Genomic DNA, 243793 nt, shown 5'->3' with positions numbered 1-243793 from the left:
TAACTTCTGCTCCAGTGATCCCTGCTGCTACCACCTAAAACTCCCTACTCTAACATACTACCCTAAAACTTAGTGGCTTAAAACAACTGCCATTTTATTATTTCTCAGGATTCTATGGGTGAGAAATTAAATGTCTGGCACCAGAATGGCCTGAATAGCTGGGGGCTGGCTGGAATGCTGGGGGCCACATGTGTGGGGCTTCACCTGTCCTTGGTTCTCTGGCTTCCTTGGTTTTCTTAGTAAACGTCAGGGCCATTCCCTCACGACATGGCCTCTCCGTCTAGCTGCCAGACTTCTCATGTGGCAGCTCTGGGATCCCATGAGAGCAGAAGTGCCCAGCCCTTCTTAAATCTTGGGCTCAGAAGTGACATTAGTGTCACCTCCACTGCATTCTGTTGGTTAAAGCAAATCATGGACCAAGCCCAGGTGCAAGAGGAGACCACATACAGGGCCTGGCTCCCAGGAGGAGCTATAATTCACCAGGGGCAACTTCATACCAAGCAAATGCAGGTATAAGCAAAGGTCTATGGCACTGGAGAAGCAGGTCCAGCCCCAAACCATACACATTAAGAGAATCAGGACACTTAAAAGTACATAGAGTTTTTTCTTTCCTGGTTTTTGTTGTGTTTCCTACCTCCAAGCCAGTGAAAAAAGGACATACAATCACAAAATCTAATAAATTGAGAAATACAGACACAAAAATATTCATCAAGATTTGTATATCAAAAATGGAAAAAAGAGGATAAATCAAAGAAACTATTATAGGAAGAGAGATAAATATATACATAGATATAGTTCAATACTGGTATTTTGTTCACTTAAACATACTAAATAAGGAACCTAATTTAATAAAAAACATCCTACCTCTGAAAACCTTTCGTTAATAGATCTCACTGTAAATAAGTAAATGGTGTATTACATCATGGACTGAGTTTTTAACCCACCAAGTAAACTCTGATCTTCTTTTTCACAGAAGTCTATAAAAAAAAGAAAAAAGCCCAAAGTAAAATATCCATAGCCTAATTCAAAGAGTGCTACTAAATAAATTGATGTTTTTGTTCTATAATTCCTTTTAAAAGCATTTGTTCCGCTATAGGAAGTAAAATATGATCATTCTCCAATAAAGTGTCATAGACAAGTTTCTTAAGCAAAAATAATCTTTAGTATAAAATAAGACTAATCCAAATGTTCTGTAATGATAAAATATTTTCAGATATCTCAGATAATCGAATAAGGACTGTACTTGATTATATTTGATGTCCACCCAGCAAATCCAGACAATAAACATAATTATTTCTACATCCAATGAGAAGCATTGATTCCCAGACCACAGGAGAAGAAAAGACTTGTCCAGGAAGTTCATACACACTTTGCAATCGTCCACTCTTAGATTCCAAGATCCACAGTTTCCCATCAGTAGATGCTGCTGCCAGCAACATTTCATTGCTACAATCTTGGTAACAGAAAGCAAACGGTGTCGCATACACCTGGGAAGTAGTTTCAAATTTCCACTGGAGGTGACCTTTCATATTACAACAGTAGATAAAGCAATCATGGGAACCAAAAAATATTTCTTGCTCTGATGCTGAGGTACATGGGGATGAAAAGATTGGTTCACTGGTAGAGAACTGCCAAACCTGAAGGACGAGAAAGGCAAAAATAATTCATCTAAGTTCAACAATTGTCGTGTAAAGCTTTAGGAAATTCTTAATAGAAATGTAAGCTATTAAATGGTAACTACACACAGAGAGAGGAAATAATGGCTTTTTCTGAAAAGTAGCATTCTCAAATTATACCTCTATTCCCAGTGGTAAAATCTAGAACAAAATACACTGGAGTGTTCATACTACATGAGTCACTGCTATGCAGAATATGATGAAATAAAACTAATTTGAACCCCATTCAAGAGCAAGCTATTACTATTATGTTCAGAGACACTAAGTTCAAAGATATAACTACACTCAGTTTTCAATGTATCTTATTAAAAACTAGATCTTGTTCTATTCTCCTAATGTAAGGAGATGGAAGTGACTGAAAAGGAAAATTTATGTGCAATAATTCAAATTAAAGGTTTAAACAAAAAGCCATGAGTTGTGTGTCTGCCTGTGGATATATACTCTCTACTTATTTTAAAGGTACCACAGACAAACCTGTCGGCCAATATTTTGAAGAAAAGAAGGAAAAGGCACAAGTCTAAGGTAGTGTTTACAGTAAAAGCAGAATAAAAAGCAAACAAAATGAGAACAGTGGGCATCTTCATGAAACAGGATTTGTAATCTTAATTCTGTCCCTCACTTGGAAAAATCATTTTCATCTATGGTTCACCCAAAAAAATAGGAGTAACAGTACTTGCCTCTTCTTACTTCTTAGGAATCTAAAGGTGAGAATATGTTCAAACTATTTTGTAAGGAAAAATATTAAGTGAACATCACAAAAGATCTCATCACAAAGTAATTGTCCCACATCAAGGAACTGCCAGGCCAGGCAGAGTGAAAGTAGAATAAAAAGCACCAGAGCAACACTGGCCACCACTGGGCTAACTCAGGGTGGAGTCAGCACTCTCTCAAGTATACAAATAGTCCCCAACATCAAACCTACAGCAGCAGTTGGGCCACCAGTGATAGTCACTTGCGGATAAAGAAGTGGAGATTATCCTCCCCCCCCCCCCAAAAAAAAAGACCTAATGTAATGCAGAAGAAGCCTACCCTGCCAGTCATGAAGTTGAAGATGGCACTTCATACAATGCAATTTGGGTTATGCCACCTATTTTGGTTTTCATAGAAAAAGCAGGGGCATCTTTAAATGTTCAAACCTTGAGGTGCCGCGGTGGCTCAGTCGGTTAAATGTGTGAGATTCTTGATTTCGGCTCAGGTCATGATTTCAGTTTTGTGAGTTCGAGCCCCACATCAGGCTCTGTGCTGGCAGCACGGAGCCTGCCTGGGATTCCATCTCTCTCTGTCTGCCCTTAACCCATTCATGCTCTCTCTTTCTCTCTCAAAATAAATAAATAAATGTTCAAAACCTCAATAGAAATTATAATAAAATTGCCTAAAAACTGGTAAAGTTTTTGTTTGTTTAATGTTTATTTTTGATAGACAAAGCATGAGTGGGGGAGGGACAGAGAGAGAGAGAGAGAGAGAGAGAATCCAAGGCAGGTACCAGACTCTGAGCTGTCAGCACAGAGCCCAACAGGGCGCTCGAACTCATGAACCATAAGATCATGACCTGAGCCAAAGTCGGACGCTCAACTGACTGAGCCACCCAGACGCCCCCAAACTGGTCAAGTTTTTAAAATTGGGGGAGGGCAGGGTGCCTGGATGGCTCAGTTGGTTAAGTGTCTAACTGTATCTCAGCTTATGATCAGGTCAGGTTCATAAGTTCAAGCCCTGCATCCAGCTCTGTGCTACCAGCACAGAACCTGCTTAGCATTCTTTCTCTCCCTCCCTACCCCACTTTCTCTGTCAAAATAAATAAACTTTAAAAAAAATTGGGGGAGGGCACAAATAAAACAGTGTTTGAATCTTTTCAATCTACTATACTCTCATTCCAAAATTAAGAAACCTGTGGCTTGACAAATAAAATCAAACTAGTTTTCAATACGACTTAAATGATGTTTACAATTTTACTTCAGTTGTCACCAACTATTATGACTTTGAGAAAGATAATGTAAAATGGAACCAGAAATTTTTTACCTGTTCTCCAAAGTGAGTAAAGCAGAGTAAATTTCCATCTACACACCCAATACAAATATACTGTAGGCAACACCGTGGAGAAGAAAAGAGTGGTTTTCCACAGGAATGTTTCCAAACTGTGTTCCCAGTGGCCTGCCATGAGCAAAAGCAATTCACAGCATTTAAATTATATTACTAATCAATTACCCTTTATGAAACAAACTCATAAAATCTCCCAGGGGCAAAGCTATAAACATCAGAAAGTGCTATAATGACATGCTGATATCATAAATGAAGCTAGCATACATATACACAGCTATAAAATTAATCAGTGCTCTTTATAAGAGGTGAGATAAAAACGTACAATAAAACCAGGATATAATTAGAACATAAGATCTATCCTTAAACTATTCTAAGTTTTAATATGACTGAGAAAATTCTACCAATTTAAAAAAACAGATCAAAGACATACATAGAACTTCTATCTTCATATCAATCATTTTTAAGGAGTTCTGGTCCAGTGAAAGCTGGACTATAGTTAATTAAAAACTACTTTAGGGGGCACCCGGGTGGCTCAGTCAGTTAAGCATCTGACTCTTGGTTTTGGCTCAAGTCAACATCTCACGGTTTCATGGGTTCAGGCCCCGCACTGGGCTCTGCACTGGCAGTGTGGAGCCTGATAGGGATTCTCGGTCTCCCTCTCTCTGCCCCTCCCCCACTCACACGGTCTCTGTCTCTCTCAAAATAAATTAATAAACTTAAAATTTTTTTTAAATACTTCAATTTTTCAGAATTCAAAGCAAAAATAAAACATTCAAGACAAATAATAAAATCAATATATGTTATTTTATGCCTACAGGATTTATAGCCAGTAACAGGCCTCCCAGTGTAGCCACATATAAATGATGTGGTATCAAGCTCAAACAAGGGGATGAAAAGACAGTTCCTCCACATTTTAACTTCCAAACACACTTCTTTTTCTGCAAATAAGAAAACAAATTAATTGGTTTCTGCTGGTGGTTAACAAATCTACATATCTGATTTCTCATATCACCTCTATTTAATTAATGTAAATTTTTATTCTTAGTATAAAAGTAATACAGTCTCACTGTAGAGATTCAAGTTAGTATAAAGATTACAAAGACCACCCAGAGAGAACCACTGTAAATATTTCAGCATTTTCCCTTTTGATCTTTTTGGGACATACAATAGTTTAATATAGTTGAGATCTTTCTGAATATATACTGGCATCTAATTTAGCTCATTTACTTGGCAAAACTCTATTACTTTAATGCATAATATCTCATCTGAACATAAAATTATTTCTCTACCTTATCACTGAAACTTGTTTCAAACTAATTTCATGGTATCATAAACAAAACCTAGTAATAGACATCTCGGTGCATATAACTGTCCATGTTTCTGATTACTTTGGCAGGATAGAATCCTAGAAGAAGAATTTTACTGAATCAAAGGATATGAAAGTTAGCTGTGGCCCAACTGTTTTCTTCAGACTTCACTAGTTACAATGCACCCCCCACCCCTCACCAGCATTTAACATATTCTGGTCTAATACTATCTGGTTATCTATCATGTAGTTTAAATTTTCAATCCTTTGATTACTAAAGATAGGAAACATTTAAATACATTTACTAGACACTTCTTCTTTGGGGTCTTTTATGTTTATATTCCTTGTTTATTTTTCTCTCTGGGTGTTTATAATTTGTGTTTGTTCTTCCATTTATTCTTATAAATGAATCTTAACTCTGTCACATTTGCTTCAAATGGTTTTCCCCAACTTATCAGGTCTTATTGATATTTTTCCCTTTGTGATTCTTTATATTGTCAAGATGGTAATTCTAAGCTCTTTAGATTTAAAAACTCTGAGTAACAAATTTATTTGTGAAAATCTGGTAAGGATGTTAAAAATGTCTTAAGATACTAAGACTGTTAATTAACTCATTCTTCCCAGACCGCAATGCTAAACTTAGGGAAGAGTGAATACCGGCCCCGCTTTAGTCAAGAGCACTTGACAGTGTCCTACTCTTCTAAGCTTATAAGAAACTGATGAGGTTTCTCACATAAATATCTAAAGCATATGCATGCTGGTCATGAGATCCAATGTAAAGGAGTCCTGTGGTTGGATCCATGGTTGCTGAGCTTTTGACAGCATCCTTGGTAGTAAACATCCAGTATTCTTCTCCACTATTACTTTTCAGAACATAAACTAACCCATTATAACAGCCTGTTGGGAAACAAAATACAAAAGAGATTTAGATACATCACCAGAGAATAATTCTTTAGCCTAAACCATGACCATTTATTTATATTTGATGCTCTTTATGTGTACTACTATGTTCAGCTCAGGTTTAAACTTCAGCAATGTAAAGCAGAAAACCAAACAGAAATCACTTGTAAAAATACCTACTAGTAGGTATACCTCATTTTGTTTTTAAAGTACCATAAAGTGCTTCACTACTGAGAAAACAATGAAGCACAGTGCAGAAGAGAGATTTTGACAGACCTGGAATCAAATCTCTTCATGGCCATCATTGGGCAAATTACCCAGCATCGCTGAGCCTCAGATTTTTTCCTGCATGTAGACACATCTACTCCAGTGTTATTGTAATAATTAAGATAACATGGATTAAAGGGTGCCTGCATGGCTTAGTTGGTTGAGCATCCAACTCTTGATTTTGGCTCAGGTCATGATCTCATGGTTCGTGAGTGTCGGGCTCTGCATTGGGCCCCATATTGGGTTCTGTGCTGATGATGCACAGCCTGCTTGGGATCCTTTCTCTCTCCATCTCTGCCTCTCCTCCACTTGCTCTTTCTTTCTCAAGATAAATAAATAAAATATTTTTTAAAAAGATAATATGAATACCCAGTGCACAGGTGTTCAAGAACTGCTAACATTAACAATAGCTAACATTTATTGAGCTTTTACCTTGTGAAGTGTTATATCTGCAGTTTACAGATGACAAAAGGAAGCACAGACAGTTTTACTAGGGTAAAACTACTCAGCTGACATGTGGGTGAGCCAGGATTTGAATCTAAGAAGTCCAGCTTCAGAGCCTATGCACTTAACTACTATAGCAGACTGCTTTTCCCAAACTGCTACAACAGGTGAGAAGCTAGGGCAGGAGTTCCTGACTTGGTGTAGCCAGAATAACTCAGGCGACAGTAGGCGTGGTCAAAACCTACAGAGTGAAGATCACTCAAGTTCCCTGCAGTGGATGTAAATCAGGGCAAGCTGATTGTGGGCACTGGTCCACCACTCTTTACATGACTCTGCCTATCCATATAACCACTGCTGCTCATTTGAGGCCCAATTCCAGAGTAACTGCAGTGCTGTTTTCTTTCTAGCAGTTACTACTTAGTAGCAAGAAAGTGGCCTTCTTAGTTATGGTGAAGAAAAATGTCCTACACAGTGAAGTACCCCAGGACTCAGTTGGGTAATGAAAAATTTCCTTCAGTTCATTTCCAGAAGAAAATCTTTGTGACCTTGGGTCAGGCAAAACGTTCTTGGCTAGGACACCAAAAGCATGATCCAGAAAAGAAAATAAATGATAAACTGGACTTCATTAAAATTAAGAACTTCTCTTCAAAAGACATTATGTTAATGAAAGAAAGAAAAAAAAAAAAAGCCACAGCCTAGGAGAAAACATGCAAAACACTTATAGATAAGGGGCTTGTATCCAGAATACATAATATTCTCAGATCCCAACAAGAAAACAAATATAACAGCTTAAAAAATGGACAAAAAATCTGAAAAGTCATAAAAGATATACAGATGGCAAATAAATTCATAAAAAATACGTCATTAGTCACTAGGGAAATGCAAATTAAAACCACAGTTTTAACTCAGTTAAGTGTCTGACTTTGGCTCAGGTCATGATCTCACAGTTTGTGGGTTCGAGCTGTGCACTGTCAATGTGAAGCCTGCTTGGGATTCCCTCTCTCCCTCTCCCTCTCTCTCAAAATAAATAAACTTAACAATCTAAACAAAGAAACAAAAAACCATAATGAATGTCTGACTTTTGATTGCAGCTCAAGTCATGATCCCAGAGTCATGGGATTGAGCCCCACATCTGATTCTGCACTGAGCATGGAGCCTCCTTAAGATGCTCTCTCTCTCTCCCTCTGCCCCTCTCCCCTGCTCACTCTCTCTAAAATAAAAAATAAAGCCATAATTAAATACTACACCATAACAATCTGACTGGCTAAAATAAAAAGATTTTCAAACTGACAATACCAAGTACTAGCACGGATGTGGAACAGCTGGACCTCTCATACACTGGTGGTGGGAAGGCAAAATGGCTCAGTCACCAGGAAAATATTTTGGCAATTTCTTACAAAGTTAAAGCTATACTTACTGCATAATCTCCCCCTCCTAGGTACTGACCCAAGTGAAATTAAAAACTTATATTCATACAATATCCTGCTTACAAATGCTTATATCAGTCTTATTTGTAATTGTGAAAAACTGGAAACGACCCAAATGTGAATAGAGTATGATTTGTCCAGACAACAGAATATTCAGCAATAAAAAGAAACTGGATACATTCAATAATAAGGATGAATCTCAAACACATGCTAAGTAGGAGAATCCAGACTCAAAAGCAAAAATTAGAAAATGTAAAACTAGTGGGACAGAAAACAGATCAGTGGTTGCCTGGGGTTAGGGGTAGGGGAAGGGAAGCCTACAAGTGACACAGACCTTTTGAGTAATGAACTCTTCATTTGGTAGTGGTTACATGACAGTACACATTTGTCAAAACACAGAACTGTAAACTAAAGAGGGCATGTTTTCCTGTATATAAATTAGATCTTAATTTAAAAATGTCTAGACCCCCATGTGTCCCAGGCTTTGAGTCTAGAAACTTGGGATGCAAACAGTAACTTCAACAAGCTGACTTTCATGGATGGAAATTATTCATGCTCATTCACATATATAACTGAAAGTTCCCGGTAGCATATTTTCAAAATGTATGTGGGCAAAAGGGAAGGATCAAACTCAGATTCAAGTAGATCCTAGCTAGGATAGCACAAGTAGGGAGGCATATTCCTAAGCACTCAGCACAAGATTCCACAAGCATATAAAGTAAAACTTAATGTAGTAGGGGGAGTAAAGACAATGGTAGTCAAGGAGAGGCATTACACCTGGACCCCATATTTAGTAAAGTAAAAGTCACCTATACTTTAATGAAAAGGATTAGCAGCTAGTAGCTAACAACATTTAATGAGCCCTCAGTCTGTACCTAGCAATGTACTAAAGGATTTATAAGCAATTATCTCAATCCTCTCAAAAGCTCTATGATGTATGTGGAATTTAAGAAGCAAAACAAATGAGCAAACTGGAAAAAAGAGACAAACCAAGAAACAGATACTTAACTAGAGAGAACAAACTGATGGTCACCAGAGGGGAGCTGGGTGGGGGGATGGGTAAAACAGGGGATGGGGATTAAGAGTGCACTTATGACAAATACTAAGTAACATATAAAATTGTTGAATTACTCTATTGTACACCTGAAACTAATATAACACTGTGTTAGCCACACTGGAATTAAAATAAAAACAAACAAACAAAAGCTCTATGATGATTGTAGTGGTTTTAAAATCTGTCCACAAATTCTGACACTTTTACTTTCAAGAGATGGAGCCTAAATTCCCCTCCCCTTGAGTATAGACCAGGCTTAATGATGTGCTTCTAATGAACACAAGCAAAAATGATGGTATGCAACTTTGGAAACCAAAAAGTACTAAAAAGTACTGCCTTGCTCCGCCCCTCCCCACCGGCCCCCCTCCCCCACTCAGTCTGAGGGAAGTCAGCTGCCAGGTTGTGAGAGCACTCAAGCAGCCTACAGAGAGGTCCATGTGACAAGAACAGAAGCTTCCTGCCACGAACCGGCCAAGAACTGAAGCCTTCTGCCAGCAGCAGTATGAGATAGCTGTCTTGGAAGATTTTTCAGCCCAGTCAAGCCTTCAGATGGCTGCAGCCACATGGGAAACCCTGAGCCAGGACTCCCAGCTAAGCTACTCCTAAATTCCTGACCTCAGAAACTGTGAGATATTTGCTACCCTAAACCATTAAGTTTGGGAACAATTTATGATGCAACGGGTTTTATTTATTATAAAACTAAGAACACTAAGTCCTAAAGGTCATAAGAACACTAAGGTCCTAAAAGGTCCAGCAACTTATCAAAGTTCACAAAGCTGATAGCAGTTTTAGAGCTAGGTTCAAATCCAGAGACTATGACCCAAGACCCACACTGTGAATTAGCATGTGGGTAACCATAATTGACAACAACCAAAGCTACCATACATAGATTTTTAAATTTAACTTGCTCCTACTAGCATTATCATATGGAAACTTACCCACTACAATAAAGTTTCCACACTTAGATACACATGCTGAGGATTCAATTCGACCTCCCAAAATCTGTTCCCATTTCACCTTCCCAGAGTAAAGGTCAACTGCCATCATTCTGTGGGAATGGGAGCCAATGTACACAGTTACAGAGGACTTAGCAGCAGTGGAGATGACAACCAGAGGGGAAGCATCCACACATTTGCCTGTGTCCGTCCTCCACCTCACATGAAGCTCCATTTTCTTGGCTTCTATCACAGATGTTCCCTCGTGAGAAACTTCTGCAACACAGGATGGATCTTTTGACTTCCCAGTAAGAGCTGAAGGATTTAGGCTTGTCACATTCTGAATGTTAGTCTGTGAAATTAAATCGGAAGAACGGGCTGAAGAGCCAAGTCCTAACTTAGTTAAAAACTCCGAATTCAGAGACAAAATCTGACTCCCTCTGCTCACTGCAATAAAAGCAGCTAGCTCATTGTCACAACTTAAAGTCAGGACAGATTTCTGAGGTAAAGATTTTCCACTGATTTCCTCTTGATTAATATCGCTGAATTTTCTTTTCATGGCATAATTCTTGCTATACAGCAGATCTTCATCTGGAAACACCGTTTGAAGGACGTGATTGTAAATCTCTAAAATGGAACTGCTAAGAATAATTTCCAGAAGCCCAGGTATTGATGTGCCAACTAGTTTTTCAATCTCATTGAGGAGCCGTATGGACTTTAAGGAATCTCCACCACTATTTAGGAAGAGTGACTCATCAGGAACCTTCAAAGGATGTTCTGAGAGACTCAGAATAGACTATAAAGGAGAAAAGGGAGAAATGTGGTAAAGACCTAAAACCAAAACATTCAACCAATTTATAGGTAATATATAAAGGATAGTACTTACATTAATGATATGAACAAAAGACACACAAAACAAATATTTTTAATAATTAAATTTTAAAATTATTTTCTTTATAGTAAAGGGAACCATCACCATGCAACCAATTTTATCACAAACTCACTATAAAACTGCAAATTATATTTCCCTTTAGAGTGATTTCCCCACCCATAAAATAGGGCCTAGAATTATAAAAACATGACTTATTAATTATAAAGTCCACAAGATACTAATATCTAATATTTATATAATATGGGAACAATCTTTGTCTTCATTTGCTTCATATAAATTGAAATTATTTTCTAAGAATCTAAAAATGAAGCAGATAAGAGTTTTATCAGAATATCCTTTATTTTCAAACAAAACTATATAATTATATCCTCTTTTCAGAACCCTTCATGAAGAAAACTCCACATTTGTAAGAAAAACTGTACTGACCTATGGTTGTAATATATATAAATATATGTATATACATATATACATATATACATATATTTCAAAATAAATTTAAATTGTAATATATGTATATACATATATACACATATATACATATGTATACATATACACATATATTTCAAAATAAATTTAAATTGTTTCACACACACACACACACAGAACCCCCAGCTTACAATGATATAAGATATCTTAACTTTACAATGATGCAAAAACAATATACATTCAAGGGAAACTGTACTTCAAATTCTGATCTTTTCCCAGTCAAGCGACATGCATTATCTCATGATGCTGGGCAGCAGCTAAGAGCCACAGCTTCCAGTCAGCCATGTGATCACAAAACAACTGATATGCTTAGAACTATTCTGTACCCACACAACTATTCTGTTTTTCACTTTCAGTATAGTATTCAATAACTTACATGTAAGATATTCAACAATTTATTATACACAGGGCTTTGTGTCAGATGTTGTCCACCTGTAGGCTAATGTAAGTGTTCTGAGCACACTTAAGGTAGGCTAGACTAAGCTATGATGTTCGGTAGGTGTATTAAATGCATTTTGACTTAGGAAAATTTCAACCTACACTAGGTTTATCACCATGTAACTCCATCATAAGTTGAGGAAGATCTGTATATACAAATTCCATTAAGCAGAAACATACGTGTTGTTACTGCTAGTTCTTCCAGAATAAGGACATAAGTCCTTATGCCACAGATTGTACTATACCAAGATTTGGCCATTTTCTCAACTCTGACAAGCACTGCACTCCCACTGCCCCATTAGGGAAAAGTTATGTCAAGATAGGTCTTATCTTCCTGTGCCTTTGTGTCTACCTCACTTCCAATAAATTTCTTTATGGCGAGGGAGGCTTGATATTAACCTAGAGAACTCTTAATTTAATATAAATTGAATAAACAAAAGTATATTACTTAACATTTGGGCATTAATAATAATTCTTAGAAAAGTTTATCAGACTTACTAGGATGCTAACATTCCCAAAAAATATAACATGACCTCTTCAGAAAAACAAATTTGTATCTTAAAAATTGAACCATGGGGAGCATGGGTAGCTCAGTTGGTTAAGCATCTGACTTTAGCTCAGGTTATGATCTCATAGTTCGTGAGTTCAAGCCCCGCATCAGGCTCTCTGCATGGAGCCCCTTTGGATCCTCTGTCTCCCTCTCTCTCTCTGCCCCTCTCCCGTTCAAGCACACTCACGCATAAGCACGTGCACTCTCTCAAAAATAAACATTTAAGGGGTGCCTGGGTGGCTCAGTAGGTTAAATGGCCAATTTCGGCTCAGGTCATGATCACACAGTTCATGAGTTTGAGCCTCGTGTCAGGCTCTGTGCTGACAGCTCAGAGCCTGGAGCCTGCTTCCAATTCTGTGTCTCCCTCTCTCTCTCTGCCCCTCCCCTGCTTATGCTGTCTCTGTCTCTCAAAAATAAATAAACATTAAAGAAAACTAAAAAATAAACATTAAAAAAAATTAAAAAGTTGTACCTTCCACAAATGCTGTAATTTTTCCCAAAGTTCCTCTTTCCCATTGAGTTTACACTCAGACTTCAAGTTTATATAGTTTAAATATATCTTGTTTAACTCAGAAACATCAATTTTGCCTTAAAAGAGAAATAATTTTAAAATTTCAGCACAAACCCTTTCTACTATCTTCATTAGTTATAAGAAGAATACATACATTTTTCACTGTAAAAGTTAGAATTCCTATAGAATAGTTTGTGATAGGAAAATCAGTTCTAAAGAAAGCAGTCCCATGCTACAAAAAATGTAGTAGGTAACAGATAAGAAAAGAAGAAAGGAGGAGCTAGTGTTTATCTTAAAGAGTTAAAGAAATGGTCCTACCAACTGAGCAATTACTGCGTTTTGATGTAAATATTAGATAAAGATGAAATTGGAAAGGCAATGTGGTCATTAGGAGCATATGTTCTGAAATCAGTCTTACAATTTCAATTCTACCACTAACCAGCAATATAATTTTGTCAAAATTACTTAACCTCTTTAAGCCTTATTTTCCTTATCTGTAAATGGGAATAATACAACCTACTCCCAGGATTTTCTAGAGATAAATAAAGTAGCTTAATTATACAAAGTACTTAACAGAGGGTCTACCTCAACATATGCCAGTATTACTTAGAATAAGAATTAAGAAGCCTTTAAACTAGTTATGAATACAATTAGTATTCACTTGGCACTGAAACACATCTGCTTCAAATGATTTTACCATGAGATGTAAATGGTAGAGAATCAATCAACACAAGTTCATCCGGGATGGCATGGCTTGGAAGATGTTCCTGCAGTTCTTTAAAGATGTATTCCTTTACTACATCATTTTTGGACACCATGAACAGAATTAATTTTTCCTGATTATACCATGTAACTGCACAGGACTCTACTTGCTGAAGTCCTTCAGCAACCTGTGAGAGAGATTATCCCAATTTGTCAGAGGACATTTAAAAGCAAACTTCCTAAATGCTCAAACTTCTTATGTCTGAAATCAACACAAATTAAACTGTAAAATAGCTAGAGATTTTTAAAAAATTGATTGCTACTGTTACTGTAGCCAGCACACTGGGTTCTTAATGTTTTTCAAAATAATAGCTCCCAGAGCAAAGTAAACCATTATTTTCAGTTGTTAAAATCCACTCTGTCACTTATTTAAAAAACAACCATCTCTTTATGCTGAAGGGCCACACTGAATTAGTCATATCTTTTATTGCAATTCATTATTAATACAAAAATCTTAGGTTTAAATAATACTAATAGAGAACCCCAGTACAGAAAATTGGTGGTGGCTACCTTTAATACCTACATATGTTAGTAGATATTTAATATTTAAATAGTCTTACTTGTTGCACAAATTCAATGTTAAGACGTTTGCCATATCGTTTGATCTGACTGTCCTTTCGTCCCAGGAAAAACATCTCTCCATCTTTCACCGTCACCAAGTCTCCCGTGGCTCGCATTGTGCCAAGCGGTACTATCATTTCATCATCAAGAAAACACACTCTGTTTTTGCCACCTTCACAAGATATAAACACCAGTGTAATTAAAAAAAAAAAAAATCCATGGGAGATATATTAAAAACCATCAAATCAAGAACATCTTCAAAAGCCGTTACTGAGTTTCACATTTTGAATATTTACACGGGCAGCACACTTTTAAACATCACCTGATAAAATTAATTAACAATAACCTCAGCAAAATAAGAGACAAAACAAAATTTCTAAAAATATACATGTGATTAAAAAAATTCTTAGAATACTGCTTAAAAAGAATTTTGGCTATAAACGTCCAAATTACAGTTTCTAAATTACTTTTATATCTTCCCTAAGAGTATCAGACATTGTTATCTGAAATTATGATAATATTAAATGTTTCATGACTGTGAGAATGAGATTAAAAATTATCATCACTGAAAAGAATACGGGACATAAGACATACTGGTGAAAGAATAAAGTTATCAGATTTTTTTCCTAAAAAAAAATTATTCCCAGTCAATAAATGTAAAACAACCTAAAAATACTTGGCCATTGCCTTCTTGAATTGTGAAACCATTAGTATCTCTGACTTCAACTACTGTTCCAAGCAGTGGAAATCCCAGTGGTACAGGCAATTCACATCTATAAAAACACAACAACCCAAACCATATTTAAAATTTTCATTTGAACAGAATATTTTTCAGTGTATTTAAATCACATTGTACCAAATAAAGAAAAATAAGGTTTTGGTTATGTTAGAATTCAAAGACTGCCAAAAGGAAAAGATTAGGTGGAAAGGTTATCATAGGTTATTTATTGCTGTTTAGTTACAAAAAGTTCTAGCAGGATCTGCAGCACTAGTTATAAGAAAGGTTCTGGATCCCCAGTGTAAAATTCTAGATAAAATAGTATTTCTAAAATTACTACCCCAGTGCCTACCAAAAACATTATTAGTGTTAAGATACTGGAAAAATACAGTTTCTCTCTAACCTATTGAGTAATTGAAGCCCTTACTTCAAAGTAGAGTTAAGAAACTTCTCTGGAATCTTGTAAAAAGTTGCCCAACTTGATACCTCTGTGATACCATAAATATTAAATATTTGTGTTTTATTGCCTACTCCTCTCCAGCTTTTGAGAACAGCCAATGATGGAAATGCTTCACCACCGAGGGCTAATACTCGAAGAGAAGTACTGGCTGATAAAACAGTTGACTTGATAAGCTGAGATCCAAATCTTCGAAGCAATGTTGGTGTTGCCTGTGAACACATTAAAGATAATTTATTTCTTTTCACTTCTTTTTAAAAAAGTAAATACTGTAATAATTAGTTCAAAGCTTAATACTGGACACCTACATGAAAATTAAGGCTGTTTATTAAACTGTAAATCATTTTGGAAAACTACTCAGGCAACATTATCTTCTTAATGCGCTATCAATTTCTCTTGAGAAAAAAAACTTGAGAAAAATATTAGTTATGTTTAATTAGGTAATCTAGACAAAACGGTTTAAAGATTAAAAAGGACAAAATAGGGGCGCCTGGGTGGCTTGGTCGGTTAAGCGTCCGACTTCGGCTCAGGTCATGATCTCACGGTCCGTGCGTTCGAGCCCCGCGTCAGGCTCTGTGCTGACAGCTCGGAGCCTGGGGCCTGTTTCGGATTCTGTGTCTCCCTCTCTCTCTGCCCCTCCCCTGTTCATGCTCTGTCTCTCTCTGTCTCAAAAATAAATAAATGTTAAAAAAAAAAAATTAAAAAAAAATAAAAATAAAAAAATAAAAAGGACAAAATATATAAAATCAATTCACATTTCCTTTCCCACTCTCTCTGTAGAAAAATATATAAAAGGTTAAAAAAATGTTCCTAAAACAAAACAATATGAATAAAGATTTTTTAAAACACTTTTATTGAGATATAACAGACATACAATAAACTATACATATTTAAAGCATACAATATAAATTGAGATAAGATATATGGATATGTCAGTGAAACTATTACTATAATCTAAAAAATGAATATATTCTTCAGCCCTAAAATTACCTACTTACCATTATAATTCTTCCCTTCAACTGGACCCCTAACTCCAGACAACCACTGATCTATTTCCTAATGATCAGCTGGTATTTTCTAGAATTTTACAAAAATGGAATCACACAGGGGTGCCTGGGTGGCTCAGTCAGTTAAGCGTCTGACTTCGACTCAGGTCATGATCTCACAGTTCATGAGTTAGAGCCCCACATGGGGCTCTGTGCTGACAGCTCAGAGCCTGGAGCCTGCTTCAGAATGTTCAGATTCAGTGTCTCCTCTCTCTGCCCCCTCCCCACCTTGCATTCTGTCTCTGTCTCTCAAAAATAAAAACATTAAAAGAAAATTTTAAAAAAATCTTCAAAAAAAAATGGAATCACACAACATAAATTCTATTTTGACCTGACTTATTTCATTCCATATAAATACTTTGTGATGCGCTTATATTGCATGTATCAATTCACTTTTTGTCTCAGTTCAGACTGATATAACAAAGTGCCACAGACTAGGTAGGTTACAAACAATAGAAATTCACTTCTGATAGTTCTGAAGCCTAGAAGTCCAAGATCAGGATGCCACCATGACTGGGCTCTGGTAAAAGCCCTCTCCCAACTTGTTGGATATTCACATGGTGGAAGAGTCTTGGGAGGTCCATGGGGTCTCTTTTCCAAGAGCACTAATCCCACTCATGAGGACTCCATCCTCAGGACCTAAGCACTCCTAAGGGCCTCACCTCCTAATACTATCACAGCATACATTAGAATTTTAACAAATGAATGGGGAGGGAGGAATAATCACTCACACCATGGGACTTTTCATTGCTGAGTGGTACTCATTGCATAGATCAGGACTAGCATTTGTATTTCCATATAAAATTTAGGATCAATTTGTCAATTTCTACCAAAAAAAGTCTACTAGGATTTTGATAGGAACCATGTTTAATTTAATCTTGACACTATTGAGACTTTAATCCATAAACATGAAATGTCTCTTTAACTCTTTAACTTCTACCAATAATGTTGTTGTTTTTTTTTTTTTCTTTACTGCACTGGCTAGAATCAGAATAATGTTCACGAGAAGTGACAAAAGCAAACATCCTTGTTTTATTTCCAATCTTAGGGCAAAATCATGCAGTCTTTCACCAAATAGGATATTAGCTGTAGATTTTTTTTTTTTTTTTTTTTTTTATAGATGCCCTTCATCATGTTGGGGAAGTTCTTTAATTTCTAGAGGTTTGTTTTTTTTTTTTTTTAATCCCAAGTGTTAGATTTTGCCAAATACTTTTCCTTCATCTGTTGAGGTAATTACATGCTCTTATTTATGTAGTGTATATTATCAATGGATTTTTATTTATTTTTGAGGGAGGGAGGGCATGAGGGGAAGAGAGAGAGAGAAAGAGAGACAGCAAATGTGGAGGGGGGGGCAGAGAGAGGGAGAAAGAGAATCCAAGCAGGTTCTGCACTGTCAACACAGAGCCTGATGTGAAGCTCAAACTCATGAACCATGAAATCATGACCCTAGCCAAAATCAAGAGTTGGACACTTGAGCAACCTGGGTGCCCCTATCAGTGGATTTTTAGATGTTAAGCCAAATGTGCATTCCTGGGATACATACCACTTGCTCACATTTTAAATTTACTGAAACTGGTTTTGTGGTTGAGAATATGATCAATGTGCTTGAAAAGAATGTATTCTGCATTTACTGGATGGAGTGTTCTATAAATGCGATTTGGTTGATAATTTTGTTCGAGTCTTATATGTTCTGATTTCTAGTTTTTCATTCAGTTGTTAAAAATGAGGTATTAAAATTTTGAACCATTGGGTTATCTAGTTCTCATTTCTGTCTAGTTTTGCTTTATGTATTTGGAACTTCTAGTTTTAGGGGGATATACATTTATAATTGTTACATCTTCTTGATTTACCAATGTAGCTCCTAAGGTACTGACCATTTTATCATTATGAAATGTTTTGTTTCTTGTTTTTGTTTGCTTGTTTGTTAGTAACTAGCCTGGGCTAAATCTGTAGTCTGTCTTTCCAGTGATGTGTGGCCACTAATGTCATTGCTCAGTTTTACATATATAGTCTTATTTTCAATTTTATATCTTACTTCCTATGGGTCATCCTTGTGTGTGCATAGCTCAGTAGTCAAGCAATGACTGGACAAACTGTCCACAGAGATGGATCTGTGTGGATAGATGAGCTCAAAGTTTAGGCCATTTTCAAGCTTAACCAAGCTTTTATTTTCCATGGGCCCTTTTGGGTCTCTAACGTATATGCACACAACCTCAAGGTCAGCCAAGAATCTGTTTGGGCTCTCTGGTCTCTGACTCACAAGTGCAGCCTTAGCCAGAATGTGCTTGCCCTCCCCTCCACCACAACCTCAGACTATTGAAGTTTTTGCCCTCTTTGCTGGCCTACTTCATCATTTTCACAGACAGTGCTGTTGGGCATAGATATAACCTACCATTCCAAATTGAATAAACTCCCTTATAAACAGTGGGCCCTGACAGAAAAGTCTGTTTTGACTGAGCTGGGGCTGGCAGGAAGAGCAGCTCAGTCTAGAATGCCACAAATTCCCATTATTTTTATCCAAAATTAAAAAGTTTAAAAACAAACAATTTTCAGATCATTGTATGCCTCTGGTTGATTTCTAAAGTGTTGGAGTAGTTGCTTTTGTTAATTTTGTCCAGCTTTCTAGTTGCTTTTTGGGGAGAGGATCTACCAATCTCTTTACTTGACCACAGAAAATTTCCATGTGAATCAAGATTTTTAAATGGTTTCTTTCAGTAAAAGATGCAGCATTAATGGACAACTTGAATTTTAATTCAAAAAGATGACTTAAAGTCTTGGTTTGTCAAAATATTTAAGTAACAGAATGACCCTACATCCCAATATGAACTTATTGTTCCAGATTCTTGTCTAGGAATTTAGCACCTCCATTCACTCTCAACATTCAGGGTTTGGGGTAATAAATTATAATGGCCACCCTATTTATAAGGCATCCTCAACCAAATTAACTGTTCTACCAAGTTTTACGATAAGGAAAATCTCTTGTCAAACTGAAATGTTCTGGCCTTCATTTCCGGTGCTAAAAATAACTTAAACTTTGAACTCTATAAATAAATGCACAGCTATGAATACTCAGCAAGATAAAGCATAGTAACACTTTTCAGATACTCAAACTGAAATGATAAATTTAGCGGCAAAATACTAGTCAATACACGTACTTTGTTACCAAATCATTCTAGGCACACAGAAATAGGACTTAGGAAATAACAGAAAAAACAGGGGATGTTAAGGTTCCTTGCAAAATTTCTAAGGTAAAATTCTCATAAAAATGAAAAACACAGGGTGCCTAAGTGGCTCAGTCTGTCAAGCATCCAACTCTTGATTTCGGCTCAGGTCATGATCTCACAGTCGGGAGATTGAGCCCCAAATTGGGCTCCGAGCTGGGTGTGGAGCCTGCTTGAGAAGGTCTCCCTCTCTCTCTGCTCCTCCCTCCCCCATGCACATGCCCTCTCTCTCAAAAACAAAACACTTAAGCTGACATTTTGGTGGCTAGCAACCTAAGATTTTGCTCTAATTAAATGGTTTCACTTTTAAAGTGCATCAAGTTTAATATAACTTGTTATCCAGAGTATGTGCAAAAAAAAAACCAAAAAAAAAGTTCAAACATATTTTAGGTTTGTAAAACACCAAAAAGTGGAACTTTCTTTCCAAAAGGTCCTTATACCTGAAACAAAATAAGTGTTTAACTACCTCAAAAGCTAAGTCTATTTCACTTTGGGGTCTTTCTCCCCCACAATAAATCAAGATATTCCACTTTAAATTTTTAAAACTTTATGGGGTGTTTGGGTGGCTCAGTTGATTAAGAGTCCAACTTTGGCTCAGGTCTTGCAGTTCATGGGTTTGAGCCCTGTGTCAGGCTCTGTGCTACAGACAGCTCAGAGCCTGGAGCCTGCTTCGGATTCTATGTCTCCCTCTCTCTGTCCTTCCCCTGCTCATGCGCTCTCTCTCTCTCTCTCTCTCGCCCTCTCTTTTTCTCTCTCAAGAATAAACAAACAGTAAAAACAAATTAAATTAGTTTTTTAGGTAAGATTATTCGTAAATAAAATCTATACAGGATGCTCTTTTTAAAGTATATAATATACATTATACACATAAGCAAAAATCCTTGATGACTTATATATCATTTGATGAGAAATCTGATTTGGAAGGAAAAGATGAACCCTAACAACAAAGCTAAAATTCACTATGAGACATGCAAGAGAGCTGACGACACCGAATCCATCTGTAGCACTCCATCTCGTTCATGTTGGCTAGATGACCTCCCTTGGGGCTTTGTATTGTGTACCCTCTGGAGATTAATATCTGTACCTTAGAAATGTCTGCCAAAGTCAGGATTGAGGGGGGAGGGAGAAGTTTGCTTTGGCCGTCCATAAATGTGTTCAAAATAACCTAGTCTCTCTCCCCTTCTTCAGGCACAGATGGTGCCACAAGATCTAAGTAAAGATTAGCTGCCAATTAGGTACATGTAGACCCTTTGATTTTACTACAGTGCTGTCCCCTATACATCTTTGGTCTATAAAATCTATAGACTAAGGTCCTGTCTTGGCGGAGAACAGCTGCACATCTGCATCATCATTCAGCCAGTCCTCCCTGTCACTATGTTACCGTGCATAAACTGCACGTATGTAAACTGTGTGGAGTTGCCGGCTTCATTTCTTGTTCTCAAAGTCCCTTCACAGTTTGGAGGATACTTTACAGTTCCTCCTCCTCCGCCTTCTAACAAGACAGGACATGCCTTATACAAAGGAAAGGACATCCTGTCAGCTTGTGTACTTCTCTTCCTTACTCAAACTCAAATTTGATCTGCTGATAATACCCCAAATTAAGTCTTGTGAGTTAAATAAAATCACCATGAATATATGCACAACTTGCTGTGTTCTGGAATCATAGTTAATAAATGTGTATCAGTTTCTCACAAGGACTCATGACCCCAAAAAGGTTAAAACCACTGCCAAAGTAAATTTAACTGAAACTGTGCTAAAGGGGATTGGATTTAAAGAGATAAAACTCATAGACTTGACATAGAAGGAAAATCTCCTTCCATTTAATGACTCTCTCTCAAATCTATTAAGGTATTTTGAAAAGGTTTCCTAAAAATTATCCTTGAATTTTATAGAAAAATAAGTTAAAGTCCTGCCCAGACTGACAGAATGATTCACCATAGATGAGAATTTATATGCAATTGATATACCCAGCAAGCCACATTATTATATTCATTTTATATATATTTGTAAACATATAATATTTTTTTAAGGATGAAAAACATTGCCTAAAAACAAAGTCCACATCAAATTTTGCCTTTAGGGCAGAAATTTAACATCCTCGAGTCTCTTACACTAAATACAAACTGATATTTTTAGTTTATCATGATACACATACAATTTTGCTAATTCTCTCTAGTATCTTTAACCATTTGCAATGTAATTATCTTAAGGCTTGTATACCAGTCACCTACTTTGATATACATTTTAAAATCTTTAAAGATGACAAAGTATTTGTTTCCATAAGTTAATGTAAAATATACTGATATAAAAAGTCAGAAAATGTAAATTCCTACCTAATTAAAACTTAAAGTTTGTATTTTCTACTGAAAGCTGAAGTTTAAGGCAGGAGAGGCAAGTGTATCCCAACAGATTTGAGTGAAGGTCAACTTCCTCTAGTTATTACTATGCCAAATGCACAGTGAAATTATTTTCTAGGCAGAATTAACTGATTTTTTTTCTCCCATTCTCAAGTAAATTAGATGATATCATCAGAAGACAACCCTTAATAATCTAACTAGATTATCATTAGTCCACTGTAAAAAACAACCTACAGGAATACAAAATATTCTCTAAAACATGTAAAATGTTAAATAATAGGGGTGCCTGGGTGGCTCGGTCGTTTAAGTGTCCGACTTCAGCTCAGGTCACTATCTCACAGTTTGTGAGTTGGGAGTCTTGCATAGGGCTCTGTGCTGACAGCTCGGTTGGAGAGCCTGAAGCCTGCTTCAGATTCTGTGTCCCCGTCTCTCTCTACCCCTCCCCAACTCGTGCTCTGTCTCTCTTTCTCTCAAAAATAAACACTAAAAAAATTTTTTAAATAAAATAAAATGCTAAATAGAAGACAAAACATTTCATTTGCTCCTAAAATGTACCTGCAAAATAGTTACTCTGTGATGTGAAAAGAGAACGGCAGCTAACTTTGATGGAAGCACTTTGACAGAAGCTGGTACAATAAGCAGACAGGCACCACTGGATAGAGCAACAAATATTTCCACAACGGAGGGATCAAAGGTCAGAGGTGAGGCCAGAAACAAAACATCTTCTTGTGTGATCTCGAAAAGTAGCCTAAAGCAAAACAGAATGCAGTTATATGAAATGTCTAACATTTGGTAAACACATATCCTAAAAATTGATTTATCACCATTAAGTTTCTGGATGTTGGCCAGATTTTTATTCTTTTCTCAGATTAACCAAAATGGTACTATTAATCCTATAACTCTTTATAAATATAAGGATTAAAAGCCATTTAAAACAAATCCATTTCTTACTATGACATATTTTATCATCTGTGATGACTTTCTGATGTGTCAGTATGGCTGGATTGAACCACAGTCCCTAGAATTTCCTTTCTAGTAGGTTTTCCATTAGGGTACAAAACAAGGGATATTCTCTCAAGAGCTGGAGTACAGAAGGGAGGTGGGTGCCATTTAGTGGCACACATACCTCCCTGTTATTTCATTAAACACTAAACTAGGTGCTGCTGTGAGGGGATTTTGTAGATACAGAGTCTCTGGTTAGCTGACTTTAATCAAAAGGGAGATTTATCCCAGGTTGGCTCGATTTACTGAACTGGAAGATTTTAAAAGAGTGTTGAGGACTTCTGTAAAAAAGACTCAACATCTGGGTCTACAATTACTCTCCCTTCCCCTAGGATCTTCTTTCCTGACTTGCCTGTGGAAAAAAGCACATGCCTATGGGTTTCCAACCTGCTCACGATCATCCCTTTCTGTTTACACTATAGACTCAGTCTTGCTTAGCCAGACCCCACAAACATAAGCCAATTCCTTATAGTAACTCCCTGATATATCCTCCTAGTTCTGCTCTTCTGGTAGAATCTTGACTCCTTCTATCCTACTTATATATTTAATAGAGACCTCTGATTCCCTTTTCCTACTATTTGATATTTTTCTCTCAGTAGCTGAACAAAGAGCAGAATATATATAGTTAGGATATTACAGAGCATAGATAATCAGTGGTGAGCCTATGGCATTGCTTCATTTTAAACACACAAAACTCACTGTCTAAAAAGCAGGGATTACCTTAATTTCACAATATCTTCAAATATGATATTGTGGGGACTCACTCAGAACCCCATAGTTGATATGAAGATTACTTTAGGCTGAAGACATTTTGGATTTAACAGATGCAGAAAGAAGCCTTGTTAGACCTTTCCTTATCTCACTAATTGTGAAACTTTTGGGAAATGAAGTTGCCATAAATTCCTTCTTTGGAGTAGCTTTTATTCCCAGGAAGGAAACCAAGAATGAACCTACTATAAATCTCTCCTACAAGTGACTTTTATGGCCCTGAAAGTAAACCAAAAAGGGATTTTTAACAGGTAAATAGATTTCATTAAGTTCAAGCATAAATAGCAATTGAGAAATTCACATACTTTATTATTTTTTTTAACGTTTATCTATTTTTGAGAGAGAGAGAACAAACAAGGGAAGGGCAGAGAGAGAGGGGGACAGAGGACCCAAAGCAGGCTCTGTGCTGACAGCGGAGAGTCTGATGTGAGGCTCAAACTCACAAACGGCAAGATGATGACCTGAGCCGAAGCCAGGCGCCCAAACGACTGAGCTTCCCGAGGGCCCCTAGAAATTCATATATTTGAAATCAGCCCCTTACTCCTTACTAGCAAATACTTGCTCCCACTTTACATACAATTCCTGCCTCTACTGGCCCAGTGCCTCTTCCACCTCCACCAGATTCCAAATCTGCTTCACTCTTTTCAATTCTCCTGCATCTCCACCCCACCTCACCTCTCATACTCTTAACGTATTGCTTTGCCTTTCATCTGAAAGTTCCAATCCATCAGCTTCCGAACATTCCTTACCCTTCCATCTCAAGGTATCTTACTCCTTTACAATACTATCTCTTGATTTTTCAAACCAACTCTTCCTATCAATTCTCTACCATGAGCCCATAAATGTCTCCCATCTCAAAAATAAATCTGCACCTGCCCAGAATTCTTTCTTTCCCATTAAAACTAGTTTCTAGAAATGAACACTTTACTTTCTTATCTCCATTTCCTTATCTCTCATTCCCTTAGCACAGCCTAATGTAATCTGTCCTCAGTCTTGGGCCCTCAGAAATAAAGTCACTAAAGACTAGATTGTCAATTACAAGACACCTCTCTGCATCATTTCACCACTCCCTTTTTCTAGACCTGCACCATCCAATGATAGTCGCTAGAAACATGTGCCTTTTGAGCACTAAAAATGTGGCTAATCCATATTGAGATGTGGAAGTGTAAAATACAAGCTAGATTTAAGATAAGCATAAAAGCATATAATACTTCACTAATTTTCATTTTGATTACATACTGAAATAATATTTTAGATATACTGAATTAAATATTTGTTAAATTTTTTATTTCTTTGTACTTTTAAAATGTGGTTAGAAATTTTTTAATTATATATAACTTACAATGACATAAAAATATATACTTGTCTCACAAAGTTTCTATTTCTATATTTGTTTCTGTTTCCTCTTTTGATTTCCTAAGATTACTCCCCTTTGGTTCCCTTCCTCTTGTATTTCCTTCTTTTTTGTCAAGTTGAGAATCAACTTCATAGAGATTTCTCATCTCCTGACCACAAGAGCAAACCAAAGTCTACAATGCTACAGGAATGAACTTAATGAAATGGAAATATTTTTATATCTATTGGATTAAGTTCAAAATTCTTCAACAGGGCATACCAGCCTCCTGCCTCAAGTCACATGGCTCCTGCCCTCCCACTCTTTCCTCCTCTCTGCCCTGATAACACTCTTGCAAGCCAAACTCCTTTCCCCCATTCTTCTGCTGTACCTCTGCCAGGAACACACTTCCTTCTTCTTAATAATTAAGAAGCAAAGCTCCCAAGCATATCATTTATTTGCTCTCTGTCCAGCTCCAGGTCTGGATCAGAGAGGTGAAGCCCCAGCCTGCAGAGAACTAAAGTTCAGATATAGCCAAAACAAGAGAGCCAACTACTTATGACTATCAATTTAGGAACAAGAGTTATAAAGAATGTATATTAAAAAAATTATTCCTTGGGGTACCTGGCTGGCTCAGTCAGTAGAGCATGCAAATCTTGATCTTGGGGTCATGAGTTGGAGCCCCACGTCAGGGGTAGAGTTCACTTAAAAAAGTATTTCCCCTTAAAATACAAGTTTTGAAGAAGGATTCAAAGGACAGAACTCACCGAAAATGTTGGATGTTTGGCAATATACATGCATGAGGGACTCTGACAATCTTAGGTATCCCCGTAGTGCCTGATGTATGGAGAACATAGGCTAAGCAATGGTTTAGCCTCACATCCATGTGCTCTTCTGACTTTTCTTCATTGTTCTCAGAATTTGTGCTGTTTGTCATTTTTCCTTCTTCATATTTCTGTTTTCTGTCATTTAGCATCAAACTGACTGCAACATTTTCCCAGTGAAGCCTGAAGAGTACTAAGTCAGTATGTTCTGTAAGTGCATCGTAATTCAATAATGTTTCATAGGAAGATTTGAATTTCTGTTACATGGGGGAACAAAGTTCACAATATTAGTGTTAAATGACTTTTTTACATATAAGTAATATGAAATATTCAATCATTCAACATTGTTTTGAGTACTTGCTATATAACTAGGGATTAAAAAATAAATTAAAAACTTGCAAGAATAAAGTGCTGTCCTTACTTTCAAAGTCACCTTCAAAATAAACAGACATAAAAACATCCAACTGCAGGGCAATGTGGTACCTGACCATGAATATGCTTGAAATGTTAATAGGAACAGAGGAGATTGATCTTAACTCTGCCTGGAAGGTCTGAGATTGCTTCATCATATGTAATATTTATGTTATAAGTAGCTTTTGTCCAAGTAAAGAGGGGTACTTTATTGGGCAAACAGCTAATGCAGAGTATATGACCCAATAAAGCTAGTGTCGTGGAGAACTTTAATAATTCCAGTAAGTTGAAGAACTAGGTATATAGTATTGTTAATAGGAGAGGCTATCCTTAATAAATTTGTATACTCAATACTAAGGGGTTTAGACCTTAACTTATAAGCAATGAGACTCAATTGAAGGTGGCAAGGATAGACTGAGAAGTTAGACTTTTGGTAAGTGAGGGTTTTCTAATGAACCTTTTGCAACGATTGAGGTACGTGATTTGGGCCTGAACTAGTCTGTTGCAACAAGAGCAGACAGAAAGGGCCTGTGAACAAGAATCAATAGGGCTGGGTAACTTTCTGAATACAGAGTGAGCCTAAGAAGAGTGCTAAGTTTCTGACTCAGATATTTGGTAGATGGAGACAGATTAATACAGATTTACTTAATTTGGATAAAAATATATTAAATTCAACTTTTACATGCTAAAAGGGAGGTTCCTTTGAATATATGTTTTAGGATTTATAAAAAGAAGTTTAATGAAACATAAGTTTTCACATTAAAGAAATCACTATAAATGAGAGAAAAATAAGAAAGAAATGAGAACAAGGGTACAATGCAGGAGACTATAGGGTTTTATTTGTTTGTGGTGTGTGTATTAGGGGTCAGGTGTGGTATGGCCTGTAATATTAAAAAAATTAAGGACCTATAATACATATTTTTAAGACTTAGTTCAAAACCATCTTTTGCCATTAAACTTTTCTTATCTCTACTAGGTTACATTTATTTCTCTTAGGGTATGAACACATTATGTGGAACTTACAGGTTTAAGATTATGATAACTTTTCTCTCCAACCACAGTTGACCCTTGAACAACACATGGGTTATGGAGCCACCAACCCTAAAATCCATGAATGACTCTGACCCCCCTTCCCAAACTTTACTAATAGCCTACAGTTGACCAGAAACCTTCTTGATGACATAATCAATTAATATATACTCTGAATGCTACACGTACTATATATGGTTTTCTTAGAATGATGTAAGTTGTTAGATAAAAGATGTTAAGAAAACTGTATGGAAGATTCCCTAACCTGGAAGAGAAAAAAGATATCCAGGTTTAGGAAGCATAGAGAGTTCCAAACAAGGTGAACCCAAGAAGGTCCACACCATAACAAATTAAAATGTCAAAGGTTAGGGGCGCCAGGGTGGCTCAGTCGGTTAAGCAGCCGACTTCGGCTCGGGTCATGATCTCGCGGTCCGTGAGTTCGAGCCCTGCGTCAGGCTCTGTGCTGACAGCTCAGAGCCTGGAGCCTGTTTCAGATTCTGTGTCTCCCTCTCTCTGACCCTCCCCCGTTCATGCTCTGTCTCTCTCTGTCTCAAAAATAAATATTTAAAAAAAATTTTTTTTAATAAAAAAAAGTCAAAGTTTAAAAGATACAGAAATAATTTTATTGTATAAAAACATTTTTTTTTAAGATTTTAAAATTTATTTATTTTGAGAGAGATAGAGACAGTGTGGGTGGGGAAGTGGCAGAGAGAGAGGGAGACAGAATCCAAAGCAGGCTCCGTGCTGTCAATGCAAAGCCCGATGTGGGGCTCAAACTCACGAACTGTGAGATCATGACCTGAGCCAAAACCAAGAGTCAGACATTTAACTGACTGAGCCACCCAAGTGCCCCTAAAATTCTTTTTAATATTTGAGAGGGCAGGGGAAGGGAGGAGGAGGGGCAGAGAGAGAGAGGGAGACAGAGGATCCAAAGCACGCTCTGTGCTGACAGCAGAGAGTCTGATGTGAGGCTCAAACTCACGAGCTCATAACCTGAGCCAAAGACAGATAGTTAACTGACTAAGCCACTCAGGCACAAAACACAGAGAATTTTAAAGTGGCAAGAAGCAAAAAGTTACATACAAGGGAAACCAATAAGGCTATCAGCTGATTTTTCAGCAGAAACTTTACAGGTCAGAAAGGATTGGCATGATGTATTCAAAGAGCTGAAAAGAAAAAGCCTACAATCAAAAATAGCCTACCCAGCAAGGTTACCATTCAGAATTGAAGGAAAGATAATGGCACCTAGGTGGATCAGTCAGTTAAGCATCAGACTCTTAACTTCAGCTCAGGTCATGACCTCATGGTTTGTGAGTTCAAGCCCTATATCAGGCTCTAGCACTGATACTGCAGAGCCTGTTTGGAATTCTTGCTCTGCCCCTCCCCTATTCATGCTCACACTCTCTAACTTAAAAAAAAAAAAAAATTGAAGGATAAAGAATTCCCCAAACAAAAGTTAAAAAAGTTCACCACTGAACCAGCTTTATAAAAAATATTAATGATACTTAAGAGGAAAAGAAGAGGCCATAATTAGAAGAAAATTATCAATAAAGAGATGTAAAATATGACAACATATAAATAAAATGTAAAGGGAGAATAAAGAAGTAGTTCTCTTAGAATATGTTTAACCTTAAGTAACCAACTTAATACAGACTGCTACATACTTAGGATGTTATCTATAAACCTCATGGTAACCACAAATCTACAATATATACAAAAAAAAACAAACAAACATAAAAAGCCAAGAATAACACAAATAAAATCAACAATTACAAGGAAAGAGATCAGGAGAGGGAATAGCAAAGAACTATAAAAACAATCAGAAAACAACAAAATGGCATTAAGTACATACCTATTACTTGAAATGCAAATGGTCTAAATATGCTCCAATCAAAAGACATAGAACAATGGAATGGATTAAAAAAAAAGACCCATCTATATGTTGCCTATAAGAGACTCCCTTCAGACCTAAATATATGTACAGATTGAAAGAATGGAAAAAGATATTCCATAAGAAAAAAAAGAAAGAAAAAAAAAAAAAAAGCCAGGGTAGCAATACTTATTATCAGACAAAAAGACTATTTATTCATTTATTTTTAATGTTTATTTATTTTTGAGAGACAGAGCATGAGCCAGCAGGGGAGGGACAGACAGACAGGGAGACACAGAATCCAAAGCAGGCTCCGGGCTCTGAGCTGTCAGGATAGAGCCTGATGCCAGGCTCAAACCCACGAACATTTGAGATTGTGACCTGAGCTGAAGTCAGACACTTAACCGTCTAAGCCACCCAGGTGCCCCCAGACAAAATGACTTTAAAACAAAGCCTGTAATAAGAGAAAAAGAAGGGCATTACAGAATAAGAAGATCAATACAACAAAAGCATATAACTATTATAAAGATCTATGTACCCAATACTGTAGCACCTACAGTATTTAAGACATAAAGCAAAATTAACAAAGGGAGAAACTTACAATAGTGGGGACTTTTTAGAAAAAAATTTTTGAGAGAGAGCAAACATGAGTAAGGGGAAGGGCAGAGACAGAGAGAGAGTCCCAAGCAGACTCTGCACTGATAGCCCTGATGCAGGGCTCAATCCCACAAACTGTGGGATCATAACCTGAGCTGAAATCAAGAGGCAGATGCTTAACCAAATGAGCCACCCAGGAGCCCCAATAGTGGGGACTTTAACACCTTACATCACTAGATAGATTGTTCAGACAGAAAATTAGGAAACCGTGACTTTGAACACATTATACCAGATGGGCCTAAATATATACAGAACATTCCATCAAATAGAATACACGTTCCTCACTCCTTTCAAGTACACATGGAACATTCTCTAGGATAGATCACATTAGGCCACAAAAATTGAGTCTCAATAATTTAAGAAGATTTAAATCCTAACAGGCATCTTTTTTTTTTTAATCACAATGATATGAAACTAGAAATTAAGAAAAAAACCTGGAAAAACACAAACACGCACAAGCTAAACATGCTACTGAACAACCAATGGGTCAACAAAGATATTAAAAAGGAAATCAAAAATTACATGAAGACAAATGAAAATAATAGTCCAAAGCTGGGATACACCAAAAGCAGTTCTAAGAGAATTTACAGTGATACTGGATTACCTCAAAGAAAAAGAACAAAACCCAAGGTGAGTAGAAGGATATGGTAAGATCAAAGCAGAAATAAATGAAATAGACTAAGAAGCAATAGAAAAGATCAATGAAACCAAGAGCCAGTTCTTTGAAAAGATAATGAAAGTTGATAAACCTTTAGCCAGACTCATCAAAAAAGGAGGACCCAAATAAAATAAATTAACAACAAATATCACAGTAATAAAAAGGATTATGAGACTACTATGAAAAATTATATGCCAACAAATAGAATAACCTAGTAGAAATAAATTCCTAGAAACATACAATCTTCCAAAACTAAATCAGGAAGAAATAGAAAGTCAGAATAGACCAATCACTAGTAACAAAATTGCATTGGTAATCCAAAAACTCTCAAACAAAAAGTCTAGGACCAGGTGGACTCACAGGTGAATTATATGAGGCATTTAAAGAGGAGTTAACACCTGGGGTGCCTGGTTGGCACAGTTGGTAGAACATAGAGGACTCTTGATCTCAAGATCATGAGTTCAAGCTCCACCATGGGCATCGAGTCTACTTAAAAAGAAATAAATACAGGTGCTTGTATGGCTCAGTGGATTAAGCATCCAACTCTTGATTTTGGTTCAGGTCATGATCTCAGGATTTGTGAGATCGATACCTGAATCAGGCTGCACTGACAACACACAGCCTGCTTGGGATTCTCTATCTTGCCCCTCCCCTGATCATGTACATGTTCTCTCTCAAAATAAAGAAACTTTAAAAATAAATAAACAGGGGCACCTGGGTGGCTCAGTCTGTGAATCATCTGACTCTTGATTTTGGCTCAGGTTATGATCTCATGGTTTGTGGCTTTAAGCCCTACATCGGGCTCCATGCTGAGAGTGTGGAGCCGGCTTGGGATTCTCTGTCTCTTTGCCCCCACCCCTCTCAAAATAAATAAACTTTAAAATAAACAAACAAACACTAAATGCAAAAGAATATTTTTTTAAAAGACGCTACAAAAAAAGAAAACTGCAGGCCAATTTCCCTGATGAACATGGATACAAAAACGCTCAATAAGATACTAGCAAACCTCATTCAACAAAACATTAAAAGGATCATTCACTACAGTCAAATGTGATTTATTCCAAAGTTACAAAAATGGTCCAATATTCACAAGTCAATGTAATTCACAATAACAAAATGAATAAAAAAATCACATCCTCTTAATTGATGCAGAAAAAGCATCTGACAAAACTCAGTATCATTCATGATAAAAACTTGCAACAAAGACAAGGAACAAGCCTCACCATAATAAAAGGCCATATATGAAAAATCCACAGCTAACATCCTATTCAATGGTGAAAACAGAGCTTCTCCTCTAAGATCAGAAATAAGACAAGGATGTCCACCCACTTTTATTCAAATGGTACTTACTGGAAGTTCTAGCCACAGCAATAAAGGGTTTGGGGGTGGGAGGAAAGACATCCAAATTGGTAAGAAAAAAATTAAACTGTTACTATTTGCAGATGACATCATACTAATAGAAAACCCTAAAGATTTCATCAAAAACTATTAAAAGTAATAAATGAGGGTGCCTGGGTGGCCCAGTCTGTTAAGCATCTGACTTGGGCTCAGGTCATGATCTCACGGTTTGTGGGTTCTGTCAGCAGAGAGCCTGCTTTGGATCCTGTGTCTCCCTCTCTCTGCCTCTCCCTTACTTGCACATGCACACACCTGTGGCGTGCACATGCGCGTGTCTGTATGTGTGTGTGCGCACACACACACTCTCTCAAAAGTAAATAAACTTTAGGGGCGCCTGGGTGGCTCAGTAGGTTAAGCATACAACTTTGGCTCAGGTCATGATCTCATGGTTCACGAGTTTGAGCCCCACGTCAGGCTCTGTGCTCACAGCTCAGAACCTGGAGTCTACTTCAGATTTCTGTGTCTCCCTCTCTCTCTGGCCCTCCCCCACTCACTATCTGTCTCTGTCTCTCAAAAAGAAACATTACAAAAAAAGTAAATAAAAAAAAGTAAATAAAACTTAAAAAAAATAAATGAATTCCATAAAGTTGCAGGATACAAAATTAATATACAGAAACCTGTTGCATTCCTATATACTAGCAAGGAAGTAGCAATTAAGCAATTCCTATATTCTAGCAAGGAAAGAGAAATTAAGAAAATAATTCCATTTACAATTACACCAAAAGTAATAAAATATCTAGAATGAATTTAACCAAGAAGCTAAAAGAAGAGTACTGTGAAAATATAAAAAAAACACTGATGAAAAAAAGTGAAGACAACACAAATGAACAGATATTTCATGGCCACAGACTGGAAGAATATCGTTAAGATGTCCATATTGTGCAAAGCAATCTAGATTCAATATAATCCCATCAAAATACCAGAAGCATTTTTCACTGAACTAGAACAAATAATCCTAAAATTTGTATGGAACCACAAAAGACCCCAAATAGCCAAAGCAATCTTAAGAAAGAACAGAGGGTGAGGTATCACAATCCCAGTTTCAAAACATAATACAAAGCTGTAGTAATCAAAGCAGTATGGTACTGGTACAGAAACAGACACATAGAACAGGACAGAGAGCCCAGAAATAAACCCATGCTTATATGGTCAATTAATCTATGACACAAGAGGCGAGAATATGCAATTAGGAAAAGAGTCTCTTCAATAAATGGTGCTGGGAAAACTGGACAGCTACGTGCAAAAGACTGTAAATGGGCCCCTCTCATATACTACACACAAAAATAAACCCACGGTGTATTAAAGACCTAAATGTGAAACCAAAACCATAAAACTCTTAGAAAAAAACAGACCATAATCTCTTTAACATCAGCCTTAGCAACATTTTTCTAGATATGTCTCCTCAAGCAAGGGAAACAAAAGCAAATTATTGGGACTTCAGAAAAATAAAAAGATTTTGCACAGAGAAGTAAGCCATCAATAAAAGGTGAAAGCCATCAATAAAAGGGCAACCTACTAAATGGGAGAAAATACTTCCAAATGATGTAACTGATAAATGGTTAATATCCAAAATATATGAAGAGCTTTTACAATTCAACATCAAAAAATAAATAAATAAACCAAAACCAAAACAAATAATCCCGTTAAAAAAATAGGCAGATGTGGGAATGCAAGCTGGTGCAGCCACTCTGGAAAACAGTATGGAGGTTCCTCAAAAACTAAAAATAGAACTACCCCCTACGACCCAGCAATTGCACTACCAGGCATTTATCCACGGGATACAGGTGTGCCGTTTGGAAGGGACACATGCACCCCCATGTTTATAGCAGCCCTATCAACAATAGCCAAAATATGGAAAGAGCCCAAATGTCCACCGATGGATGAATGGATAAAGAAGATGTGTATATATACACAATGGAGTATTACTCAGCAATCAAAATGAATGAAAGCTTGCCATTTGCAACTACGCGGATGGAACTGGAGGGTATTATGCTAAGTGAAATTAGAGAAAGACAAAAATCGTATGACTTCACTCATGTAAGGACTTTAAGAGACAAAACATATGAACATAAGGGAATGGAAACAAAAATAATATAAAAACAGGAGGGGGACAAAACAAAAGAGACTCATAAATATGGAGAACAAACTGAGGGTTACTGGAGGGGTTGCGGGAAGGGGGATGGGCTAAATGGGTAAGGGGCATTAAGGAGTCTACTCCTGAAATCATTGTTGCACTATATGCTAACTAATTTGGATGTAAATTTAAAAAAAATTAAAAATAAAATTAAAAAAAAAAATAGGCAGAGAACCTGAATAGATATTTTCCAAAGACGACATCTAGATGGCCAACAGGCACATGAAAGACATTCAACGTCACTAATCAGGGAAATGCAAATCAAAAATATGAGATACTACCTCACACTTGTCAAAATAAGTAGAATCAAAAAGACAAGAAATAACAAATATTGGTGAGGATGTAAATTGGTGCAGCCACTGTGGTAAACTGGATGGAGGCTCCTCAAAAACTTAAAATTAGAACTACCATATGAGGGGAACCTGGGTGGCTCTCAGTCGGTTAAGCATCTGAATCTTGATCTCAGCTCAGATCATGATCTCACAGTTCATGAGATCAAACCCTGCATCGGGTTCTGTGCTGATAGTGCAGAGACTGCTTGGGATTCTCTTTCTCCTTCTCAAGATAAATAAACATTAAAAAAAAAAAAAAAAAGGATACCATATGATCCAGTAATTCCACTACTGGGCATTTACCCAAAGAAAATGAAAACATAATACAAGAAGATATATGCATTCCTATGTGCATTGCAGGGCTATTTACAGCAGCCAAGATATGGAAGCAACCAAGTGTCCAATAAATAAATGGATAAAGATGCTATAATGTACACATACACACACATGAATATTATTCAGCCATAAAAAGGAGATCTTGCCATTTACAACACAGACTTCAAGGGAATTATGCTAAATGAAACAAGAGAGAAATATACCATGATTTCATTTATATGTGTAATCTAAAGAACAAAAACAAAAAACACAAACAGACCCATAAATACAAAGAACAAATGTGGTTGCCATAGGGGGAGAAGGGTGGGTGAAAATGGGTGAAAAGGAGATACAGGCTTCCAGTTACGGAATAAGTTATGGGGATAAAAGGTACAGCATAGGGAATATAGTCAATAACATTGTAATACCATTATATGGCAACAGATGGTAGCTACACTTACAATGAAGATAACATATAAACTTGAACCACTACATTGTACACTTGAAACTAACATTGGATGCCAACTATACTTCAATTAAAAAAAAGAATTAAACTCATAAAATCTCTCAAGTGACTACAAAGTAATGACCAAATAACATTTGCCTTACTTATTCTGCAGTTCAACAAGTGCTTTTCAAATTCAAAATGTTACATAAGTATTACATTATACAGCTCTTAGTGAATGTGCATAACCTTATACCCTAAGAATAAAGGGCTCTAAAAATCTTAAATTCTGTAATCGCAATTATTTTCAATATTCACACATCTGTCTGTAAATACTGAGATAATAGGGAATAAAAGGTACAGCATAGGGAATATAGTCAGTGATACCATAATCACACCGTACAGTGAGTTGGTAGCTACACTTGTAGCGACCTTAGCATAATGTATAGAGACGCTCGATCACGTTGCACACCTGAAACCAATGTAACATTTTGTATCAACTCTATGCACATTAAAAACAATTTTTAATACTGAAATATAATTAATCAGAACATATTTTACCCAATGTATTTAAATCCTGGCTTTGTTATATAGTGGTTTTGTAAATGGTACCAATTATACTTTGTTGAGCTTTATGGTCATTTAGAAAATGAAGGTAATATTTAGCTGGAAACTAAACATTACATAAATGAGCATAGTTCAAAGTGCCTCACTTTGCAGTGTTTCCTACACCAGGTATTGTTCTAGGTGTTGAGGATATGATCCTAAGTGACAAACTGTTACAAACAAGTTTCCTGTCCTCACAGAGGAAGAGAAGCTGGCTAAAGTGACTGAGGAGATCTGGGAGGAAAACTAGACCAGCCATGGCATCACAAAAGCCTTTAAAATAGTTTCAAAAAAGAGGAAATGTAAAAAATGTACTTGGGACTGACTGAAAAGGGGCACAAGGATTTTGAAATAAGGAAAACATATCATTATTGAAGAGGTGTTTTCATAACTGTTTATATTTGCCAAAACTCATTAAAATGTACACATAAACTAGGTGATTTTTACTCTATGTACATTATACCTCAATAACTCTGATTTCTGAAAGATGTGAAATATTTTTGAAAAAGGTAGGAGAGCTGTTCTAGATGAAAGGATACTAAGGAGGTGTGAGAAAGGGATGTATTATATGATATTTGACTGGATTTTGTACCCCTCCCCCAAAAAAGCTAAAAGGATTTTTTGGAGGTAAATATGGAAATCTGAATATGGACTATATTAAAATGTATTGTATCAATGCTAAAAAAGAAAATCATGAGAAAATACATTTACAATGGTGTACTGTACTGTATTAAAAAAAACAAACAAAACAAAACAAAAAAAAAAAACCATCGCATGTAAGTGGACCTGCGCAGTTCAAACCATGTTGTCCAAAGGTCAATTATACGTTATAAGCAGCTGGAATCAGGTCTTGGGCTTCTTTCACATACTGATGCCCTCCCAAAAAATTTGTCTTTAGTGTATGGTTTCTCAATCTCAACACTACTGACATTTTGCACCAGATAAATCTTTGTAGGTTATCTTGTGCTTTATAGGATTTTTAGCAGCATCTATGGCCTCTACCCACTAGATGCCAGGAGCACTGCACTGTCAGCATAATAAAAAATAACTGTGGACATTGCCAAATGTCTCCTGGGAGGCAAAATGATCTCCAGCTGAGAACTACTATTCTAGTGGATGCTGGGTTCAGTAAGTACATCCTGATTGCTCATGTGTCAAGGAGGAACACTTATACCATCACCAAAGTAATGGAAGGGGAAGCAAAGGACTTCCTATGGTGTTTTCTATATGACCAACTCCTTATATAAGCAGTTATAAAGAACACGCAAGGGGCGCCTGGGTGGTTCAGTCGGTTAAGCGTCCGACTTCGGCTCAGGTCACGATCTCGCGGTATGTGAGTTCGAGCCCCGCGTCAGGCTCTGTGCTGACTGCTCAGAGCCTGGAGCCTGTTTCAGATTCTGTGTCTCCCTCTCTCTCTGACCCTCCCCTGTTCATGCTCTGTCTCTCTCTGTCTCAAAAATAAATAAACGTTAAAAAAAATTAAAAAAAAAAAAAAAGAACACGCAATACTGACAATTCTCAAATTCAACCACCTCTTTTATAAAACCTTCACCAAGGCTGTCAAGAAAAACGAATGTCACATTCCCATTTTAGCTTTGTTTATTACATCAACAAAGAAATAACAAGGGTCACCTGGGTGGCTCAGTTGGTTAAGTGTCCAACTTTAGCTCAGGTCATAACCTCGCGGTTCATGAGTTCAAGCCCCACAGTGGGCTCTCTGCTATCAGCATGGAGCCTGCTTTGGATCCTCTGTCCCTCTCTTTGCCCCTCTCCAGCTTTCTGGTGTTCTCGCAAAAATAAACAAACATTAAAAAAGCAAACAAACAAATAAACAATCTGAGAAAACTTTTGACTACACATTAATGTTTATTTAGAAAATATTCACCAATTATACTTTAGTTGTCTCCTTCTAGAGTCTTTATTCTAATACTCGTGATTCTCTAGGAATTCCTCCATGCATCTCAAGCTTTTGATATTTTTCATTATATATTCAGAGATGCACAGACATATAGATACATAAGTGGAACGCATTTAAGTTATCCTCAAATACAAATTGGTTCAGCTAGGAAATGGGTAAAAACAGGCTAAACTGAATATATGTTCTATAATGCTCTTTTCTCCTCTTTGGTAAAACAATATTTTATGAAGAAATAATGAAACATGGGCTGGATCTTCCTGAACATGTAATAACCAACTCTTGCCCATAAAGCAATGTCTCTTGGCTACATATTTGGTTGGCAGTCACTTAAAAATTAAAAAATAAATTTAGGAAGTGCCTGACTGGCTCTGTTGGTTAAGCGTCCAACTCTTGATTTCGGCTCAGGTCATGATCTCACTTGATTGTGAGATCAAGCCCCATGTCAACCTCTGTGCTGGCTGCATACAGCCTGCTTGGGATTCTCTTTCTCCCTCTCTCTGCCCCTCCCCGGCTTGTGTTCTCAAAATAAATGGGCATTTTAAAAAAATAAATAGACTAGACCTCTCTGGAAAACTCTAAGTGCCAATCTCTTTTTCAAAATCTAAGCCTGGTTATTGCTCTTTAATGTTGTTGATCACTACAAATTGCTACAAATATACAAAGATATGGTTTTGGGGCACCTGGGTGGCTCAGTCAGTTGAGCATCCAACCCGTGATTTCGGCTCAGGTCATAATCTCAGTTTGTGAGTTCAAGCCCCATGTTGGGGTCTGCGCTGACAGCTCAAGGCCTCCTTGGGATTCTCTCTCTCCCTCCCTCTGTACCTGTTTCCCTCTCCCTCTCAAAAATAAATAAAATTTTAAAAAAGGTTTCATTATTATAAAATTTTCCTAGAAACAACTTTGGAAAGAGAAAGGAAATTCAAAATAATGCACAGTAATTATATGTCTAGGGCATATAGCCTTCATGCTATAGGGCAGTGTTTCTCAATAGAGTGTAGGAGGTGAATTGTACCTCCAGGAGACATCTGGCCATTTCTGGAGACAATTTTCATTGTCACAACTGGGATGGGGTGGGGTCGAGGCAGTGCTACTGGCATTTAGTGGGTGGAAACCAGGGAGGCTGTTCAAATAACCTATAATGTACAGGACACTCCTCACAACAATTATCCAACCCAAATGTCTACATTTAGGAAACGTAGAAATGTACACACACACCCTTCAATTGAAAGATAAACACACACACAAATTTAAATACACACACTTACATTAATTTGCTGTTTGTCAACAAGAATATAACTTAGATTACATTTTTTCATAAAATGAGTTGACAATGCTGGTGGTGCATCTGGATCAATAGGAGCATAAGCAGCAGGGACTTGGAGAATTCTAAATAAAGAGTATAGAATAGCATTTCTTCAGCATAGAAGATCTGTTGAAAATCATCTTTAAGTATTTCTATTTCCCTATGTACTTTAGCAACGACTATATCAGAAATGCCAATGTTTTTGTTGACACATCGTTGCTTATAGTTATTTCTATTTTGTTTTTAAGGCAGAATATCCACCATTAAATTTTTATCACTTTAAGATCCAAAATCAGTTAGTTGTTTTAACCAAAAATACTCTGAGGTAAGGGTGCTTGTCTGGCTCAGTCAGTAGAGCACAAGACTCTTGATACTGGGGTTGTGGGAAATCAAACCCCAAACTGGGTGTAGAGATTACTTAAAAATAAAATCTAAAAAAAGTACTTTCAGGTATACTTTGGGGACAATGGATTTTTGCACAGAGTAAATTTTCAATAAAATTTTTTCAATGATTGAATGGAAGCCAAATTTTAACTTTTTTTGCTTTACATTTATACATTAATCTACTAACACACATATTATGGGATGAGCATCAATTTTTCTACTTCTTTAATAGCTTTTATTTACTGTAGAACCCTAGTACAGAAATCACTATATAAGGATAGTATATATCTTATAACAACTTAATGATGAACATTTTGCAAATCATAATTAGTGTCCTCAGTCCATAGCTCATTTTTTTATGACCAACATCCAAAACTTCACTTATTCATTCATTTACTGAATACTTTGAGTACCTAAACTTCAGTCTCAGGAGAAAAAATGGTCATGTTATTTCTGAAATACTTGTTTGCTTTGATATAACGAATTTATGACCATTTTCTTTTGGTAGACAAATGAAGCCCTTATATTTTGGAGATACTTAAATATTCTATTAATGAAAATTTCTTGTCTCCTAAATAAACTCAGATCAATTAAATGATTAAAAATAATTGTTGGGAAATACGAACTTCTTTAGCCTCTCTAAAACTGACCAAGCAACACTATTCTGTATACTATTGTATTTTTATGTAAGATACAACACTCTATGTATTAAAGAATTAAAATTAGGTTAGAAAACTAAAAATTCAGCATTAAAATAATTACCCTAAAATCCAAGAGGGTAAGTTAATACCAGGATGGCAGTAGAGACCAACTTCCCGAATTCCTTGAAAGTCACAGTGTAATAGTAGAAAATTTGATAATTCTGAAGCAGCATGAACCACAGACTTATAGGTGTAATAAACTGGAGGCTGGTTGTTACACTCATCAAAACATACAGCTATTTTATCTGAATAAATGGAGGCAGCCCGATGTACCAATTCCTGAAGAGTCATTTCACTGGTTTATTGAAGCCTCATTGGTAGCAGAGAACTCCACCTATATACAGAAATATTATGGGGATAGGGAGTTTTAGGGAACATGGCAGGGTGAAAAAGGGAGAGAGAAACTTCAATACAAATCATTCCTCACAAAAACAACTATATCAAAAACATAATTAATCTCTGAATTTAGGAAGTATCTATGTTGAGAACAAGGAGTTGAAAATTAATTTGATACTATCAACCTAACACTAGGTCTGAGCTGGAAGAAAATTTGGGAGACGAGTGGTATACACAGATGAGAATGAAACAGGTAGAAATGTAGAATTCTCTCTCAACTTACCACAATGTAAAAAATGCATATAAAAAATTAACCAATAAAACCCACTTTAGGGGTGTCTGGGTGGCTCAGTTAAGTGTCCAACTTCGGCTCCGGTCATACTCTCACGGTTCATGGGTTCAAGCCCCGTGCCGGACTTGGTGCTGACAGATCAGAGCTGGAGCCTGTTTTGGATTCTGTCTCTCCCTCTCTCTCTGCCCTTCCCCCACTAATGCTCAGTCTCTCTCTCTCAAGAATAAATAAACATTAAAGAAAAAAAAAAACAATTTAAAGCACTACATGCTTAATTTTCTTTTCATTTTTTCTTTGGTTTCCATCCCAGATTAAGATAAAGTAGTTAAAATCCTGCAAAATGTCTTTGAAGAGATTAATACAAATAAACTATACTTTTAGAAACTGAACTTAGGTGAAAGCAAAGTCAACCTTTGATAGAAAAAAGGAAAATCTATCTAAATCGATCCAATTTTAGTCCACTGTATATAAACTATGATATTATTTAAGACTTCAGAGGTCACATCAAGTCCCTTTTGTAATTGTTGAATAAGCTCTTTATCCTCTAGTTTTGTTTTTTTTTAATGTTTATTTTTGAGAGGGAGCAAGGGAACCCACGCGCACACACACATGCACGAGCAGGGGAGGGTCAAAGAAAGAGGGGAACAGAGGATCTAAAGCAGGCTCTGTGCTAACAGCAGAGTCTGATGTGGGGTTGAAACTCATGAACTGGAGATCATGACCTGAGCCAAAGTTGGATGCTTAACTGACTGAGCCACGCAGGCACCCCAGAGTAGAAATAGTAATTCATCAAAACAAAACAAACCAAACCAACAAACAAAAAAACCCTTTAGGGATCAGTGATTTAAAAGAAACAATTACTAGTATTTCCTTGAAAGGCAAGGTGATTTTTTTCTCTTCTGTGAACTCTTTTCCATATTTCAAAAGCAAATGAGATTTACCCAGTAGCCTATTTTAATTATTCAAGTTTATTTGTTCATATTTATTTGAACTGATTTCATTACTAATTCAAAATAAAATTAACCAGGTTGTCTGAGTGGCTCAATTAGTAAAGCATCTGACTCTTGATTCCAGCTCAGGTCATGATCTCAGTTATGGGACTGAGCCCCTTGTAGGGCTCTGTACTGACAATGTGGTTGCTTGGGATTCTCTCCCTCTTAAAATAAACTTTAAAGAAATAAAAATAGAGGAGCCTGGGTGGCTCCATCAATTAAGCATCTGACTACATCTCAGGTTATGATTTCCTGGTTCGTGAGTTTGAGCCCCACGTTGGGCTCTGTGCTGGCAACTCAGAGCCTGGAGCCTGCTTCAGATCCTGTGTCTCCCTCTTTCTCTGTCCCTCCCCGACTTGCACTCTGTTATTCTCTCTCCAAAATAAATAAATAAATAAACAAACAAACAAACATAAAAATTTTTAATTAAAAAAAGAAATAAAGGGGCTCTTGGGGGGCGCTCAGTCGGTTAGGCGGCCGAATTTAGTTCAGATCATGATCTTAACACTCGTGGGTTCAAGCACCACGTTGGGCTCTGTGGTGACAGCTCAAAGCCTGGAGCCTGTTTCCGATTCTGTGTCTCCCTCTCTTTGCCCCTCTCTTGCTCACGCTCTCTTTCTCTACAAAATAAATGTTAAAAAAATTTTTTTTAATAAAAAAAGAAATAAAAAATAAGGGGTGCCTGGGTGGCTCAGTCGGTTAAGCGTCCGACTTCAGCTCAGGTCATGATCTCTCAGTCTGTGAGTTCAAGCCCTGCATCGGGCTCTGTGCTGACAGCTCAGAGCCTGGAGACTGCTTCGGATTCTGTGTCTCCCTCTCTCTCTGTCCCTCCCCTGCTCACGACTCTGTCTCTCTTTCTCTCAAAAAGCAAATAAACATAAAAAAAAATTTTTTTAAGAAATAAAAAATAAACTTTCACCCATGTCATTTAATTGATGTGAATTAGAGAACAAAAAAGAGCAAAATGAACCAATAACTATTGAGACCCATAAGGTTTGAAAATGCTATGATTTCTAAATATAAAGTTTAAAAATAAAAGATCTTTGGTATTTACAGTATTTTTAGTAAGCATTTCTATAAATATTTTCTTTTGTAATATACAAGATTAAAATTTTAAGCTCTTTCTCATGCACACAAATTATCATTATATAAAGATGACTATCCATACTATCCATTAATCATGCCAAATGAGTTTATCCCTGACAAGGTATAGTCAGTACAGAAGGATACCTTCTGCTACTCTCTCCCACTGTGAATAACAAATTGCCTATATTATACTAAGGCATTTTCATAAAAATCTTATGTGTATGTGCCAAAAAAATGCATTTTTCTAATGTCTATTTTTTTGAGAGAAAGAGAGAGAAAGAGAGAGAAAGAGAAAGAAAGAGAGAGAGAGAGAGAGAGAGAGAGAGAGAGAGAGAGAGAGAGAAGGCCAGAGAGAGAAGGAAACACAGAATCTGAAACAGGCTCCAGGTTCGGACCTGTCAGCATAGAGCCCGATGCGGGCTTGAATTCATGAACTGTGAGATCATGACCTGAGCTGAAGTCAGATGCTTAACCACCTGAGCCACCCAGGTGTCCCCAAAATTGCATTTTTTAATGCAAAAGCAATTATAGCACTTAATTTTCCATGAGGACATTCTGATTAATTTTTATACTCCAAAATACTTGACTTCAAAGTTAAAGGGCAAGATTATAAAGGTAACTGAAGATACACCATTTTTATGACAAATTACAAGGCTACCACACCTCTCTATACAATTAATAGGTTTTTCTACTTTTAACTGTCAGTTTCCCAGGGGTTGCTACACACTTAAGGCAAAATCTACTCTCCAAGGTTTTCATTTTCATTAACTGAATCATAAAATAAATATCCTCTCCAATAAAGAATACTATACTTAAAAAAAAAAAAAAAAAAGAGGGGTATCTGGGTGGCTCACTGAGCATCCTAGTTCTGGCTTCGGCTCAGGTCATGATCTCCCGGTTGGGTTGATGAGTCTGAGCCCCATACTGAGCTCTGAGCTGACAGCCAGGGTCTTGGGATTCTGTCTCCCTTTCTCTCTGCCCCTCCCCTGCTTGTTCTTTCTCTCAAAGAATAAACATTTTTTAAAAAAATAAAAAACAAATACATGAATGAATAAACAAATAAATGTAAGAACACTATATACTTTTATACACCCAAACATTTCTGAGCCCTTATAAGGGGGTGGGGGGGGGGGGGAGAAGCACGTAAGTTTAGCAGATTCACATGTAATGGAACCATGAAGTTAAAGATATTCCCTACTTAATTTACAGCAGTAGATGCTGCTATTTAGTCTTCAAAGGTCTTAAGACTGTCAACAAACTGTCGTGCTCCAGAGGTCTCTCTCTAGGTTATTAGTTATCTTAAAGACAGTTAAATAATCTAGAAACTTCCCCCCTCCCCATCCATGGGCTTCTTAATTTCCATTACACAACTACATTGAATAACAATGCACTTTATAGCTTCCAAACCTAGTAAGGAGGTGGGGCACACTTATTTTCTTCTAAAGAAGGGGCAGAGGGTCCGAAGCTGGGCAACTCAGGAAGAGATCACACAGGTCACTTTAGTCTGCACATCAACCTGCCAGATGCCACTGACTCACATCCGAAGCAAAGCAGTGGCCCTGAAGTTCAACAATCTGTGCACAGGCAGCGCCAGGCCTCACCTTACTTCACTTCTCCCACACAAGTCCCCGCTGGACACCACCTCCTGCGAGACTCACTTAGAAGGCCTGGCCTGAGGGTTGGGGCAGAGGTCTGAGCGCAACCTGACCCTCCAACAAGCTGAACCGGAGAGCTCACCACACATATGTGAAAGAGCAGCCACACCCAAGCCGTAAAGCCTGCTGGCCGCAATGACCGCTGGGATCTAAGAGGCGCAGGCTGTCGCGTAAATCTTCTGCGTCGCTGTTGCAATGACGTCAGCTGGAGCTACCCGGAGCAGGTAGTGTCTCACTGCCCCGCCCCCTCCCGAGAGGGCTGGGCCAACCTGGGAGTAGAGCTGGCAGCCTTTTTGCCTAATGCTGTCAGCTCAGGCACCTGTTTTGGTCGCGCTGGGTTTTGGGCAAGATTTTCAAAGACGTTGGAGCTGACCAGTGTGGAGCTATACCAAGAAACTCGGGCAAAGTACTTTAATTCAGAGACGGTGTCTCCTTTTCCACAAAGTGGAGAGAAAGATATTGCCTAGGGTTGATGTAAAGGAAGATGAAATAGTTGTGAAGTGCAATAGAAAGTGGACTTAATCCGCCTGGGTGGCTCAGTCGGTTAAGCGGCCGACTTCGATTTAGGTCATGATCTCACGGCTTGTGAGTTTGAGCCCCTCGTGGGGCTCTGTGCTGACAACACAGAGCCTGGAGCCTGCTTTGGATTCTGTGTCTCCCTCTCTGGCTGCCCCTCCCCTGCTCACACTCTGTCTCTCTCAAAAATAAACAAACGTTAAATTAAAAAGAAAAGACTTAATCCATTCTATATTGTCTGGAAATGTGCGGTAGCGTTTGGGAAGATTGTGACTCCTGCAACAAAGCCTGCAAAGGAGGTCCCTGTCATAATTAGGCTGAGACAGACATAATTGGAAGAGACAGGTTTTAAACGATGACTAAAAAAATTTTTCACTAATAGGAGCAAGAAATAAAACAAGTCTGAGTGGGAGAGAGTGACCAAAGCTACATGCCTAAATAATAATTGGTTTCCAAGTTATCATTAGAGACATAAATTATTACAAGTGTCAAAGACAAGAATGCTATTTTTAAGCTACTCTCTGCAATAGCTGAGTTTGTTGTTGTTGTTTTGGGGTGTGTGTGTGCTGAAGGACTGAGAAAACAGCCCAGCATGGACAACCATACATGAAAAATCATGGGACACCCTGTGTCCTTAAGGGTCAGTGGTAAGAAACTAGCAGTAATCCAAGCAAGGGATAGCTCCACCTGCTTATTGATACTTTCACCCAGACGTACCACAGGCTACTCAAACTATCATTTTTTTTTTTTTTTTTAGGAGGAAGGGGGTATTCCCAAACTTGTTTCTGTATTTGAGAATGACACCATCATCCACCCAGCCAGTAAAGAAATCTAGACACCGCCCCGCCCCCCCATACCCAATTAGACCCTATGTCTCCAGTCCCTAATCTCAAAGTCTAGCTGCTGTGGTGATGTTAAACAGATTACAGATTCCTGGACCTCTATCCCCAGAGGTTCTGAATTAGTTTTCTACAGAGGGACCTACAATCTGCATTTAAAAATTGTTCTTATCTTCATTTCCACTACTGCTACCTTAGTTCAGGTCTTCTTGGTCAGCTTTTCCCTAAAGCTTTTCCAGTCTTGCTTGGCTCCAACTATGAATTGCTGCTAGAGTGATGTCGGTTTTATTCATTATCATCTTTCAACTCTGATATTAATGGTAGCTTTTTTTGTTTTTCCCCCTGTAGGATATGCTTTTTTCTTCTTTAGTTGATTTCAGACACTATCTTTCATGTTAGAGGCTTCCTGGGGTGTCTGGTAATTGTGACTTATCTGCACATATTTAAAAGTGGGACATTTAAAAGCAATTGGAAACAGAGTCTGTGGGACAAGTTCGTTGAAAATCAAGTTGAGAGAAGGGCTGTGGTGTATGTGGGGGTGGAGGGATGTGTCTCAGAATTGAGTATAAATTTTTTTACTTAATTGTTTCAGGTATCCTCTAACACAAAAATATTGTTTTACTCTTTCATGAATAAAAGACTTCAGAATTAAGCTGCAGGGGTGATGAGTAGCGGCATAAGGATATAACTCATTCCTAAATGACCTTCCAATCCTTTTAGTTACCCTTGTCAGCCCTTTTTCCAGAAGCCAACTTCTCAGGTTTTTAAGGGGTTCTGTGATATAAATAGGATTGTTTATTACCTTTGTTCTCTGCTGATTTAGAATTTAGCTTTTTCCAGGGGCTCCTGGGTGGTTCCGTTGGTTACACGTCTGATCTTGATTTTGGCTCAGGTCATGATCTCACAGTTTATGGGATAGAGCCCTGTGTAGGGCTCCATACTGACAGCTCAGAGCCTGTTTGGGATGCTTTCTCCACCCCAACCCACATGCACTCTCTCTCTCAAAATATATATAAATTCAACTTTTCCAAATCAGCTGAACCATTTGCTTTTGATTCCAGAATTTTATCTTTTCCTCTAATCCTTAAGAGTTTAGGACTCTTAAATCCCTTTAATATCATTTTCAAAGGGGCTTAAGAGGAAGCAAATGCAGAAGGCAGTGTTCAAGACACCATTTTTAGCTGGTAATCTAGAGTGACCATTCTAAAACATAAACCAGATTAACCATAACATTCTCTTGCTTAAGACCCCCTTCAGTGGTCCCTCATTGCCTGCAGGAGGACAGTCAGACTCTTTACCAAGGTAAACAAGATGGTTCTCTTTCTAGCCCTGTCAGTGGGCCACTGCTCCCCCCACCCCCTTCCTCATACCTGGTCCTGTAAGCTCCAGCTATGATGAGACCCTAGTAAATCTTCTGAATATACCAAGCCCTTATCAAATTTCCACACCTGTGTTTTGGCTAGGTCTCAGGCTGAAATACCCTTTCTTCTCCCTGTGCCTGTTTGATGCACATTTACCCCTCTTAAGAAAACACAGCTTAAACATCACCTTCTTGATGCCTTTCTTCAAGCCTTGTATTGGAATTTACCTATCCTCCCCCACCATCCCATGAACCCAGCATACTGTTGGGAGGAACACTCTGCCATGGGCCTGAATGTCCTTGCAAATTCTTGCTGGGCATGCCAAAAATACAAGGTATTGATTGCTTTTTATCCAGGTCATTTTTCAGGGTTGTTTGGGGTGACGGATCTTCAGAGCTGAGGTAATGCTTTCCCAAAGAGCAGGCTTGCTTCCATTTCCTATAAAAGCGAATCTCCCAAACTTAGTATCCTTTCCTGTAACACAACCTACTGCGTGCACAGACATCCATCTCTGTCTGACTCCATCACCCCAGTGGGACTTGGGAGGCAGGGGGAACTGATAAATGAAGCTCTGGCCACTGCTTTTGCCTTGAATAATAAATTTCTCTTTGACCCAGGAATCTCATGTCTGCTGCCACAAAACAAAACTGTAACAGGCTAGCATATTAGCTTTTCCCTAGGGTAAAAGCCTTTGGACCCTTCCCAAGTGGGGTCTTGTATTTCTCACAGAAGCTAGCAACAGCTGCATTAAGTAGGCTCCATGCCCATGGAACCCAATGCAGTGTTTAAACTCACAACCCTGAGATCGACTCGAGCTGAGATCGAAACTTTGATGCTTAACTGAGCTAAGCCATTCATGCACCCCAACTACATTATTTCTAAGTTTGACTTCTTATACTAGTTAACTACCTTGAAAACAGAGTTTCAGGGTTTTTTTTTGTTGTTGTTTTTTGTTTTTAAGTAGATCTCACGCCCAACACAGAGCCCAGCATGGAGCTTTAAGTCACAACACTGATATCAAGAGTCAGATGCTTAACTGACTGAGCCACTCAGCTGCCCCAAGTTTCATGTCTTAGACACCTGTTTCCCCAACTACCTTTTTACTCTTCTCCTGTCCACTATATCAAATGTCTACCCTAGAACCTTGCTGATCCTTTGCACATTTGTTGCTATATTCTAATTTCACTTCTCTTCACCTAATCCCCCATTTATCTCAGTTGTCAATGTCATTTCTTAAAAAAATAATAATTTCAAAAGCGATTTTGACTATCCTTGACCCTACCTTCAATGTGTGGGGTTTCCATCCGCCACACAATTAACTCAGAACATCCAGCTGGAAGAAATGCAGAAGACAAGGTACGTGGAAGGGAGCAAGGAGCTATCATGTTCTCCAGGCATACCACTCACCTCATCTCCATGTCGCCAAGAATGAAGCTCTCCAAACCTCATCCTTCTGGGTTTTTATAAAGGCTTAATTATGAAGGCATAATTGATTAAATCATTGGCCATTACCTATTGATTTAACCTGTAGCCTCCTCCTCTTCCTGAGAGTCAGGGCAATGGGAATGAATGGTCAACCCTCTAATCATGTATTTAGTTCCCCTGGCAACTATCCCCTATGAGATACGTTCAGAAAGTCACCTCATTAACATCAAATCAGGTGTGTTTGAAAGGAGTTTGTTATGAATACCAAGACACCTTTATTAGAGACAAACCAAAAACACTTTTAACTTTAGAGAATAGCTGGTTTCCTGAGGAGAGGTGGGTAGGTGGGGGTGAAATAGATGAAAAGGATTAAGAGTACACTTATCTTGAGCACGGAGTACTACACAGAACTGCCGAATCACTATATTGTATACCTGAAACTAGTACAGCACTATTAACTACACTGGAATTAAAAAAAAAAAATTTTAGATGTTTATTTATTGTTGAGACAGAACATGAGTGGGGGAAGGGTGGGGAGAGAGAGAGAGAGGAGAGAAAAAGAGAATCTTAAGCAGGCTCCTAGCTCTGAGCTGTCAGCACAGAGCCTGAAGCAGGGCTCAAACTCATGGACCTCGAGATCATGACCTGAGTCCAAGTCGGAGGCCTAACCGACTAAGCCACCCAGACACCGCTACACTGGAATTTTCAAAAAAGACACTTAATTGCTCTTATCACTTAGGAAATCCTAAGGGCTTTAGGATATCTGTGCTAGAAATAGGACAAAGACCAAATATACATTATGAATCACGTTGTCCTACTACCCTGAAGACAAGCTCCCTGTTGTCTGCTTTGTAGCATCACAACTGGGAGAACAGTGATTTACTCTTAATGGTGCTCAGCTGCCAAGTTGAAGGCGGAGAAAATTAGTGGTTGGGTTCATTCAGGCTTGTTTTGTCAGATGGCTAGGAAAGAATGGATGGATGAGGGAGGTCATGCTGTTTGCAAAAGGAGTCTATTAAAGTTCTGTAAAGGAACAGAAATAACATTTTATACACACACACACACACACACACACCATATAAAATATATATAAAAAATACGCATTTGAAAAACAGACACACAGAGATAGATACATGTATTTTAGTTTTTTTTAAAGTTTGTTTATTTTTGAGAGAGAGCACACAAGTGGGGTAGGGGCAGAAAGAGAGAGAATCCCAAGCAGGCTCCGCACTATCAGTGTGGCACTGACATGGGGCTTGAACTCACAAACTGTGAGATCATGACCTGAGCTGGAGTCACAGGCTCAACCAACTGAACCACCCAGGTGCCCCAATAGATATATTTTAATAAACTGCCCCACACAATTGGAGAGATGACAAATTAGAAATCTGTAGAGCAGGCCAACAGGCTGGCCACTCTAGCAGGGTATCTATGGCAATTTTAAAAACTCTATCTTCAAGAAATTTCCATCTTTGTTCTTAAGGCCTTCAACCGACTGGATGAGGGCCATTCACATTATGGAGAGTAATCTGTTTTACTCAAAGTCTACAGATTTAAATGTTAATCACATCTAAAAAATACCTTCACCACATCCAGACTGGTGTTTGAACAAACACCTAGACACCAAAGCCTAGCCAAATTAACACAAAATCATCATATCGAAGATATCCATCAGTATGTCAATAGTGAAGTCAAACAAGTAATTTTCAGTGAAGCAAATTCAGAGATTGAGGAAGAGTACAGGGCCCTCCTGTGTGGGCCTCCTTTGTGCAGTGGTTTTCCATTTTGTCACAGTGCAAGGAGTTCAGTGTTATGGTAGATCCTGAGAACTTCCAAAAAGGTTAAAACCATCAGCTCCTGCCATCCAACTCCTAGCCACTTAAGAAGAAAATTTATGCACGCGTGTGCACACACACACAAATTTACATTGCATACTATAGCTTAGTCTAAAATGTCTAAGCAGCATGCAGTTTTTTCTGAGAGGCTTGGATATTTATTTTGACTTGGTTAAGAAACAAGAAGGCAATTTCCCTTAGGAGTTGACCAGGCTCTATCTGAAACTCGAAGAAGGCATGAGATTCAGGTGATGCCCTCGGGCAAGATTTTCAGAGGCAATAACATATATGCATATATTATTTTATTTTTTGTCTTTTAGAGGTGGGACTTAGTATGTTTATTTTAAAATAGGCAATATTTTAGAGCAGTTAATTTAGGTTCACAGCAAAATTGAGCAGAAGGACACAGTTCCCACAAACCCCCTGCCCTCCAATATGCTCTGCATATTGCAGAGCCTCCCCCATTATGAACATCCCCAAGCAGAGCAGTACATTTGTTTCAACTGATAAGCCTACAATGACACATCAGTATCACCCAAAGTCTATATAATTTACATCAGGGTTTATTCTGGTGTTGTACATTCTATGGGTTTGAACAAATATATAATGAGATATATTCACCATTATAATATCACACAGAGTGGTTTCATGGTACTAAAAATTCTCTGTGCTCCTTCTATTTATCCCTTCCTCCCCACTAACTCCTGGCAATCACTGATGGCTTGTTTTTTTTCCATCTTAGACAATGTGCTTGCATAAGCAGGGGATAGAGGGAGAGGGAGAGGGAGGGAAGGATGGAGGGGTGCGGGGGGGAAAAAGGGGGGGGGAGGAGAGAGAGAACCCTAAGCAGGCCCCACACTTAGCGTGGAGTCCAATGTGGGTCTGGATCCCACAATCATGAACTGAGCCATAGTTTTGCCTTTTCCAGAATGGCATAAAGTTTGACTCACACGGTATACAGCTTTGACAGACTGCCTTCTTTCACTTGGTAATATGCATTTAAGTTCCATATCTTTTCATGGCCTGACAGCGCATTTCTTTTTAGGACTGAATAAAGTTCTATTGTCTGAATATACAATTTATTAATTTACCTAAATTTGACTGAAAAAAAAACAACACAACTCCCCCAACACACACATACATTTTGGAAATCTAAGCCACCTCTTCTGTGACACTCCCCATTCTCACTGGTATTTCCACAAAACTTTCCACTATTCTAGTGCTTACTCAGCATTACGTTTCTAATAACTTTATTTCTCCTTCCTACTCAGCCAGGACTTTTGCCTGGTTCATAAGCACTGGTCTATTTATTGAAATGCCTGGATCAGAGAAATAAGATCTGACTAGCTGGTGCCAAGAATGGAGCCTGGATGTGACTATTACTGCGCTACTCATCATAATGCACTAACCAAAGGTCATTATTAAAAAAAAAAGCACACACATACTTAAACACACTTATTACATATATTTATCACCAATACATCACAATGAAGTCACAAAAAAGTAGGCTTAGTTTAATTCACAACAATATAGATCCTGTGAAAACACATTTTTTCATCTTCTTTGTAATTTTCAGCACTCTGCTATTTAAAACAGTTAAACAACATTTGAGATTAAATGTAAAAAACTGTAATTGAATTCAGACTTCAGAAACTTGTGAAATAAAAGGCCATGATAGAGAAACATTAAGAAATTTGTAGAATAACCAAACTCTCACAGTCCCATATTCCTTTATAAAAGCATCTCAATAAGACAAAATAAAAACAATGAGAGACAAAAACTATGGAAAACACGAAAGTCAAATCAGAGATTTTGGTTTAGTACTTTCCCTGAGTCTCTTGTTTTTAAAAATCAAATGTAAGTAAGGCCAATTCAAAATTGACCCACAGGTCTTGCCTCCTCCATGCTGATATGAGGAATACATTTAAGACAAGAGGCTATACACTCAAGTGGTCCCAGGGCTTTATTCAAATGTCAATTTGCTTGTGTCATTGCCACAGCATTATCTAACCCACTGATGCCTGCTGCACATGGGCTTAAATAGCTGTCAAGATTTTATCTTGGCCTGCCATAATATATATATGTGAGACTATATACCAAATGAAGACAGAAGATTTCTGTTATTAATAAATATTAAATTCCTAAATGGATTTGGACACTATATACATCAAATTAAGGTAACTTAATAACACAGAAACAAACACTTTTATGTTTGAAAAAAATCTTACATAAACAGGAGTTGAGGGCAAGGCATCTTAAAATTTTAAATCTCAGATGTTACAGGAAAACACTTCAAAAAAACTGTATTTGTTAGATCCCAATAAAACAAAGTGGAAAAAAAGTGATAAGGTGATGCTTAGAATCAGACAGGCATGCTAATTCCAAAATAGTTGTCACCTTGATCTTAAACAAAATTGGCCCCTACAGGGTTTGTATTTGATCATTTAATTGCAATGATATATCTATATTTGTACATATATATGTATATATGTTTGCAAATGATCAAGCACTTTATTAAAAGAACATATAATTAATAAGAATGAAAGGGTTGTTAGAACCTAAAAATTTATTTTTTACTTCAAATGTACTAGGTTACTTGCTGGGTTTATACTATAAGGGCACTAAGCAGTATCATACTTCTTAGATCATACTTCATAGTCAAATGTAGAAAAACACCTTCCACAGACATGTTTTTACAATCATCCTTAGGACATCTCAAAGACAGGTGGCAAAGCACTGCTAAACTGTATGTCTCCCTTCATCATAATGAAATCTCAATTTCAGAATAACAGCCAACGTTTCAAAAGCTAATAATCATGCACTATCTTAAAACTGAGGGGTGAAAGGATGGCTCTAACCACCACAAAAAGTATGACACTTTTTCACATCCCTATTAATTAATTTACTAAGTACCCCGCTGCACAGGCAGGAAAAGTGAGGCACAAAGAGGCATGTATTTATTGTTGTTGATGTTTCAAGATTTGTCTAAAGTTAGACAGGGAAGATAAGGTCAAAACCACACTGAGAACTCTAGAGGCTTGACACTTTGGGGATATAATGGATTCAAGGTTTGAGTGAAATGTTATATTTAACTCATGTCTTGTTTGCATCACACCATCTTAGTCTAACCTCTTGCAAACCATTTAAAGCATGGAGCTGGGAAATGCCACTTACTACCTACTTTCTCTGACCAGGTGAAAAAGGCTAGCCAATGCTTGTGTGTAAACAAACAAACACCACAAAAAACAGTGTTGTTGCATTATATGCAATTAGCAAGGTTCAATTATGAAAATATTCCACAACCGAATTGCAATAACTCAAGAAACATTCCACAAAATTTTCTAAGAATCTGTGGGAAGGTATAGTGCCTGGCCATCCCTACTAAAACAGAAATTTATCTATTCATTGCATTATTGTTGCTGATCTGAACTTAAATGTGTATGATCTCATAACTGGTAGCCTCAAAGTACTAAACTACTAAACAAAACAAAGGATCATCCAAACTCCTAGATGACACCAAAATATTTATCTAGGATCATTAAGGAAAGCATAGCACTTTGGTACTCTTTTCAGAAAAGAAATCTCAAAACATATAAAGGTAATCATAAGCATACAGCATTTTACATTGACCAAGGGAGGAGTAACAGTTAAATGGATAAGGTATAACCACCACTATAACTTCTTGACCAACTTTGTATTTTGAAACATCAGGTCTGCCCCTATCAACTACCATTCCAACTCCACAGGGTATTTTCCAGTGAGACATGCTGTACAATGACCATTCTTTTCAAAGCATTCCAGACCATTCCCATTTTCTTGAATCATAATATCCTGCTTTTCCACTTTCTGTTTTTTAAACTTTATCCCTTCTTGTACAGATGAAACTAGTCCTCCCACTGACAGATATACAACACTGTTTGCTCCTACAGAGGGAAAGAGGGGAAAAGGAAAAGGTCATGATGCTTCCTTTGGAAAGAAAGATCTGCCTCACAAGACAACAGTCACAAACAGGAAAACTTAAGCCAGCATAAAAATTTCTCTTTCATATTCTTAAAAAAAAAAAAAAAAAAAAAAAGCAGGGGTGGAGGAGGGGAGAGGGAATAAGCAATAAAATTCTGGGCCTTTATAATTTTTTAAAATTTGAAATTGGAATTTAAATTGCTATTTAAAATAGCACTGGAGGCTTCAAATCTAGAATGGGTTCAGAAAGTCTCTTTAGTAATTTTCTTGATTATGAAAAACAGACTTTGAAGTCAGGAAAATCTGGGTTCAAATTTAAGCTCAAGGTCACTTACTTTTCCTAAGTCTTTTCATTTATAAGGGAAACATGGCCTAACTATACGGTATCTGTGGTATTATTAAAATAATACAGATATGTTCCGGGCAAAAAGTGAGTGTTCACAATAAGGTACCAATTGGATGATATTCAAAGTATTTAACTGGTAAGGCACAGGCATGTCAAAACCAGCCATCTAGACAACCAGTGCGGAGGTACCAAGGCACATTGGCTAAACATCTGCTGTGATATTAAAACAGTTTATCTCACCTAATTTGAAAAGCAAATGTCTTGGGGTGCCTGGGCAGCTCAGCTGGTTAAGATCTGACTCTTGATTTCAGCCCAGGTCACTGACAATGGGGAGTCTGCCTGGGATTCTCTCTCTCTCTCTCCCCCTCCCCTGCTTGCTCGCTCTCTCAAAAATAAATAAATAAACTTTAATTAAAAAAAAAAAAGAAAGAAAAAACAGAAAAGCAACTGTCTTATCCAGGATAAGCTAATCTCCAAGTCTGCTGACCTCATTATTAAAGATAACCCTACATTAGCTTTTCACTTTTTGATTTGTACCCACATCTAAAGTATTCTATTATAATCTGTGGTAAAATTGTTTTTGTTTTTCTTCAGATCTGATCTTTGGGAGGCTTTAACTGATATGCCTGCAGTTCCCTCTACCTAGAAAGCCTTTCTTCCTTTTTACCTGATCTCACCTTGGCCTAGGTCTCCAATATAGCACTTACCATGGTGTGTATACACACCAGGCACTCTATTCAGAATACTATTCAATATCTGCTTAACATGTTATAAAATTATCTATTTTTAACAAATGCTGGACATTGTTTTTATTACAAGTATAAAGACTGACAGGCTTTGGATTTTCTCTGTTAAAAAAAAATGTTTAGAGAAATTTTAATACCTACCCAGATACTTTGCAAGATGTTCAAATTCAGGTTTATTGGCAATAAGCTCTTCTTTTGTTGGTATGTTTATTCCCATAAAGCATGGGTATCTAACTGGCGGTGAAGCTACTCGAATGTGTACCTTGGAAAGAAATCATTTCACATATTATTCTAACATTTATAACCTTCTGGAGCAGCCCTGCTCTAAACTCCAAAGCATCTGGACAAAGATTTCAAAATGTCAGCCACTTGTAAAAGATTCTTTTTACTGAGTTGCCTATTGTTTCCTTTTACCATCTATCAGTGAGAACATTTCTTTCTTCTATTTCCCATTTAATGACTTTATATTCCTAGGACCACCTTAATTTTCTCTTGAATGCCACTTTTTCTTACCTCTTATTTTACCATTTCAGAAAGCAAAAAATGGTCTACAGGATATAACAAAAACCTTAACTACTATTAAGAGCTTTTTTCCTCTATTATTACTTTTCTGCCTTTTGTAAGGTACATTTACATGGCCATAATTGGCATCCACAATTATTTTACCTTTCTTATAAAGCAAAGATTTTCCCATATTACGTAGTCTTCATAATTACAGTTTTTAGTGGCTACAACATATTTCATCATACTTAGGTAGATACGTTTCCTACTGGTAGATACATAAGCTGTTGTGTATTCTTTTTCACTACCGTAACAAATGGTGAATTTACTTTACACCTCTTTGTTCTTAATTACAAAATTTTCAAGGAATTCTGAAGAGATTATCATAATTCTAACAGCCATAAAAAAGCTGGAAAATCATAATCACAATTATTTTCAAAGCTTTCTAGAGAGACTGCCACTGCTTTCCATGCCACTTTCTCCTACAAGAGATTTTATTATTGAATCCACTCAACTATTAGTTGTAAATGACACCTCACTTCTGTATTTTGAATTACTAAGATATTTAGAGTTAGAATAAGCTTTGAGATTTAAAAATATAACCCAATGTGGCAAATCTATTACAGTAGGATTTGTTCTACATCTTCAAAAAGAGAAGTACTCTAAAAATTAAACAAACATTTTATTGTGTGGCTTTTGTGAGTTTTTAAAATTAACCTTATAAAAATTTTAATCTTTTATATTGAGGTTTTTAGTCTATTAAGGATTATAGTTAGTATGCAGTTTAAGAGTGGCTATTATATGTTTTCCAAGTTGCTGCATAGTTATTCCTAAACCAACTCATTTGAAAGATGACAATTTATTTTATTGAACTATCCATTTTCATTCGCTGTACTAAATTGCAATTTTTATGCCAGTATTGTACTATTAATTATCGGTACTTTAGGGTATGTTTTAATAATACTTACCTCTTTCGCACCAGATTCTTTGAGCAATTTGATTATAGGTGAGATGGTATTGCCTCTCACAATTGAATCATCTACAAGAACGATTCTTTTGCCTTTAAAGTTGTCCGACAATACTCCAAATTTTTTTGCAACACCAAGTTGTCTCAACCGCATGTTTGGCTGAATAAATGTTCTTCCTACATACCGGTTTTTACATAGCACCTCCACATATGGAAGCCCACACTGACAAGAAATAAAAGGACAATGAACAGCAACATATAGAGAACTCTAGATTCTTATTTTCTCTAGGTCATTCTTCCATTATAATACATATGAAAACATTTGAAATTGCTATTCTGAACTCTCCATCAATAGATTACAATTTTTCTTCACTATTTAAATTGTAGGGGAAAAAAGGCAAAAAGTAAACTCGTTCAAAGTAATATACTCATTGGGAAAACCAATTGATTTTGTCAGAAGTTGTAATGTTTCTCTCTTAAACAAATATTACTTCCCTGTCTTGGAAAGGAACAGTAAGTGTGTGCAGACAGGACAATAAATCACTGAAAAAAAAATTCACAGCAATTAAAAACTATCAGCAAGAAATGAATTAAAACTAGTATGTAGGAGTACCTGGGTGGCTTAGTCGGTTAGGCATCTGAGTCCTGATTTTGGCTCAAAATCATGATCTCAAAGTTTGCTGTAAGCACAGAGCCCATGTGGGATTTCTCTCTCTTTCCCCCCGCCCCTCCCCAACTTGTGCTCTTTCTCTCTCCCAAAAAGTAAATAAACATTAAAAAAATAAACAACAAAACCCAGTATGCAAAGAATGCTTTTTGAGGGACAGGAGGTGATTTATCCATCTTTCAAGGTAATACTAATCTAAAATATGTGCATATTGGGGCACCTGGGTGGCTCACTCGGTTAAGTGTCCGACTTTGGCTCAGGTCGTATCTCACGGTTCGTGGGTTCGAGCCCCGTGTCAGGCTCTGTGCTGACAGCTCAAGAGCCTGGAGCCTGCTTTGGATTCTGTGTCTCCTTCACTCTCTGCCCCTCCCCCATTTGCTCTCTCTCTCTCTCTCTCTCTCTCTCTCAAAAAAATAAACATTAAAAAAAAATTAAAAAAAACAAATAAAATAAAATGTGCGCATATCATTTCTTTTGAAAACATAAAACTTTCAACATAGTGAATGCAGATGAGGACACCCCAGGATCACCATAGTCATATAAATCTGGTTATGGAAAATGAAATTAAGCACAGTACTAAAAACATTACACAAAATGAACATAAACGGCTTTGTGATCACCCATACTAAATAGAGAACAAATAAACCAGTGGTTTGTGAGGGAGGGTGCTTCAAGAAATAAGTTTTAGTAATAAGTAAATATTACCACCAAATTCTATAGGTATTCATGATGTTATCTTTTTTTTTTTAAGTTTATTTATTTATTTTGAAAGAGAGCACAAGCAGGGGAGGGGAAGAGAGAGAGGGAGAGACAAAATCCCAAGCAGACTCCACGCCATCAGCACAGAGCCTGATGTGGGGCTCAAACTCACGAACCATGATGAGATCATGACCTGAGCCAAAATCAAGAGTCAGACACTTAACCAACTATGCCACCCGAGTGCCCCAATGATGTTGTCTTTTTAAGTGAAGTGGATCATTCTGCTCATCTTTAGGTGAATCTTGGGGTGGATTCCACTAAAACAGTGCCATTGAATGAAAAGGTTGGAAAATAACTCTTGTTGTAAAGGATCCAACATTTTCCTTTTCCTTGTAATATACTGGTAAGTTTCTCTTTATATACAAGGGTTTCTGATTTCAGTGCTATAAGAGCATTTCACTGCATGTCAAGAGAAATACCTTTCCTGCATAACCAAGAGCAGCGGGTGTAGCAGATTCCGGAACAGTGCTAACCAAATCTGCATCCACTGGTGCCTCAATTGCCAGCTGCTGACCACAACGGTATCTTACTGTGTAAACCATTTGGTCTGGAATGTTTGAAAAAAAAATAGATTATTTTTACTTAGCATTTCATTATTATTCTAAGAAAACTAGCTTGTTAGAACTCTATATATGGAGTACAAAAAGTAAAGCATATAAAACAACTAAAGCAGAAAATATAAACTGGGGAATTCACTATTTAAAAAAAATTTGGCCTTATTACATATCTGAAAATCATAATCCTTACTCCTAAAAGGAAAACATGGTCCAGCATGAAAGGGAAAAATAGTGATATTATGACTTGTAGGTTCAGTCTCATATCCACAGCATCTAAAAATGTGCCTCCAAAGAGCCAGGTAAGCCTTTGAACCAAGAACTGCCATGTTTCAGTGAGATAAATAAGAAACTTAAGTAAAAAGTTAAAGATATTTTATTTACCTTCAAATATACTATCTGGTCTTGCAAAATAAACATATTCAAAGATACAAAATGCCATCGGGTTTCCTTCAGACCTTGGTATAATATCAAGAGTTTGGACACTACGTTTGGTTATTTCCACAATTTCTCCAGGCAAGACTTCACGGTAATATCTTGGGAAACAATGTTAAAGAAAGAAGACTTTAAATAAACCAGTCCTTAAGGCTGATAATAACATCTATTGTAAAGTACACAAAGAGTCCCTTCCCTTATAAAGGAAAAGTGGTTCAGTTTAATACAGAGATGGCTTAAGGGGCGCCTGGGTGGCTTGGTCGGTTAAGCGTCCGACTTCAGCTCAGGTCATGATCTCACGGTCCGTGAGTTCGAGCCCCGCGTCGGGCTCTGTGCTGATAGCTCGGAGCCTGGAGCCTGTTTCAGATTCTGTGTCTCCCTCTCTCTCTGCCCCTCCCCTGTTCATGCTCTGTCTCTCTCTGTCTCAAAAATAAAAAAAATAAAAAATAAAAAATAAAAAAAACGTTAATATAGAGATGGCTTAAAAAATAAAAAATTAATACTCTTCCAGCAGTAAATCTAATACTTGTATCTTGCGGTGCCTGGGTGGCACAGTCACTTAAGTGTCTGACTCTTGATCTCAGCTCAGGTCATGATCTCACATTTCATGAGTTTGAGCCCTGCATCAAGCTCTGAGCTGATGGTGCAGCACCTGCTTAGAGTTCTGTCTCTCCTTCTCGCTATACTCCCCCTGCTCTCTCAAAATAAAAAAAAGTAATAATAAAAAAATAAAATAAATTAAAAAAATTTAATACTTCTATCTTATCCCTAAATTCTAATTTTTATTTTAAAAAATAAAAGCCATAAATTTTACTCAGTTTTTGAAGAACAGAGGTTAAAGAGAACATTTTTATCCTGGCTTAAATTTTTCGATCATAACTATTCCTTGTTGAGGAGATTCTTCCTTTCTAAAATAAGTCTCATAGTATTTTGAAAGCAAGATGCCAGTTTCAAAATTAGAAGGTATTACTGGAATATTAAAGTCAGTGCCAGTGCTGAGTAAAATGTACAAAAGAAACTGCATTCATTTATATATAGGTCTTCTAGCAGCCATCAGAAAGAAAACTTTCACGTAACAAAAAACTTTTTACTGATGTGGAAAAAGTGAATATGCTGAGTGAAACAAAACTTACCTTGCGCCAATTGATAAAAAACTACAAGATTCTGAAGACACCACCCATCCTTCTGTTTCTGAAGCTTTTTTCTCTGTAAATCACAAGACAATTCAGTTAATGGACTCAAGAAATTTTACAAGAGGCTACCTATTTCAAGAGAACAGTTAAACACCAAATAGATAAATAAGCATCTGACTATGGCTCAGGTCATGCTCTCAGGCTCATGAGTTCAAGCCCCACGCTGGACTCTGTGATGACAGCTCAGAGCCTGGAGCCTGCTTCAGATTCTGTGTGTGTCTCTCTCTTTCTGCTCTCCCCTCTCTCCCGCTCATGCTGTGTCTCCCTCTCTCTCAAGAATAAATAAACATTAAAAAAAAAAAACAAAAAAACACGAAGTAGTACATCATTTTTTTTCTTTTTATCTAGTTCCTTCTCATTCATAAGCTTCCTATACCTAAAGATTTGAGGGTGTACCAACAGTAGGACAAGAACTTGGAAAAGCATTATGAAATTGTATTTCTTCTGAAGTGCATTACCTTTATCATTTATATCAGATACAGGAATAAGACGTCCAATGCATAGAGGGCGATTTCCATAAGGATCTCGTACGGCATAAATAACATCTCTGTGCATTATAAGCAGGGAATATGCTGTAGGTGCTTCCTTCATTAAGTTTTTAATCCTGGAATTAATTAAATAATTGAATAATTTCAGTTATAAACACAAGACATAAGCTCTGCAACACAGAGCTCTCGTAGCAGAGCTGTGAGCTTAGCCTAGTTTTACAATTACCTTGCTACCCAGTCTGGGGTGCCATCTTGTTCCTGAGGAGGTGTATATGCCAGTAACTGGGTAATCATTTCACTATCAGAACTTGTTGACAAACCAATACCATGCCGCAGAAGCTATTTAGAATGGAGAAAAGTGTAATCATTAGAGGGGAAGCTCCACCTCACCCCTCACCCAGTAGCCCACCATAATGGAAAGAGATCAGGCATTGTGTGAATTTTCAGTTATGAAAATCCTGCATTCTACTAATGACACATGTATATAATAATGGAGAACCACTGCTGAAAGCAATAGGAAGTCTCTGAAGGTTTTTAAGTAAGAAAAAAAAAGTGCTCTAGGAAGCATATAGAATAGCTTTTGAAAACTAAGTTTGAAGGAATATAAACCTGCAGTCAAGGTGGGGAAGAGTGGAGAAGGCACAAGAATTTGGAACTGTGATTCTAACTTTTTCAGCCCTTGACAATCCTGACCAATAGGATACATTCCCATAAGAGTGGCATACTACAGTTGGGGCCGCTCAATCCAGGTTTGTTAGTGATAGTGCTGGTGGGCTATCCATCCCCACTGATTATTGCTGACAGAATAGAAGAAAGGAATTAACTATATGGAACAATTAAATGTAGAAGACGTAATAAAAACTGGTTGAGCACACTCATGAAGATTATAAGGTTCTGAGCCAGTGTGACCAGGACAAGAACACCACCAATGACCTGTACAGGTTGAGTTTAAACTGATACTATAGAACATTTTCAGTAGGCAGCTAAATGTGTAGAGGTGAAATCCAGACTCTGGGAAGTGGTTGTGTCTAGAAATGAGCTAGGTATTGCATGGAATTGAATTTTGGTGGTTATCACTAAGTGGTGAGTTTTTCTTAGTAATTTTTACTTCATATTTATACTTTTTTGATTGTGTGAATTAAAAAATTCTTTTTTCACTTACGGGCAGAAAAACATATTATCATTATAATACCAGTGCCTAAAAAGAGAGCAAAACAAAGCTAGAATTGAAAATAAAAGGACAATGAGTGGAATGGAAGCATGGTTCTAGATATTTTCAACCCACCAAAATTCATCATCATTTGACTCCTGTCACTATTCATCCCATGTAAAATGCCTTGTTCTAGAATGCTAAGGAAATAACTGTGTGTGCATGTGTGTGTGTATAACCATCCTGTTACTGAATGCCACCTGAGGTTTTTCTTTCCAAGGTTACCAGATCAAGATTATTATAATCCAATGGACTGAAGAAACGTGGCATCAATAAATGAATGGCAAGAATGGATAAATAAGCTATCAGGAATATAAAGATACTAAGGAATTAAAAAAAAAAAAAAGGAAGATAAACTAATGATGGATAAAAGCATAGGCATAAATTAACATAGAATGCTCTAAATACCATGCTATGAACGAAAATGAACATAAGTAAATTCTTTGCCTTTTCCCCAAGTGGTTTCCTGTAATTGTTTCCAAATCACTTTCCCTTGTATTTGTTATCCAGTTTATATTCTATTTTCTTTTTATGCTTTGAACATAAGGACAAGGCTGAAGGGATAGGAACAGCCCATAAAACCCTAATTTCTCTGTTTCTCACAACAACCATAAATCAACTTTTTAACATCTCTATTCTAAAGCAGTACCATCAGAATCACCTTAGAAGTACATTAAAATGCAGACTGACCACCCTCCTGCTGCAGATTCTGGGGCTCAATCTTAGAATCTGCAATTATAACAAATACTCCAGGTAATTCTAATACAGTTGTCCTTTGCAGTTAGATAACAGGTGGCAACAATTAGAAAATATCCTGCACCAAGATCCCCAATAACTTCATTTCATTAATTTATCCTAATAATGAAAAAAAGCATTAAAAACACTTACCTTTTTCCTTAATTGAGTAGCATTTACCAATTCGCCGTTATGTGCCACAGCTATTTTCCCATGAAGTGTTTCAACAACAAAGGGCTGACAGTTTTCTAATTCACAGTTTCCTGTAGTGGCGTATCTCGTGTGTCCAATTCCAAGGTTTGAAATATATAATTTCTTCAAATTGTCTTGAGTAAAGACATGATTTACAAGACCCATTCCCTTGTAAAGTCAAAGTAGAAGCTCATCTTAGAAAAAAAAAACCAGACTTGTGGCCCTAGTGAGTAAAGGCTTTTATCCTATGTGCTCCAGAATTCTAATCTTAAAGACTAACCTAATTGTAAGAACCATGAAATATCTTTTCAGAAAAAAATTTGAGGGGTACGTGGGTGGCTCAGTTGGTTAAGCATCCGACTTCAGCTCATGATTTCGCGGTTCATGAGTTCCAGCCCTGGTTCGTGAATTCCAGTCCCGCATCAGGCTCTGTGCTGACAGCTCAGAGGCTGGAGCCTGCTTTGGATTCTGTGTCTCCCTCTCTCTCTCTGCTCCTCCCCTCCTTGCACTCTCTCTCCCTCTCTCTCTTAAAAATAAATAAACAAACAAAAAAAAATTTTTTAAAAATTGAGGTGAAATTCACATAACAAAATTAACCATTTTAAGGTAAACAATTCAATGGCATTTAATACATTCACAATGTTGAGCACTTGTTTTATGAGCTACTTTCCATTAAAACACTGAAGATGTACTAAAGAGTAAATTCTGTCAAATAAACTAAATCAAATGCATTTTAAAAACCCAAAGCATGTTAAAATATTTAAATATATGACCTGTTTCCGTGAGTCAGTGAAGCAAACTATCACACAGAAATGGACCCTAAACAAATGGAAATGGCTGATCCAGCGTATGACTTTTATATGCAAATTATTTGTTCAAATTTCCTTCCCCCACCAACATACTAGTTATCATCTGGTTATTGTTATCTTTATTATCAACATTTTTTAATGTTCAAATATACCTTGTGTGTTTTGAATGTTGGTACTGAATTCCCATCACTGGTCACAATACCAGCACTCTCCTGACCCCTGTGAATACAAAAAGGCATCAACTGTTAAATTTAAATTTACCTCATTGATAAGCTTCTTTATGAAGCATACTTTTCTCAAGAGCATTCAGGAACTGACAATACATTACATGCTACCAGTACCAGTGCCCCTTCTATTCACGATGATGGTGACCAGATAGATGATATTGTCTGAGTTCTAACTAATATGCCAGGCACTGTCCTAAAATTTATAGGAACGACCTAATTTATTAGGCTCTCACAACAATCCTATGAACTAAATACTATGATTATCATGATTATCATTCCCATTTTACAAATAAGGACACTAAAGAAATGGAAATTAAGTAACTTGCCTGATGTTGCATGGAAAGTGGCAGCACAGCCAGGATGAGAACACAATCTGACTCCAGAACTTGAGCTTCTAACCCCTGTACTACGTGACCTCTAAATTGAGTATGTAGATATAAATGGATATCTCCAAATAAATTGTTATGCTTAGTTGTGGGTACTAGAATCATGAACAAAATTCTTTTTTTTTTTTTTGAGGTTTTTGCTTTGTTTTTCTGCACTTACCACTTTTCTTCCCCAACAAATATCTGTCACTTTAGTTACTACAAAACAATAAATGCTGCTTCTAAAAATGCTAAAGCTAATCAGGAACTTTGTATTTCATCTCTGCGTTAATATTTCTAGGTGATGAAATAAAAAAAGCCAAAAGCTGGGCCGGAGGTAGTTATAACACACCTTAAGACTAAGAGGATCTGTACCACTACGGAGTAATAAAATAAAGATTCCAAATGCTCCACAATTTTAATAGCTCTATAAATACTAGATGTGTTTTAACAAATTTTTGTTCCAAAGAATGTATAACAGGGTAGAAATAAAAAGTAAATTTCTATCATATATGTATATGTACATTAATAACTAATTATAAGTCAATTAATACATTCACTTATTTAGCTAAAATAATGGCTAAAATAATATTTTTCAAAATTATATATTATAGTTGTTTAGGCATTTTTTTAAAGTTTATTTTGAGAGAGAGAGAGAGAGAGAGAGAGAGAGAACAGGTGAGCTAGTAGAGGAGGGACAGAGAGAGGGAGAGAATCCCAAGCAGGCCTCCATGTTGTCAGCACAGAGCCCGACTTGGGGTTAGATCAGATCATGAGCCAAAATCAAGAGTTGGACGCTCAGTGGACTGAGCAGCCCAGGCATCCCTGTTTATCATTTTAATAAGAAAAAAAGTACATTAAGTGTACCTGCAAAGTAAAAATCTAAATATTTAAAATTAAAATTTTACTAAATTATCAATGCATTAAATACTACCAATACGTTAAATATATATGCATAACTCTATACACCCTATAAGACTGGATCACTTATGACTTAGGATTTCTTTACTGAAATGATGTGGTCTTCAAGGTTAACCTATGCTAGAAGACTAAATGATTCATGGCAGAGGGGAAAAAAAATAACGTTTGCCATAAATCTTGGGGCAGAAAGAACCTCTGCCACCCACTTCTAAAATTATTTTTTAAAAATCAACAACCATTTAGTAAACCAGAGTATTATGTAAGAAAAGAAATAAACAAAAAAATGGTTTTCCTTCCCTTTTGTCTCCAGGGTAATTTCCCCTTAAGTCTGAAATGAAAAACGTTAGGCATCATTTAGGTCCAGGCTTCTTTAATCACAAAGCCTGCGTATTTGGCAGTTTCTCAAGTTACTCCCCTCAGGCAGCTTGAACCAGTTAAACTAGATCTTTTCAGCTCTTTGGAGCTTATTGACAACCAGCCGTCTGGTTTCCTAGGAAACAAAACCTTGGCTAGAAATAGTGAATCATTTCCAGGTCACTTTCAACATGGAGAGTGGAGCAGGAAAGCACTGGACTGAAGAAGAGGTTAAAGCTTTGCTAAGTGTCTGGGCAGAAAAAAATATACGAAAACAACTTTATGGAACACTGAGAAATAAAGGAATATTTATTTACATTGCTAAAAGGCTGCAAGCACTAGGAGTATACAGAGATTGGAAACAGTGCCGGGCAAAGTACAAAAATCTCAAATATGAATACAGAACAGTTAAATATGCCCATAACTCTGGAGACAGCTCTAAAACTATGAAGTTCTTCCATGATTTGGATGCGATCCTGCAGTATGAACCTGCCACCCAATTAACAGAGGAAGATGCAAATGGCAGGTGCCTGGCAACGCTGAGCCAAAGTACAGCTCCAGAGACCACCGAAGGTAAAAAAGAAAAAGTAGCATTCTTTTGTTGTTTTTACCTAACAAACTATAACAGTATAGGATTTCTGAGTCCATATGATAAACATAGCCTGGAATATTATGGTTGAGAAAAACAACTGACTTGTTACAGTATTTTGCACAAGGTAAAAAATTTAGAAAGATTAAATACCTCCACTTTTTAAATCCATAAAATACTGAAAAAAAAAAAAACACATTAAAATGACATTAACTGCTAATGCCAACTGCTCCTTAAGCATGCCTGATGTTTTGTGAAAAATGGATTGGGCTTTGAAAACATTTTAGGTTTTAATTTTTTAAGGGTGGCAAAAGAAAAAAAAATCAAATATATTACTCCACTGTTGTTTCCCCACAGCTCCAAACAAGACAGAACTTTCTGCTCTATATTAACGTTCCCATTTTTCTAAATTTATCAATAACAGCACTAAAATACTAGGAAATAATAACTTCTTTCATTACTTGTTTAGAAGAACAGCTCCCTTTAACAAAAAAATGAAACAAAAATAGACTTGATAGATTATATGATTTATGATTAAATGATTTAGATATTAAAACAAGGTTCTTGACTTGCTGTGTTGTTAAGCCCAACACTATTTACACAGAATTTGCTCACTGTCTGTAGAAGCTGAATATATCACCAGGGAAAGAGGGGAAATCAATGGCAGTAATGAGATTTCTCCCATAGCGAAAGTCTTACAGATGCTATTTTTAAGGGCAGAGTTGTTCAATTCAAAATTTCTAATACCTACTGTTTGTGTATATCATGTGCAAAGCACTGAGCTACATGCTTTGTAACTGCAGAAAGGAGGGCATCATGAATAAATTTAACACCCAAAAGAAAATGGTAAGTGGTAGAATAAAGATAGCAAATGAGAAAGGATGGTACAATGACAGAAATTGAAGTTGGGTTAATTTGGGTTATCTGAACTTTGTGTGTAAAGCTCAATAATAAATCATTTGGTAAAAAATGCACTTCACTTAACATACTCCCTTTACATTGCTGATACTATACCAAATTCTGAGAAAGCTCTGCAGCCACTGTCAAGTTAAAGAGCAATAACACTGGAGGCAGCTGGGTGGCCAGTAGGTTAAGGCATCTGACTCTTAATTTTGGCTAAGGTCATGATCTCACTTTCCTGAGTTCGAGCGCTGTGCTGTAAAAGTCCAGCCTGCTTGTGATTCTCCCCCTCTTTCTGTCCCTCCCCTGCTCGCACTCTGTCTCTCTCAAAATAAATAAATTTAAAAAAAAGAGCAATAACATTATTTTATCCAATTAATCACCCTGCACTCTTTGGCTTTTAAATGCTTTAAATATTGGTTAATGGCAAGTAAATGACTCAACTTCTGAAAGGCCTTGATTTTAACCAGAGGTTGGTGTAATTAAGATGTGGGTGCTAAATCCCCACTATTTTTGCCCCTCTTTTCTCTAGCCACCCCCCCACCCTGTCGCGCATGCGCGTGCGTGCGTGCGTGCGTGCGTGTGTGTGTGTGTGTGTGTGTGTTTAATCTCCACTTAACAGGATCTCCGTCTAACCCATTCAGGTACCCCCATGGCTCTAAATTCCCCATTTTCACTTGTAAGCAGATGGCCCATAATTACTTCTGAACGTTGTATGTTTCAGGTATCTCAAACCCTCCAATTCTAAAACCATACTCTCTCTCTTCCCTCATTCAGAACTGATCCTCCTACAAACTGCCTCCACCTTACTATCACTGTATTTCCAATCATTTAAATAAACTTAAACATTAAACATTTGAGATATCCTTGACCTTTCATCGGTCACTAAGTCCTTAAAAAAACTACTGACATGTTTCATAAATTTTCCCCTGTTCTATTCTCATTATCACCATGTAGAACTTCATCTATCACATGGAATATTAAGATAAGCTCTTAACTGGTCTCCTTACTTTTCAGCCCCTTCCTAACACATCATCTACAATGTCTCTGGTTGTTGTTATTTAAACTTTTTGAATTATAAAATTACAAGCACATTAGCATTTTGTTTACTTTAAAAATTATCTTTAAATTATACCCAGAATTAATTATAATTCAGGATTAAATGTTACTTAATGGTTCCATAATATTTGAGTGCATATACAGTTTGTCTTTGCCCCCTAAGAGAAATGATGCTATAATCAATACCTAACATTATCACTTTATTATTATTATTTTTTAATAATATGAAATTTATTGTCAAATTGGTTTCCATACAACACTCAGTGCTCATCCCAAAAGGTCCCCTCCTCAATACCCATCACCCACCCTCCCCTCCCTCCCACCCCCCATCAACCCTCAGTTTGTTCTCAGTTTTTAAGAGTCTCTTATGCTTTGGCTCTCTCCCACTCTAACCTCTTTTTTTTTTTTTTTCCTTCCCCTCCCCCATGGGTTTCTGTTAAGTTTCTCAGGATCCACATAAGAGTGAAACCATATGGTATCTGTCTTTCTCTGTATGGCTTATTTCACTTAGCATCACACTCTCCAGTTCCATCCACGTTGCTACAAAAGGCCATATTTCATTTTTTCTCATTGCCACGTAGTATTCCATTGTGTATATAAACCACAATTTCTTTATCCATTCATCAGTTGATGCACATTTAGGCTCTTTCCATAATTTGGCTATTGTTGAGAGTGCTGCTATAAACATTGGGGTACAAGTGCCCCTATGCATCAGTACTCCTGTATCCCTTGGATAAATTCCTAGCAGTGCTATTGCTGGGTCATAGGGTAGGTCTATTTTTAATTTTCTGAGGAACCTCCACACTGCTTTCCAGAGCGGCTGCACCAATTTGCATTCCTACCAATAGTGCAAGAGGGTTCCCGTTTCTCCACATCCTCTCCAGCATCTATAGTCTCCTGATTTGTTCATTTTGGCCACTCTGACTGGCGTGAGGTGGTATCTGAGTGTGGTTTTGATTTGTATTTCCCTGATAAGGAGCGACGTTGAACATCTTTTCATGTGCCTGTTGGCCATCCGGATGTCTTCTTTAGAGAAGTGTCTATTCATGTTTTCTGCCCATTTCTTCACTGGGTTATTTGTTTTCGGGTGTGGAGTTTGGTGAGCTCTTTATAGATTTTGGATACTAGCCCTTTGTCCAATATGTCATTTGCAAATATCTTTTCCCATTCCGTTGGTTGCCTTTTAGTTTTGTTGGTTGTTTCCTTTGCTGTGCAGAAGCTTTTTATCTTCATAAGGTCCCAGTAATTCACTTTTGCTTTTAATTCCCTTGCCTTTGGGGATGTGCCGAGTAAGAGATTGCTATGGCTGAGGTCAGAGAGGTCTTTTCCTGCTTTCTCCTCTAAGGTTTTGATGGTTTCCTGTCTCACATTCAGGTCCTTTATCCATTTTGAGTTTATTTTTGTGAATGGTGTGAGAAAGTGGTCTAGTTTCAACCTTCTGCATGTTGCTGTCCAGTTCTCCCAGCACCATTTGTTAAAGAGACTGTCTTTTTTCCATTGGATGTTCTTTCCTGCTTTGTCAAAGATGAGTTGGCCATACGTTTGTGGGTCTAGTTCTGGGGTTTCTATTCTATTCCATTGGTCTATGTGTCTGTTTTTGTGCCAACATTATCACTTTAGAATAGACTATCAGAAGTTCAATTACTGGTCAGGAGGGCTATGATTACTTTGAAACAGTGCTTAAAAAAAAAAATGCTTTCCAAAAGAACTGTACTTTACTTAACTAACTATAATGGTGTATGTGATTGCTAACTTTTAATTTGCATTTTTTAAATTACTAATGCTATGGAACAATTTTCTATATGTTTATTCACTTTTACAAATTATGTCAACTGAGGTCTTAGAAACTGCGTGATCTCTTTTGCCTTAAAATTTTGGCTGGTTTTTATTTGATCTATAGAATTCAAAAGTTTTCAATGTAATCAAACAGTGATGAAAAAGGTTTTTGATTAAAGTTCTTAATGCAATCAAATAGTCTTTTTTAAGGCTTAGAAAGCCCTCCTTTACTTTTGGTCTGATTCATTTATAATGTCTTCTGGTTTCTCTATGGGGAACCAGCACAATTTTTATTGGTATATGGTAAATTGAAGAAGGGAAGAAAAACAATGTGCCTTTTCCACTGTTGGGATCAACCTCATGCAAGTGGTAAAGAACAGAGGATCTAGTTCCTGTTAGGCAGCAGGTAGCCTGACTGAACCTTGGCAAAGGACTCAAATACAAACTCTTAAGAGGCTTCATGTTCTGGAAATTATAATCATCCTCAACTTCAGAATACCTTTGGCCTACTATTACTGCTGAATCACATTCTTTCAGTGACCAAATTTCCACTCTATTTCTCTCCTCTTAACTTGATACAAATGCATCAGGAGTGATGACTTAAGAGTCTCAGTTTACAATCTCCAGGGTACGGGGTCCCTAAATACAATTTTGGAATTATGCTAGGAATGATCAACCTAAGAAAAAAAATAGCCCGAAGAAGTTGGGAAGAGAAGCTTTTCTTTATCACGCCTACCAATATTTTCAGCTCCACGCTGTTTTCAACAAACATAAAACGAGGTCCTAAATCAGATAACAGACTAGCAAACTAGGGGCGCCTGGGTGGTTCAGTTGGTGACTCGATTTAGGCTTGGGCCATGATCTTGGAGTCATGGGATAGAACCCAACACTCCATACTGAGTGGGGAGCCTGCTTGAGATTCTCTCTCTCCATCTCCCCCTCTGCCACTCTCCCCAGCTTGCTCTCTCTCTCTGAAAAAACAAAAAACATTAAAAAGTAGCCTGTGCCTCATTTTATGAAAACACCCAACTCATGAAACCAGGAAGATTAAGGTACCATTTTCATTTTTCAAGGTTGGCATGGTTCTTTGATATGACACATTCTTTGGTCTACTTAAGCATAGCTTAGATTAATTTCTGGAAAGTTTAGTGTGTACCAACCAGCTAATTATAAAAGATACATATAAATTTTAGCTATCTGACCAAATATGGCAAATAAACAAGATTTTCAGATTATCTCATTACAGGACCTCTGTTTTACATTGCTAGTTATCATTTATCAAGTCCCTATTATGTTAAAGTACCTAAAATACAAAATTAAAGAACATCTTTATTTTAAAAATGTAATTTAATTTGAAAATGAACCACAATCGTCTCTAGAAACTTATAAAATTAGCAAACAAAACTAATGGAAGTTCAAAATAAACCATGTCAATGGGATGGAAGAAATTAAATTTGGGGGCATCTGGGTGGCTCAGTCGGTTAAGCGTCTGACTCTGGCTCAGGTCATGATCTCACTATTCCTGAGTTTGAGCTTCACGTTAGGCTCTGTGCTAACAGCTCAGAGCCTGGAGCCTGCTTCGGATTCTGTGTCTCCCTCATCTCTCTGTCCTTCCCCGCTCATACTCTATCTCTCAAAAAATGAATAAATGTTAAAAAAAAATTGATAAAAAAATTAAAATTTCCTTTATATAGATAAGTACAGTATTTAAACCATATTATACAGTATTTAAATCATATAAAATCTATCACAAATCTATAACCTTTCATCAATATGATCAAATTCAGCTCAAGCTACTAGCATTATCAGTCATTTAATTCAATATTTATCTTCCCTAGAACTTACTCTAAAAGGAATTCCATTCTTTTTCCAGGTAAAATGTCAGTTACATTAGAAGATAAGGAAGACCTCTCAGGAAATCCTTTACTTTTGGTTTCTCACATCAAACCAGTGGAACTAGGTGGGTCAAAAAACAATGAAACTGATCAGATTCCAAGTTGGAAAGTAAGATTGGTTTCTGAGAAAATGGATTCTTTTTCCCGATAGAAACACTTAGGATTACTTCAAGTTTCCCTCTTTTTTTTTTATAATCTATACTAAAAAAATCATTTTTAAAAATAAATGATTTCTTTAACAAAACATAAATTGCCTAGAAATACTAGCTTTCAAATTCACAACCTTCATCCTTTAAATATAGTAAGAAATATAGGTCAAAATTAAACATAGTAGATGCTTAATATTTAATGAACATGTCACTTTAGCACTCCTGAGGTCTAAGACAAACAATTTTACATGTGAAAGTAAATAATATCAAATCAATAATGAGGTCAAGGATGATTTTATTCACCCAAATTAAAGTCAATATAAATCCCCACTTTGCTTCTAAATTTGTATTGAAGGTTGTTAATCTAAGTAAGGAAAAATAGTGAAAAGCATTTCAAAACAAAGACATTAAATGTACCACAAAATAAAAACACCTCCATATACCTCAGGTAAATGCTAAAAAGTGGTTTTTAATGACTTACATTATAGATGTTGAGGTCTGAACTACCTTCTTATTAAACACAACAAACATGAAATCTGACAAAAACACAAGATAATGTGGTTGTTAAAATAGCCAACATAACCTCAGTAAGTTGCAAAACTGTACTAGAGATCTAACATGAAGGTACCATGCTAGGATTTCTAACTAAGCGGGGACATTCTGTCTAGGGCATTATGAAATTTCTGGCACATTTCCTTGCATTAAAAGAATACTTCACTTAAAATGACAGCTGTCCTTTAACCAATGGGACATTTTATTTTCATGAGGAGTAAGAAGCACCAATTGTTGTAATATGCCTCTTCCAACCCTTCATTCATGAATAGTCTTGGTTCCCAACCCTGACTGCACACTAGAATCACAATCTGGTGATGAGGGGTGGGGTTAGCAGTGAAGTAGTGATTTATAAAAGCTCCCCAGGAGATACTGATATGTAGCCAATGGAAATCATTAGATTAAAAGGAAGAGGAGATAAATTGCTCCCACCTATCTTATCACCAAAAAATAATAAAAAAAATAAACTGTTCTCAACAAGCCATTTTCTAATTGCATTGCTTTCTACAAGTCAATATTACAAAATTATGTATTCAATGTTCACTATATAGTTAAATACACACCACAGACCAAAGGAGTGGGATGGACGGGTAAGGAATGATAGAGAAAAAAACATGATCAAAATGTGACTAATTAAAAACAACTGTATTAAAGCCAGTCACTAACATGACAACAAACAGATTCAGGTTCTGTACTTCACTTATCCATTAGTTTCAGAGGAAAGCTAAGCTATGATTTGTATTCCATCTCCCATGGAGAAAATGTCTTTCTTTATTAAGGATGCATCTAATTATTTATCTTATGTAACCATATATATATATATACATATACATATATGTATATATATATATCTTTCCCTCCCCACCTGATACAGGTAACTCTACATCAATTATGGAACCCCCTATTAATCCAACTTTTATTCCAACTGTAGCAAATGAAGGAGGAAAACACTGGACTGTGCCAGAAATTAGGGCTCTAATAGGCATCTGGTCTGATATAAGAATACAACAACAACTAGAGGGAACAGTGAGAAATAAAAGGATATTTGAACAAATTGCTGCGAAGCTTCAGAAATTTGGAATAGAGAGAGATTGGAAACAGTGCAGAACAAAGTACAAAAACTTAAAACATGAATATAAGATTGTAAGAATGGCTCAAGACCAAGGAATAACTAAGAGTATGAAATTTTTTACTGAGCTGGATGCCATTTTGGGACACAATAAAACAGAAAAATCACAAGAACAGGAATTCCAAGATGGAGAACAAGCCACAGGATGTGCCAATGTAAAAAGAGAAGAGGATCGGACAGGTAGGAAGACAAAAGTAATCTTAACATCAGGCTACATCATATAAAATGTCAGTAGCATGATAACATGTATATAATCTAAGTTAAATAGGTTTCACTAAATGTTATTCAATAAGCTAATTGTTGAATTTATCATGAAACAGACTGAATGTATAATCAATCTCCTCCAGGACAGAGAATAGTACAGTTATAAAAAAAGGATGAAATAAAATTGGATTTCCACAAGTTTAAAAATAGACCAATTTTAATAAAGTAAAAATGCAACTCTAGATGGCAGAAATTAAAGCAACTTTTCATATCAACTATGGTAAAATTGTGAGTGAACAGAAAAAGGACATTAAAGAACTTAGAAAAATACAAAACCCATGAGAATGTCTTTGAAGTGTGGTTCTTCTGGGACATATCATAAAGTTCTTTAAAATGAGTTTAATCCAAAGGATTAAGATACAGTACACACAAAGATATGATAGCATGAAATAAATTGGATGAGTTCTAGACCAGGAGTCAGGAAATCCCAAGTTCTAGCTCAGTCTTTGTGGAATCCTAAACCAAGTATCTCCTCTACACTTGACAAAATGTTCTTAAAGACCTCTACTAACCATAAAGTTTCTAGATCTTAATATCTGCCTTAAACAATGGAGTCTTAATTCCTAGAGTGTGAGTGTGTGTCTAGGGGAAAGAGAGGCAATGACAGAGTTAGGACTGAGAAATGGTGGTGAGAAGTACTAAAATCTTTTGTTGGGGAGAAAAAAGAAACCGGTCTGCTAGAGAACTATATACATCTATCCCATGAAAAATAAAATGACTAGTGATAAAGTAGCCCAACAGCAGCAGCATGATTCTGTTCATACAGTAATTGCAGACAATGATGATTCCATCAGTTATGAGTCTGTAAGTCTAGCTACAGACTTACAACACCAGGTATCTACAGGGACCTACGACTGAAAGATTTTTAAGAGTGGGGAATCTAAATTAGAGAAAAGGAAACAACTACAGTATTTAGCACCAGGCTCACTGTAAAAGGGAAAATAACATATTAGAGTTTAAAACACAATCCTGAAAGTGAATAAAACCAAATCACCATATATCCCACTATGTTCACACAGTCATTGCTGGAGAAGCAGCTGAAGATGATTTAGTCAGTAATATGTCAGAAGACCTAAGAGAGAGAGAAGTAAAACAAAGTCCTGGCACAGGTAAAACAACATTTTTTTGGTTTTGCGTGTGAAAAAATACATAAGATGTTATTATATGATGTTGCTATGGACTGAAATATGTCACTCCTAAAGTCGTATCAACAAATGCAAGAGCATTTGGAGACGGGACCTTTGGGAGTTAATTAGGTTTAGATGAGGTCACAAGGATGGGGCCTTTATGATGGGTTTTATATTTTATATATAATAGTATAATAAGATGCTACAATAACTAAAATACTGTAAGACGCTTTAAGAACATATACGAAGTTATAACATTATATGAAGAATAATACTCATATTTACAAAATGCAGAAATGGAAGGTGAAAACGATTAATGACCCATAACGTTCCCTATGGCTGTTATTCTCAAAGTGTAGCAGCATCAGCACTGTCTGAGAACTTATGCGTGCTTAAGTTTAAGAAATACTGCCCTATGGGAAAGAATACTAAGGGGGTAGAGCAAGTAAGTGCTTCCTATTTGACTGTTTGCCTTTTACACAAACCAAAATGAGGGATGAGGGGATCACCAGGCACTCAAACAAAAGCCTAGCCATCACAGACCTTGCACATAGTTCAAAGATTCATACAACCTTGGAAAATGTAAAGATCATATTGATTAACAAACCAGGTAATCAAATTCCCCACACCCTTGGCAAACTTCTTTGTCTGATTTATCAGAGATGGTAGATTAAAAACTCAGTGGGAGAAATGAAAGCTGCTAGAACAGTGGAAGGTAGAAATAGGGAGAAATTAAGCAGACTAACACGATAGGAACATGCAGCTGACTAGGGGTACGATAACAAAGGTAAACAAAACTGTGCTCCTAAGGTTTCTCAGGGCATCACAGCAATGACTCTTGTCATTAAAAGGAAAACGAAAAACAAAAAAAAAGTTAAAATCCGATTGTGTTTAGTGAGATAGAAAGATTTCCATGGAAAAAGTTAAGAACCTTGGCATTCAGAAGATTTTAGCTTGTTAGTCCTCTGGACTCACTTAACTCCAATACCTCAAGATAATTTTTTATATGTGAAAGGAAAACATTCAGCCAGATAAAAACTGAGAGGGTTTTTAAAAACTGTCTGGTATGCTTATATGTTAATTTGGAATATGTTTACAAAATGTGAAACAGGAAATATTTACGGTCATTCTAGAAATTAACTTATTTTAAACTTTCCCATGAAAATAAAAGCAAAGGTATAAACCCATAAGAATCCCAGCAGCTAAATGCATAGGGAAAAAATTTAAACAGGTAAGGACTTTAGGCACAACTGCAATGCACAACTATTGAGGCACAAATTGCCACTGTACTATTTAGAAGATTTTGTACTGAGGTATAAAGATACAAATATTTATCTTCAGGATAAAAATTCACATCAAATACCTTTCTTTAAAAACAAGAACACAATAGGGGCACCTGGGTGGCTCAGTCGGTTGGGCATCCAACTTCAGCTCAGGTCATAGTCTCACATGGGTTCGAGCCCTGCTCTGGCTCTGGCTGACAGCTCAGAGTCTGGAGCCTGCTTCAGATTCTGTCTCCCTCTTTCTGCCCCTCTCCCAATTGCGCTCCATCTCTCTCCATCTCTCTCTCTCTCAAAAACAAATGGATATTAAAAAAAAATTTAAAAACAAAAACACAATAAAGTGATAAACATTCTTGTAAAAATAGGTAGAGGTCATTTTATTTTGATTTTATATATTCTACTAATGAAATATTGTAATCTGAGTTGCTATTGCCCCATATTGTTAACATTGACCCTTGGTCATAAAACTGATCTCCTAAAGGTTAATTTTTTTTTTTTCCCCATCTTAAATGTATGCCAGGAGATTCCTTCTTATTTCAAATAAAAATCTAGCTAGAGCTGTGGACCTCCTGGATTCTAGATAACTACTTAGTTCCCTATTTAGAACTCCTGGAGATTTTGGTCTAGTGTAGGTTATAGGATGGGTTCAGGTACCTATATTTTTGTAAGATCATCAAGCACAGCCAGGGTTGAAAACCACAGCTATGTTGTCTTATTTAGAGAATAAGACCAGCAGAGGGCTGAAGAAAGTAATACATCAAATCCAGTCTGATTCCATTTAGGTGAGAAAAAATAGCCATTCCAATTATCACTTTAAAAAATGCATGACTAATGCCATATGAAAGAAGTTAATCACTGGGAAGAATCACAGAACTCGTGGGCTATGCCTATCTATTACAATAAATAAGAAGAAATGGCCCATGACAATTGAATAACTACTTCTTTGCATCTAAAATAAATTTATTTTTCCCCCCACGTGAGGCACAGGCAAGGGAGTATAAAAGCAATCAGAATGTTACCAGGAAAACGGTGCCGGAAGAGAAATCTGTGTTTGACAATCTTGTGCATTACCTATCTCTTCTGAATAGACCTAAAATTGACTAAATTCATCTCCAGTATCAGTGCCTATTTATATGAGTTGGAATACTTCAATATCTGGGTATTCTTGCAAGTCACTGCTTTCTTGTAGAGGTAGCCAAAGGTAGATTGCTTCCGGCTCTGAGGGGTGGAGACAGACAGGCGTGCATGCATGCGTGCATGCATACATACATACATATATATCCTATTAGAGACCACTCTTATCATCAGCTTAAAAATCAGAAGTGAAAAACTACACTGTTCTCTTAAGAAGAATCTTAAAATGATCTATTTTCTTTTTGGATGTGGTAAAACATATCTCCAAAATTAAAATATGATTCACTATCCCCACAATTTCACAAAAATTAACAATGTGATGGCCAGCAGAGGGCACTAAATTATCTATTGTTAGTAACTCAGAGGCTATTCCAAGTTTATTTTCTCAAATTCATTTATTTTGGTTTATTTATATTAAAACAAAAATTGGGAATAATTTTCTTCTAAATTAAATATTTAAAAAGTTTGGTAAATTTTGCATGCAATTTGGGTAATCTTAGCAGTAAAATTATCATAAGCTAATGTACTTTGATCACATGAACCACAATACTGAGAACCTTTAAATTTTTAATCCAACAGAAGAACCCAATAAAGATGTGATTGTTAAAATTTCAGAAAACCCAAAAATTATAAGTATGAAAAAAAGAAAGTTCAGACCTAGGTAAGCTGATAAATATAGGCAACTTGATAATTACAAAGGTGTGACCTGAGAGATTGCTTAAAATCTTTAAAAAATTAAAATCTGGTCTTTGTCCCCAGTTCCTGACACAGAGCTTCAAAAACCTTTGGAATTTCCAGTGGTGAAAGTCTTTTTTATTTATTTATTTTAAAAATTTGTTTTGATGTTTATTTTTGAGAGAGAGCGCGCACACGTGAGCAGGGAGGGGAAAAGACAGAGGGGGACAAAGGATCCTAAGCCGGCTCTGTGCAGACCAGAGACAGCCAGATGCAGTACTGCAACTCACCAACCCAGAGATCACAACCTGAGCTGAAATCAGAAAAAGAATGTTTATTTTAATGAGGTGTTCCAAGCTGGGTTTCTAAAGAGCTTCAAGATAGGAATGGTCACCAAAATGACAAACCTTGGGATTAAGAGGGTTCGAATTTTAGGCCACCCTGACCTCTAGCAGGGAAGTAACTTTGGAGACTAAGTTCAATCATGTGGCCAATGATTTAATTAATCACGTCATAATCATGTCAATAAAAACTGGCTTAGAAGAGCTTCCTGGTTGGTGAACACACTGATGTGCTGGGAGATTGACAGGCCCTGACTCCACAGGGAGAGGGCATGGAGACTCTGCATCTAGGACCCTCCCAGACCTTACCCTATGTGGATCTTCATTTGGTTGTTCCTGAGTTCTATTTTTTATAATAAAACTGTAATCCTAATAGGACTTTCCTAAATTCTAGGAGTTGTTCTAGCTAATTATCAAACCTGAGGGGATTACTGCATCACCTAAGTTTGTAGCCAGTCAGCTGGAGTTGTGGCTGGCATGTGATGTAAGGGCAGTTTTATGCAAGAGTGAGCCCTTAAAGCTGTAGAGTCTGATGCTACCTAACTCCAGGTAGTGAGTGTGAGAAGTGAATGGCAGTGTATCAGTTGGGATAGAAACATAATAAAAACTAAATGCTTCTCTTTCCTTAAAATATGCTAAGTGTAGTGATTTCCACACTACCACTCTCCAATATGACATCTTATTTTCTGGGACTAACTACTCAAAATTTCTATGGGACACCTAATATCTGTTAATATTTCCATAACCCAGAAGTAGGACATGTACCTGAGCCTAGAACTGATGGTTTTAGTCACTTAGGTAAAATGTTATAAATTCAGATTCTGTTGAAATAAGGTTTGCCAATATTTACCTTGGACTTGTGCTCTCCAAAAAGTAGCCAGTGGGGTGAGGGTGGGAGAATGGCTTAGGCATGGATGAAAGAAGGTAAGTCTAGTTATAAAAGGGCAACCAGGAGTACCTGGGTAGCTCAATTGGTTAAGCATCTGACTCTTGATTTGGGCTCAGTCATGATCTCCCAGTTCATGAGATGGAGCCCCTTGTGGGGCTCTGCGCAGACAGTGCTGTCTGTGCAGAGCCTGCTTGAGATTCTTTCTACCTCTCTGCCCCCTCCTCCCCCCAACTCAAGCATACCCTCTCTCTCTCTCTCAAAATAAATAAACTTTAAAAAATAAAAGGGCAACCAGAGGAATCCTTATGGTGTTGGAACCCTTGATTATCTTGACCTTGATGGTGGTGACATGAACCTACAAGGCGATAAAATTATTATAAAATATAATACAAATACATAACTCACAGTGAGTAAAAAAGTAAAAAAGTAAAAAAAAGTAAAAAAGTAAAAAAAAGTAAAAGGGGAAATCTGAATCAGAATAGTGAACTGTATCAATGTCAATACCCTTCATTTATTAGTATATTATGGTTTAACAAAACGTTACCATTGGAGAAAACTGGGCCAAGTGTAGAAGGGATCTCTATTATTTCTAATAACTGCATGTGAATCTACAATTATCTCAATAAAAATTTCAATTAAAAAAAAAGTAGCCTATTAGGTAGCCTTTGTGGCTCCAAAATACAACCTGTTATTGAAGGTCTTAATGTTGGTAAAAGCTAAAATTCATTCTAGTCTTACTGTGCAAACATGTCCTTAAAATAAGAAGATCTGGTCCTATCCTCATATAAATCTCCACATAGCTATTGCTGCATAAGCTTATAGGCCCCCTAACCACCTCTGGCCTCACTTGTCTATTTGTAATAACTACTGGGGGCACCTGGGCAGCTCAGTCAGTTGAGTGTCTGACTTCGGCTCAGGTTCGTGGATTCGAACCACGAGCTCTGTGCTGACAGCTCAGAGCCTGCAGCCTGCTTCAGAATCTTTGTCTCCCTCTCTCTTTGCCCCTCCTCTGCTTGTAGTCTTTCTCAAAAATAAATAATGAAAAAAATTTAAAAAAACCAAAACACTGTGTAGTTTTATCCAGTTTTACAACAATCATTACAAGCAACAGCACAGACAATAGTAGTAACACAACGCTTTTAATGTTTTATTTTTGACAGAGAGAGAGAGAGAGAGAGAGAGAGAGACCGCGAGCGAGCATGAGCAGGGGAAGGGCAGAGAGATGGATACAGGGCTTGAACTCACCAACCGTGAGATCATGACTTGAGCCAAGTCAGACACTTAACAGACTGAGCCACCCAGGCACCCCAAATTAAAAAAGATAATAATAATGTCCCAGTGTATAGGAAAGTACAGGAGGGAAAGAAAACTATCATAGCATCAATACAGCAATCCAACATATGCATATAAGGAAGAGCTTTCCCCAAACTACAGCTGACTTATAAACATCCTATATGTACAGAGCTACACTACAATAAATGTATATTTACCAAGCTAAGCACCATCAGTTCCTTAAAATATTTACCTGTCTGCTGTTAACCTCTCAACATGAAAATTGCTAAGACCACTTAATCTTTTTTTTTAAGTTTATTTATTTTGAGAGAGACAGAGACAGCATGAGTGGGGGAGGGGCAGAGAGAGAGGGACAGAGAATCCCAAGCAGGCTCTGTGTGTAGTCAGTACAGAACCCAACGTGGGACTCGAACCCAAGAACCGTGAGACCGTGACCTGAGCCAAAATCAAAAATCAGATGTTTAATCGACTGAGCCACCCAGGTGCCCCCAGACCACTTAATTTTAAGGTCTTTTCTCTGTTTATATGTATTGCAGAAAGGATCATTCTCAGTTACAATGAGGATCAAATGAAAAAGAGATGTTAAGTTCTTTGTCAAGCATTAAAATACAACAATGAAACATATTACAAAATTGGGTCTAAAAGTGCTATCATATTCCCAAATACTGCATACTGTGCCTTGAGACTTTTAAAGCAGAATACTTCCAAGATTTTCAAGGTGGCGAATCCTACAAAGGCATTTTAAAATTTGGTTAGAGATAACAAATGTTCTTGGCTATGAGGTTACAGTTTTGATGGTGGAATCCAGCATTACTATTTTCTCAGTATAATCTTCAATTGCAAAAGTAAATTTGAGTTTTGTGAACAACAAATATACACTGCTCTTTTCTTTGCTTTCTGACAGAGGAAGACACTGTAAGTACAGCCTCAGAAGAGGTGGACAGCCCCACAGCACTACAGAGTATCACTGGGTCAGGTACAGGGTCTAAATTGTTGAATTAAAAAAAATTTTTTTTGTATTTAAAGCTAATATATATATATATATATATATATATACACACACAGTTTAAGAAGTTACACCAAGACTCTCCTGTTTGTAAAAATCCAGCGAAGATTACCTATTGATGAAAAGCAGCTAAATTATTCTCACCAACATTGGAGATTAATCTGCCTTATAATTTTTAAAATATCTTATTTGAATATGAACATATGAAAAAGTTTTGACCCTCACATTGAAGTCATTATATTTCTCAGTGCTTTATGTCAATCCAGGTTGTTTTAAATGAATGATATTCAAATACAAGATTTATCTATAAGTTTGTATAATTGTAAATCACATTGATTTATAGGTAATCATATTCCTTTAGAAGATGCTAAAAATCATTTACAGATTATAACAGTGAGCGACACAGAGGCTGGAAAACACTGGTGTGACAATGAGGTCAGAGCGCTTATACACATATGGTCTGATGAAAAAATTAAGCAAACGCTTGAAAGGGCCACAAGAAACAAAGAAATATTTGAGGAAATTGCCAGAAGACTAATGCAGTTTGGAATAGACAGAGACTGGAAACAATGTCGTACCAAATACAAAAATTTAAAATATGAATACAGAGTTTTACAAAAGAAAAATGGCAACCCTCAAAGAAAAATGAGATTTTATGAAGAAGTTGACTGCATCTTAAGAGGACCAGCTCTCAGAACTGCCAAATGGAAACATGGTAACCTTGAAATTGACTTTTTAAAATAAAATTTCTCTTAACTTTTTCTTTGTATTGTAATGTAGTAAAAAATTCCTCAAAAATAAAACCCTCACACTACTGTATGTTCAAATGACTCAAATGACCCAATAAATTTAAGTAAAGAATTTCAATTTCTTTCCAAACCTTATACTAAAATATTCCTAATTCTTAAACTCATTCTTCATTTGTCCAACTGCTTTGATATTCTTACTTTACTGAACTCAAATCTGGAAGGCCAATGTATTTTAAATGTCATATAATGATTCTTTTCCTATGTTCTTTTAAGAATTTTTTGAAGGTCATGCCAAAAACCCAAGAACTCTGAGCATCAAAAGAAAAGCACATGAAGATGGTAAGAGCTTGAGAAATGCCAAGTTCTTCCACACTGAAAACAACTTCCGTTGCTTTTTCCTGATAAAAGATATTTATTCCTGTCCTTGACAGTTTAGACTAAATATAATGTTTATAAGCTGTGAGAGCAAAAAAGACTGAGCAATGATTTCTTTCATAGCTCATTAAGAGTGAAAGTAACAGAGTAAATGGAAAATTTCCCAGAGTCAGAAATTTCTGCACAACTGTCCATTCATCATGAGCCTTTAAATTACTATTTGCAATGATTGCTATCAGAATACTGGGATAGAAAAGGAAAAAAACCCACAAAGTAGTAAATCTGGAATTTTAGTTTTCTCTAAAGGTAGTTAGTAGAGGGTGTAACATTTTAGTAACTCTACAAATAAGTCAAATTAATTATGTAAGCTATAATTCCAAACTGACTCATTACAGCTGTCAGAAAAGGTAATACGAGGTAGTATAGCATATGAAAGAAAAAAAATTGCAGAATAGAGGAAAAAGCACTGGACTGAGACTCAGAAAACCTGAGTTCTAATTTCTCTTTGACACTAATAACACAGAGCAAATCACTGCATCTCTCTGGATCTTTAGGATAATCCAACTTCAGCATTTTATAGGTTTATAATCAAATTATTTTGAGTATATACAAATAGTTTAACAGCTTAATATTTACAAAGTGAACACACCCATACAACTACCACTCAAATCAAGATATAAAACATTACACCCAGTCATTAATCATCTTGCTAGCCCCTATAAAGGTTATCATTCTTCTGACTTCTATTACCATAGATTAAATTTGGAATCATACAAGATGTTCTTACTTTTCTGGCATGTGTTAATGTCAAGCTACTTTGACTAAACACTGTGAGATTCATCCATGATTTTACTTGTAGTAGGAGTTTGCTTTTTCACTACTGCTGAATATTCCATATATGAATATACATACCACCACCTTCTTTATCCATTCCACTCTTGGACATTTCCATTGTTTCCAGATGGGGACTATTACAAATAATGCTATAAAAATTCTTGTACCTGTCTTCCAGTAAACATATGTATGCATTCCTAGAGAGTACATACCCAGGAGTTGGACGGAAGGTCACGGGTATACATATATCTAGGTACAGTTCTTCCAAGTACTTTACGTATATTAATGCATTTACTTCCTACCACAACTCTAAGATGTAGGTGCTATCATTATACACAATTTATAGAGAAGGAAATAGAGGCATAGAAAAGTCTGTGCTCTTGAACCATCTGGCTAACACTGCCTGTCTGTGAGGTCCAGGGACCACAATGGCCCTGTGAAGTACAGTATTCCTAGCACTGACCACAGGGCCTTATATATACACAACAGAAGCTTAAGTATTTTTCTTTTTTTTTTTTAAATATTTTTTTAATGTTTTTATTTATTTTTGAGACAGAGAAAGACAGAGCATGAGCAGGGGAGGGGCAGAGACAGAGGGAGACACAGAATTGGAAGCAGGCTCCAGGCTCTGAGCTGTCAGCACAGAGCCCGAAATGGGGCTCGAACTCACAGACCGTGAGATCATGACCTGAGCTGAAGTCGGACGCTTAACCGACTGAGCCACCCAGGCACCCCCGCTTAAGTATTTTTTGAATAAAGTATTAGATAATAACTGGAACCTCCCTACTCTCCACGACCCTTATTATCTCAAGTGAGATGAAAATATTATTCTCCATTTTTGGACCTAAAGTCCAAGTCAGATGAGTTGCCTGAACTTTTCCTATGCCCTATAGTGTATATGCTACTGAAAAGGAAAACTGCTAAGGGCTAACCACACAAAAATATTATTCCCAACCCACTGGATTTTGCCCATTGAACCTGTAAGTACATAAGTCTAGCCCAACAAATGACAAAACAGACTCAGAAGTTAGGAGACTTGCCCAAGATCAAACTGATGTTACTAGGAAAAGGAAAATTGCTAAGGGCTAACCACACAAAAGTATCATTTCCAACCCACTGGATTTTGCCCACTGAACCTTTAAGTACATAAGTCTAGCCCAACAGATGAGAACACAGACTCAGAAGTTAGGAGACTTGCCCAAGATCAAGTTGACGTTGCTAGGAAACCTAGGACTAGATTTCCCAAGTCTCAATGTTATTTCCAATATTGACCAGAATGAAAAAGCAGTGGTACTTTGAAACTCTTTTAGGGATAGATAAATTCTGCTTCAAACTAATGCAAAAAGCAAAGTTATAAATAATAATTATAACTGGAAAAGTTTAAAACACTTATGACTGAAAACTGAGAATCATTAAATTATAAAAGTAATTGAATTAAAGTCTTTCAAAACCAAAGACTGGAAAAATTAGCAAGGACAGTTTTAACATAAGTCACTTCCCCAACCAAGGATATGTGAAACTATAGAAATGTGACATATTTGGTCATTATTACTAAGAGATGAATATCAAAATAAAGTTATTACCAGCCTTAAATTTGGCAACTCAAAGCAAGTTCTCTGACAATCTATTCCTGTGTACTCCAACAAACTAAATGAAGATAAATGGAAACTAATTCCATAAAGGTTGTCTGAGTGCATCTTTCTCACAAGTAGCCTTTCCAGTGATAATATTATATGCTCTGTTTACAGAACCAGTGTCTGTATCTCTTAAGAAAACTGCTCCTGAGATCACTGCAAATCGGTTTCCTCAGAGCATAACACAACGAAAAGATTCTACAGAATGTTTCTACAGACAGGAGACCCCCTACGTGATCCAACTTCATCAGGTAAATCTCAACGTTTTTAGAAGTATGAAAATGTTTATCAGTTGTAGGGTTCAATTCCTAACCCAGGGAAATTATAAGTCACTGAAAGAGCAGGCATTTTCATCTCCTAATTAACCAAGAAAAGGCGAACTAGTTGATTCATCGGATAAATCTATGAAACTTTAATAATTCCTTTCATGGAATCTTCAAAATACGTCCATGTCATTCTAGCCTCCAGAAAACATGCTTGTGGTTTAAACATGAAAATTTCTTTTTTTTAAATTTATTTATTTATTTTGGGAGACAGCAAGTGCAGCATGAGTGGGGGGAGGGGCTGACAGCACAAGGAGCCTGACACAGGGCTTGATCTCATAAACCATGAGATAGTGACCTAAGCTTAAATCAAGAGTCAGATGCTTAACCAACTGAACCACCCAGGTGCCCCTTAAACACGAAAATGTCTGATCTACAAAGGTGTGTGTGGTTTGTTCAGAACTCTGCAAACCACTGAAACATAGTTTTTAGAACTGAAAAAGCATGTGGTGATTAAATGTATGTGGCATGAAGACACAGACACAGAGTTTACAGCTAAAGAGGACACTGAAAATGTTAAATTAAAATTCCCCTTGACAGAAAGTAGAACTATGGAATAAATCTGCAAATAGCCAGAACTACTAGAAAGAAAGTACTTCTGGATGAACCCATCTGGATTAAGTATCCAGTACATGACTATCTAGTGATTGATGTTCTATTTGTTTTTACATGAAATACATATTATAACTTTCAGGTACGCTATTATCCCCAAAACTAAATATTTTACATCAGATTATGCCTAAGACAAAAACAGAACCAAATACAATGCAAAAGTGATAACAACCTCACCTTCTAGATTCCATGATTTAAAAAGATAATGCATGAGAAATAAATTCCTTCATCAAAAAGGAAAAAAAAAATCCAACAATAGAATTGTACTACTGTGGTTTTAAAACAACTAACGATTGAGTGGAAGTAGGCGAGGAGGTACAGACCTCTGCAACGGACCACCGCTTGCCAGTGTACAGTGTATATAACTAACTCTACTATATACTAAACTATGATAACCTATCTAAGGCATCCAGTTCTAATGTTCCTTGATTCAATGTCATTGAAAAACATCAGTTCTTAATCTCTGAGCCCTACCTACCAGTTCAGAGTAGATTTTATCTTTAAGACATTAGGGAGATATTCTTCCAATCCGAGTCAGTTCCTCTAAAAAGTAGGGATTTCTGCTAATTCAAAATTTTGAATTGGATAAAATTATGGGAGAGGAACAGCCTCCTCAGTACCCCTTAATGATTCTATGCCTACACAAGGAAAATCTTAAACAGTTTTTTCCATTAATATATTTGTGCCTCAGAAGCTACTGGGTTCCTTGCCACTGTTATTGAAAACATCACAAGGTCAATCTTCAAAACCAGGTTAACAAAGATTTACTTGGCCAAATGAGCAGTCTCATAGAATCCATTTATCATTGCTCTATTATAATTACATTTTTATTGCTCGTATCTTGTATTGTCTAATTGCATAATGCTTTCACATAAAAGCAACTACAGAAAAGTGCATGTAGCTAGGAATCAAGTTGTATTCACTTGAAAAAAAAAGTCCTTTTTTCTTCCAGCACATATTTAAAGGAGAGACTGAAGATGAACATTCTGAGTTATTTTAGTTAAAAAGTAAATAATTAAAAAAAAAATCAAGGTCAGTTCATTTGTCTCCCACAGACTGCCAGGCAACTCTATAAAGATCCCTCGTTTCTGCACACCTCTTACCTTCAGAGAATATCCACAATAACTTATCCCAACATGTTATAAACTAATGTTGCTCTGCACTACCATATAAGTAGATTTTAGTTTTTCCTTGGATTCTGTATCTAATCTTCTCAAAAAAATGTACAGTATTTTAAGACAAGATTTCTATTAGGGTCAACCCACAAGTATCCAAGTTAGAGTCATTCAAGTTAAAAATATTCTTTTTGATTCCTCCCAGACTCTAAGTCACTCTCAGCATTTAAGGAGGCGTACACAAGATGTGAAACAAACTCAAGTATTTGCGATCCTGAAAAGATCAAAAAGACTTACATTTCAAGTTTGGTGAGGGGAAGCAAATCATTTGTAATTCATTTATACTTGTTGCTCCCATATTGCTGATAAGTTTTATCGCCAAGTTCCTTAACTGTTCTAAAAGTTGTTGCTGCAGTTACTGCCTTATGAAAACTTTGTAATACTTTCAGCGATAATGTTAAATCTAGATTTATAGCAAATTCCAGGTAGTAAAAAACGGAACGATCACAGAAGCCAAGTTATTTTTTAACTCAAAGGGATCTACCAAAAATCTGTATGTATCCTGTCATACAGGAACTGCTCCCTTTTAAATAAAGAAGGGAGTTACTTCTTGGCATCTTCTTACAACCTTTTCCTTCATTATCTGAAACCCGTGCATCTTTTTCAGATGCACTATTTCCTGTGATTGGTTTATTTTCAGTTAATTTGTATGAGATCTACAACCAGGAGTTCCTTTTGAATATCAACTAGCTGTTTCCGGGGGTATGAACTCTAGAATTCCTAAATTCTCATAGCTGTGCCTACATTCAAATCTCCAGTCTGCTCAACAGCAGCCTTGCCCTTGCAAACAAAAGCTTGTGGTGGGCTGAAGGCTCCGCGCGAACACCTCAAGGTGTTGTAGGTCCTGGACCAGCAGCCACGCCACACAAACCTTTCTCAAAAGCAGCTCCAGGCTCTGCAAGATTAAGTCGGGGAGAAGTCCCCACCCGCCTAACTCTAGAGAACCGGAGCCTTAACAAATTGGCCAGACTTGTGAGGGGTGCATACTGGGAGGAGGGGAGCCCCTGAACAGCACTAGGGCTTGAGAGGGAGAAGTCCAGGGATGCAAGGTGGTGCCCGCGCACGCCTTGGCCACCTAGTCGATGCCACAGGCAGATACCAATCCAGGTAGAAGAGGTCTGGCCTCCTGGCCCTCAGGCGCGCACGAGCTCGCTAACACGGGCCGCGGGAAACAGCTTGTGCTGAAGAAGCAGCACACGCGCCGCCACCCCCACCCCTCAGCCGGTTGCTCACCGGTGCTGCAGACCCACAAGTCCCAGAGTGATCACATGCGGTACATCTAGCTGCGTGGGCCACTCTCCTGAGGCGATGCACCCGAAGACGCCACATTCCTCTCGGATTCCCAACTCCTCCAGCTCCATGTCGCTGCCGAAAGCACGTGGAGGGACCTGCCGCCGCGGCAGCGGCCTGAGCACCAACCAGCTGCCCGCTCGGCCCTTACGCCTCAAGCTCGCTTCCTTCCCAGCCGCACGACCCTAGCTACTGCGGCGGCGCGCGCTTTCCCAAAGTAAGCGTGATTAACTCGCCCCCTGCCACCCTGCCCCGCCCCTTCAGTATCCACCAATGAGCGTGGAGGGGGCTAGAGGCTCCTTGGCTGAGAGGAGGAGTCACAGACGCCTAGGGTGGAGCTAGTCCTCCGCCGGAGCCCTGCGGGGAGCTGCTTTTGCTGCACGTGGAAATCTCCGTTATTTTCCAACATCCAAGGTTAGGGTGATGAAAGTAGTAGGGTTAACGTCATTTCTCTGCCAGAAGATGTAAATTTTGTATGCTCCTCTGCACATGCTTTCCCCCGGCCGTCATTATTTGGTACGCTCCAACCTATGAACCTCTCTCGCAGAGGAGAAGGGGGCTGGTCAGCGAGCCTCTGTAGAGTCGGGAGGGGCCGCCAGTGCGCGCCACTTTTCGCCTCTTCTGGAACAGCGCCCGCGCGGGGTGGTAGGGGCGGGGGGAAGCTTGCGTCTCTGCGTCTGCGCGGCGGGAAGCCTCGGGGGTAAAGCTAGCTGCCGGAGCCGAAGTTCCGCCGGGGCGGCAGAGAAGACAGGCATTCCTCCCGACTGTGGTACTAGCTGAGAGCCTGAGTCTGCGCTCCGGAATACCAGGCCTGGCCCGGGGGGTGTCTGTGCGCCGCCCTCCCTTCCCCGCCGGGTGAGCTTCTCTGACCACTCCTCTTTTCCAGAGCCCTGCCTCTGTTCCCAGCGCGGCGTTTGCCCCCAGCCCACGCAGGATAATGGCTACAGCTGAGGGTGAGTAACAGGCATCCCCAGGAATATTCCGGGGACTCCCTGCCCTCCCGCGTGGAGCTTGCGAGCTCGGTGCGGACACGTGCGCGCCCTGCGGCCCTCCTGGCTGCCTCTCCCACCCCCGGGCGGTGTCTGGTCTCCCTGCAGCCTTCTCTTTAGGCCGCTGGGCGTGTGGACACGTGGCCCAGGCACCGCCAAAAGAGGCGTAGGAGACCCAGCCCTCCGGGGCCTCTCCGAACTTTCTGAAATACTCGGAACTGACTCTGGATTGGGGAAAGGAAACGAAGTAGAGAAAGAGTGATTGCAAAGAGAAATGGTCAGGGGTTGGAGAGGTGCCTGAAAATCATGTTGGTAATCAATAGATATTGCAAAACAATCACAGAAACGTGTGGATTTTTCAAAGTCCTGCTTTTCCTATTAGGTTAATAATAACCTGCTATCTCCTTAAAGTTAATAATTGAATTTACTGAAAATTTACTTTTTTTTCTGTCCAGATTTTGTATGTGTGTGTGTTTTATAGTCTTTTGATGCCATGATGGCTTTGAAGAGCTCCAAAAGCACCAGGCAAAAAGTTGCCTTGCTTTAGTTTGCATTTATAGTTACATAATCATTTTATCTGTGAGTGATTAGATCCTCAGGAAAAATAGCTTGTGACATTTATGCTGGTTAAGTGTGTTTTTCCCCACACGCCCAATTTTTAAATTTATGATGAACCAACTTGTTTGTGTTGGCTAGTCAGTACATTGTCTTCCACAAAGAAAATTGAACTTAGGTAAAAAAATATATATATATAGACCAAACAAAAAGATCCAGATGATAACGAGTAACAACTCCATAAAATCAGGGTATTAGAGCAGGTCTTTTCCTTCCATACATCCAAACTGGTAGAATCTAACTGGCAGGTTAATCTTTCTCAAATGGCACTTTTATGATTTCTCAATGGCACTTTCTTGCTCAAAAATGTTCAGTGGCAACCCAAGAGCTATTAAAATTCAGTTTGAAGACCCTTTCACGTCCTGCATACTGCTTTCTTCCTATCCCTTCAGCCCTAACTTTGATTTTTCTGTCTTGTGAATCCTATACCTATATTCCAGTTAGGTTAATTCACCAAGTTCACTCATCTGTGTTAATTTATGCGGTGTCTAGGAGAACAGTGCCAATAGAAATATGTAAAACTCAATGTAACTATGTTTTCTAGTAGTCACGTTTTAGGAAGTAAAATGAAACAGGTGAAATGAATTGTAAATATATCATATGTAGCCCAGTATATCCAAAACTATATCGTTTCCGCATGTAATCAATATTTGTAAATGTGTGATATTTTGCATCCTTTTTTTTTCCCATCTTGAAATCCATTGTGTATTTTAAATTTAACTCACATCTCAATTTGGAGTAGCCGTGTTTCATATTTCATGACCAAATGTGGCTAGTGGCTCCCTTACTGGAGGGAACAGCCCTAGACTTTTTATCTCCTCTCTGTGGAAGTTCTATACATTTCAAGACTCTTAAATTTCAGTGCCACAAATTATTTTCAGTCATCAGTCTTTTCTGAATTCATCTGCTAGTTCTTAGCAGGCGTTTTGGCACTTGTAATATATGTCTCCTATGAGTATGTTTTTTCTATCCATTAATTGAAATTCCTACCCTGTTTAACAACTAGGTAATAAATATGGATTTAACTGAATTGTGGAGGTGCAGTAGTTAAAAACTTTCTTTTGCCTTGTAGCTAACCTAGGAAACATCCTTGACTTTCCCCCTCTTTTATCCCTATGTTGAATGAGTGGTTCTTAAAACTTTTACCTTTTAAATATCTTGAGCCTTTCAACCACTGCTTTTTCCTTAGACCAGGACATTTCTTGGGCTGTATTGCTGCAAGAGCATCCTAACTGGTCTTTCAATCTTTAGTTTTCTTCCATCCACCCCTTCCTCATTTCATTTTCCACGCAGCAGCCATAATCTTTCTAATATAGGAATCTGTCATTTTGCTGAAGTGTTTAAAAGCCACATGGTTGTTCTTAGGATAAAATCTACACATTATCAACATGATGTATGAGGCCTAAAGAATGAATAGTGAAATGCAAGGGAAGGAAACTATTTGGGCAAGAGAGAACATGTCAAAAGCCTGTGAGTGGGATATAGAAATTCATTCATGGAAGTTAGAGTTCTGGGAAGGGAATCAAGAAATGTGAAGTTGGAGCACTAAGCTGAGGCTCTATCTTGAGGAGCCTTTTAAACCTTGTCAGTGAGTCAGGACATTATGATAGGGTGGGGATTCATCCTCTAGATTAGGTACCCTGCAGTGGCAACTATTAAACTGAATTGTAACTGGTTTAATGGTTACCTCTGCTAGCTGGTGATCTTACCCCTGCCCAATTCTTCCTTGTCTTATCTCCTGCCATTCTTTTTTACTCTCAGCTGCTGCCCTTCTTCCCCTACCCTATAGGGGTAGTGCATGCACACACAGTGTTCCAACCATATTGAAGTTCTGCCATGTACTGTTTTACCCCATGGTCACCGTCACTACCTACCCCTTTTCCTCTTCTGGCTAAGTGTTTATCCTTCCTCTGATCGCAACCTAATCCTCACTTTGTTCCAGCCTTTCTTCTCTGATGTCTAGACTAGGTTAGGCGGGCCTGCTGTGAACCTGTTATCCTATAGTCTGTTTCTCACATCATACTTGTTATGATGTCCTGTTTAATGTCAGCTTCCCTCAGGCTCAGGTCTCATGAGAACAAGAACTCTCTCTTGTTTACTGGTATATCCCTAGTGTACCTGGCGCACAGACACTAAAAAATGCCAATACCAAGAATGAGTCCTTGTTCTGGGAATGTGAGGGTGATTTCTTCCCTTGGAAATTTTAAGTCCTTAAACTTCTGTTACCTCTGATCTTCATCTAAATCATTCTTTCTAATGACCAGAGTCTACTTTTTTTGGGTCTGTGACCTGCATCAAAATTAGAGTCTCTTGTACTCACTTCCTCACAATTTCCTACATCTTAGTGTGGAGAAAGGATTAACAGTGGGGGGTAGGGAAGAAAGATTAAGAAATAACCACCTGGGTGGTTCAATCAGTTAAGCGTACAACTCTTAATTTCGGCTCAGGTCATGATCTCACAGTTTGTGAGATCAAGCCCAGCATCAGGCTGTATGCTGTCAGTGTGGAACCTGCTTAGGATTCTCTCTACCCCTGTCTCTCTGCCTCTCCCATGTTCGTGCACATGCTTGTGAACTTAAAAAAAAATAGAGGCTCTTGGAAATGGGCTAACTTCAGTGGGGGGGGGAGGGTGCCTCTCCTTGCACATTAACTAAACATCAAGAAACCCTTCTGGCTGAACTTTGCCATTTTGCCTGCTACAGAAAGCTCTGAGGCTGTAGCCTGCTTGGGATTCTCTCTCCCCCTCTCTGTCTGCCCCTCCCCTGCTTGTGCTCTCTCTCTCTCAAAATAAATAAAAAACTTTAAAAAAAATTTTTTTATTTTCTCTAGTTTGATTGTAAGAATATGGTATAAGATACACATAACGGACAAAACACATGTTACCCAAGCATTTAACATTACCTCTTAACAGATAACGTTGATCTTCTGATCAGCAGTAAAATATTAGTTAAGATTTGGGAGAGTAAAAGTTATATGCAGATTTTCAACCCTAAACCCCACATTGCTCAAGGGTCAATTGTAATTATTTACATAGTTCTAATTTTTCACAAAATTGTGTGAATCAAATATGCCTGTGAAAATACTTTGTAGGGTATAAGGTTCTATGCAGGTGAATGAATTTTTATTAAAATTATTAACCACTTTGTATGTTCCCTGATTCATCATTCTAGATAATTCAGTCTTCAATTAGGAAATTTTTCCCTGAAATCTGATGCTTCCGTTTTATTTCCACAGTGCTGAATATTGGTAAAAAACTCTATGAGGGTAAAACAAAAGAAGTCTATGAATTGCTAGATAGTCCAGGAAAAGTCCTCCTTCAGTCCAAGGACCAGATTACAGCAGGAAATGCAGCCAGAAAGAATCACCTGGAAGGAAAAGCTGCAATCTCAAATAAAACTACCAGTTGTATTTTTCAGTTATTACAAGAAGCAGGTAAGTGGCTCTCCCAATAGCCTCCACTTTCATATTCTCTCTCACACACACATACTGATCCTTTTCATGGGGGAAATGACATTATTTGGATTAACAGCTTGTTGAGTACCAGGTATATTTTTCAGTTGTTATAGGAAAACAGGTAGGTGCCTTCCTGCACAATCTCCTTCCTTTTGAGTGTGCACATACACACAGGGCACACTCTGATCTCTTTCATCGGGAGTTGACATTATTTGGGTTAACAGCATGTTTTTGGGGATGTCTCACAAGCTAAGCTTTAAGTTAAATCAAACCAGGAACTCTTAAATTTCACTATAACACTTTACTGAACTTGGAATTAGTAATGCCATTTAGTTAAGGAATCTTAACAGTTTGCTGTGGTCTTTCTCTGGCACACATATATTTTATGTAACTTTTCTCTCCTAGGACATCTTCCTAGGAGAGACTTCTCTATGAAGGAGGCCTATTCTGATGTTAGGTAGTTGTAATTGGAGAGTTGAAATTTGGTACCTGCAATTCTGGGCATTTACTCTTTGCTCTGCCCCTTGGAGATAAGACAGAATTTCAAATCCCTTTTCCACTTGAAAGCCCTGAAAAGCATTTGAAGATTGCCACACCTTCTCACCCTGTCCCAAGTGAGGAATTTAAACTAGATCAAAGATCTCCAAGGTTACCTCCTACTCTAAAACTGAAAGAAGCCTATTTTCTATAGAGACATCTATTCAAAAGGATGAAATTAAGATCAGAACTTTCTATGGAGGGCACTTGGAGTAAAGAAAGGGGAATTAAGATAATGGGCTTTTCTGCAGGGATTCAGTTAACAGCTGATTTGTCTGTAGTGTAGGAAACCTCTGTTAATAAAAGATTTGAGCTCTTCTGGGGCTCCTGGCTGGCTCAGACAGAAAAATGTATGACTCTTGATCTCAGGGTCATGAGTTCAAGTCCCACGTTGGGTGTGGAGATTACTTAAATAAATGAACTTTAAAAAAATTTTGAGCTCTTTCCCTCAAGTGTAAAAGGCCTCATTGCCTGGGATCACTCAATCTTTGAACCCTCCAGTTCCTTACCTATAAAATAAAAGCTTAGTTTTTTACTACCCTAGTTCTAACTTTATAATTTAATAGTTTTGTCTCCTTTTACTTCCCAGTTGCCCTTTCATTTCTTAGAGCTTCCAGTAAGCATTTTATTTATTTTCAGAGAGAGAATCCCAAGCAGGCTCTGCACTAACAGTGTAGATGCGGGGCCCAAACTCAAACTGTGAGATCATGACCTAAGCTGAAATCTAGGGTTGGATACTCAACTGACTAAGCCACCCAGGCGCCCCAACAATAAAGTATTTTTTAACTAAGGTATGTACATTTTTTTAGACATGGTGATATTGCATACTTAATAGACCACAGTATAGTATAAAATATAACTTGTATATGCATGGGAAACCAAAAAATTCATTTTGATTTGTTTTATTGTAATAATTGGCTTTATTGTGGTCTGGAACCGAACCCTCAATATCTTTAAGGTATTGCAGGATTTTTTACCACAATACCCAGTATTCGTTGTCTCCCTGCTTCAAAGAATGAAGAGGTGGACACAAAATGAGCAGTGGGCAGAAGTTTATTAGAGTATAAGAAAGTAAGAATAGTAGGAAAGCTCTCATTACTGAGAAGGAACATTTGAAAGTGAATGCTTGAGGACTCTAAGCTAGGGTCCTTTGTTTTGTTTTGTTTTTTTATAAAGATCTGGTCAGCCCTCCCCCTTGCCTTCCCCCTTGTTCTTTCTCAGACTATAGTCTTATTGGCTTGCTAGTTCTAGGTTCTGGGTTGTCCATATCTGATTGACTCTTTCCATTGTATGAGGAGTGGTCTATGGCCTTACTTAGGTCTTTTGTCAAAATCTGGAGGGGAAACTTGAAGGGGAGTAGGTGGAGTATGTTGCATTCTTAAGAGGAACCTTATGCCTGAGGGGACTTGCTGTGGTCAGACACTCCCAGCATTGTTCGAAAACAGGTGTTTTTCCCTGCCAAGGGACTTCAGGCCCTAATCTGTCCCTCTCTGCCTACTGAATCCTCTTCTCTTATCATAGCATGTTTATAATTTCTCTTAATCTTTCTAAATCCAAAGGAATTTAATAACTTTGTTTTTAGTCAAGATAGATATACCTACCTTCCACAAAATAACAAGGTAATTCAAGTTAAATCAGTTCTGTCTGTACAGAATGGGTTCTTGAATAGTTTTGCCTCTTTCATCATTTTCTGTTGAATGTTTTTAAGTTAGCGTGGAACTAATTTAATTGACAACGTAATTTGTCTCCATACCATAAATCCTTCTATACATTGAAAGTGAGTGTGTTATTATAAACTCAAAGGACCACTCAGATTTCCTAAGTAATACGATTTTAGGATTTTTTTTTTTAATGTTTGTTTGTTTTTGAGAGAGCATGCAAGCGGAAGAGGGACAGAGAGGGGGACAGAGGATCCAAAGCAGATTTGAAATCAAGAGTCGGACGCTTAACCAACTAAGCCATGCAGGGACCCCAGCAGCTAATTTTTTTATTGCTAACAATTTATAGTATTAAGCAACTTTTTAAAACGTTAATATGTATAGGAGAATGAGATAACTTGGGAGGTTAAAAATGGATCACTTAATCTGTACTACAAAGGGAACCTAAAATTAGTTTGATGCTCTGTATAAAAACCTGCTCAGTCACTGAGAAACCACCAGTCAAGGAAGGCTTAAAATAAAAATTCTAAAATCAGGGGTCCTGGGTGGCTCAGTGTGAGTTAGGGCCCCACTTCGGGCTTGCTGCTGTCAGTGCAGAGCCTGTTTGGGATTCTCTCTCCCTCCACCTCTCTCAAAATAAATAAACAAACATTAAAAAAAATACAGCACCTACGTATCCATAGTAATTATACATAGCTACAGAATTGCATGTATATATATTTACATATATATAAATGCTCTCAAATAACAAGGTAAGTACAGGCCCAAGTTTTTATTTGCTTATTCAGGAAGGGAGTATTCAGTGTGCTTTCTGGGGCTTAACAAAAAATAAGGTGACCACGTTGTCTCTCTTTGTCCAGGATTTTCCCAATTTTGACTTTGAAAGCCTTGCATTTTTAAAGGGAAAGTTTGTTACCCTAAATGAAGTACTCCAACAATTACATTTAAATCACTGTGTTTGGCATACTTAACTAAAACTTACTTGGTTCACAGGAAATGTTGAAAGATATTTTTCAGGTTTTATATACTGTGAAATTAAGGAAAACTTTAGTTTTAAAAAATTCTTAGATTTGTTTTAGAGGATAGATTAGGAATTCTGTTGTTTTATCTAATTTTTACTCACTGACAGTTAAATAAATGGTATGTTTAGTTGACCCCTAGTGGTCTATTTAAAATTGCTTTCAGGGGCACTTGGGTGGCTCAGTCGGTTAAGCAAGCATCCGACTTCAGCTCAGGTTATGATCTCGTGGTCTGTGAGTTTGAGTCCCACATCAGGCTCTGTGCTGATTGCTCAGAGCCTGGAGCCTGCTTCAGATTCTGTGTCTCCCTCTCTCTCTGCCCCTCCCCTGCTCATGCTTTGTCTCTCTCAAAAATACATACATTAGGAGTGCCTGGGTGGCTCAGTCAGGTAAGCATCTGACTTGGGCTCAGGTCATGAACTCACGGTTCGTGAGTTCAAGCCTCACAATGGGCTCTGTGCTGACAGCTCAGAGCCAGGAACCTGCTTTGGATTCCGTGTCTCCCTTGCTCTCTGTCCCTCCCCTGCTTGCGCATGTGCGCGCTCTCAAAAATAAACAGACATTAAAAAAATTTAAAAATAATAAACACATTAAAAATTGTTTTAATTACTTTCTTTATAAGCAAGGTTATGTTCTAATTAAGGTTTTTCTAGAAATTAGAGTGGGAAGGGTACCAAATGACAATTAGTAAATCAAGATTCTAGTTTTCTCATTGTCAATCATAAGCGAGCTATAAAATACTGTACAAATAGATACAAGTAATATTTCTCCATGGAAATAATATTCTACATACTACACCTGAGTTATAAAATGTGTGGGTTTGGTCTCAATACTTAAAAATCAAAACTTAATCTTTTAAGTCTCGGTTCTCCCACAGTAACCTACCATAATTACGTTTAGGTGTGTTAGTAGTCATGGGTATGAGTCCTGCAGTTGCTAAACCACAGACAAGAAGCTGGACAGCCTTAATACATGGTTGGCCCCAGAGATAATGTGGACTGATTAGTTGTCAGACATAGTAATTCAGAGTATGAAGTGACATTTGCTACATGGTAGGAGTTCTTTTTCTCATTGCATGCAGTCATGAAATTTGCTAAGATGATGTGTATTAGAGCAATCATCATCTAAACTGAATTTTTTTTTTTTTTTTGAAAAAATTTTTTTTCTGTGTAAGAGTCTTGCCGTAAATTGATTCTGTTCTTTCAGTTCTCTTAAATGTGAGGAAGGGTTTTCCTCTGAAGAAAGTAACGATTTATGTTTAAAGGATAGATGTGGACACTGGTCTTTCAAGCTTGGTAGACACAAATATGACTAATGATTAACAGATCTAAAAAGGAAAAATTCTTGAAGCTAGGCATGTAGTTACTGCCTCAAGTTAAGGATTGACTTAAATCATCTGCCTATCCATGAGCATGAGCCCAATCATTCTTTAAAGGTTAAAATGACCATTACACTGTTATTCTTTCCCAGAGTTCCTATTCATGTAGCATACTACAATTCTGTTACAATCAAATTGTACTGGTCAAGCACAGAGGGAATACAGAGAAAACAGTACAGGTTTTGAAACTGTTCCAGGCACCATTACTGATTAGCACCATGACCTAGCTTGTCAAATTACTTAACTTCTGTTTCTTTCACTGTAAAATGCAATGATACCTACCTGAAAATTTTTATAAACATAATAGCACCTACCTGAAAAATTTTATGTATGGTTAAATGAGATAACACATAGAACACTTGGCACAGTGCAAGACTTCCATAAATGTTGATTGCTTTCATGTATGGATATACATATGTTATGTATATAGATATATATGTGATCAAATTTTTTTTTATTTTTTTCTGATGAGAAAAAATTGATTTGAGAGGATTAGATTGGGATTGGAGGTACTAACATTACAGTCTGAAGATGAACATTATTATGTTAAACCCATGCAGGTTTCCAGCAGCTGTTTCAATTCATGTTAATGCTGTAGTATTCCCTTGTGCTGTGATGTAATGACACTTCTAGGAGAGGCAGTATAGCATAGTGGTTAATTGGGTAGCCACACAGAGTTGAAAGTGTTGATTGGAAACCCTACTTTATCTAGTACTAGCTAACATGATTACTATGCTTCTATCCTTATCTATTTTGTTGAATGTTTGCCTCTATTATCTACCTTCTCAGGTATTATGAGGATTAAACAAATGAAAATGGATTTATGATGCCTGACCTAAAGCAGGTCTTGCTACTTTTTAAAATTAAATTGTGGTGGAGTGGCTGGCTCAGTTAGTAGAACATGTACTCTTGATCTGAGGGTCATGAGTGTAGGCCTCATGTTGGGCATAGAGCTTAATTAAAAAATTAAGGGGCGGCTGGGTGGCTCAGTTGGTTAAGCCTCAGACTTTGGCTCAGGTTATGATCTTGTGGTTTGTGAGTTCAAGCCCCGGATCGGCTTCCTGCTGACAGCTTGGAGCCTGCTTCGGATACTGTGTCTACCTCTCTCTCTGCCCCTCCCCTGCTTGCACTCTGTTTGTCTCTCTCTGTCTCTCAAAAATAAATATTTAAAAAATATTTTTAAAAAATTGTGGTAAAAGACACACAATAAAATTTATCATTTTAACCATTCTTAAGATTTTATTTTTAAGTAATCTCTAGAGCCAACATGGGGCTTGAACTCACAACCCTGAGATCAAGAGTTACATGCTCTACTGACTAAGCCAGCCAGACACCCCTCATTTTAACTATTTAAAAATGTAAATTCTGTAACATTAAGTACGTTTACAGTTTCCCGTTTTCAGAACTTTTTTACCATCTTAGATGGAAACTATGACCCATTAAACAAAACTCTCCATTCTCCCTTCCCAGCTCCTGGTAATCTCTATTCTACTTTCTGATTATGAATTTGCGTTTTTTAGGTACCTCATGTAGGCGGAATTATACAATACTTTTATTTCACTTAGCATAATGTTTTCAAGGTTTATTCATGTTGTAGCATGTATCAGAGTTTTATTTCTTTTTAAAATGACTGAACGATAATTCATTATATGTATATTGTACATTTTGGTTATTTATTAATTTGTTGATGATTGGCTATTGTGAACTTTGGTGTACAAGTATCAATTTGAGTCCCTGCTTTCAATTCTTTTCAATACTGCCTTTTCTAGAAGTGTTATTACGTGGTAGCACAAAGTAATACTGTAGCATTAACATGAGTAAAACATTTCCTGGAAACCTGTATAGGTTAACATAATAATGCTCATCTTCAGGCTGCCAGTGTTAGTACCTGGAATACCTAAAAGTGGAGTTGATCGATCATATGATTCATAAAAATTGTAACTAGTATTAGGTTATTTTCCAAGACCCCCAAATAAAATAGCTCCCATCACGAGTTAGCTCTTTATCTTAGTTTTCCACTAACATTTGAGTAAAAGAGAAGGGAAAGGAAGAACAAATGTTTTCTTTCCTCCTGGCCACATTGGCTGCAGTTCCTGCTGCTACCTATTGGAGATTTTTTTCAGGGATTATTTCCTTCAAATTTTAAGAGAAAAGGGCTATCCAGAATGTAGGGCTATATCTGCTTGTGATAAGTAGATTGATTTTTTTTTTTAAATTCTTTTTTAATTTTTATTATTTTTGAGAGAGAGAAAGAGAGTGGAGCAGGGGAGGGGCAGAGAGAGAGGGAGACACAGAATCTGAAGCAGGCTCCAGGCTCTGAGCTGTCGGCACAGGGCCCGAGGTGGGGTCAAACTTGCGAACCAGGAAATCAGACCTGAGACGAAGTCGGATGTTTAACAGACTGAGCCACCCAGGCGCCCTGTAGTTTGATATTTTATAAGGCCCATATAATACTGGTCTATCAAATATGAGAATCTTATAACCAAATCTGATTTAAAGACAATTAGTACTACTTAGATGAGTTATATGCCTAGTGCAAAGTTAGGTAAGCAGTAGCAGAGGAGTTACTCAGTATTTCTTGAATGTCTGAATGAGTGAATGGTAAAGACTCTGAGACCCAGATCTTCTGATCCACTATATGCTTTGCCATGCAACATTAAAATGAAATATTGCTAAATATTTTGATAAGCATTAAGAAAGCCATGTTAATAATTTTGTTTTCCTACTTCCACTTAAAAAAAAAAAAGACATATAAAGGGGGGTGCCTAGGTGGCTCAGTTGCACGTCCAACTTCTGCTTGGGTCATGATCTCATGGTTCATGGGTTCAGGCCCTGTGCCAGGCTCTGTGGTGATGGCTCAGAGCTTGGAGCCTGCCTCCTCGGATTCTGTGTCTCCCTCTCTGTGCCCTTCCCTTTTTGCACTCTGTCTCTCTCTCTCTCTCTCTCTCTCAAAAATAAATAAACATTAAAAAAAATTTTTTTAATTACATTTAAGGATAACGCATTTGGCTAGATAGTTTTTGTTTCATTTTGTTGTGTGTTAACAGTTTTATTATGCCTCAGATGTACCTTTTTAAACACAGTTTTAATGCTTTTTAAAAAAACTTCTTATCAATATATAGGTATCAAAACTGCTTTCACCAGAAAATGTGGGGAGACAGCTTTCATTGCACCTAAGTGTGAAATGATTCCAATTGAATGGGTCTGCAGAAGAATAGCAACGGGTTCTTTTCTCAAAAGAAATCCTGGTGTCAAGGAAGGATATAAGTTTTACCCACCTAAAGTGGAGATGTTTTTCAAGGTAATTATTTTATATTTCTGTGCTTTACTATAACATAGCAACAAACTTAAAATTTCAAAATCAAAAGGTTTAAACATTATTAAAACTTTTGATATTGCAGCTGTCATTACAGAAATATATGTCAATAATGTACATTTTTGTTATCAATGATAATTCAGATTTTTAAAAGAAAACATTTCTGAAACTGTACTTAATCTTAACTTTGGTTCAAGATCACTACCAAAATGAATAAATTAAAACTAGCAGTTACTAGGAAGAAAAGTTAACAATTCAGAAACTTAAAATTTTTTGAAGAGTTTGAAGTAAAGGCTAATACAAGGGATCTTTTTATATTAAAATACAGAAAGAGCTATTACCAATGTCTCTTACAAGCGAAAACATAATAAAAATGTAGCAATCAGTGGTTATAAGTTTGTATTTGTTTTCTTTATTGACTGCTTTTCTCTTGCCATCTTTGTTTATGCTGTTAAGCATAGTTCCAACGTCAGAAGTAATGTCAGTGTAACATTTTTAAACAGTCAACGAAAATCGCCTCTCAGCCTTTTGGCCCAGATCAAGTATAATCAGTGAACTGCATACCTTAAAATGTTTATATTATGGTTATAATACAAATCAAAAATTCATAAAAGAAAAATTTCATGTCAGGGGCCCCTGGGTGGCTCAGTCAGTTAAGCATCTGACTTCGGCTCAGGTCATGATCTCACGGTTTGTGGGTTCAAGCCCAGCATGAGGCTCTGTGCTGACAGCTCAGAGCCTGGAGCCTGCTTCAGATTCTGTGTCTCCTTCTCTGCCCCTCCCTTGCTTGGGCTCTCTCTCTCCCCAAAATAAATAAATAAAATTAAAAAAAAATTTTTAAAGAAAAATTTCATGTGAAATTGGGACACTACTTAGAATAAAATGAAAATCTTTTTTTTTTAACTAATGTCTTTATATTAAGTCTCTTGAATTATCAAATAATAACCCTAAAGACTTGTAGTCTTCTATAAATTCTTATCAAAAATGAGGTTAGGAGCAGTACCTGCCTGATTCATCTGATAGAGCAGGCAGCTCTTGGTCTCAGGATCGTGAGTTCAAGCCCTATGTTGGGTGTAGAGATTACTTAAAATCTTTAAAAAGAGAGGTCAGGAGATTATGAAAACTGCATTCTAGAAAGATTTGGTGGACTAAAATATTTTTTGACCTTACTGTCTCTGTTGACTCAGATAAAGGAAATAAAAGCCACAATCTTTTGTTTAAATTAAAAGAGCAATATTTTTTTCAAATATTTTATGACCTAGAGTAAGTTACTCACTGAATATCTTGAATTTCAAAGAAGCTATTAAAAATAGACAAATTGGGGCCCCAGGGTGGCTCATTCGGTTAAGCGTCCAACTTCCACTTGGGTCATGATCTCATGGTTCGTGAGTTCAGGCTCTGTATCAGGCTCTCTTCTGTTAGTATAGAGCCCTCTCAGATCCTCTATCTCCCTCCCTCTCTGCCCCTCTCCTTGCTCACACTCGCTCTCTCACTCTCTCTCAAAAATTGAATAATAAATAATGAATAAATAACATAATGTTTATTCACTTTTTGAGAGAGAGAAAGAGTGGGTGAGTCAGTGAGTGCAAGCAGTGGAGGGGCAGAGACAGAAGGAGACCCAGAATCTGAAGCAGGCTCCAGGTGCTGAGCTGTCAGCACAGAGCCCTATGCGTGGCTTGAGCTCATGAACTGTGAGATTATGACTTGAGCCAAAGTCAGACGCTTAACAGACTGAACTACCCAGGCACCCCAATAAACATTAAAAAAAAAATAACTTTGAGACTTTTTTTTTTTTTTTTTACAAAAAATAAAAATAGAGAAATCAAAAATAATTGTTGCGGTGCCTGGGTGGCTCAGTCGGTTAAGCATCGGACTCTTGATTTCAGCTCAGGTCGTGATCAGGCCACGAGAGATCAGGCCTGTGTGGGGCTGTGTACCGATGGCATAGAGCCTGCATAGGATTCTTTCTCTCTACCTCTCCCCAACTTGTGCTCGGTCTCAAAATAAACTTTAAAAAAAAAAAAGATAATTATTGTGAATTAAAGGGTTATTTTAACCAAAAGTTAAGTATTTAGAGAAAAATAATTCTGAGGAATTCTTGGTCAAGGAAAAAAAACTTCAGTTTATCTCAAAAGGTTAAAATTTTTATATTTAATTGTATTCCTTTACTCTGTTTTCAGGATGATGCCAATAATGATCCACAGTGGTCTGAAGAACAGCTAATTGCTGCAAAATTTTGCTTTGCTGGACTTGTTATAGGCCAAACTGAAGTGGATATCATGAGTCATGCTACACAGGCTATTTTTGAAATACTGGAGAAATCTTGGTTGCCCCAGAATTGTACACTGGTTGACATGAAGGTACAAATAAAATGGAGGTTTGAGAGTAAAGATTGTAACTGAGAAATGCCTTTAGCTGTAGAGTTTTGAAAACTTTTCTTTGGTGATATGCTCTTTCTAGATTGAATTTGGTGTTGATGTAACCACCAAAGAAATTGTTCTTGCTGATGTTATTGATAACGATTCCTGGAGACTCTGGCCATCAGGAGATCGAAGCCAACAGAAAGACAAACAGGTAATGCTTCAGGGTTTTTTATCCTTTGCAAGATCAGGCTGAGATAGAGGTGAACAGGAAAATGGAAGGAAAGAAAAGGCAATTATTACTCCCTGTGTTAAGAGCCTAAGTTAACTGCTATTTACGTTTAAGGATAAATAAGTCTTAAATTTCTTGTACCCTGAAAAAAAAATTATAATAGAAACAGCTTACATTTACAAAGCAGATTTCTCATTTATTATGACTGTCACACAGGGCAAGTATATTCTTGTTTGGCTAATTGAAAACTAAGGTACTGAGATGATGATAGATGTTGTCATAATTATAAGTGGCAGATCTGGAACTCTGTCCCAAGCGTTCTGGATCTTACCAGGTTACATTTCTGCTCTGTCTTACAAAAAACAAAATTAGGGCAGATGCTGTCTATACTTCATACATAAGAATTATCAGGGCAGTTAACTAAAGTTGCTAGTGTACAAAGCACTTAATGAAATAAAATGGAAATACAAGTATACTTCACTATCTAAACTTTCTCTAGTTTAATTCAAGAAATGAATTTATAGACCCATACATTTTCAGATACATTCCTTGTTGTTCAGGCTCTTCGTAATCTACCCAAAACTCAAAAATCAAATAATTTTAGTTAGTAAAAATATTACTAATAGAATATTATTCTATTCTATTCTAAACTATTGTATTCTAAACTTTCTACCCTATTTTCTAGTCATATCGTGACCTCAAAGAAGTAACTCCTGAAGGACTCCAGATGGTAAAGAAAAATTTTGAGTGGGTTGCAGAAAGAGTAGAGGTAAAACTTTTATAGTAAAGTTATACTGTACTGTGTTTTTCTTTAAGAAAATCTTGCTTCAAAAAGGAAAATAAAAGTGAGAAGCTGTAATTACTTTCTTTTCTCCAGTGGTTTTAAAACAAGGAGCACCTTTAAGAAATGTACACCAGACTCTTCTCATTGACGTACTAAAACCCCTTGCTGTAAAACTGGCCAGTACACTCCCAAATTCTGTTGGGGAATACTAGAATCCTTGTCTCCTCCCTGCCTCTTATATTTCCCACCCACCCCTCTCCACTGCTCCTCAGTGGAACCCGTTAGCATGGGTTCCATAAGCAGGAACCCGTTAGCATGGGTTCCATAAGCAGACTTCAGAATTAGAACTCAATCTGACATTAAAATGTCACTTTAAGATTTATGGTGTTATTATTATAATTACATGGAAATTGTGATTTGTGGTTATCCAACAGCCATAGCTACTTTTAAGTACATCATGTCCATGGAAACATGCATTTTGAGTTCTAAGCAACCAACTGAAAAAAGATTTATATCTTTTTTATAGATTATAAATTATTAGCTTAACAAACAGGTCTAGAAACTAGATTGGCTGATTATGCCTTAAAATCTCCATTAAACTGAATATATGAAAAATCTTAGGATGAAGTATTTTATTATATTTTTAATGTTTATTTATCTTAGAGCAAGTGAGCAAGGGGCAGAGAGAGGGAGAGACAGACGGAGAATCCACAGCAGGCACTGAGCTGTCAGCACAGAGCCTGACACAGGGCTCAAACCCATGAACCAAGAGATCATGACATGAGCTGAAGTTGGATGCTTAACTGACTGAGCTACCCAGGCACCCCCAGGATGAAATATTTTATATTACAGCTTCCTGAGTATTAATTAGAAGGGTTCAGTATTTATCCTTGCTTTGTATTATAATAGTAGATGTAATTTATCTCATTAAAAATGTTGCTCTTTAGGGGCGCCTGGGTGGCTCAGTTGGTTGAGCAGCCCACTTCAGCTCAGGAATGATCTCGCAGTTTGTGAGTTTGAGCCCCACGTTGGGCTCTGTGCTGACAGCCCAGAGCCTGGAACCTGCTTCATATTTTGTGTCTCCCTCTCTCTCTGACCCTCCCCTGCTCCCACTCTATCCATCTCTCTGTCAAAAATAAACATTAAAAAAATTTTTTTTAAATGTTATTCTTTAGGTCTTAAGTATGAAGACCACTTTTCTTTATATATAGAGGTTATTTTGGAAAAGAAATCCTCTATCATTTTGTCCTGTTTGTCTCTGTCTTGAATTCGGTCTATTAGGAAAGAAAATATTCCGTCCAGTTGTAATTTTACTATAGCTCTGTAAACTGACTATTCTCATGGTATTCATCTCTATATTTATCCATTTTTGCCATCTTTATTTTGCATGTCCGTGTTTTTCTTTTCTAGTTGCTTCTGAAATCAGAAAGTCAGTGCAGAGTTGTAGTATTAATGGGCTCAACTTCGGATCTGAGTCACTGTGAAAAAATCAAGGCAGCTTGTGGAAAATTTGGCATTCCATGTGAACTTCGGGTAACATCTGCCCATAAAGGACCAGATGAAACTCTGAGAATTAAAGCAGAGTATGAAGGTAAATGTCATACAACTAGAGCATTTCAGGAAGTTCTCCTGATTTTGCTAAAAATTTTATGCTTAGACTAATAATGCTGAAGAAGAGCTATGCCATGTATCCAAGAAGAAAAATATGGTAGTCTAGGCTTTCATGATATGCACTTCCAAAGAAGACACTTAGAAAAGAATGGTTCAAGGAGAAAGATTTGAAAATGCAACATGGGCACACCTAAAACTAATGCAACACTGTGTGCCAACAACGTTGTTATTTTTTAAATGTTAAAAATAAGTAAATGAAGGAGTAGAGCCCCCTCCTCGAAAAAAGAAAATGCAATATGGAAGGAAAATAAAAGGTCTTTAACTAATAAGAAGCCCCTCAAGTATTGTTTCTGATATGCTCCAACAGAAAATAGGCCCCATATCAATTTTGGGAGGACTGAAGTTGAAGTAGCAGAGCCTCTCAAGTATTTTTAATGGACAGCCTTTCCTAGGAGGCGGTTAAACATAAAATTAAGGAAGAATTTTAATTTTTTAATTTTTTTTATTTTTTTTTATTTTTTTAAGTTTATTTATTTATTTTGGAGAGAGACAGAGTGGGCAGGGGAGGGGCAAAGAGAGGGGGAGAGAGAGAATCCCAAGCAGATTCTGCACAGTCAGCGTGGAGCCCGACACAAGGCTCAATCTCACGAATCGTGAGCTAAAACCAGGAGTCGGATACTTAACCGACTGAGCCACCCAGGTGCCCCAAGGAATAATTTTAGAATTTAGTATGTAAAAGAAATGGCTTGATGTGATAGTATTGATCTAAAATAATGGAGTCTCATACACCTGACCAAATGTTTCTAAACTGGGAAAAATGTTGATTTGAGTATTCTTTCTCAAGGTAGTTGTTATAGGAGCATAGTTATTAAGTTTTGGGGGCCAGGGGACTGGGATAGTTTCTAGACCTGTTTGTTAAGCTAATGAAAGCCTGAACTCTTTATCCAGAAAAATGTAAATACATAAAATTTTTAGATTTCAGGTTAGGAATCTGTGTTAAGAAACAAAGGAATAACTTATAAATTTATCAGAGAATGAAATGTTGAAGGGATATGTTAGAAAGTATATTGAAGAGACTTAAATATTTGGGTACTATATTACTGAATCTGTCTGCCTTTACTCATGTGCCCCTGAACCTCTAGTCTCTGTTAATGAGGTCTTCCTATACCCTGTTGGTTGAAGGATACCAGGATAGACCCTAGTTGGCGTAATGTCACTCTTTGTTCCAGTGAGCCTAAGCAGCCATAGTAGAAGGGGCCTTTGAGCTATTCCCTCACACACTCTAGTACTCCCTTTATACTATATATCTCAAAGATGGCCAAACCGCTCTCCCTGTTTTGTTACTTGAGATATAATAGGTAGCAGAGTGAAATATATATTTTGAATGTATATGTAATAATAGTGTCTTATTTTGCTTTTTGTGGAGACTGCTAATAAAGGAACTGAAGGAGTTAAGGCACATAGACATTTTGTTTTCACCTATCTTAAAACCTCCTTTCAATTACATGTGTGTAATTTCCCTAGGGGATGGCATTCCTACTGTATTTGTGGCAGTGGCAGGCAGAAGCAATGGTTTAGGACCAGTGATGTCTGGTAACACTGCATACCCAGTGATCAACTGTCCTCCACTCACTCCAGACTGGGGAGCTCAGGATGTGTGGTCTTCTCTTCGACTACCCAGTGGTAAGATGCATTGAATCTTTAAAACTGTTAAAAAATTTGGAACACACAAAATAGTAGAGAGAATAACATAATGAAATCTCATATACCTATTACTCAGCTTCATCATTTAACATCTTGTTACACATGTAGCCCTTCCCTGCTGGATTATTTTCAAGCAGATCTTAGATAACAGCATTTTATACTTAAGTATGCTTCTCTAAGCAATAAGAACTTTAGTTTTTAAATCATAATCATGATACCATATTCATAATAAGAAAAATTAGTGATAATTTCTTAAAATCCTCTAATTTTCAGTTAGTGTTCAAGCTTTTCTGATCATCTCATTTGTTTTTACAGTTGATTTGTTCAAATCTGGATCTAACACAGTCCTTACAGTGCATTTAGTTGATCTCTCTCTTAAAGTCTTTTAATTCTCCTCCTTTTTTTCCTTTCATTTATTCTATAGAATATTTAACATTTTGGATTTGGCTAATTACATTTCTGGATGTTTAACATGCTTTTCCATCCCCTGTATTTTCTATAAACTGGTGGTGAGATCTATAGTTAGATTATGTTCAGATTTGTTTTTTTTCCCCCCCAAGAATACATCATTCGTGGTATGGAGTTTTTTAAGGTAAATGTGATTGTTACTTCTGTAGAGGAAATGAAATTTTATTTCTATAAATTAGGGGCCAGAATAAATAACATATATAAGGAAGTTTATCAATTGTCTGAGCAGAATCTCATGAGTAATATATTGTGGTAGTTTTATCGTAGTCCAAGATAATGATCTGATCTGCAAGTCCTAGGAGTCAGTATTGTTTCAGTAAGAGTTGATTTGCTTGTTACTTAAGCCCCAAACTTTTTCAGAGTTGTGTAAATCTGCTCTTGGTATGTTAAATATGTTAAGTGCTTGAGCCCTCCAACCTGTTCCAGTATGGACTGGCTTCTCTCTAGGCCTACTTGTCCTGCTATTGTCTTTTTTTTTTTTTTTTTCTTCCAATATATGAAGTTTATTGTCGAATTGGTTTCCATACAACACCTAGTGCCCATCCCAAAATGTGCCCTCCTCAATACTCATCACCCACCCTCCCCTCCCTCCCACCCCCCATCAACCCTCAGTTTGTTCTCAGTTTTTAACAGTCTCTTATGCTTTGGCTCTCTCCCACTCTAACCTCTTTTTTTTTTTTCCTTCCCCTCCCCCATGGGTTTCTGTGAAGTTTCTCAGGATCCACATAAGAGTGAAACCATGTGGTATCTGTCTTTCTCTGTATGGCTTATTTCACTTAGCATCACACTCTCCAGTTCCATCCACGTTGCTACAAAGGGCCATATTTCATTCTTTCTCATTGCCACGTAGTACTCCATTGTGTATATAAACCACAATTTCTTTATCCATTCATCAGTTGATGGACATTTAGGCTCTTTCCATAATTTGGCTATTGTTGAAAGTGCTGCTATAAACATTGGGGTACAAGTGCCCCTATGCATCAGTACTCCTGTATCCCTTGGATAAATTCCTAGCAGTGCTATTGCTGGGTCATAGGGTAGGTCTATTTTTAATTTTCTGAGGAACCTCCACACTGTTTTCCAGAGAGGCTGCACCAATTTGCATTCCCACCAACAGTGCAAGAAGGTTCCCGTTTCTCCACATCCTCGCCAGCATCTATAGTCTCCTGATTTGTTCATTTTGGCCACTCTGACTGGCGTGAGGTGATATCTGAGTGTGGTTTTGATTTGTATTTCCCTGATGAGGAGCGACGTTGAGCATCTTTTCACGTGCCTGTTGGCCATCCGGATGTCTTCTTTAGAGAAGTGTCTATTCATGTTTTCTGCCCATTTCTTCATTGGGTTATTTGTTTTTCGGGTGTGGAGTTTGGTTAGCTCTTTATAGATTTTGGATATTAGCCCTTTGTCCGATATGTCATTTGCAAATATTTTTTCCCATTCTGTTGGTTGCCTTTTAGTTTTGTTGGTTGTTTCCTTTGCTGTGCAGAAGCTTTTTCTCTTCATAAGGTCCCAGTAGTTCATTTTTGCTTTTAATTCCCTTGCCTTTGGGGATGTGTCAAGTAAGAAATTGCTACGGCTGAGGTCAAAGAGGTCTTTTCCTGCTTTCTCCTCTAGGGTTTTGATGGTTTCCTGTCTCACATTCAGGTCCTTTATCCATTTTGAGTTTATTTTTGTGAATGGTGTGAGAAAGTGGTCTAGTTTCAACCTTCTGCATGTTGCTGTCCAGTTCTCCCAGCACCATTTGTTAAAGAGACTGTCTTTTTTCCATTGGATATTCTTTCCTGCTTTGTCAAAGATTAGTTGGCCATACGTTTGTGGGTCTAGTTCTGGGGTTTCTATTCTATACCATTGGTCTATGTGTCTGTTTTTGTGCCACCTGCTATGGTCTTAGGATCTCTCTTTACCTGGACATGCATTTTGCCTTTCTCTAGTCTTAGATCTTCTGTTTCCTAGGTCATGTGTCTTCCCCTTTCTCTGTTTACTCCTAATTTGTGAGAGAGCATTCTTAGTTAACTCCCTGAGGAAGGAGTACAGTTGGTAAACTTTTTTGACACCTCATATCTATAACATATGTTTTAGCATAGCCTCATACTCCACAATTTAGTAATGGAATCCGGGGTTGAAAATTATTTTCCTTCAGAATTTTGAGAACATTACTCCATTGTCTTATATAGAGTTGTTGAGAACTCTGGCACCTTTCCACCATTCCGATTCTAAGTTGTTTATGAATTTGGTTTCTTAAGTTTTGCAAAGGTGTGTCTTGAGTATTTTCATCTTGGGCTTTCAGTGGGCTCTTTTAATCTGAAATGCTGAGGGGCACCTGGGTGGCTCAGGCAGTTAAGCGTCCGACTTTGGCTCGCTCACGATCTCACAGCTTGTGAGTTCGAGCCTGGCGTCAGGCTCTATGCTGATGGCTCAGAGCCTGGAGCCTGCTTCACATTCTGTGTCTCCCTCTCTCTGCCCCTTCCCCAGCTCACACTGTGTCTCTGTCTCTCTCTCTCAAAAATAAACATTAAGAAAGAAAATCTGGAATGCTGATTCTTTAGTCTGGGAAATTTTCTTCAATTAACTAATAATTTCCTTCCCCCTCCATTTTCCCTCTTTTCTCATTTTTGGATTTATTACTCAAATTTGAACCATTCTGATTTCTAGTTTTTCTGTCTCTTATTGCTGTACTTTCTGGAATATTCCCTTAACTTTATATTGCAGCCCTTCTATTGAGTTTTTCATTCTAGATACGGAATTTTTAATTTCTTAGAGCTGTTTTTTGTTCTCTGGTCTTCCCCCTCTCCCATCCTTTTTTTTTTAATCTTTGCAATAACATTTTTTTATCTCTCTGAAATTATTATAGTTTCTTTCACATTAGTTCCTTTTCTCACCTATCTGGTGTCTGGTAATCCTTGGCTGTAGAGTGCAGCGTTAGAAAAGACCAGTGGGAAGGTCTGTGCAAGTGGATGGCACTTGTCAAAAGTGGGTTCCACTGTGGGGTGATCTGGAAGGGTTGTCTTTGAATAACCCCTCACATCAGTGTCACTTCATCTTTTCTCATGTGTGACCAGAATTACCCAAAGAATCATTCTATTCTCAGTCTCCTCTACCTGGAGGAATAAACCTTGCTGCCAGCATTCTGGAATTTGATGATTTTAACATGTATATAAACTAAATCCCCTGTTTTCACTGTAGCATTTCTTGCCTCAATTGTACCTGGTGCCCTCCAGTCCACAGAAGTCTGGACCAAAGTCTGTTTTACCTTCAAAAAAAGTAAAGATTGCACTATGGTGCTGAAGGGGCAATTGCTCACGTACATTGAATGGGGCAAGGGAACTAATGGCCTAACTGCTTCTCGACTTTCAGCCAGTCTTTTTTTCCGGGGGGGGGGGGGGGGGGGGGGTCGGGGCTCATTTTTCACCTCCACTTCTCCCTTCAGAGGTATCTGGTGCCACTAATTCTACAGCCTTTGCATGGGTTTTTTAATGTTGGTCACATTGCTTTTCCTTTTTCCCTGCTTCCAGTTTAGGATAAAATTTTCCTATTTTACTAAGTTAGTTACCACTCCGTTTCCTTTTCAGCTGGCCAAATGTTATTGCTGTATCTCCCCGTTCTTATATGTTTATGTCTATTTTATTTCCTTTACTGCTGTTTTTATTTTTAATTTTTTTAAAGCTTTGGCAGATCATTTTTAGTTAATTCAATATAAAAAATAGGATGCCATTAATAAAAATATTTTTACAGCTGGACATGTTTGGTCTATAGTCAGTAAACATGTATTGAAAAAACCTTTTAGTGTAACATTCAGCTATTTACTGCTGTTTTTATACAGTTTCACGGATATACTTTGTGATTAACCCATCTTTAGATCTTTAGCTAGATATCTGATTGTATCAGCTACTCTAGTGAAAAATTTAGTATGGCTATAAATGAAAGTCTAACTAAATTTACGCTAGGGAATAGTATAGGTATTATCAAGGGAGTTTAGTAAAGGGGAAATGTGACAAGCAAAACTTTGTCAGTTTTTATCTAGTACTGTCCAAGGAGAGAGAGGGAATCCGAAGATTTGTGCATTTTGGTCAGTAGAATTGGGGATAATCTTTTGCGGAAAAGTTTTACAGTGGCCTTTGTAAAATCTTGAAAACTCTATTTCTCTTTCTCTTATGGCATGCTCACTAGACAACCTAATTTTTGGTAGTTAAGCTTTCCTGATATCAGAAAGGGAGTCCTGAGCAATAGGCACAGGTATTTCAGACTCGAGTAGAACCCTGTGCCTAGAATACTACTACTACTAACAGTTGACATTCATTGAGTACTAGATGCCAGGCACTGCTTCAAGCACTTTATCTGTATTCACTTGTTGAATCCTCACATAAGGTAACCACTAGTTATCATTCCCATCTTAATAGATAAGGACACTAAAATTAACGTGATAGCTGTCACATAGTAAGTGATGGAGCTACACAAATTGGTTTATTAATACAAACTAATAAATTGTGTGATTTTTACTTTATTCTTACTGGGGGTAGTGGAAGTCAAAGAGCCTGATGAATTCCAAGAATATTAGGGAATGGAGCTTTGGGATCTATAAGCTAGTTAGTACTTAACTTGAGTGACACAGAGATAATAGTACCACCCCAAGAAACTCTGCCTGAGCAAACATTTGCCCCCCACAAGGAAGTTACTTTCTTACTATACTGTCTTTTAGATCTTGTTAATATTGAATTTACTTGTAACCTGATATTTGGTAAAATTATTCTTTGTTTGGACTTGTTATTGCTTAAAGATTTAGAATAGTTCAATTGCAAAGACAAAAGTAGCACCTAGAAAATTATCAAAAAGATTAACACACTTCAAGTTTGTCTAAGAACAGGTGCTTCTGTCTACTTGATCTTTGTTTTATTTCTATTGTCTTTCACCAGGGATTTAAAAGTTTATTGTATGTGAAAATAACTTTCGAAAAGGTGCATTTCTTTATAGTTGGATTCAGTGAAAGAGTGATAGACACTGTATATAAAATAGCTTTTCATGGTACAAAATTATTATCCTCTTATAATCTACTTTACCACTCTAGTAGTAGAGATAGAAACTCCTGCAGATCCTACTTTAGACAAGGATGATACAGTAGCTTTTTATGGTCTTTGGTTAACAGGACTTCTCTGAGTGTAAAATAGTTTACTAGGGGGGCCTGGTTGGTTCAGTTGGTAGAACATGTGACTCTTGATCTCAGGGTCGTGAGTTTGAGTCCCGTGTTGGGTGTAGAGATTACTCTAAAAAAATAGTTTACTAATGGTGTTTTCATTATTGACAGCTCAATTTTCTGTCTTTTCCGTTTTGAACCATTAGGTCTTGGCTGTTCAACCATACTGTCCCCAGAAGGATCAGCTCAGTTTGCTGCTCAGATATTTGGATTAAACAACCATTTGGTATGGGCCAAACTGCGAGCAAATACATTGAACACATGGATTTCCTTGAAACAGGCTGACAAGAAAATCCGAGAGGGCAGTTTATAAGAACATCATTGTTTTGGGGGTTTTTTTGTTTGTTTGTTTGCTTTTAGGAGAAAAACTACATTTCTTGTTTAGCTTCAGAAAAAAAAAAATCAAAATTTTTTAAATCAGAGAAAACAATTTACTAGTGAATAAATGCTTTTCTAGATTCATGGGTTAGTAGACTATATGGACATAATTATTAGCATTTCTTTAGAGGAAGTGAAATTACTGTAAGAATACTTTTAAAATCTCTTTAGCTATTGTATGGTCATCGTTAGGTAGATAACAATCGGATATATTTCTTAAATGCTAATAATGTCCTATTGTCGAGCTCTAAAGTTACTACTTGACCTTCTGAATCTCAACCCATAAGTTTTAGAAAGTTAAAATGCCTGTATCTTAGAGTGATTAGAGAAAAATATAGTCAGTCCTCTTTTACATTATGATCTTTACAAAATCCTAAGGGCATGTTGTTTTATTTGCAGTCAGTATCTCAGAATAGATGTGTATTTAGCTGTAGACAGAGATGCTGCTTTGTTTTGTTTTTGCTTTCTTAAGAAAAGCTGAGATGGGTGTTAGGGGTAGGAAAGACTAAGTAAGATAAAGGGATACTGTGGAAGCCATGGAAAGGGGACTTTTCTGAGAACTTCTCTGCTGGGTGTTAGGGCAATTCCCCATGGAAAAAAAAAAGTATAGTGTGAATCACCTTTGCCATTCCAAATGAAAGATTTACTTAGCTATTATGGGTGCCTCTGTGATCCTAAAATTCTTTTAATTCTGATAATACATGTTTTAGCCAAACTAACAATCCTCAGCCTAATGTCATTTTTGAAAACTGGAATCTCCTAGTTGATAACCATTAAGTAGTTTCTTTCTTACAACGGAAGTCTGAGCAGGGTACCCAGTGAGATTCACCTCTAAGAGAGCAGTTGTTACTGAGAGGTGTTATAGTTCATCATCAATCTGTAAGCCATATTTGGAAGTCACTGTTAGGTTGTGCAGTCCTGAGTACTTTTTATAGATCACTAAACTTTAATCTGAATGTCCATGAACCCCTTAAACTTCCAGGTAAAATTTTACACATATGTTCACATTTATAAAAATGGGGCAACCATAGTTTTTATCCAAAAGACCTGCATCTTCAAAAATGTTAAGAATCTCTGGGATGCCTGGCTGGCTTAGTTCGTTAGCCTCCGACTCTTGATTTCAGGTTGGGACATGAACTCAGTCATGAGATTGAGCCCTGCATCAGGCTCAACCCTGGGAGGGGGCCTGCTTAAGATTCTCTTACTCTACCCCTCCCCCACTCATTCTCCATCTTCCTTCCCTCCCTCCCTCCCTCCCTCCTTCTTTCTCACTCTCAAAATAAACTTTCTTTAAAAATATTGATCTCTGCTACAGATCAAATCTGGATAAGACCCTTGCAATGGGCTTATACTGTCTATACCTTTTCACCTCCCTCTCAGCTGTTAACAAGCTATCATCTCATATCATTTCTTTTACCTGGTTTCTGTGGGGCAGGGTATGATTGACCTAAGCCACTTCTTTCTTGACTAGACACCAAGATCCTCCAACCTCAGTCCTTAAGTTTTTCTTACATTATTCTTTCCCCTTAAGTATTGATGTTTCCTACACAGTCTCTCCATTATTTATAAGTAATCATTGGAGTAACTCCTTAAGCTAAAACCAGTATTACTGATTGCTGGCGCTGTGTTTGTAGTCTTGTATTTCTGTCTGAATGCTTTAAACTTAGTTCATCTTCTACCCAGCCTGTTAACTCTGGCTACACTCACTGCTCCAAATCAGAAGTGTTATTTCATACTTGATGTTTTTCTCTTATATTAGCATCTCACTTATTACCAAGTTTTTAATTAACCCTGTTTACCCATCATCTGTACAAAAGCTTCAAGTGGAGGTCAAATTCTGCATTATTAGGCTGATCTAGAAGGTCTCCATTCTCAGTGTTTTGAAGTTGTCTAGGACTTACAACATAAATTTACAATCTCTTTTGCAGTTTAGGTTCCTTTGAAAATGAATGCCATTGACTCTGCCCGTAGAGATTAGAGATTGCACACACAATTTACCAACAGATTTCATTGGTTTTTGGTGTTCCCTTGAAGCCTATCCATGGTCTGTAGTTTAAGAATTACTAATGAAACTCATCAAGGGAACTCGCTTTCCATAATTTTTCAACTGTCAATCTATGAGATTAAAAACCTTAATCTTTAATCTCTAAGAACCTTAAGTTCTTAGAATGAGCTATTAAAATCTATTGTTATTAAAATTTGTTAGTTACTAGAGCTTCATCTTCACGCTCTGTGAAACCTTTCCAAATCCCTTCTAGCTACAATGGCTACAAGTAGTTCTTTGTTGGGTTGGAAGCTCCAATAGAGGAGAGGATAGAATCTTATACTTTATTTCCTTCCTCACATTGCCATGTGCTATGCCTGTCTGCTAGAGATGGGAGAATTATAAAAACCATGTTCTGCTTCATTCTTTTATGTTCACAAGGACAATTAAAAAGATACAATTTCAACATCTTTAAACTTTAGCTTTGTTGCTTCTGAATAGTCATTGGCTGTAGTTTCAACTCTTCTATCCCTACCTAGCAAAAACTTCATCTGTTTTTGTGTAGTACATGAAAAAAAATTCAAATATTTAGACTAGTGGATAGAACTGACCTTTTTTTTTTTCTTTTTTTCTTTTAATTTTTATTTGGTAAAGAGATAGCAAGCAGTGGAGGGACACAGATAGAGGGAGACAGAATCCCAAGCAGGCTCCGCAAGGCTCCAGCACAGAGCCCAGTGTGCAGCTTGAACTCAGGAACCGCAAGATCATGACCTGAGCTGAAGTCAAGCGTCAGGTGCTTAACCAACTGAGCCACGCAGGTGCCCAGGACTGACCATTTTTAATGGTCATTATCCACTTCACTACTAGCTTCATAGAAAAAAAAAAAAATATATATATATATATATCCTCAGTAGTGTTGTTACATTAGTACTAAAGTTCTTACTTGAAAGTATTTTTAACTGTTACCTAAATTAACTTACACAAATTTACCTGGTTTGCCATCTTTAGGTGTTTGTACTTTCTGTGGGCTTGTAGGTAAATATAAAAAGAAGAAAAATTTCTCCAAGTCATGTAGTACTTAAACTTTGTATCATAAAATCATGTTATAGTTGCTGTTGCTTTAATGCCTTCTGAAATGAAAACACTGTAGCCAAATAAAAGACAAAGATAAGTTCTTGTGTGAAACTTTATTAATTCATCTATTCATGAAATACATGTTTTGCCTGGTTTAATTCTAAGCCCTAAGAAAGCAGCAGTAAATAGAAACAAGACCCCCACTGTCACAAAAATCTTATTGGGGACTACAAACCATGAAAGATCAGGTAGCCTTAGGAAAGTATAAGTGCATATGAAGACTAACCAAGGTGATAGGACAGTGCTGGGAATAAGAGGAAGGCTCTTCTGAGTAGAGCAGAGCAATGATGTACAAGAGCAAGTCATGCAAAAAGGTGGGGAAAATCACTTACTAAACAGGAAGTAAAACAGCTTGGCCATTTTGACCACCTGCAAACACATGCCACTGTTGCTGGAGCTCTGGTGAGCAAAGGTAAGAATGGAAGATGATTGTAAGCAAAGGCTAGATCACTTGGGGCCTGCAGGCCACATTGAAGTGTGAAAGGAAAAAACACTGGAAGGTTTGAGCAGGGGCATAACATGACATTTAACATGTTTTTAAAGTTCTCTGGCTAGTGTGTGGATAAGCAAGTTAAGGGACTATTTATTATCCAGGTGAGGGATGATGTGACCTTCAGTAAATTAAATGTTAACGCCTCAACTGCTTCAAATGTAAAATGAGACTAATACTACCTCCCTCATAATGTTAACAGAATTAAAGGAGTCAACATATGTAAAGTATATCCTGACACATGAATATGTAACATTCCTTTGGCATATTGTAGATGAGTGAAACAAATTCACCATGAAAATTACCTTGAATTTATTTTTTAATTACCTTGAATTTAATATTCTGTTCAGCTGATTTCATTTCTAAAAATAAGGGAAAGGGCAGGGAATTAGCATAATAATGTGGCTTATCCACAGTCCATCTTCAGCCCAGCAGTTCTTGGGAAGCCGGTGAAAATGTTTTAATGGCACTTTTTTTGCATTTAACTCACCACAACCTCAAATTACTTGGCATGGAGTTGTTCATCTAGCATTGTGGTACAGTGAAAATAGAATGGAAATAAAAGGATTTTCTTGGGCACATCACTTTGAGCTTCACTTCTCATTTGTAAAGTCGGGCTAAAATCTTTTCTGCCTACTTCACAGAGTGGATAAAATGACAAGATATTGTATATGGAAGTTGCTCAGGAATCACAAATGGCTAAATCCATTAGTGCGAAAATAAGGTTTTGAGTACTGATTATGTGCAAGATCCTGGAGATGCAACAATGAACAAGATCCATTTTCTGCCCTCAATCTTGGGGTCTTCCAAGGACAATTTCAAAGCACTACATCATCTTAACCTGGAGGAAAGGAGCAGAGATTCTGAGCACACAAAGGAGGAGGGGATTTAAAGAACAAGTATATGTTGTGAGTGAAAAGGAAGGACTCTTAGGAAGGATTCTTAACTCCCCACACTATTCTTAATCCCTCTTAACTTTCTTCATTAAATTGATTACCACTGGACATTGTATATATCTCTCCCAATTAGAAAATACATTCCATGAGTACACTGGATTGATTGTCTTTTTGTTGTTAATTGTATACCTAGCCAACTAGTAGCAGAATGCCAAATACCAGCACATATGAAGCATTCAGTAGTATTTGAAATGGATAAATGTGCAAATTCCCATAGGTATGGCAACCTGGAACTACACGTAACCAAATGTTAGAGTGTAACATGCAACGGGACTAGGGAGTAACAGAAGACCTATGTGGGTTGGGGAGGTAGCAAGCTGTATTATAAAGGACCTTCCTTACATGATAGGCTTTTGGATTTCATCCTGAGGGTAGGAGAATGGCATCACATAAATGCTTTAAAATATCACTCTGGTTTGGAAGACTTGCCTCAAAAATGGCAGACAAAATCCATATATTTATATCCTGTTTGCCATGAAACCCCATTAAAATTACAAAAGAAACAGAAACCTAGGAATTCATAGAATTCTGAGGAATTTCTGGAAGCTACATAGTATATGAGATCAGACTGATGCAGAAACCAAAATTGTGAACCCTTTTGCAAAGTCAATGTTCTAAGAAGTTAGAGAATCACCCCTAAGGTACCAAAGGTTCTTAACCTTTGGTGGGTGGGGCTGTTGTATAAAAAACACCTTTGGAGACTGATGAGAGCTACAAAACCTTTTCTCAGAAAAGTTCACACAAAATCTTGGGCATATCAGACGTCATCTGAAACTCGCCTAACCCCATGAAATCTAGGCATAATTAGCTTAAAATCTGGTACAGTTCCAGTCACTGAAAGTCCACAACTCTTTCCATGATTTTTACTAATTTACAAAGACTATATCCTCCTGAACTAGTTCACTAGACCAATAGTTCTGCTTTTACATTGTGCTATATTGACCAGACATGAAATGTGCCAAATACCAATGGACACAACCATGAGCTGGACATACTTTCTGCCCTGAAGGAACTCAGATTAGGGGTTAACATAAGCAAAAACTCATTCAGTTAAAAAAGTTGAGTACCAACTATGTGCCAGGCAGTGTGCTAGAGCCTAAGGATACTTCAGTGAATAAGGGTAAATAGGGCCCCTGGCCTCATGGAAATGACAGTCTATATAAAGAGATAGGCCTTAGATGATGGGTGTTCAGAAGCTAAGAGCTACATTAGAGAGTAATGAGGAATGTTGCCTAGTCTGCAAGGTCAAAGAAGTAACTAAAAAAAAAAATTTTTTTTTAAATTTTTTTTAACATTTATTCTCTGAAAGACAGAGCATGAGCAGGGGAGGGGGCAGGGAGAGAGAGCGAGACACAGCATCCAAAGCAGACTCCAGGCTCTGAGTTGTCAGCACAGAGTCCAATGTGTGGAATCCACGAATGCGAGATCATGACCTGAGCAAAGCCAGACGCTTAACCGACTGAGCCACCCAGGATGCCCTTAATTTTTTTTTAGTATTTATTTTTGGGAGATAGAGCACGAGCAGGGGAGGGGCAGAGAGAGAGAGAGAGAGAGAGAGAGAGAGAGAGAGAGAGAGAGAGAGAGAGAGAAAGAGAGAAAGAATATCTGGTGCAGGCTCCAGGCTCCGAGCTGTCAGCACAGAGCCAAAGTGGGGCTTGAACTCATGAACCACAAGATCATGCCCTGAGCCAAAGTCGGATGCCTAGCCAACTGAGCCACCCAAGTGCCCCTATTTTTTTTTAATGTTAATTTATTTTTGAAAGAGACAGAGTGTAAGCAGGGGAGGGGCAGAGCGAAGAGGAGGTGCAGAATCCCAAGCAGATCCCAGGCTCACAGCTGTCAGCACAGAGCCCACAGAGCCCAATGCAGGGCTCGAACTCAGGGACTGTGACATCATAACCTGAGCCAAAGTCCCACGTTTTACCAATTGGGTCCCCCAGGCACCCCAAAGAAGTAACTTTTTTTAACCTGGAACCAGGATACAGAAATATTGAAAGATGAAAACAGGATGACAAGAAAGAGAAGAGACGTGAAGTGGCAGGAGTTAGGATTTTGACAACATTTGAGTCTGCAGCGGTGTTCAATACACTGTCCTGTCATTCTCAAGAGTACTCAATAGGTACTCTGTTCTGACATTCAAATACATCCTGGTATTTAAGTTCTTACAAAAACTCTAAACCTGTCTATATCTATGTATTACTTGAGGTGCATGAAGTATCTTTTATCACTAGAATAATGTTTTCCTTACCTTACAGTCAGGAAAACTGGGACTCATACATAACTTGTTCACAGGCATTTATAGTGAGTCGCAGAGCCAGGAACTCAATCTAGGCATTCTCACCCCAAAACACATTATCCTTTGGCCTTATTGCCGACTGTTCCTGAACTGGAGCCCAAAGGGCAGCCAAGAGGTTTTCATCAAACGTGCTTCGTACTTGGAAGTTTTGTTTTTTTCTTTTGTGCCTTTCCTTATATTCGCTTCTCTGCCAGACCTCTACCCAGACCCAACCCCAGGTTTTCCTAATCTTTCAAGATCCTTTTCAAGTACAATTCCTTTATGAAATATTATCCAGCAGCAAAGAGAACCGTCTCTCTCCCCCTCTCCTTCAAAGGACTTCCTATGGTTTCTAGCTAGTATATTACCACCCTACAGACCTTTTATTTATCTTCCGTAGGCCGTCACTCAGCTCCGCCTCGTGGGACCAGGGTGCTGCTTCGCCGGCAGCGGTAGCCCCGGAACCGCGTACTGCTTTGAACCAAAACTGTTTGGTGAACCCGTTCTGAACCCACTTCCGTGGTCCGACCCTAGTTTCTTCAGACCGGTTTCAGGTAAGGTGCATCGACTGTATCCAGGCAAATTCCTATAAGATCTCGGCCTCCGATGCTGACTCACGGATGAGTGCGCTTCCGACTCCGAAACGCTAAGCAACTACCAGCTTCCTCCTCCGCTTGGCCACCTCAGAGATCCTCTTCCGGGGTAGAGGTCGGCCCGCCCAGCTCCGTGTCTCGTTCAAGATGGCGAGCGGCGGCGGCGGGGGGGTTTCGGTGCCTGCCCTCTGGAGTGAAGTGAACCGTTACGGCCAGAACGGTGACTTCACGCGCGCTCTTAAGACCGTCAACAAAAGTAAGTGTCGGGGCGGGCGCCGGGGCGAGCTCAGGCCGGAGGGAGGACGCGGCCTCCTTCCGGCGCGACCCCCTCCAATTAGACGCGGGGAGGGGAGACCCCGCCGCCCTCTGCAAGAGCCGGAACACTGGGCGGGCTTGGGTCGCAGCCCCTCAGTGACCAGCCCTTGGTTCTGGGTTGCTGGGAGCCACGTGTACTTCCCTCTTTACCCATCGCGGGAAGTGAGGGTGGAATTTAAAGGGACCGCCGCTCCATGCGTTTCTTCCCAACCGTTTTCTTATTTGACTCTTAACGTTTTTACTCCTTAATTCGCAAATAGCCCACATCGCCACCTTTTCTCTTTCCTTTTAGCGGAGTGATCAAGACAGTATTGCTGAGGGAGCTTGTTTTCTTGGACCGCAGCGGAGGGAGGAACCTGTAAGGGACACGTAGTTTAGAAGCTAGTGCTGACAAGGTGGACGCTGTACAGACTCAGGGGAGAGGGAAAAGGACTGATACGGATGTTAGGCCTCTCACCCCCATCGATAGACTCTCTCTCCAGTGTCATCAGATCAGAAAATGTGTGTGTAAAAGCACCAACATTTGAAATAACGTCGGAAGAAAAGTTTGGCCTCGGTTTTTTTTTTTTTTGCCCTCTAACGGATAATTTCGAGTCAGTTGCCTTGCATGAGAGGTTTAGGTATTATATTCATTTATCCTTTACTATGTAACTATAATATGGCCAGGCTTTGTAATGCTGTCACGCTAAATTCTTTACTGAAGATGCAACCTATATTTGGGAGATTTGGAAAGTGATTGCCAGCACATGGTTTGGTTGTTTAAAGCAGTAATAACATACAAATTATGTCAGTAGCATACAAGATTGTGTAAATAATTTGTAATATCCTATTGTTAATGTGAAAAGAAGTGATTGTGCCTCCAGTGCACTTCTGGTGATCAGACATTAAGGAAACTGGCTATTGATTAGAGTTATTTTGATTACTAAACTTGTTTTGAATTAACGTTAGCCTTTGGCTAGGCCTGCAACCCATACTATTCAGTGGCAGTATAGTAAGTATTTTGCAGGAATTATTTAATCATCAAGTTTATCAGTGTATTTATCAATATATATTTTCTTAATTGGTAAAAATTTTCTTTAATTTTTACACAGAATTAGGTTCCTGTTGTTGCCCAGGGGCAAGGAGAGTGATCCTGATCATTTTGACACTGAGCAGCTGTTTAGCTTTGAAACTTTGCCCCTAAGTCCTTCCTTGTCCCCTTTTGGTTGGTTGTCTTAGATGAATAGGGAAATTTTGAATGGTTTTTGGAAATATTGCTAGCAAAATAGGTTGCATTTGTGTACTTCACAGCTTATAGATTTTTCTAAAATATTCTCATTTTATCTTCTTAATAATTTCGTAAATGGGTAACACTTTCATACTCATTTTGCAGATCAGAAAACTGACATTTATCAGTGAAATGATTTGCCCAAGAGCTCGAGACATTAATGACACGCTTGTACTCAAGCCTAAGTCATTTGCTGCCAAATTCTGCATGAACTTTTTTACTTTCTCTGTGAACTAATGAAATATGTAAGATGTAGCTTGTGTCCTAAGATGGAAAAGCCAGAGAAAATAGCTTCTTAATTCTTTTTCTTTTTTCGTTTTTTTTTTTTTTTTTTTTGCTACATGCATCTTGGGAATCTGTCTCCTTGAAAATCTTACTAAATTATAACTGTCCTTATTGCCACTTCTTTTTAAAATATTTTTTATTTTTATTTATTTTTGAGAGATCAAGGGCAGAGAGAGAGGGAGACACAGCTCCAAGCAGGCTCTGCGCTGTCAGCACAGAACCCAGTGTAGGGCTGGAACTCCCAAACCGTGAGATATAGACTTGAGCCAAAGTCAAGAGTTACACGCTTAACTGAGCCACCCAGGTGCTCCCCTTATTGCCACTTCTTAAGTTAAAAATGATCAGTCATTTTTTTTAATGTTTCAACTAATTGTTGCTGCAGTAAAATTGGAAATGTTGCTTTTTGAGGCAGTGGGTGGGAAAATCTAGTAAAAATGTAAAAAGGGAATGGATTTTAAAACTATTTTCCTAAAATTTTTCTTAGTACTGCAGATCAACAAGGATGATGTAACTGCTCTACACTGTAAAGTGGTATGCCTTATTCAAAATGGAAGTTTCAAGGAAGCCTTGAATGTCATCAACACTCACACTAAAGTGTTAGCCAAGTAAGTGATTCAGTTAGTTGTTTGTGCAGTTATTAGAAATATGTTTACTGTAACTCTAACCATTTCCATGGTTTTTCTTCTCTATTCAGTGATTTTTGACCTTTTCTTTCTTTCCTTTTTTTTTTTTTTTTTTTTTTTCTTTCTCCCTGTTTGCTAGTAGTATTTCTGAAACTGGAAGGAGCAATAGTATCTTTGTTCTTTTCTGCCTTAGGAAGTATTTTTTCTTAAGTCTATTTATTTATTTTGAGAGAGAGAATGCGAGTGGGATGGGCAGAGAGAGCAAGAATCCCAAGCAGGCTCTCCACTGACAGCGCAGAGCCCCATGCAGGGCTTGAACTTACGAACCCTGAGGTCATAACCTGAGTCAAAGTCTGATGCTTAACTGACTGAGCTGCCCATGTGCCCTAGGGAGCCTTTTTCTTTGAACCACTAAGAAACAAGTAAACTGCTGAGGGATATGGGGCATAAATGTAATGATTTCTTGGAGGACATAAGGAGAACAACTTAGAAGTTTAATTAAAAAAAAATAAAAGGCAGGGGCGCCTGGGTGGCTCAGTCGGTTAAGCGGCTGACTTCGGCTCAGGTCATAATCTCACGGTTTGTGAGTTCAGGCCCCGCATCAGGCTCTGTGCTGACAGCTCACAGCCTGGAGCCTGCCTCGGACTCTGTGTCTCCTCTCTGTGCCCCTCCCCTGCTCGTACTCTCTGTCTCTCAAAAAAATGAATAAACATGAAAAAAAAAATTTTTTTTTTAAATAAAAAAAAATTAAAAAAAAAAAAAAGGCAGAATGGGTAGAACTAGAACCTCTAGGGTAAGGATGTGTAAGTAGAGGTCTTGAGGATAGTATGGCAGTCTTAGCCTGACCTCCGTGCCTACCTCCTTTGAGAATGGTTTAGGTGAGCATGATTTTAGGCCAAGATCATTCAGTTTTAGAGCTCTTTAGCAGTCTTTAAAATGTATAACATTTGTAGTTATTTTTGTTAATCTTTTTCATTTCTCATTTCATGAACTGTGAACTCATATTCTAAATTGTTACTGCAAGTTGATTTTCTTTATAGTCATGCCTAAGCCCCAGAAGAAATGTGTATTGAAATAAAGTTTGCAGCATATTTACCTTTTTTTTTTTTTTTGATGTTTATTCATTTTCAAGAGAGAGATTATGATCAGGGGAGGGATAAAAGGTCCCGAAGCGAGCTCTGAGATGACTGCAGCAAGCCCAATGCGGGGCTTGAACTCACGAACTGTGAGGCCATGCCCTGAGCCAAAGTTAGATGCTCAACTGACTGAGCTACCCAGGTGTCCCCAGCATATTTACTCTTTGATGAAATATTGGTTTATAAATTTAAAAACGATGTACAGTGTACCCTTGAACAATGCAGGCACGAACCCTCCATGTAGTCAAAAATTTGAGTATTACTTTAGACTCCTCAAAAATGTTACTGATAGCTTATTATTGACTGAAAGCCTAACAGATGACATAAACAGTCAATTAACACATACTTTTAGGTTATATGTATTATATACTATATTTGTACAGTAAAGGAAGTTAGAGGAAAGAAAACGATATTAAGAAAGTCATAAGAAAACACACTTAAAGTACTATACTATTTATTTTTAAAAATCCACATATAAGTAGACTCATACAGTTCAACCTGTGTTGTTCAGAGGTCAACTGTATAGTTAGTGTACTTCTTTTCATATAAGAAAAGGAGGATATAAGAATTTATAGGTGTATTTTCCTGAGTTTACAAAAACAAACACTAGATGGAGAACAGTGAATTAAAGTAATCACTTCTAGGAGGTAAAGGGGAACAGGATAGATATGAATAGCCCTGGAATAAAACCTCTTAGTGTATATATACCTTTCTGGGTTTTGGGTTTGTTTGTTTTTTCTTTAACTATATACATGTAGATAGATGGAAAACTAATTTTAAAACTTAATTAAAAATATAAGAGGAAATAAAGGGGACTCTGCTTTCTAGTAAACATGTTTATACTAAAATTCAATATCTTTTTTGAGTTTTGGCCATTTTGTGAGGTAGGGAAATTTTCAAATACTGTTTTTTAGGCAAGTAAATAAAGGATATTGTCATTTCTTCATAAATATTCTTCCTCATGGGTTATGGTTAAAACTCCAAAATGAGTTTCAGGTTGTCATATTAGTGTAGCTGAGTTAAGTCAATGTAGATAAGTAGTATTTTTGTTGTTGTGTGTTTTACCATTTGTTTGGTTATAAGCACTATGTCCTTTTAAGATTTTAGTTACCTTTTCTTTGCTATTCATTTGCTTCTTGAACAAATTTAAAGCAGCTTTATAGAATTTACTATTTGATTAATAGATTTAAGAGACTACTATAATAACCCATTTAAAATAGTGTTCAGATTGTCTTTTTGTCTAAAGTAATTAGTTACTTAGCTGATTCATTATTTCATTCTCTCTTTTTTTAAATGTTTATTTATTTTTTGGGAGAGCGCGACCAGGGGAGGAACATGAGGGGGACAGAAGATCTGAAGCAGGCTCTGTCTGCGCTGACAGGCTGACAGTAGTGAGCCTGATGTGGGGCTCAAACTCACAAACTGCGAGCATTATTTCATTCTTAACTGTTTGTTTCAAAAGGCCAATAATTATAATAAGAATATCCATGAAAGCAAGAGAGGCAAGGGACATGGATGTAGTATTTTCTGCCATTTGTGAACTGTTTTTCAGACGTGTCACTAAATGTTGTCAATTTTCTCATCCATTGTTAATGGTATTAAATGACTTAATGTAGATCAGGTGCTTACAGCAGTGTCTGACATATGGTGGGTGCTCTGCAGTGTTAACTAATGACCAGATACTGGGTTTTTTTTTCTTTTTCAGTAATTCTCTTTCCTTTGAGAAGGCATATTGTGAGTACAGGCTGAACAGAATTGAGAATGCCTTGAAGACCATAGAAAGTGCCAATCAGCAGACAGACAAACTAAAGGAGCTTTATGGACAAGTGGTAATTACTGCTTTAAAATACCTGTTGACATTCATCCTAAGTGAGCATGATTATACCTGTAGCAAGGAGCAGGGATGAGGAACCCCAGCCCATCCTGAAAACTTGCCACCAAACCAATTCTTGAGGTTTCAGTATAGTCCCTCTTGATCTTCACACACACAAACCTTTGCATATATACTGTTCTATGAGTAAATGGCTTCTTCATGGTAATTAGAAAATTAAAGAAAATTTAAAACTATCCTATCAAATTATAATTTTTTAGTTGGAAAGGTGAAGGCCAGGGGATATGTTTAAAATAAATTATGATGGATAAGAATCTGGATGAATTCAGCTAATTTATGAAATCCCTAAAATATCTTATTCTGAAAGGGTTTTGAGACCTGTTTAAGCCGAATGTAAAAATAGGGCTATTAAGGATGAGAGGACAGAAATGTTTTATTAGATTTAACAAAATCCTCTTAAAGATTTTTAAAATGTTATTAAGGGCAAATAACGTTGTATTAAATGTATTGTCCCAAGAGATAGTAGGAGTTTAACAATACATATAGGTTGGAGAAAGATTTGGGCAAGTTCATGGATTGTAGGTTTAGAAAGAACTTTTAAGGTAAGCTTGGCAAATTTAGGGTAAATTCCAGCATTTTGAGATTGATGAAGGGCACCAATTTCTGTCAGACATGGTTGATTTAATTTACCCAGAGTGGCAGTTCTTCTTGCCCTTCGAGAACAACTTGAATGAAATAAGCAGGAATTATGTTCTGTGTACTTGATATATTACCCCTTTACTAGCTCATTTTTGGGAAAGAGAAAATGAAGATCAAATAAAGTGAACTCCTAGGAAGTATTAAGTCCTTTTGTTAACATCTAATTTTGTTCTTATTTATGGGAGCTTAATACTCATGGATGGGAAAATGTTTTCATTGTAAGTCAGATCTAGGTAGCAGGATGATTTCCTTGGAAAGGTTTTCTTTTACAGCCCACTTAGGCACTTACCCAGCCTCAGGAAGGAGGTAAATACAATGACTTTTCTTTTTGGATCATGCCTACAAATCTGCAGTATAGTAGAGATTCATTGCCGAGTAACTTTGCAAGTATTAGTGGCACACAGAACTAATTGAAAAGTTATAAAGGAAACTGTTGATTGCCCATAACATGCTAAATTAGGTTTGCTACTTAGTGATTCCAAAAAGGATTTGTACGATGTTTGAGACTTAATACTGTATTTGTCTTCCTCTCTGATTTTTTACTTGCTGTTTGTCTCCCTAGCTATACCGGTTAGAACGCTATGATGAATGCTTAGCAGTGTATAGAGATCTTGTCCGAAACTCCCAAGATGATTATGATGAGGAGAGAAAAACAAACCTTTCAGCAGTTGTTGCAGCACAAAGCAATTGGGAAAAAGTGGTTCCAGTGAGTATCCCCGTGTACCCACACAACTATGAAACAATAATCCTATCTCCTATCTAGTGTTTAACTTTTATTTTGCTCCACGGCAGGAGAACTTGGGCCTCCAAGAAGGCACACATGAACTATGCTACAATGCTGCATGTGCACTGATAGGACAAGGCCATCTGAGCCAGGCAATGAAAATCCTACAAAAAGCTGAAGGTTGGAAATTTATTAAATTTATGTGTAATTGTAATAAATATTATTAAAATAGTTCTTTCCAAAAATTGTACTCGACTTTTGTGAAGTTTGTAAATGGAAATACTGATACAGTGGGAGTTTTTCAAAGTTCATCTAGCTTTATGGGGCACCTAGGTGGCTCAGTTGGTTAAGTGTCCAACTTTGGCTCATGATTTCACAGTCTGAGTTTGAGCCCCAGGTCGGGCTCTTTGCTGACAGTTCAGATCCTGGAGCCTGCTTCGAATTCTGTGTCTCCGTCTCTCTCTGCCCCTCCCCTGCTCGTACTCTGTCTGTCTCAATAATAAATAAACATAAAAAAAAAAACAGTTCATCTAGCTTTTCTCTTGGCATTTTGACATATCTCTCCCTTATTTCTGTCTAATCCTAAGCCAGAGTAGTTGTCCATTTTCATCCACACCAGACCTTAATTTTGAGGAGGTTTTTTAATAAATTACTATGAATATTAAATGTAAATTGAGTTCATGTCAAGTATTTATAGCAATACGTGGCATATAACATACACATCCAATAAATACTGGCTATCATTATTAAACTGGTACTCAAGTATAATGATAATTTAGTGTGACTGTGTGGGTACATATTGGTGACACTATTCAAGCACATCTTAACTCCGTTTAACATGTTTCCATATATAGCATTTACATGCTCTGAACAAGCTTTTAATTAAGAAAAAAAGAAAAATAGCCTATTAGAGAACTTATGTCTGGTTTCAACTCCTGGAACATGTAAACTTTTCTTCTGAATACATATTTCCCTGGAAGCTATAAACGTGATATAGGGACTGCAGTAAATGGTGTAGAGGAAAAAATGGTGAAACGAGGTATATGTTTGAGAATTATAATTTCTTGATTATACCTAGTATTGACAGTAGTATGGGAAAAGGATATTCTTATACATGGAAGATTTGAGTATAAAGTAGTGCCAACTTTGCAGTGGGCAATTTGGTGATATGTAGCAGATTTTAAAATTTGCTTACCCTTTGATCCAAGGATTTCATTTTAAGAAAATAATCAGATTAATTAAAAGCAAATAATTAGATAAATGAAATTTATTTTAAGAAAATAATTAGATAAGTTCATATATGTATTTTTATGAATGCTAATTGAAGGGGTAGTCATAAGAAAGAAATTTAAGGCATGATGAGTTTCTGTCCTATAAGAGGATTGGCTAAGTTTTACCATAACCACAAAATAGATTATTATTATTTTAAATGATTGCATGGTAATGTAGATCTATATTTACTATAATCTGAAGATATCCACATATTATTAGATGAGGAAGGGGGTTTCAAAATAGTATGTACAATGTATCTGTTTCATTTTAACAGTAGCTGTGCATTTGCATTTAGAAAATAGTAATTGAAATGCGAATAGTGGTTCTTTTGGTGGTGAAATTATTGTCATTGTTTTAATACTTTTTTGTCATTGGTTTTTTGCAGTCAACATTTGTTACATTTATATTTTTTAATTCCCTTAAAATTTTTTTATTGTTTTTTTTTGAATGTTTATTTTGAGAGAAAGAAAGCACATGTGTGCACAGGGGAGGGACAGAGAGAGGGAGAGAGAGAATTCCAGGCAGGCCCCATGCTGTCAGTGCAGAGTCCAACCTGGGGCCTTGTTCCACAACCGTGAGATCATGACTTGAGCTGAAATCAAGAGTTGGACACTTAACCGATTGAGGCACCCAGGCTAAATTTTTTTTTTTAACCTAGAGATTACAAATGAAAGAAAAATGCCAGAGAGCTAGAATAACGAAAACTGATAATATTTATGTGACATAGTTGATGGTAATAATAAAGTTCAAGTTTGGGGCGCCTGGGTGGCTCAGTCGGTTAAGCGTCCGACTTCAGCTCAGGTCACGATCTCATGGTCCGTGAGTTCGAGCCCCGCATCGGGCTCTGGGCTGATGGCTCAGAGCCTGGAGCCTGCTTCTGATTCTGTGTCTCCCTCTCTCCCTGCCCCTCCCCATTCATGTTCTGTCTCTCTCTGTCTCAAAAATAAATAAAAACGTTAAAAAAAAAAATTTTTTTTTTAAATAAAGTTCAAGTTTGCTTATTATTAAAATTATCTTGAAATCTTCTTCCTAAGAATTTAATTCTTGTCCTTTGGAATGGTGAAAGGAATGGGAGTTACCCTGCAATGTTAATTTTAAAACCATTTTTTTCCTATAGATCTTTGCCGCCGTTCATTATCAGAAGATTCTGTAAGTATTCCATTGTTAAACCTAGATTTTACACTTCTGACTAATATGAATTTAAAGGGGGCTTCGTTGTAGTGTTTATTAACTTGTTGAAATAGGTAATTTATTTCATACAAATAGAATAGAAACCCTCTTGATCAGTTATTTGATGGAGTCTCAGGCTGAGAAATTACAATAACAGAATTTTTATATGCCTTATACGTTTTATTTTAAATTCATATTAATATAAATTCATTGTCTTATTTTAGATATAAGGCTCAGTTCTTTGAATATGGGTCCTTTTATAGGAATTCCATGCATATTTCTTTAATGAACCACAAATAATCCAGTAGTCAACGATTTTCAGTTTTAAGTGTAGTACCTTAAAGACAGCTGTGAAGTAGTTTCATTACAGAGTCCTTATAGCTGTTAGCTTTTTCACCAATCTTTTATTGTTTTCTAGCTCATACCTGTTGACACAGCAGTTTACTCTAGGAATCCCCTTTATCGGATTCCTAAATTTTAACAAAACTGACAGTAAGGGAAATTTTCTGAAAATTACATGTTGTCTTTGAGATCATGTATCTTTTGAATGTTTGGAACACTTGGTAATTGTGAAGATCAATTTGGAGAATTTACAGGGGAAAAAAGTTTCTTTTTCTACTTAGGATGGGACTGAGGAAGACCCACAGGCAGAACTGGCCATCATTCATGGGCAGATGGCCTATATTCTGCAGCTTCAGGGTCGTACAGAGGAGGCGTTGCAACTTTACAATCAGATAATAAAACTAAAGTAAGTAAATTATTGAAATGAAATGCCTTTTATAGAGGATGAAGTTTCTTTGTAAATGTTTGTTCCTTTTTGACTGTTGTTTATTGTTCACAGGCCAACAGATGTGGGATTGCTGGCTGTGATTGCAAATAATATCATTACTATTAACAAGGTATGGGCTATCCATGGCTTTCTTATACTTATATTTTACATTGAAAACATAATACCTCAGCTTTGTCCTAGGATAACTGTTCTTTTTTCCATGACACAGTACAGTTATAGCAAAATTACAATGGAGAGTGTTATTTAACTTTCATAATGATGATGATTCTGCAAGCCATATTCAGATAATAAAACTTTTTTGTAGTTACAGACTCTGGACTTTAAAATCTTGGCCTTTTACCAGTTTATAATAATGTAGAGAATCTATGTACTGAAAAATAAATTGGACTTTTTTTTATGTTTTTCTTTTCGAGAGAGAACGTGCGAGAGTGGGGGAGGGGCAGAGAGGGGAACACAAGAGGATCGAAAGTGGGCTTCCTGCTGATAGCAGAGAGCCCAGTGTGGGACTCAAACCCATGAGCTGCAAAATCATGACCTGAGCTGAAGTCAGACGCTCAACTTACTGAGCCACCCAGGTGCCCATTGTTTAGACTTAAACTGAAAGCTTAACATGCATGTTTTATGTGACATTTTCATCTAGTGAGTCTGAATACAAGTTTTCTATATAAATAATTTTTTTCTTTCTCGTGGTTTTTATTTGGGGGGAGGGGAAACATGGACAGGTTTTCTCTCTACCCACTCCCAATACTACATGTAAAATATTACAAGTGTGTATATAAACAGTTCTAAAGAGTACTGTGTTAGTAAAATTAACTACCATTTAGAACACTGTTTTAATGGAAGAACATTTCAAGTTCAGATTTGAAATTCAAGTCAGCAGAAAATAAGAAAAGTAACATTTGATTCCTTTTGATCAGCTGTGTGAATTTTTCAAGTGTCATTTCATCTTCACAGTTACGTTTCTAGGTGGCAGTACTTATCTCTGATTTATAGGAATATAATCTAAGGCTGAAAGGAGTTAAAACAGTTTGTGTAAGGTCACACAGCCTGTGTTAAAGGTGGAACTTGGATTCAGATTCCAGAGATTCAATTCTCTGATTGCAGAGTCCTTCATGGTACTTCTCCCCTTCTATAGTAGAAATCTAGAGAATCCCCAGAAAATGAGATAATAGCATTAGGGCCAGTAGTAGTTATAGGATGTTGCAGGCTATCAGCATAGTTTAGGTCTCCAAAAATAGATTGTGGCATTTGAATCTTATAGCATTATATACCTGCCTGTGTTTATGAATTATTTGAAATGCCAGTGAGGATAAATTCATTTTACCTGGATATATGATTATGGAAAGGAGAGTGTGTGAAACACTAAATATCTTAATCTCATTGTAATTATATGCCAAACTTTCTTTACTCAACAAACTTTTTATTCAGAATAGTGCTGGATGCTATAGGTAATGCAAAGAAATATGAAACTCAGTCTTAATCATTATATTGTTCAAACTTTTTGACTTTTAACTGAAGTATTGGTGAAATAAAAGATCTCCATGTTGGCCAATTTGTAGATGACCCTTGAAAAGGAGGGTTACAGTTTAAGCAAGTGAACATATGGAGAAATATTTGACTTGTGGGAGGAAACTAAGAAAACAAATTAAAAGGATATGTACTGGTTTGGAGCTTCACACTCAGAAAAAGTAGAATTTATTCTAGATTTCTTCTTTGCTTCCTTTTAGTCTTCATACTAATAGAAGACCTGGTTTAAAAAGCATAGGGATATCATTTATTTGCAAATAGATATATTATTTAACAAAGAATATTGTGCACACAGTAGACATTCACATGCTCAGTTTGGCCTTCTCAGGATGCAATGTAATTTAATTGTCTTCCTTATCCTAGAAAGGTATGTGACATTCTAGAACTCTTAACAATAACACTGTGCTTGCCCCACATAGAAGTTTGAGAAATTGAACTTATTTGAGCTTCTACCTAGGTGAGAAGTGTGTGTGTTGGGGGGGGGTGGGGAGACAGTACATTACATTAGCATTTTTTGCTAAAAATGGGTTCAAAAGAGGTGTGAATTTATTTCTAAATTTTAATGATTTGCTTACGTAATGACTATTTCAAAGAGAAATGAATTGTGTTCCTCATTTGTTATCTAAATTCTAAAGGGCGTAGTTTGTAGCTTGCATATTTCTTTGTATCTTTGTCATTAGTCCTAATTTCCAATGTAAGATTTGTTCTGTCCATATGTACTTTTCTTCACAAAGCTCAAAACAAGCAGTTAAGAGTGGAAGGATAAATCAAAAGAAAACCAAGAACCTAAGACAAATTTATATGCATCTTAGAGATTTAGGCAACCTAACCAGGTAGATGTATTATCTTCCAAGCGCTCTTGTGTATTAAATGGAAGAGTAATAAAGTCTTGAAGTGTTAAAAGAGTTAAAGTCTGAGATTGCTGTTAATGGCAGATGAACTTTTTTTTGTCAGGACCAAAATGTCTTTGACTCCAAGAAGAAGGTGAAATTAACCAATGCAGAAGGAGTAGAGTTTAAGCTTTCCAAGAAACAGCTGCAAGCTATAGAATTTAACAAAGCTTTGCTTGCTATGTACACAAACCAGGTAGGTAACAAACCTCCAATTCCCCTGGCTAACCCTTTTGGAGGCATAAGGGGTGCATCAGTACAATTTATTTATATATTTTTTTTGTCTTATATAAGTATACTTTATTTATATACAAATAAATATATATATTATATAAATAAATACATATAAATAAATCAGTACAACTTATTTACATTTTTTGTCTTATATGTCATGTGTTCTTCAGAATGTCATGTATCATAGATTTTATTTGTTAAACAAGTAATTTGCTCAATTCTTTGTAAGGGTCTGCAGCTGCCTTTTAAGAGAAAGAAAATATTATTCACACTTGTAAATGAGATAATGTTCTCATTACCTTATTTCTGATCTGAGTTAAAGTAGAAGTCATTAAAGATGTCGACTGTGACTATAGGTTTAAGATCTTTCATATTAGTTTGTACTATTTACTTAAGTTATAAATGCTAAGGATGTAATTCTAACTCTAACATGCATTAATTTTAAATAATGATTTTATATTCTTCTGTAACAGAGGTTTTCAGTGGGAGTGAGAGGCAATAACATTTTTATTATTTAGAACTGAGTCTAGATACTTTAGCAAGAAATACCTATACATTTTGTTGTTTTGAAGCAAAGACTGATACTTGTATTTTTTTTTAACAAAATTCTGGAATTTAAGCATACAAATTAATGTTTAGAACTAGTCCTTTCCTAAATACTTTCATAGCTCATGGCTTAAATTTAGTAAATGGAAATTTTTTTCCTATAGGAAAAAATTGAGAATAGATATTATAAATCACTTCTTTCACCCTAGATAGTTGTTCACTTACTATTGTCTTTCAGCTGAGTTCCCTCCTCTTCCATCCCCATCCTTTTCTTTTTGGTCATTCACTTACTGTTTAATTTCATTAACCAACTTATTTGGGGGTGGGGGGGATACTATCTTTTAGGCAGAACAGTGCCGCAAAATATCTGCCAGTTTACAGTCCCAAAGTCCTGAGCATCTCCTGCCTGTATTAATCCAAGCTGCCCAGCTCTGCCGGGAAAAGCAGCACGTAAAAGCAATAGAGCTGCTTCAGGTAAAGGAATTACTTGAATTTTTAATGAGGTGTCAGAGAGTTGCATCCTTGTTTTATTTTCATTATAATAGCCTGCAAACTTGTAAATAAAATGGGAAAACTAGTAGGTAATATACCACTAGACAAATTCCATAGTGTCACTTTAGTTAATTCTTGAGCTACCACTTTGTTTTGTGTAAGTTTGCATTAATGTTTGCCTAAACCCTGAGGAATGCTTTTCATTTGGAGATCAATTTAGCATGAGTTAAAGGTTTGTTTTAGGTTTATAATACCAGAACATGCTTAATCTCTTTTTCAGTAATGTATTTTCTAATGAGTCCCAGTCTAAAAACTCAAACAATTACAGAGATACTGACTTGGTTTTTGTCATTCTAAACCAACTGCTAGATTACATGTTTGAAATTCCTGAGGGTACACTACATTGGAAAGTTGAACTGGGTAAAATTAGGACCATCCTGAAGGGCAGAGTTGTCTAGGCAGGGGTTCTCAGTAAGGATATATCATCTGTTTTGAGTATCTTATTTAAACAAACAGAACTATGTGGTAACCTGAATTATTATTTGTCTAGTAATGACTTCCTGGAACTTGATATTATTACACTTTCTGAGCATAATTTGATGTTTTTTTTCAGAGCATAATTGTAAAACAAAATAGGTATCAAATAAAATTTTTCCAGAATTAAAATTTTGATCTAAAACCAGAACTTTACTATCTTAAAAGTGGATTTAAAATTCTGTGTAGATGTGGTAATTGAAACGTGTGCAGCTAGTTGAATAAATTAAGTGTGATTTTTTTTTTTTTTTTCCCTCCAACTAAAACATTTTAGGAATTCTCAGATCAGCATCCAGAAAACGCAGCTGAAATTAAGCTGACCATGGCACAACTGAAAATTTCCCAAGGTATTGATAGTGATTTCATCATGGTTAAAATATCATTTTAATGGAAACATGATTAAAATGATTCTGAAGTACTTGTGGGTTATGTGATTTAAAAAATTTTGCACGATGATGAATCATAATTATTGATGTTTCAAACAGCCTTTTCTTGGGTTATTAAATTTTTAGAATGATTCTCAGTATATGCCTTGAAAGTCAGTAGAAGCAAAGGATTCCTATGTTTCAAAAAATCATGCTTAACGCAAATTTCCTGGGTATGTCATGTGTAGAAATGCTTCTGTCACTTGGTAGTATCTACATGAAATAAGGGTTACTTTGCATTCTAGTTCTCAGAATTTCTTAATCCTTTATCTTTTGTTTATATTTTGACTCATATCTTTGGGGGAGAAGAGGCAAGACAATTTAATGAAAACTGATGTTTTTGAATCTTACAAAAAACTGCTTTTGTTTTTGCCCATGATTCTAAACAAACCCTGAGTGATTGTCTGTAGCTATATATTATCTGCATTTGGTAACCACTATCCAAGTATAACTATTTTAAGTTTAAAATTAAACGAAATTTTAAAAGCCAGTTCCTCCTTTGTACTAGACACATTTCAGAAGCTTCATAACCACATGTGGCTAGTTGAACAGGGTAGATTAGGAAATTTCCATCATAGAAAGTTGTATCTCTGGTGTAGACCATGCATTCTCAGCATTGGGTGGTGGGGATCAGTTGTTTGGTGGATGATCAGAAAAATTACAGATATTATGATGGCTGAAATGAAAATTTCATGGGTAAAGATGAGAATTGACAATGGGGGGGGGAGGAAATGTCTTAAAAGGCTCCATAGTGTGTAGTAATGAAAACAAGATTGAGAAACACTGTTGGTCTTGGGGTGCCTGGCTGGCTCAGTTGGTAGACCATGAGACTCTTGATCTCAGAGTTGTGAGTTCAAACCCCGGAGCCCCATGTTGGGCATAAAGATTACTCTAAAATTAAAAATACAAACGGGCGCCTGGGTGGCTTAGCTGGTTAAGTATCCAACTCTTGAGACTCTTGATTTCAGCTCAGGTCATGAACTCATGGTTTGTGAGTTCAAGCCCTGTGTCAGGCTCTGCACTGTCCTGACAGCACAGAGATTCTCTGTCTTTGTCTCTCTCTCTCTCTCTCTCTCTCTCTCTGCCCTTCTCCCATTCGTGTGCACACGTTGGCATGCACAGATGCTCTCTCTTTCAAATATAAACAAACATTAAAAAAAAAAAACATTGATCTTCCTGTTACCCATACTCACACTTCCTTAACTTCCTCTCTTAATTTTTCTTTTCCCACCTCTCCTTTTTCTTGCTCTTCCCCTTATTTTCTTTCCTTCTCCAGTTTTCAGTTTATTTTTGAAAGGATTATTTATCGTACTAAAATTACTAAGAGCTTATCATGGTTCCTGTGACAAGTCTTTGAAAGGTTATGTTAGTGAGGTGTGCAATGAGTAAAAAAACAGTATTTTGACACCATAGGAAGTTTTCCATTGCACTCCCATCTACAGTATTTCATATTTCAAGGTCTTTAGGGTAGAGCTTCCTTTAAGTGACAGTCTACGAAAGGAGAAATAGAACTTAACAGACTGGGTAGGAGTTGGGATACTTCTTTTCTGGTAACATCTCTGCCATTAACTCTGTGGGTGTAAGCAAGGTATATTGTTTCTTTAGGACTCCGTTTCTTTATGTATATGTAAAAAGAATAAGTAGAGTACATTATCTCCAAGATCCCAAAGCTTGAGTATTTAGAGATACTACAAAGTGACTTCTTGTATTTTTTTCATAATATATTTTCTTCAGTGTGATGATGATGATGTTTTTAATCTCTCAAGGTAATATATCCAAAGCATGTCTAATATTGAGAAGCATAGAAGAGTTAAAACATAAACCAGGCATGGTGAGTTTAAAATATTAAAAGACTGAAAGTAATGGAATTGTAGTTTGTTGGTATGTTTGATTTTTTTGTATTTAATTTCTATTTATTCATAATGCAGTAGTAGTTAAAATAATAGTTATTTATCTGGTATACATTTAATCTCACTTTATGTTCTGCTTTGCATTGGTTTATTAGGCAAATATTTGAGGCACTATTTAGGCTTTATATTATCACTGAGAGCCAACTTTAAATAATCTAAGACCTATATAGGGAGTTTCTTAGCCTAAATTATTCTGTCATGTCTTCAGTGTGGTATTTTGAACTAAAGCAACTTAGTAATAGTGGCCAACAAATTTAGTTTTTAGTTCTCTGATGATTCAAGCATCACAGGTTTAAATCAGTGATGTTGCTGTGAAAGCATGTGTTTCAAAGCAGAGACTAATGCTGTAGTTGGTGGTGTGTGCATTTATTGTATAGGAACTTTTATTCATGTCTGTATCCTCTAACACAGCTTGTTTACAGTCAGCACTCAGTAAATGTATAACAGTAGTGCTTTCTCTTTTGAAGGCTCATATTTTAAAGACTGGGTGATAATTACTTTATATTAGAAGCAAACATAAAGGTTCCTACTATTTCATATCTGGCCTTTCAAGAAATATTTCCACTTCCATCTAGGTTGTTGAATTTCTTGGCATAAAAGTTGTTCCGATATTTCTTACTTATCTCTTTAAGATCTGTAGAACCTCTCTCATTCCTGACACTGGCTATTCAGGTCTTCTTTTTCTGTTTTCTGGTCAGTTTAGCCAGAGGTTCATCAGTTTTACTGATTTTCTCTAAGATCCAGCTTTTTGTTTCTCTTTCCTTTCTGACCTCATCTCATTGTGCCCCTCCCATTCTCACTATACTCCAGCCACATGGGCCTCCATGCTGTCCCTCCACACACCAGGCTAGCTTTTCACTGGCTTTTTGTAGTTCAGGCCAGATACGACTTATGGGACATTAGCTGTGCTGAAGTGTACCTCACCAATCACACATTGGAAGTCCCAGCAATGTCTTACCTTATAAACTAATACTCTAAACACTTACTCTCAACTGTTGTACTTACCTTACCATACACTGGTAACAAACTGTGAACTGGCACTACTTTAAGAGGAAAGCTGGGGTGCCTGGGTGGCTCAGTCAGTTAAGCGTCCAACTTTGGCTCAGGTCATGATCTCGCGGTTTGTGAGTTTGAGCCCTGCGTCAGGCTCTGTGCTGACAGCTCAGAGCCTGGAACCTGCTTCCGATTCTGTGTCTCCCTCTCTCTCTGCCCCAGGGTCTCCCACTTGTGCTCTCTCTCTGTCTCTCAAAAATGAATAAATGTAAAAAAAATATTTTTTTAATAATAATAAAAATAATAATAATAAAAGAGGAAAGTTACATTTTATAGATAACTACCTTTGCATTTGGAAACCACTGCTGTATACAGTATTTCTAGTTACTATGCTCTAAAAAGATAATAATTTTTATGATGAATTTGGTATTGACAGAGCCTAGCAACTTTTATTTTCTATTTCTTCAATTTTTTTCATTTTCAAAAAGCTTATTCTGGGAGAGAAAGGAATTTTATTCATTAATTTATACTTTTGTCTGGGTAGGTATCTGCATTAGTGACTATGTACAGCCATGAGGAAGATATTGATAGTGCCATTGAGGTCTTCACGCAAGCTATCCAGTGGTATCAAAACCATCAGGTAAATATATGGAATAAATTGTCATGAGGGCATGTTTTTACATAAAAATAAAAAGCTTCAGGGGCACCTGGGTGGCTCAGTTGGCTAAACATCCTACTTTGGCTCAGGTAATGATTTCATGATTCATGGGTTTGAGCCCTGCATCAGGCTCTGTGCTGATAGTTCAGAGCCTGGAGCTTGCTTCGGATTCTATGTCTCCCTCTCTCTGCTCCCCCCTGCTCGCATTCTCTCTCTCTGTCTCTCAAAAAAATAAAACATTAAAAAAAAATAAAAAGCTGCAAGTAGTGAACTTAGTGACTTGAAATATTCCAAGTCACTGTTTAAAGAATGGAATATTATTAGACTGTCAAATTAATTTTTTAAGTATACCAAGTAAAGTTATTAGAAATAGGAATGGCTGCAAAATTAAAAACAGAAGCTCAGTTATGGTTTTAACTCTGTGTGTGTGTGTGTGTGTGTGTGTGTGTGTGTGTGTGTGTGTGTGTTCGTGTATGATCTCAAAAAACAGTAATACATGAATGCATTAGGAGTGCTCATCTTGTCGAGAGAGAGCTCGTGGATGGTAGTAATTGGTGAAACAATAAATACATGCAATAATTGTATCTCATGTGTTCATGGAATAGGAACACTTTTCATTTTTTCCATTATGGGTTTGTTTATAGGCAGTATCCAATTTATAAATATACATTCACACAGTATTTATACTGTTAGCACTATTAGCAGTGGAGGGATATCAGGGTTCTGGGAAATACTGTGTTAATATTTGAGAGCTGTGGTGACATATCTTTAATATTTGCTCATGGGGAAATATTTCTAGTTATAGACAGTGTAGAGATAGGTTATGCTCCAAATTCATAAATTGGTCATCACTTGTATAATTTGTCTACCTCCCTCCCTGTATGTGTGTTATTTTTTGTTGTTTCATGCATTCAGTATAACTTAAGATGAGGAATGTAATGGATAGGTCCATCTTAAAGGTCTAATGAACATAATAACTTTATGAACTTGCTAGATATTTAGCTTAAAACTCTTTTTTCCTCTTTATATTGAACCTGTAGCCCAAATCTTCTGCTCATTTGTCCTTGATAAGAGAAGCTGCAAACTTCAAACTCAAATATGGGCGGAAAAAGGAGGCAATTAGTGACCTAGAACAGCTATGGAAGTAAGTTCTGAAAGGTGGAGATGTAAAAATGCAAATTGTATTGCTGTTATTTGATACAAATAAGTTATTTTCTTGTTTATGTTACTTTTTCCAGTTTCATAAACTGTTTACTATCCTTTTTTTTTTAGACAAAATCCAAAAGATATTCACACCCTGGCGCAGCTTATTTCTGCTTACTCACTTGTAGATCCTGAGAAGGCAAAAGCGTATCCTTTTGATTGTTGTTCCAGATAGCTCCCAAATGCATGCTAGATCCTTTCCACTACCTCATTTGACCAGGGCTTTTTCTGTTGTTGTTTTTGCTTTTTGTTTTTTGTATTTTTTTTTAAGACTTTATTTTTAAGTAATCTCTACAACCATCGTGGGGCTGGAAATCACACCCCAAGATGAAGAGTCCGCAGGCTCCACAGCTGAGCCAGCCAGGTGCCCACTCCCCAGCAGGACTTTTTCTGTTGTAAGTTTCAACAAACAAACAACACCCTCTACTAACTAGTAAGAGCAAAAATGAGAATTTATTGATCAACATGACTAAAAACTAACATAACAGATCCATCTTGGGGTACAGTTTGATCCAGAAGCAAAAATGAAGTCAACAAGATGCAGCTGTGTCTCTTCAGGTTCAAGTCCAGCAGCATAAAAAAAGAAAAGAAAAAGCATATTTTATTTGAGTAGTTGTGAAAGATTCTGAGATGTCATTTTGATTGAACTGTCTTAAGTTACATGCCCATCTCAAACAATTACTGGAGAGATTCAGTGCCTTAATTGGCTGTGCTACTCTACTCCATCAGGGTGTGCTCATGAACCCAAGGTGGAGTGGTGGATGCTAAGCAGCCATGAGTCAAAACCTTTATAGTGAGCAAGTCTATGAGGTATAACCATGGTAGTTGTTTTAGAATGGAGATTTTATTAAGCTACCATCTTGAAGTGTGTCACTGAGTTAAGGAATGGATGATTAAATTATTGCTCTTTTTTCAGGGTATATGATATGTAATTGACCTTATGACCTGATTTGTTTTTCTGTAGAAGATTTAAGAACATTTTTTACTTTTGGCAAAGGACATCAAAAACTGTCTTTCTTTTAACAGACATATATATGTATATATATTGTGTTCCTGAACTCCTGTTCAATCCCAGTCTTAGTAAACACCTGCCCTCGTCAGATAGTATGTCTCTGAAAGTAGATGTCGAGGCTCTTGAAAATTCTCCTGGTGCTACTTACATTCGGAAAAAGGGTGGAAAAGTTGCTGGAGATAGTCAACCAAAGGAGCAAGGGTAATGTTTTTCATTGTAACATTCACTAATGCTGACTTTAAATTATATAAGGAATAAAAAATACATTCTCTGAAAATTCCATGTGAATAAAGTTTAAGTCCCCTTTGTTCCCCTTCTCTTTTGCTATACCTAGTTCTTAGTCCTCATCCTGTTTACCCCCTAGTAGTGTACTCTGCTCCCCCTAGTACTGAGTGTATATCCTTCAGGATCTTCTTTGTGTTTACACACAAAGATAATTTTAAAATATTTTCTTTGGATTGGTTTATTTTTTGTTTTTTTACAGAAGGGAGTAATATATTGTTCTTACTGTTTTCCGCCTTCTGAGTTGTGGAGATTTTTCCATATTCCTAGTATAGACATACTTCATTCTTTTTATGCATAGTATTCCATTGGCTGGATATTCTCTACTTTTTTTATTTGTAAGTTTTTGATGTACACTTAGTACATCATTTAGTAATTCTATACCAGAATTCAGATGAAGTTTATTTTGTTGATTTGGAGGAAGGATTAGCCAGCTTCATTAACTTAGAAGTCAGTCATTCTTTTTTTTTTTCTTTTTTAAAGTTTACCTGTTTATTTTGAGAGAAAGAGGAGAGCTCACACATGTGTGCAAGAGTAGTGGAGGGGCAGAGGGAGAGAAAGAATCCCAAGCAGGCTCAGTGCCACGGACTTGAACCCACAAACTGTGAGATCGTGACCTGAGCCTAAATCAGGAGATGGACTCTTAACCGACTGAGCACCCAGGTGCCCTAGAAGTCAGCAATTCTCACTCTCCCATGTTGCCATCTCAGAAACACTGTGGAGGCCTACAGTGTAATGTTTAAGATTCTATGAATAGAGAGTCAGGATGAATAGAGAATGGAAGGCATATAACCCTTACCCCAGATTTGTGGCTTTCATAATTTTTCACTGTTTTCTCCTTTTTTGAAAGAATGCCTTTTGAAATGCAAATTTTTTTTGTAACTTAAAAAAATACATCAACAACAGTATATGATTAACTTCGTTATGAACTCTATTTGGTAAAAAAAAAAAAAAAAAAAGCACTGTCATCCTGATAATAGGTTTTTAAAACTAAAATAAGGAATTGTACGTCCCAGAGATACTACATTGTTCCATATTCCATTTCATCATATAAGTCCTACCTCAAGCTTCATCAAAATGAAAAATTCAAGCCAGATCTTAAGGGGATTTTTAAATAACACCTATTTTATATATCTTTAGTAATTTTTTTTCCTCTTCCAAAACAGAGTTGAGTAATCAGTAGGAATATAGTTCTTTTCTAATTCTTTATTTATTTAATTTTTAACTAATCTCTATATCCAGCATTGGGGTTTGAATTTACAGCCCAAGAATAAGAGTCACTGCTTTTCCAACTGAGCCAGCCGGGTGCCCCCTTTTCTAATCCTAAGTCTAGCAGAAGGAAATAATAAATGAAATCCATTTAATTTCAGTAAAGGTTGCGTGCTCTGTGATTGTGCAGAGCATAGAGGAGTATACCAGAGGGAACAGTTTCTTCCTGGGGACAGTCAGGGGTTAAAAAATTACTTCAAGGAAGAAGTGATTGTGTTGACTCTTAAAGAGGATGAATTAAGCAGAGTGCAAGCAAAAGCAAAGAAGAAATTGCAGAGAACCTTTGAGAAATTGTAGGTCTGACTGTAGAGTGTGATTAGTAGAGAGGCAATTTAGAAGACTATTGCATGGTCTGGGTGAGAGATGAAACTCGAAAGTAAGACCCTGTTGGGGCATTTGGGTAGTTCAGTTGGCTAAGCATCCACTGTTTGATTTTGGCTCAGGTCGTGATCTCACATTTCATGGGTTTGAGCCCCACGCTGAGTGTGCGCTGAGCGTAGAGCCTGCTTGGGATTCTCTCTCTCCCTCTCTCTCTTCTACTCCCCTGCTTGCGTTCTCCTTCTCAAAATAAATAAAAAGTAAACATTAAGGGACACTTGGCTCAGTCAAACGTCCAACTTCAGCTCAGGTTATGATCTCACGGTTCATAAGTTGAAGCCCCACATGGGGGCTGACAGCTCAGAGCCTGGAGCCTGCTTTAGATTCAGTGTCTCGGTCTCTTTCTGTTCTTACCCCGCTCGTGCTCTGTCTCTGCCCCTCCCTCTGTATGTGTGTCTCTCTCTCTCTCTTCTCTCTCTCTCTCGCAAAAATAAACATTTAAAAAAGTTTTTAAAGAAAGTAAATAAATAAACATCAAATAAATAAAGACACTGTATGTTGCATATCCTATTTTTGAGGGTACCCCAAAAGAACTTCCACAATTGAATGACTTGTTAGAATGACTTTTTGGCAGGAATTGTTGCAGTCTCATCTTTTTGCTTCACTGTTTCATAGTTCCCATAGAGATATAGCACATATGATTATGTACAGAGGTATTTTCTATGTCTGCCTCTTAACTGCTGTCAATACTTACTGAAGTGTCTTCTTGATTTTTCATGCTCCTTTCAGCACCACCACCCCCTTTTTTGGTCAGTGTACTTAATGAAGATTTTACTTAAAAAATTCTATAAACTTACCAGTTTCAAGATTTGAAAGATAAAGAAGTACAGAGTAAAAGCTTCCTCCCACCCATGTGTGCTCTCCTCTCTCCAAGGTCACAGCCAATGTTACTTGTCTTACATACCCTCCCAGAGATATTCTTTGTGTGTGTGATATGTATACATGTTCTTTTGCCTAAAAGTTTAGTTACCTGTTCTCTAGTTTTACCAAGCATATAACTTAACATAGTATTGTAGATTTTATGCTTATTCAAGTTTCTTCCCTTTTTACACAGACTTAATATATGGCAATGTAAATGGTATCTACATTGCTAGCCCTCTTTTTTAAACCACTTTCCAAAAGCTGCAGTGTACGAAGCTTGATTAAACTTAACCAGTATACTGAAAACAAGAATACACTGTGTGTTAACTAACTAGAATTTAAATAAAAATTTGAGGAGGAAAAAAAATACCTAGAGAGGAATTGAGATTATGACTTACTCAATTTAACATTTGTTCCTGCAGCTACTTGAAGAGCAGCAGAATTAGTGCCCCAGCATTGGCTCTTCCATCACAGACACTTGAAGCCAGTCAACCTGAAAACAATGACCTCACTCAAACCATTTTTAAAGGCTTCTTTTAGGAAGGACAGATGCTCCATTGGGTGTTACCTTGTTCCATCAGTATGCATGGAATCCTCTCCACCCAAGGCCAATTTCTACTGGCAGAGTTTGTTCAGTGTGTTTTTGTTTTTGAATAAAATCTGCTTGAATGCAAAAGTGGAAAAAGTAAAAATAAAAAAAAATAAACTTAACCAGTATTAATATCCCAGCTAGTTTATAAAGTTTGGCAAGACAATATAAAATCTTAAATGCCTTTATGATAAAATGCCCAGCTCACTCTTTTGCACGTTTATTCTGCTATAAATATTTTATGATGATGGTAATGATATTTCTTCTCTTTATAGACAGGGAGATTTGAAAAAGAAGAAGAAAAAAAAGAAAGGTAAGAGTTTTTTCTTTTTTTATCTTTAGATTCTGTCTTATAGAATCTTCAATTAAAAGCTTGAGTTTAGCCCTATATAAAAGTCGTCATGCATAAATACATTGTCCTCTCTTCTGTCTTTGAACACTGACTTTAGTCTCGACTATAGCTAACATTTTATTTTTTTAAAGAGTACAGCTCTAGAGAGTTTGATTCCCTGAATTTACATTGTTCCTCTAGTTATGTTGCTCTTTTGCTGTGACTGTGAATAGGTTACTTAAGATACCTGCCTGAGTTTTTCATCTATGAGATGGAATGTGGGGGCGCCTGGGTGGCTCAGTTGTTAAGCATCCAACTCTTGATTTCGGCTCACGTCGTGATCCCTAGGGTTGTGGGATTGAGCCCTGCATCAGGCTCTGTGCTGGGCATGGAGCCTGCTTAAGATTCATTCTCTCTCTCTCTCTCTCTGTCTCTTTCTTTCTTTCTCCTTCCCTCCCTTCCTGTCCCTGCCCCCTTCTCCCCCACTTAGGCTCTGTCTCTCTCTTAAAAAAAAGGTGGGGGCTGGGAACAGAGCTTGTTGTTTATATCCAGCCTTTCAGAGAAGGACTTTCTGCAGCTGCCATGTCTTTCCCATTAATCTGATGGGGCCAACATAGGTCAGTGTCCATCCCTGAACCATTAACCAGGGGAATGCCATACATTGTTTGGCTTAGGCTATAGTTGATTTTAGTCCATAGCAGGAGAGGGTAGAATTACCATGTTTGGCATCAACTAGTCAGAGGTTATCCTTGGAGCCACCTACCTGTCTCTGAATCTGGGAAATCTGTGGTGTAAATCACATTGTTTTTAATTTTGTTCACTATTGTGTTAGAATTCAGGTCTCTCAAGTCTGCTAAGTGTATTACCATTCCTCCATCTGTTTTCCTGCTTCCAAAATTTTATTGATAATATATTTTTTCCTATTTTTCTTTCTAATGTGTTTGTTTCCATCTTAGTAGAGTTTTGGGATGGTGCAGAAGCTAATGTTTGCATCCAGCCCACTATAAGTATTTGTTTTATGTATTAATGATACTGCAAGGGAGCAGCCGATAACTGTAGGTAGAAATAACTTGCCGTTTCACTTACTTTCTTATTTTTTGTAGTTTCCAAATAAGTATTTTTTAAAACTTAGAAGTGATATATGTTCATTCTTTTTTTTCTAAGTGTTTATTACTTATTGTGAGAGAGAGAGAGAGAGAGAGAGAGAGCAAGTGGGGGAGGGGCAGAGAAAGAGGGAGAGAGAATCCCAAGCAGGCTCTGTGCCATTAGCACAGAGCCCAACTCAGGGCTTGAACTCACAAACTATGAGATCATGACCTGAGCCAAAACCAAGAGTTGGACACTTAACCGACTTAGCCACCCAGGCACCCCTTGAGAATATTCTTATACATAACCTGTGTCTTTTGGATATCTGCAGGATAAATTTCTAGAAGTATGAATTTTGAGTGGCACTGCCAAATTTAATCACTCTCTACAAAAGCTAAACTGTGTACACTTCTGCCATAATGTTTGAGTGTTTCTCACTATTTCACCAAAACTGGGTATTACTGCTTTTAATATTTGTTAGTTTGATAGAATTTTGTTACCTTTTTCATTTCTAATTAGTGAGGTAGAAGAGCATTTTTTCACAGGATTAAGGACTTCTATTTCTCCTGGCTTACCCTAATAATAGCAGTGCCCATTTTTTTTGCATTTACCTATTTATTATCAAGACCTTTTTGTACATTAAGAATATCAGTCCACTCTGTTATATAGTATGCAAATATATATATGTGTGTGTGTGTGTGTGTGTGTGTGTGTGTGTGTATGATACATATATATATTTGCTATTTCTCTTAAAAATATATCTCTTACCAAATGAAGTTGAGAATCCTTTATATAGGGGTGCCTGGGTGGCTCAGTCGGTTAAGCATCTGACTTCAGCTTAGGTCATGATCTCGTGGCTTGTGAGTTGGAGCCCCACATTGGGCTCTCTGCTGTCAGTGCAGAGCCTGCTTAAGATCCTCTGTCCCTCTCACCGTGCTCCTCCCCTGCTGGTTCTCTCTTTCTCTCTCTCTCTCTCTCTCTCTCTCCCTCTCTCCCTCCCTCTCTCCCTCCCTCTCTCTCTCTCTCTCAAAAAAAAAAAAAAAGTAAACTTAAAAAAAAAGAATTTTCTATATAGATACATCTGGGAAGTCTTTTCCTTTATGGCTTCTGAATTTTCTGTCATGCTTAGAATAGAAATAAGGCCTTTTCCTCTGCTAGATTATACAAATAAAACTTTCTCAGATGAACTTACTTCAATTTTAATGTTATTTATGCCCAGGCTAGGACACATTCCTTAAGCAAACTATCTTGAAAACATTATGGACAGATTTCTCATTCCTTTATCAATTGTTATACAGGAAAGCTGCCTAAGAATTATGACCCAAAGGTGACCCCAGATCCAGAAAGATGGCTACCAATGCGAGAACGTTCTTACTACCGGGGAAGAAAGAAGGGTAAGAAGAAGGATCAGATTGGAAAAGGGACCCAGGGAGCAACGGCAGGAGCTTCATCTGAACTGTAAGTCATTGCTCCTCAATTGAAGTCACTCAGAGCATAGGTTGATTCTTTTTCAGATTGACTCAGGGTCATTAGTAAGAATTTTTAAATATATTTTAAGTTAAGTGCAGTCAGATATGTTTAATAAATGTTTTATAATATACTTATGGAAAAAAAAGAAAATGTGGTGTTTCTGATTTGATTATATTGTAAATACCAGGATTGTAGAATTGTATTATAAATGTTAGGATTCGGTATCTTCAGACGGAAGCTCTAAATACACTTGTCATTCAACTGAATATGTAGATAAACAGATACTATAAGTAAGATACTAGAAAGAAGTTATTAAAAATGTTACTAAATAAGCTGTTTCTACATTGTAAGATTATAGGTCATTTAAATTTTTTTCTTTTCTAAGCTTTCTAAAAATTGGCATGAACCATATATTACTTTTTCTTTAATTATGAAGCAGTAAAAATTGTATTCAAAAGAAAAATGGATAGGGAGTTGGGAATCCCCCTTTAAAAGAAATAGAATAATAAAAAAAAAAAAGAAAGAAATAGAATATATGTGGAAGATTGTTAAGAATAATGTGTTTTTATAGCCTTTTCTTTTGTTGAATATATGAATGACCAACACTTCCTGATCTGATGATTTTAGGGATGCCAGTAAGACTGTGAGCAGCCCACCCACCTCCCCACGACCTGGCAGTGCAGCAACATCGGCTGCATCTACAAGTAATATCATACCCCCAAGACACCAGAAACCTGCAGGAGCTCCAGCAACAAAAAAGAAACAGCAACAGAAAAAGAAGAAAGGTGGAAAAGGTGGCTGGTGATTGGAACATTCTTGTTTCCAAGCTATTTTTAGTCTCACTGACACTAGGAACATAATAAAGGTAACACAGCAAGAAACACAGAGTTCCTCCCTCACCCATCACCCACATTTTCATAAAATTATTTTCTCCTGCATCAAACAGGAAAACATCTTCCTCAGACTCTGCCTAGTCAGACTCAGCCTACTTGTACTACCTAGCTTTGCACAGATGATAAGCCCTCAAAATAATGGGCCATTTTCCCACCTTGATCTCTGTTGCATCCTTTCTCTTTGTGTGCTGATCTGGTGTTTTTCCAGTTTCACAAACAAGGCATGTTATCCAAAGTTTCCTAGGATTTAAACAGAAACTACTTCTGTTTCAATTAGAGTCTGAAGATACTTGTTCCTACCAAAGCCCATTTTAAATTATGTCTTAGGAGGCCTTAGGAGACTGAAAGTGGAATCTTCTTAGCATTCCAAATAAATAACTGCTTAGAAATATCATGTGATAAAAAGGGACCTTATTAATACACTGGTGTTCTTCACTTCATTACATAAGTGGCCACAGGAAAACTAAAGTAAATGTCATGATTAATTCTAACTATAAATTCTCTGTTACATGATACTGGAATATGGGATACTACATATACTATATATGTTAAATATATATATATATATATATATAGTAATGAAAAGTGTGTGGGTGTGTATATGTACATATATATGCACAAGTACACACATAAATATAAATGAAGACTTCTTTGCACCCCAGTATTGTTTTCATATTATGATAACATTATGCTGATTTATCACCATTAAAGAACTCAAGGAAATGTATCAATGTTGCAAGAAGTTGACTCCTAGACTCAGTGGTTCTGAGGTCAGATGGGTTTGGACTGTTTCAGTCAGAAAGATTTAATGGCCCTGTCAAGAGCTCAAACATTGACTTCTGAAGTAGAGAGAAAATCCACCAGAGTTCAGTAGCAGGCAGTATTAGAACTTAACAGAACTGTTTGGCCCAGTTAATAGATACTGAAATGACTCCCCTTCATTCAGAGTACATGCATTCATTACCCTTCTCAAAGTAATGAAGTATTATACAGTCAGTCTGGTGTCAGTGTTGCTCTGGTCTTTCCTCACCTATAAGCCACTTTCCCATTGAACAGCTGTGAGACAGACACACTGGGATGCCCACCCTTGTGAGTATTCATTTTGTGCTGCCCAAGATAGCATTGAATCTAGACTTTGAGTATTTCTTTATGATCATATTACTTTGTCCTTATTAATAAAGTGCTGCTGTGTTTGACTCTGAACATATCAAAACTTTCTCAAAGAGATTTTTAAAAGGCTTTCTTCCTCCTTTACAAAAGTAAGAAATGTGGTGCTGCCTTTCTGTTTAGCATAATCAGAATCTGCAGTAACATCTAAACAAGAGACCCTCATATATGAATGATTTATTATGGCATAATACTTTTTGAGCTCAGAGAATACTCTTGGTAAGAGTGATGTACTTATTCCTTCTGAATATATACCCCATTACAGGAATAATTGTTAGTAAATTTGTTATTTAGGAATCCATTAAACTTCTGTGGTGAAGGATAATCATTTTTAGGTTAACTGAGCTACAGAATTTTGTTGAAAATTATCCATCGTTGAAAATTTTGACCCAATGCACCAAAAAGTGAAATTTACATTTCTCTACTTAGTCACTGTAATTGCTAGTCATTGTCATTACCAGCCATTACTAAGCAACTGAAACCTCAGTTTAAATAAATTATAATTGTCAAATGAAGTGTAAACATCTACATTAAATTTCTAGTAATTGTTTCTTCTTTGGACAGGTCTTTAACCAATGACATATATACTTTGTGTATATATATATGTGTGTGTGTGTGTGTGTGTGTACATTTATAAAAGACAATATGGATACATCCATTCACTGTGGTACATTTTAAAATAAAAGATTCTAGCAGTGAGTATGGATTAAGGTGTTATGGGTCTTGGCATTTTATAGGGACTTCTGGTTGGTATATGAAGAATTTTTTAGGCTGAATATCTAAAATTGTTTCTTGCCCCTCCCAGAAAGCTACAAAACTAATCTGATGGGACTGGAAGAACCCAGTTTTACCTTCCAGTATATAAACAAATTGAGTAGTAAACATTTTTTAAGTTATTAAGCACAGCATTTTCAAGGCTGAGTGGAAACTGCTAACCTGAAAAACTGTTGCATTACTCAAACTTGGAACCTGCCTTTCATTCACTGTTCCTTACAAGCCTATTTGAACAGTAGATCTGATGAAGGAAAGTCAGTTTATTGCATTGATAATTTTGTTGGATTATGAAATATATTTTTGAATGCAGTTTAACGAAATAAGTGTTACCTGGGTGGCTCAGTTAAGCATCTGACTTGATTTCTGCTTAGGTCAGGCTTAGATCATGATCTCCATATTGAGAGCTAGCATAGCATCAGGCTTTGCAAGCTGAGCCTGGGCTGAGCATAGGATTCTTTCTCCCTTTCTCTCTACCCCTTTACCCCCTTGTGCTCTCACTTTCTCTCAAACATTAAAGCAAAATAATAAAAACCATCCATATGCTTTTAAACCAGTTTAAAAAACATTACGCCACCTTTGAAAAGCCCAGGTGGTACCTAATTTGCTATATATAACTGTGGGCGACTATTTTTGTTTAGTTGTAGTTTTAATACCCAGCATTACTGGTATCCGTGATCCTGGCCGACTTCTAATTTAATCTTCAAAATTCTTTTTTAGGCGACATGTGTCGGGAATTTAAAACAAGGGAACCGTTCACTTTCTCTTTCCTTAAGCATCCTGGATAGCAGCCTCTGGACACTCCTAGTGTAGTTAACAGGGGGCCGGGAAGATAAAAACTTGACTTTTCAGGCTTATGGTTACTGGCTTGGAGAGGCACGGAATCTGCTGGGACGTTGGTTCCCTTAAGCGATCTCCCGACGGGAGACACTTAGGCCTTAGGCTGGGCTACTCTGGAGTGGTGAGGTAGAGGTGAGACGCTGGAATCTGGGCCAGCTTGGAAGGCTTTTCTGAGACACTGTGTCCCAGCCTAAGGGAATCCTGCCATAATGCGACCTGCCGAGGAAGTGTCGCGGATGGGATGGTAGGGTGGAGGCTTTTCCTATGCAGATGATCGGCCCCACTGTTCTCCCAACTCCCGTGGCTGGTCCTCCCCACTCCTCTGGGTTTAAAGCTTCCCCTAGCTTCCCGGGCATCTCCTCCCCTCCCCCAGGCCCGGGTTCGGCGAATCTGCTGCGCGACGGACCCCGCTAGTGGGCGCGAGATACCCGGCGGCAGCCAACGCGCCGGGAGACTGGCCCCGGCCGCGCAGTGACCGCGGGTGTTGTCTACGCTGCGTGGACCTACGTCTCTACCCTGCGTCCGCCTCGGGGGCCACACCTGCCGGGATCCACAACCCAGGCTCCAGCGCGCGGGCGCGCGGAAGGAGGGAAAGAAATTAGGACGGTGGAGATGGAGAGGGGGAAGGGGAAGAAGAAGGGGAAGGAGCCAGAGAAAGAAAAAATTCGGGAAAAAGGAAAGGAGGAGAAAGAGAAAAAGGAGGTGGAGAAGGGGAAAATTAAGGGAAAAGAGAAGAAGGGGAAAGAGACAGGGAAGGAGGAGAAAAATAAGTGTAGAGAGGAGGAAAAGAAAGAGCGGGAGACCGAGAAAGAGAAGGAACACCTTGAGGGAAAAGAAGACAAAGAGAAGAAGGATAACAACGCCTTGACGAAGCCCCCGCTGGAGCCTCTGGTAAGGGGCCGGTGCCTCGGACCCGTTCCCCAAGGCCATTATCGGCGGTCAGGCCCGAGCGCCGCTGGCTCTGTTACGTCCGAGGCCCCGACCGGCGGGAGGGAATCCGGTCTCCTTGGGCATTTTAATCTGTGGGTGGGAGGGGGTGTGCCAAGCTTCGCCGGACCCATCGCTACCCCTTTTCCCCGTCACCTGCCTCACCCTCACGGCTAACTAACCCTGCCGCTGCGCCCCACCCCTCTTCGGGTCTAGCGTTGAGGAAGAAGAGGTCCTGGTTGGTCTTCACGGGGCCGGAACAGCCCTTCTTGGGCCCCATCTCCGTCCAGCGCTCAGCACTGGCGCACCCGCCGCCTACAGCACAGAAACCAGACCCGAACCCTCGCCGCGCGCGGGCTCTCCAACCTAGTCCTTCCCGTTGAACACGTTCTTTGTCAGAAAGTGTAGGGTCCCTGAATTCGTGCAGGGTGTGTTTTAGGGCTAGACCTTCTCCGTGGTTACAATAAAAATTGTTTTCAAACTACTAGCGCCCAGAAGGGATGGTCACAAAATTTTAACTGAGAGGTCTCAGAAACCAGGCGCTGCAATCACAAAAAAAAAAAAAAACACAAATACCTATGATTCTACTTATATGAGGTACCTAGAGTGGTCCAAATCATATAGAGTAGAACTGATGATTGCCTGGGGTTGAGGGCTGGGAGAGTGGGGAGCTAGTCATGACTACCGAGTTTGAGTTTTGCAAGATGAAGAGCATTATGAATGTAGTTAATACCACTGAATTGTATGCTTAATAATGGTTAAGATGGTAAATTTTATGTGAATTTTGCCACAGTTAAAAAATTGAGGGGCGGGGGCGGCTAGGATAAAAAGGAAAAGCAAGCATTAAGCCCAGCTGAATGGACTTCTGCTCCTGGAGTTCCTGAGCTCACAGGCGCTTTTCTGGTTCTAAACAATTTGAATTATTAACTGAGATTTGATCTCTGGTAAAACACAGACTATTATAGATCCAAATGTAAAAGGAATGACTTTTGGTAGGGAACAGAGGTGTTCAAAATCACAAATTGTGTCCGAACTCTTGGTTTACATTAATCCCAGCTTTCCTTAAGAGATTAGATAAACATGAGGAAGCATGTATTTTAGCATGCATTTTGCTAAAATAAGGTAAAATGTAAAGCGTCAGTGACTGCTAAATTTCTAGAAAGGATGGGCTTAGGGTCAGTGATGTGGTTGGAAAGAGTAGGGAACTGTTTTAATTCACACTTCCATAGGATCTCAGATACCATTAATTTAGTACCACTGAGAAAGAAAAAAAAATGCTGCCAATCAAAACATGACATACCATGAATTGTAAAATCCTCATTTCAGAGATGTTAAAATGTGGGAGGGAAAAATGCATCTTGGAATTGATGAAATATGTTGGGGTAGCCTTGAGCATGGGGCCATTTGTGGAGGCAATAAGGGAGACACAATCCACACCCTACAGCCATTTATTCCTTACCATGACACTCCCAGAATGACACTGTAACATTTAGATGCAGATGAGAGGCAACATGAATGAAGGTAGGAAATAACTATGGAAATACTATTTGCTATAAGAGCCATCAAGAATTAACTCCAAAAACATGTACTTCGTCTTCTTTTTTAAATTTTTAAAAATGTTTATTCATTTTTGAGAGAGACAGAGACAGAGCGTGAGTGGGGGAGGGGCAGAGAAAGAGGGAGTCACAGAATCCTAAACAGGCTCCTGGCTCTGAGCGCAGAACCCTTGCCAGCTTGAACCCACAAACCGTGAGATCATGACCTGAGCAGAAGTTGGTCGCTCAACTGACTGAGCCACCCAGGTGCCCCAACATGTATTTGTCTAATTCTGGTATTCAGGAGACAGTTTTGATAAATCATGCTCTCTGTACAAGACCCTGTTAGACCAGACCTTAAAACATCTTATTTTCACATAGATCTTATTTTTTAAAAAAAGAACAATAGGAACAGTGAAAAAAATTCACTTTTTTTCCAGAAACCCAGTCTAAATCTAATGTCAACATTTAGTATTTGAGTACAAATGTAAATGATTATTATTTCCAAACCAGTGCCATTGAAGACAATTACTGGTGTTTTTGTGCATGAGAAACTTCTTCAGCAGGCTGTTTGGGAAATAGAATTGAATTCCTATGCAATCTTGCAGTATCGTTGGTCATTTACTACTGATCACATTAAATTTTGCACCCTAATAGCCACTTTTATGAGCACTCTTAACTTTGTCTTCATACCAGTCTGCAATGCTTGTCTCTCAGTCACTTGTCATAAAAATTTTTAAGGCTGGTATGTTGGTGGAATGCTTCTTTCTAAAGTTTGTGTCAAGTTCAACAGGTTTTAATGTCAGGTTTTAAAATAAATGTTTGTGATTGGAACCGGTTTTTTTTTTTATATATTTAAAAAAAAAATTTTTTTTAACGTTTATTTATTTTTGAGACAGAGAGAGACAAAGCATGAACGGGGGAGGGTCAGACACAGAATCTGAAACAGGCTCCAGGCTCTGAGCTGTCAGCACAGAGCCCGACACGGGGCTCAAACTCATGGACCTCGAGATCATGACCTGAGCCGAAGTCAGCTGCTTAACCGACTGAGCCACCCAGGTGCCCCTGGAACTGGTTTAACAATTTCTATAACCTTAGCCTTTTCATTTAATCATAATACTTATCTTAAAGAGTATAAGAAGGGAACTTTGCTCTAAAGTCTTCTAATCTAGTGATCCAATTGGGAAAACAAAACAGATCCGTAATAAGAAACCTTAGATGCTTACTTGCTGAATGGCACAGTCAGTACATGAACCATAGAGATCCCAAGATCTCAAACAGACTGAATTCTGGTGCAATCCCCAGTGGACATGAACTCAAGAAGCAAAATTAAATGTGAAAATTGATCCTGTGATCTACGGCACTTCCTATAAATCCTGATCTACATAAAGTCTATATTTGATAGATTGACCAGGAGTTGGGGGATGGAAGGGTGTGGTGTGATTAATACCACATAACTAATGGCAGATTATAAAATACAAACTGATTGGTACAGTTTGTTCTAGACATATTAATTTTTTTAAGTAAACTCTACACCCAGTGTGGGGCTTGAACTCACGACCCCAAGACTAAGAGTCCCATCCTCTACCAACTGAGCTCAGCCGGGTTCCCCTAGATATATTAAATTTTTTGTGAAGTTTTGCTCTGGTTTACAGTTCCACAATTATCATCGGGTCCTACCACAGGCAGGCACACTGCCAGGAGCCAGGAAAACGAGGCCCTGGTCACATGGGTTTATTGTTTTGTCTTTTTTTTTTTCACAGGAAAAAAATAAGCAGATCCTTGTGTTGGGCCTGGACGGAGCAGGAAAGACCAGTGTTCTCCACTCTCTAGCTTTAAACAAAGTCCAGCACAGTGTGGCACCCACCCAAGGTTTCAATGCAGTATGCATCAACACTGAAGATAGCCAAATGGAATTCCTAGAGAGTAAGCCCTCTTTCTTATTAGTAAACAGGAGAGGTTCATTTTGTTATACCTTAAGCCAGACATACTATTAGCAACATTGCATCTGTATGAAAAGTAACACTGGGTAAGATTTTCCTATACTTTTAGAATGCATATATAGTTTAATAGTGCAGTGGAGGGACAGGGGGAATCACTTTCTTTTCTTTTTATTTTCTCCATTTTACAGTGCTGGTATAAGAGGAAGCTGAAAGGAAAGCTGTAGCACCCCCTCCTATAACGGTCTCTCTCCTCCCTTACTACCTCTAATAAACATGCAGTCTAGGTAAATAAAGTGTACTTCCTTCTCTGCAAATGCAACTATAAACAAGCCCTAAACCTCTTTTTGTAACCAGATGGCAGCCCAGAAGTCTCTACTCTAAAGTAATTCTGGAGTCACCGCTTCTCTAAATATTGCTGTTCCCCAAAGTTGCATAGATTCTCTTCTCTTTACACTCTCTCCTTGGATGATTTCATCCATCCTATTGGCCTTAAATATCATCCCTCTGCTAATGAATCCCAGATTTATCCATCCAGCCCAAACATATCCAGATGTCACCTGACATTTCCACCTAGATATCTAATTGGCCTCTCAAACCTAAAATGGTCAAAACTAAGTGCTTGATTTATCTCCATATCTGTTCCTTTCCCTATAATCTACTGGTCAGTAAATGGCCCCTCACCTATCTTGTTACTCAAGCCGGAAAACTAGGGGTCACCCTTGATTTCTTCTTATGCAGCCTCACCTCTAGTCCACAAATAAAACACTATGAGTTTTTCTACTGCTAAAACAAATCCTGTATTCATCAGTTATATCCTTTCCTACTGCACCTATTTGAGTTGGAACCTATACTGTCTCTTACTTAGATTACTGCCATCACCTTTTTTATTTTTGCTTTCATCCAGTTACAAAGAGAAAATGTGGGCCAAGAAATCGGTAAATGTGTAGGCAGATCTTTCAGCTAACAACATTATTAGGAATAGAGTTTTCAATTTGTTAAGAAGCTATAGGAGAAATAATAACTTTAACCAAATATATAGCTAAGAAAATAGTCTCAAAGTATAAAAAGTGAAAAGAAAGGAAGGAAGGGAGGAAAAGAGAGGAAGATTCCAACCAGGGGTAGAAAGGGACATACACTACCATTGGAGTGAGGGACTTCAACATATTGTCAATTATTAATAGGATCAAAACTAGAAAAGACACAAAATTTGAACATAATCAACAAGTTTCATCCAATGGACAATATAAGATTGTCCAATTAGACAATTTTAGCTACATCCCAAGTCTAAAAATACATGTTCTTCTTAAATACTCATGGAACATTTACTGAAATTGACCACTTCATGGACCATACAGCAAGTCTTAACAAATTTTTCAGAGAAGGGGCATCATACAAACCATGTTCTTTGACTACATTGCAATTAAATTAGAAGTTAATAACAAAAAAGATAAAAATCCCCTATATAGATGAGATGTCATGATGTCACACACACAAAAAAAGAACAACCCAAATGTTCATTCATGCTTAAATTAAGTATGTTAAAACCACGTGAATAACTTAGAAGATTACAGAACATTCTTTTAAAAAATTAATAACACGAAATACTTTACGGAATTAGCCTAGCTCTATAAAAGGAAAACAAAAGAAAGGCAAATCAAGACCCTTTCCCAGTAGTATTTTAAATGTTTTTGTTAAATTCCTAAAACAGGGGTCTTCAAACTACTGACTTCTGTTGTAGTGTGGAAGCAGCCACAGACAATATGTGAACAAATCCACATGTCTGTGTTCTGATAAAGCTTTATTTGTAGGCACTGAAATCCAAATGTGATATAATGTTCATATTATGAAATGTTATTCTTTCTTTTTTTTCCCTGAAATTTAAAAGTGTAAAATCCATTCTTTCTTCATGGGCTATACAAAAATAGGCGTTGGGCCAGATTTAAACTGTGGGCCATAATTTGCCAACCTCTCTTCTAGGAGAAAAACAAAAACTAAGTTCGCTGTATATATATTATTATCATTACTAGTAAGTTTCTTCTGGGAAGAATCAGCAGAATGAAATAATCCAAAGGCATTTTTTTTCTGAGGAAAGTATTCCTTAATGTTCACAGGATCATATTAACTCTTAGTGCAATGTTAAGAGAGAAATTAGTTCTGGGATTTTGACAAAGGAAAAAGATTGTTCAAATGAGGCTGGCCAGTGAATTCAGTCCATCTAAAACTTATTTTAGAGGAAGGTGTGTTTTAACCCACCACCCTGAGTTATTTTAGTAGCCTACTCCCATTTTCTGAGTTTAACAGATAGGATGGCTGTGGCCCCTGGCGTCGCTATGTTTACGGATCGGAAGACATCCTCTGTAGTATCTAGTGTCTTTATGCTGATCCTTTGTGTTCCAGAATGATTGGACCACTTGTGGAGGGTAAATATTCTCACCAACCATTTCCCTCGTAACAGCTCTCTGGTCATTCTCTGAATTGGGTACACTCTAACACACATCTGTCCAGTGTTTGGATATTATCTAAAAGTATCTTTCCTGGCTCCTCAGTGGACACTTCTGCAATGTTTTTGGTGTCTTCTTTCTCTACTATTCTGTATAGTTGGTGGCAGTGAACCTTTCCGTTCCTATTGGGAAATGTACCTGTCCAGAGGATTGCTGCTGATCTTTGTGGTAGATTCAGCAGATCACAACAGATTACCTGAAGCCAAGAAACACCTTCATCAATTAATTGGAACAAACCCAATCCTTCCTCTGGTTGTGTTTGCAAACAAACAGGTAAAAATCTGTGCAAATATAAGTGGTATTCAATAGCTTTATTGTCAATGAAAGAAATATAAATGTCTACTTTTAATAGCTGGATATTTAACAATATGCTGTATATTCAGTTTAGTTTATACTTATTAGATCTTCTGGATTATAAACTCCTTGAGAATAAAGACCATTATTCATCTTTGTGTCCTTCAGAATACTTAGTATACTGTACATAGTAGAAATTCAAAAAATATGTGTTGAATTTAATTTCAATAAACATTTACTGATGGTTGAATTGATTTCAACAAAATATTTGAGGGACTACTATATATAAAGAAATAGTTTGTTTTAGATCAATTAACCTGACCTGAATTTATTTCTCACATATACATTATAGATATTAAACTACCATGGAGAAATTGGAACCCTTGTACAGTGTCATTGGGAATGTAAAATGGTGCAGCCACTATAGAAAACAGTATGGCAGTTCCTTAAAAAATTAAAAATATAACTCCCATATGATCCACCAATTCCACTTCTGAGTATATACTCAAAAGAATTAAAAGCAGGAACTCAAACAGATACTTGTACATCCATATTCACAGCAGAATTATTCACAATGCCAAAAAGTAGAAGCAAACCAAGTGTTCTTCCATGGATGAATGGATAAACAAAATGTGATATATACACACAATGGGATATCATTCAGCATTAAAACAGGAAATTCTGGTACATTTTATTACATGTATGACCCTTGAGGACAATATGGTAAGTGAAAGAAGCCAGTCACAAAACAACAAACACTGTGTGATTCCACTTTTACGAGGTACCTAGAGTAGTTAAATTCATAGACACAGATAGTAGATTAGAGATTACTAGGGAATGGGAGGAGAGGAGATGGTGGAGTTATTGTTTAATGAACACAGGTTTATATTGATGATGGTTGCCTTGAGTTGGGGGAGGGAGAAATGGGGAGTTATTGTGCTGTGAGTAGAGAGTTTCAGTTTTGCAAAGTGAAAAGACTTCTGGAGGTGGATTGTTGAACAAAATGTGACTGTACTGAAGTGTACACTTAAAAATGGTTAAAATGGTAAGTTTTGTTATGTGTATTTTACCATAATAAAATCAGTTTTAAAAAATTGAACATCTATAGCATTATAATACTAAAGCCCCTCTCTCAATTGCTAAGGTTGCCAATTATTAGAGAACTTGATTCTCCCACTGCTTCTAAGGGCAAATGTTTATGAAAGTAAACTAAGTAATTACAAATGATGACCTAAAGTAGGAGCCTATGTTACAGTCCAGTGTAGAAGCTACTTCAGAATTTTTTTTTTTGAGAGACAGATAGAGAGAGAGAGAGAGGGAATGCATGTAGCAAGGGCAGAGAGAGAGGAAGAGAGAGAAAATGGGCATTTGGGTTATTTCCAATTTTTTATTGGTATTTAAAGTGCTACAGTGAATCTCAATGTATGTGTTTCCTTGTAGATACGTATCAACATTTCTCTAGTGCATATACTTTAAAGAGGAATTGCTGGTTTTTCAGATTTGTACATACTCAGTTTTCCTAGATCTTACTTACCAAGTTTTTTTTTTTCCCAAAGATACTGCACCAATTTATTCTTCCACCAATGGAATATGACAGTTTTTGCAGCTACATATCCTTCTCGGTACTTGGCATTGTCAAACTTTTTCATTTTTACCAATCTGATGGGGCTGAAATTTTATCCCATTATTCTAATTTGCATTTCCTTAGTTACTAGTGAGCTTGAACATATTTTCAGATGTGCATTGGTTATTAGTTTCAAATTCGTTTCATTCTTTGAAGCTAATTTCTACGTCTGTGAATTGTCTTTTAATATCTTTTCACAGATTCCTATTAGGGTGTTCATCTTTTCCTATTTGAGTTGTAGAAATCTTTCATATCTTTTGGGAAAATAATCCTTTGTTACTTCTGTGCATTACAAATATCTTCTCCAGTAACCTGTTGGCTATTATTTTACTTTGCTTATGGTTCTCTTTTTTATACATAGTTTTCCATTTATTTTTTAAACCACCACATTAAAAAATTGTTATTTTAATTCTAGTATAGTTAACAGTGTTATATTACTTTCAGGTGTATAATATAGTGATTCAGTAGTTCTATATGTTACTCAGTGCTCATCAAGATAAGTATACTCTTTAATCCCCTTCACCTATTTCACCCATCCCCCCATCCATCCACCTCCCCTCTAGTAACTGTTTGTTCTCTATAGTTAAGAGTCTGGTTTTTGGTATGTCTCTTTTTCTTTCCTTTGTTTCTTCCATATCTTAAATTCCACATATGAGTGAAACATACGGTATTTTTCTTTCTCTGACTGGCTTATTTTACTTAGCATTATGCTCTCTAGATCCATCCATGTTTCTGCAAATGGCAAGATTTCATTCTTTTTATGGCTGAATAGTAATAATAATGATAATAATAATAATAATAAATACACACACACACACACACACACAATGGAATATTCTTTATGCCACATCTTCTTTAGCCTGTCATCTATTGATGGACACTTGAGTTGCTTTCATAGTTTTACAATTGTAAATAATGCTGCAATAAACACAGGGGTAATTGGTATTTTTATATTTTGGTGGGAATATAGGGTAGTTCTTTTTTTTCTTTTTTTCTTTTTTTTTTTGTAAGTAAACTCTATACCCAGTGTGGGGATCAAACTCGCGACCTTGAGATCAAGAGTCGCATGCTCTACTGACTGAGCCAGCTAGACGTGCTGGGGTAGTTCTATTTTTATTCTTTTGAGGAACCTCCATACTATTTTCTACAGTGGCTGCACCAGTTTGCATCCCCACCAACAGTGCATGAGGGTTCCTTTTTCTCCACATCTTTGCCAACACTTGTTATTTCTTGTGGTTTTGATTTTAGCCATTCTGACAAGTGTGAGGTAATATTGTGGTTTTGATTTGCATTTGCCTGGTGGTGAGTAGTGTTGAGAATCTTTTCATGTGTCTTTTGGCCATATGTATATCTTCTTTGGAGAAATGTCTGTTCATGTGTTCTGCCCATTTTTTAATTGTATTATTTGTTTTTCTTGGTATTGAGTTGCATGAGTTTTTTTTTTTTTATATTTTGGATACTAACCCTTTATCAGATATGTTACTTCTCCCATTCAGTAGGTTGTCTTTTCTTTTTGTTGCTTGTTTAGTTTTTTTTTAGTTTTCGTTTGTTTTTAGCTTTCAGGGAATTTTTGTTTTTTGTTTGGTTTTTGGTTTTTGGTTTTTGGTTGGTTTTGTTTGTTTGTTTGTTTGTTTTGCTGTGCAGAAGCTTTTTATTTTCATGTAGTCCCAACAGTTTATTTTTGCTTTTGTTTCCCTTGCCGCAGCAGAAATATCTAGAAAAATGTTGCTACAGCCAATGTCAGAGATATTATTGCCTGTGCTCTCTTCTAGGATTTTTATGGTTTCAGGTCTCGCATTTAGGTCCTTAATCCATTTTGAGTTTGTTTTTGTGTGCTGTTTAAGAAAATGGTCCAGTTTCATTCTTTTGCATGTTGCTGTCCAGTTTTCCCAACACCATTTGTTGAAGACACTTTTTCCCATTGCATATCCTTGCCTTTTTTGTCTTAGATGGATTAACCATATAATTGTGAGTTTATTTCTGGGTTTTCTAACTCTGTTCTATTGATCTCTGTTTTTGTGCCAGTACCATACTGTTTTGATTACTACAGTTTTGTAGTATAACTTGATGTCTGGAATTGTGCTGCCTCTACTTTGGTTTTTCTTTTTCAAGATGGCTTTGGCTATATGGGGTCTTTTGTGGTTACATACACATTTTAGGATTGTTTTGTCTAGCTCTGTGAAAAATGCTGGTGGTATATGATAGGGATTGCATTAAATGTGTAGATTGCTTTGAGTAGTATAGATATTTTAACAATATGTGTTCTTCTAATACATGAGCATGGGATGTCCTTCCATTTCATTGTGTTGTCTTCAGTTTCTTTCATCAATGTTTTATAGTCTTCTTTTTTTAAAAAAAATTTTAAATGTTTTTATTTATTTTTGAGACAGAGAGACAGAGCATGAACAGGGGAAGAGCAGAGAGAGAGGGAGACACAGAATCCAAAGCAGCCTCCAGATTCTGAGCTGTCAGCACAGAGCCTGACACGGGGCTCAAACTCACGGACTGTGAGATCATGACCTGAGCTGAAGTTGGACGCTTAACTGACTGAGCCACCCAGACACCCCAATGTTTTATAGTTTTCAGAGTACTGGTCTTTTACCTCCTTGGTTAGGTTTATTCCCAGGTATTTTATTATTTTTGGTGCAATTGTAAATGGAATTATTTCCTTAATTTCTCTTTCTGCTGCTTCATTATTAGTGTCTAAGAAATGCATCAGATTTCTATACATTGACTTTGTATCCTGTGACTTTACTGAATTCATTTATCAGTTCTATCAGTTTTTTGGTGGAGTCTTTTGGGTTTTCTATGTATAGTATCATGTCATCTGCAAACAGTGAAAACTTTACTTCTTCCTTACCAATTTGGATGCCTTTTATTTCTTTTTCCTGGATGATTGCTGTGGCTAGGACTTCCAGTACTATAGAATGAACATCCCTGTCTTATTCCTTTTTTTCCCCAAGATTTATTTATTTATTTGTTTGTTTGTTTGTTTGTTTTGGGGGGGGCACAAGTGAGCGAGGAGCAGAGAGAGAGAGAGGGAGAAAGAGAGAGAGAGAAGCAGGGTTCACCTGAAGCAGGGCTTGTGCTCACCCAAACTGGGGCTCAAGTTCACCCGAATCGGGGCTCAAGCTCACCTGATGGGGGGCTCGTGCTCACCCGAAGTGGCACTCAAATTCACAAATCGTGAGATCATGACCTGAGCCCAAGTCAGATGTTTAACTGACTGAGCCATCTAGGTGCCCCATCCTTGTCTTATTCCTGACCTTAAGGGAGAAGCTCTCAGTTTTTTCCCATTGAGTATGATGTTAGCTGTGGGTTTTTCATATAATTATGTGGCCTTTATTATGTTGAGGTATGTTCTCTCTAAAACTACTTTGTGGGGGGAGCGGGGGTTATCATGAATGGATGTTGCACTTTGTCCACTGTTTTTTCTGCATCTACTGAAATGATTACATGGTTTTTATCCTTTCTCTTATTGCTGTGATGTATCACATTGATTGATTTGCAAATATTGAACCACTCTTGCATCCCAGGAATAAATCCTACTTGATTATGGTGAATAATTTTTTTAATATATTATTGGATTCGGTTTGCTAATATTTTGTTGCAGATTTTTGCATCTATGTTTATCAGAGATATTGGCTTGTAGTTCTCCTTTTTTGTGGTGTCTTGCTCTGGTTTTGGTGTTGCGTAATGCTGGCCTCATAGAATGAATTTGGAAGTTTTTCTTCCTCTTCTATTTTCTGAAATAGTTCAAGAAAAATAGATATTAACTCTTCTTTAAATGTTTGGTAGAATTCACCTGCAAAGCCTTCTAGTCCTGGACTTTTGTTTGTTGGGAGTTTTTTGATTATTGATTTGATTTTCATTGCTGGAAATTGGTCTGTTCAAACTTTATTTTTCTTTTGGATTCAGTTTTGGGAGGTTATATGTTTCTAGGAATTTATCCATTTCTTGTAGGTTGTCCAATTTGTTGGCATATAATTTTTAATTATATTCTTTTATAATCATTTGTATTTCTGTGGTGTTGGTTGATATTTTTCCTTTTTTGTTTCTGATTTTGCTCCTTTGAGTGCTCTCTCTCTCTCTCTATTTTTTATTTTTTGATGAACCCAGCTAGAGGTTTATCAATTTTGTTGATCTTTTCAAAAAATCAGCTCCTAGTTTCATTGATCTGTTCTGTTGGGCTTTTTTTTTTTTTTTTTTTTTGTTTCTATATCATTTATTTCTGCTCTAATCTTTATTACTTCCTTCCTTCTGCTGGTTTGAAGTTTTGTTTCATCTTCTTTTTGTAGCTCTTTTAGGTATATTGTTAAGTTGTTTATCTGGGAATTTTCTTGCTTCTTGAGGTAGACTTGTATTACTATAAACTTCCCTCTTAAAACCACTTTTGCTGTATCCCAAAGATTTTGGACCATTGCGGTTTTGTTTTCATTTTTCTCCATGTAATTTTTATTCCTTGGTTGACCTATTCATTGTTTATTAGCATGTTATTTATCCTCCATGTATTTGTGCTCTTTCCAGTTTTTTTCTTATGGTTCATTTCTAGTTTCATAGTGTTGTGGTCAGAAAAGATGCATGGTTTAAGTTCAGTCTTTTTGTATTTGTTGAGATTTGTTTTGTGGGTTGATATGTAATCTGTTCTGGAGAATGTTCCATGTGCACTTGAAAAGGATGTGTATTCTGCTGTTTTAGGATGGAATTTTCTGAATATATCTGTTAAATCCATCTAGTCTAGTGTGTCATTCAAAGCCAGTGTTTCCTTGTTTCTTTTCTATTTGGATCATCTGTCCATTGATGTAAGTGGGGTGTTAAAGTCCCCTTATTATTATATTACTACTGATTATTTCCTTTATGTTTGTTATTAATTGTTTTATGTATTTGGGTACTTTCATGTTGGGTGCATAAATATTTACAATTGTTATATCTTCTTGTTGGATTGTCCCCTTTATTATTATGTCATGTCTTTCTTTGTCTCTTGTTACAGTCTTTGGACACCTGTGTGGTTCAGTCAGTTAAGCATCCACCTTTTGATTTTGGCTCAGGTTATGATCTCACGGTTTTTGAGTTCAAGCCACGGTTTGGGCTCCACACTGACAATGCGGAGCATGCTTGGGATTCTCTCCCTCCCCCTCTCTCTCTGCCCCTCCCCACCCTCTCTCTTTCAAACTAAATAAATAAACTTAAAAAAATTCTTTATGAAGTCTACAGTATCCAATGTAAGTATTGCTACCTCAGCTTTCTTTTGACATCCATATGCATGATAAATATCTCTCCATCCCTTCACTTTTCAGTATGCATGTATCTTTAGGTCTAAAATGAGTCTCTTTTTAAAATTTCTAAAGTAAGCTCTACATCCAATGTGGGGCTTGAACTCATGACCCCACAATCAAGAGTCATGTGCTCTACTGACGGAGCCAGCCAGGCACCCCTGAAATGAATCTCTTGTAGCCAGTATATATATGGGTCTTGTTTTTTAATCTATTCCATCACTCTATGTCTTTTGATCAGAGCATTTAGTTCATGCTAATTATTGATAGGTTTGTATTTATTGCCATTTTGTTACTTGTTTTGTGGTTGTTTTTGTAGCTCTTCTCTGATCCTTTCCTCTGTTCTTTTCTCTCACAGTTTGCTGGCTTTCTTTAGTGATATATTTGCATTTCTTTTTCTTTAATTTTTGCATATCTATTATTGATTTTTGATTTGTGGTTACCATTATGTTATATATAATACCTACATATAGCATTCTGTATAATAAGTTGATGGTCACTTAAGTTTGAAACCATTCTTTACTCTTCTCCCCACATTTTAGGTATATGGTACCATACTTTACATCCTTTTATTTTTTTAATTCCTTGACTGATTTTTACATATATACTTATTTGTATTGCTTTTGTGCTTCCTACTTTTCTTACTGTTACTTATGGTCTTTTCACTTAAATAGAGTCCCCTTTAACATTTCTTGTAGGACTGGTTCAGTGGTCATGAACTGTTTTAGCTTTTTTTATCGGGGAAACTCTTTATCTCTCCTATTCTAAATGGTAGCCTTGCTGGATAGAATATTCTTGGCTACAGATTTTTTTCCTTTTAGCCCTTTGAATATATCATGCCACTCCCTTCTGGCCTGCAAAGTTTCTGCAGAAAAATCTGATAGCCTTATGGGATTTCCTTGTATGTAACTGTCTTCTTTTCTTCTGCTGCTTTTATTTTTTCTTAATGTTTATTTGTTTATGAGAGAGATAGGAGAGAGAGAGAGCATGTAAGCAGGGGAGGGGCAGAGAGAGAGGGAAACAGAGAATCCCAAGCAGGCTCCACACTGTCAGCGCAAAGTCCATTGCAGGGTTCAAACCCATGAACCATGAGATCATGACCCGAGCTGAAATCAACAGTCAGACATTCAACCAACCGAGCCACCTAGGCACCTCTTTCTTGCTGCTTTTAAAATTCTCTCTTTACCACTACTTTTTGCCATATTTATTACTATGTTTCTTGATGTGGACCTCCTTGGGTTGATTTCATTGAGGGATCTCTGTGCCTCTTGTATCTGAATATCTGTTTTCTTGCCTAGATTAAGGAGGTTTTCAGCTATTATTTCTTTGAATAAGTTTTCTGTCCCCTCTTCTCTCTGTTCTTTTGGGATCCCTATAATGTGAATATTATTACCCTTGATGGAGCCACTGAGCTCCCTACATCTGTTCTCATTTTGCATATATTTTTCTCACCTGTATAGCTTTCCATTTCGAATAGTCTATTTTATCAATGCTTTCCTTTGTGGTTTGTATCTCTTATCTTCATCAAATTGAATAAACAGAGCCATTTTTAAACAGTCAAATTTATAACTTTTACTGGGGCTTAATAATGAAAGATTTGGATATTCGAGTTAAGTTTTGGATATTAAGGCATCTTTGGTTTAGTTTAAGGCATCTTTGTTGATATTCCTTTGCCAAAGTAATCTATGCTTTTAGATGACTCATTGGTTCAAGTTATTATATAAGGATTTTTAAAAAGTCATCTTACTATTTTTACTTTTTGAGTGATGGCCTCTTTCTATTAATGCACAGTTATGCAAGTATGGAATAAACCTGGGATTTATCCCTGATGTGCTTTTTGTTTTTAACATATGTTGACTTTTATTTTATTTATTATTTTTTAAGTTTATTTATTATTTTTTTAAGTAAACTCTATGCCCAACGTGGGGGCTCAAATTTATGACCCCAAGATCAAGAGTTGCATGCTCTACTGACTGAGCCCTATCCCTGATGTGCTTTTATCATTACAAGGAGCTCCTCTTTTTGTCCAACACTCTCCTCATATATATTCTTCCTCTCCAATTCCGTCAATGAATTTATTAACTTAAGACATTGTCCACATGTTACTGGATCCATTAACACTGTTTAAAAAGTCACTGCGGGGTCTAAAACTAAATGAATTCTGGTTTCAGGCAGGCACTATATTGGGGTGACCAACATTTAGAAATGTAATAAACTCCAGCCAGATACTATCAGAAACATTTTTCTAGATATGTCTCCTGAGGCAAAGGAAACAAAAACCAAAATAAACTATTGGGACTGCACCAGAATAAAAAAGAACCCATCAACACAGCAAAGGAATCCATCAACAAAATGAAAAGGCAAATACTAATTGGGAAAAGGTATTTGCAAATGATATATTTGATGAGGACTTAATATCCAAAATATATAAAGAACTTACACAATTCAACACACACAAAAAACAAATAATGCAATGAAAACATAGGCAAAAGACATGAACAGACATTTCTCTGAAGAAGACATACAAATAGCCAACAGACCCATGAAAATATGCTCAACATCACTCATAATCAAGGGAATACAAATCAAAATCACCTTGAGATATCATCTCACATCTGGCAGAATGACTAGAATCAAAACGGTAAGAAATAATAAGTGTTGGTGAGGGTGTGGAGAAAAAAGGACCCTTGTGCACTGTTGGCAGGAAAATAAATTGGTGCAAGCACTGTGGAAACAGTATGGCAGGTCCAGGTTATCAAAAAATTAAAAACAGAAATACCATATGATCCAGTGATTCCACTACTGAGTGTTTACCCAAAGAGAACTTAAACACTTAAATGGGTGATGGGTATTAAGGAGGACACTTGTTATGATGAGCACTGGATGTTATATATATAAGTGATAAATCACTAAATTGTACTCCTGAAACCAATATTACACTATATGTTAATTAACTAGAATGTAAATAAAAATTTGAAAAATAATAAGAAATAAAGCTAAAACACCAATTTGAAAAGGCATATGCACCCCTATGTTTATTGCAGCATTATTTATAATAATCAAGACATGGAAGCAACCTAAGTGTCCATCTGTAGGTAAACAAGTAAAGAAGATGTAGTATATACATACATATTTTGGAATATTACCATAAAAAAAGAATGAGATCTTGCCATTTGTGACAATAGGGATGACCTAGAGGGCATTATGCTAAGTGAAATGAGTCAGACAGAGAAAGAAGGATACCATATGATTTCACTTATATGCAGAATATAGCAACAAAAGAACAAATACAAAAAGCAGAAATAGACCCATAAATACAAGGAGATGGGCAAAAAGGAATGAAGGGGAATGGGAGGTACAGGTTTTCAGTTACAGAATAAATAAGTCACAGTGATGAAAGATACAGCACAGGGAATGTAATTAATGGTATTGTAATAGCATTGTATGGTGACAGATGGTAGCTACACTTGTGGTGAGCATTGAATAACACGTTGAGTTGTCAAATTACTATGTTGTACACCTAAAACTAGTGTAACATTGTGTGTCAACTATACCTCAATAAAAAAAATAAAATAATTCATCCTATTGAATATAATTTTGGGCAAATAAAAAAGAAATGGAAAAAACAAAAAAAAAAAAAGCAGATTGACTGCAGTGGTTAGAAAACTGATTAAGATGTTATAAAGGCTTAACTTCATTCCAAAAATTTTTTTTTGATGATAGTTCATAAATACTGGTATAATCCTGCTACCTATTTTTTTCTTTTCTTTTTTCTCTTTTCTTTTCTTTTCTTTTCTTTTCTTTTCTTTTCTTTTCTTTCTTAAGTAATTGCTATACCCAGTGTGGGGCTTGAACTCATGACCCCAAGATCAAGAGTTGCATGCTCTACCAACTAAGCCAGGCAGGCACCCCATTGCTAGTATAATGCTGATTAAAATCTTTATATTCAGACAACCACTGAAGTCATAATAATGGGGTCACAATATCCTCCACATTAAAATGGAGGTGGGATCATTGAGAGCAATGAGAGTAATACATTTTTCTATCGAAAAGGATTACAAAATAACTAGTTTTTTCCTTTCCTTTTTCTATTCGGGATGAAGGATCTTGAAACAGCCTATCGTATTACAGATATCCACGAAGCTTTGGCATTGTCTGAGGTGGGAAATGACAGGAAGATGTTCTTGTTTGGAACACAAGTGACTGAAAATGGCTCAGAAATACCCTCCGTCATGCAAGATGCCAAAGACTTGATTGCACACCTGGCTGCAGATATGCAGTGACCGAGCCTGGGCCCACTGTGCAGCTCTCAATCTAAATGTCACCAAGGAGTGTTAAGTGACAGATTTGAAGCCACAGGTTTCCACTGTCGAATAAAAAATAAGCCACTTCCTATTTTCTCAGTGCGTGACATATATACAAAGATAATGTTAATTGATTAAGAGTCTCTCTGTGTTTAGATTTTGAACTTTAAAAATATTGGTAAAATAATATATTTGGGGGAATTTGGGTTTTTCCTCAACAAAATTAAAGTGAACATTAGTGAGCATTCAAACCATTTGTGGTTTTTCAATGACATGAGATTTATATGAAAATATTTTAATAAACTTCCTCTTTTCAAGGAAAAATCTAGGTGTCTTTCTTTAAGTAGATTAATTTAACACTGTAAGGAAAGAAATGTCAGGATAGGGCAGTGAGAAAAGTAAGCACTATCAAATTCAATGGAAATATAAATTAACAGCATTCAGAAAGATTTAGGAAATGCTTCTCTTTTAGGAGCCTGATATACTAGATGATGAACACTGTGAAGATTTTATTTCTATTTTATTATTTTTTAAGTTTATTTATTCATTTTGAGAGAGAGAATCCCAAGCAGGTTCTGCATGCTGTCAGTGCAGAACCTGACATCGGACTCCATCTCACAAACTGTGAGATCATGACCTGAGCTGAAACCAAGAGTTGGACACCCAGATGCCCCAGAATTTGATTTTTAAATACTTGACATTTTGCTTTTATATATAGGTAAGCTTTCTTCACCAGAAATATTTTGCAATAATTCTGTTTACCTACAAACATGATAAAAACCCAACTTTTGACTATAGTGTCTTGTCTTGATTTAACAAACAAAAAGATTTCAGTTTCCAGTCAGCATGTAAGAAGCTCAGAAGCCACCATTCCATTCTAACAATGAGTGAAAAGCTAAACACACTGACAAATCAAAAACTCTTCTAGGATCCATTAGAGAGATGAGGATACAGGGCAAATTGCTGCCCTTGAGATTGGAGAAACCGGTATGAGAATACAGAGAATAATAATTTATTGGAGCAGAGACTCATGAGTGGAAACTACCTGTGAGAACCAGTGCCAGGGTAGGAAAACCAGAACTATAACTGACAAATTGCTGGAGGCTCAGATGGACTGAGAGTTAAAAATTCAGGGTATCCAGTCATAGTGGGGTCCCTACAATTTTGTGACATTTATCTCCAGGAGCTTGATGAGATTCCCAAAGCAAATATCAGAGAAAAATCTCCCAGTGCTTCCAGCGGAGGGAAAAAGGAACCACTTTAAAATGTAACAAAACACTCTATTTTTATGAATAAGGCCTGCCCTCAAGGGAAACCAGCTAACCAGACCCTAACCTCTGGAGTATTATCAAACCATAACCTCAGGAAGAGACATACCCAACTCCAGCCCATTCTAGCCATCTTGTCCCACATAAACAAAGAAAAAAACAAAGACACACATGTGAAATTCACAGTCCAGAGGCACAGGCTCACTAAAAGACTGAGACCAATCATAGGACTATAGAACACTTCTCCTCCCCCCGCCCCCAACTCACCATCACATCATTAAAGGTCTGTTTATAGCAGTTTCTTTTACTTAATTCATTATGCCTGCATATCAAGGAAAAATTACAACACATACTATAAGGCAAAAAATACAGAAGAGACATCAACCATATTCAGCATCAGAACCACACTCAGATATGGCAGAGATGTTGAGATTATCAGAACAGGAATTTAAAACAATTATGATTAATGTGATTAATGTGCTAAGAGTACTAATAGCATACAAAATCAGATTGGCTACATAAGCAGACATGAAAATTAAGAACCAACGAGAAATCCTAGAGATTAAAACAAAAACAACTACTGTAACTGAAATGAAGAATGTCTTTGAAGAGCTTATAAGTAGACTAGACACAGCTGAGCAAAGAATCTCTTGAGTTTGAGGATATTTCAGTAGAAACCTCCAAAAATGAAAAGAAAAAAAAAGACAAAGAAAAAAACAGAATATCCAGGTACTGTAGGAAAACTACAGAAGATGTAAAATGCATGTAATGGGAGTACCTGAAGGAGAAAAAAAAGAAAAAAAAAAAGAAGAAACATTTGAAACAATGACCATGAGGATTTCCCGAATTAATGTTAGACAACAAACCACAGATCCCAGAAGCTCAAAGAACATAAATGCAAAAAAACACAAAAAAAAACCAGCAAGAAAACAAAACTTACACATAGGCATATCATTTTTAAACTGCAGAGAATTAAAGATAAGAAAAAAATTCTGAAAAAAGCCAGAGGAGTAAAAATCCACCTTACCTATAGCTGAACAAAGATAAAAATTACATCCAACTTCTCCTCAGAAACCATGCAAGTAAGAAGAGAGTGAAGTGACTATTTAAAGTGTTGAGAGGAAAAACACACCAACCTAGAATTCTGTACTCTGTGAAATTATCCTTCTAAAGTAAAGGAGAAAGACTTTCTCAGATGAATAAAAATCAAGGGAATTTGTTGCCAGTAGACCTGCCTTGCAAGAAATGTTAAAAGAAATTCTTTAGGGACGCCTGGGTGGCTCAGTAAGTTGAGTGTCCCACTCTTGATTTCAGCTGAGGTCATGATCTCACGGTCAACTCTCTACAAAGATATCACAAGTAATATGTATGCACTTAACCACAGTGTATCAAAATCCATGAGGCAAAAACTTACAGAATTTCAAGGAAAACAATAGATGAATCTAGTATTATAGTTGGAAACTTCAAAACCCTCTATCAGAAATAGACAGATCCAGCAGACAGAAAACCAATGAGGACACAGTTGATATAATGGATATCTTTTTGAAAAAAAATTTTTTTTGATCTTTATTTATTTTTGAGAGAGAGACAGAGTGTGAGCAGGGAAGGAACAGAGAGAGAAAGACACACGGAATCCAAAGCAGGCTCCAGCCCTGAGCTGTCAGCACAGAGCTGGACGCCGGGCTCGAACTCACAAACTGTGAGATCATGACCTGAGCCGAAGTCAGGCCCTCAACAAACTGAGCCACCTAGGTGCCCCAATATAATGGATATCTTTAGACTACTTCATCCAACAAAAGCAGCATACACATTCTTCTCAAGCTCACATGGAATATTCACCAAGGTAAACCACATTGTGGGCCATAAGCCACGCTTTAACAAACTTAAAAAAAATAAAAACCTTACAATATCTAGTGTCAGATCACAACGGAATTAAGCTAGAAATCAGTAATAGGAAGATAGCTGGAAAATCCCCCAAATACTTGGAGATTAAACAACACACTTCTAAATAACACATGGGTCAAAGAAGAATTCTCAAGAGAAATTTTAAAGTACTTTAAATGAAAATGAAAAAACAAATTATCAAAACTAGTGGGATGCAGCAAAAGTAGTACTTAGAGGGAGTTTTATTGCATTGGATGTATATATTAGAAAAGAAGAAAGATCTAACGTCAATCATCTAAGTGTAAAATGCAAAACTATAAAACTCCTGGGCAAGGGAAACAAAAGCAAAAATGAACTATTGGGACTTCATCAAAATAAAAAGCTTCTGCACAGTGAAGGAAACAATCAGCAAAACTACAAGGCAACTGACAGAATGGGAGAAGATATTTGCAAACGACATATCAAATAAAAGGTTAGTATCCAAAATCTATAAACAACTTACCAAACTCAACACCCAAAAAAACAAATAATCCAGTGAAGAAATGGGCAAAAGACAGGAATAGACACTTCTCCAAAGAAGACATCCAGATGGCCAACCGACACATGAAAAAATGCTCAACATCACTCATCATCAGGGAAATACAAATCAAAACCACAATGAGATACCACCTCACACCTGTCAGAATGGCTAACATTGACAACTCAGGCAACAACAGATGTTGGCGAGGATGCGGAGAAAGAGGATCTCTTTTGCACTGCTGGTGGGAATGCAAGCTGGTGTAGCCACTCTGGAAAACAGTATGGAGGTTCCTCAAAAAATTAAAAATAGAACTACCCTACAACCCAGCAATGCACTACTAGGTATTTATCTAAGGGATACAGGTATGCTATTTCAAAGGGACACATGCACCCCCATGTTTATAGCAACACTATCAACAATAGCCAAAGTATGGAAAGAGCCCAAATGTCCATCGATGGATGAATGGATAAAGAAGAGGTGGTATATATATACAATGGAGTATTACTCGGCAATCAAAAAGAATGAAATCTTGTCATTTGCAACTATGTGGATGGAACTAGAGGGTATTATGCTAAGCGAAATTAGTCAGTAAAAGACAAATATCATATGACTTCACTCATATGAGAACTTTAAGACACAGAACAAATGAACATAAGGGAAGGGAAGCAAAAATAATATAAAAAATTTACAGGGAGAAGGACAAAACATAAGAGACTCTTAATTATGGAGAACAAACAGAGGGTTACTGGAGGGGTTGTGGGAGGGGGGATGGGCTAAATGGGTAAGGGACATTAAGGAATCTACTCCTGAAATCATTGTTGCACTATATGCTAACTAACTTGGATGTAAATTAAAAACTAAATAAATTATTTTAAAAAACCACACACACACACACACAAACACACACATACACACACACACACACTATAAAACTCCTAGAAAATAACATAGGAGAAAACCTAGATGACCTTGGGTATGGTGATGAGTTTTCAGATACAATACCAAAGGCACAATCCATGAAAAAAAAGAATTGATAAGCTGGACTTCCTTAAAATTAAAGCTTTCTGCTTTGCCAGCAACACTATCAAGACAAGCCACAGACTGGGAGAAAATATTTGCAAAATAAATATCTGATAAAGGACTCTTATCCAAAATATATAAAGAACTCTTAAGACCAAACAATAACAACACAAACAACCCAACTGAAAAATGGGCCAAAGACCCAACTGAAAAATGGGCCAAAGACCTAAACAGACACTTTGCCAAAAAAGATTTACAGATGGAAAATTAGCATATGAAAAGATGCTGCACGTCATACGTCATAAGGGAAATGCAAGTTAAAACACCTGTCAGAATGGCCAAAATCCAGACCAGTGCCACCACTAAATGCTGGTGGGGATGTGGAGTAACAGGAAATCTCACTTATTGTTGGTGGGAATACAAAATGGTACAGCCATTTTGGAAGACAGTTTGAGAGTGTTAAATATATTCTTACCACATGATTGCACTCCTTGGCATCTACCCAAAGGAGGTGAGAATTTATGTTCCCACAAATACTTTCGTATGGATGTTTATACCAGCTTTTTTCACAATTACCAAAACTTGGAAGCAACCAAAATGTCCTTCAGTAGATGAATGGATGAATAAACTATGATACATCCAGACAATGGAATATTAATCAGTGCTAAAAGGAAATGAGCTATCTAGTTATGAAAAGACACTGAGGAAACTTAAATGCATATTACTAAGTGAAAGATGATAATCTGAAAGGACTACATACTGTATGATTCCAACCAAATGACATTCTGGAAAAAGCAAAACTGTGGAGACAGTAAGATCAGTGGTTGCCAGGGGCTAGATGGGTGGGGGAAGAATGAAAGGGTGGAGAGCACAGAGGACTTTTAGGACAGTGAAACTGTGTGTGATACTATAATGATGAATACATGTATTATACACCTGTCCAAACTCATGGAATACACAACAGCAAGAATCAAGTCTAATATAAACTATGGACTTTGGGTGATAACGATGTGTCAATGTAGGTTTGTCGATGGAAACAAAATGTCCCACTCTGGTGGGGGATATTGATAATGAGGGAGGTTATGAGTGAATGGGGGATATACAGGGATTCTCTCTATGTTCTGCTCAACTTTTCTGTGAACCTAAAACTGCTTTAAAAATAGTCTATATCACTCTTACAGAAAGATGAAGAGGACCAACATGATACTGGTGGAGGAATTTACTTCCTCGCTTCGGGAACTGAAGGGAGAGAGCTCCCAGTAGTCAAAACAACAAGGGAGAAGGGAGAGATGCTAAAATTGCTCAAGCGCCTAAAACCAAAACAGAATCAGCATATCACAAGGAGCTTTCACATTTCTAGGTGACCCAAAGCCAAGACCTGATGGACCCTTTCCCAGGAGTGTGCCTGGGTCCTAAAGCAAGGCTGCTCCTTCCCCTAAACAGAGACCTCCCACACACCAGGCTGTGTTCACCCACCTGATCCATCAGAGGGTCAGTGTGGTCAGTGGATTGGAGCCAGGGGATTCCCCTCCTTCGCTGGATTTTCTACACCTTCACATGCTGGACACAGCGGTCAGCTTCTGCCTATTGATTTCTCCAATCTAAAGTATATTGGAATTACTAGAACATACCAGGAAGTATGGGACTTTCTTTCTCATCACATTAGCAATGATTTGGATTTGGGTTTCCTCCCATTAGCAGTGATTAAGAGACTAACCTTTCACTTAAACTGAATTTTCATCAACCACTTTTCCCTGCATAGTATTTTGTAAATATTTATATGTTAAACTTAATTTAGCTATTTATGTGTTAAAATATTGCATTAAAGTTGTAAATACATACAAGTAGCAATAAAAACTTTTAGTAGTCAAAAATAATAGGCTATATTAAAAAAAACTAAGAATATGTACTCTGAATCTATTTATTTAAATTTTTTTAATGTTTATTTATTTTTGAGAGAGACAGAGCATGAGCAGGGGAGGGGCAGAGAGAGAGGGAGACACAGAATCCGAAGCAGGCTCCAGGCTCTGAGCTGTCAGCACAGAGCCAGATGTGGGGCTTAAACTCAAACCACAAGATCATAACCTGAGCCAGAGTCAGACACTTAACCGACTGAGCCACCCAGGCACCCCCATACTCTGAATTTAAAAAAGAAGATTTGAAAAAAGGATTTGTTATGCAAATCCTTCCTTTTAAAATTTGGAATCTGTGGCAAAATAAAAAAAACAAATTTGGCGAAGATGATTAGCCTCTTTGAATGTTAGCATATATCTAGGTTTGGGGTTGAAATGGAATGCACTTGAACTTAGGCATACATGTGCAAAATCTTAATTGCCCTCTGAGAGATGAGACATTAGAGTGTGATACTTTAAGGTCTCTGGTTTTCTCAGCTTCAGAGCTACAGAATAATGTTGAACAGTATCATATCACAACAGCCACTTGGGTATCTAATGTCAGTCAGATCTTTTGTTTGGCCTATGAAGGTTCATCACTCAATGATTCAGGATTGTCAGAAACCCTGGATTTCAGCCTCTGCCCTAAAGACTGCCATGTACTGGTCTTTGGACAGATTCCTTAATGATATTGTGTCTTACTTGGTCTTCACTCTGGAAAAGGATCAAATCAAATGCAGGCTTCTTCCAGCCCTAAACTCTGATTCCATCTCTTCCTTATGTTTTCTAAGGTAGCTGAGAGCAGATAGTTCCTGGATACCTATTTCAAAGGTGATGCCAACCACCATATGGAATGATAACTCTGTTTTTCTCTGTTCAGCCTTGTTTTCCTCACATTCTAATTTTAGTTTCTGTATTTTTTTAAAGTAATCTCTACACCCAACGTGGGGCTTGAACTCATGAACACAAGATCAAGAGTTGCATAATCCTCTGATTGAGCCAGCCAGGCACCACTAGTTTCTGCATTTTGGCAGTAAGTGATGTGACTGGAGTTTTTCCCTCAGGGAAAAGCTATTGAGTGCCAGCATGGTGGTGGCTGCTTGAGTATGATTAAAGCAGGGACTTGGGATGCTCTCAGGCTAATGAAGGAGGTACACGTCACATGGGTTTCTAATGAATTGGCATTCAGCCAAGATGGGTTTGTGTGTTGTCAAAGATGCTGCCTGGCTGTCAGTCTTCCCAACAGGCCTCACAGGTGGCATGGATTACCTTGGAGTAATGTCTGTCGCCGGCCTTCCAGGCCCAGAAACTGTTAAGTGTAGTTAGCACAATAAGAGTAGAATCTGTCTTTTCATTTATTCATTTAGTCAACATTTATTGAGCACCAGCTATGTGCCAGAACTCTTGCAGTTAAAAATGATGGAAATTCAACTTAAATTTGTATGTCAAAAAAGGGCACTATTATCTGGGCATGGGCAGATTCAAGGGCTCAAAGATAACAAGGCTGTCTCTCCATCTCTTGGTCCTGCTAACCTCTGCAGTAAAACCTTGGATTGTGAGTAACTTGTTCTGCGAGTGTTCGACAAGACAAGCAAAAGCATTTCTAAAAAATGTTAACTTGATAAATGAGCAATGCCTTGCAATACAAGTAATACGTGACGCTGAATGTCACATGATCACAACTGAAGTAATGGTTCTTCAAATTCGCTGTGATATACAAGTGCTTTGGATTACAAGCATGCTTTCGGAACAAATTATGCTCTCAAACCAAGGTTTTATTGTATTTGGCTTCACTCAGATTCCCTCTGCAAGGAACTGCTCTCAACACCAAGCCTTCAACATTCATGTAGCTTATGATCTCAGAGTAAAAGTAATCCTCTATTTTATTCCTTCTTTCTTTTGAGAGAAAGCCAGCTTGAGTGGGGGAGGGGTAGAAAGGGGGAGAGAGAGAATCCCAAGCAGGCTCCAAGTTGTCAGCATGGAGCCCAATCTGGGGCTCAAACTCAAACCTTGAGTTCATGATCTGAGCCAAAGTCAGACACTTAGCCAACTGACCCACCCAGGGGCCCCATGAATTCTCTCTTTCCAAGCAACCATTCAGCAAATCTCATGGAGGGACAGGATTGGCTCTGCTGGGCTCACATATTGATCTCCGAACCAATCTCTGTGGCCAAATTGCCCAGACCTGGTGGGGGGAGCAGGACTAGCCCCCTCAAACCATATGGAATGAGTTCCCCACAGAAAGGACAAGTTCTACTTTTAGAAGAGGGAAGGGTTGCTAGGCAGGAAAACAAAAGTAATGATAGGTATTCATAGCCATTCACTGTGCTTAGCACAGGGCATACACCAGCCACCAGGATAGAGAATGTCCCTGTCATTAAGGAGCTTATATTCTAGCTGGGGAGCCACACACACAAATTTAAAAAGCAGTTGAAATAATTATAAATTGTGTTGAAGCAAGGATCTGAGATAGAAAATAATGGCAGAAAATAAAATTACTGTGGGCTGGAAAGACCTGAGTGGGTGATATTTAAGCCAAGACCTAAAGAATGGAAAAGAGCCAGCATGTGAAGTGAGGGAGAAGTGGGCTCCAGGCAGTAGGGACAGGCGTAGAAACATGCTGAAATGGGAGAGTTTGACATGTTAGAGAAGAATAGGGAGGCTGGAATGTAGACAGCAAGGGTGGAGGAGCCCATAGACTGGAGAGAGAGGCAACGACAAAAATTCTGGGGCATCTTATGATGCAAAGCTTCAGATTTGTTCTAAACATTGAGGTGCATGTATCCCTTCGAATTAGTATTTTTGTATCCCTTGGGTAAATAGTAGTGCAATTGCTGGATTGGAGGATAGTTCTATTTTTAACTTTTTGAGGAAACTCCATAGGTTTTCCAGAGTGGCTGCACAATTTTGTAGTCCCACCAAGAGTGTAAGAAGGTTCCCCTTTCTCCAGATCCTCACTTGAGGTTTATTCTAAATAGTTTGGAGTGTCGTAATTGTCATTACACCAGTTTGAGGGCTGATGGTGGCCTGGACTGGCATTGGTGAGATGTACTAGCAAAGGAGATAAAAAGAAAAGGATGAATTAAAAACACATTTGAAGAATGAACTGGAGTTGCTGATGCCCTGTGGGTAGAGAGGGAGATGAGGGAAAGAGAGAATCCAGATCAATTCCTAAATTTCTCCCTAGAAAGACAGAAGTCATTTTCATGAGATTGGTTTATAAAATTAGAATGCCAATATATAATTGCGATGTGGACCAGAATCCATTCTGTGTGATCCTAATCCCTACCAGTGAGCAAAATCCCTGGAAAGCCGGTCCTGTCAGAAAGTTGCCTGGTGAGGCATGATCTATTGATACAGAGTGATGTCATGTCAGAGATCCATCTTGAGAGGGCCTGAAGAACTAGCTGTATGTAATATTTGCAGTCTTTGGAGTTGGAACCTCTCCCCTCTGCAATTTTTGAATACGCATAACCACTAAGATAGGATATTTGAAGACATTCCATTTAGTGGTAGACTAGTACTGTTTTGGGGTGCCTCTTTAAGGCAAATTTACATAACTCTTGCCTGATTGTTCATGTATTGAGTTAAAACTCTCTGATAGCTTTATTTCTCCTTTCCCCAATTTTTTGAGATGTACTTCTTGAATTTCCATACAGTACTGCACATGTCTATATCATGTCTAAGGGAGAGAGATTTCCTGATTGAGGTATGCCACTCTCTTCTTGTTCCAATCTAGATGACATCCACAATCCAAAATGTTTCTCTTTTAACTTTTTGACCTGTGAGGCAAAGTATATCCAAGGAATACCAAGTAGTGTACAAAAAGTATACTTGGGATTGAGAGATGTCCAAAGATCACTTACCTCTAAAAATCTCTTAGCTTAAAAATGGTAAAAAAGAGAAAGGGGGTTGCCAAAAACAGGGTTATAAAAATTTTGGTATATTGTGTTTAAAAGATACCACATTTAACAAATTAATGTTAACATGCACACGCATACCACACTTAAACTTGTGCTGTTCACAAGCTAATACAGGATTTATAAAAAACGATTTATAGTACACTTCAGTAGACAGTGTGCCCTATAACGAGACACAAGATGTAGATGAATATAATCTCTTTTAATCCTGTGTTTGTGACTTGTGTGTAGAACTTCACGTGAAGGCAAATTTAAAAATCTAAATTTGAGATTTCTCCTGAATATTAAGTTTGGACCAAATGACATATTGGTCTCACCCATCTCCCACAACCACATTATGATTGTTGTGCATTTACTAGACACTGATGGAAAGCAATCTTAGAGATCGAGGGCCTTAGACTATTACTCCTCCCAGCGTGATTAGGGAACAAAGGCCTGAGGAGAACCGGCTCCAGAGAACCTCTGAACCGAAAAGGGACCCCGCTCTGCTGCCTGAGCGTTGCTGTAACTACACTGAAAGCTGGTATGTTCGGCCTCAAGGCCTCGGCAAGTAACACAGAGCTACCGAGAGCGCTCGGGAGTCCTCGTCGGTAACACCGGGAACTGCGGCTCAGGACCTTGCGGGTTTCTCTCGGCCGGCTAGCGCGCGCAGGTGGGCGCCTGGAGCAGGCGCGTCCCCTTGGCAACCGGAGAACTCGCCGGGAGGGCCCCAGGGCGGGGCTGGCCGGGCGCTGGGCGGGCTGGGGCGGGGCTTGGGCACCGCCCACCCCAGGTCCCTCGGGTCGCGCAGAAGACAAACCGCGCCTGTGTCCGGTCGAGAGGGTGGGCGCCAATGGAGAACCAAGAACATTCAGGCTTATCAGCGTTTTCGGATGGGCATGACACGACAGAAGTAGCCGTTCCCCGCGAAGCCCATCCGAAGCCCTTTGTAGTCAGGCTCCTCGACGTGCACAAGCTTGAGGAGCCGGAGGAACCCGAAGAACCCGAGGAACCCGAGGAACCCGAGGAGCCGGAGAAACCCGAGGAGCAGGAGGAACCGGGGGAGGCCAACGGGCAGACCACGCGAGACCGGGGCATTGAATTTTATGGGTCCGAGGAGACATCTGAACCCTACGAGCCCCCCGAACTCTATGAGCCCCAAGAGGCCCACGAACCCTACGAGCCCCACGAACTCTATGAGCCCCAAGAGCCCCACGAAGCCTACGAGCCCCATGCACTGCGCAATCACAGTAAACGCCTGGGATCCCGTAAGCCCCGGGGGCCCTCTGCTTCCCGAGAGACCCACAAGCCCCACAAAGCCGAGTTGCTTCCCAGCGCCGCCGTAGTGACCGCCCCTTCTCTGGTGACCAGATTCCCGCCACGGATTCCGCTATCTTGCCTGAGCGGTAGGTTCTGGGGCCCTTCCAGAGACACTGAGCAACCCCGCCCTATGTAGAACTCGGGGTTCTAATGTGGATGTTTGCATGCAAGAGCTCACCTGTTAAAAGCTCACCTGTTTTAATTTTTGTGTCGTTTACCTGCTGCTTTGCAGTCATCTGATGAGTAATTGAGACTCTGGTAAAGAGAAACTGAATCTCTTCACTCTCTCCCTCTCTTCACCTGATGACTTCCTAGCCTTGGTTATTCATTGTAACTTCTCTTTGAAGCCCTTAATTCTTCACTACAGTTAGTCACTGCATTTTCTCTGGGTTGCCACTTCAAACATTACTTCTTTATAGCACTTAAGATTTTGTACTACATCGTTATCTTTCTCCCCAATTAAAAGATGGCATCCTTGAAGGGAGGATATTTTTGTCAGTGTTTGGCACATGGTGGTACTCAATAAATGCTAGCTATTACATGGTTAAAGTTGTAGTAACAAAATACTCCAGAGGAATTTAAAATGTACATTTACTAAATGCTTATAGTCCTCACCAAGTTCACAAAGTGGCAGAGCTGACGGATCTTGGGTATAAACATCCCTTGCTCTAACCCCATTGATTCACTTATGACCTCTCCTTGATGACCCCACCCAAAACAATTCTTTGTCCAAACTGGGCTTCCAGTCCCTCAGCTGACCACTTTTACTCTCATGTTCTCCTAGACTCCTCTTTATCAGCTTACATTCTATGGTCTATCAGGGGCTCACCTATTTCCCCACTCCATTTACTCTTTGGCTATCTACCATACTTCTCCTGGCAAAACCCCAACCCAGGTTAAACTTAACCATCCACCCTCTGCGTACACCTGAGCAGCTGACTCTTGCTGTACAAAATCACACAATCATATAATTGCTTTTACTTCAACATGACCACAAATCTTAGTCAATCATTTGATACTTCTAGCAATCCCACTTTATTCACTAGTAAGTCAGTTCTCCTAGTCTCTGAGAAGGTGACTAACTGTCCTCTTTACCTTCCTCCAAATGTTATACTTTTGGCCTCCAAACAGGTGAAGACTGCCTTACACTTAATTGAGCAAATAGAAGGAATCAGTCATGAGCTCTCTTATTTCTTTTTTTTTTTTTTTTTACCACTAATCTATTGCCTTGCCCAAATTTATACTTATAGATTCTTTTTCCATATTTCAGAGAAGAAATGTGCCTTTTTCTATGAAAACAAAGTCTTCCATTTGTGGTTTGGATTCCACTCTTGTCTCCTGAAGAACTTTGTTCTTGCCACAATCACCCCTGTCTCCTACAGAATTAATTTCTCCATTTCTAATGAATCAGTCCCACGAATGCTCACATATACTCTATAAACATACACTCTAGAACCTTTCATCTTAAACAAAAAAAAACCCTTGACCCCATGTCCTCTTCAGACCCCTCCTTTTCCCCCCATTGCCATCATTTTTCTGTTCTTCACTGCAAAACTTGTCCAAAAAGTTGTCTATACTCACTGACTCCATTTCTCCACCCATTATTCTCTCCTCAACCCACCTAGTTAGGCTTCTTTTCCCTCCACTCCACTGAAACTGCTCTAATTTACTGGCTTTCTCTCCACTGCCAACCTTATCATGCATGAAATTTCAGTATTCACATGGATTATTCACTTGGCTTCTCAGTTCTTTGACCTCGCTTTTTTTTTTTAATTTTTTTTAACACTTATTTATTTTTGAGACAGAGAGAGACAGAGCATGAACGGGGGAGGGTCAGAGAGAGGGAGACACAGAATCCGAAGCAGGCTCCAGGCCCTGAGCTGTCAGCACAGAGCCGGACGCAGGGCTCAAACTCACGAACTGCGAGATCATGACCTGAGCCGAAGTTGGATGCCCAACCGACTGAGCCACCCAGGCGCCCCTGACCTCCTCACTTTGAATGATGGTGTCCTTCATCCCATCTTAGGCACCCACTCCTCTAGTCTTTGTAATGTCAATTGCTGTGCCATTTCCAAAATTTCCTTATTAAGCACTCTAATCTCTAACCATATCATATCTTTCCAGCTCACTCTTCCTCCTTGTACCCCCCATCAATTCTTCAACTTCAAAAGGTCCTCTAACCTATTGATGCTATTAACCATTCACTACCTTTTGTATATATATCACTACCTTTTGTCCTCTGTCTCCCTTTACTTAACTTGATAGTCCATGGTCCACCAGTGGAATCACTCCTTTGCACATATCCTTACCTCCCTTGCTTCTCCTTCTGTCGTTCTTGCCCAGTTCAGTCCAGTTCTTGCCTGCACTTGAAAACCAATGACAAGAGAAAAACAACTATCCTCACTGATTTTAAATTAACCTTGAAATTCAAATGGGCTCTCAGCGCAAACGTACTACATTTCCCCTGTCAATCTATTTTCCAGCATGGAATCTACCAAACTCCCAGCATCTGTACATATATATACTCTACCTTTTCTCCTGTTAAAAATGGATAAACTGTCCTTATTCCTATTAAAGGCCATTCTCTCAACCTGTATGTTGGATTGCATCTTATCTAACTTTAAGCTCTTTGCTCCTAAAATTAGCCCCTCTTCTCTCCTGCATCATTTTATTCTCTCTACTGGGTCATGCAGCACATGAACATGCATCAATAACTCCTGTCTAAAAAAAAAAAAAAAAAACTCCCTTAACCCCATGTTGAGGAAAAATTCCTCAAAAACAGTAGTTGTCTATAAGTCATTATCTCCATATACTCTCTTCTCATTCTCTTGAGAACCCACTTAAATGTTCATCTCCTCTATTTGGCTGAAGTTGCTTTTGTTGAGGTCATAATGACCTCTGCCTTGCCAGAATCAATGGTTAATTCTTTATCCTCATCTTATTAATTTGACACATTCACTCCCTCTTTCTTGGAAGTCTTTATTTGTCTTCATTGTCATCCTACCTCATCAATTGTTCCTGACTCCGTTTTCTTTCCTAGATCCTCCTTCTCTTTCCAGCCTCTAGGTTCCCTGGGTTATGTCATCAGTTCCATGGCTTTAATTGTATGCTGGTAACTTCTCAAATTTCTCCCTTGAGCTCCCAAGTTTTATAACCATTGTCTATTTAATATCTGTACCTGAATATCTAGTAGGCATGTAAAATTGAACGTGTCCATGACTGAGCTCTTACTTGCACACTCAAGCTTGTTCTTTCTTTATCGTTCCCCTTTTCAGCAAATGGTACCATCACTCATTCATCCAGGTGCTAGGATAAAAAACCTTGGAGTCATTCTTGACACCTGTTTTTCTCTTACACTCAGCCTCCAAACCCATTTGCAAACCCCAATTTTAAGATATATCATAACTGACCATTTATTAACATCTAAAGCTTCCGCCTTTGTAAGCCACTGTCATCTCTTGCTTGGTCTACCACAGTAGCTTTCAGCTTACTCTTGCTTCCACTCTGGTCCTATCCTGCCTGCCCCCTGCCCCTGCCACCCCCCCCCCCCAGTTTATTGTTCATATAGTAATCACAGATCTTTAGAACATAAATTATATGCAGGTCTTCTGCTTTCACCTCTCCAGAGGGGGGGTTCTCATCTCACTTAGTTTGTAATCTAAAGTCCTTAGCAGGCCTGCAAGGTCCCACATGATCTGGACCCTGCCTGCCTCCTCAACCAAATGTCCCACCACTCTCCACACCATCTCTAGTCTCAAGCCACGTGGGCCTCCTTGCTCCCATCTCATGGTCATTTCATTTGGCTTTTTCCTCTGAACTTGCATTGGAGGCACTGGATTTGAAGGTGAAGGAAGAAGGGTTGGAGAAATAGTAATTTTTTTTTTTGGCTCAGTCAAACTGGATGCTATTTTATAAAATAAGTATGCCACCCTTGCTATATAATCCTGCCTGTGGCTTCCTGTTGCTCTTAGCATAAACCAAACCTTTGCAAGGGTCTCTAGAGTTCCATGGGTCCCCTAACCTCACCTTCTTCTGTTCTTCCTCCTGCTTACTCTGCCCCAGTCATACCGGCTTCTTTTCTGTTCTCTAAAAGGCCAATCCCATACCTGCTCTGGCCTCAGAATCTATATTTGTGGCTTTGTCTCCCAAGATACTGTGTTTCAGAATTTTGTCTCATGATTAATTCCTATTCAGATCCCAGTCCACATTTTTATTTTATTTTGTTTTGGTTGGGTTTTTTCTTTTTCTTAAAAATTTTTTTCAGCCGAGTTTATATTTAAATTCCAGTTTGTTATGGGGCACCTAGCTGGCTCAGTCAGTGGAGCATGCAACTCTTGATCTCCAGGTTGTGAGTTCAAACCCCACACTGGATGTAGAGATTACTTAAAAGGTTTTCCTTAAAAATCTTAAAAAGAAATTCCAGTTAGTTAACAAAGTGAAATATTAGTTTCAGGTGTAGAATTTAGTGATTCAACACTTACATCACCTGGTGCTTATCACAAGGGCACTCCTTAATCCCCATTACCTATTTAACCCATCCTCCCACCCACCTCCCCTCTGGTCACCATCAGTTTGTTCTCTATAGTTAAGAGTCTGGTTCTTGGTTTTTCCTCATGTTTGTTTGTTTATGTTTCTTAAATTCCACATATGAGTGAAATCATATGGTATTTGTCTTTCTCTGCCAGTCCACATTTAAAAGGTGAGAAAGCCTAGCTCTTAGAGGGCTTTCCCTGTCCATGATGCCTAAAGTAGCCCCCTCTGAACTAGTGTGATGATGAGACTCTCAAAAGTTCTCAGACTCTGCTTTAGAAAATAAATACTGTTTTAAAACTCCCAATCTTCTCAATTGCTTTCTAGATTTTCCTTGTTAAAAATTCTAAGTCTTTACATCAATTCCCTTAGTAAAGCTAAATAAGCATCCAGCATATTTGCATAATATTTACATAAAATAGCGTAAATATTAGGCAATATTTAGCCAAAATGTCACCATGCTTCTGTTCACTCAATAAGATTTCTTCCTCCAACAAACATTTGGGGTACATGAGTGACTCAATTCGGTTAAGCATCTGATTCTTGGTTTTGGCTCAGGTAATCTCACCGTTTGTGAGTTTGAGCCCTGCGTTGGGCCCTGTGCTGACAGTGCAGACCCTTCTTGGGATTCTCTCTCTCTCTCTCTCTCTCTCTCTCTCTCTCTCTCTCTCTCTCTGTCTCTCTGCCCCTCCCTGCTCTCTTTTTCTCAAATAAATAAACTTTAAAAACAAACATTTGCTGAGCATCTACTAAAGCACTCTTTGTGTCCTGTGGGGGTGTAAAGATGACTGAGACATGGCAGTTTGGTTGTGTGCATATTTAAAAAATTTATAGTATAGGGCCGATCATCTTACTAATATATCATCATCTAATCATGGGTGTCACTGTTAAAATTTATTGAGCACTTAATATATTCAGGGTGTAGACACTGAGTTGTAGATGAGTAAGACAAGGATCCTGTCCCTGAAGGACTGTCAGTGTGATTGGGAAGGCTGAACATGTTGATAACAATAACACATCCGTATAGCATACAAAGTAAAGTGATTGGAGTATCCTACGGGATACTTCATTTTTCTGAGTTTAATGGCAATACAACTTCTATTTTTAATGGAGAAGAAAGGCTCAGAAAAAAATAGGAACAAAGTATTCATTTAAGCTACTTACCTAAAATAGGCTGAAATAGAGATTAAATACTTAATCTCAAGCATACAGAACTCAGAGTACTTAACTTGGATTTATAAGGGATTAGAGAAGTAATAAAAGCAAGAATCTCAGGCAAGTGAGGGGGTATGGAGGGAAATCATATTGAGTAAATTTTTTTTTAATTTAAAGCTATTTTGAAATTTGTAAGATATTTACGTGATTAAAAAACCAAAACAATAGAAGACTACGAGGAAATGTCTACCTCCCACTCTGTTCCCTCTCTCCCTTTTTAAAAATGTTTATTTAGTTTTTTAATCATTTTTTTAAATGTTTATTTATTATTGAAAGACAGAGAGAGAGCATGAGCATGGGAAGGAGAGACAGAGAGAGGAGGAGACACAGAATCCCAAGCAGGCTCCAGGCTCTGAGCTGTCAGCACAGAACCCAATGCGGGGCTCGAACTCACAAACTGCGAGATCATGACCTGAGTTGAAGTTGGACATTTAACTGACTGAGCCACCCAGGCGCCCCTCTCCCCTTTTATAAGTAACCACTTTTATTCATTTCTATGCATCTTTATATAAATTCAAGAAAATACTGTACAAGCTTATGTGTGTGTTCCCCCTTTCTTATCAAAGGGTAGCGTAAGCCATACTGTTCTTCACTCTTTACTTGACAACGTATCTTCCCATATAACTAAATATAGAGTTTTTTCATTAAAAAAAAGAAAAAGAAAAGCAGATGCCCCATGTTTTGTTACGTAGTTTGCCACTACTAGTTTAACACCTTGTTTGTTTCCAGGATGTTGCTATTATAAGCAATGCTATAATAGATAAACCTGTACGTGATGTCATTTAGTACATGTCATGCAGTTATATCTGTAGAATAAATTTCCAGAAGTGAGATCACTGAAGGGTAAACACATCTGGAACTTTGATTTAACAAAATCACCCTCCATGGGAGTTGATGCCCATGAGCAATGGAATTGTCTCTTTCTCTATAGCTTCACCATTGTAGTGTGTGTTTGAACTGCTGGCTTTTTGAAAATCCAATTGATGAAAAACTAGCATGTCAATTAAGCTTTAATTTGCATTTATCTTACCATCTGAATGACATTAAGCATCTTTATATATATATATTTTTTTTCATGTCCTTTGCCTATTCTATTTTCCTTTTGAGTTGCTAGGTATTTTTCTTACTTGAAGGATTAGCCCTTCGTCTGGGATATGTATGACCTATTTTTTCTGTTTATTAATGGTCTCTTTGTCTTTGCTTATTTTTATTTTGTTTTATTTTGCCATAAAATATTTTTATAATAACATTTATCAGTCATTTCTTTTTTAGCTTCTGTATGGAATCATATTTAGAAAGTCCTTCTTCCCCTTGCAGGTTATGAAGGAATTACCCATGTGTCTTCTTTTATAATCTTTAAAAAAAACATTTAAATCTTTTGATCCATTTGGAATTTATTGTGGTGTTTGGTATGAGTTATAAAGTGTTTTTAAAGTTTTTTAAAAATTAATTAATTAATCTATATTTATTTATTTATTTTTATTTAGAGAGAGCATGGGCCAGGGAGGGGGCAGAGGGAGATAGAAAAATCTTAAGCAGGCTCCACGCTCAGCACAAAGTCCAATGTGGGGCTTGATCTCACGACCATAAGCTCATGACCCCAAGATCATGACCTGAGTTGAAATCAAGAGTCTGACGCTTAACTGACAAAGCCACCCAGGTGCCCCTTGTGTGGGTTATAAATCCAGGTTTCTTAGCAGCTACCAGTTGCCAGTGCTGTCTTCACATAGATGAAGTTGGGTAAAAATGAACATGAAAAATAGATTTGAAATTTGAGAAAATGTGTCACAAAAGTGCTAGTTTTGATCTCTAGTTTGCACAGAAGTCCCTGGTTTCTGTTGTCGTCATTGTCATAGTTTAACCAAATGGAAGGACTTGCCCTTTTTCCTGCCTCTATCTTCCCACCTTCAACCAAAACCCTTTCCCACGCTCTCCTATCTCTTGCCCAATGACCCAGAGCTAAGGCAGTGGGGAGCACAGTGCTAGGGAGCCGTGCCTAGGAGAGGATCAAGAAGAATGAACAGTAGTAATGGATCACATAGCTTATTATGTCATATCAAAGAATATCCCACTGTTTACATAGTCACACCCAAAATAGAAATGGACTGCTTCAAGACCAATCTTCAAAACAATAGTGTACACAAAACAAGCACAAATTTTACTTCAAAAAGCCTTGAAAAATAAAGTAGGTCTCTTACTGAAGTATCTTGAAGGGATACATAAGAGCAAAACCTGCTAAAATGCTCTTGAAGCATTTCTCTTCCCAGGTCCCAATCATCATGACAGCTAATCTCCAAAAATACCTTTCCTATTTCTCTCAAACTCCACCTTGACTCTCTCTTACCCTATCTTCCTGTGCCCCCTGGATCTATTCTGAGATGTGCTTCCTGCCTTTACTTTGTAGGTCATTTGTACACCATTTGGTACAACCCAGGACTAGAGGCTGAGCATCTCAAACATGGGCTCCTTAGGAGTCAGGGTAGAGGACAAAGTGGAGAACAGCTATACTTTAATATTTCATCCTTGTCATGTTACAGAATACTTTACTTGTGCTTGCAGTGGGACTCACAGTGAACAATGCCTCGTCACTGCCGTCAGGGAACAGATTTAGTCATGCTCTCTCCCAGCAGATGGCAGCCTTCTCTTTTAAATGGCTTGGACCATCCCATTTGTAGCTGGAGGTGGCAATGTGTGTGATGTGGTTTGTGTGTTACAGAATAAAATACAGACATTTAAGGCGTGTAACAGCCATAATGTTCTGATTATCTCTTAGAGGGAGATGCTATTCATCATTTTGCTCCAAACTCTGGCAGGGCTCATTGGATCTGGCCCAACCACAAATTGTGCTGTCCTCTCCCTTGCTCGCTTCTCTCTAGCCACCCTGACCAACTGTCCTACTGTGCCTTTTGCTTGATTCCACCTCAGCCTTTACGCTTGTCATTTCTCCTGTCTGAAATGCTTTCCCTCTCTCTCCTGGTGAGAGTCAGGATTTGGTTCTGGGCTGTCTGATTCCAGAGCCAGTAGCCTTACTCATTAAACAATATTGTGGTAGAGCCCAAACTTGTCTGCTTTGAAAAATACCAGTGCTTGTGTTCCACCTCCAAAGATTGTGGATTTAATTGGTCTAGGATGTGGTCTCGGCCCTACAACTTTTTTTTTTTTAACATTTATTTATTTTTGAGAGACAAAGTGAGCAGGAGAGGGGCAGAGAGAGAGGGAGACCCAAAATCCAGAGCAGCCTCTAGGCTCCGAGCTATCAGCACAGAGCCCAATGCAGGGCTCAAACCTATGAACCATGAGATCATGACCTGATCCAAAGTCCGATGCTTAACCAACTGGGCCACTCAGGTGCCCCTGGGCCCTACAATTTTTAAACATCCCAGGGTGATTCTAGTTTGGAAACCATTGTAACACTGCCTTGCTTGGGACATTAGCTAACAATAGCCACCTGAGAGCTATTCTATTCCACCAATTGGTAAGATAACATCAAAAGTATTTCCAAAATTAGAGTGCAGTCTCTACCTGTGGGAGAAACTACCATGATAGGGCAATAGGAAAAGTGTTTTCATTCATATTATCAATATTTGTAGAATTTTTTTTAAGATTTATTCAGTGTTATACTGACTTTCTGACCTGTGTATATAAAGCTGAAAACCAAGCTTGGTGATATGTGAAAAGTCCATGGGACAAGCGTTGCATCTGTCATGAGGGACAGCATGACTGGGCACAAGGGGTGTATTTGTAGGGCTACTCTTCCCTTTTCCTTAGGTCTGAATCAGTTTAGCCTTAAAAAGCAGAGTAATAGGGGGCTTCTGGGTGGCTTAGTAGGTTAAGCATCAGACTCTTGATTTCAACTCAGGTCATGATCTCACGGTTTGTGGGATCGAGCCCCACGTGCATCTCTGCACTGAGTGTGGAGCCTGCTTGGATTCTCTCCCCCATCTCTCTGCCCCTCCCTCCCCCCTCAAGATAAGTAAACATTAAAAAAAGTAGAGTAATAGAAAAAATCCCAATTCAAAAATTCCATTTACTTTTTTTTCTTTTTTTAAGTTTGTAGCCTATCTCCTACTCTGCTGTAAACTCCTTGAGAGGTGAACATGTCCTGCTCATTTTTGTTCTCTGAGCACTGCTACACATAGTGGGAGCCCAATCAATACTTGGTTGCTGTGTTTCCTGTATTGCTCCTACCTTGATACATTAAAGTAGTAACTAATAATTCGGACTACCATGCATCTACTATTTGCAGAGTACTTTACATATATGTCAGTACTCTTTATACACACATACCTATTACCCTCCTATCTGAGAAGGGATACTGAGTCTCAGAGAAGGTAAGTAACTTATCCAAGGTTGTATAGCTGAGTCACAGAACTGGGGTTTGAGTCATGTTTGATGCCAGAGAACACTCACTTTTCATTACCCAAAACACTTCAGAGGGTAGGAAATGATATTTCAGAATTCTCAGATATGATTAAAAACTCCAAGAAGAAACTGGAACAATCTGCCCTTCTGTGGCCTATTATAATAGGCCTTTACATAGCTTGGCATGTGTGATCGCCTACATTTTCCCACATTTAGAAAAAAACTAAACATGATTTTTAATTTGCTTTACCATTTCTTCTGTTTTGAACATTTCAGGTGGACCCAATTTTCCACTGATAATGCAATGAACACGTTTGTGCATCCATTTTTGCCTGCACTTGGAATGATTTCTTTAGGGTACATTTCTACAAGTAGAATTAGATTAAGGACATAAACATTGCTGACTTATACTGCCAAATTATTTTTCGTAAAGTGTACTAGTTTAGATTTCTACCAGCAGTACACAAAAATACTCATCTCATTTTACTCTTCTTTTTTTTATAAATATATTTATTTTGAGAGAGAGAGAAAAAAAAAACATAAGCAGGGAAGGGGCGGAGAGAGAAGGGGAGAGAGAGGATTCCAAGCAGGCTCCACACTGTCAGCACGGAGTGCAGAACCTGACCTGGGGCTCAAACTCAAAAACTGCAATATCATGACCTGACCTGAAATTGAGAGTCAGACACTTAACTGACCTAGCCATCCAGGCACCCTTTGTCTTACTCTTCCAATTTCATTATCCTTTGCAAAATTCTTTTGCTAATTTTATAGTTAAAAAAAAAATCTCATCCTTTACTTACATTGTTTTGATTACAAGTAAACATGAACTTTTTCTTTTATTTATGTCTTACCAAATACATCTATATATGTCTTTATGTCTTCATATATGTTTTTATGTCTTCCTATATTAATTCAGTTTCTATCCTTTGTCCATTCAACTTTTGACACATACCTTGGTGTTTTCATATTCATCTACACTTTTATAATCTTCAGGTATTAAGACTTTAATAACCCTTTGTCATCTTATTGCCAAATATTTTCATTTCCTCTTTAAGTTTTAATTTTTGGCACCCAGAAGTTTTAAGTTTTAAATATTTTAATCTATTTATCTTTTCCCTCTATATCTTTTGTTGCCTTTAACTGAGATTAAAATCCAGTGATTAAGTAGATATTCTCTTACTTTTGCCCTAATTCAACTTTAAAAAAAAAGTGTTTATTTTTGAGAGCAGGGGAAAGGGCAGAGAGAGGGAGAGAGAGAATCCCAAGCAGGCTTTGCACTGACAGTGCACAAGGCTCAATCCCACAAACCTGAGATCATGACCTGAGCCAAAATCAAGAGTCAGACGCTTAAACAACTGAACCACCTAGGCGTCCTCTAATTCAACTTTTTAAAAAAGTATTTAACTCTTCGATTTACTTGTGGTTTATTTTGGTACATGCTGTGACATATTTAATTTGGCCATTCCCCTAGATAGTTATTTTTCACAGTCTCTTTTTGTATTGATTTGTGATGCTGTCTTTATCATGTCTTTGATTCTTATTGAATATAATGTTTGCTTTTACTTTTCTTCTTATAGATACTGGTCCCTTTGGCATTGCAAGGAAATGGTAAGATTGTAGGTGTACTACTATTCTCCCAGACTCTAACTAGCTGATGGTGCAGACTCAATCTGGGGCATCTGAAGGGAAAGCCTATCTTGGGGGTTCCTGTGCTTTTTCTTGGTCATAAGGCCCTTTTCTAATTCCCACAGAAAAAGGAAACAAGAGGGTTAAAGTGGTTAAGAAGTGAGATGGGGGAAGAAGATGAAGATGTAGAACTCTCCTTAGATTCACTCAGCGTTTTACTTGTTTGCTAAATACTAGGTGTATGTTACATGTTAGGCCTGAACCTTTAAGGGACTTGGGATGCTGCATTGACAATCTCGTGACAGATTTTGTGAAGCTCCAGGTCAATGTATCCCAATATCCCCTCACCTCTATTTCAAGTACAGTAGCTAATGAAATTTATCAATAGAAAAAAGAAAGTGTACATAGAGTGCAGAAAGTAGATACCTCCTGAACAATCAATGCTTACTCTGTTTGGCTAAGATGGAGCTAGAAGAAGTAACAGAGTAGAATCATTAAAGAGAAATATCAAGGATTCATGTCAGTGGCTCATATAGATGAGAAGTCAATAATAATAATTTTATTTGTATCCATTCTTTTAATAAGTGGGTTAAATCATTCATATTTATTGTTATTGCTTAACATTTACATTTATTGTTATTATTTAGACTTTTGGGTTTTTAAAGTTTTTTTTTTAATTTATTTTGAGAGAGACAGAGACAGCACAAGTAGGGGAGGGGCAGAGAGAGAGGGAGAGAGAGAGAGAATCCCAACCAGGCTTTGTGCTGACAGCACAGAGCCCAATATAGGGCTCAAACCCGTGAAACAGTGAGATCATGACCTGAGCTGAAACCAAGAGTTGGATGTTTAACTGACTGAGCCATCCAGGTATCCCAACTCTTGGATTTCTTATTTGCTGTGTTTTCTAGGGGTTTATTTCCCCTTCAACTCGTCCAGGCAGTAAATACCACCACCTTATCTTTATGTAATGCTTTGCATTTAAAAAAATTTCTTTTCTCACAAGACTCCTGAGAAGTTGATAGGACAAATATAATCAAGTAGATTTTACTGATAGAAAATGAAATTCAGAAGAGCTGGTAGAAAAACTAACATTTACTGAGTATTACCAAGTGCCCACTTAACATACCACATTTCTTCAAATAAATGTATGCTGGGTAAGCAAACTCTCCTGGGGCTAAACACACACAGTGAAATAGTTTATACCCGATAAGTTTTTATACTTAAAACACATATTTTTGTTCGTGTTGTTATACCACTTCTTGCTTTTGTTTGGCTGGTTAATTTGGCTTGATCCTATAAGGAAATTGTGCTATCATTATTACTTAATCATATCTCCATTGTCTAAAAAGATTATTGTTAAACAAATATGATGTGCCTGATTGTTATGAAAGAAAATATTCTCTGAATATAAACAACATAGTTAAATGTAGAAGAGCATTTTGACTGAGAAAATTGTTTGTATTAATCACTTCAGACCTGTAATCATTTCCATAATTATTGTTAGATTAAGGTATATTTATTGTTCTGCACCCAAGGTAAGGATTTCAAAAACTTTCTGAGCTATTGGCAAGCCATAGGAGACTAATAATCAATGAAGACATGGGACAGCAATGTAATCCTCATTTAAAAAAAATCTGCCTTCAAACGTGAAAATCCTTCAACCACTTTCTTTTGTTTCTGCACAGGACAATGACTAGACATTGTGAGGTAATGTAAGACATGAAAGATGGGGGAAGCCTGTGTTAAGATGAAGAGATAGGTTAGAGATGTAGCTGTAGTGACATAATACACAAGAAGTGAATGAAGAGGACGGATGTTAGTCAGACCTCCACACAGAAGAAGCAAATGTTAATGAGATTATTTCCAATTGAAGTAACAACCCAATTAAAGTGTCTATAGGAATAAACTAGGAAACTGTTATTAGTCTATAAAGTGACACATTAAAAAAACATTATTTAGCTAGTGAAGAAAAAGGTAGCGAGGGAAAACTTGGCTTGGAAGTGATGATGGAAGCCAGAAGCTAACTTGTTTTAAAAGATTAATGTATATAAAATGTTTTGTCTGCAACTCTGGCTTTCTTTTTCCTCCACCTAGCCACCCTTTCTGGAAAGCTGGCTCAGGCTCTCTCGGCAGGGCTTATGCAGTGCTTACATGATGAAGCCCTTCTTCTGTTGAATATGGATGTAGATTTTTTTTTTTTTCCTGGCAATGGACAGTATCTTCATTGTTTCTAGATATTAAAAGGCATGACTTGGGGGTTGCATCTTATCAATTATATAGCTGATCCCCAAAATTTTACCACCAAAGTACCTTTTAGTTATCTTTATCCATGACCATAATCTCATGTTTTGAAAGATTTTTTTTGTTATTGCTCACAAAACAAACTACATTTGTTAATTTTTTTTAAATTTTTTTTAACGTTTATTTATTTTTGAGACAGAGAGAGACAGAGCATGAATGGGGGAGGGTCAGAGAGAGAGGGAGACACAGAATCGGAAGCAGGCTCCAGGCTCTGAGCTGTCAGCACAGAGCCCGACGCGGGGCTCGAACTCACGGACCGTGAGATCATGACCTGAGCCGAAGTCGGACGCTTAACCGACCAAGCCACCCAGGCGCCCCTGTTAATTTTTTTTAATTAAGGACAGATGTAAGTATTAATTAGAGTCTCCTATCAGTATGAGGTAACATGGAGATGATATAATTCAGAAACAACTTGGGTATTTGAGGTAGCCTATACTGACTGTGGATAGTGTAGGATGCCATTTGACCTTTTGAAATATTCTAAAGGTTGTGGACTCCCATTATTGTATTTGTAGATCCCTTAAGTATTTGAGAACTTCAGGCTGGGAACTCTTGAATTAAGCAGCAGAAACTTGAGGGACAAAATGCAGATAGGTTGCTTGCAATAGCAAAGGGGTAAATTAGAAGGGTCCAGAGTATTAGACATTGGGGAGGAAAGAGTGTGGATGTGGGGTACTATTCTTACAACTTCAAGTCTGTATTTTATCTAGAAACCTCTTCAAGTGATACAAGCTTACTGATAGTTTACTGATTTTCCTGTATAAGACACTTAAACTAAGTTTATATTTTAAACAATTAAGTACCAATTCAGTTCAACTCAGCGTTGGCCGAGCATTGACTACATACAGAGTTTCATACTAGGTGTTGTGGGTGGGAAAGGAAAAAGGAACTAACGTTTATTGAATACCTACTCCATGGTTGGAAGTTGCTAGGTATGCAACCCTTTGAGATGGATATAGTTATTTTCCTTTATAGATGAGGCTAACCACGCTGGTCACCTATTATTTTTCTGGGGCATGCTTCTTCCCTGGGGAAGAAGCTCTTCCTAATTTGCTTTTGCTAATTAACTATTGGAATGGGAAAATCTTTCCTTGAAAAATCTGTATAGCTAGTTATTTTTCAATATAATCTGATCAGTAATGCCTTCTTTGACCACCCTATTTTAAGTTGCAACCCTCTCCCCACCGCACACTCCTGGAAGCTCAAGGAATTAAATAACTTGCCCATGTGTAAGAACACAGCACTTCATTTTAAAATAATAAAAACCCAGAATCTCCAATATGGATGCTGGAATAATAATTTGTTAGATGAGCAGAATTATTGGATTGAGTGTTCTATGTCCCCAAGATTGGTTGCTGCCAGGACCACACTGGCCTCAAGGAAACTGTCCCACTGTTAACACTGTGGCCTGGTTTGTGTGCATTGAATCCCTGCTTACATTACTCCCTAGCATAGCCTAGGCAAGGTGTTAAGGGGCAAATAAGTTGTAATTAAAGCCTGAAGCAATGCTAATGAATTAGACAGGGGAACATGGAAACAGATAATCTGATTGAAGGGTTTTTTCCCCTTGCTTCTCCCCACTTTCCTGAAAGGAGCTTCATGATGCATCAGTCACCATTTAATGAGGGAGGCCATGTGTTTCACATAAGAATTTGCCCACACTGTGTCAGGCCTGAATCCTGCCTGACACCAGGGCCAGGGCTTATTTTAAGACAAAGACCCCACGAAAAAAAGAACTACAGGCCAATATCTCTGCAGAACATGGGTGCAGAAATTCTCAACACAATACTAGCAAATAGAATCTAACAGTACATTAAAAGAATCACTCACCACAATCAAGTCAGTCAACGTGATACACCACATTAATAAAAGAAGAAATAAGCATACAGCCCTCTCAGTAGATGCAGAAAACGCATTCGACAAAATACAGCATCCATTCTTGATAAACATCCTCAACAGAGTAGGGATAGAGGGAACATACCTCAACATCATAAAGGCCATATATGAAAGACCCACAGCTAATATCATCCTCAATTGGAAAAAACTGAGAGGTTTTCCTCTGAGGTCAGGAACAAGACAGGGATGTCCATTCTCACCATTGTTATTTAACATAGTACTGGAAGTCCTAGCCACAGCAGTCAGACAACAAAAAAATAAAAGGCATCCAGATTGGCAAGGAAGAAGTCAAACTTTCACAATTTTCTAGAACACCCAAAAGACCCCACCAAAAATTGTTAGAACTGATACATGAATTCAGTAAAGTCACAGAATACAAAATATATGTACAGAGCTCTGTTACATTTCTATACACCCATAATGAAGCAGCAGAAAGAGAAATCAAGGAATTGATCCCATTTACAATTGCACCAAAACCCATAAGATACCTGGGGATAAACCTAACCAAAATGGTAAAAGATCTGTACTCTGAAAACTATAGAACACTTATGAAAGAAATTGAAGATGACACAAAAAAATGGGAAAACATTCCATGCTAATGGATTGGGAAAACAAATATTGTTAAAATGCCTATACTACCCAAAGCAATCTACACATTTAATGCAACCCCTATCGAAATACTACCAGCATTTTTTACACAGCTAGAACAATCCTAAAATTTGTATGGAACCACAAATGACTCTGAATAGCCAAAACAATCTTGAAAAAGAAAAGCAAAGCTGGAGGCATCACAATTCCAGACTTCAAGTTCGTTACAAACCTTAGTGATTAAGACAGTATGGTACTAGCACAAAAACAGACACAGAGATCAATGGAACAAAATAGAAAACCCAGAAATGGACCCACAACTATATGGTCAACTAATATTTGACAAAACAGGAAAGAATATCCAATGGAAAAAAGACAGCGACTTCAACAAATGGTGTTGGGAAAACTTGGCAGCAACATGCAAAAGAATGAAACTGGACCAGTTTCTTACACTATACACAAAAATAAATTTAAAAATGCATGAAATACCTACATATGAGATAGGAAACCATAAAAATCCAGAGCAGAACACAGGCAGTAACCTCTTTGATATTGGCCCACAGCAGCTTCTTACTAGATATGTCTCTGGAGGCAAGGGAAACAAAAGCAAAAATGAATTCCTGGGACTTTATCAAGATCAAAAGATTCTGCACATCAAAGGAAACAACAAACAAAACTAAACGGCTACCTTCAGAGTGGGAAAAGATATTTGCAAATGACATATCTGATAAAGGGTTAGTATCCAAAATCTGTAAAAAGCTTATAAAACTCAACACCCAAAAAACAAATAACCCAGTTAAAAAATGAGCAGAAGACATGAATAGGCATTTTTTCAAAGAAGATACCCAAATGGCTGACACATTAAAAGATGCTCAACATCACTGATCATCAGGGAACTATAAATCAAAAAGTACAATGAGATAACACTTCACACCTGTCAGAATGGCTAAAATCAACAACACAAGAAACAACAGATGTTGGGGAGGCAGGGAAAGGAGAACCCTCTTACACTGTTGGTGGGAATGCAAACTGGAGCAGCTCCTCTGGAAGAAGGTTTGGAGGATTATCAAAAAGTTAAAAATACACTACCATCCAGCAATTGCACTACTAGGTATTTACAGAAATACTGATTTGAAGGGATACATGCACCCTGATGTTTATAGCAGCATTATCAACAATAGCCAAATTATGGAAAGAGCCCATATGTCCACAGACTGATGAGTGGATAAAAGATGTGGTATATTTATACAATGGAATATTTCTCAGCCATCAAAAAGAATGAAATCTTGCCATTTGCAATGATGTGGATGGAGCTGGAGACTATTATGCCAAGTGAAATAAGTGAGTCAGAGAAAGACAAATACCATATGATTTCACTCATGTGGAATTTAAGAAACAAGACAAATGAATATAGGGGAAAAAGAGAGAGAGGCAAACCATAAAGCAGACTCTTAACTATAGAGAACAAACTGAGCATTGCTGGAGGGGAGGTGGGCCAGGGGATGGGTTAAATGGGTGATGGGTATTAAGGAGGACAGTTGTGATGAGCACTGGGTGTTATATGTAAGTGATGAATCACTAAATTATACACCTGAAACTAATATTACACTGTATGTTAATTGGAATTTAAATAAAAACTTGAAACTAAACAAAAAAAAGGGTCTGTTAAAGAGTTCAGGCGAATTTTAGGAAGAATGATTTTACTTTTTGTGCAAGAAGTACTTCCTTTGAGTAATTTTCCTGACCTCTTACCTTATTATCCCGTAATTAGACTCCTGAGAGGGATGGAAGTAACTTCTGTTTGATGGAATTGAGCAAGAGAGAACTGGTTCCTTCTGGGTCCAATTTCTTTGGGACCTGTCTATCAATAGGAAGTGATCTTTGTGATCTGTTCTCTGTCACATAGCAAACTTAGCCCCTGCGGGGGAAGGCTTGCAGCTTTGGGGGACAAGTTCAATTCAGGATTGTCAGGGATACATACTACTGTCTTCAGTATCACTTAATCAATAATAGAGAAAGTATTTTTATTCTATTTATCTAACTCCTGTGTCTGTTTTTAGTTAGTTCTTAATTGTGGGCAAAAAAGTGTTGTTATTTGTTAGGACCTTCAAACTCCAAGAAAGTGAATAAATAATTACAATATGAGCTACACACATAGGTGGTGTATTAGTCTGCACAGGATAGGCAATGCTGTAGTAACAAATAAGATACAAAACACTCAATGACTTAAAGCAATAAACATTTATTTCTCCCTCCTGTCACAGTCCAGTGTGAGATGGCTTGGCCTCTTCTGTCTTTTAGCTATACCATCTAGAATATGTGGCTTACAGAATCACTGCAATAAGGGAAGAAGGGAATGGAGCAGGCACATTGGCCCTGGAATTGATACTGAACACTTCTGTTAAAATTAGACATAACTATTCACATGGCTGTAAACAACTGAAGGGAAGCTTGGAAATATGGAGGAACACATGGGTACTTGGTGAGCACAAACTCTCTCTGCTATAGGTAGATTCAGAACAATCAGGGAAGGTTCAAAGGAGCAGAGTAGGGAAGAAAAAGGGTTGAGTGGTACTCAAAGTATACTTTGCCTATTTCATAGTTTTCCCAAAGCCAAATATTCTCTCTGAAATTTATCTGTATGATCTCTTCAGAATCCAGTGCCATCAAGCCATTTACAAATTAACTTAATATGAGAACTGAGGGTTTTTCCCATTAAGTGTGCATTTTATCTGGGGTCTTCTGGAGACAATATGCTCTTGGTTTTATTGCAGATTTATTGTCTTTGTTCCAGTGTGTATTATATTTGCCATGATTCTAGGAGAGAGAATTTTGGGTCCACAATATTTTTGAATACTTTGAGCTTTCAGTACTCTTCAGATCACATCAAATAGTGCTTTGGGTTTTTCCCCCCTAAGATGGGATTTGTTTGAGTAGGAGTCATCTAATATAACCATGTTTGTTAAGCATTTTCTCTGAATTAATCAGCTGGTATTTGTTAGTCTTTTTTCTAGGAAGAGAATCCAAGACCTTTCTAGGCCTAAAAAACAATGGGGAACCCCAGATAGGTAAGACAACATTACATAGTCTTGTTTGTGATGAGTTTGTTCCTTACATTAGATAGGTAAGTATTATTCTTACTTGCCCACTAACCTTGTATCCTAGGTTTAGTCACCTCTCTGCTCAGCTCAATCCACTGAACCAGTATCGTCCCCTCAGTTAAGTCAACATATGGAAGGCTAACCCTAAGTCAGTAGTTCTCAAATTTGTCTGCACATAGAATCACCTGGGGACATATAAAGCACTGATGCCTGGGCCCCATCCCCAGAAATCCTAATTTACTTTGTCTAGGGTGCAGCCCATGCATCGGGAGCATTAAAAGCTCCCAGATAATTCTAATAAGCTTACAGATTTGAAAAACACTTTGAAAATCTTGTGTTCATCCTTTGGGTTCAACTTTGTTGCTCCTAACACGCTGTCTCTAAGCCTTTGCCTAGAGAACACCTGTTCTCTGAATTTCCAGCCAATTGGACCCACTGTCCTCCTATCCTTGGCCACAGGACTCCCCCTTTTCTTCTTTGGCTCCTGAGTAAAGCCTTACTTTTTTTCCTTTTTTTCTCATCTTTTATTGCTTAAAAGAAAAATAATACATATTATTTTTAAAGCAGTTTTAGGTTTACAGAAAAATTGGCCAAAAGTACACAGAGTTTCTGTATTACTACCCACTCCTCTTGTTTCCCATATTAGCATCTGGTATTAGTGTGGTACATTTGTTACAACTGATGAAGAGATATTGACATATTATACACTAAAGCCTATAGTTTACATTAGGGTTCAATTTTGTGTGTTGTACAGTTCTGTGGACTTTGACAAATGCATGTCATGTGTTCACCATTACAGTATTATGTAAAATAGTTTCACTGCCCTAAAAATTATCTGTATTCTACCTATTCATCTCTTTCCTTCTGTGCCCCCTTTCCAAAATCCTGGAAACCACTGATTTTTTTTTTTTTACTGTATGTATAGTTTTGCCTTTTCCAGAATGGCATAGTTAAAATGATATGGTACATAACCTTTCCAGATTGACTTCTTTCACTTAATATGCATTTAAGATTCCTCCATGTCTTTTCATTGCTTAATAACTCATTTCTTTTTAGCACTAATTTGATTATCCATTCATCTATTGAAGGATGTGTTATTTCTGTCCAATTTTTCGCAATTATGAATAAAGATGCTCTAAACATTGATATGCAGGTTTTCATGTAGATAAAAGTTTTTAACTCGTTTGGGTAAACACCTAGGAATGCAATTTCTGGATCATATGGTAAGAATATGTTTAGATTTGTAAGAAATTGCCAAACATCTTCTAAAGTTTCTGCCAATCCCACCATCAATGAATAATACTTCCTGTTGTTCCACATCCTTACCGGGCATTTGGTGTTTTGTATTTTAGCCATTCTAAATGTGTGTAGTAGTATCTTTCTCATTGTTTTAATTTGTAACTCTCTAATGACATGATGCTGAGCATATTTCACATGCTTATTTGCCATCTGTGTATCTTCTTTGATGAAGTGTGTGTTGAGCTCTTTTGCCCAATTTTTAATTGGGTTATTTGTTTTCTTATTGTTGAAATGTAACAGTTCTTTGTATATTTTCAATACCAATCCTTTATCAGATGCTATATATTCATATATTGAATTCATATATTCATATGAATAATTCATATATTGAATTCATAAAATTCATATATTGAAACCTAATCCCCAATGTGATGGTATTAGGAGGTAAGGCCTTCTGAAGGTGATTAAATCATGAGGATGGCATATGCATGAATGGGATTAATGTCCTTATAAAAGAGACTTCAAAGAACTCCTTACCCCTTCAGCAATGTGGGAACACAGCAACAACATGCCTGGCTATAAACCAGAGAGCATGTCTTCACCAGGCACCAAATCTGCTGATGCTTTGATCTTGGATTTTCAAACCCCCAGAATTGTGAGGAATAGACTTCTGTTGTTTATAAGCCACCCTATCTATGGTATTGGTGTAGTAACCTGAATAGATTAGGACATCAGATATGTGCCTTGCAAATATTTTCTCCTAGTCTGTGGCTCGTCTTTTCATTCTCTTATCAGTGTCTTTTGTAAAGCAAAAGTTTTTAATTTTAATGAAGTCCAGATTATCAATTTTTTCTCTCATGGATTATGTTTTGCTTGTATTTTAAAATGCATTGCTAAATCTAAGATGACCTAGATTTTCTCTTATGTTACCTTCTAGAATTTTACAGTTTTGCATTTACATTTATATCTAAGATACATTTCAAGTTAATTTTTGTGATAGGTGTAAGGTATGTTTCTAGATTTTTTTTTTTGTATGTGGATGTCCATTTTTTTAGCACCATTTGCTGAAAAGACTGTCTTTTGTCTGTTGTATAACCTTCAATCCTTTGTCAAAGGTTAGCTGACTGTATTTGTGTGGATCTATTTCTGGGATCTCTCTTTTTGCATTGATCTATTTGTCTATTCTTTCACCAATATGATTGTCTGATTATTGTGGCTGATTACTACTGATTACTACTACTGAAGTCAGGTAGTAGCAGTCCTCTGATTTAGTTCTTCTTTTTCAATATTGTGTTGGCTATTCTGGATCTTTTATCTCTCCACATAAACTTTGGAATCAGTTTGTGAATATCTACAGAGTAACTCATTGGGATTTTGATTGGGATTGCACTGGATCTGATAACCAGGTTGGAAAGAACTGACATCTTGATAATATTGAGTCTTTCCACCCACGAACATGGACTCTCCATTTATTTAGTTCTTCTTTGATTTCTTTCACCAGAGTTTTATAGTTTTCTTTATATGAATCTTATACATGTATTGTTGGATTTATACCTATGTATTTCATTTTTTTTCTGCTGCTAATGTAAATAGTGTTATGTTTTAAATTTTAAATTCCAATTTTTCATTGTTGGTGTATATAAGAAATCAGTAGAATTTGTGTATTAATGTTGTATCCTGCAACTTTGCTATAATCTAAAATTTTCATTTTTAAAAGGCTTGTTTTTAAACATTAAGAATATAACATGCTTAAATACTCTCTTTTTCATGGACGGGTACATACTCATATACATTGATGAGAGGCATGCACTGATAAGAGATGTGTTAATGAATATTGCTAGAACTGTTAGTAATCTTAGAACACTTCTCTCCAACCTGCTCCTTTTGCATTAAAAAAATTTGAAGGAGTGATTTAATTAGACAATTGAGCTTAGAAAAGCTAAGTAACCCAGCTTGGGGGTACCCAAACTGGGATTTGAATCTATGTTCATAGCCCACAAAATCCATTTACTTACATTATATCACAATGGCTGTTTTAGAAAGATGTGGTCCCTTTGATGGCATGGAGAATTAGAGCCAGGAAGATTTATTTGAGGCTATTACAAAATGTAGGAGACAAATAATGAAGGCTTGTCCTAAGAGAGTGGCTTTTAAGGTTACAAGAAAGGTTAAAGTCAAGATAAAGATGGGCAGGACTTAGTGACAAATGAAGAACCTGAGAGAGGAGGAGTCAAATATGATTTCTAGGTTTCTGTTTTTATTTTTAATATTTTTAATTTTTATTTATTTTGAGAGAGAGAGTATGTGTGTGCATGCAAGCTGGGGAGAAGCAGAGAGAGAGAGAGAGAGAGAGAGAGAGAGAGAGAGAGAGAGAGAGAGAGAGAATCTCAAGCAGGCTCCACACTGTCAGCACATAGCCTGACATGGGGCTCAAGCTCAGGAATCCTGAGATCGTGATCTGAGCTGCAACCAAGAGTCAGTCACTTAATCGACTGAGCCACCCAGGTGCCCCTTTAGGTTTCTGCTTTTAGAAACAAGGTGGAAAATGCTATTACAACTGCAAAAGGAAACACAAGACGGGGGCAGGTTTGGGAGGAAGGTAGACTTAGTCATGTGGGATGCTTTTGAGACATTCAGTAAGTATTTGGAAGTGTAGATTTAACACTCAGGAGAATACTTGATAATTCCTGGAGATACTATTTTGGAAACATCAGTATTTAGTGATGTATTTTTTTTTTTTTTAATATTGAGGAAGAGGGAACCCTGGGGCACATGCCATTGTTTATTTTTTATTTTTTATTTTTAAAATTTTTTTTTAACATTTATTTATTTTTGAGACAGAGAGAGACAGAGCATGAACGGGGGAGGGTCAGAGAGAGGGAGACACAGAATCTGAAACAGGCTCCAGGCTCTGAGCTGTCAGCACAGAGCCCGATGTGGGGTTTGAACTCACGAACTGCGAGACCATGACCTGAGCTGAAGTCGGACGCTTAACCGACTGAGCCATCCAGGCGCCCCAACATGCCATTGTTTAAATTGCCAAAGAGATACTGCCTAAGGAAAGTGAGAAGGAGTAGGCTAGAGAATTAGAAGACAGATGTTAGCTGAACCTATTGTGGTAATCATTTCACAGTACATGCTGTATACCTTAATCTTATACATTGATGTATGCCAATTATTTCCCAATAAAACTGGGAGAGGGAGAGGGAGAGGAGGGGGAGAGAGAGAGAGAGAGAGAGAGAGAGAGAGAGAGAAAGAAAGGGGGAGGGGGAATGAATCAGGACAGAGAGGGCCTCAAAAGCCAAGGAAGAAAATTATTAAAAGAAAAGTGGAACCTTTGAGGATACATTTAAAGAATTTGTGGTTGACCAGACTGACAAAGAAAGATTAGAGACCAACTCATAAATCTTCAAGTACATAAAGCAGTTTATACGGATGAAAGCTAAATAAATATTTGTTATAATAGGAGAAATTATAAGAATTTCAGAACAATTACACTCTGGAAATAGACCAATGAAAGCTGTCTTGTGTTTTCTGACTCTGGAAATAGGTAAGACTAGAGATTTAGCTGTTCAGAAAAGGATGACTGAACACAGAATTCTCCAGAACCCATTCTAGGTCCCTTATTCTAGAATTCTAGGGAATTCTGTAATTGTGCCAGATTTTTGTTATATTTCATAGATCCATCAAATAGGTATGATATGGATAAGAATTCTATGCTCTGGGGTCAAGTCCTCATCATAGACCATAGAAGATTAAACACTTATTTCCTTGGTTTTATTAGCTATGTAACAGCTAAACATAAGTGATTTTTAAATGCTGTCAGAGTAGAGTGAAGAGTCATCTGCATAATATGTTACTTTGACATTTGGTTATTCTCCCTACCTTCTGATAAACATTGTGTCCACGTTTTTCTCCACTGTACAGTCTCTGCTCTTTCTTTTCCCACTGATCCTTCTCTTCCAGCTTACTTTGAACCAGATCTCCTGCCTTTTACATAACTCTCAATGCTTTTAGTTCATACTATGTGTTTTCTAGTTTTTAATGGCCAAGGTTTCAAGCAGATAATGATCTCATAAGGTTTCCATTCCTGGGAGGCATCATGAGGACCATATATTATGAGCCTGGTTTAATTGCTGTGTCTAAAACACCTTTTGCTTTGAATTTGAAACAGTGAATACAAAACCAATATACACACATTAACATTGAACGACACAGGTTTGAACTGGTACCCAGATTTTTTTTGATACATACTATAAAATTACTGTAAAATATTTTCTCTTCCTTATCATTTTCCTTTTTAAAAAAATTTTTAATGTTTATTTATTTTTGAGAGAGGCAGGGGACGGGCAGAGAGAGAGGGAGACACAGAATCCGAAGTAGGCCCCAGGCTCTGAGCTGTCAGCACAGAGCCCTATGTGGGGCTCGAACTCACCAACTGCGAGATCATGACCCAAGCTGAAGTCGGATGTTTAACTGACTGAGCCACCCAGCGCCCCTCCATATGATTTTCTTAATAACATTTTCTTCTCTCTAGCTTACTTTATTGTAAGAATGCAACATATAATACATATGCAAAGTATGTGTTCATTGACTATGCATGTTATCAGTAAGGTTTCTGGTCAACGGTGGGCTATTAGTAGTTAAGTTGTTTGGAAAGTCAAAAGTTGTATGCAGATTTTTCAGCTGCATGGGGGTTGTGCCCCTAACCCCTCATTGTTCAAGGGTCAACTTATATATGTCACCTTTGCTTCCTAATCCCCGACTCCCTTAGCCTTTCTCACCAGAGCTTTGGTATTTACCCCTAAGATGCTCCTCACTTTTTCTATTACCACTGATACCCTCCTGGCCAAGTCCTATTGTCTTTTGTTTTTGTTTTTGTTTTTGTTTTTCTTCAGTTTCCATTCTTGATGTCTAAGTTGTATTTAACACTTTCTTACAATATTTGATGCAACTTGTCTTGCAATCTTCCTCTCCCATTCCATGGTGCTCTTACCTCTATCCACCAAATCTTCTCTTTTGGAAGCATAGTTACTGTCTTCCCCAATGTCACTCCCACTGTGGCCCTCATCACCTGAGGCCCCAACTTCTGCTGTAGCCTCTTCTCCCTGCAGTCATTCTCTCCTCTCCACCCTGTTTCACATTACCATCAAGTGAGTCCCCAGTTTTCACCATTCTTTCATTCATCAAACTATGATGGAACACCTGTCATATACAGCACTAAACTATCCTAGTGGGATAGCTCCAAAAGATTAAGTCATGTTCCCTCCTTTGGATGAACATACAGGCTGGAGAGGCAGGCACTCTTTGTCAAAACTATGGAAGACCTTGTAAGCCACAGTAAGGAGCTGGGACTCCACTGTAAAGTCAGTGGAGACCTTTAGAGTCTTCAACAAGGAGGTGACTTGATCAAATTGGAGTTTAGAAGACCACTCTTGCAGGGGTGTGGACAAAGGAGTGGGGATGATGGGATCTGGACAAGGAAAGCAGCCACAAGGATAAGGAGAAATGGATACATTTAAGCCATATTTAGGAAATGGAATCCACAGAATGTAGGGGATGGGGATATTAATTCATTGATTAATATTTCTAATGGTGACTCTGGCTAATGCTTACAAAGTAGAGAAATAAATATTGTGTACAAAAGTATTGACAAAGTTAAAAACAGAGCCTTATGTTTTATTTTTTAAGTTTTTACTTATTTTGAGAAAGAGAGCACAAGCATGTGCATGTGTGCACGTGTGCATGAGTGGGGGAGGGGCAGAGAGCGAGGGAAAGAGAATTCCAAGCAGGCATCATGCCGACACAGTGCAGAGCCCAATACGGGGCTCAAACCCACGAACCATGAGATCATGACCTGAGCTGAAATCAAGAGTAGGATGCTTAACTGACTGAGCCACCCAAAAACAGGGCCTTCTAAATAGATAAGCTCAATTAATTGGCAATTTTAGTTATGTGCAAAGTTAGGTTACTGAGGCACCTTCTGACTCCTTGGTGGGGCTTTTAGGGTCTCCTTCTGCCTGCCCCACCCACTGCAGCAACGCTACTTAATCATTTCCCAACATGACTTTCTGCTTCTGTCCAAACGTTGTCTTGACCAATACTGTCTAAACATGCTTTGATCAACATTTGATTATTCCCATTTCTCATGGTTACCCCAACATGGAACATGCCTCATTTCTGGCAATCTGTGCCTTTCACTTTCTTCCTTAAGCCTTTCAGGTGAATTCCACACCGATTCTCCTTTTCTTTTCCCCCTCTGCACAGTAATCATGCTTATTTTACAGACTAAAAAATCTAATGTCAGTAAACACTTAGCTCACTGCCTGGCCCACAGTATTTCAGAAATGGAAGCTATTAATATTACCCTGATACTATTTTGTTTTCTGACTTCCTGGTACAGGGCTTCACCCACAATGGAAGCTCAATGGAGATAGATGGCATGCCCATTTTATGTTGACCTGATTATAAATTACAGTGTTAATTATATGATGGCAGAAACATAACTCTTTCTAATTTTTGGTCACCACGTTTTAGGACAGGAGGTAAAACAATCTTATTTTAACTACCATAAATAGTTGATCTGTTTGTGATGCCTAGAAACTGTTACATTCTGTAATCAAGATAGTTCTGGAAGTGAAGCAACATCAGTATAGAAGCCACCAAGAGCCATTTCTAAGATATCCATTAGTAGTGAATTCCTTACCATTTGATTTTCTGCTTTTTAATAGAAAACTGTTTTGGGGGAATCAAGATCCTATTCGCCCTGTTTCCCAGTTTGCTTTGAAGGCTCAGTTGACCAAAAGACTTGAGGACCTTGCCCATCCCAAGGAAGTCTCCCACCGATATGTACCTAACAGGTTAGTTAGTGTTTGTGTGCTATCAGGTTACATTAGCAGGAGTCCATAGGGAAAATGACACAGAATCTAGCCGTTTTATCTGAAAGCGATAAATTGTCCAAACTATAGTAGAAAATTATTGAGATTAAGGATTCTATGTATTTCCTAATCTGATTCTACAGTAAAACTTTTCCAGAGCAAGATTAATATTAGCCATTATAAACTTGTATTATACTGTATAATGTTTTAGATTACCAGGATTTTGAGTTTTTAATAAAGTGGTAGTATTACACCAGGGTATGTACCATATATAACATTGTTGTACATGAACTATTTATACATGCAACTTTTCGTGGATTTTGTATACCACCCGTGGGCTTGATTACCATTAATTAATTACTACATGTGAAGGTTAGAATATTGTTAAGGCTTTTGATACCCATTGCCAGTTTGTTTTTAATGCGTATTTGTTGAATGACTAGGCTTTCTGTTGGTTGGCTCTTTGAGGGAAGACTCTGGAGCAGGGGAGGGAATGGACTCAAGTAGTGAGGGAGGTTAAAGTAACAAGAAAAAGTTGAAGATACCATTATTTACCTGAAGTTTGGTTTCCAAGATAATTGATGTGTCCACTTTTCTCTTTTTGATATACAACTTTAGTCAAAAGTCAGCAAACTTTTTCTGGAAAGGGGCAGATAGTAAATTTGACCATAAAGTCTCTGTTTCAACTACCCAACTCCACTACTGTAGTAGGAAGCAGCCACAGATTTTATATAAACTGAACATGTCTGTCTTCCAATAAAACTTGAGAATTTTTGCATCTATGTTTATGAGGGGGATTATTCTGTATTTTTCTTGCAGTGTCTTTGTGGTAATGTTGTTTCTTGTAATGTCTTTACTCATTTTTGGTAATGCTGTCTTCATAGAATCAATTGGAAAATATATAAAATTGGCATTTCTTGTTTATGTATTTCATAGAATCCACAGTGAAATCATCTGGGTCTGGAGTTTTTGAGTAGGATGGTTTTTAATTATAAATTCAATTCACGTAATAGTTATAGGGCTGTTATAAATTTGTCAAATTAACACTTGTTAAGTGGAGCATGGGGTCACAGTTCAACAACAGATCATAACAGAATTTGAAATAAAGAAGCTTACTACTCACAGATCCTAGAAGAAGTACCCAGCATGCCTCGAGGAGTCACATGGGCAGGTTAGGACAGAGGGCAGAGAGAGGCAGGACCTGGGGCACATGTCTTATTAGAACCTGCAGGTGGAGTGCTTTGGGTTTCCCAGGCAAAGGCCAGATTCATCAATTCAAACCAAAAGAGCAGGGTGTTGGTAGGCTCCTTGGGAGTCATATCTGAAGGATGCATAAAAGGAAGGCATTGAGGGTCAGGTGACGAGGACTGTTGCTGAAGTCCTATCAGGAATGTATATTTACTTATGCCTCTGTGGACTGTTATCTAGGGCATGTGCTTGTGAGAGGGGCCTGTATCATTTTAAGGTCCCTAGAGGCTGCTTGGCCAAACAAAATGGGTGCTGAGGCAGGAGTACCATGGAGGGGCTTAGTTAAACTCTTGACAAGGGCTATTAAGATTATATCTTTCTGAATGAGCATTGGTAATGTGTATCTTTCAGTTTTAAAATGTGTTGGCATAAAGTTGTTCATATATTCTTTTATTTTCCTTTCACTTACTATCTGTCCAATCTCTAGTGATTGTCTATAAGAGACTAAGAAAGTATTTGGTTTTAAAAGTAGTAAATTTCCTCCTCTCACTAGTCTATTTTTGGTCTATTTAGAAGATGCAATTTGGGACGCCTGGGTGTCCAACTTTCACTCAGGTCATGATCTCACAGTTCGTGGGTTTAAGCCCCTCATCAGGCTCTGTGATGACAGCTCGGAGCCTGGAGCCTGCTTTGGATTCTGTGTCTCCCTCTCTCTCTGCCCCTCTCCCCCTCATGCTCTATCTCTTTCTCTAAAATAAATAACAAACATTAAAAAAAATAATTTAGAAGATGCAATTTATTTATTACAGAAAATTAATCTGTTTTGGAATAAGATATTAGAAGCCAGCTGAAACTTGATGGCTGCAACTATTTCTGATTTCTTCCTATGTGGAAAATGGCTCAGCAGTAAAGGGGTAAACTATCATACTTGCTCCTAGGCCTAGAGCTGGAGGTTAGTGTTAAAAATTACTATGATAAGTCTAATTCATATTCACTTCACTCAGTTCTTTTATCTTCTACAACTTTCAGGGCTCAATATTACTACAGCTGTGGTAGAGAGTCTATAATCTGGGAGATCCCTTCTGCTGCACTGTTTAGCCAGCCGTCCAAAAGGATCCAGAAGCTGGCACTGCCCAACAGATTCAAGAAAGAATATCTATTAAATAGGTAAAGTACCTTGAAAATCTCTATAAATTCGAACCTAATTTGGTTAAATCTCACAATATTTTATCTATTTTAGTGTATGTGGTTTTATGAACTAGAAGTCCACTTATGTTCAAAGAATCAGGGTAAAAAGATCAAATATTTGCAGCAATTGTAGGTAATCAGAAGGTTATCATCAGTAATTACATTGGACTCAAATTGTGAAGTTGAACTATGCACTGAACTTAGCATCATTAGTCAGTTAAAAGGAAATATGCAATTGAAAAATTACAAGTTTTTGCATTTTGTAGAATTTGATGTTTCTCTTATGCCTCTGTGACTTTTCAAATGTTGCTCCTTTTGCTTTGAATGATGAATTTCTGCTTGTCTTTAAAAATTATTTTAATGTTTTTGTTTTTGTTTTGTTTTGAGAGACAGAGAGAGAGAGAGAGACAGACAGAGCGCAAGTAAGGAAGGGGCAGAGAATCTGAAGCACGCTCCAGGCTCTGAGCTGTCAGCATAGAGCTCAATGTGGGGCTCAAACCCACAAACTGCAAGATCATGACCTGGGCCGAAGTCAGATGCTCAACCAAATGAGCCACCCAGTTGCCCTTCTTGTCTTTAAAAGACAATTTTTGAGCACCTGGGTGGTTCAGTCAGTTAAGCATCTTGATCTCTGCTCAAGTCATGATCTCACGGTTCATGAGATCGAGCCCCGCATATCGGGCTTTGCGTGGATCCTGCTTAGGATTCTCTCTCTCCCTCTCTCTGCCCCTCCCCCTCAAAATAAATAAAATAAACTTAAAAAAATTAAGTAAAAGACAGCTTAGGTGATACTTCCATATGGCAGCTAAGATTGTGATATGGTTCTTGGAAAAATGCTAAGTTGCATTAATGGAATATATATAGTGTACAGTTACAGGGAGGTGATGGTCCTACCCTATACTACTTTAGTCAAGACATAGTAGGTGGATGTTTCCACTTATGGATGTTATTCTTTAAGAAAATGATACTTATGCTAAGTGAAATGTCATACAGAGAAGGACAGATTCCATATGTTTTCACTCCTGTGTGGATCCTAAGAAACTTAACAGAAGACCATGGGGGAGGGGAAGGAAAAAAAATGGTTATAGAGAGGGAGGTAGCCAAAACATAAGAGACTCCTAAAAACTGAGAACAAACTGAGGGTTTATGGGGGGTGAGAGGGAGGGGTGGGTGGGTGATGGGTATTGAGGAGGGCACCTGTTGGTATGAGCACTGGGTGTTGTATGGAAACCAATTTGACAATAAATTTCATATTAAAAAAAAAACAAAAAAAACCCAAAAATAAAAACATTTTTAAAAATTAAAAAAAATGATATTAAACTTGAAACTATGCAGAAGGAGCTGCATGATATTTTGAGGCTTCTGGAAATATGTTACCTAAAAAATAGTTAAGAGAAATGACATGGGTAGCTTAGAGAAGAGACCAAGGAAGCAGTGATAGCTGTGTTCAAATATTTAAAGGGTCAGCATCTGAATGAGGAAAAGGAGGTAGAAGTAAAATTACTTTGTGTTGATCCTAAAACTAGATGTAGAACAAGGAATTTACAGAACAGGAGGTGTCAGCTAAGTGTAGGAAAATCTTTCTGACTAGCTAGCCAGTAATGGAAATGTTTACCTGGAAAAATCAACTGCCATCGTTCCCACAATCCCTGAAAGTGTTCAAGCATAAGCTGGAATGATGACTTTACATGAATTTTAGAAGATTCCTGCATTTCAGGGAGAGATTGAACTGGGTAACTTGAGTCTTTTTCCATCATAGAATCCAGCAAAAGAAGCCCAATTCCTCCTACAAAATTTCATTTCCTTATTTATCAGTTTGTGCAACAAAATCTGCAGATTTAGTTAAAATAGATATATAATTTGTAGTTATATATCTATATTTACTTATTTATTTTTACTTTTATTTTTTCTATATCTATATTTATAATCCAGAGGAATACTTTAATATTTCACCACTTTTTGAGAGACCTGAATTTGATGTTTCATATAAGTGAAACCCCCTTGAATGCTAAAACTTGCTTTATTTTTAAAAGTTTGTTTCCCTACTTTCCTAAGCAGACGTCTCTGCTACTAAACATACATATAACCTTTGTTCATTGGCTTGAGATCTTTATTATGAACATCAAGTATGTACTTCAATACTGAAAACCTCCCAGAAACTGTTTAAATATGAAGTACAGTTTTTTATTAGGCTAAGTGGTCTGACTTCTTGCTTTTAGCTTATTAGATATTGGTTTCTTATAGTTTTACTGTCATTTCTTTTTTTAACAGGGGAATAGTCTCTAACTAGCCTCTTTTTAAAAATTTAATTTAATTTTAATTCCAGTGTAGTTAACATACAGTGTTATATTATTTTCAGGTGTATAATATAGTGATTCAATAGTTTTATGCATTACTCAGTGCTCATCATAATAAATGTACTCTTAATCCCCATCACCTATTTCACCCACCCACCTACCTCCCTACTGGTAACCATCTGTTTATTCTGTATAGTTAAAAGCCTGTTTTTTTGTTTTGTTTTGTATTTTTTTGTTTTTGGTTTATCTCTCTCTCTCTCTTTCTTTTTTCCTTTACTGTTTGTTTGTTTTGTCTCTTAAATTCTATATATGAGTGAAATCATATGGTATTTGTCTTTCTCTGGCTTATTTCACTTAGCATTATACTCTCTGGATCCATGTTGTTGCAAATAACAAGGTTTCATTCTTTTTAATGGCCAAATAATATTCCATCGTGTGTGTATATATATATGTGTGTGTGTATATATATATATATATATATATCTCACATCTTCATTCATGGGTATCTCACATCCATTGATGGACACTTGGCTGCTTCCATAATTTTTTTTTTTAATTTGAGAGAGAGAGTGTGCATGAGCAGGGGAGAGGGGCAGAGGGGCAGAGGGGCAGAGGGGGGAGGGAGAGAGAGAGAGAGGGAGAGAATCTTTTTTTTTTTTAGTTTTTTTTTATTTTCTTAAATTTACATCCCAATTAGTTAGCATATAGTGCAGCAATTCAGGAGTAGATTCCTTAGTGCCCCTTACCCATTTAGCCCATCCTCCCCCACAACCCCTCAGTTACCCCCGGTTTGTTCTCCATATTTATGAGTCTCTTCTGTTTTGTCCCCCTCCCTGTTTTTATATTTTTTTTGTTTCCTTTCCCTTATGTTCATCTGCTTTATCTCTTAAAGTCCTCATATGAGTGAAGTCATATGATTTTTGTCTTTCCCTGACTGACTGATTTCACTTAGCATAATACCCTCCAGTTCCATCCATGTAGTTGCAAATGGCAAGATTTCATTCTTTTTGACTGCCGAGTAATACTGAGGGAGAGAATCTTAAGTAGACTCCACACTCAGCATAGAGCCTGATGCAGCACTTGATCCCATGACCCTGGGATCTTGACCTGAGCCAAAGTCAAGAGTTGGATGCTTAACCTACTGAGACACCCAGGAACCCCTGCTTGCATAATTTTGACTAGCCTCTTTTTTTGATTCTATGCATTAGAAACAGATAACTAAGCTTGTTAGAATTGTGTGAGGAGGAAAAAAAGCAAGTGTTTAATGGAGACACACCAGGCTCGCCAATAAATGTATTACATGAGCTTGAACTTTGGGACATGTATTTTAGCAATTAACTAGAGGGGCTCAACAGCAGACTTGAACAGTCAGAAGAAAGAGCCAGCAAACTTAGATAGGTTAATTGAGATTATCTGAGGAACAGAAAGAAAAAAAAATGAAATAAAATTAACAAACCCTCATGACCAAGTTGAATTTGTCCAGGAATGCAAGAATATGTTGGATTCAATTTACTGTAATCAATATAATACATCAAATTAACAGAATAAGAAAACCAAAACCACATGATCATTTCAATAGACTCAGAAAAATCATTTGACAAAATTCAACACACTATAAAAATACTTAAGAAACTAGGTATAGAAGGGGACTTCCTCAAGCTGATAAAGAACATCTGTAAAAAAAAAAACCCACTGCTAACATAATAATTAATGGTAAAAGACTGAATGCTTTCCCCCTAAGATCAGGACTAAGACAAGGATGTCAACTCTCACTACTTCTGTTGAACATCATATTGGAGGTTCTAGTCAGGGTGCCATTAGGCAAGAAAAAGAAGTAAAAAGCATTCAGGTTGGAAAGGAAAAAGTAAAACTACTTTCTCTACTCATAGTTCACATGATTAGAAAATCTTAAGGAATCCATATTAAAACTATGGGAACTAATAAATGAGTTCAGGAAGGCACAGAGTCCAAGAGCAATATACAAAAACAATTGTATTTCCATTAGCAATTAACCAATCTGAAAATGAAAGTAGGAAAACAATTCTATTTGTAGTAGCACCAAACAGAACAAAATAATACATGTAATGCAATAGTACTCAGCCTTAAAAAGGAAGGAAATTCTGATACATGCTCCAATATGAATGGACCTTGAAGACATTATGCTAAATGAAATAAGTCATCCACAAAAGGACACTGTATGATTCCACTTATAAGTGGTACCAACTGTAGTCAAATTTGTAAAGAAAGAAAGTAGGATGGTGGTTGGCAGGGACTAAGCTGGGGGGGCGGGGATTAGTTGTTTAATTGGTATAGAGTTATACAAGATGAAAAGAGTTCTGAAGATTGGTTGCACAACAATGTTAATGCATTTAACATTACTGTAGCATATACTTAAGAATGGTTAAGATGGTAAATTTTATGTTATATGTATTTTACTACAGTGAAAAATAATAAAATAACAAAATACTTAACAAGAGAAGTTCAAATTGTTGAAAGAAATTAGACTTAAATACATGGAAAGACATTTCCTGTTCATGAATTGGAAGTCTTAATTTTGTCATGATGGTACATTTTTCCAAATTGATCAACATATTGTAATCCCTATTGAGATTCCAGCTGCCTTTTTTGATAGAAATTGACAATGCAATCTAAAATTCATAGAGAAAAGCAAAGGACCCAGAATAGCAAAACAAAACAAAACAACAACAAAAAAAAAACCTTGAAAAATAACAGTTATTTGAAAACTTATTTAAAAGCTACAGTAATCAAGACAGTGTGTTACTGGCATAACAATAGACATATAGATCTACAGAATAGAATTGAAAGTCCAGAAATAAACCCTTATATTTATGGTCAATTGATATTTTAAAGTTTATTTATTTATTTATTTTGTGTGTGAGAGAGAACGAATGGGAGAGGGGCAGAGAGAGGGGGAGGGGCAGAGAGAGAGGGAAGGACAGAGGATCTGAAGCAGGCTCTGTGCTGACAGAAGAGAGCCCTATGCAGGGCTTGAACTCATGAACTCTGAGATCATGACCTGAGCTGAAGTTGGACACTCAACCAACTGAACCACCCAAGTGCCACTCATCAATTGATTTTTGACAAGCATGCCAAGACAATTTAATTGGGGAAGAATAGTCTTTTAAACAAATAATGCTGGGATAACCGGATATCCATATGAAGTTGAACCCCTACTTCACACCATACACAAAAATTAATTTAAAATGGATCACAGACCTAAATATAAGAGATAAAACTATAAAAGTCTTAGAAAAAATAGACATAAATATCTGTGACCTAGGCAATTGTTTCTCAGTTATGACAACAAAAACATGTGACAAAAAATAATAAATTGGATTTCATCAAAAGTGAAAGCTTTTGTATATCAAAGGATATCATCAAGAAAGTAAAAAGTAAACCCACCAATTGGGAGAAAATATTTGCAAGTCATATATCTGATAAAAGAGTTGTATTCAGAATATATATACATATATATATAAAATATTTAGAACAGTGCAAAAAAGACAACACAATTTAGAAAAGGAGCAAAGGATTTGAATAGACATTTCTCTAAAGAAGACATACAGGTGAACAGGAAACACATGAAAAGATACTAAATATCATTAATCATCTTGGAAATACACATTAAACCACAAAGACACCACTTCACACCTAGAATGCCAATAATAATAACTAATAGGAAATAATATGTATTGGTGAGGATATGGAGAAATCGAAACCCTTATACATTGCTGGTGGTAATGTAAAATGGTGCAGCTTATGTGGAAAGCCACTTTCTAGTTCCTCAAAAGTTAAAAAATAGAGTTATCAGGGGCATCTGGGTGGCTTAGTTGTTTAAGTGCCCAGCTCTTGGTTTCAGCTCATGTCATGATCTCGGAGTTTGTGAGATTGAACCCCACACATTGAGCTCTGCATTCACAGCATGGAGCCTGCTTGGGATTCTCTCTCTCTTTCTCTGCCCCTCCCTTGCTCATGCATGCTCTCTCTCTCTCAGAATAAGTAAATAAACATTAAAAAAATCAGTAAAAAAAAAATAAAGTTATCATATGATCAGCATTCTACTCCTAGGCATGTCCCCAAGGGAATTGAAAGCAAATGTTCACACAGAAACTTGTACATGAATATTCATAGCAGCATTTCATAAAAGCAAAAAAAGTGGAAACAACTCAAATGTTCACCATGGATGAATGGATAAACAAAATGTGACAAATCCATACAACGGAATATTATTCAACCATAAAAAGGAATGTTATACTGATTCATGAATCTTGAAAATAGGCCAAGTGAAGGAAGCCAGATACAAAAGGCTGCATATTTGTATGATTCCACTTATTTGAAATGTCCAGAATAGGCAAATCCATAGACAGAAAGTAGATTAGTGGTTGGGGGTGGGGGAGGGAAATGAAGTAATGGAGAGGAACTGTTAATCAGTATGGGGTTTCTCTTTGGAGTGATGAAAACATTCTGAATTAAAAAAAATTTTTTTAACGTTTATTTATTTTTGAGACAGAGAGAGACAGAGCATGAATGGGGGGAGGGTCAGAGAGAGAGGGAGACACAGAATCAGAAGCAGGCCCCAGGTTCTGAGCTGTCAGCACAGAGCCTGACACGGGGCTCGAACCCACAGATCATGAGATCATGACCTAAGCCGAAGTTGGACACTTAACTGACTGAGCCACCCAGGCGCCCCAAAACATTCTGAATTTAGATAGTGACAATAGTCACACAATTTTGTGAATATGCTAGACACCACTAAATTGTACATTTTAAAAAGGTAAATTCTATGGTATGCTAATTTTATATCAATTTTGAAATCTAACAGACTACCTCTAGAGGGTAATCATATATTTATTTGTGGAAAACTGTTTTCATATTAGGTTTGTAGTTTTGTTGGTTGGTAAGTTTTTGTACTAGGAAAGGAATATTTGGGGAACAGCCTATGAAAACTGGTCAAGTTGCTGGGTATTATACCCAGCAGTTTCAAACTGCACTGCAGAAGAGACTGGCCATCACAGAGGGGCCCCTGATAGTGACTGGAATTTTTATCTCAGGGATTTAATATAAGGTTTTGGTAGGAAGTGAAGTGTTTTTTATTTTTTTAATTAATTAATTAATTTATTGATTGCTTTATCTTTATTATTATTTTTTTAAATGTTTTATTTATTTTTGAGGCAGAGAGAGACAGAGCATGAGCAGGGGAGGGGCAGAGACAGAGGGAGGCACAGAATCCAAAGCAGGCTCCAGGCTCTGAGCTGTCAGCACAGAGCCCGACACAGGACTTGAACTCACAAACTGCGAGATCATGACCTGAGCCGAAGTTGGACGCTTAACCGACTGAGCCACCCAGGCACCCCTATTTTTTGTTTTAATATGATATTTATTGTCAAATTGGTTTCCATACAACACCCAGTGCTCATTCCAACAGGTGCCCTCCTCAATACTCATCACCCACCCCCCCCTCCCCTCTAACCCCCCATCAACCCTCAGTTTGTTCTCAGTTTTTAAGAGTCTCATATGGTTTGGCTCCCTCCCTCTCTAACCATTTTTTTTTCTACCCCTCCCCCATGGTCTTCTGTTAAGTTTCTCAGGATCCACATAGGAGTGAAAACATATGGCATCTGTCTTTCTCTGTATGACTTATTTCACTTAGCATCACACTCTCCAGTTCCATCCACGTTGCTACAAAGGGCCATATTTCATTCTTTCTCATTGCCACATAGTATTCATTGTGTATATAAACACAATTTCTTTATCCATTCATCAGTTGATGGACATTTAGGCTCTTTCCATAATTTGGCTATTGTTGCAAGTGCTGCTGTAAACATTGGGGTACAAGTGCCCCTATGCATCAGCACTCCTGTATCCCTTGGGTAAATTCCTAGCAGTGCTATTGCTGGGTCATAGGGTAGGTCTACTTTTAATTTTTTGAGGAACCTCCACACTGTTTTCCAGAGTGGCTGCACCAATTTGCATTCCCACCAACAGTGCAAGAGGGTTCCCGTTTCTCCACATCCTCTCCAGCATCTATAGTCTCCTGATTTGTTCATTTTGGCCACTCTGACTGGCGTGAGGTGATATCTGAGTGTGGTTTTGATTTGTATTTCCCTGATGAGGAGCAACGTTGAGCATCTTTTCATGTGCCTGTTGACCATCTGGATGTCTTCTTTAGAGAAGTGTCTATTCATGTTTTCTGCCCATTTCTTCACTGGATTATTTGTTTTTCGGGTGTGGAGTTTGGTGAGCTCTTAATAGATTTTGGATACTAGCCCTTTGTCCGATATGTTATTTGCAAATATCTTTTCCCATTCCGTTGGTTGCCTTTTAGTTTTGTTGATTGTTTCCTTTGTGGTACAGAAGCTTTTTCTCTTCATGAGGTCCCAATAGTTCATTTTTGCTTTTAACTTCCCTTGCCTCTGGGGATATGTCAAGTTTAAGAAATTGCTGAGGCTGAGGTCAGGTCTTTTCCTGCTTTCTCCTCTAGTGTTTTGATGGTTACCTGTCTCACATTCAGGTCTTTTATCCATTTTGAGTTTATTTTTGTGAATGGTGTATGAAAGTGGTCTAGTTTCATTCTTCTGCATGTTGCTGTCCAGTTCTCCCAGCACCATTTGTTAAAGAGACTGTCTTTTTCCACTGGATGTTCTTTCCTGCTTTGTCAAAGATTAGTTGGCCATACTTTTTGGGTCTAATTCTGGGGTTTCTATTCTATTCCGTTGGTCTATGTGTCTGTTTTTGTGCCAATACTATGCTGTCTTGATGATGACAGCTTTGTAGTAGAGGCCAAAGTCTGGGATTGTGATGCCTCCCGCTTTGGTCTTCTTCAAAATTACTTTGGCTATTCAGGGTCTTTTGTGGTTCCATACAAATTTTAGGATTGCTTGTTCTAGCTTAGAGAAGAATGCTGGTGCAATTTTGATTGGGATTGCATTGAATGTGTAGATAGCTTTGGGTAGTATTGACATTTTAAACATATTTATTCTTCCAACCCATGACCACAGAATGTTTTTCCATTTCTTTATATCTTCTTCAATTTCCTTCATAAGCTTTCTGTAGTTTTCAACATACAGATCTTTTACATCTTTGGTTAGATTTATTCCTAGGTATTTTATGCTTCTTGGTGCAATTGTGAATGGGATCGGTTTCTTTATTTGTCTTTCTGTTGCTTCATTGTTAGTGTATAAGAATGCAACTGATTTCTGTACATTGATTTTGTATCCTGCGACTTTGCTGAATTCATGTATCAGTTCTAGCAGACTTTTGGTGGAGTCTATCGGATTTTCCATGTATAATATCACGTCATCTGCAAAAAGTGAAAGCTTGACTTCATCTTTGCCAATTTTGATGCCTCTGATTTCCTTTTGTTGTCTGATTGCTGATGCTAGAACTTCCAACACTATGTTAAACAACAGCGGTGAGAGTGGACATACCTGTCGTGTTCCTAATCTCAGGGGGAAAGCTCTCAGTTTTTCCCCATTGAGGATGATATTAGCTGTGGGCTTTTCATAAATGGCTTTTATGATGTTTAAGTATGTTCCTTCTATCCTGACTTTCTTGAGGGTTTTTATTAAGAAAGGATGCTGTATTTTGCCAAATGCTTTTTCTGTGTCTATTGACAGGATCATATGGTTCTTTTCTTTTATTAATGTGATGTATCACATTGATTGATTTGTGAATGTTGAACCAGCCCTGCAGCCCAGGAATGAATCCCACTTGATCATGGTGAATAATTCTTTTTATATGCTGTTGAATTCGATTTGCTAGTATCTTATTGAGAATTTTTGCATCCATATTCATCAGGGATATTGGCCTGTAGTTCTCTTTTTTTGCAGGGTCTCTGTCTGGTTTAGGAATCAAAGTAATGCTGGCTTCATAGAATGAGTCTGGAAGTTTTCCTTCCCTTTCTATTTTTTAAAACAGCTTGAGAAGAATAGGTATTATCTCTGCTTTACATGTCTGGTAGAATTCCCCAGGGAAGCCATCTGGTCCAGGACTCTTATTCGTTGGGAGATTTTTGATAACTGATTCAATTTCTTTGCTGGTTATGGGTCTGTTCAAGGTTTCTATTTCTTCCTAAACAGTTTTGGAAGTGTGTGGGTGCTTAGGAATTTGTCCATTTCTTCCAGGTTGTCCAGTTTGTTGGCATATAATCTTTCATAGTATTCCCTGATAATTGCTTGTATTTCTGAGGGAATGGTTGTAATAAATCCAATTTCATTCATGATTTTATCTATTTGGGTCATCTCCCTTTTCTTTTTGAGAAGCCTGGCTAGAGGTTTATCAATTTTGTTTATTTCTTCAAAAAACAACTCTTGGTTTCATTGATCTGCTCTACAGTTTTTTTAAGATTCTATATTATTTATTTCTGCTCTGATCTTTTATTATTTCTCTTCTTCTGCTGGGTTTGGGGTGTCTTTGCTGTTCTGATTCTATTTCCTTTAGGTGTGCTGTTAGATTTTGTATTTGGGATTTTGCTTGTTTCTTGAGATAGACCTGGATTGCAATTTATTTTCCTCTCAGGACTGCCTTCGCTGCATCCCAAAGCATTTGGATTGTTGTATTTTCATCTTCACTTGTTTCCATATATTTTTAAATTTCTTCTCTAATTGCCTGGTTGACCCATTCATTCTTTAGTAGGATGCTCTTTAACCTCCATGCTTTTAGAGGTTTTCCAGACTTTTTCCTGTGGTTGATTTCAAGTTTCATAGCATTGTGATCTGAAAGTGTTCATGGTATGATCTCCATTCTTTTATACTTATGAAAGGTTGTTTTGTGATCCAGTATGTGATCTATTTTGGAGAATGTTCCATGTGCATTCAAGAAGAAAGTATATTCTGTTGCTTTGGGATACAGAGTTCTAAATATATCTGTCAAGTCCATCTGATCCAATGTATCATTCAGGGCCCTTGTTTCTTTATTGATTTTGTGTTTAGATGAGCTATCCATTGCCCATAGGGTATTTATTGCTTTAATCCTTGGTATTAAAGTCCCCTGCAATTACCACATTCTTGTCAATAAGGTTGCTTATGTTTGTGATTAATTGTTTTATATATTTGGGCGCATAGACATTTATAATTGTTAGCTCTTCCTGATGGATAGACCCTGTAATTATTATATAACTCCCTTCTTCATCTCTTGTTACAGCCTTTAATTTAAAGTCTAGTTTGTCTGATATAAGTATGGCTACTCCAGCTTTCTTTTGACTTCCAGTAGCATGATAGATAGTTCTCCATCCCCTCACTTTCAATCTGAAGATGTCCTCAGGTCTAAAATGAGTCTCTTGTAGACAGCAAATAGATGGGTCTTGTGTTTTTATTCATTCTGATACCCTGTGTCTTTTGGTTGGAGCATTTAGTCCATTTACATTCAGTGTTATTATAGACAGATATGGGTTTAGAGTCATTGTGATGTCTGTAGGTTTCATGCTTGTAGTGATGTCTCTGGTACTTTGTGGTCCTTGCAACATTTCACTCACAGAATCCCCCTTAGGATCTCTTGTAGGGCTGGTTTAGTGGTGATGAATTCCTTCAGTTTTTGTTTGTTTGGGAAGACCTTTATCTCTCCTTCTATTCTGAATGGCAGACTTGCTGGATAAAGAATTCTCAGCTGCATATTTTTCTGTTCATCATATTGAAGATTTCCTGCCATTCCTTTCTGGCCTGCCAAGTTTCAGTAGATAGATCTGCCACTAGTCTTATGGGTCTCCCTTTATAAGTTAGAGTGTGTTTATCCTAGCTGCTTTCAGGATTTTCCCTTTATCCTTGTATTTTGCCAGTTTCACTATGATGTGTGTCATACAGAAGATAAATTCAAGCTATGCCTGAAGGGAGTTCTCTGTGCCTCTTGGATTTCAATGCCTTTTTCCTTCCCCAGATCAGGGAAGTTCTCAACTATTATTTGTTCAAGTACACCTTCAGCCCCTTTCTCTCTCTCTTTCTCTTCTGGAATTCCTATTATACAGATATTGTTCCGTTTGATTGCATCACTTAGTTCTCTAATTCTCCCCTCATACTCCTGGATTTTTTTATCTCTCTTTTTCTCACCTTCCTCTTTTTCCATAATTTTATCTTCTAATTCACCTATTCTCTCCTCTGCCTCTTTAATCCGAGCTGTGGTCACCTCCATTTTATTTTGCACCTCATTTATAGCATTTTTTAGTTCCTCATGACTGTTTCTTAGTCCCTTGATCTCTGTAGCAATAGATTCTCTGCTGTCCTCTATACTTTTTTTCAAGCCCAGCAATTAATTTTATGACTGTTATTCTAAATTCTTGTTCTGTTATATGGCTTAAATCGTTTTTGACCAATTCGTTAGCTGTCACTACTTCCTGGAGTTTCTTTTGAGGATATTTCTTCCATTTCATCATTTTGGGTAGTCCCTGGAGTGGCGCGGAACTGCAGGGCACTTCCCCTGTGCTGTCTGGAGTAACTTGTGTTGGTGGGCAGGGCTGCAGTCAGACCTGATGTCTGTCCCCAGCCCACTGCTGGGGCCACAGTCAGACTGGTGTGTACCTTATCTCACCCTCTCCCAGGGGCAGGACTCACTGTGGAGTGGTGTGGCCCCTGTCTGGGCTACTTGCACACTACCAGGCTTGTGGTGCTGCTTTGGTGGGATCTGGAGTATTAGCTAAGGTGGATCCGCAGGGTGCACAGGGTGGGAGGGGCAGGCTTAGCTTACTTTGCTGTCAGTGGTCCCCTGCGGGAGGGGCCCTGCAGCACCAGGAGGGAGGCAGACCCGTCAGAGGGATGGATCCACAGAAGCATAGCGTTGTGTGTTTGTGCAGTGCAAGCAAGTTTGGTGACAGAAACTGGTTCCCTTTGGGATTTCTGCTGGGGGATGGGAGAGGGAGATGACTCTGGCTGAGCTGAGCTATGTCTTCCAGGGCTCAACAACTCTCTCTCCCAGTGTCCTCTCACCCTCCCACTCTCCGAGCAGAGCTGTTGACTTTTAACATTCCAGATGTTAAGTCCCGCTGGCTGTCAGAACTCACAGAGTCTGGCCCCTCCGCTTTTGCAAGCCAGACTCCAGGGCTCTGCCTTGCCCAGTGGGCTGCACTCCACCGCCCCGGCTCCCTCCTGCCAGTCCATATAGCACACACGGCCTCTCCGCCCTTCCTACCCTCTTCCATGGGCCTCTTGTCTACGCTTGGCTCTGGAGAGTCCGTTCTGCTCAAGTGAAAAAATCAGAATACCTTACTCAGGGAAAGCATTGTTTCATGATAATTTTGTTTTGGATATACACCACACACACACACACACACACACACACACACACACACACACACAGATTTACATATACTGTATCACAGTATAAAATGCACTTCTTACTGTGGCTCATAGTACAAATATTTTTAGAAAACACCAATCTGATATTAAAAAAAACCCCAACTATGATTATGGGAAAAGAAGTTTTTAAGATAGAAACAATATATATAATTGATCAGAGGTTGATTATAGCAATGAAAAAATGCAGTTATTTTTCCTCCAATGATTATAATATTTCATGTTCCACTTGTATATAGGCCCTACAGTGATTACTTAACAAGAAGTTCTCATCAAATCTCTGATCCTTCACCCCGTTTATTACAACTGTCAATAGCCAAAGCCACAAATCCTAACTATGTTCCTCCAAAAAAGGTAAGTGGGTCCATGTGAAAGAAACAGTTCCTGATTGATTTTGCAACATGTAACGTGTTTATAACTGTAGCATGCTGTCCTCTTATTTCTGGGTGTATCTTCCTTTTTCCCCTGTTTATGTTTCCCTCTCATCAAATGAACTTTTCTTACTATCTCTATGCCTAATTTATCAGCCAAGATTTAATCAGAGAAGCAGAACAGCTATGCAGAATTTAAGCAATTGTGGAAGCTGATAGAGAAGTCTATGGAAGGCTGTTTAGGCAGTTGGAACTTGGGTCTTGTTAATACACCCAGAAGCAATGAGAGATAGTAAGTGTAGGCCAGCAGTTACTTGGAAAGTATCTACTTCAGGGCAACCCAATACAAGTTCTTCAGGCAGGGGGAATCTGACCTCCTCAGGCAGGAGAGAAAGGGCTGATTGTATTCATAAGAAAGGCTCAGCCGTATTTAGGGGTCCCCATCTTCATTGGAATCTGCTCATATATTCCCATTCCAATTTTCAAGGTCCCGCTCCTTCTCAATCATTGCTTTAACCTGAACATAGGAGACCAGACAAATTTGGTAATTCAATTTGCACTATAATTCACCCACTCCCAGAATTAGATTTCGAGTTTGGTTTTCAGAATTTTCAGCCCTGTGACCATAGACTATAAGGATTTCTTTTATGGAAGTCACAGAAACTTTCTGGTCCTTTACCCAGACCTTAAGGTGGGAGCTTAAAAGCCTGAGCCAGTCATTTCTTAACACACTTTCTCCAGTGTACTTAGAAACAACCAGATAATCCCACTATACTTCTTTATTTTCTGGTAGCAGCTGCTTGGTCACCCGAACTCTTGCTTTCTGTTTTGCCACTGCATGCTATGGACTACCAGGATTTTTTTTTTAACTTCTGGCAACAGAATCATGAATAACTTTAAATCCAAATACTCAAAAAACAAATTCCAAATAATCTAGAACCAATACAGAGAACCAATTCTTAAAGTTGGGATTTGGTTATTTGTTGCTTCATACCAAAGCACCCCCAAACTTAGTAGTGTAAAACAATAAGTATTTTATTACACTCAAGCATTTTATGAATTAGAAATCCCTCAGCTAGTATATCTCTAGTGGCTTGGGTGTCTGAAATGGTAGGGGGCTGAAAGTTCCTTTATACTTGTCTTAATCAGCTTGGGCTGCTATAACAAAATACCATAGACTGAATGGCTTAAAAGACATTTATTTCTCACAGTTCTGGAGACAGAGAAGTCCACGATCAAGGTGTAGCAGATTCTCTTCTTGCTGAAGGTCCTCTTCTTGGTTTGTAGACAGCCACCATCTTGCTGTATACTCACATGACTTCTTTTTGTGTGCAAAGAGGAGTTCTTATCTCTCTTCTTATAAGGACACCAATCCCATTATGAGGGTTCTAACCTCATGACTTCATCTAAACATAATTACCTCCCAAAGGCCCCACCTCCCAATATTAACCCACTGGGGACTAGGACTTCAACATATGAATTTGAGAGGGACATAAACAGTCAGTCCATAACAACATCTGTGTGTGGTACCTCGGCTGATATGACTTAAATGCTAGACTCAGTTGGTAATATCCACAGGAGCACCTTCTTGTGGCCTCTCCGTATAGCTTAGACTTCTCTCAGCATAGCAGCTGTATTCTGATAAGGAATATTCTAAAATGGAATGTTTCAAGGGTGAGCATACCAAAAGAACCAGGTAGAACTGCATGATTTTTTGGGGCACCTGGGTGGCTCGGTCGGTTGGGCGTCTGACTTCGGCTCAGGTCATGATCTCACGGTCCATGAGTTCGGGCCCCGCGTCGGGCTCTGTGCTGACAGCTCAGAGCCTGGAGCCTGTTTCGGATTCTGTGTCTCCCTCTCTCTCTGACCCTCCCCCGTTCATGCTCTGTCTCTCTCTGTCTCAAAAATAAATAAATGTTAAAAAAATTAAAAAAAAAAAAAAAGAACTGCATGATTTTTTTTGAGTTGGCCTTGGTAGTCACATAATGTCACTACAGTCATATTCTTTTGATTTATGGAGTTACAAGTCTGGCCAGATTCAAGGGGGCAGGGACACAAACCCCAGCTCTCAGTGAGAGAAGAATAATTTCAAAGAATTTATAGCCACTTAAGAAAAGAACCTGCAAATCCAGTGATGTGAGTCTTTTGGTATCCTTGAGCATGGTTTTTGTATATAGAAAAGACTGTTCAGAGGTATGTTCTTGATTTAAATAATTAGTAGTCAATTTTTAAAACTTGGAAGTTAAAAATCTATTTCTTTTGGGGTGACCGAGTGGCTCAGTAGGTTGAGCATCTGACTCTAGCTCAGGTCATAATCTCATGGTTCCTGAGTTCAAGCCCTGCATCAGGGTCTGTGCTGACAGCTTAGAGGCAGGAGCCTGCTTTGGATTCTGTGTCTCCCTCTCCCTCTGCCCCTTCCCCACTCACACTCTGTCTCTCTGTCTCTCGCTCTCTCAAAAATAAATAAACAGTAAAAAAATCTTTTTTCTTTCTCAGGCTTTTAAATTTAATGCATAAGTTTTATTACTCTGTTTATAATTCCAGAAGTTTAACAATAACTTTTAAGAGTCCTGAATAATGTTTGATTTGGTTTCTAAACTTAATCAAATGCCTCCAAATAACTTAAATCATATTTATTAATATATTAAATTTGATTTATTTTGTAAGCCTTTTACTTCAGCCATCTACATTAACGAACAAAATCTCAAATATTAAATAACTATTTAAAAATCTACATTAAACTTATAAATATGGTGAACTTAAAGTTTTCAATGTTGTAAGAATGACATAAACTTAAGATTTCAATCTAATGTTATAACTCACATATATGCTTCAAGTTGCAGTTGTAAGGTGATCACTCTAAAAGGCCAAATTCTCTTAAACATGCACATGGTTTTGTTTTTTGTTTTTTGTTTTTTTTTTGTTTGTTTTTGGTTTTTTGTTTTGTAAGCTCTATGCCCAGTGTGAGACTTGAACTCATGACCCCAAGATCAAGACTCACATGCTCCACCAACTGAACTAGCCAGGAACCCCCATGTACATGCTTTTTAATTTTAATAATATACACATAGTTTTTGTTTCTATAATAATTTTTAATTTACTGAAAAGTTGCAAGAATTAACATTTTATTCCATTTGCTTAATCATTCTGTCTCCTCCATGTGGGGTGTGTGTGTGTGTGTGTATTTAGTTATTTCCCTGAATAATTTTTGAGAGTTACAGATATCATATAGTCATTTTCCTAAATACTTCAGTGTGTATTTCCCAAGAACAAGGACATCATCTTATGTAACCACTGGACTGTTATCAAAATGAGGAAGTTTAATTGATAAATATTATATCCACTCCATAGTCCATGTCCAAATGTCAACAATTCTAGCGCATACTTATTCTTAGTACCAGGTATTATTAATTCTATGATTTTGTTTCTCTTAGCTTTTTTGCAGTTAATGCTGAACCTTCCCAGAGTTTAAAAATACACATGCCCAATAGGGCACCTGGGTGGCTCAGTTGGTTAAGCATTAGACTGCAGCTCAGCTCATGATCTCATGGTTCCTGAGTTGGAGCCCCGTATCAGGCTTCATGCCAACAGTGTGGGCTCTGCTTGGGATTCTCTCCCTCTCTCTCCCTCCCTACCCCTCTCCTGCTCACATGTGTGTTCTCATACACACACACACACTCTCTCAAGATAAAAAACTTAAAAAAAAAATACACATGCCCACAAAGGAAGACAAGTTACTGTCACAGTTACCTGAGATTACTTGCCACCAGAGACTTTGGATGGATGAACTGTAAAAAATCTTTTTTCCCTTCTATGAATGCGTTACTGAGTCTCTTTTTTATGGTAACTTTGTCACTACAAACTTAAAAAGAGTGGGTTTCATAGCTCACTTAGTGCATATCCATCATTCTCTCTCTACTTGCAGATGTCTGCAGCTCCTACTTAAGACTAATCAAACTGTTTAGATTTTTAAAATCTTTGACTCTTGAGAGATTTTGGCTTTGAAGACTCCTATTTTATATTTAGCAGATATCTTTGAGTATTAAACACATGTACTCTGGATACCTCACATGACTTTGTCTGACTTGTTGTCCTAATTTATGAAGTCATTCTATCAACATGTCTCCCCACCATTATTCTCAACCTGATTATTTTCTGAGAACAAAAATTTGAGAAGTAAAGTTACCAGATCAAGGGTATGAACATTTTTGAGGTGATTTATATATTATTCCAAAATGTGTTCCAACAAAAGTGATTTTGATTTACATAGCCAGTTGCATTATTTGGGCTGACTTTTGCAGTGCATTCTTGCCAACATTAGATATTATTTTACGAAATATTAGTTTTATAATAAAAATACTATCTCATTAATAAACACTTTCATTTCTTTGATTATTAACAAATTCAGTAATTCTCAACATTTATTTAACTATGTATTTTTCTTTTGTAAATTTGTCTATTCATGGCTTTTTATTTTTCTAGTGGTCTGCACATTTTGTATTGATTCATAACAGTTCTTTACATATTATAGATACTCTTCATTATATATATGTATATATATAATATAATATAATATTGCTATATATATACACACACACACATATATATACATATATATATATATATAAATTATTTTTTCCAGCATATATTTTGCAATTTTGGAGTTATAATTTACATAAAATGCATAGATCTTAAGTGTATAGTTTAATAAGATTTTAACAAATGTATATATCCATTCAATAATCACCTCAATCAAGATATAAAACATTATCCCAAAAAGTTTCCTCCTGACTATTTCTAGTCAATTCCACTCTACCCCCTGCCCTAGAGTCAACCACTTCCAAATTTCTATCACCATAGGTTAGTAGTATTTCTTATTCTTTGTAGGTTTATATAAGATTTATATTATTTCTTCTTAAATATTTGAAAGAAATTTACCGTCTAAGCAATCTGGGCTTAGCATCTGTATTCTCTGTAGGTTTGTACATCACTTATATTATTTTTTTGTCTTAAGTATTTGATAGAATTTACCATTGAAGCAATCCAGGCTCAGTGTCTGTACAATTCCATGAAGGGCTAATTAATCATTTACAATGAATAAAACTTTGCCTCCTATCAGGTTCTGGGAAAATCAGAGAAATATATGACAGCCACTGCTTTCAGTTAAGGCTTACAATTAAAAAGGAAATAAAATGATCACTTGTTAATCCAATTCATTAAACAAATATTTCTTAATTATATTATGTAAGACACAATAAGAATAATAAAACAGTTCCTTTCCTTAAAGTAAATTTCAATTTAGAAGAAACCATAGACCTATAGGTAAATAATTAAGATTATTTGATACTCATAAAAGAGAATAAATAAGGTATTGAGAGATACCAGAGGAAGAGTGGAAAAACCCAAGAAAAATACTCTTATCATGGAGTTGTACAGACAGATAGGACCTTAGGTTTCACTCCCAACTTTGCAACTTATTCACTATATAAGCTCAAATAAATTGCTGAACTTCATATAGAACTTTAGTTTCCCCATAAGTGAAATACAAATAAAAATTATATACCAGGTGAGATAAAAAATGAGTGAGTACATGTAAAACACTGTCAGCATTAGTATCATAAACGTCTTAACACAAAAAGGGATTTGGAACATATCTTGTTTATTATTTTTCTGCTCACAGTTAAAACCCTATTTTTATTGACTATATTCCTCTTAAAGTCTTGTGGTAAGTTTTGAGTTTGAATACTAGTAATTAAAATAGAAGACCATATAATTTGAACACATTTCCATAATTAAGATAGTGAGGAATGACTTGGGGGACTAGCTCAGCATTGTGTATGGAGAATGTGGTTCTGCCTTTCTTCTTCTTGGCTTTGGTTTCTTTTTCTTATCTGTTCCAATTAGAAGAGAGCCCCTTGAATTCACTTTAAGTATGGGAATTTGTGATAATGTGAGTCCCAACTTCCAAAGGCCAAAAATAGTTAAGAACAAGGGCTCCTGGGTGGCTTAGTCAGTTGAGCGTCCAACTCTTGGTTTCGGCTCAGGTCATGATCTCATGGTTTGTGAGTTTGAGCCCTGCCTTGGGCTCCATGCTGACAGTGCAAAGCCTGCATGGGATTCTCTCTCTCCCTCTTTCTCTCTGCCCCTCCTCTGCTCGCTCTCTCTGTCTCTCTCAAAAAATAAATAAATAAGCTTAAGAAAATAGTTAAGAACAAAGCACAGCTCTCCCTCTTACAGTATTGTTACACGGTAGGCCTGAGCCTTCCCTCTTGGCTGAGTTTATCATTCCACAAATCAGCGTTACCATTTATCTCTTAGTTACCATGTAATGTTGCCATTCCCTCCCCATCTTTAGTTTAACAGCAAGTTCCTGAAAATCTGGGTTGGAATTCATACAACCTACTTTGAAAAAAATGGAAATTGATAATTTCATCTGTGGTCATGGGTTACTACAAGACTCTTATCCTTTCTGCTGGATTTGCTGAGAAGTCTGGTTCAGAGGCCAGATGTACTTTGTACCATGTTTATTATTTGATACTTACAGACACTATTTTATTTTTTTCCCCTAGATTGAAACCAAGATTGCAGCTTCTGCCCTGAGTGCTGTTGCAACTCCAAGAATTATAGACCTTGCCCATCCAAGGATCAAGATAGAGGGTCTGTGCTTTGAAAGAGAAAGATGTGAAATGCCCATCCGTCCTGTAAGCCACCACTTCCTTGGCATCCTTCACCTCACTTTCTGGTTGTTCCTAGGGTACTACTTTGCCACTACAGAGCATAGGCCAAAGTCATTGGGAAAGAGAATCTTTCAAGATTCTGGCATGAAGGAAGACCTAGCTGCAAGATATGTGGAGAGGCTGGGGAAAGAGGACGAAGAGCATGGGCTTTGGAATCAGTAAGAACTGGGTTCAAATTCTAGCCTCAACACTACTACCAGCTCTTTGATATTGTGGCAGTGTTCCTGAGCCTTATTTATTCATTCAAGTATTTGAATGCCTACTGTGTGCCAGCCATCATTCCCAGTGAACAAGATGGAGGGAGACAAAAAATAAACAGATAAGATAATGTCAGGTAGTGATAAGTGCTATGAAGACAATAAAATAGGAAATGATTGACTTTGGGTGAGAGTGGAGAATACGCTACTTTGCATATGGTAGTCAGAGAAAGCTCCTCTAAGGAAGGGATATTTGATCTGAAACTTGAATGAGTCAGCTAAGTGAAGGTCTGAGAGGAGAATATTCTAGTAAAGGGAAGAGCACATACCAAAGTCTTAAATTTGAGATGACCTTGAAGTTGGGTGGAACCAGGTGGGCAAGGAGATTATAAAGTTAACAGTTCTGGTGTGCCTGGGTGGCTCAGTCGGTTAAGCCTGCAACTTCGGCTCAGGTTATGATCTCGCAGTTCGTGGGTTCGAGCCCCACATGGGGGCTCTGTGCCGACAGCTCAAAGTCTGGAGCCTGCTTTGGATTCTGTGTCTCCCTCTCTCTCTGTCCTTCCCCTGTTTGCTCACTCTTGCCCTCTCAAAAAATGAATAAACATTTAGAAAAAAATTTAGTAAAAAAATTTTTTTAAATAAAGTTAACAGTTCCTACTTGGAGGGTGATGTGACTTGAAATAATAGATAAGGCATGGTGCTCGGAACAGAGGCTGGCACATTCAGTGGCTTCCCTCCCTCCTCCTCCTTGACACTCCCCTCCATTCATTGTAGTGGCAACTTGGTGTCCAATTTCAGTTGAGTTTTCAATAAATATTTAAATCATGTTGCCAAGGAGGTTGGATACATTTTATTCTCTAAGAACCTGAGGATTTGATATGGAATTCTATTAGGAAAGAAATCTAGTCTAGAAATCAAAACCCCTCAGACAAGCATCTTGAGTTTGCTGACATGACTTCCTTGTGACCCTTGGGCAAATCACTTTACTTTCAGTTCTTTTGGTATATAAAATAGGAGTTACAGGTATCTTTCTTCAGTTGCTAGGATTGTTTGGGAGTTTATAAAAAATATTTTTAAAAAGTGATGCCCCTACAGATATCATACTTTTAGAACCCAAAATAAGTCTACACCAGTGCAACACAGTCCTTTCAGGGCAATTGAGTGGTGTTTGTTGTCCATCCTAATTCTTTTTAATGAGCACATAAGAGAGAGAATAGGAGCTATATGTCATCCTCCCAGTTTTACCAATTAAGCAACATAACAGAAAGGCAACCTGGCAGATGCAGTTTCAAAGTAAGACCAGAAGGAGTAGATCCATCTGTCAATCAACACATATTCAGCACTAGTTGTGTACTTATTCTAGCTTTTGGCAAACATTCAAGAAACTTATATTCTAATGGGGAGACACAGACAATGAATATACCAACAAAGAGATAAGAGAGCTAAGTCAGGTGTTAGTAAGTGCTATAAAGAAGATTAAATAAGTGTACTGTAGAGGAGAGTTATTAGAAAGGTTCATGTATCTTAGATGGTGAGGGAAGATGTCCTTGAGAACATGATGTTTTAATCTAGAAGCTTGAATGATGAAGAAGCAGCCATGACAAGATTGAGGAAGGAGGATTTCAAGTAGAAGAACTGGCAGGTGCAAAAATCCCAACGTGGAAAGAGTTGGGCCAGAGGGGCCTCATGTAACAAAGGTCACTGTGATCAAGGTGGGGAGAGGAAGGAGATGAGGTCAGAGGAATAGGGATAGCAGCCAGATCACATAGGGCCTTCGAGGCCACAGTAAGGAGTCTAAATGTTATTCATAGCAAAATGGGAAACCACTGGAAGGTGTTAAACCCTGAGAGTGACATAATCTGAGTGGGGCTTTAGAAAGTATGTATCTCATGGGGTTGTTATGATGATTGAGTGGGAATAATATAGGTGCCCTACTTAGAACACTGTGTGGCCCATGAAATGCACTCATTAAAATGCTCATTCTCTCCCTCAGTAATTGGTAGAAAAGGCTAGATCATACAGAGCAAGAATGGAAGCAGGGAGACCAGGGAGGAGTCTGCTGCTATAATCCAGGAGAGAACCTGTATCTGATGGTGACTCAGTTCGGGGCATAGCTGTAAAGAGAGGGAGATGTGAAAATTGAAATCTATTTTTGCATCTTTTTGCTTCTACTACAGATATTCCGTGCTGCCTTGCTAACCAAACCTAGCCCCCGAATAATAGCTCTAGCTGAGGCCAAGCCTCTTCATCAAGATTATCTACCTGTCCGTGATGCCCGTTGGCCAGTATCTTATGCTGCTATCCATTACAAAATATCTCCCAGAATTCAAGAACTAGCTAATCCAAATACAAGGTATGTCATTTTAAAACTAAGATCGGGCAGGAAGGCTGGGGGTGCTAGGGAGAGGGAAAAATTGACCTAATAAGACCAATAAAAAGAATTGTAAGAATATAGGAAATTTTCAAAAACATCTCACTTGTTACATTAATTGTGACAAATCTGTGGTTTTACCACAAATCTAAGGCAACAGTTAAAGGGTTAGTGGACTAGTATTGAAATTTAGATCTAGGAAACAACTCTGTAAGTATGGATATGGGATTATTTATCTAACATATTGTTAAGTGAAGCAAGTTACAGAACAGAGCACGAAATATGTTACAGTTTGTGTAAGAAAATACACATATGCCATGTATTGGCTTGCAGGTGCCTATGACATCTCAGAAAAGTATGCAAGAAGCTAGTAACAATGGTTACTTGTGGGGGCCCAAGGTAAATGGGATAGGACAAAGATTTATTTTTTACTAAATAGGCTTTTATATTTTTCCATGTTTTGCATCATGCGACCTATTTGAAATAGATAAGAAAATACATTTAATAAAGAAGAAATTGCGTCTAATTCTTATTTACTTCCTAGAAGATTTCTTAATTTGCCTGAACCTCAGTTCATTTTGTTTCCTTCATGAGATAATACCTGACACCCCTTTTTAAGCATCATCAGGAAAACCTAGGAGAAACTGAAAAAGTCATAGAAGTCTTCAGCTTAGGGAACAGGAAATATGTTAATTCTTACATAACAAAATATTTTTAAATATTTATCAAATGTTTTGCCTTAAAAGAAATAAATTCCAACAACAATGAAATGAAGCTCATTTTCTGTTCATTGACAAAGGAAAGGGAAGAGTAAGATCAAGTCCTCAGGATTTACCCAAGTGGCAAAGTTATTATTTGGTGGTAAGGTGCTGAGGGTGGAAACTTCAAAAGTTTGATTTCTTCAAGTTCACCAGAGAACTGTTGGGCTGGTTTTAACATTGGCAAGTTACTGAAAAATTTTCAGAATTAACTTTCTGTGGAAAGAGCAAAGGCTTTGGAATCTGATAGATACATGAATCTGGATTTGACCACAGGTCATTTTTATAAGTTCCCTGAGCCTTCTTGTCCTTACCTGTACAGTGAGGGTTATGACACCTGTTTCGTGGGGTGCTTATGAAAATCAAAAATGCATAATATCATAGAGCCTAACACGTAGTGGATGGTTGAGAAATGTGAGTTCCATTTTCTGTTCATCTTTTTTCAGGTTGCATTCTTTTTCCCCCATTTCAGGTCTCCTGTGCATATTACATATTACGATCCAAATGTCTTTAAAGTCAAGCCAGCTGCTCTGAAAACACAGTGTTCTCCGAGGATCCACGAGTTGGCAGAACCTCTTATGCGTTAAGCACAGAAAGCCACGTCAGTCGCACTGTAGTTATGTATCTAGAAAACATATTAGGTGACTTAGTTCCCATTCTGATCCTGTCAGTTTGTATTCCCCATCCCCTCAAAAACCATGTGAGACCTCCAGAGAACACCACTGTGACCATTGATAGTAATTCCTGCTGTTACCTGTAATCATGTCTTTAGCCGGTTTGGGGACTTGAGCATGCAATAAAAGAGAAAATGAGAGCTTGCCTTATCCTTACTGTATCTCCTCACAAGCATCTTGGCTGTCTCATTGCTCTGACTGACCTGTAGAAACACTCCTCCTTGTATTTGCTGGGTTTGTTTTCCCTTTCCCGGAGAGATCTGTGTTCCCCAGCAGCTGATCTCTGCTCAGTCCCTTCTCTAATAAGTCCTGAGAATTGAAATAATTCTTTGTGTTGCTTTTCCAGTCTCCCCTCCTTACCCAAGAAATAACACTGAAATGGTGAAGCCTTTTGAGACAACTTGAAATGCTTTTTATAATCTGTAGATGAAATTTAGGGAATGGGTTACCTTAAATAATCACACCTGCACCAATCTCTGTTACTTCATTCATGTCATTTATCATGAATGACAGAAAAAGCAAGGTATTTGGTAAGCATTGTAATTCTCTGTCAAATTTCATCTTCCCAGAGTTTTTAAAATTTAATTGTTTTATTCTATCCATGGATAAGTATTTTACAAATGAAATTAAATTTTAATATATATCTAGATTTACATGAAAATGAATTGATCTGAAAACCAGTTTTATAGATGCCTGAGTTCTATCTCCAATGCTTTGTGTTAAGGAGATAACTAGTGTTATGGAGAGGCAATACCATATAGTAGTTTTGAACTTGGGTTTTTGAATCAGGCATATCTGGGTTAGTATCCCCCATGGATCATTTACCAGGTATGTGATTTTGGTGTTTTGTTTTTTTGGTATTTTAACATTTATTTATTTTTGAGACAGAGAGAGACAGAGCATGAATGGGGGGAGGGTCAGAGAGAGAGGGAGACCCAGAATCAGAAGCAGGTTCCAGGTTCTGAGCTGTCAGCACAGAGCCTGACACGGGGCTCGAACCCACAGACTGCAAGATCACGACCTGAGCCGAAGTTGGACGCTTAACTGACTGAGCCACCCAGGCACCCAGGTATGTGATTTTGAACAAATTCCCTAACTCTCTGTATCTGTTTCTTTGTGTAAAATGGGTTCCTGCTGCATTTTTATAAAGATTAAATAAGAAAATTATGTAATAAAGCATGAACTGGAAAAATATTATTTAAAATTCAGCTCCTTTTGCCCTGTAAGGGGGAATGGCATAGTTTATATCACTGGGAAAATAAATATCTTTATGGCTTGATTCATACAGTGAATGAATGTTTGTTGAGTTTCTTTGCTTTGCCAGGCACTGTGCCAGGCATTGGAGGTAATCATACTAACCCAAACAGTTGTGGGCTCTGCTCTCATGGACTGTTTAGCCAACTGAGAGGGACAGAATTCAAAAATTCACAAATAAATGTAAAATTACAGCAGTAGTAAGTATTATGATGAAGAGATGATAATGCAATGAAATAACAGAATAGAGAACTTTGTTTCCCCTTAGGAAGACAAAAGAAGGCTTCTTTAATGAAGGGACAATTGGGCTGGAATCTACAAATTGAGTAGGGTTAACTAACCAAATAGGAGGAGATAGAAAGTCAGTCCAGGTAGTGGGAGCATGTGTTTAGTGGACATTTGTTGATTTGGAGGCCATCCTGCATCAATTTCTCCTCCTTCTGGTAAGAACTCCCAATTTTCTTTTGGAGAATTACTTTGTCTTCATTGTTAAGCTTTACTGGGACTTGTATTCAAGGTGTCCTGGCCAAAGGATGAGCATGTGACCTAAACTGGCCAAGCCCACTGAACTGTCCTCTGGGGCTTTGGATCTTGTGCAGAGTGCTGCATGGGGTCAGAGGTATAGTTGGAGCTGATAGTTCCCAGTAGCGGTACCCTGATGAGACTTCATTTTGCTCCTACCACCTGTGTCCCTGGAGCCACCCTGGCCCTTCACCTATTCCTTTGACTCAGGAGCTACCCACAGCCTTCTAGTAAATCCCCTGTGGCAGGTGGATAGGTGTGTTGGGGACTGAAAGAAAATTTGAGTCAAACAGAGAGGAAAAATTGGGGTTGTATGATGCAAGAAGAGGCAGAAGGATGGGAGCTAGACCAAGAAGGGCCCTGGAAGCCATGTTGACTTTTAGTCTTTATCCTAAAGCCAATGGGAGCTGTTGAAGTAATTTATGCATAGGGATAATATAATCAGGGTTGCCTTTTAGGAAACTGTCTTTGACAAATAAATTGGGGAGGAGACAGTAGAGGTATGTAGACCAGGTTAGGAAGCTATTTTGTAGATCAGATGGAAGATGAAAATAGTTTGGTGGTACCATGGTGGAGATGGAAAAAAGTGGCAAACTTCAGAGATATTTGAGGATTTGGTGATGGGTTGTATATGGTGAGGGGAAATGGGAATCATTTACAATAATTCCTGGATTTCTAGCTTATGAAACAAGATAGAAGTAAGAGTCTGAATATACAGATGGACAATAGTCTGTCCAAATATGACAATAGAACTCTGACTCATAACCTTTGTAGCAACCAGGTCAGGAATCTAAACCACAACCTTTGTAGTGAACAGAATGATCAGGATCTGGTCAGTGGTCCTTACTGGTGCCTATTTTTGCCCCCACTTCCAACATAGGGCCAACCGGAGAAAGACAAATATATTCCCTAAGCCAGTCACATAGGGTGCCCTGTTTCTAGTTAGGTCATCTCCAACTTCCGCATGCCAGCAGCCTTGAGTCAGAGCATACTTAAATCCTCCTCCACACCTCTCCCTGCTCCCCCCCGCCCCTGCAAAGCTTTAGGACTCCTCTGCCTTTGAGTCTCTGCCAAATGCAAGTGATGATGGCTGACTCCCAATAACAAGCTCTAAATAAATGGCCTGGGTGTGTCCTCATTTGGGTAATCTTTATTTCCATAATGTATACCTTCACTGCGAGAGGGCCAGAAGAAGAGAGTAGAGAAGCATGTGTTCAGTTCTGGACACTTAGATTAGAGGATGGCGTTGAGATGCCTCAAAGGAGGTACCAGGTGTAGGGGCTGTATTATGACCTCCATGGATCCTAGACATTTTTGCCTTTCTGGGTTCTTCCTTAAAATAATAAGAAAAATTACATTTTATGACTGAGTTCATATAAAGATGGACATATTATCATTACATATTGAAAAACATTTTTGCTAACTTTATTTTTTCCTTCTCTCTTAAAACTACAACATTTTGTGATCTTCTGAAAATACCGTGAGCTGTAAGCCTTGAGCCTACTGTGCCCAGTAGGACAGTCAGCCTTGTTCAGGTAGGCAGTCTTTAAATGGGTCTGTGTTGAGGTGAGTAGATCTGTCTGCTGAAGATTAACACATGCATGTCGTCACTGTTAGGTGTGATTGAAGCCCCAGGTGGGAGGTTGTGTGTGAGAGAAGAGGGACTGGGAAGGTGTGAACCTTGACTTGATATTTGCTGCTATTGAGGAATTGCTATTAATTATATTTAGGATAATACTGATATGGGGGTTATGCTTTCAAAAGCAGTTCTGTAGAGAAGCATGCTGAAACATTTGTGCATGAAGGGATATCTGGACTTTGCTTTGAAATAATCCCAACAAAAGAGTGGGTAAGAGTGTGAGTTGATTGTTCAAACTAAGCGATTGGAACAGAGGGTTCATTATAGTGTTCTCATTTCTATTAGATGTGCTTGAAGCTTTACATAATAAAGTGCAAAGTGGAATGGGAGCAAGAATGGACAGTTACAGGTCTTAGCAGAGGCTTTTGGAGCCTGGACAATGCAAAACTTCCCCAGCACTGTACTTTCAGTCAGGTTTGGTTTGCTCCCAGGTGTTTGGTATTAGGGTTGTTTAAGGGGGAAATCAAGGCAACATGTCTGTACTCCATGTCCAGGGAGAGTGTGAAGCAATAGCATGTACAAAATGGTGAATTAAGATCTACAAGATAAACTGGTGCTCTCACCCCAAACCCAGGGGTACTGGAAGGACTCAGGACTTTCATCACACTATGGCACAGGGTTTCGAGATAAATCTATTTGAATCTTCAAAGGTCAGCATGCCTCCGTTTGACCTCTAGGTTGCAAATGCTTGACACAGGAGATGTGAAGAGTAAGTGAGAAGAAGATATTGAAGACTTGTTAACCTGGATTTGGTTGAAGGAAGGAAAATGGTGACATAAATGTTAAATGGCTTTCTGCAGTCAGGGAGAGAGGGGGTCAAGGAGGCTCGTCCTGGAATGAGGTTTTACCAAATATTAGCTATGCAACCTTGTACAAATTACCTTTTCAATGACAAGGAGCTAATAGTGTTTAAGGTTGGGATTGGAAAGTTTCCGATAAATTACACCCCTCCTTTTCTTCCCTGAATTCAGAAACAATTGAGAAACCCAGGCAGTTGGAGTTCAAAATAACTCATTTACAAAGGACAGAGCTGTTTGGAGAATGTGATTTTGGTAAACCAAATGGATTTGCTAATGTACCCATCCTCCTTAGTTGAATTGAGCCCCTGGCAGGACTACTCCACAGGGCACACCTATCCCCAGAGCAGATAGAATGCACTCTGCCTAGGGGCGCCTGGATGGCGCAGTCGGTTAAGCGTCCGACTTCAGCCAGGTCATGATCTCGTGGTCCGTGAGTTCGAGCCCCGCGTCGGGCTCTGGGCTGATGGCTCGGAGCCTGGAGCCTGTTTCCGATTCTGTGTCTCCCTCTCTCTCTGCCCCTCCCCCGTTCATGCTCTGTCTCTCTCTGTCCCAAAAAAAAAAAAAAAAAAAAAAAAAGAATGCACTCTGCCTATGGATCTGAGATCTCAAGAAAGAAGAAATGCACTCCTTCTCCCAGATGCATAGGAGAGGAGTCACTGCTCCCATAGGTAGAAAGAAATAGGGGTGGCTGAAGGCTAAAAGCAGGAATTTCTTTCCTGGGGAATTCTTCCTCTTCACATGGAGCAGGAGCACTGCGAAATATTCATCTGTAACATGTATCTCCTTGGGTTCTTGTGAAGTACATATCCAGTACATAGTAAGGAGGTTTTGTTTTCTTAATCATTATTAGTGGGTATTAAGAAACTTCTCATGTCTTTCTGGATAATGGATTTTACTCCCTCTGGTGATTCCAGTTATAGTCCCAGTGAAACACAACCCTATCCAGAGGTGGAGTTCTACTTGCCCACTCCTTGAGTCTGAGCTGGCCCACGACTTGCTTAGACTGAGAGAATGTGGCAAAAGTGACATTGTATGACTTCTGAGCCCAGGCCTCAAGAAGCCTTGTGACTGCTGCTCTGCCTTCTTGGAATGCTGCATGGGAAGAAACACAGCCTCTTTAAGAGACCTCATGGAGAAGTTCAGCCTTCTCAGACCTCATCTTTGGGCCCCTCCTCCAGCTCACCCTCTGCTGAGTGCACCCACTAAAGTTGCAGCAAGACCAGCTGAAGAAGTGCCCAGCTAATTTACAGAATTGTCAGGGGGAAAATGGTTATTTTGGGGTAAGTTTTGGGTTCGTTTGTTATTCAGCAATAGTTAACTGAAACAGGCAATAAATAAGCTGGTGGAGCAGCAGATTGATGCCAGTAAGGGTTGGGGAGGGGCAAGGGGTTCTGACTGCAGCAGACTGATTTCCATAGGTTCGTGAGCATGTCCTTGGTTTTGGTCTGCTAAATGATCTGGCAGACATTTCTCCCTCAATTAGGTGTTTTAAGCCCCTTTTTTCAACTTGTGTGATAACCCACAGCCATCCCACAGCAGACCTGACCTTTAAACCAGTTGGCCAGTAAGAACCTACATAAATTGAGGCAAAGGAGTATACTGGTTGTTGACAAAGCTGAACCTTCCACCTTACCTAACTCCCCAGTCCCCCTTCCAGAGGGTTTTGCTTCCTAAGGACCCATCTGAGGAAGTCCTGGCCCATGACCTCCCTTGGCAGCAGAGACATACCACAAGCATAAGGAGAGAGAGCCTGAAGACACATAATCTTTCATAATTTGTGTTGGTTCTTCTTTTCTATCTGGAAGGGGCTGCCAGATGGGAAACTTCCCCACCCGAAGCAGCATGCATCTGCCTGCCTGCTCTCTGTTGCCAAGGCGTGGTCTGCTAGAACTTCTAGGATGTTGAGCATCGTGGGCTGGATTGCAAGACAGGGCAGGCACAAGACTGGGGACAGAGAACGGTGGTTGTGTGAAGTGGGGGGGGGGGGGTGCGCAGAAAGAAGCAGTTCGT

General features: G+C 37.7%; 6 protein-coding genes and 1 long non-coding RNA gene across 21 annotated transcripts; 4 read left to right on the top strand and 3 right to left on the bottom strand.

The window, feature by feature from the left end:
- Positions 1–384: 384 nt before the first annotated feature.
- On the bottom strand, positions 385–44623 carry AASDH (aminoadipate-semialdehyde dehydrogenase). Of its 7 annotated transcripts, none has more exons than XM_042984476.1 (15): positions 44378–44623; positions 40195–40467; positions 39011–39131; positions 25916–26229; positions 22601–22793; positions 15392–15633; positions 14913–15019; positions 14246–14418; positions 13621–13813; positions 12885–13000; positions 10050–10842; positions 5753–5916; positions 4529–4651; positions 3693–3824; positions 385–1637 (listed from the first exon to the last, which is right to left on the bottom strand). In XM_042984476.1, the coding sequence occupies exons 2-15, from the start codon at positions 40422–40424 to the stop codon at positions 1248–1250; spliced, it is 3291 nt and encodes a 1096-aa protein (XP_042840410.1). In that variant the 5' UTR covers positions 40425–40467; positions 44378–44623; the 3' UTR covers positions 385–1247. The 7 variants fall into 7 exon arrangements, with proteins under 7 accessions (XP_042840410.1, XP_007075931.2, XP_015390216.2 ...); XM_007075869.3 differs by having other exon boundaries at positions 44441–44623; XM_015534730.2 differs by having other exon boundaries at positions 44498–44623.
- A 9476-nt stretch (positions 44624–54099) lies between these two features.
- PPAT (phosphoribosyl pyrophosphate amidotransferase) lies at positions 54100–122340 on the bottom strand. 2 transcript variants are annotated; one of them, XM_042984472.1, is made up of 11 exons: positions 121862–122340; positions 64185–64251; positions 63185–63391; positions 61313–61425; positions 61057–61202; positions 60539–60611; positions 59355–59506; positions 58836–58963; positions 56992–57213; positions 55664–55784; positions 54100–54393 (listed from the first exon to the last, which is right to left on the bottom strand). In XM_042984472.1, exons 3-11 carry the CDS (start codon positions 63386–63388, stop codon positions 54197–54199), a joined length of 1356 nt encoding a protein of 451 aa, XP_042840406.1. In that variant the 5' UTR covers positions 63389–63391; positions 64185–64251; positions 121862–122340; the 3' UTR covers positions 54100–54196. The 2 variants fall into 2 exon arrangements, with proteins under 2 accessions (XP_042840406.1, XP_042840405.1); XM_042984471.1 differs by lacking the exon at positions 121862–122340 and adding an exon at positions 88896–89155.
- PAICS (phosphoribosylaminoimidazole carboxylase and phosphoribosylaminoimidazolesuccinocarboxamide synthase) lies at positions 66091–115768 on the top strand. Of its 4 annotated transcripts, XM_042984474.1 has the most exons (13): positions 66091–66472; positions 73694–74128; positions 82983–83048; positions 85667–85803; positions 89839–89905; positions 93791–93988; positions 101724–101902; positions 104098–104277; positions 104378–104491; positions 105195–105278; positions 106704–106884; positions 108429–108587; positions 114411–115768. In XM_042984474.1, the coding sequence occupies exons 1-13, from the start codon at positions 66091–66093 to the stop codon at positions 114575–114577; spliced, it is 2349 nt and encodes a 782-aa protein (XP_042840408.1). In that variant the 3' UTR covers positions 114578–115768. The 4 variants fall into 4 exon arrangements, with proteins under 4 accessions (XP_042840408.1, XP_015390215.2, XP_015390214.2 ...); XM_015534729.2 differs by lacking the exons at positions 66091–66472; positions 73694–74128; positions 82983–83048; positions 85667–85803 and adding an exon at positions 89270–89366; XM_015534728.2 differs by lacking the exons at positions 66091–66472; positions 73694–74128; positions 82983–83048; positions 85667–85803 and adding an exon at positions 89385–89468.
- On the top strand, positions 122196–151486 carry SRP72 (signal recognition particle 72). Of its 2 annotated transcripts, none has more exons than XM_007075865.3 (19): positions 122196–122330; positions 124426–124546; positions 127406–127529; positions 128793–128936; positions 129023–129134; positions 131344–131375; positions 132020–132144; positions 132238–132295; positions 134668–134799; positions 135729–135857; positions 136684–136756; positions 138601–138665; positions 140282–140377; positions 141436–141539; positions 141668–141745; positions 142674–142811; positions 146265–146302; positions 148705–148864; positions 149504–151486. In XM_007075865.3, exons 1-19 carry the CDS (start codon positions 122222–122224, stop codon positions 149679–149681), a joined length of 2016 nt encoding a protein of 671 aa, XP_007075927.1. In that variant the 5' UTR covers positions 122196–122221; the 3' UTR covers positions 149682–151486. The 2 variants fall into 2 exon arrangements, with proteins under 2 accessions (XP_007075927.1, XP_042840404.1); XM_042984470.1 differs by lacking the exon at positions 122196–122330 and adding an exon at positions 122447–123009.
- Positions 141899–153730, bottom strand: LOC122238036. The gene is made up of 3 exons (XR_006217002.1): positions 153657–153730; positions 145799–145893; positions 141899–142150 (listed from the first exon to the last, which is right to left on the bottom strand). It is a non-coding gene; the product is annotated as an uncharacterized LOC122238036 (long non-coding RNA).
- Positions 152974–171037, top strand: ARL9 (ADP ribosylation factor like GTPase 9). The gene is made up of 4 exons (XM_042984475.1): positions 152974–153438; positions 156773–156935; positions 159551–159726; positions 170748–171037. The coding sequence occupies exons 1-4, from the start codon at positions 153160–153162 to the stop codon at positions 170925–170927; spliced, it is 798 nt and encodes a 265-aa protein (XP_042840409.1). The 5' UTR covers positions 152974–153159; the 3' UTR covers positions 170928–171037.
- An 11137-nt stretch (positions 171038–182174) lies between these two features.
- On the top strand, positions 182175–237708 carry THEGL (theg spermatid protein like). 4 transcript variants are annotated; one of them, XM_042984467.1, is made up of 9 exons: positions 182175–182837; positions 194436–194466; positions 202272–202337; positions 210341–210469; positions 212705–212842; positions 226700–226814; positions 233401–233532; positions 235943–236118; positions 237341–237708. In XM_042984467.1, the coding sequence occupies exons 1-9, from the start codon at positions 182285–182287 to the stop codon at positions 237426–237428; spliced, it is 1428 nt and encodes a 475-aa protein (XP_042840401.1). In that variant the 5' UTR covers positions 182175–182284; the 3' UTR covers positions 237429–237708. The 4 variants fall into 4 exon arrangements, with proteins under 4 accessions (XP_042840401.1, XP_042840400.1, XP_042840402.1 ...); XM_042984466.1 differs by having other exon boundaries at positions 182176–182837; positions 237367–237708; XM_042984468.1 differs by lacking the exon at positions 210341–210469 and having other exon boundaries at positions 182176–182837; positions 237367–237708.
- The last annotated feature ends 6085 nt before the right edge of the window (positions 237709–243793 follow it).

This window comes from Panthera tigris, chromosome B1 (assembly GCF_018350195.1).
Source record: "Panthera tigris isolate Pti1 chromosome B1, P.tigris_Pti1_mat1.1, whole genome shotgun sequence".
In the NCBI taxonomy this organism is placed as follows: Eukaryota; Metazoa; Chordata; class Mammalia; order Carnivora; family Felidae; genus Panthera; species Panthera tigris.
Note: the sequence above shows the minus strand (reverse complement) of the source record. Positions and strands in the feature narration are given on the sequence as shown.

Coding starts and splice junctions, on each gene's coding strand:
- THEGL (XM_042984466.1), top strand. CDS start 182,285: ATGGAGAACCAAGAACATTCAGGCTTATCAGCGTTTTCGGATGGGCAT. Junction 212,843..226,699: donor AAAGAATATCTATTAAATAG/GTAAAGTACCTT, acceptor ACTTGTATATAG/GCCCTACAGTGATTACTTAA. Junction 226,815..233,400: donor ACTATGTTCCTCCAAAAAAG/GTAAGTGGGTCC, acceptor TTTTTCCCCTAG/ATTGAAACCAAGATTGCAGC.
- ARL9 (XM_042984475.1), top strand. CDS start 153,160: ATGGAGAGGGGGAAGGGGAAGAAGAAGGGGAAGGAGCCAGAGAAAGAA. Junction 156,936..159,550: donor CCAAATGGAATTCCTAGAGA/GTAAGCCCTCTT, acceptor TATTCTGTATAG/TTGGTGGCAGTGAACCTTTC. Junction 159,727..170,747: donor TTGTGTTTGCAAACAAACAG/GTAAAAATCTGT, acceptor TTCGGGATGAAG/GATCTTGAAACAGCCTATCG.
- AASDH (XM_042984476.1), bottom strand. CDS start 40,424: ATGACTCTTCAGGAATTGGTACATCGGGCTGCCTCCATTTATTCAGAT. Junction 15,020..15,391: donor TTTCTTAACTCTACTTTGAA/GTAAGGGCTTCA, acceptor GTGTTTTTATAG/ATGTGAATTGCCTGTACCAC. Junction 4,652..5,752: donor CATATGCTTTAGATATTTAT/GTGAGAAACCTC, acceptor TCTTATTTGCAG/AAAAAGAAGTGTGTTTGGAA.
- PAICS (XM_042984474.1), top strand. CDS start 66,091: ATGGAGAGTGGAGCAGGAAAGCACTGGACTGAAGAAGAGGTTAAAGCT. Junction 83,049..85,666: donor AAGAAAAGCACATGAAGATG/GTAAGAGCTTGA, acceptor CTCTGTTTACAG/AACCAGTGTCTGTATCTCTT. Junction 104,492..105,194: donor GCCAACAGAAAGACAAACAG/GTAATGCTTCAG, acceptor CCTATTTTCTAG/TCATATCGTGACCTCAAAGA.
- PPAT (XM_042984471.1), bottom strand. CDS start 89,023: ATGGAGCTGGAGGAGTTGGGAATCCGAGAGGAATGTGGCGTCTTCGGG. Junction 60,612..61,056: donor ATCTGATATAAATGATAAAG/GTAATGCACTTC, acceptor TGTGATTTACAG/AGAAAAAAGCTTCAGAAACA. Junction 59,507..60,538: donor TTTTTATCAATTGGCGCAAG/GTAAGTTTTGTT, acceptor TTGTTTCCCAAG/ATATTACCGTGAAGTCTTGC.
- SRP72 (XM_007075865.3), top strand. CDS start 122,222: ATGGCGAGCGGCGGCGGCGGGGGGGTTTCGGTGCCTGCCCTCTGGAGT. Junction 124,547..127,405: donor CACACTAAAGTGTTAGCCAA/GTAAGTGATTCA, acceptor TTTCTTTTTCAG/TAATTCTCTTTCCTTTGAGA. Junction 132,145..132,237: donor AATCAGATAATAAAACTAAA/GTAAGTAAATTA, acceptor TATTGTTCACAG/GCCAACAGATGTGGGATTGC.